The 230,911-nt window shown below is 31.6% G+C and overlaps 6 protein-coding genes and 2 long non-coding RNA genes across 18 annotated transcripts; 7 read left to right on the top strand and 1 right to left on the bottom strand.

The window, feature by feature from the left end:
- The first annotated feature begins 10,371 nt into the window (after nucleotides 1–10,371).
- On the top strand, nucleotides 10,372–11,548 carry LOC111045267 (longitudinals lacking protein-like). Its single transcript, XM_039428677.1, has 2 exons — nucleotides 10,372–10,944; nucleotides 11,010–11,548. Exon 1 carries the CDS (start codon nucleotides 10,460–10,462, stop codon nucleotides 10,868–10,870), a length of 411 nt encoding a protein of 136 aa, XP_039284611.1. The 5' UTR covers nucleotides 10,372–10,459; the 3' UTR covers nucleotides 10,871–10,944; nucleotides 11,010–11,548.
- Nucleotides 11,549–17,379: 5,831 nt separating this feature from the next.
- On the top strand, nucleotides 17,380–24,638 carry LOC111045292 (zinc finger X-chromosomal protein). 2 transcript variants are annotated; one of them, XM_039428685.1, is made up of 2 exons: nucleotides 17,380–17,915; nucleotides 24,399–24,638. In XM_039428685.1, the coding sequence occupies exons 1-2, from the start codon at nucleotides 17,870–17,872 to the stop codon at nucleotides 24,578–24,580; spliced, it is 228 nt and encodes a 75-aa protein (XP_039284619.1). In that variant the 5' UTR covers nucleotides 17,380–17,869; the 3' UTR covers nucleotides 24,581–24,638. The 2 variants fall into 2 exon arrangements, with proteins under 2 accessions (XP_039284619.1, XP_039284618.1); XM_039428684.1 differs by lacking the exon at nucleotides 17,380–17,915 and adding an exon at nucleotides 21,987–22,202.
- Nucleotides 24,639–25,945: 1,307 nt separating this feature from the next.
- Nucleotides 25,946–31,292, top strand: LOC120351635. Its single transcript, XM_039429527.1, has 3 exons — nucleotides 25,946–26,081; nucleotides 28,999–29,185; nucleotides 31,202–31,292. The coding sequence occupies exons 1-3, from the start codon at nucleotides 25,946–25,948 to the stop codon at nucleotides 31,290–31,292; spliced, it is 414 nt and encodes a 137-aa protein (XP_039285461.1).
- Nucleotides 31,293–32,874: 1,582 nt separating this feature from the next.
- On the top strand, nucleotides 32,875–33,473 carry LOC111045266 (longitudinals lacking protein-like). The gene is made up of 2 exons (XM_022330636.2): nucleotides 32,875–32,917; nucleotides 33,169–33,473. The coding sequence occupies exons 1-2, from the start codon at nucleotides 32,875–32,877 to the stop codon at nucleotides 33,471–33,473; spliced, it is 348 nt and encodes a 115-aa protein (XP_022186328.2).
- A 9,802-nt stretch (nucleotides 33,474–43,275) lies between these two features.
- On the top strand, nucleotides 43,276–53,093 carry LOC111062154 (zinc finger protein 211-like). Its single transcript, XM_039429526.1, has 4 exons — nucleotides 43,276–43,606; nucleotides 46,500–46,827; nucleotides 49,736–49,746; nucleotides 52,828–53,093. Exons 1-4 carry the CDS (start codon nucleotides 43,276–43,278, stop codon nucleotides 53,091–53,093), a joined length of 936 nt encoding a protein of 311 aa, XP_039285460.1.
- A 5,093-nt stretch (nucleotides 53,094–58,186) lies between these two features.
- LOC120351415 lies at nucleotides 58,187–68,578 on the bottom strand. 2 transcript variants are annotated; one of them, XR_005571382.1, is made up of 4 exons: nucleotides 68,509–68,578; nucleotides 67,577–67,736; nucleotides 66,399–66,498; nucleotides 58,194–58,446 (listed from the first exon to the last, which is right to left on the bottom strand). It is a non-coding gene; the product is annotated as an uncharacterized LOC120351415 (long non-coding RNA). The 2 variants fall into 2 exon arrangements; XR_005571381.1 differs by lacking the exon at nucleotides 68,509–68,578 and having other exon boundaries at nucleotides 58,187–58,446; nucleotides 67,577–67,832.
- Nucleotides 68,579–81,070: 12,492 nt separating this feature from the next.
- On the top strand, nucleotides 81,071–89,804 carry LOC111055589. The gene is made up of 3 exons (XR_005571380.1): nucleotides 81,071–81,446; nucleotides 85,389–85,593; nucleotides 89,460–89,804. It is a non-coding gene; the product is annotated as an uncharacterized LOC111055589 (long non-coding RNA).
- A 5,447-nt stretch (nucleotides 89,805–95,251) lies between these two features.
- On the top strand, nucleotides 95,252–228,245 carry LOC111055587 (longitudinals lacking protein, isoforms A/B/D/L). 9 transcript variants are annotated; one of them, XM_039428669.1, is made up of 5 exons: nucleotides 95,252–95,617; nucleotides 102,320–103,091; nucleotides 106,541–106,615; nucleotides 112,300–112,377; nucleotides 146,773–147,608. In XM_039428669.1, the coding sequence occupies exons 1-5, from the start codon at nucleotides 95,444–95,446 to the stop codon at nucleotides 147,009–147,011; spliced, it is 1,338 nt and encodes a 445-aa protein (XP_039284603.1). In that variant the 5' UTR covers nucleotides 95,252–95,443; the 3' UTR covers nucleotides 147,012–147,608. The 9 variants fall into 9 exon arrangements, with proteins under 9 accessions (XP_039284603.1, XP_039284601.1, XP_039284599.1 ...); XM_039428667.1 differs by lacking the exon at nucleotides 146,773–147,608 and adding an exon at nucleotides 131,094–137,809 and having other exon boundaries at nucleotides 95,274–95,617; XM_039428665.1 differs by lacking the exon at nucleotides 146,773–147,608 and adding an exon at nucleotides 206,574–211,834 and having other exon boundaries at nucleotides 95,278–95,617.
- Nucleotides 228,246–230,911: the final 2,666 nt, after the last annotated feature.

Genomic DNA, 230,911 nt, shown 5'->3' with positions numbered 1-230,911 from the left:
AAATCTTAAAAAAAACCCATCAACAGACTGGAGCTAGAAAACCAAGGAGTCTACAGTATCCCCTGCCTGAACTGTGACAAGCAATATGTAGGCCAAACAAATAGGAGAATCTCTGCTAGAATAGATGAACATAAATTAAGCATAAAAAATCAACAATCAACCTCAGCCCTATATAACCATGTGAAAAATACTGGTCATACAATAAATTTTGTGAATTCCAAACAAATAGCCAGCATTCGAGATTTTCAAGTCAGGATTGTGAGAGAGGCGTTGGAAATCGAAAAGCAAGGCTCTCTAAATAAAAGAGACGACAGCCTCAACGTGTCTCCCTTATGGAAGTTAATTTTGAATACCAAACGCCCAGTACCTGGTACAATGAAACCCGCTACAGCACCATTGTCACCAAAACAAGACAACTTTCCTGGAATTTCACTCACCCAACAGCGCCAGCACAAGCAAGTGGAGGGAGGGGGTAGGAGATATGCTCTTCGACCCAGAAAGAATACCTAGGACTCAGTGTGGATCTCGACGCCACCCTCAGAAGATGTCGTCTGCGATGGCGACGAAACGTCAGACTCAAGTAAGTCAAAACAAACGGATGTACCCGGTTAATTCTTTTACATATATATATATATATATATAATTAGGCATATGGATTGTCACAAAAATAACTAATATTGAACAATTGCCTGTAATCCAATAATATTATTATTTTATGTGTCTCCTCATGTCATTTTGTAATCGCTCTTGATGGAGATAGGCCTAAAAACCTACACAGCACACGTAAAACGTGGCCACTTGAAAATTATTTAAGAACTTTTCGAGCATGCTTACAGTTTTCAATTTACCCAAAAGCTGTACATTTTCGTATTGTAATTTTGTTTAACTTATACAAATTTCATTTGTATAATACAAAGTATTATTGACCAATATCTATGTTTTGAACTTATATTCGTTGTCAATACATGTAATTGTTAATGACAATAAAACATACTTCATTTAATATCAAACTGATGTAATTCGATTTTCCTGTTTCATTAGATAGTTCATTGTATTCCTTTGCTACAGTGCTCTATTCTCCTTCTCCCTCTTCTGTTATTAATATTCATCTAGTGCATCCATTTTCTATATTTTCTACTGTTTTTTATCCTCCTCCGCTTCCTCCTCTATGCTTCAGCACCTCTCTCCGTGGTGAGCCTTGTTTGAACGGTCATTTTGTATGAATTTGAAATACAGAGTCTTTAAATATCCGACTAATCCATATTTATATAATATACTTTCACTTCAATGGTCATGAATATGAAGTAAAAAGGTTGCCATCAAAGGTTGGCGAATTTTTTTTAAATAGAAATAATATCCTTCATTGGAATCTATGCAATTCTCAACTCTCCTATTATGACATTTTGCAGCATAATCCATCAACTTCCTACTGAACTTGTTATTTATGAGCTGGGATAGTTCTGGGTGGTGTGCTCAGGAAAGCTCTTGTTTAGCCTATAGGTGAGCCTTATCCCATAAAGTTGCAGGTTGTCAAATATCAAATTTGAGGGCGGGAACTGATTTATCCCTGTTTCAGGAAATGATGCCCTCTGGAAACAATAAAGCATTCACAGCATTCATAGCAACTCTTGTAGTGTTGCGATGTTGTTTACGGATCAGCAAGCAACACTCTGCTCGGTTCTGAACTCTGGAATAAGTTCTATTCCAGCCCAAAAACAACTAGATCAAAATTAACTTTATGTGTCAATATGCTTAATGTGATGGGAAACTTGAGAATTTCATGTCCTCTTATGGAGGACATTATTTAGCAGATATTATAATGAAAAAAATTCACCTATTATGCAGTAGATGAAAAAATAATTTTCTTAATTAAATAAATATTGAAATCATTCCGTTCCACTGAATACCCTTTGTAATATTGAGTTTTGTAATATTGCTTTTGAAGATCTTATTTTTAATTTTGATTTGATGCAACATGTTGTGTTTATGAGCAAATAATTTGTTCGATTTATTGGAATAATTAATTACATTGCAATATCATGTTCCTCTTATAAATTATCTATCTGTATTCCATTCATTCTACATAATTCTCATTCAGTTACATTCTATTTTCTGAAGATGTAAAAATTTCTCAAGATCATACGAAACACGGAAATTTTCCATGTCAAAGATGTAGGAAGATGTATCGATACAGGGCTGGCTTGTATAATCATGCTAAAAATGAGTGCGGCAAAGCACCCTCATTGCAGTGTCCTTATTGTCCTCACAGATCGAAGCAGAGAAGCAATTTGAAGTCTCATATTGCTATAAAACACTGCAATATCACGCTCAAGTATGATTGAATGAACAGCATTAGTTGAGATTATACTGTTCTGTTTACTGACAAATTAATCCATTAAACCACGCATACTCTGTATATAGACAATTATTTATTGAACCCTACTTTCATCATTTGGTTGTAATGGTAATAGGCAATTATTATTATTATTAATGGTAGTAGGTAAATTCTCATATACAGAACAATCAGTCTCAACAATAAAATTGATTATTTATTTTATTTAGCGTATGGCAAAAAAATAATAAAATTGATAATTCTTGCTTATTTCAATAGATCTTTATTACTAAATTTCTATCAAAATAATTTTTGGGGTAATTATATTTACGAATGTAAAAAATAGTATACCGTACTCATAGTTTGATACATTTATTATGTGATATTTCTATATTATCATTCGACTATTGATTACGGCTGTTGTGTATTGGTGTACTTATAGGCTTTGTTATTATTGTGGTCTAGGCCTATATTATTATAATATGTTGCAGCTAAAGATGTTCCACATCTCAGAAATGTCGGTGAGCAGCTGATACACCAAAACTGTCTTGCAAATGAATCAAAATTGAATCCTTTCTCTGAAGAAGATGACAACAAAGCATTTAAAGATGGTAGGAGATCATCACTGCCGTCAATTGAACAGCGGATCACGGGTGCTGTGCACATCCCAGTAGTGTACCAAGGTTCACAGCAGATGTGCAGAAACCCAAAATGCGGTTTGAAAAGCACCATTTTTTGCAAATCATGTGGAATTTTCCTCTGTTTGAAGAAAAACAACAACTGTTTTTTAAAATTTCACCGGAAGTGAATTATTCAATTTTCATGAAGATAAATCACAACTTGGGTTTTGTAGTTGTTGTTGATACTAACAAATAAAGAATCATGTGCAAAAGATCATGGTTTCACATTCAATTTTTTCTAAAATTTAATTTCTGTCCACCACATTAAGACCAAATTAATGTATTTTTCAAGCTCTTATGAAAATCTATTAATACCATTGAGATAATTTTTCAAAACAATATTTTCTCACATTTATTTGAGTTGCTGAGAAGTGACGAAGTCGGCCAAAAATAGTAAAATTCGGAAAAAAGAATGTTCAGGTCGCGGCTGACAGGATGAAGAAACTAAAAATAGCAAATTTGGTTTTTAAAATACATTTAGATGACAAGACTCACTAATCAGCTTTATGTATGTCTTGAAAATAGCACAATAATTGACTGAGCAAAGTGAGGTCTAAGATTCAAGTCGACGGTTTTGCATTTCAGCTGTCGTGTGGACTATTCATTGCATGCAATGACGCATGCAATTAATAACTGAAAGTAAACATAGTATTTTCTCTCGACGTTTCTCTGCTTTCAACTCGTGCTGACCTGTTGCCTCTATATCTTGAATATTATAGCTTTTGATGTATTTTGATTTTTGATACACAAACCCAAACAGTCACTAGCCGTTTTCACACCGATATCTCGCCGACATGACATACAGATAGGATTTACTCTGATGGAGAGTATGGACAGAGGAGGCTGTGGTAATAACTGCGAGAGGTCCACTGTTCACAGAACTACTAGTAGGACTCAGTAGAATATTGCGTGATTTTTGTCAGTCAGTAGAATTTGAACTTCTGTCTCTTTTTGAATATTTGAACCACAAGAAGAGTTTACACACTTCCAATTTGTATTCCTAGAGCTGGATGCTGTGGGATTATCAAATAACAGTTGTATATTGTGGAATAACTCCTCCAATCCATAATCCACTATAGAGATTTTCAATGTTTTATTAGTTTTTTTTTTACTGTCAAGTTGTCTTGTTGAAGTTTATGTATCTTCAAAACATGTTATAGCCTACCTAAAACAAAATTTCTCTTCTTCAGGATTGCTGGAAGAACCTATGTTTCACGATGGTAGATCCGACAAGCCATCAGAGAACTTCAAGTGTCAAAATTGTGGCAAAAAGTATCGATACAGGAGTGGCTTGTATGCTCATGTGAAAAATGAGTGCGGCAAGGAGCCTTCATTTCAGTGTCCACTCTGTCCTCATAGAACCAAAGTCAAGAGCAACTTGAAAGCTCACATTGCTACCAGACACCTCGATCTGTGGAAATCATAGTTGCGAAAGAAACCATAAAATTTTGTGCCATTATAGTTTAATGTTGGAAACAACATTTGTTCAAGATAAATTTATTTCAAACTTTTAGTTACTGAAAGCCATACTAAATTTGATACCGAACACTTTTCACTATGTTCCAGTGAGAAATAGAGAAACAGTGATGAAAATGTATCGATGTTTCATTTTTCTGTAGCAGCCTCTTTCTAAATCTTTTCAAAATGTTTCATGAGTCGTGTTAAATTTAATAATAAGAAAAAATATTTTTTCTCAGTCTCTTTGAATACCGTACAAAAATTACCGTACTGAGCAGTTGCAGTCATCATAAACTTCGAAAAACAAAAGCTGTTTATTTGTAACAAGAATTTAGTGAGTTATAGAGCTACAGCAGTTCTGTCTATTCGCTGTGAGCACCCTCGCTACATTTTATTGCAACTTCTAATTTGATCTCTCCAAGAGCCATATTCACTTGGCTAACGAGGAAAATTGCTCTTGAAGAGTTAAAGATAGTGAGTGCTACAAGAATATAAAGGATACCAGATAATTTTTTCATTGTATTCAAATTATTAGTAGCCCTATAAAGAAGAGTAAATATTGAAACCAATAAAAACAATATAAAAACTTCTAGAACCCTTTTATTAAAAGCTTTAAAATATTTTAACGACTTGTTTCGACCGTAGGTCATTTTCACCTATGATCGAAATGAATAGAAAATGACCTATGATCGAAACCAGTCGTTGAAATATTTTAAAGTTTTTAATAAAAGGTTACTAAAAGTTTTTATAGATTGTTTTAATTTGAATCAAGTAGCCCATATAAGCGAAGTGATTTTATTGAAACCAATATATGTCGGCCTATATGTAAAATATGTAGTCTTATGTAGAGGCCTGTAGCTATATTGAAAATGTAGCTAGCGAGCATTTTTAGGCTAGCCAGCATTTTTGCTAACAGTTGGGGACATTTCATGACTATATTGATTGTACTTTGATGTTTTGAAGTTGGTTGTAGGTTGTGTTTTCAAAACTTGTTATACCTTACCTAAAACAAAATTCTTCTCTATTCTTCAGGTTTTCTGGATGAAATGCCGATGTTTTTTGATAATGGATCTGACAAGCCATCAAAGAATTTCCAGTGTCAAAATTGTGGCAAAAAGTATCGTTACAAGTATGGCTTGAATTCTCATGTGAAACATGAGTGCGGCAAGGAGCCTTCACATCATTGTCCATACTGTCCTCATAGAACCAAAGTAAAGAGCAACTTGAAGGTTCACATTACTACTAAACACACCCAACTGTTCAAACTATAATAGCCTAGATGAATAAGAAAGCGAAAAACTTTTTCAATGTTTCAATGTTGCAGACAACAACGTTACAGGATCAATTTTTTCAACTTTTATTTCTTTGAAATTGTTTATGAGTCGTGCTTGATTTATTTCTCATTATTCTCTTTGATCAACTCAGTAAATCGAATGTAATTTGTACTCATCAGCCCCTGGCAGAATCATCCAAATATAAGACCAGCCATCTCGCTTCGGTGGTCTGCATTTCTCATTAAGCTTTCTTCCGTCCGTCAAAAATTAATCATTATTTGAATACGGTAAAACTACTATTTCATAGAGATTGACAAAGGTGTACGAAGAGAATTCAGTTCTTCTATTTTTCAATTATAAGTTGTTTTGACTTATTCGAGTGGTTTTATTCATCTGCCACATTACCTATCATTTATGATACCCATGGTACTACCATGGAGGAACTGTACTAGAGTAGTTTTATTATTTTTTGGTTTTACTAATAAGAAAGTATAATTGCCGTATTTTCTATATCTTGTAACAATCCAGTCGCCTTTAAAACTACTCTGTTGACTGTTAAACTTGCACGCTCACGACGGGTTTCATTGATGAAATTTACTCAGTTGCATTTAAAATTAAAATGTTCACGTATTTACTCATAATATAAACATATTTTGCAGAACGAATAAGTCATGATCATGAGTAATTATTTGTATACATATCTCTATTTGTTTAGGATTCCTGGAAGAACTAATGTTTTCGAATGGCAGATCCGACAAGACACCAGAGAACTTCCAGTGTCAAAATTGTGGTAAAAAGTATCGCCACAAGAGTACCTTGAATACTCACTTGAAACATGAGTGCGGCAAGGAACCCTCTTTTCAGTGTCCCCACTGTCCTCATAGAACCAAAGTGAAGAGCAACTTGAAGGCTCATATCGCTACCAGACACTTCGATCTCTTCAAGTGATAATAAATTGATGATGTCAATTGGAAACCATCATTTTTGTTCTAAGAGTTTGATGTTGCAGGCAACGTTACAAGATTTTTTTTTAACTTTCAGTTATTGCTTGAAGGCATACTACGTATTGCTACCAAACTCTTCATTATGTATACCAGTGAGAATAAAGAACATATGAAAATGTTGCAGGCAACGTTACAAGATTTTTTTTAAACTTTCAGTTATTGCTTGAAGGCATACTACGTATTGCTACCAAACTCTTTATTATGTATACCAGTGAGAATAAAGAACATATGAAAATGTTGCAGGCAACATTACAAGATTTTTTTTTAACTTTCAGTTATTGCTTGAAGGCATACTACGTATTGCTACCAAACTCTTTATTATGTATACCAGTGAGAATAAAGAACATATGAAAATGTTGCAGGCAACGTTACAAGATTTTTTTTAACTTTCAGTTATTGCTTGAAGGCATACTACGTATTGCTACCAAACTCTTCATTATGTTTACCAGTGAGAATAAAGGACATTATGAAAATGTTGCAGGCAACGTTACAAGATTTTTTTTAACTTTCAATTATTGCTTGAAGGCATACTACGTATTGCTACCAAACTATTCATTATGTATACCAGTGAGAATAAAGGACATATGAAAATGTATGGATGTTTTATTTCTGTTAAGCAGCCTGTTTTTTCACAACTTCGAAATATTTCAAAAGCTGTGTTCAGTTTAATAACAAAAAACAAAACATTTCTAACGGTTTCTTTAAATATAGGAATCAAGTCAGGAAATCAAATGTAATTTGCCGCATTAAACATTTATTTATTGAGGAGTTGAACTATGTAAGAGCAACAGGGAGACCCCAATATTGCCCTAAAAACACAAAACACTAATATAACTTAAAAATTAGGCTTAAACCTGAAGAAAATATCCATAATAAATACATGTTTTGATTATGTTAAATAACATAGGAAAGACGAAGCTGTGTCTATTTTTAACAGCAGTGAGCAATCAATGCAAAGAGTAATAAAACTGCTGCTGTCTATTGTTTGTTAGCACGTAGGAGGGATTCTAATAACACCGGTAGCGCCCATTTGGCATAGTTTTTGTTCGACAAATGAGGAAATTCAATTTTGAAAGTAACCCAGACCTTTGTAGTGTATAAATCAATAATTGCATTATGTAGTTTAATTGTATTTATGTAGTGTATAAACAATATTGATGCATTGGTGGATTCCAACTACAGGACTCCTAAACACTTGAAAGTCAGGACTGGCAAAATGGAAGTGACTGCGAATCTTTCTGTCAACTGCATGCAAGCTTTTGATTGGTTGAGATTTTCCAGGAAAGCTTGCACATGCTCAGGAGTACGGTAGGCCTACTGATTTCTTCCGAAGCAAACTAGAACAAGACTTTCCTATGTTCAAACCATATAGAAAAAATACTAACAATGGATTACTAGAGTATAATATCTGATTTCTAGTTCAAACCTAAATGTTAGTACATTATAAGGCTGTTCGGTACACTTTTTTATTATTTAAATTGGATAATCTTTTTCAATATAATTGTTAAGATCATTATAAGAGTGACAAAAAGTGGCAACTGAAATTTTCAAGTGGTCTAATAAGCGAGTTATGGGTTGTTGAAGTGCTAAACTCAGTTTTCTTTCCAGATCATAAACGGTTTCGACTATATTATTACTGTAGAACTTCTCTTAAAAATTCAAAAAATGTATCTTTCCAAACTAAAACATTCTATTCCCCATATCGTTCATCAATAAAAATGTAACATTTTTTTGCAAATTCGATAACTTGTTTATTCTGGCATTAATCGCGAAAAAACGCATATTAGAACAAAGCCAATGATATACTGATTGTTTTAAAAAAACTTCAATGGAAAATTTGAAACCGTTTTTGATCTGGAAAGAAAACGGAGCTCAGCACTTCAACAACCCATAACTCGCTTTTTAGACCACTTGAAAATGTCAGTTGCCACTTTTTCTCACTCTTATAATGATCTTAACAATTATATTGAAAAAGTTTATCCAATTTAAATAAAAATAAAAATGTGTACCGAACAGCCTCAATAGTGCATCAGTGCATTAATAAAATATTATAAAAACAGTAGGCTACTGTATTGGAACAGGTTTTTTCATTTCAATAATTCTGTGTGTGAACTCTGTGTTTTTGTATTTTTCAATAGAGAAATGTGTACTGATAATGAAGGTATTCTAAAATTTACTAAAACACGTATTCTAAAATAGTGTGGATTTGTAGTGTTTTACAGTAAAGGCATGTCGACGGATAATGGATTGGAGAGTTATGAGTGTCCCCAGTGTGCAAAGAAATATCGTCAGAGGAGAAACATGATGACTCATCTGAAGAACGAGTGCGGAAAATCTCCATCCTTTCAGTGTCCCCACTGTCCTCACAGAACTAAACAAAAGGGAAACCTCAACACTCACATTGCTTTGAAACACACCAATATGTCTTCCTATATTCAATTATAAGTTATATTAACCGAACAACTATAGATATAGTATACTATTGATTACACATATGATTGGAATTTTTGTATTCTTAAAGCTTTTTGTATTAAAACTGCTTAATATGCGTGGAAAGTCCAAAAAGTTGAAGCTCATTGATCATATTTGTATTTATTTGGATCTCTCAGTTATGACTTCTGCATTACCTCTGTAGGCTTTTAAATAAATAGAAATTGTCAAAAACAAATTGTCTTTTTTTATTATTATTTGTTATGAATAATTTACCACAATATCAACTTCTCTACTACACAAAGAGAATCTGTAGACTTTTCTATCATGCTTTATTCTATCCGCATCATTTATTCGTTTGCTCCTAGAAAAAAACGTATTTGCTTAGTTCAAAATTTTAATTTTTCTTATAAATGTGTTTATTGTATTCCTTAATTTTTGGTGATTGCTGATTGGGAAACAAATTAATTGATTCGCCATATAATAGGCTTCTGCTTTGTGAATAAGTAAACACATTCCTGTGAAGAATAGACCTACTTATTCTCCAAATACATATTATTCTCAATCTATAGGAACTCAAGAAGATATCCTATCAATCCAATTATATTTATTTTTTCATCTCATTCATCATATATATACAACATAATATGGGTCACTTATTGTATTTGTGTCTAGTATCCAGATCCTCATCCTTAAATTCCCATCTTTCCTCATTAATTGATTTTTTAATATTACTTTTCCACAGTTTGCTCGCATGCCTATTTGTTCTATTCTGCTATTAATAAATTTCAGTTTCGAATTCGTACGTGACAATAATATTAAAATCACAATTTGTTTCAAAATCGCACTTCACAATCAATTTTAGATCCAAATTCTTACTTTACAATAAGTACTTTTTCAATTTGAAAACATCTCCAAAACAATTATTAAATTCCATAACAGAAGTTCAATAAAAACATAATAGTATTCCCATAGGATTAACATAGCCTAGTTTTATCACAAAAATGTTTCAGTGTGTTGAGAAGAAAATAGATTTTCCACATTCGATTCCAGTTTTACTCATGCATCCTTCACTTACTCACTTATCAATTACTCTTTCCTCCCAATCCTTTTCAATTTCATTTATCATTTTTGAAATTGTCAATATAATCCTTGAACTTCACAATAGAAATTCATTGAATGAATAGTATTTTTATAGAATCAGTATAATCCATCGAAGCACTGAAATACTTTGATGAGTATAACGGAAAAAATAATCTCACAACAGATACTGTTGTTGGTATGGTGAGATGTAATGATATTCATTCAACACAACATATTATTCAACATTCCAGTTTATCATTAATCTCACAACGTTTTCCAGATCCGTTCCAGGGGCTACCAGGGCACAATCCGACGTTTCTCAGAAACGTTGCCGTGGTTTCCCAGCAGCCACCATCAACCGACCAAATCGACGGAAACCAGTTGGGCGAGTACCCCTGCCACAAGTGCGGCAAAGTCTACCTGCACAAGGCCAGTCGCCGCGTCCACACGCTCTACGAGTGCGGAAAAGATCCAAATTTCAAGTGTCCGTTTTGTGCGCACAGGTGTAAACAGGTGGGAAATATGCGCAGGCATGTGGCACTCAAACACACCGACATTGTCAAGAGTGAGAAGCTAGACATCAGCAAGATGATGTTCTCCAATTCCTAGAATGCTGGAGATGGATGAAATATCAAATATAAATATGAATGAAAACGACTTGACATCAAAACCACTGATTTATTTCTCAACTAAATTGAGGTACCAGTTTCTGTTGCTACACCATTATCAATCTATAGTGAACGCTAGGATATAGTTACAAGTTGTTATCATTCAATATCTACCACACATCACAGTAAGTTGTACATACGATTTCATATTTATAGCTGCTATGACGTAGAGCAGACAATTTTCAACTTTGCTGACATGATATTTGATAATATAACACTTAAGGAAAATCATGATGCTCCATAGATTATAGAAAGTTGGTCTTCGCTAACTCATAGAGAGCTAGTGATGATGTGATATCATAAACTATATTATAATATAATATAATATAAGCACTGAAATATTTGGATGAGTAGAACGAAAAAAATAATCTCACAACAGATACTGTTGTTGTTGAACATTATATTATGTTCATTTTTATGTAATATGAGTCGGAATATTTCATTCTCAAGTTTCCACTTCTATAAAACTATTACCGTACATTATTTGTTACTAAACAATTCAAATTACACAGTATTTCACAGAAACGCAGTATTTTTAAACGTTTTTGTTCTGTTTAAGCATTTTTTATGTTTTTCTCGACTATTATACAACCTTTCTGAAGCAATTAAACACATTTTTGGAATGCTTGTCGTTTGATTTTATTCCTTACTATATTTTTATTGATTAGTTTATTCTTATTGACCATTAGTTTATTGTTGTTGATATTTATTTCACTGATATACGCAGAAATACAGGCTATCTACTTGTGTCTTGGAGAAATAAATAATATATCGTCTCTGTATAGAATTGAATTGTGTTAATTTTTCACCTAGTACTTCAAAGTTTTACATATTTTAATTTCCATGACTAATTGTCTTTTTTAAAGTTGTTACCGTATTACTACTTTTGTTGATAACACTGCTGTGTGTTTCATCACCATCTATTTAATGGTTTCAGTTGACTTTGAAGTGACTCAACTTCCCCCTACAAATAAGTTTTATTCTCCAAGATTTTTGATGATATAAGTGTTTTATCAGTAAGTTATCGATTTCTATGATTCCAGTTGTTTCCAAAGTCATTCAACTTCTACAAATAATTTTTATTTATTTTTTTCGATAACACTGCTTCTGTATTTTGTATCATCACTATTGATTTCCATGATTTCAGTTGACTTCCAAGTGATTAATGACGAAGTTAGATACCCATGCAGCCAGTGCGGTAGAACGTATCGGTTCAAAAGAGACATGAGACACCATTTGAAGAACGAGTGCGGAGTAGAGCCGAGATTTGCGTGTCCATACTGTTCCTATAGATGCAAGCGCAGGAGATCTCTCAAAGTTCATATTGCTAACAGACATTATAACAGTCTCGCGCTTGATATTATAACTGAATAGATGCAATTAAATGATCCGCTTTGTACAGTGAATTTCACTTTAATGTGGCAGCATTCCTTTTAAATAACACCAGCGCTTTCCATTCAACCAGTACTAGCTATAATAGCAAAGACAAATAAATAATACCGTATCTCTTCTCTATGGTAACAGTATTATTTGAATCGGAAGCACTACGGGTGAAAGCCAGCAGTTTGAAGTGAATCTTACTGAAAGGTCCGAATTCACCAAAAACGAAAACTAGGTTTGAGCGGCAGTTGATTTTGAACTCAACCAAAGTTTTCGTTTTGGTGAATTCGGTTCTAAGTCGTTTATTTCATCAGAGCACATCCATTTTTGTAAAGCTGCGTTCACACCAAAGTTATTAACAAAATGTTATTAACTTAATCCTTGTAGATTCTATTAGATTGAACGGAACTTGACAAACACATAAATGTTCATCATGTGTATGATAAGTTATGATTAATCTTATGATTAGACCAAAGTTATTAACAAAATGTTAATAATTTAATCCTTATAGATTCTATTAGATTGAACGGAACTTGACAAACCCATACGTTTATCATGTGTATGATAAGTTATGTTCAATTTTATGTTTAGACCAAAGCTATTAACAAAATGTTAATAACTTGATCCTTAAAGATTCTATTAGATTGAACATAACTTATCATACGTACACATGATGAACATATGTGTTTGTCAAGTTCCGTCCAATCTAATAGAATCTATAAGGATTAAATTATTAAAACTTTGTTAATAACTTTGGTGTAAACCCAGCTTAAGAGTATAACCATGTGGTATTCCGACAGTTAAATAATAACGAATTGTACTTCATAAGGAAGAAATAAAATAAATGTTTTTACATAATCGTTTTTGTTACATAAATAGATGAATAAAGTAAACTATCTATTGTTCTATGAAAAATACTTTGACCAATTGATTTATAACCTTGGAATCTTGTTTTCATTTGAGATTTGATATTGAATTATAAAGCTCAATCAATTTATTATTTTTACTGTGAGTAAATTATTGCAAGGGTTCTAAATTACTACAATAACTCAAATAACTGTAGCTTAATTATTTACAGGGAAAGCGATAAACTATTCTCTTTCCTGATTCCTATACTATTTAATGGCTCCTTTTTGTGAAGAAAATATTGAAATTAAAATGATTTAGAGAAAGTATCAATGATTTTTCTCCGGTAATGGTTACATTTATTGTTTGTTTTTACAGTATCAGAATGAATCATTCTTTTATTATCATGAATGTTTTTCAGTTTCTGGTAGTCTTCTATCCCTGAGGGAATTGGTTTTAAAGTACCTAATTAATTAATAAAAGCCACCCTCAAGCCCATGGAAGCACCTCTCCCCCTAAATTAAGAAAAAAGTCAGCTTCTTACTCCCCCCATACAAAAAAAAATTTTTTTTGAAAACACCGCTGACCTTTTTTGCGAATCCTTTTTTGAGCCTACCCCCAAGAATTTCAAGAACGCAGTCTGCTTCAGAGCTCCTTGTACCACTACCTCCGTAAACAAAGCCGTAGTGGATTTGGTGACGTCAGCACAGGTAGGGCTCCTACACCAATAAAAATCAGTTGGTTTCAGCTGATCTATATCAGCTATTGTTTTTAATGGTGTAGGAGCCCTTACCTGTGCTGACGTCACCAGAAGTGCTATTTTTCTCCGCAGTTTTCTGGCTTGGTCACGAGGTCGTCTCTCCAAGCCAGTGGGAATGACTTGTCCTTAATAATTAATGTAGAACCTTGTTACAGTTTTAGCCCGACAAGTGGCGGGCTCAATTCATTTTAGCATTGATTCTTTGCTTTTGGAACAAAGGCAGTGTTCCTCTCTTATTTGATAAACTAATTTGTAGCTGGGTCAGTGTATCACTCTCTAAATGCTTTCGAATTTCACCAGCGAGCTTCTTCCAATAATCAACTAAGCTACCAGACACCGATATAACAAAATGTACTGTATGTTATTGTACCACTAATTTGAATTTCCTGTCTCATTGAAATATAAATTATGTTGAATAGCTTTAAAAGTCCATTACTTTACTGGTTTGTTTTATTTGAATGCCTTCTCCCCCAAGAAATTAATTTCTATTTGAGGTTGGAATTAAATTCAACTGATAGATTAGGTTTTGTAATTTTGAACAAAAGTTTTGGGAAATATTTTATATTAATAATGATTTATCATCACTACATGGGTTTCAAAAACCCAAGCCAAGTCTTACCAACAGATAAATTTGATTAGGTGTTGAATATTTAAATTATATTAATAAGAGATTATTTCAAGGTAGGCTCATTTCCAATCTCCAATATTGGAATATAATGCTCATATTTGGGCTATAAGCCTGGTGCACTCTCACGTTAATTGTGTTATTTGTCACTGTACTAATGAATTAATAATAATTTGACCCTTTATATTTCATTTCAGGTTCGATCCACAGCAGTTTGCAACATTCACTGAATGACCTCTCACATGAATATTCTCCAAATTCAGTCTCCAACAATCTGCTATCAAGTGTGCTTCACAAAAATCACGTTTGTCCCAACTGTAACAAATTCTATAAGCACAAAACCAGTTTGCACACTCACCTGAAACATGAATGTGGAAAGGAAGCGAATTTAGTCTGCGAATATTGTAGCTACAAAACAAAGCACGTTGGAAATCTGAAGCGGCATATTTTACTCAAACACAGTCAAATGAGTTTCGTATAGACCAGTGCTTGAAAAAACACCATCAAATCTTTTAGTAGACCAAGAAATTTATTTCTAGTTCCAATTGAATTTTTAGTTCCTTTTATCATTACTGAGCTCATATAAACATCACTACTCTATCTTATTGTTTTTGTAATTTGAAGCAGTTCAATAAAAACATGTTCACTTTTCTGACCATGATTTATGTTTGTGTTAAATCACCTTACATTGTTCCATTACAATTTTGAGGAAAATAGAAAAAAGGGGTTTCTAAACTTTTGAAGAAACATTATGATTCAAAATATGGGGTTCATTAAAAATATCTTCTAAATTTTAGCACAGACTAGGCAAATGCATCTTTATTCATAATTTACAAATATTTAAGTGAAGTAGCATATACTTATATTTATTTTTTGTATTTTGTTTTTGGCAAAATAAATTTTCATTTCATTTATTTAATAACTCCAATAAGGGATGATTAATGTACTTATTACTAATGTATTTAGTAATCTTATTAATAATGTATTTTATTACTGTGTAACATTTTTAATGAATAATAAGTGACAAATGAAAATGACTAGTGATACCGTAATCCTTTACCAAGTGACTACTTACGAAATATGTGAATTTCTGGAAAACGGCGGTGTCCAAGAGGGGGACTTGGGGTTTGGATGCACTTGAAGAAATCGGGACTCAAATCATTTTGAGGGGTCCAAAAAAGGCCAGACATGTTTTAAATGACTACTGACGATTTTTTTATCGTTAGAGAGGGAGAAGCCAGGAGCCGAATTTTTCCTGGCATTTTTTTCGTAAGAGGCGGGAGAAGCAGAATTTTTCCGAAAGTCAATTTTTTTCAGATAGAATTTTTATGGGCGGGGCGAGGTGTGTTAATGTGCTTGAAGATGGGTAGGCACCCCTGTGTAGAAGTGTTGTATAGTTATCTTCTAATTTATAAGAATATTTATTCGATTTGAATAGGTATTAGAAGTTTACACTGCCATTTTATCTTTTCAGTATTTCTTGTTCGTTTTTCTGGGAATGAAATCCTATCCTCAAATTGATCTTAGAGTACCAAGACCATTTATAATCTATTTAAGATTGATAGTTTTCTCAACGCTCATTCGTATTTAATTATTAAACGACTCTTCTAGTTTGATAACTTTCTGTTGTGATGTGATTCAATTATAATCCGTGGAAATTGAGAATAGAGTTTTCAAGAGAAAATTTGGAGGAAACCCGTTGTTTACTTATTCAGTAAAAACGTTCTTATGCAAATCCGCCTCTCACATCGTTCTGCATTGAGTGATTTTTCAAATTTATTTTCTCTAAATGGAGACAGCTTCCATAAAAATAATAAATAACAATTTTCATTTTTCACCAAAAAGGAATGAAGAACTTGAAACTCAGACTGCACTTAGACTTCTGAATTTCTCTCTTCCAATTTAAAAACCAAATTGGGCAATGAAAAAGGTTATTCTATTATAAATGATGCCCACATGAACTTTTAGCTTGAGCTTTGGTAATGGAAAGTGCGTGGGTGATTTGATGAGATGAATCCGGCGTGTTTCAAACCCATGACCTTGTAGGGCTAGCAGACTGAAGGGTGCAATGCCTTAGTCATCTCAGCTAACCGGGTCGGTTTTATTATGGTATATGTCCCAAATTTCTATAATTCACAAATTTCTATTGTGCAATACTTTACCAATCATTCGAGTCATCTCTCCTATGGTTTTCTACAATGAAATTCGTGATATTTCTAGGCAACATTTCAGTGTTTTGTTATGGTTAGATATCACTACATCCCACCAACAACAGTAGTAGCCTATATGAAGTTTTCTACTAATTGGATTTTGCTATGTAAGTTATTATCGATCATCAATTCCTTTTCTCTTTCTCTATTTAAACAATTTTTGTCTGTCAAGTTTTTTTGCATGTGGCGGGAAATGAGACATGACAATTTGTTAAAAAAAGGTATATTTTTTACCAAGTTTAGAATTTTAGAATACCGCCAATTGAGGCGGTATACGGAAAAAGGGCATATAAAGAGCAAAATTATTGTGTTTTGAGAAAATCGCATTTAAGTTTTTATTTTGGATAGATCAATGTATTTTATAATTGAATTGAACATTCTGTTAGTACCAAATCGAAATTCAATATATTGATCTCATGTTGATTAAGAGTGATACATGATTATATTTTTAATTTTTTCCAAATTTATTCTGTACAAATTTGGATTTGATAAACTAGAAAGCACATGTTATTCAATGCTAAATGAATGAATGATTTTATTCTCTTAAATTAAAAAAATATATACATATAAAAAAGTTTTCCATCATTCTATTGAAATAGGGGTAGGGCATCATTGTGGTTGAATGTCAGGAACAGGACCATTCAAGTACTTGAATGGTTTGAAATTCACAATATTGAAGTTTTCAGAGCACAGCAAATAACCATTTTGTTTTATCTTTATAATAAAATAGTTCATGATAGTGAACTTATTTGACTTTGAAGAAGGTTTGGACATAAGCATAGGAAGCAATAGTCTCACTGACCACCAAATCCCTCCTTGACACAGCTGTTTATATACAGTTGTACCAACATCAGTTTCCAAGACTTTTGTTTGAGATCTTCAGGTAATATGCAGAACAAGATGGCCGATCTAATAAAGCAATCTCCGGAAAAAGGGCATATAGTTCTATGTGCCCTTTTTCCGTATACCGCCTCTATTGATATTTTTATTTATTTAGTTCCGTGAATCACATTTATTTCAAAATTGATTTTTTCTCCTATTTCAGCAATAATCAACAATAATTTCGAGTGTTCCAAATGTGGGAAATGTTATAAATACAGAAGGAGCCTGAAAGCACACATGGATGTGGAATGTGGGAAGGAAGCTCAGCTGCAATGTCCTTACTGTGAGCATCGCACCAAAGTTAGAAGCAACTTGAGAGCGCATATAGCTACTAAGCATTGCCGTATCACTTTAGATTGAATGATATTTGCTAAGAAATCCACCCAATTTTATTGAGAGATTAGAGATGGACTTGATAAAGATGTGGGGTTTTCAGCTGATGCATTTAGCATACAAAAATATCAACCTTTTATCTCGTGTAAATGGTTTGTAAACATTAAGAATTAAAATTTGATTTGTTATAATCTAGTTTAAAAAATGAATGAGCAATAATATAAGAGAAAATGAATAATTGAAGCAAATCTGCTTAAATTGCCAGTCTATGGTCCGGTTGCACAAACATCTGTTATGTTTTAATCATGATTAAATACCATGAGAACAAAAATCAGAGAATGGTTTTTCGAAAAAATCTGGTGTGGCGCACTCACACAACTTTCCTATGTATCAATGTATAAATAAATAAATAAATTATGAAAATTTTCATTTTAATCAATCAGTCGACGAGATCAATTGATAAGGATCCGGACAATGATTATCTCAGTTATATCTGTCAACTAGCCGTCAGGCTCGCTTCGCTCGCCCCCCGACTGGATCGTCCAGGAATGAGATCAGCAGGCTCGCTTCGCTCGCCTGCATTTTTCATTTGAGCATTTTTATCATATGTTAGGACGATCCAGTCGGGGGTCCAGACTAAACGTCTGGCTAAACGGATATGGCGAGCGAAGCGAGCCTGACGGCTAGTAATAAAATATTCCCAGGAATAGCTCTGATTGAAGTAGCAGTGCCCAATCAATTTTTCCGCGATAAATGCATTTCAATCTTCAACTTGGTGCCAACCCAACAAAGTCAACTCAACTTAATCAATACCTACTATTACTTAGTAATACAGTAGTAGGTACTGACTTAATGCTAACCTGACAAAATTATTATTTAGTTACCAGTTAACAACTTTTTCGAAGAGGTACTCTCTCTAGATTATAGTTCTATATTAACATATGGTATGGACATTTTTCAATGATAATTAAGAGAATAAGAAGATAAGAAGAATATACATGCTAAAAGACGAACTTATATATATATATATATATATATATATATATATATATATATATATATATATATATATCTCTCAGTGAATGATATAGAATCAACCAGGGCACCTGGAATACATTCTAGGTACATTGGAATCAAAAGTTGCCTCTTTCATTAAGTTTGCATTTGGATAATCACATTTTCTCAAATTTCGAGATTATTTTTAATATTAGGTGAAAATGTTACTGGACATAATTTGTATAGATTTCCATGCTTTTCCACTTAAAATTTTTCGTTTGAATTTTATCTGAAGCCTGATACTTTGAAATTTTAAATCAAACTCTGCATAGATGGGGAGCTCCTGAAATTTTCACAGATATGGGACTTGCAGTTGATAGAGCATATCAATGACTATTTTAAGTATAGATTTAATCAAAATTGTAGGAGCCGTTTTCGAGAAAATCGCGAAAAACCCTGTTTTTGGCAAAATAAATTTTCATTTCATTTTATTATTTAATAACTCAATAATAAGGGATGATTAATGTACTTATTAATAATGTATTTTATTGCTGTGTAACATTTTTAATGAATAATAAGTGACAAATGAAAATGACTAGTGATACCGTAATCCTATACCAAGTGACTACTTACGAAATATGTGAATTTCTGGAAAACGGCGGTGTCCAAGAGGGGGACTTGGGGTTTGGATGCACTTGAAAAAATCGGCACTCAAATCATTTTGAGGGTCCAAAAAAGGCCAGACATGTTTTAAATGACTACTGACGATATTTTTATCGTAAGAGAGGGAGAAGCCAGGAGCCGAATTTTTCCTGGCATTTTTTTCGTAAGGGGCGGGAAAAGCCGAATTTTTCCTCAAGTCAATTTTTTTTCAGATAGAATTTTTAGGGGCGGGGTGGGGTGCGTTAATGTGCTTGGAGATGGGCAGGCACCCCTGTGTAGAAGTGTTGTAAAGTCATCTTCTAATTTATAAGATATTCATTCGATTTGAATAGGTATTAGAAGTTTACACTGACATTTTATCTTTTCAGTGTTTCTTGTTCGTTTTTCTGGGAATGAAATACTATCCTCAAATTGATCTTAGAGTACCAAGACCATTATAATCTATTTGAGATTGTTAGTTTTTTCAACTCTCATTCGTATTCAATTATTAAACTCTCCTAGTTTAAAACTTTCTGTTGTGATGTGATTCAATTATAATCCGTGGAAATTGAGAATAGAGTTTTCAAGAGAAAATTTGGAGGAAACTCGTTGTTTACTTATTCAGTAAAAACGTTCTTATGCAAATCCGCCTCTCACATCGTTCTGCATTGAGTGATTTTTCAAATTTATTTTCTCTAAATGGAGACAGCTTCCATAAAAATAATAAATAACAATTTTCATTTTTCACCAAAAAGGAATGAAGAACTTGAAACTCAGACTTAGACTTCTGAATTTCTCTCTTCCAATTTAAAAAACAAATTGGGCAATGACAAGGTTATTCTATTATGAATGATGCCCACATGAGCTTTTAGCTTGTGCCTTGGTAATGGAAAGTGCTTGGGTGATTTGATGAGATGAATCCGGCGTGTTTCAAACCCGTGACTTTGTAGGGCTAGCAGACTGAAGGGTGCAATGCCTTAGTCATCTCAGCTAACCGGGTCGGTTTTATTATGGTATATTGTCACGTTTTTTGGAAAAAATGTCACGTTTTTTGGAAAAAATGTCACGTTTTTGGAAAAAATGTCACGTTTTTTGGAAAAAATGTCACGTTTTTTGGAAAAAATGTATGATGTCCCAAATTTCTATAATTCACAAATTTCTATTGTGCAATACTTCACCAATCATTCGAGTCATCTCTCTACATGGTTTTCTACAATGAAATTCGTGATATTTCTAGACAACATTCCAGTGCTTTGTTATGGTTAGATATCACTACATCCCACCAACAACAGTAGTACCGTATCTGAAGTTTTCTACTAATTGGATTTTGCTATGAAGTTATTATCGATCATCAATCCTTTTCTCTTTCTCTATTTAAACAATTTTGTCTGTCAAGTTTTTTGCATGTGGCGGGAAATGAGACATGACAATTTGTTAAAAAAGGTAAATTTTTTACCAAGTTTAGAATTTTAGAATACCGGCAATTGAGGCGGTATACGGAAAAGGGCATATAAAGAGCAACATTATTGTGTTTTGAGAAAATCGCATTTAAGTTTTTATTTTGGATAGATCAATGTATTTTATAATTGAATTGAACATTCTGTTAGTACCAAATCGAAATTCAATATATTGATCTCATGTTGATTAAGAGTGATACATGATTATATTTTAATTTTTTTCCAAATTTATTCTGTACAAATTTGGATTTGATAAACTAGAAAGCACATGTTATTCCAATGCTAAATGAATGAATGATTTTATTTTCTTAAATTAAAAAAATATATACATATAAAAAGTTTTCCATCATTCTATTGAATAGGGGTTGATGTGGTTGAATCATCATCAACCATCACTTGTGGTGAATGTCAGGAACAGGACCATTCAAGTACTTGAATGGTTGAAATTCACAATATTGAAGTTTTCAGAGCACAGCAAATAACCATTTTGTTTTATTTTTATAATAAAATAGTTCATGATAGTGAACTTATTTGACTTTGAAGAAGGTTGGACATAAACATAGGAAGCAATAGTCTCACTGACCATCAAATCCCTCTTGACACAGCTGTTCATAAACAGTTGTACCAACATCATTTTCCAAGACTTTTGTTTGAGATCTTCAGGTAATATGCAGAACAAGATGGCCGATCTAATAAAGCAATCTCCGGAAAAAGGGCATAGTTCTATGTGCCCTTTTCCGTATACCGCCTCTATTGATATTTTTATTTATTTAGTTCCGTGAATCACATTTATTTCAAAATTGATTTTTTCTCCTATTTCAGCAATAATCAACAATAATTTCGAGTGTTCCAAATGTGGAAAGTGTTATAAATACAGAAGGAGCCTGAAAGCACACATGGATGTGGAATGTGGGAAGGAGCTCAGCTGCAATGTCCTTACTGTGAGCATCGCACCAAAGTCAGAAGCAACTTGAGAGCGCATATAGCTACTAAGCATTGCCGTATCACTTTAGATTGAATGATATTTGCTAAGAAATCCACCAATTTTATTGAGAGATTAGAGATGGACTTGATAAAGATGTGGGGTTTTCAGTTGATGCATTTTGCATTCAAAAATATCAACCTTTTATCTCGTGTAAATGGTTTGTAAACTTTAAGAATGAAAATTTGATTTGTTGTAATCTAGTTTAAAAATGAATGAGCAATAATATTGGAGAAATGAATAATTGAAGCAAATCTGCTTAAATTGCCAGTCTATGGTCCGGTTGCACAAACATCTGTTATGTTTTAATTATGATTAATACCACGAGAACAAAAATCAGAGAATGGTTTTTCGAAAAAATCTGGTGTGGCGCCCTTACACAACTTTCCTATGTATCAATGTATAAATAAATTATGAAAATTTCCATTATAATCAATCAGCTGACGAGATCAATTGATAAGGATCCGGTCAATGATTATCTCAGTTATATCTGTCAATAAAAGAATCTCAGTGAATGATATAGAATCAACCAGGGCACCTGGAATACATTCTAGGTACATTGGAATCAACAGTTGCCTCTTTCATCAAGTTTGCATTTGAATAATCACATTTTCTCAAATTTCGAGCTTATTTTCAATATTAGGTGAAAATGTTACTGGACATAATTTGTATAGATTTCCATGCTTTTCCACTTAATATTTTTCTTTTGAATTGTATCTGAAGCCTGATAATTTGAAATTTAAAATCAAACTCTGCATAGATGGGGAGCTCCTGAAATTTTCACAGATATGGGACTTGCAGTTGATAGAGCTTATCAATGACTATTTTAGGTATAGATTTAATCAAAATCGTAGGAGCCGTTTTCGTCAAAAACCCTGGTTTTGACAACGTTTTCGCCATTCTAACCGTCATCTTGAATTGCATTTGATCAAAATTGTTCGTGTTGGATCCTTATATTATAAGGACCTTACGTTCCAAATGTCAAGTCATTCCGTTAATTGGTAGATGAGATATCGTGTACACAGCCATACATATACACAAACCAAACACACACCACACACCACACACACCACACACACACACATACAGACCAATAACCAAAAAACACTTTTTTGCACTCAGGGGACCTTGAAACGTATAAATCTAGAAATTGGAAAGCAATACTTTTCTTATACCTATCTATGGCAAGGAAAGTAAAAAGGCTTCTATGATTGGTTTTGGAATTTAATCACAATGAAAATTTAAAAGGTTTTTGTGCTACCGGCACTAAGATTCTGAACTCTAATGTTTTTCTACAGCCTAATATCTGACTTGTAAATTAGAGTTGTTCAAGTTTCATTTTTTTCAAAATTCATAATCAATAATCATTGCCACAAGAGCAATTTAATAAGCACACATGACCTGGCATTGTGAGTTTCTTTGAATAAAAGTTACGAACAAAAATAAAAATCTTATTATTTGTAAGTTATTCTATTCTATGGTTCTATAATATATGTATGGTTAGTTGGCCAGTGTCATGAAAAAATGTATTTCATATTTAATTTTATTTGAATTTTTCATATTTTAGTTTGATTCACTTTTTCATGTAGGATAATGTTTTCAATGAATATGTATGATGATCTGGATTGCAATTCTAGAACGTGAAGAGATGTTATACGATGCTGTTCAATGTGTTACACTGTTTCTTTGTAATCTCTAAAGAAGGTAATTCATTATGTTATTTGGTCAAGATTAAAAAGAATTTAAAATCTGTCTGCATGGAATACTGAAAATAATCGAGGTTTTCTCACTAAATTATGTTATTTGTTCTTCTCATTTAATAATAAAATTTGGGGGTTCACCGTTCCTTTCATTGAATATTGAATAAATATATTGAACACATTGTTTTATTTGTGTTGGTTTTTCATTTTATAGAATTTATATTTTCAATGTCTATACAGATGATATTCTTACTGCACTGTTACTCATGTAATAATATTAATTTGTCTACTTCAAGCATGGACCACTTATTAGCAATAACTTGAAAATCTTGAAATAAATTGTTGTAAAAGAAAAACAGTGAGGCTCTTTCCTAGAAAATGAGTAATTATTGAAATGTATTTTATTCTTCTTAGATAGGACCAGTATTGTATGTTCTTCATTCAATGTAATTGAGATGTTTACTTGCTGCGAAGAGGATTAAGCATCATTAGCAACAATATTTCCACTGTAGGCCTATCTGCTGTTCTTTGTTCAGTCCTTTCATGAAGAAATTCATATTCTGTTTTTCTGGATAGAACCTACATTAGATATTAACTGCTTTTTATGTAGATGTTTTCCATGTAATAGAATTTACATTTTGCAATTATTTTCACAGTTGAATGTTTCAAATGCAAGCAATGTGGGAAGAGTTACCGACACAGGAGTAGTCTGAACAAACATGTGAAGAATGAGTGTGGCAAGGACCCTCAAATGCAGTGTCCATACTGCTCTCACCGCACCAAGCACAAAGGAAATCTTAAATCACACATTGTAGCCAAACATCTCACCAATTTCTAGTAGAGCTGCAGTTTTTCAGTTTGTATCTTGCCGAATAAAACATCTCCTAACTGTTGGATTATTGGTTATTCACTTAATTCTCATAAACTTATCAGTTGCATCGCAAAAATTAAGGAAATCTGAAGGCACTCATTGAAGCCGAAGTGAAACTGCAGGATTGAAGTTTGTATCTTTGTAAATGAAAATAAACCATTCTCAACCGCTGGATTATTGGTTATTTATCGACTTTATATTATAACAATAGAGTTACCACATGCTCACATCGCACGAAACATACAGGGATTTCATCAGCAAACTTCTTTCTAAAAAATGCAGCTTTGTAGTAAATATGGAGGTCTGAAGTTTTTGTATAGGCCTATTAAAAAAGAAACACATTTAACTGCTGAATTACTGTTTATGTGGTTATCTACTAAGACAATTGAATTTATTTATCAATGAAGCAATATTTATTCACTTTGTTAGTTAGTAAAGCTGAGTGCTTGACTTTGCAAGTTTTTTTTCAGGTGTCACATACAGCCTATTGATTTTATTTAATCGACTGTATTTCTACGTGTGTATATCCTGTTAGATATTATTGAAACGATATTTGTCCAGCTATATACCTTTAATAATCATCCTTCTCAGGCAAATAACATCAATTGAAAAAATGATAACGTTGTCGATTAAATGTCGATTAAAAAATGGTGGATCATATTTAGAACTTCAAAAATACATCTTGTGAAACTTTCCTTGATCAATTGCGATGTAGGCCTATATAGGTAAACACACGATTTTTTCACTTTTATACCGACATTCAGTTAATTAATATGTATCAATTTATATGTAAGAAGTTTATTTGTTCACTCACAGACTTGTTTCTACAGTATTATAGAGTGTCTTCTTATCCTTCATACATACAATAATTACATCATGAAAATGATAGGGAGAGGGAAAATAAGGTAGCCTTGTGGTATTCCTCTCCAAAATTTCTATAAGCAGGTTACACATGCGGTAGTCCAAAATAGGTCAAGTCTTATTAAATCTAATTTCACAAAGTAGATTTTCCACATTAAAAAATAATTCACATTGAAGAAATATTCCTCATTATTATCACTCACCATAGCTATTACTGTGATACTCACCCTACTCAAAAAATAATAGTTTTTCAATTTGATAAATTAATATTACGTAATAATGAGGTACCTCATTTTTTTCCAATAACGGTACAGTACTTGATAATAACTCAACAGAAAATTGTTTATAATAAATCAACAACAATATTTCAAAAGAAGTATTATTCTATGATATTTTCTTTATAAATTTCAATTATATTTTTCTTTATTTTACTCTAAAATACTACTGTACCCACTTCTTATTCTAGATTCAATGGACAATTTCGAGTGCACCAACTGTGGGAAACGTTACAAATACAAAAGGAACTTGCAAACTCACATGAAGCTGGAGTGCGGGAAGGAGCCCCACCTGAAGTGTCCCTACTGCGAGCATCGCACCAAGATCAGGAGCAACTTGAAAGCGCACATCGCTGCTAAGCATTTCGACATTATCTTGATGTAAATTTGTTATGTTTGTGCATGAACTCACTCAATCGTACTGAGATTTATCAGTATTACAGAACAAAACAAAGTCCATCGTCCAATGTTTGAGGAAGAATTTACTAATATTAGGAGTATTTATTATATTAAGAGTTATCAATATGCCAGGACAGAGCTCATGGGTCCAATTATATTTGCTCAGCAATTCACTCAATAATAACTTATTAGGATTCATACTATGATATTAATCTTCTTATTTTAATTATATACGATGATAATAATATTATATATTACAAGACAGAGCCTTTGAGTAAGGTTCCCAGAAGGTGCTTTTCCAAACAATAATACCAAACGCAATAAATAATTCAATTTAAAATATGAGTCTCTTGATTACTGAACTATGCAATATTTTTTTCTTTTTCGGGGTCAGTGGCTTAGAGAAATGGTGGGGTTGGAGGTTTCCAGGTTAAACCTCTCCCATGAGCCAAAAAAAAGAGGCCCAATTATTCATGCCTATTTAAAATGACATCAAATTAATTTGTTTTAACTACAATATATTGTTTGCTAATCGTTGAAAACTATTAACAGTAGTAAAACTATTCAAATTCATTGAGAGGATTTGCAATAATTGACAATAGGTACAGGTCTACTTAGACAATTATTGCAATTTCTCTGAAAGAGTTTGAATGGTTTTATCAATTTTTATTGCTGTACAGCATAATGACTAATTGACCATTCCAGCCATAATATTGAAAGAAATCAGCTCGTCGAGTACAATATTTAATTTGCGACACCTGTTGCATGATTACGTCTATCGTGATCAGCTACTACCTCCGGAGTGCATTCGTGTGTCGTCAGCACAGGTAGGGCTCCTATACCAATAAAAGCACTAGCTGATATAGATCAGCTGATATAAACTAATTTTTATTGGTGTAGAAGCCCTACCTGTGCTGACGTCACACGAATGCACTATGGCTTTGTTTACGGAGGTAGTGGATCAGCACTCTGCTGAAACACAATCAAAACAAATCAAGTAATTTAATAGGTCAGTCAAGCAATCAGCACGATAAATCAATGTATGCATGTATCAAACAAATGATTCCATTGTTCTTTCCTCTGTGTCTGTAGGCTCCTATCCCAAAACCTCTATGAATGTGATGTTTGTGGATATTTTTTTCATTCTCTAAATTCTTTATCATTATTGATAGGCTATATTGCTCAGTAGTGCCTTATCAAGATGTTGATAAATTTAATCAAATTTAAATAAGTTAGTAGCTTGTAGATTTTGAAATGTGTGATATCATGAAAAATCTATTACAGAACATACATAAACTTATTTTTGCTTGCTTTTCTCAAAAATCACATTCTCTACCATTGGATCGTACAGGTAGGCTAAGTTCGCAGGAAGCCAACCAGTTCTAAAATGAACTCAATCTCAAGCCTGAAATATCCATATTTTCTCATAAATTTTATTCTTGGAATAATAAATAGGGTAAGTTGATAGGAATGGGACAACGCGAATAATTCTTGAAGTTATAGTAATTAGAATTCCCCATTTGATGGTTTGGCAGCCCTGACTGGCTTCTCTCGTGTCTGCATATGAAGACCGATTGGATTGGAAAGATTTCAACTAACATATTATTCTCATTCCCAATATTTCCACTGAAGAAGTGAATATTTACTATAGGCTAATTTAATGCTGAAAATTTTCCCTCTTTGTTTTTTATTTCAACTAATACAACTAATATTTCTTGAAAGAGTATGAAATCTGTCAAATTTTCTGTTATTGATTGCTAATAATACATAATGTGAAAAATAGAAATGGCAGATTATGAAAACTGGTTATGCAGGAGGATTGAAACGTACAGCAGCACGAGAAATGAGACAGTCCCATTTTTCTTCAAGTATATGTTATTGTCCCATTCCTCATTCCTGCAAAATTGAGCTTCTCTTCCCATATAATATTTCCATGCAACCTTCTGTAATAGTTATTTGTGCAACTAGTGCGCAAAGTGACAGTTTGCTGCACCGAAAGAAACGTTTACGCACGAGCCTTAGGCGAGTGCGGAATAATGGTTTCTTGAGTGCAGCAGAGGAACTTTGCGCACGTAATTCACATAAAATTTTTCCTACAGTTACCATTGAATATGTAAAGTGGGTAATTATGGGTAAAATTCCCTGAAATCCATTAAATGTTTTCTGTGTAATTTTATTATTAATAAAAACCTTAATTTATTTCAAATTGAATAATAATAATCAAATTATAATGATTAGTAATTCAATTGAAAATTTATCTGACTGCTTGAAGGGGGTTTATCTTATGTAAGCATTGAAATGACTATAATCAAGGCACATAATAAACAGGCAACGCTGTTCTCCACTACCATTATAACGTGGACCTCACTATACCACAGTCAGTGTTACCAACTTAATTTTGATTTTCCTGCACTGGTGCTCCATATAACCTACTAACTATTTTGCGTTGTCATGCTGCAAATCTTGAGTATGCAAAGTAATACTTTGCGCACTAGAGCGGAAAAGTGATTCTTTGCGGCCTGCAATCAGTGCAGAAATGGTCACTTTTCAAGGTATCTGTAGGAAAAGAAAAAATCTATAGTAAAGCATCTAAATCTATGGTTAAGATAACCTGAATGGGAATTGTAGCCTTTTAAAATGGTATTAATACGAAGACAGATGAGAATCTATCCATATTAGATTTATATAGGCTTCTTACATGTCAGTAGACATTTGAGGTTCTCTTTTATTCACTAATTTATTTTCGAATGTTATCATATCTTATTTATTCTAACCGAACCGTAGCCCTATTTAAAATCTTGATTGGTGTTTGCTAGAATTTAATCTGAATGAGATGTTGTATTTGTTCAGGATTGAAAAGCAAGAGAGTGAAGAGAAGAATGCCACTTGCCTACGAGCGGAAGACCAAGGATGAAGTTGAGTCAGCTGTTGCTGAGGTACGGAAAGGTGGATCAATTCGTAAGGTGGCAAAAAAATATTCAATGTCAAAATCATCTCTATCACGGCATGTAATAATTGCCAAAAGGAGTGGAACCAGGTGAGCCATGTCAACACAACCCCAAGATGATGAATTTAATTGTTCTACTCGTTTTTATTGACCCGACCCAATATAGCAGTGTATCAAGTTGAAAAAGTTTGCTACAAAATTAGGTATCAAATAATGTTGAAGAAATTTAAATTTTATTTTGTTGCAGACAGTGGAGAGGATGGTATACGGTAAGTCTTTACGAGATGTGGAATAATCTACCATTATAGGAAAACACCCTATTCAAATACCTTAGTTTACAAATTGTTAGAGAATAACTCTAGTTAAAATCAAACATCCAATATTTTAGAATACCTATGAAGTAAATCGTTCATAGTTTCAACTGTTGAATAATCCAAATTTTAAATACAGTTGTCAGATTTTTACAGTAATATTATTGTGATGTTATTCTATCGTAATCCTTCTTCATCATAAACTCCATGTTCTGCAGCTTTCGGATCAAAAGGTATCTTTGGATAAAAAAGGTGCTTTTGGATCAAATCTTTTATAGCATATAAAAGGCTATACTAGTCATATATTGAGACACGATTTGACGCGAGTCTGCTAGAGGTGTGAAATATAATATAAGAGATGATCATTAAAATGTTCACATTGAGACGAGGCTGACAGGTGTGTCCTGACATGAAGTTAATAATAGTACATAATTACAGCTCATTGTTGTGAAATAGTTTCTGCTTCAGTGAAGTATACGTTAAAAGTCAGTGGAAAAGATAGGATAACAGCTTTGCCAATTCTTTGTCTTGCCACTGCCTTCTATAGAAGATATTAGCTGATACCCTCATAGATGAAGACATACCCTGTTATTTCTTGTTTAAAACTACAGTATCTAAAATATTTTATTCGCCGAGAAAAATTTTTTCTCAATGATTTAATAATAAATTTTCATAATGGAGATTCAAAATTTTGTCAATCAATTATACTTATACGTCTTTGTTGAAAAACAATCTTGCAACGTTGCGGAGCTAGAAAAGGATAGTGTTATCTTTTATGTAGGATGATAGACAGGGATAGCAATACCATTGTTAATCAAATGCTGCATTATATCACGGACCTCACGCATGTGTGTCTTTCAACATAATAATATGATCACGATTATTAGAAAACTATGGTTAACTAAACTAGTAGTTCTGTGAACAGTAGACCTCACGCAGTATTCTCATCCACAAGTACCTGATTGAAACTATAGACCTTATGGAAATACAGCAATAGACTGGCTTCTCCACACATCTGTGTAATCACTTGTCAGCTGATTTATGATGAATAATTTATTCTATAGTCTGATTTTTACTCCTATATTGGCGTATGAAGGAGGCTCCTTTCTCCTTTTATTTTATTCTTGAAATGCAAAATTTCCAAAAACCTTGTATATACGTCGACGCGCAATAATTATAAAAGGAACATACCTGTCAAATTTCATGAAAATCTATTACCGCGTTTCGCCGTAAATGCGCAACATATAAACATTCAAACATTAAGAGAAATTCCAAATCGTCGACTTGAATCTTAGACCTCACTTCGCTCGGTCAATAATAGTTCAAAATAATCACTAGTTAACTTCAAGGAATTTTCAGTCCAAAAATATTGAGTTTAAAAGTATTAGTCATCAGTATTGATAACTGTGTGTGTATTCCAGACTCAAATATCATGCTTGTTTTAAAAATACCTTGCACATCTTTAGTCAGTTGTCCCTGCTTTACGGGACTTCTATATTCCATGCAACAACCCTGGTTTTTAATATTCAGCTCCACTGTTCTACTGCGATTGAACTCCTTGGTTTTTATTAAGCTTGGACTTTGCATTTTCTTTGCATTTTCTTCTTTCATTTTGATTTTCATCCTTGATTTTATTGACGTCATCAACTGATTTTATTTACTTGTTGATTTTATCAAGATCGAACTCTTTGATCGAACACTTGAACTTCTCGAGACCTTTACATACAACTCTACTGCTACATTCTTATTATTATTAAACTGTTATATTTTATATTGTACTTATCAATTGTTGCAGACGTTCACAGCTTGCTGATGCACCTAAGACATGGGTGTGGCACAGACCCACAACTGCAAGTTCCCCACTGCCATCATCGGACCAGGAATAAGGGCTGTCTCAAAAGACACATCGTTTAATAAAACACTCTCACTTTACTGCAATCTTAAACACAAATAATATTGTTTAAAATTATCGCTGCCTAAAAGACTCTCTAAAATAATATTTTGAACATCAGGTATTACATAATATATTTTACTGGTCAGATATATATTTTTGTTCCATCACAATGGATTAAATGTTATTTATTTTTGTGCTCGTGCCTATAACATTGAGATAATATCAATTATTTTCTGAATTTCTCCATACAGAACTTGTATGCTAGGACAGTTATTTAGGTGTGGAAATAAATAAATCAAATTGTTCATTATTTTTCTCCATTCTTATTACCTACTTCTCATCTGAAATTTTACTATACTCCTGAACTACGGTACCTCTAAAATATTCTATTTCAATAGGCCTACTGTTTAGCACTAATTTTTAAGCATCATCCTGCCTTCTTGCTTTTTTCTCTGTTCTCATACACTCTATATGACATTTTAAATAACTAAAAATTACACAAACTCTGATGTGTTTATTCATTAATGATAATGGATAGTTATCGATGTAGTTTTGAGTGTCGAGAGCGGTGCTTGTTCATAATTGATCCACAAAATACAAAAAATTCTATGTAGGTAAAATCAGATACACATCGGACACATTCAAAAATGTCTATTGTAATGATTTTTCACTGATTTGGACATGATTCGTGATCAGTACGGTAATATTTAGAGAACTGACTACAGGTTTGTATGAATACTGTGAAAATATCTATTCACAAACTACAAACAAATCTGCGTGTGAGTGATATCAAAGACATTGTGCACATTCTAAAAGGTCCATATTTTATATTCAAAATCATATTCATATACTGCATAAATGAAATAAATAAATATTTTATTGATCATAAATATTACAATAATACATGGACCATTGTCAGGCAACATAAAACAATGGAAGGTTCACAACAAAACTTAAAGCTATTAGTAAAAAATATACTAAATGTTAGGATGTAGGCTACAGCGTTGTAACACCTAACTCCAGTCAACCTCAAAATATTCGCCTATAGTGTACAAACACTTAGCAAGTAATAATTCTTTCAAAACCCGCTTAAATTTATTGAGTGGCAGCTGCTTTAGATGAGCGGGAGTATGACTATATAACTTGACTGAAATATAAAATACATTTTTTGTGATTTTGTGTGTGAGTATTGCTGAACTCCCAGTTTATGACTGTTTTTTGTATTAAGATGGTGAAAGGTACTTTTTCTTGTATCAAAGTGGTGAAAGGTACTGTTTCTGTTATATCTACTGTATTTAAATTACTATGCACATAACATAATACATATAGGACATATAATGATGGTACACAGTTAATATCCGAAGGTTGACAAAAATCGGCTTACAGTGTGTTTTAGATGGCATATTGGAAATTATTCTTAATTTCTTACTGCCTTTTTTTGGAGGATAAATATTGATTTGGCTTTCACACTGTTCCCACAAAGAGGAAAGAGTTATACCATACAATAAAAGACTTTGGATGTGTGCAAAATAAACATTCAGTAGGAATGATGAATTAACAGTTTTCTTCGTAACATGTACCGGTGCATGCCCTTGGCCAACCTGCCAGATAATCTAGGTGAGCATTCCATGACAAAAATTGGTCTGTATCAATAATATAATATCTGGAGCATAATTTCAAGTAACACAATACATTTTCACAGGTATAGAGATTGTTCTGCCGCAAAAGGCGGTAACACAGTGTTGATAATAATAAAAACGTAAACTGTATAAACATATCTTGAAAACTTTTCCAGGTAATAATGGTCCCAATTTTTCATGACTTGAATTCCAAATATTTTCCCAAAATAACACAATCAATTTTCACAGGTAATGATGGTTCTGTGTTATGGCCACAACATAGTTTGCTGACATCTTTCACATCAGAACTAGCCATCAGCAATGCCAATCAGCATCATCATCATCAGCAGCAATCAGCGGCTGACAAGAAGCACGCATGCCGCAACTGCGGCAAGGTCTATGCGCTTGCGTCGTCGCTCTACACGCATGAGAAGTACCAGTGCGGCAAGGAGCCGCAGTTCAAGTGTCCCTACTGTCCGCACAAAACCAAGCTCAAGGGCAATCTCAAGGCGCACATTGGCTTCAAGCACTCCAACATGCCTAAGGATTTCTGAGCTCTAAACGATCATCGATATTTTATTTACGAAAGAAATAATGTTTTTTTAATAATATTATGTTCTACCATAGAGAGAAGGTTTCATAAGAAGATATCCCATGGTATAGGGCGTTTATTTTCCAATTTTTAATATTAACTCAAGCCGATAGTCCTAGTAGCTTTGTGACGCTGGTAGTCTTTCATGCTGTGTCGTTCTTACACTCTCACCCGGCTAAAACAGTAATAATTTCATTATCAGTAGCATAGCCAGGGTTTTGAAATGGGGGGAGGGGAGTATCCAAAAATTTGGGCCCCCTATAAAACTTCACCAGTCGAATTGGATGAGTGGGGGCGCGGTTTGTCTTGGATTTTTTTTTGGGTCATTTTTGGTGCTCTTGGAGAGGGGGGGGGTTATAACATGAAAACCCCTCCCCTTAGATACGCCACTGGTAATAATAAGCAGTGGGAGACAGTAATCGGCTTGAGTTAAAAAAACTGCTCGAAATTTGGAGCATAAACAACCTATACCATGGAATATCTTCTTATGCTATCATGTCTCTATGATTCTATTTATAGAATTTCAAGTTTTATTTTTTTGAACACTGATATCACAGATTTTTAAGCTGAGTGTGATGCCCACAAAAGCTCTAAGCTTGTGCGTGGGTGGTGGAATGATGATGAGAGAACGGATCCACGGTAAAATCCACAAACTGATAGGAAATCATTTTGGAGCTCATATATCTGAGCTTTATGAGCATAATTGATTCAACAATTATAACAAAATAACATTGAAGTTAGACAGCTAAGTTGATGCAATAAGATAGACATTACACTAGATTTGTGAAATGTCGTGATGGTATTTCATCTATTACAAAATGAGCAAGCTATTGGTAGTTAAGCTACTGCATACAGTAGAATACCGTAGTACAAAATTGAATTTTTACATATAAAAATACGATAAGATCGACTTATCAATATTTATTTCTACAGATCTTTATTGTTGCTTCCCTGAACAATGAGAAACTTCCTATTATGTTTTAATGAATTAATTTGTATTATCTTATAAGTGGAGGAATACTCAAGTATCAAGCTTTAGGCTAATTGTAAATTGATAAATAGATATTCGTATTTATAGTTCTACAAACGTAATTTTATTGATCTTCCTATTTTATTTATTCTTGGATCAGTATTATTTTTTTGAATTTATAATTTATTTTCAATATTGTTGCCGAAAATGGTCATGCATATAGGTGCTCTTATGAAAGTTCTTTCTATCAAATGTTGAATATGATGTGACTATTCAACAGTTTTAATATGTAGATGTTAAAAGAGAGCTCATAGCAAGTAACCTGTTCTTCATTTGTTAACATATTTGTAAGTATTTTCTATTGTGAAATTATGAATTGTTTATGATTTATGAATGGTGATTTAGAAAGCTTTGTGAAAGCATTGTTTGAATGTGGGCATTAATCTATCGATACGATAACATAATATCATAATTACTTAATAATCTTTAAGTTAAGTAAGCTAAATACACTAAGGTGATTTAAGATATACTAGGGTAATTTTAATTTCAAGTACCTATTCCAAAGTAATTATTGTAAATTTCAAGTGTGATTTTTACTGTTGCAATAACGAACGTACTGAACCGAAGCTATCATGTTCAACTATTATTGTTGATCAAATGCTGTTTTTACATTTAAGATGTATTTTCTTTTATTTGCCAAATTTTTATTTTCCACCCTACAGTATTATATTTCACTCAGTTGTCAATCCCTAATTATTATCCAATCACATTTCAATATAATTATTTGCCAGATTAAGTAGATCATAATATATTAAGTAAATCCATATACTGTGCAATAAATCTAGCCTACTACTTGATCGAAGATATTTTCGGAAAACAACGAATATTTCTATGCCTTCCATATAGTGCATTCAATAATTTTTCAAGTGTTTATAACTTGAGATTAAATCATATTGTTACAGAATTTAAACTTATATTGTTGGTTGAGATAATAGTCTAATGTTTCACTGATCACAATTTATTGAATCTTTTATACCGTACCTATGTTAGTAATTTATTTTATATGTTTATTGGGTAGGTAGATAAATTTATTTTAGTTTACTTATTTTTGAAGGTATTATTTTTAAATTTTGTTTCATTGATATTCTTATAGCATGTGGAGTATTTATTCAAGTGTCAATTTGTATGTGTATTGTGATATAGATAGAATAATGAGTTGATTATGAATGATGAAATCCTACATTGACATAGCCTGATTGACAGATTTACACATCACACATGGGCTATTACACACCAAAAGAAATCTTTGTCAATCAAAATACTTGTAATGGAAAATTTTATGTTAAGATATAGTAACACATTTATTATAATCATTGGAATAAATTGTGGAGTATCAACTATTATACCTTTTGTTTATTCATTTTCGCCTTAAAGAGAATGATCATGCAGAAATGGTTCTTAAAACCAACTACATTATTTCCAATAGTGGTTGTGATAGCTTCAAGTTTGTTATTCAATTCAAGACTTGAAGTTTTTACAACCAATTATTTCCAAAAACTATGATTGAAACAATTTAGATTAATTCATTGAAAATTAAAAATGTTATTATATTATTGCTGATGTTGCTATTGTAAATTTCAGAAAAATTGGGATCTGTCATGCTTTTTCTTTAAAAACTCTAGGAAAATGAAATCAAGTAAATAGATTACAAATAAATATTTTATTTTTAATATTGTAATGATTGGCTGTGCTTTTAATGTGAAAGTGACTTTGTTTTATTTTTCTAGATTTGAAAGTCTCAAGTAAGTCTCAAATTACACTTTTTGAAAATTTCATTTATTATTCATAGGTCTAAATTGTTTATTTTTCGTAAATTTGAACTATCTTAATTGAAAAAAGAATATATGGCCTGTATTAATATGAATATATTCTTTTATATAATAATTATATAAAAAGAATATAATGGTACAGAATCTACATTTATCGACTTCAAACTTTATAATTTATTAATATTATTCGCGTCTAGCTTCCATAGTGGAAGTCGCTAAGTACGTCTATGAACCAAATTTATAGGTACCGTACTCTCTGTTTTTTCTCCTCGCAGTATGCCTTCATTCTCTTTGAGAATGTCTTCTTTGTAACTTTCAGTCCATCTAGTCCCCCCCGCTCCTTCTACAAGCTTCCACTGGCCGCCTGAACTCACAATTTTTAACGCATATTTCAGCTATATTTATCCCTGTCAGTTATACTTTCTTCAGGAATTAAAAATTGTTAATACTTAATCATTTATTATGAAGCTAACCATTCTTATTATTTGGACAATATTTCTCATTAAATTGAATTTTGGGATAGATACAGTTTTGGATTGTCTATTTTCCTCTCCCGTAAATGGCATAATTTGTACAATAAATGAGTTTAAGAATGCTGATTAAAAAATCCACTTTTATAATATTTTCCATTAACTCAATGCCAATCCAATTTTATCTCTATCAACCTACTTCTTATTCATTCTTCTCTTTTCTTCCAAAATCTCTTGACTAAACTTCATTTTTTTAACAGAGCACAAACTAGTTTCTGTTTTTTACACACATTAACATTAGAATGAAATTATTAAATATAATATGAATCACATATTATATTGTAATAATGATCAAAATATGATAATAAATAGATGAATAATAAAAATAATTAATCTATTATAGTAGCTTACAATTGTTGAAACGACAAGAAACTGTTTCTAGGCGTTACCCCATTATCAGTCTAGTCAACTTTATTTCTTGTGACTGACACTGTTCTCATTTTGCAGGTTACTTTTTCGGCATGTCGTTTGGCCTGAACTACCACCAACCCGCAAAGAGTCGCCTGCTGATGCACCCCCGCCGCGGTCGCTACTTCGATCCGCACCTGCGCGAACGACGCCATATTTGCTCTTCTTGCGGCAAGAACTACGCGCAATACTCGTCGCTCTACACGCATCGCAAGTACGAGTGCGGCAAAACCGCCAACTTCCAGTGTCCTTACTGTCCCTACAAGTCGAAGCTCAAGGGAAACCTCAAGGTGCACATTCGCAACCAACATGCCAAGTATTTGAATTCGGCGCCAATGACTGGTGGCAGCCAATCAGAGCCCAGCGATTCGGGCGCGCCTGAGAGTTCGTCGACCCCCACCGAGATCGATGTTCACAGCTTTCTGGCGCTCAACCATGAGCTGTCCATGTCTGTTGTACAACCCACCACTGATCCTTTGCAATAAATATTGTATTTTAAATTGTTTATTTTTTCATAGAGGAATCTATAATGTATTTTTTGTGTAAAAGAAAAAGTTTAGTTCCAATATAGGCTACTCATTATAATGTAATAGGGCTACTTCAATGTGTGAAGAGCTCGTTATTATAACAATTAACGAATTTTTGATAATTTATGATCTATTATTATTCCAGTATGGTTATACTATACTTTTTAATTTCAAGTACGGTAGAATCGTTTTTTGAACTCTTGGGCGCTGAACTGTTGTCTAGTTCCTCCCAGTGACTAAAGTGGAACATTTTTATCAGCTGGTTTGTCACCAGAGTGAAGGTGAGGTGGACAATTTCTGAGAAAGTAGGAAAGGACCTGGGTTCCGTGTTGCACACATTAGGATCTTGATGAGAAACTTTTCCTTGAGGGAAACAATTAATTATTATCGCCCGAGAAAAACGGAAGAGGATCAAAAAGTAATTGATTTCCTTGATATGCAAACAATATATACTTCTTCAATTAACTAGCAATCATTATGAAAATCATTGCAAGCTACCTAAACACTATAATATTTAATATAAGTAAATAATTATTGTTGAAAGTGTACTAATAATGCTGGAAATCCAATATTGAAATCACATCACATTACAGAGTTTCAATATTCGACAACAGACTTTACACTTTCTGATAGATTAGTTGTATTGGCAGTGCTGTTTTTGTAGCAAAATGAATCGAGATAGGCAACGCTCATTAGTGGTGGTGGGGGGTCTTGATTCAAGGGGATTTCCAGAAGAGGGCCCAAGAAAACTTAATCTCAAAATGTGTTTTTATTGCTATTTGGGAGCAAGCGGAAAATTCAAAGAATCAAAAATACAAAAGAAAAGGATCAAAACCTTTTTTGAATTTTTGTACCAAGAGGTGCCAGTATGGCGTATCAGCGCGTACCGTCACAATAACAGTACTATTGGTACCGGTACCTTAATTCCTGACATCAGACTCTCCTGTAGGGACGGGTGGTAGACTCATTGATTTATGAAAGGATGTGGCTCATTAGAATCGATGTATGTATCAAGGAGGCTGATGTTGAAAAGATTTTAAAATAATGAAGCTTCCATCAACGATTTTCAGTTTTGTTTGATTTCTAGTTTGTATCTGCTTTGAGAGTAGCAGTCTATGGAAGTGAGAGTCACTAGGATAACATAATGAGCAATTAATCACACTAGCGTCAATTGTATTGTATTGATAAATTTATAGTAAATGATTAATGTATGATAAAATATCGGCCTATAGTGTATGGAAATTATTAGTTTTAAATATGTATTTTACGCATTCAGTTACTATATATGTTTGTGATATTTATTTGCACTATATAGATATTAATTAACCTATTTTCCACCTATGAGATTATTTAACCATTACTAAGTTTTCAAGCTTGGTATTCGTGAGAAAAGCTGAGCTATAAGTACTTAAGAAATATTTATTGTTATTATTTGTGGTATTTTTTTGCATTTAAGGCTTTTCATTTGCATCCCATCATAATTATTGTTAAAAGATAATAGGGATTGACTCTCTAACATTTTCACTCCCATATTTGTTGAAAAATGTTATGGACGCTACAAGCTCTTGAACTAATACTGTAATTTAATAACTGTATTTTCTAATATATATTTCAGTATATATAACCTATCTAAAAAATGATATGTTATCACTGTGTATTATTTTCAACATCAAATTGTGTATTTGATTCTCATTTTTTCTTCCCGATTTGTCTCTTGTGATCCTTCTAATTCTTTAATATATTGCGAATATGTACCTATTTTCTTTTGGCATATTTATCTCGCCTCCTTCTATCTCAAATGTTCAATATTATTGTTTTTCAATAAGGAGCGTAATAACCATGATCGAAATTGATCATTGTTATTAATTAATCAAAGATTTAGAATGTCCACTGTTTAGAATCAATCAAATTCAGTTTCAAAATGTACAAAACATTATTTGTGTTTCTTCGTAAGATTGATAATGTGTGCCTTGATAAATATTGATAAGATAACAGAATAGTAGACTATTTTCCAATGATTTTGAAAAGTTGAACTTTTCCAATAACTTACACATTAATATAGTACTAAGCTAGTTGTGAGATATTTTTAACATTTTCTTCTAAATTATTGTGTTTTTGCTTTATTAATTCTATGCGTTTTAGTCTTGAAACTCAATTGATATTTTAGTAGCGCTATAAATCATTATTTAAAACCAAATGTACTACTTTTTCAGTATTTAAGAGAATTCACCGGTTGTGTTATATCATTATAATATCATAATGATATAATATGATATTCGTATGGATTTTATTGGTGGGGAGTCCCTGACTCAAGTAGGCTTATACAATATGATCTGATTCTTCTAATAATTTTGTACTGATATTGTACTAGAATTCCATAGAATGCCATTCGAATGAATACCATGTAACTGCTGGAATAGGGTCGAATGCAATCTTATTATTTAGTTGTAATAAATTCTAATTATAAATTGTTCACTCAAATTTAATTTTTGTAGTTAGTGTGAAGTATCATACATGAATAACAGAATGAGAAATTAATTTATGAAGAATATTTTCTTGATGTAAATTTCACATTCTATGACTTATTATGCTATTAGGAGGAATAAATTCTTAGATAGGCGATTGATGAGGGCACCTATTGTACATTATTTTAGAACTGCAAATGTAGGCTAGAAACCAAATTTTATCAATCAATAAATTGTTATAGACTATTTATATTTTACTGATTAAATAGGAAATAATTTAATTTGTCGTAATTATTCATCACATTACCTATTGTTTATCAGCAATAAGTTTATTTATCTCAAAATCAACAACTGACTTTTGTGGTTGGTTCTGGAGGCATGGCATCCTTGATAGGAATTACTTTTTACTGGAATCAAATTTATTCATCATGAAACTGATAACAATAGAGCAATATGGGCATCGTCAAAAATTCTATTCTCAACTTCCTATTCTCCAAAATGAATACAGCATAAAACGAAAATATGAATGGGATAGAATATGGCTCTTCCTATTAAAATCTATGAAAAAAATAAAACGGTAAACATTGTTGCATGACCCTTATAAGATACAAAGTTCATTTCACTCGTTCACTGGTATACATTTTTATTACAGGGTATTCAAATTCACTGCATAAAATTGAGTACTACTCTACGACTCTCCACTCTATCATGATGTATCAAGATTAAATATTTGAATACATGATTCATCTCACGAAATTTTCGCAAATATTGTATAACACATGCATCAATGTATGTTGTACTTTCTGCGTAGTCATCAGCTTATTGATGGTGCCTTAACAGTTTCAGGCAAAATGATCTTCAATAACACTCTAAGTTGAAAAATGTATACATCTGAGTTATTGACATACGAGATACGAGTATATTATGTGTTTAATGTGAAAAGCAAAAGTTTTTCAAACAAGGAGAAAACGCTTTGTGACTGTTGTGTCCCATTGGAACCAGTGTAAAGGACGCTCCATTCACAAGCTGAATCTGAGTGCCTGCCTGTAAGAAAATTTCCTCGTGTAAATTGTAAGATTTCCACAGATTTCTCCATCCACACGTTGATATTTTCCTTCTGGTTGATCTTGGAATTTGCCGATTCGTTTGAAGCCGCATTTAATTAATTATTCAATTCGTTCGTAGGAGGTCTCTCCAGCTGTAAAAGACATCAATATTACTGTAAATAGAAGAAACGGGAATTCTGTTTTGATTTGTCATCTGATCTTCTATCATGGATAGAGCTTAGACTGTGCCACTGCATCTTCTTTTTTTACTTTCCTTGCCCTATTACCATAGGTAAGGAAAGTATTGCTTTCCGAAAAAAAATAAGGTACCCCAATTTGTAAATTTCTATACGTTTCAAGGTCCCCTGAGTCCAAAAAAGTGGTTTTTGGGTATTGGTACGTCTGTGTAAACGATATCTCATCTCCCAATTAATGGAATGACTAGAAATTTGGAACTTAAGGTCCTTACACTATAAGGATCCGACACGAACAATTTCGATCAAATGCGATTCAAGATGGCGGCTAAAATGGCGAAAATGTTGTCAAAAACTGGGTTTTCCGCGATTTTCTCAAAAACGGCTCCAACGATTTTGATCAAATTCATACCGTACCTAAAGAAGTCATTGATAAGCTCTATCAACTGCCACAAGTCCTATATCTGCAAAAATTCCTGGAGCTCCGCCCCATCAATGCAGATAGATTCCCGATTATCAGGCTTCAGATACAATTGAAACAAAAAAAAATCAAGTGGAGTAGATTGAGCATGAAAATCTCTACAATTAATGTTCAGTAACATTTCACCTAAAATTGAAAATAAGCTTTAAATTCGAGAAAATGTGATTATTCAATTGCAAATTATTGTTGATTCTATTAAATCATTCACTATGAAGAGATAGCAGACCTCATGTGTGTCTCCAGCGTTATTGCCCTGTCACCTGCTGGCTCAAATCTTTGAATAGTAGACTTGAGATGCGCGGGAACACTAGCGTCAGGTGATCAATTTTCATAACGGCAAGGAAAGTTGTGTGAGTGCGCCACACCAGATTTTTTCAAGTTAATATTGGTTGCTGGCCTTCTCAATGAGACATTTATAGGATTATCAGTGAAAATAGTTCATGAATTTCTCCTTAAATTGAACAGTAATAGTTATGATTGAATATTGGTTTAAGTCTAATTCATCCTTATAAGAATCATATTCACTAATTTATTTCATGTATACTATTTCAGAAATGATTTACTTTTGATTCAAAGATACTTACATGAAAATCTTTGTAAAATCTAATGAGAGGCGGGAAAAAATCTCAAGGTAGAAAAACTCCACAATTACTCTGGTTGCACCAACCAAGATAAACTTCAATTACTTCCAGTGTAGTAGGCTACCAAGTGAGGAAGATATTGTGGTATACATCCATATTCGCTTGCTCATTAAAAAAAAATGAGTTCAGATGTTACACAATTATAATAAATCTCTTGTGAACTTCCAACTATAGCGTTTTTTGAACGATTTGTATAAGAAATCAACATTTGTACACTACATAAAAAACATCCCCATCTTTAATACTCTCTTTAGTAAAGGGATTAATTATGGTGTAATCGTAAAAACTAGTTTCTCAACATTTCAATAAACACTAAATTAGTCCTTGTGACAATTTCAAGATTTCTTTTTTCATCAAATATATTTACCCGTATGAAAATTAACTTTAATAATAATTATTATTGAAAAAAATCTTTATTAGGCGGAGTTAGGCCTTCTAAGTCCTCTCTACCACTCTACCTCATTGATCTCAATTGGGGTAAGCTATTGTGAGATTCACTTTGAACTGTCAAATAGATGAAGAATGGAAAATAAAATGCAACATATATTTTAATAGACAAGGAAGCAATAAAGTTATTTTAAAAAAATGCCGACAGTTTAAAGTGAATGTCATTATAGCATAATGATTTTTCTGACCTTGGATCTGCATTTATACAGGCTGGATGGAAAACAAAATGTCCATCCCACTTCTTGATCGCAACCTATGGCCGTCCGGTACGGGAATGATGACTCAGCATCCTTGGGATATGCTGCCTCCTGCCATTGGTGGAGCCGATACACGTCTGATTGCATCGCTCCAATCACAGAACCGCTTCGTTTGTAGCCGCTGCCACAAGAGCTACGCCCAGTACCCGTCGCTCTATAACCATAGAAAGTTCGAGTGCGGGAAGCCGCCTTCACTGCAGTGTCCCTACTGCGAGCATCGCACCAAGCTGAAGGGCAACCTCAAGGTGCACATCATGAATAAACATTCCGATGCCACCGGGCAAGGCAGTGTGGCAGCAAGTAGCCAACATCTGACAACAGTCCAAAATGATTCAGCACATACTAGACAAGAAAATTCAAAACATGATGATATTCATGGAGTGTCAACACTTAATTTTCGAAATGTGTCAAGTTGTAATAATAGCCACGAAGTTTTGGCACATAGCACTGGAGAATCCTCACTGCTGATGAATGACAAGACTCCAATTCCTAGAATTACTGAAAAGTGAAAGGGATTCATGAGAATAGGACTGCCTTTCTTTGGTGGATGGAGAATCGTTATCTATACAATGCCACCATAGAAAAAAGATAGCTTAAAGAAGATGCCCATGGTATAGGTAGTTTATGTTTCAAGCGGATTTCTTGTCAACTCAAGCCGATTACTGTCGACTATTGTCAATTATTACTGTTTTATTGGTGTGAGAGTGTAAGAACGGCACAGTATGAGAGAATATCAGCGTCACCCAAAAACAACTGCTAGGACTATCTGCTTGAGTTAACATTGAAATTTTGAACATAAAAGCCCTATACCATGGGATATCTTCTCATGCTATATTTTTCCTCTATGATGATACGCATTTTGGGATGAGAAATGATTGAATTTACTGTTATAAGTTTGGAATTTTAATTTATTAAACCTCCATTAATCAAGAAAAGCATTATTCATCCCAGAAATGTAATTATAAGCAGTTTAGGTGTATTTCTTTTGATGGTTTGAGACCTGTTATTTGATAAATCCTAGTATTATCATGAAAATTAGACTGAATGTAAACTAAAATTTCATGCTCAAATTTATTTTAAATTATTTTATTTATTTTTAATTTTTTTATAAATTTTCTAGGTATTGTGTTTTGCAGTAGCCTAGTCCTCGTTGGGTTTAGACTTTAGATTATCGTTGTTTTATAATATTTTTCCTGGTTTGACTGAGTCATTGTCAATATTGTAGAACCGTTCCATAATTAAATAAAAACACAAATATGTTGTCAAACATATGTGTAGAACATAATTATCAAACAACAGTGTAGAATTTGACAACATATTAGTGTTTTTATTTAATTTTTCCTGGTGAATAAATTTATTATTTCTGTTGTTTTATTTTTAATTTGGATAATCTAATGAATTTTCCAATCAAAATATTTTTTTCGTCATTTACAGAAATTTCTTGATAACGGTACATAAAATTGAGTTTATTCTGCATGTATCATTTATGACCTGTTCCTTTCAACTAATAAGTGGTATTGTTTATAAGTGGATCTTATTAAATAATTAACATAAGTTTATTGCAAAACAAAACCAATATTATCCTACATGATAGAGTATCTTAGAACGAGACTGAAAAATGATTTTGTGCATGCTGTGATGATTGGATTCGTTGAAAATCCATCTTAATACTCTCCTATACCTACTGTTCATCACACATGACGTATTTTCAATTAAATTACTATTCCGAAATATTATTTTTATTTCGGCAAAATTTGATTGGATTAATGGCTCGATATTGCCTATGATAGTAGCCTATACTGATGAATTGTGGCAGCTTTTTTAGAGAACAAAACAGTATTATACATGTACTAGGGTATTTATAATTTATTGTAATAAATATGGCATTTTTCCTTATGAATATGAATTTTTATTTTCAAATCCAATGTTTCAAACTTGCATTGTTTAAAACTATAGAATATAAATATTATTGATACTATTGAATGATCAATGAACAGGATCCTATGTAAAAACTTTTTCTACATTCATATTATATGAACAAGATACTGCACACATTAAGAATAATATTATTGTAGGGTACAATATATTTATAGCCTGAAGCCTGATAGAATTTTTGTTGTATTACACAGTAGGTATACTTTATTATTTACTAAATTAAGTTTCCAAGTGTATCTATTTCCCATACCTTTATAAGACGATTCCATTCTTTATTTATAAGATTTAGACCTACCGCAATTCATAGTTTTCAAGAAAAATTGGTTTCCGATATAACGTAATAGTATATCAATTAAATACAGAAAATAACCTACCTCCATGTTGGACCATCTATGGAAATTTGGAAAAAAATAAAGCGGGTTTATTTTTCACCAAAAGTAATTTTACTCTTGTTCAGGCAATACATTATTCAGTAACCTTTTCAATGATTTATCCAAGCTGGCATTTATTATTATAATTAAATAGCATAATAACTCAATATCAGTTTCAAATAATTAACAAATCTTTGTTTAACACACTGTGAATTATTATCCGATCACGTTCTCATAGATTGTAGTTGAAGATTTTATATATTTTTTCAAGTTGCAGTTCAAGAGGACCGGACTTTTGGGATGAGGCAGCAGATTTATGCTCATTTATGGGCATCGTCATTCTGAACAAAACAAGTTCAAGAGTTTAAAAAAATACGCACAGTTGAGATTAATGAGTTCATAATAGTCACAGTTCAAAATGTTCAGTTTAGAAATTTCCAGCTCCTGATTTCATGTTGAAAATTTGCAGTTCAACAGGTTGCAGATTGAGGGCCGTATTTATAAACGATTTTTGAAAAAAAATCTGAGCCAAGTATCATTGGTTGTCCAGCAACCAAAGATTAGAATATTGTTCTGATTAGTTCCTGTTATTTCTTGGTTCTAGTCACTAATTCTACTTGAATTAGATTCGTACTTGAAAAATCGTTTATAAATAGGCCTACGGCTTTACACCCTATGCTTCTAGAAGTGGATATTCGAAATTTTTGTGAAATTTTAGAGTTCAATCAATCTTTTGTTTGAGTTCAATAGTGGATATTCGAAATTTTTGTGAAATTTTAGAGTTCAATCAATCTTTTGTTTGAGTTCAATGAAATACTGTTCAAGATTTCAGAAACACAAGTGATGGAATTTATGAACTTCCACTAACAATGTGCACTTTGTTGCAGTGAAACAAGAGTTACGCGCCAGACCGATTGAAGAGCTGATGTGCTCCTCGCTGAATGAGATTTTCAGCCGAAGAGGCGCCAAGTCACAGATGATGAGGAGCTGGACTGAGCCAGGCTACAAGTGCGATGTCTGTGGCAAAGTGTACGGATTGGTCAGTTCTCTGCTCAACCACAAACGGTTCGAATGCGGCAAAGGACCCAACTTCAAGTGCCCGTTCTGCAACCACATGTCCAAGCAGAAGGGAAACATGAAGACGCATATTGCACACAAACACACAACCGAGTATCTCGAATTCCTCAGCTCACAGACACAGCTGCCTCTCTTCCAGTAACTCTACGATTTCTTAATCTCAACAATTCTAGGGTTATCAATTTTTTGCATATTTTCATGAGAAATTGAAATTAAAGTGAAAGTGAATTGAAAAATAGTGTTCAAGTGTTCAACACAACAATCTGATATTATTAATATATATTCAATTTTTTTATACAATCACAAATAGTGTTCAATAGTGATCAAGAATAATTCCATAGTACCGTTTTTTAAACTTTTTTATAAAAGACGGCAAAACAAAAGGGTACCATGGAATTAACTCTTATCAATTGGCAAATCAAGTAGCCCTGATGAAATACTTTATTAGAAATTAAGAATAGACACAAATTTGAATGTTTACTTGGAATATGAATAGATCAACAACAGATTAAGTATTAAAAATAAGAAAGGTCTTTTATTTATCCTCTGGTGGAATATAACACAACAAACAAGTCATATTCCCTTCTTGAGTACCCATAAACCCACTTGTCTACAGTAGACTAGTTTTCCATGATATTAAGGTATTCTTGAATCATAATAGAAGATCTGCTGTTTTTCTGATGATGGAATATTAAATTACCAAGTTCTTGGAACTGTACTGTATTATGTTCAAATATTGAGTATCACTCCCCTGTCATCATGCAGCAATAATTCAATTCAATGTACAATTATTATTTTACATCTTGACCACAAGACATTCTTTGAAACTTGAAAATATTTTGGAATGTTACAAAACCAAGTGGTAATATTTGAATCTTGAATGTAACTCACCTAGTAATTCCACAATATTCTAATGTACTTTCAGAATCTTAAGAAGAATATGTTGTATTTCTGCTGGTGTCTATAATTATAACTCAACGAAGTATAATAAGTGAATTTAACCTTAGAATAAAAATAAAGTAATAAAATATCATTATAGAATTTTTTCCAAGGTTTTCTGTTTGCACTTTTTCATTTTATCTAAATTCGGGAGAGAAATAGCACAAATCTAAACTTTTTTTCTCTCTTCTTTCCCAATTATTTCAATGATAGGTGTTTAGTAAAAATAAATAATAAAAAAAACTGTAGCAAAAATACCATAATACTCTTATCCTAAGGATAAAATAATGAATGATGTTTTCCTACACCATCATCCCAAATAATGAAAGCTTTGTTGAAAATATTTTCTTTTTTAATCCTGTAATTTGATTCAAATAATTAGTAAGTCGTGCAATATTCATTTAATAGTTTCATGACTGGAAAATAATTTTCGGGTTATGGAAAGGGGTCAGGGGGCGCTTCCTGATCACTGGGTATTGTTCAATGGAGGCTCAAAAAGGTTCATCCTCCAACTCTCGACTACCATACTCCATTGTCCTCTGATTCCGTTCAATTTCTCTCATTAGTGGCCACTTTCGCGTTTCTGGAAGACACTTATAGCTGGTAGCGAGCACCAACTTACTTTGCACCTTACATCTGTTTCTTGTATTTTCTACAATTGAATCTAAATCAGTGATCAAGTACTTACAATTGTATTATTCCCAATAGTTTGATGGAACTCAACTCGCTCACAATACAAGCTGTATATGGTACAGAATAAGTTGAGTTACAAACAATTCGATAATTATTGAACGTACGATTTTTTGGCGTCCTTTGCAATATTCTATTAGATTGAACATAATGTATATGTGATGAGTTTAGTCTCTAATCATCATGTACACTAAAAATATGGTCTCAGTTTTACTAACTGTACTTATCATTGATAGTACAGTAATGAGCTTGTAGACTATAGTGTGTGTGTATGTCCAATCACTGTCGGCTATCGCTGGTTTAAAGCTGAAAGTGCCTTTAATTAACCAGACTAGTTCACCAATATTTTCTTCGGAGTGGGAAACTTGTGATTCCTTAGAAATAGAACACGAAAATGTCGAAATTTAATAACATTAGGCGTCTGCTGAAGGGTCATTAGAACTTCTATCTGTCCATCCATTGTTTTCGCCGGCCCCGACTCGTTTCCAAAACCCCAATTTTCAATACTTTAATAAAAATTCGCATCAACTAGCCAAGTCACAATGAAGACCATGATGCAATAAAATTTGTCAAATATTGCACATACTCTGTAATATATACATACTCTGTAATAGATACATACTCTGCAATAGACACATTATACTTTCTGCAATAGACCCCAATTTCCAATACATTTTTTCAGCCAAGTAACAATGAAGACCATAATGCGATAAAATTTTTCAAATATTCTACATACAATAGACACATACTCTGCGAATTCTTCAATATAATCACAGTCAATATCAAACAACAGATACTCTATTATAAGATAGAACAGATTTGCAGTTTCATTTTCAGATACAGTAATTGTAATGTTACCTTTCCAAATGGATAGGGTAGGCCTGCTATTACAAAGAGTGTTTGCTGACAGCCAGCAGTTAACTGTGATCACTCAAACCATAAGTTTGCATACCTACTTATACAAGTTATTCTGTATACTTATATTATATTGTCTACCATACATAGATTTCATTCAATGAGTGTAAAATATGTTATGTTACTTTACTATAAATAATGATAATTTATAAAAATAAATTACAAGTAGTATTATAAATTCTCCTGTACGCATTGCAATATTGCAATATGTAATATCGTACAACGCGTAACATGCAATTTAATTGCATAATTTATTTCATAGCCAAACTATGTAATTTATCAACTTTGAGAGTATTTAAATTATCTATTGATACATATGTAAAAGCTCGGTTGCATCATAATTATGCAACAATATGATGATGATACTTTTATTATATTATATGCAATATTATATGATTGCATATCATATGATACAATTTTTGTATCATAATATAATTTATATTATTGTTTTATATCAATGTTATTTAAATATGTTAAGCCTATTTTTTATTTGCATGATTAGATGCAATCAAGGTATATAGACCTCGCAATGGATTGTTTCAGTATTACCATAGCCACCTCTAATAAAGGTGTATTAGAGGTGGCTATGGTATTACCATAGAGAAACAATAGCATAGCTTAACATACATCTTACACGTTATTTTCATCTATGGTATTACTTATACACTATGGAATCCTAATTTTTCAGGAATTCTATTTTTGTTCCGTATTTTTTATGGGTTTATTTACTTTGATTGCACTGCCCTGCTGCTTCTAGTCAATGGCAAATTGCAGTTGAATATTGGTACATATTGATTTTTTAGTTCTGAATAGGCTATCAGTTGATCGAAGGATTTTGTTTTACTTCATGATTTTTTTTCCTTATTAGGTATTGCTCTCATAACCTAGATTTTTTTCTATACTGTTCTAGATTGTTATATAATATATGTACATTAGTCCGGTACAACCCCTTCTTTACAAATTTCTCACATTTCTACAATTACAAGACATGTAATAAAAAGCAGTACCGATATAACAATATATCTATATACAATAATATCAATAAATGTTATTGGTATTTAATGAAATGGGCTTATTTTATCTTAATATTGTAATATTATGATACAAAAGATTGTCGACTAGGTTTGAGAACTTGGTAATATTGATGTGAAAATGTAAACTGTATTGAATTTCACTTCATTTTACCTACTGTACTGTTTATTGATCCTTGTTTCTTGTTGCAAAATATTAGATTATGAGTAAATTAATTTGGCTTTTGATGGTGGGAAGATCCTTGCGGGAAGGTTCTACCACCCATAGGTTACTATTTAGTTTTTATCAAAAGTATTTTTATGACTATCTGAACAACCTTTGAAAAATACTTATATTGTGCAATGTATGTTTAGTCAAATATATGTTATGTAGCATTGTTGTGTTAATCTTTTCTATGAAAATAGTATATCATCACTCTTTATGCAAAACAAAAATCAATTTCATGAATTGACAATTTGATTAAAAAAATCAATATTTAGGATTTAGAAAGCTGAAAATGTGATAATAATATTCTTGCTTTTATTTTTTTATAAATAGATTATCACACTGGTTTTTTACTGTGTGTTGCATATCTATACTTTTTCACTATTGAAATTTATTAAACTTGGATTTCAAAAACACTTATAAAGTAACACTTTAGTGACGATCATTTCTACTTACTTCTGATAGTAAGTGCATTTTCACTTTATAAGTGTTTTTAAAATTCATGTTTTTCTTTGTTTAAATATATTTATTTTCTGTAGTATTATTATACCTTGGTCATTTTGTATTAGTATAAGCTTACCTTATAATGTACTATTTATTATGACGTGTTTGATTGTTTGTAATTTTGTATCAATTGATTAGTTGACTAATAATATATTATTATTTATAGACTCACATAATTCCTAAACTATTTTTTCCTTTATTTGTTTATTGTTAACACAGTTGAAGTTTTGTTCTCTTATATACTCCCAATATATTTTTTTCAAGTAGTTATTTTTCCAATAGTAATGAGTGTCAATTATCAAACAAATTACAGTCCGGTATTCATATTGAATTCAGGTGCAGTACTTATTATTGAGATACATTTTCTTGTACTAAAATATTTTTTAAAACATTGCCAACATAAAATTGATAAAATCACAAACATTGTAATCTTATTCGAGAATTGCTACTGTAATTTCAATAAATTGATGCTTTATAAATCAATGGTTTTTTATTCATGTGGTCATATAGTAGCCTTCTATTGTAATCGGTTTTGATTACAATTTTGTGGTAGAATTGTTTGGTGGATATCCACAATTTTTGTGGATTGAATTGTTTGGTTCTATTGTTAAACATTCATCATGAGGAAATTGATGTCTCTGTTAGTCCTCTAACAATATCCAAAATTCACAAGATAAAATTATTTTTAAATCATCTTCTATTTCATTTTCCGAAAGTAAAGTAGAATAAACAAACCGTTTCATTTGCTGATGATTAAATCTTGTAAATGACTAGATGAGAACGTCTAGACTTATTCATCTTACCAAATGCTGAGTTCGACTTGATTAAAATTGAAAAATAATGTCGTTCTTTAATAATTAGTATTTTTTGGATCAGTTATCAGCTGTTCACTTTGCGAATTTTCCTCTCAATTTATCTCTATTCTTAATTTTATTATTTTTCACAACTCTGTCAGAACAGGTCCTCAGTTTAATAAGTAGGCCTTTACCGTAATCCAACATTCCATCTTAATTGAAACTAATTATTTATACTATGATTTCTCAAAACCCATATTTTTAGTTTCTACCAATTTGTTTTTTGTTGAATTCCGTTTTAGTATGAATTTCAAATTCATTTGCATTGCTCTTTGTGGCCATATTTTTGGTACAGTATTCAATTGTTTCAACATATTACCTAATTTCCAATAAAACAAAATAAATCTTATAGCACCCTTTATTTTTTTAAAACAACTTTAAAATAGTTGAACAACTATAGTTTCGGTTTACACCATGTATAAAGATGGTGTAAACCGAAACTAGTTGTTCAACTATTTTAAAGTTGTTTTAAAAAATAAAGGGTGCTATAAGATTTATTTTGTTTTATTAATTTAAAAGTAGCCCATGTCAATGAGTGTTTTAACTAATTTCCATCTACTGCTGAAGTTTTAGTTGAAATATTATTCCTCCTCATTGAAATATTTACATTCATGAATGGAGTCTTTCTTATACTGAATTCTAGCATGGATAATAGATAGCAATCTTGTGCTATCTTTTCTCTATTATTCTAGTCCTGATTTTTTTTTTCGTTACAAACGGCATTTCTGTTACAAACCTCTTCTAATTCAGGGTATAATATATTTGTTATTTATTTTAATATGTTTCCCTGAACAATCATTTCTTCATATTATTTTCATTTTTGTTTGAGTGTATTTCAATTTGTATCCACGCATCTCCACAACCCTTATTTTTTCAATTTGTTTTCATCAATGTATATATGTGTATTTCAGTTGTGTTCATCTTACACCTCTCATTCCAATTTGTTTCCATTTACCTGTATGTTTGTTCTAATCATTGTGCTCTGTTTCTTTTGTTTCAGGCTTCAACAACTCGTTAAAATGTATGATCGACGTCTTCGAGACCGGAAAAGGAAAGCTGTTCATCTGCTCGTGCAGCAAGGTGTACAAGACCGAGCAGTTTCTGAAGCACCACAAGATGTTCGAGTGCGGCAAGGGACGGCTCTACAAGTGTCCGCACTGCGCCAGCAAGTTCACCAGGAAGTACACTCTCAAAACTCACGTCATTATGAAACATAAGGCTAGAAGTACGGACTTTGATCTAGATGCAGACGCGTGCGCTCTCTAGCTCATGCTATCAACAATATTATAATCAATAGATTATGAATGAACATGAATAATATAAATTACATGAACTATTAGTATCATTAAATCAACTTATGAAAAGCAATATGCGCGTGTTAGTGGCGCATAAGTCTGTAGACAGCTTCACTGGTACTTATGTCTAAATATATCTGTTACTGTTATTTGTCCAATATTGCATTTGTGTGGATGTTACTCTTCTGTTACTATTCTGTTACTATTCTGTTACTTGAATAAGATGCCTCCAGGAAAAATTCCTTTAGATAGGCTAAACATTATACACATACTGGGAAAGAGATATAGGAAGGCCGAGGAAAAGATGGGTACTGGAACAGGCTATTTACTAGACCTCCTTATCCTTGAAGTGAAGAAAAAGAAGACTATTCTGCATTCATGGGTGGGAGTGAGAGAATCGGTTGGGAAGTCCATGAGTAGATTTTAGTACATCCTGTCAATTTTGAAACGTTTATGGATAATACTTTATATAGAAGTATAGAGCCTACTGGATTTGGAACATCCATATGGATCGTGCAAGTTGATAATTGAATATAAGACATATCAAAGCCTGATTTAGAAAATTATTTTCCAGTTTTACTCCGTATACCGTAGGAAGCTTAATAATAGCGTTAAGAATATATTACGTTCGATCTATTCGTATTGACAAAACTATTTATGTTTTTTTATCTTCATCGTTTTTAATTCCATCTCTTCATAACCGGTTTATTTCACAAAATATAGGCTATTGCTGGTCGTGAAGGTACAGAATATTAGGCCTACATTAGCAAATGATGTAGCAAATGAAACAGCCTCACCTACTGTTTGTAAGAAATGTCAACCCAAGTTAATTTGTAAGAAGTGTCAGAGGGTCCACCCATCTATTCCACACCATTGATAACAGTAACAGTTATATTATTGGACAGATAACAGTACCAGTTACAAGTTGATTACAGGTGACAATTATTCTTCGTAGGAAAGTTTTGAATTCACGATTGAATTCTGGTTTATAGGAAAGTCGCTTGATGGGTTTATAGGAAAGGCCACCTTAGGAACCGCCACCGGGAATGGAATCTACTTTCTGATAAATAACAGAAACATGATTTACGATACAGTAGGCTACTCATCATTTCATGGGAATCAAATGAGACAAGTAGTTTTCATGTACGATACCAGCTCAATTGATAGTTTGAGTTGACTGGCGCATGAAATCTAGGCCTATTCAAAATTATATTGAAGACCTTGTACAACCTGGGAGCAGACAGAGTGCTCTATCTCATATGGATTTTTAGGTACACCTGATAACAGGCTTGGAGAAAGCGTAATTTAGAAATTGGTCTTTTATGTATGAAAATAGGGGTTGAAGTACACTCAACAATAAATTCTACGTGGTTCCCTAATGGTTCTGTACTTATCTTATATATCCGAACAATGTATAAAAAAATTAGAACTAAAATTTATATATTGCAAGCACCAATGTATATTGTGACTGGACTATAAGACGTGGACATTGAAAGTTGTGTAGACCCTGTTATATAGCCTACTTATGTAATCAGATTGCCAAGTGATATGTCATAAATAATTTTTTCAACAATGCGAATGTGGAAAAATCAAGTAGCTTGAAATTTTTATAAGTAATTTTTTACCAAAACAAATAAAAACTTGCTCAATGATCTTGAACTCTTCATTGGATTTTCTTTGTAATAACCTATAGTGGGTAATGTAAGAGATTAATTTGTCGTATTTTTTCATCAATGTAGAAATCATGTTCAAGTATTTTATTAAAAAGTTACCCTTATATTTCAAGTAGGTACCATCTGCATATCTTTTTGTGAAAAGTCCTTGTTTGTTTGTATTGTTTTTAGTGAACCGTATTGAGCATTTTTTATACAAATAAGATTAAGGTACCTATTTGAGAGATCAAGTCTTCCTAAAGCTCATCGGTAATAATTATCCACAGTGGATTAAAGGCTGTCAAATAATGAACGGTATTCATTATTTGTTTACCATAGGAAAATATTTCTATTTATTAACTACCATAAACGTTAAGAAAATTATAAAAATTATACTTCACCAACAGTGAATTAATATAATTAAAATAGGTGTTGTTATTACAATCATTGAATCATCGTCTAATGATATACCGTACAGTTTATAGAGAATAAATTGTTACTTTTCAGAGAATGATTATAGTCTTATTGTCAGCGTGTACCAGGAGAAGAGTCATTTTTCTCCGTTGTTGACAATCGTTTTCAAGTAGCAGCCTGATCTATCTATACAATATTTAGGTTCCCTGTTGTTGTTATTATAATACAGGCTACATTCTAGATAAGGAAAGATGAAAGAGATTGGAGGAATTGTTAAATCAAATATTTATTCTGGAACTTTGAAATTTTCATGCTGAAACGAAGAAACCATGCTGAAACGAATGGAATAAATTATTTATTAATAATAATTAGATTATTATTTAAAAGTACGGAAGTTTGCCTTTCAATCTGTTTATGCTGAATTGATTATATTTAGGCACTTTATGCCACCGTAAAATTCTTATTCTGATTTTTTTTTAAATATCTATAAGAATAGACAAACTGAACTTCAATGTAAATTAAACTCTAGTGATAAATCTCATACAGAGACATTACCGTTAGTGTTACCTTATTTTACTTCTTTTAATGTTAAAGTTTGAAATGATTACTACTATATAAGATTTGAATTGTTATGAATATTGATGTGTTTCAATAGAGAGGGTTTGCTCTCAGATGTAATAATTTATCATCAAGTTTATTATCAAGTTAGTTTAAATCATTTCAAAATACCAGTTATATGTTGCATATTAGTTGGTTAGTCGGAAAGAATATTAATATTATGCTATTTGATTATGGGGATTTAGAGGTTTAGGTATTCTTATATTTTAGTTATAATCCAGCTAAGTGTATCATAATAATTATAAATGTTATTTTAAATTCGTAAAAATCCATGTTATAGTCCTCCGCTTTTTCTACAGCGCTCTTCCGTTATTTTTTCAATTGCTCATCTTCAACATAATTTACAAAGGGATATTAATCAACCAAACAATTATCATTATTTATAAAATTCATAAGATCTCATAAATCACGTTTTAGAGCTGTAATTTAGGCAGGATAGGCCTAATAACATTGTTTGTTACATTGAACAATATCGAAATTAATGTAGATGTAATGTTCAACTGAAATTGAATGTAAGTAGACTTTATAGACTGATGGCGTACTGAATGTATTTTGAATTTGATCCTCCGAATAATTATGTTGATAAAATAGGCCTTTTTTGTGGTTATGCTATAAGATGAGTTAATTGATCCCTATCACTCGCTGTTCCCATATTTTTGCCATAAAATAGTTTAATCGAATTCCTTATTTTTTGAAAAGAGTTCCTCATTGATGGATTTGCCAGTAGAAAAATATGTACATTGATTTATTTTTCAATTATGTCTAATGAATTGGGACGTCCAAAGATGAAGCTAAGTACCGTAGTTGTTAGGATTTTAGGTTTAAGTGGATAAAAATGTGGTATATTTTTCAAGTCGTGTGTATTTTAAGCAAATTTATACTCAATTTGAACAAATTATTATAGGTGCTAGGAAATAGTCATTCAAGAACTGTTACTCATTTGTATAAACATAAGTTATCCTTAGAATCCACAAAAATAACCATCTCGAAACTTGGTGTAGATTTTATGGAATTCAAGATGAGCCTATATTTTCTCCTAGGCCTACGGTAGTGCATGCATTTCTAGATTTTAGATGCATGTAACCCAAGTAGCAAAACAATATTGTCTTAATATTGGAAGGAATGTTTTCCCAATATTGTTAAATATATTTTAAATGTTGGTCAATGTTGTCAAAATACTCTGACAATATCTTTATGAAACATTTTATATTTTTTTGAAAATATTATAGCAATGTTGGTACATATTGCTAAGATATTTTGACAAAATATTGGAAAATATTGTCACAATATTGAGACAACATTTTTTATAAATATTGTCCCAATATTGTGACAAAAATTATCACAACATTGTTCAATGTGTTATTAATGTTGGTCAATGTTGTCAGAATACTCTGACAATATCTTTATGAAACCTTTAATATTTTTTTGAAAATATTATAGCAATGTTGGTAAATATTGCTAAGATATTTTGAAAAAATATTGGAAAATATTGTCACAATATTGAGACAACATTTTTTAAAAAATATTATATCAATATTGTGACAAAAATTATCACAACATTGTTCAATGTGTTGGAAATGTTGGTCAATGTTGTCAGAATACTCTGACAATATCTTTATGAAACCTTTAATATTTTTTGAAAATATTATAGCAATGTTGGTAAATATTGCTAAGATATTTTGAAAAAATATTGGAAAATATTGTCACAATATTGAGACAACATTTTTTAAAAAATATTGTCTCAATATTGTGACAATAATTATCACAACATTGTTCAATGTGTTGTAAATGTTGGTCAATGTTGTCAGAATACTCTGACAATATCTTTATGAAACCTTCAATATTTTTCCTACGATATTTGTAAATATTGGTTGATGTTGGGAAGATATTTTCCTGAAATATTGAAATATATTAACACAATATTGATATTGAACCGAATATTTTACAAAAAATTGTGGAAAAATTATCTCATAATATTGTGAGAAAATTATTCCACAGTATTGTGAGAACATTATTCTACAATTTTGTATAAAAATTTTTGACACTATTTTACAATATTGTGAGAACATAAGGGTACAGTTATACTATGTGCAAGCTTGCTCAAATAAGCACTTTCAAGCTGGTACCTAGTGCCAACTTACAGGTGAAAAACATTTTTTTTCAAATGAGTGAAACACGTTATGATGTGCTCGGAGAGAATGGAACTAGCTCTGCATTATTCATGGATCAGTTCTATTCTCTCTGTGCATGTCATGAGGTGTTTCTATGCATGTTACTAGATTCTGTTTTTAACTGTAAGTTTTCACTACCAGCTTGAAAGCCCTTATATGAGCAAACTTGCTCATAGTGTAACTGTACCCTCATTACACAATTTAAAAAAATTATAAATACATTTCTGCAATTTTGTAAATTTCAATTGATATTTTCAACAATATTGAGGTTTCAGGGATTGATTATTCAATTAAAAACCGTAATTATAATCAATAACTAATTTATTGTTTATGATATCAGTAAATTGAACATGTAGACACGTTTTATGATCTTTTCTGTCACTACTATTATATTATTATCTATTCGAGAGGTTCATCTTCACAATCGGTGTCGATTATTGTTATTGTAGCTGGTGTTGATGGCTGATTCCTGGGAAAAATGAAAATAATAAAAAAATCTGAAAGAAACTAATTCAAAGCAGAAAATAGTTGATCAATTTGTTTTATTAATACTTAATAGTTATAATTGGATATGAAATCATAAACTTGTATTTTTATTGATAGAAGTTGTAGAGAATCAGATTCTGAAGAAAACGTTGAATGGCGGTGATTGTGTTAAAGTGACTCAAATTTCAGAAATCCCGATCGGAAGAAGACAAAATAGTCAAACCATAGCACATCTGAATCAGTGTTTAGTCTCTCTATTTTGATCATTTGATCACAATTTCTGAGTCTTGGGTAAGTTTTACACAATCATGCCAATCAACATTCCCTCCAGAATGAAGTTATAGCTAGAGTACCCAATAAAAAAATTGTTGGTTGATGGAAGACAAGGTTATTAAAAACAAGGTTATTCCGATTTGAGGAAACTAAAAGTGATGGGGAAAACGAAAAATAGTACAGATCAGAGATCCCGACTACATTTGAGATCACGACTGGCGCATTGAAAATATTAATCATATTGAGCTTTCATGGCTCATAACATCCACAAGGTTGCTTTAATAAAAAAATTATTGATCAATTGAGTTTTACATTTTTACCAATGTTTCACTAATAATATCATGTTTCTGTAATGTTGAAATCAGATCTATTTATTAGATTTAGTCCAAGTAGAAACCAAGTGAAGTGTTCTATTTTGAGAAGTGTAACAAGATTACAACATAATGATATTATTGTCTTGCTGAAAAAACAAGTGCATGCGCACGGTACTAGAATTTCTGATCTGTAGCACTTCAAAAGGCCGGGACACATATAAACGCACCGAGCCCGTGCCGAGGTACGGCCGAGCTACGCCCGCGACACGGTGATGGTGATAGGAGAACACACATATCCGTGCTACAGCCGAGCGGCAGCAGTGTCTCAGTTCTGTAGTGCTACTGTGCTCTGATTTCTGAATGTGTTAAACTATTGTTAATAATATAACACTATTAAAGCTTGTTACATCCGATTTAAATTTATATTTTTCAATTTTAAACTAATTACCTGTAGACACAGAAGATGAGAATCATAGTGCTGGTATATATTTCGGTGCATAACAATACCACAATCAGTCATGTGTTGGAAATATAAATATAAGCAATAAAATTGTTATCTTCTGCCGTATGTAAATCTAAACGTAATTGGTTTTGAATTTAAAATTTAAGACACAGTCATGGGTTCATCTTTTATACTTTTTGCTGTTTATTTTATTATTTTTAATATTATGTCTATTATACCTTTGGCTCAAGTTATTTGGTTCTACTTCTACTTTAACTTATTTTTCCGTTCAACCATATTTCTCATCACTTCGATCGTACCAAACTGGAAAATTACGTATCTCTTCAATAAGTTTTTCACTCTCTATGTTAAACGAGCCCGCACCGTCACCGTTAAAAAGTAAACTGAACTAGTCGGTGACAGCGCGGGCACGGCTCGGGCAACAAACACGGTGACGGTACTTACGAAGTGCGGTAGTGTGTGTCCCTACACGTTTGAAAGCTTTTGTTTTCTCTCGCCGTAGTACGTCCGACACTCGGCCGTGCCGCGGCGCGAGCTTGGTGTAGTTTGCCGTGCTACCAATTTTTCCTTAAACGGTTGGAATAGCATATAACACCTATCACACTAAGGAAAGTTGTCGGCTCCAATAAAATAGATACTTGATAAACTGTGAATGGATCTATTGCCTATGAATGAGAAATCCAGTTTTCAGAGCAAATTAACTTATAATCTTCAGATGAAAATTTTGGCAAAAACACAGAAATATAAAACGAACAATAACTTACAAGCCTAATGATTTCAGAGTTATTACGAACTAAAAAAATACTTATCTAGTTTACAGTTGAAACACAGTGGCTATTGGCTTTACTACACTAATAGCGAATTATGCACAAAAATTTATATAAAACTCAATCTAAAACATTAATAAATTCATTTAAACAGACAATAACTCAGAGCACAAAATTATACAAGCAACAGCCAGCCATGTTTTTCAGAAGAAGGTCCAACAGGAAAAAAAACACAAGTTGCCAGTCACGAAGGACAACGCCCTGTTCAATATCGATCTTTACAGACACGTCAACACAAAATTATAACTTATAAGTTTAGAATTCACATTCTACATCTGTTCTCAATAAAACTTTATTTTGAAAATGTTATTTTAAATTTTTTATACATATTCTATTCAAATAAACGATTTATTTAGTAATTTGTTAACCCTACCTCGGTGACATTATGGAACAATGCAACAAACATTTACGATAATAAATTCTCCGTCAAAAAATTTGTCCGTCTATTGATAACTCTGACATTTACTATAAAGTTCCATAGATCTCGAATTGAAGATTCGATTTAAATGTGAGAAGAAAAATGTAATATTACAAATACCCCCCTCTTGACATAAAAAAAATTTTACTGTTTGAAAAATTTAAAGAAAAAATTTACATTGACCCTAATGAAAATTGTTGAAATTTAAATTCGAGAACAGTAACAATTTTTTCAAGAAAAAAAAACAATACATGTCATCCAAAAATATTGAAAATTATTATAAAAATTCATCAATAGCGTTTGTTATATGTTTCCAAACAATATCTCGAAATATAGAATATCAATATTACTTTTGATTTAGCTTTATAATTTAAAGAAAAATATCTCAACAGAAAGTTTAATATGTAAAGAATAGTTTTTGAAATTGCACATAAATTTAATAGATAGAAAAATTCAATTTTTATTGCATAAAAAAAATTTAGTATGTTGAATAAAAAAATTTATTATCATTATTTATTTATTTATTTATTTTTTTTTTTTTTTTTTTTTTTTTAAATGAATTGATGAATTGTTACATTTAATTTTCACATAAAATTTCAATAAATCAAAAAATGTTCATTTCTTTCACTATTGACGCTGTTGATTTTATTGATGCACATTTTGGAAAACAGTCCGTTAAGGCACTCAGTATGATTTTCAGTTAAGTGTGACTCCAATGTGATGACGTTAGTGTTGGGCTGATCTGGATGCAGGTAGTGTTGGGCTGATACTTGTAGTCGACTGCTGCATACCAAACTCGATACAGGTGACATCTCAATTAGCATTGCTTCATGTTTGTAGTAGACGGCTGCATTCCAAACTTGATACCGGTGACATCTCAGTTAGCATTGCTTCATGTTTGTAGTAGACGGCTGCATTCCAAATTCAATACAGAGTCACATAAATTTTGTATCATATTTGTAATTTATACAATGTACATTTCAGGCTTGAAATGACAATGTAATTCATTTTTTTTGGAAAAGAGATAGACGCTGCATACAGGATTAATTTAGGTGAGGATTAATTTAGGTAAGGTTTGGTTTTTTGATATTTTCAGTTTTCAAGGTTTAGAGTTCTGCATACAGGAATAATTTAGGAGAGGATTTTTTGAATCAATTCTTTCATGATACTGTGACTGTTCTTCTGAATTCCAAGTTGTGAATGTGAACATGGATGGCAATTACCTCCAGGTAATGCAGTAGTGTTGAAGTTTGAGATACAGAGTCAGCAATAAGCATTGGCATTGCTATTGGTGTATGCTTTGGTGTAGGCATCGGCATTGATTTTTGTTGTTGGCATCAGCATTGGCGCAGATTTTGGCTTTGATTTTTGTTGTTGGCATCAGCATTGGCGCAGATTTTGGCATCAGCATTGGCGCAGATATTGGCTTCGGCGCAGGCATCGGCGTTGACATCAGCACAGGCATCGGCATTGATTTTGGTGTTGGCATCAGCATTGGCGCAGGCATTGGCATTGATTTTTTTTTGTTGGCATTGGCGCAGATTTTGGCATTGGCGTAGCTATTGGCATTGGCGCAGGCATTGGCATTGATTTTTGTTGTAGGCATCAGCATTGGCGCAGATTTTTGGCATAGTTATTGGTGTTGACATTAGCGTAGTTATTGGTGTAGGCCGCAGCGTAGATTTAGGCGTAGATATTGGCGTAGTTATGTCACACTAGTTTGAAAATCACCCAAATGTTCTTAACACTCTTCATGGCGTTCACTTGTTACTGATTTCGAGATTCACATGATAACTATTTCAATGTTAATGTCTGTGCTGTACCTGTTATCTTAAAATGCTTATAAACTAAGAAGAAAAACTTGATTAGGCTATCAATACAATCTAATACACATAAAAATTATTTTAAGTATCTATGAAATTGAAATTTGTTAACATCTTATTATACAGTCAGCAATACATAAATTGTGAAATATGGACATATCAATGATAAATTAAAAAAAAAATCATTCATTTTCATCTATTCACTGTTCAAATATCAAAATTTTAATCCATTCTTCAAAATAGAAATATAATTTCATAACACCCTGTATCATTATCAAAATTGTAAAAAAAAACAAACATCATAACAACACAACAAAAATTTAATTTCAATACATATTTCAATAATTTCAGACATTTGGTTTTCTATTCAATCATTTTATAATATATTTGCATTTCATTATTATTTAATATAACATTTCATTTATAGCATGTTCATTTCACATTTATGATTTATCATTCAGGGTTTCAAAATTATTTAGTTTTAATTTTGTTCAAAAATTGTATAAAAAGCAAATTATTTAATATTATTAATCATCGTTTGTTGGATACTATAGTTTATTTCGATTCTTCAATGTTCTAAACACAAACTACATTTCATGACAAAACTTTACTATCAATCATTAAACAAGAAACCATTCAAAACATCAATAATATTCTGCTTCAAAGGCAAACAATATTCATAAGTAATCATCATTTTGCATCTATGGCAATCAACATTATTAATCATTAATTTTTGCATCTATGGCAATCAACATAAGTAATCAACACAAAAAATATTATCTCATTACTGCCTCTCTAAGTCATAACCTCTGTTATTCCTTCTTTAGGCAATAATGGGTTTCCATCTCAAAAAACAATCACATACCAGCAAAATTCTAATCAACAAACCCCACTAAAAATTCTACATACACTCCAGCATCCATTTCAAACGATAATCAATCATATCAAAATTTATAGAACAAACAAATTTAAAAATTAAAAAAAAATATCAATTACAAAACACTTTAGAAAAATTTTAGCCTTTAACTCATTTCAATTGATAATATAACACAACGTTTTAAATTAAACCAATTATTTTTTAAAATAATTTAAAATTTAAAGACTGTATAATAAGTATAAACATTTCAAGATTATGATACAAAGATGATCAAGATGAAAATATGGGTAAATAAATTCCCTAAAAAATACAAACAAGAGAGAAAGAAAACTGGGTAAATAAATTCCCTAAAACAATACACACAAAATTGATACACTTCACATAAGTGATACATGATGAAAAAATATGTCACAAGCACACAATTCTTTACACCACAATGGATAGATTTTGGAAAAGTTAAGTTTTATCAACAATTTAAAGATTAGGAAAATAAGCTACTATTTCAACTTCTAAAATTATTTCAGAAAAAATACAAATTTAAATGACTATGGACAAGATTGGTTAAGATATGTATCATAGAAGAAATTTACTGAATATTACACAAAGACAGGAAAGAATTGAAATTTGAAAAGATCAAGGGCCAAGAAAATAGGCTACAGGAAAGAAAAAAGACACAATTATGGACTCTTACCATACACTGTGTAGCGATTATGCTATTCTGAATCCCGGCATAACACAGGATTCCTAATCATTGTGTGTTGGGGAATACCCTTTCATCATGTGATTCATTGTCATCATCTTGTAAGTAAGCAACTTGAAACAACCTTTGAATACTAATACATCAATGGAAACTTTGCGTTTTGTTTTCTTCAATAGCATGATTTTATTCATGGGTTCATTTGTTTCAACAAAGCCGTTTTGCCTACAAAAGTTAGTCATGTTCACTTGAGAATGCATTGCATACACCTTTTCAATTCTCAGTTGAAAGTTGAACTCATCAACTTGACTCAAAGCAACATTCATTTTGTTCACATTGTTCCTAACCTCCACAGAAACCTGTCTCATGTAATCATTCATTTTATTTATAGTTTTCCTAACCTTCAATGTAGTAATCTGATCCATAGAAACATTCGATTTGTTTACTGTTTTCTTAACCTTCAATGTAGCAATAGTACTTTCTTGATAGTTGACTTTCAATGAAGACAACTCCCTACCTACTTCTTTACTCAATTCTACACTTTCACTATGGTTGACCCTTTCAACAACAGTAACTAGGCCTACATTGTCAGAAACTTGAATGAGTTGATCTTGTATCTTAACACTACTATTATCATGCTTATCTTTCAATGTTTCATGTGCATTTTTCAATAGAAGGTTTATACTAACCTGCTCTAGTCTAATGCTAGTACATTCTTGCTTCATCTCATCAAACCTAGCATCAAAATTAGCATTTAGCTCATCAAATCTAGCATTTTGTTTTTTAAACATTTGGTCTAACCTAGCATCTTGCTTATCAAACAGTTGTGTTAAGGCAGCTATTAACTCATCATCAATTTTAATATTTTTCATATTGTATGCCATTTTGCTAGTCTGCACAGATAATATATTCATTAGGACTTGATCTCTCTTGAACCGATTTCCCACTCAGCAACAAACCATTCATAACCTATCAAGATATCTATCCTACTAATAATGTTTTATAACCAGGGATATATTTTGTAGTTTGAGTCCCACACCAGGGCGTACCATTTGCCGTGCTACCAATTTTTCCTTAAACGGTTGGAATAGCATATAACACCTATCACACTAAGGAAAGTTGTCGGCTCCAATAAAATAGATACTTGATAAACTGTGAATGGATCTATTGCCTATGAATGAGAAATCCAGTTTTCAGAGCAAATTAACTTATAATCTTCAGATGAAAATTTTGGCAAAAACACAGAAATATAAAACGAACAATAACTTACAAGCCTAATGATTTCAGAGTTATTACGAACTAAAAAATACTTATCTAGTTTACAGTTGAAACACAGTGGCTATTGGCTTTACTACACTAATAGCGAATTATGCACAAAAATTTATATAAAACTCAATCTAAAACATTAATAAATTCATTTAAACAGACAATAACTCAGAGCACAAAATTATACAAGCAACAGCCAGCCATGTTTTCAGAAGAAGGTCCAACAGGAAAAAAAACACAAGTTGCCAGTCACGAAGGACAACGCCCTGTTCAATATCGATCTTTACAGACACGTCAACACAAAATTATAACTTATAAGTTTAGAATTCACATTCTACATCTGTTCTCAATAAAACTTTATTTTGAAAATGTTATTTTAAATTTTTTATACATATTCTATTCAAATAAACGATTTATTTAGTAATTTGTTAACCCTACCTCGGTGACATTATGGAACAATGCAACAAACATTTACGATAATAAATTCTCCGTCAAAAAATTTGTCCGTCTATTGATAACTCTGACATTTACTATAAAGTTCCATAGATCTCGAATTGAAGATTCGATTTAAATGTGAGAAGAAAAATGTAATATTACAAATTATGTGTGTCCCGGCCAAAAGTTTACTCTACCTACGCGATTTTCATTTCGTCCCAATATCAGGCAGTTATGGAACAACCTTCTTTTTAATAACATTGGGTGAAAGATGCTTATTCAGGAAACATCTCAATACAGAGTGAGTAAAAAGTTTGAAAACGGCTTGATACTTTTCATAGAGGTGATTTGATGGTCGGACGTAGGGGATCGTGCTAATATAAAAGTTCCTATACTCAATCATGACATTAAAAATTTGGTCTGCTATCTTGGCTCAGTGATATTGAATCCAAGCTCTTTTTTTCGAATGGGAAGATGGTCGTGTTATACATGATTCCAATGCTGTTTTTCAAGAAAAATTGAATTGTAAGATTAATGCTTACATTTTGTCCAACTTGGATTGGGCTTGTGCAAGCCACGAAGCCGCTTTCAACTAGACCTGCTTCAATTCTGCCTTCGGCCAGCACCGGTTTGTAGCAGCTTCTGTAACAATAAAATTTATGAGAACACTAATCATATCACACATTACTCATTACAATGCGAAAGAAAAGTATAAAGGACAAACAATGTATGAACAAAACTACTTTTTCTAGGTGGGATCGGCTGGAAAGATAAGATGAGGAGCAAGAATATTTTATAAATCATGGTTTATCATGTAATAGGCAGATTGTAGTAAAACATGAACAGGAAAGTGTTTAGAAAAACCGATAAGAAGTCTGGGTGAAATAATTTGAGAGGAAAAAGTGAATCTTCTGAGCATGTTATAAGGAAATTGTAATATTAATGAATTTCCAAAAAATATCAATTATTCAGCAATGGAATCATGCTTTTTATTATGTAGAATTAACGGTGCCCTACAATTAGTAGGCCTATCACCTTGATATTCTAGAAACTCGAAATAGAATGAAATATATTTGGATAAAAGTCATTTATCTCTAGTTTTCCATATAGTATTTCTTTATTGGAAATTGAAAGCTGGTCTTGTTATGCATGATAGGCCTATCACTTAACTTGCTACCGCAAAGCAAGTAGGCCCCGCCCTCGGAGGTTGAAATGAAGGTAACGATTCTATTCTATTCCAATACGGAATTTCAATATGAAGTGAATGGTGAGAACCTTGAATCAATAGGACAAACTGTTTCAAAGCTATGTGGAGTGTTAATCACAGACTTGTAGCTTACTACAAATCAATTGCTATTTCCAATACTAATTAATGATCAGTATTATAATGACCACCTCCCAAATTGAAAAAAATCAACTTAGAGATCCAATATTGCAGATCCAGGATGGAATGACTTCTTTTTTTATTAAATAGAATAGAATCACTTCTTCATTTTAATGACATGGCGAAGTTTGGACAGTAATGTCCACTCAACCACGGTGTTTGTGGATGTCATGTTTAATGGCGAAATAAAGTTTTTGAGTCATACAGTGAAGTAGAATTTTCTATTCAAGTGGGATTTTGTCTGACTGATATTGATATTGCAAAATTAGAGTTGTTTAAAAAATATAAAGCAAGCTACACAGTGAACTTCAAAAGAGAAATTAGCTGAAATCTTACCAATCATAACTTCAGTTATCAGAAGGTCCTTGAAAGGTTTTTCTCTCTCTTATGGTCGTCCTTGCTTTGGATGGTAAGGAAGGGTCACCAGCTTCCCCATGATACTTGTGATTGTGCGCCCTTCCGAAGCTTTATCGGCGCATGACGCGACATACGTCTCCTTTGAACAATGAAAAAAATACTTTAGTTGAAGAATAAAATTAAAGTATTCTCAAAGGGATCAAGTATGTCTAATGAATTCATAATGTAACCTTTGATTTTTTGCAATTTCCAAAAAAAACTCGATTAAATAACAGATTATGTACGGTATGTGAATCATTTTTGTTCTAAGTGCTAAGTTCGGTTCCATTTAGTGGATAAATTCCACAGGTACGGCAAAAAAAATTATTGAACTAGGTGTTTGGATTCAGGATTGAATTCGGAAAAAATAATTTTAAAGTTAGTGATTTGAAAAGATTTTGAAACGCTGAACATTTGAAAAAAAATTATAGGCTCTGATACTCTTATACCGATGGAAATAAGAGACTAAATAATTTAGTGTCTAATTATTTATTTTTAGCTTGAACCTCCTTATTATCCCCCAGTCATACAATAGCCCACAAATTTGGGTTGGGTTATAAATTATAATTGTATGATTGTATAATTGTATGCTATTGTATGACTGGGGGAAAATAAGGAGGTTCAAGCTGTAGCTCATATATTACAGCCTACTATAACTATAATGTGTATTCAGGATAGGTAGAATTCAACTGGTCAACCAAAATAAATCAATCAACCCACCCTTATAGAGAAAAGATAAAACACAAGCTACATCTATAATATAATAATGTATATTATTTTCTCCAAGCTACCCTATAGTAGGCCTAATTATACTTTTATCAGTCTAACTGATTCAAACTTCCATAAATTTAGTAATATTATTGTGTACTTACATTGATGATAGAAGATCACGTGACTTCAAAACAAATAAATGCCTGGATAAAACACTGGAAACAGGAAATGTAGGTACTCTGTATTCAATACGTGATGAACTGAAACTAACCCTTGCGACTGCATTAGACAAGAAGATCAAGTCCAATAACTATATAGCGAAAAGGCAAACAAAACTCAAAAAGGCGCGAAAATACTTCGACAAGGAAGGAGTGAGTTTCGAGAGAGAGAGCACGGCCGTGGACAATGGTGAAAGTTAGGCCTACATACTATTACAAAAGTAGGAGCTTGTAGGAGGGGGAGAGACTCAAACAATATACCGTACGGTACTAAAAAGTATAGCAATAGAAGACAACCAAGAAGATGGCGGAACTGCCGAAAGATCTCGTTGTCCAGTGAGTGATTTATTCATTTATTGTAAAAATATCTGACTGCTAGTCGTTTTTTCTAAAAGCAAAAAGAGATTTAATAATAAGCAGTTCGTGATGGAAAACAACATTGAAGAATTCAATAAAGACATTTGCAGTTGAAAAGAGAACATACAGCGTAGGGATTACGGATTAGATTAGATTAGATTAGAGTTCTTTATTCATGCAGGCCTATGTTATGTTACAATATAATACACTGCTGGCTTATACACTAATTTAGATTGAATGGCAATATTTCTTATTATTGAACGAATTTTACAAGATATGAAGAATTAATTAATGAGAATAAAGATTGAATGCAATTTTTGAATAACGATAATTGGCCGAACGCAGTGAGTTCTATGATAACTCGGATTTTCTTTCGTCTGTCTGTATGTAATGCATTTACGGCCAAACAAACTCGTTGATAGAATTCTGAGATTTGGCAAGAATGTCCCTTTCTTACTGCGCGTGCAGTACACCAACTTACACCTTTGTCTCGATATGGTGTAACTAAAAACTATTTGCACTCAACTTCAAGCCACAAAATAAAATTATAATTAAGAAAGAAATGTTATTGTTGTGATCATGCTCTGATCTGATCGAATAATAAACACCGATTCTGGTAGAAGTAAGTATTCCTGAGAAATAAGCGATTCTACTACTGAAAAACTTTCTGTACCGGAATTCTAATATCAAACCTCCATACCTACAATCTGATAATTTCATATTATAATAAGAAAACTATTTTCTTGAGCTTCGTGAAGCCAGTGATAGTTAAGCCAGTTACACACATCGATTTTTGGACGATCGATTTTTTGCCGTCCTTATGAAATTTACCAGATTAAACGAGACTTGAAACTCTTGAATACATTATCTGTTTGCCAAGTTATGCAACTGTCGGAAAAGTAATAAAATAATATCCTCCCCATTAATACGCGACCGGAATAAGATTGATACGATATCAGAGAAAGTGCAAAATGCTAAAACTAAAGAAGACTTGTAAAATGCTGTGAGACCTCAAAATTAATCTATATGGTTCAAATTAGAAAAGAGATAAAAAAACTAAATTGCCATTCATCCCCATTTAAAAGGATTCTCAACTCCGGCTACGAAATGATCTTGGCAATATAATTTCGCTTGTATTTATGCAAAAAACTAAGCACCTGAATGAAGTGAGTGAGGCGTGAGCTATTTTCTCTTTCTCCTTCATGTTGTGTATGAAAAATCATGTTGTATTGTCTCTTGTGTGATAATTATATTTTACAAGCTCATTCCAAGCCTTGAAGAACCACAGATTAATCTAGAATCACTATGATTCTCAAAAATGTAGTAATTCCAATGATTGAATTGACTCCTGTACAGGGGAGTATCGTTGGCATAACATTTGCTGTTCTCACAACTTTCCTTGAATTGGTTCCTGAGTTTCTTTTATAGAATTCAATTTGATATCTCTAATCTATTCCAATACTCAACCATGAAAACCAATTTTCGAATCATAGTCTCAATCAGAACCTTTGGATATCGATCTTCTAGTAGTTAACAGAACCAAAATGCAAAGAGTATAAAAAAACCCACCAGTCACTGGTGGTAGGGCTGTGGTTGGGTGCAAAGTAAATTCTGTTATTATTGTAAATGGAAATAAATGCGAAATATCTCCACTTTCGAGGTGAATTTCATTTCAAAGACTGGAGAGATATCGTCTATTTTTCTTTCAAATAGTCTCCAATTTATCATAAGAGACAATACAGTAAGTTAATATTCTTTGACATTCAATATTTCGATTTCCGTTAATTGAATCAAGCGACTACAATGTAATTGAAGGTATTTAAGTGCTCTCTGATTAATATATAGATCTACTGGGTAGATTAATTGACTCAGTATGTAATTAATAACTTGATTGTCGAATTCTGGAAATTACTACTTATCACAATTTCCGAAAAACTACTTTATGGGTTGTGATGAAACTTCTTATTTCTTATACATAGAAACATTAAAAATAAAAAACAACAGCTTTCTAAGATCCTAGATGTTTACCAATAATGCAGCTATCTTGTGGATATAATAACTTTAACTTCAAGAAACTTTCAGGACTGTTTTCAGAGACAAATATTGTTGAAGCGTTTGAGTTATATAAACTGTGATGAGCTTCTAGCAAATAATGTGATACAAATAAGATACTTTTTTCTCCTCTCAATACTCTCAATATTATTATGATAGTTTTTGTGATTTGTTGATACACAAAATTAACGATGCATTTACTCCGCATATGCTGGAAGTTTAGGTGTGATTGATTAATACAGTAGGCTACCGTATCAATAATGAAATCAAATATTGGGCTTATCGAGAAGTAATGACAATCGTTCAAGTATTTAGTCTGAATCGTATCTGAAAATGACTCTTCAACATCAGTAGCAAGTTCTATTTGCACAAAAGAGGAAAATCTATACAGGTTTATTTCAACAAGAAATTCAATATTGTGTCATCCAATAAAGTATGTAATGAAAACATTTGGGGTATCTTGGGTATGCTCTGTAGATGTGAGATTCTCTAAAATTATAATTAGTAGATAACCCGTGTTCCGCAATGGCGGTCTAATTAAAAACTTGACCCACTGAAATATTCAAGAATTCAAAATAGGCCTAAAACCATCCTCGGTCAATTAAGAATCAATATGCAAAATATTTCAAGTCAATCAGCTCAGTAGTTCTGGTGTGATGATACGTCATTCGTGAATTTCCTGTCACCTACGTCTGTCTATTAGCCAATATTATATCCTTAATTAGGCTATATTATAGATAACTCTAAAACATCAACACAGACAAATTATTATCGTGATTCACATGATACGGAAGATAATTGAATGAAGATCTAGAACTTACATGTAGGCCTACATTATTTTGCTGTAAACTTACTATATTCTTGATACATACTATACATTAGGATAGGAAGATAGTTATGAGAGTTTCAGCAGCAAATCTTCCAAAAACTAGTGTGACAACCTCTTTCATCTACAAAAAGTGTTACAAAACTGTAGTGTGTTCTGTAAAATGTTATTGCCTTTATATTATATTTGCGACACGTTTCCTACAATCAAACTTCTATATTATGCATTTATAATATTTCAAACGTTAATTCATTCTTCAGAAGTTCATATTTCTTAACATTTATTATGTTTCTATAAGAGAAACTATGGAATATTATAGAAACTTATAGAAGATTAGAAAAATCTATGCAATACAGGTATGACTCATCCAATTCAGGTATTAACGGTTGATATAAGTGAACAGTTCACTCACAACTCAGATTACGTAGTGACAGTGGACTCTATACTAAATAGGCTATGTATCGTTCATGTACTAGGCTATAGCCTACTTCAAATTATGGAACAGTACTGCGATGTACTAGAAACTCGAAACGGAGAAGCAGTATTAGGCTACAGTTTAGAATTTAGTTTTTCAGTAGGCTACCTGCCAGCAAAGACAAGAAGATTCTCAGCCAAAAATCCAGTTAGTGGTGTGTCACACTCTTTTGAATTCTGGTCTATTGATGCGAATTGGAATCATTGTCTACTTTTCAACTTTTTCCCATCCAGAAAGGTTTAGAAGGTCCCTGCTTTGTAAATACTGCAGCTATAGTTGAATAGCTTTAGTTATACATACTAGGGATAGTGGGCAGTTGGATGAGTACTTATATATACAGGACAAAACATCTTCTCTCGCTTTCTCTATCACTTCTCTCTCTCTCTCCTCCCCTCTTGCTTATCCACCCCCTCTCTCTCCCGCTTACTCACTCACTCAATCTCTCACTCACTCACTCTCTCTCTCACACACTCTCACTCTCTCTCTTTTAATTAATTTTATATACTTTGTAAAATTTGTTCAATAATTAGCATTACCGTAAATTTATGTATAAGCCAGTAAATATTGTAACATACATAAATAAATAACTCTAATCTAATCCAATCTCTCTCATTCACTCTCTCTCTCTCTCTTACTCTCTCTGACAACTCTTTGCTGAAACACGGCCGATTTATGTAGTTACATCACAATATTATATTATCGTTATTTAAATTGCATTAAATCTTCATTCTCATTCATTTATTTTTCATACCTTGTCAAATTTGTTGAATAATTGGCAATACTGTCATTTTGATGTAAATAAGTGTATAAGCCAGTGTATATTGTAACATACCTAAGTAAAGAACTAGATTTATTCTAATATAATCAATCTCTCTTTGTCAGTTTGTCAGCCTTGATCAACAAGGAGAATTCAAACCAAAGTCTAGACTTGTTTGACCCTTGCAATAAAAGCTAAATACCCAACAAGCCATATTCGAGCTCGACTCCAACAAGTATGTCATCCTTGAACAAGAAGGGTTTGCTGATTTCGATTCAAGTAGAAAAATTCAATGGGATTTTGATTAGACTTGAGCGATATTTACATTATCATTCAATATTGTGACAAAGTTATATTGATATTATGTAAATATCGCTAAACAATATTTACTTGGTAAATTATCCAATATTGTATTGATATTATCTGAAAATGTTGAACAATATCTACATGGTATATCATTCAATACTGTGACAATGTTGTCTAGATATTATTAAATATTGCTTAGCAATATTTAGGTAATTTTAAATTTAATATTGTAAAATAATGTTGTATTGATATTATCTCAATATTGCCAAACATTATTTACATGATATATTATTCAATATTGCGACAATGTTGTATAGATATTATTTAATATTGCTGAACAATGTTTACATAATATATGATTTGATATTGCAAGAATATTATCCAATATTGTGCCAATGTTGTATTGATATCATCTGAAAATGTTGAACAATATCTACATGGTATATCATTCAATACTGTGACAATGTTGTCTAGATATTATTAAATATTGCTTAGCAATATTTAGGTAATTTGAAATTTAATATTGTAATAATGTTGTATTGATATTATCTCAATATTGCCAAACATTATTTACATGATATATTATTCAATATTGCGACAATGTTGTATAGATATTATTTAATATTGCTGAACAATGTTTACATAATATATGATTTGATATTGCAAGAATATTATCCAATATTGTGCCAATGTTGTATTGATATCATCTGAAAATGTTGAACAATATCTACATGGTATATCATTCAATACTGTGACAATGTTGTATAGATATTATTAAATATTGCTTAGCAATATTTAGGTAATTTGAAATTTAATATTGTAATAATGTTGTATTGATATTATCTCAATATTGCCAAACATTATTTACATGATATATTATTCAATATTGCGACAATGTTGTATAGATATTATTTAATATTGCTGAACAATGTTTACATAATATATGATTTGATATTGCAAAAATATTATGACAATACTGCTACAATATTATAATGACAATATTTTTAACAATGTTGCTGAATGTTGTGGCAATAATGAGACAATATTTTTTTGCTACTTGGGAAGTGTTTATTTACAAGTGAAATGCTCATGAATTATCCATTAAAGCAAGTCCTAGTACATATTTTTTCAACATTCAACTGCGACAATTTTTTTTGTAAATCAATTTAGGCTATATCAGTTTTTAATATTAAACACATTTTCAACAATAAATTCTTGTCAATTACCGATGTGCCAAAATAGTTACTGTGCCAAAATCAAGGTTACTAAAACCAGTGACCCCCTGGGTTTGAGAACTCGCTCATGAGCTGTTGTATTGTAATCTTTGATACCCGCAACTTTTAATTATACTGAGTTGGTGAAAATTATGGAAACAGCCAAATATATCTTTTACAAGAATAATTTGACAGTAGGTTTCATTGGGGATCCTATTTGGAATGGAAAATTACTCTGTCGTTTCAACATCTTTGTCCCTCATATGAATCCAAATTCATTTTTTTAAATTAGAGGGTGATCATGTGATACATGATTTCGATACAGAGTTCCAAGAGAAAATGAATGACGAAAACCGGACATTGATATCTCAACCCGTATCAGTTTGTTGATGTAAAAGTTGTAAATTATGTTGTATATTAACCAGCTAAAATCATGTGTCAGCGCATGGAGGATTGTCTGTGTGATAGCTCCCACCAGCACTCAGCTGATGTTATCAATGAATGAATGGAAAAACTGTAGTAATTGCATGCAATGAATTCTTCAGCTGACTAATAAATGATAAATCACAACAATTTTTTTCTTATGCACTTTCAATGTTTTTTTTATATTCTGAAAAAGGACGAAGAGTCAGTTAATTTTGTTGTCCAATGAACTTGATCAACTGTCCAATTGTCTTATGAACTGATTGATCGAATCTTACAAAAGTTATTGTCGAACATACACACAGATGTACAATGACTTCGGCCTTGATTTAAAAGTAAGAACTCGCTAACGCTCGTAGCTCGTTTAAATATATAACAATTTGTTACTTTGTTGATTAGATTAATAAATAATACTTAAGCACGGTACATATTTCAATAATTTAACAGATGCCTTAGATTTGAATAATAGTAGAGTGCCTTCCACTCTTGATAATAATTAAAAGTGCCTAAATTGATGCAATGTATCCTCAGTGTAATCGAAAACCCAGAACTTGGGCATTCAATTGAGTTTTATCAAAATCAAATCGAAATAGCAATAAGTATAGTTATTGATTGTTTTATTTTTTGATTGGGCTATTTAAATGACCAAATAATTTTTAAATATTTTACCAAATAACTATGTATTTTAATAAAGGTTCATACCAATTGTTTATTCTTGTGTATTTTTCTTCTATTGTGGGTTGATACGTTTATTATATCTGTTGAGTGTTTGAATGAGTGTCTTTCATTTTGTATTATAATCCCAAAATTTCATTAATTAGGCTATTTAATAAATTAATCCCAATATTTTTTCTATTTCATCAATCTCATAAATTTAATGTGTGTGGTTGCTGTTCCATTGAACTTATGAGTCTTCTTGAAATAGGAAAATTGTCAATAATTCACTCCTGTAAGCCAACAGAACATCATCAGACTTAAGAGTCACATATTATTAACTATCACACCAAATCCTATGAAACAAACGCCACAGTTTTCTGCTATTAAATCAATGAAAACATTAACACATTATTTCATGAAATCTTGTGAAATTCATTTACCCAAATGTAATTATGGGATAATTATAATTATCAATAAGCTAATAGGCTAAATAACATTTTTATATTCATGTTTTCATGAGTCTAAAAGACTTATACAGAGATGAAAAGGTTGAAGATTAGAATTACTGTAATCGATTGATCAGTACACAATTCAATAGATCTAGTAGAATGCTGTCGTACAGAAATCAAGGTATAAAATCAATTCTTACTTGTTTTCCAAAAATGAATAGATTTTTAAATTTCACTAGTGAGGTTGTATCACAAAATAAGCATAGTTTATGCTTTCTCTTTGGTGGTATGCTGATGAATAGATGTTCAGGAAATTTTTATATTAATAAATTTTACAATTCGACACCGTTCGCAGAGATGTAGAAGAACTTTATGAACAGAACTTAAATTAACATATCATTGACGATGATACCAAGTACATCCAAGCTAGAAGGACCATGTAATTTATTATTGAGAACGTTTCTAGCCAAGCACGTTCCACTTTGTAAACATAATTTTGTAGATGATTCAGTCTTAAGAAACAGCTCTGTCGCCCTGAGGCCTCTACGATTTCAAGCTTTTCCACGTGACTGGACCATCGCAGCTTCCTGTTACTGGTTTGTTAAAATCTGCTTAGCTAAAATATTTGAAATAAAACTATCCAATTATGAAAGACTGATATTGAAGTTTACTTTCCCTACTGTTACATAATTTTATTTCTTCATTAATAATACTGTAAGTAGACTGATTCACAAATTATTTGTAACACTTAATTATCATCAATGACCAATAACATTAACCGTACAGGAAAGGATGAGGATTCTTTTGTTTCAAAAGAATTCAAGCAATTATTACAAGTGCAGGTATGTGGAAACATTGCATTATACAAACAATTGAAATTCTTCTTTGAATTTTGTCTTATTCCAATCAAAGAGAGAAACCCTATGATATGAGATTCTCTTCAAACTGTCAGCATTGTTTGAATGTACCGAATTTATATAATCTATTAGGAATGCTGACAGATTTAAATGAATCTCTGGCTATTCATTGGCTATGTGTATCCTGTTGCTGTTTTATTACTTCTCCAGTAACAAATTCATACTTACTTATAAATCCATTCATTTCATCAATCACCAATCATACCATAAAACTGATAGCCCAATATTATTATTTGACTCAATTCATATAATTCATTTATTCATTCTATACAGTATATTTTTTATTCTATTTATTTATTCATTTATTGTATAAAATACTATAATCATAATACAATAAATTATGACATTGGAGGAAAAACTAGGCTGAGCCTGTACTATTTCTTTCCAAAAATTTTGATAAAATGTTAATGTTGTCCAAAAGATAAGGTTATGTAATTACACACTGCTTCGTCACTTGATTTTCGGTCCAAGAATGATGATTTAAAATTTTGAATTTTGAAGGTTGATTTTATACTCTAAATAAATTACAGATTGTATCACAATAAATTAAAAACTTTAGAAATATTGCACTTATTTAAAAAATTATTTAAAATATTGATACTGTGATCTTGAAATGCATTCAATATTACCCTTAAATATGATTAGGCTTAACTTATAGGCCTATTTGTCATTTACTCCATTCGATATCTTGATAATTGACAAATAAATTTTATTGTTGTTCATAGTTACTAATGTACAGTAATTTATTCCACAGGTGATGTTGAGGATTCAAGTCAATATGGAGGCAGTGGCAGTTACACGTGCGAATGTGGAAAAAGTTATCGACATTCGGCTTCGCTGAGTAATCACAAGAAATATAATTGCGGTAATAAAACGCGTTCCTTTCTCTGCCAAGTCTGTCAGAGAACATTCAGAACTCCTTACAGTCTGAAGATACATTTCAGTCTAAAACATACTGATTTCAGTCTATAGTTGCTCGATTTAGATAAAACAAATCAAATTTATCAAGTCTGTCAGAGAAACTTCAGATCTCCGTAGTCTCGAACATACATTTCCATTATAATACTCGTATATCGTTCTGGATTGAGAAAATAATGATATCGCTCGAAAATTAATTTCTATGATTATTTTTTTGACAAGCAAGATTACTGTGTGAGGATGGGGTTTTCTCCAGATTTCTCTCAAACATTTCATTGACAATTTTCAACTAAAAACTATTTTTGTTCCCATAATAAACCTATAAATATGTATCATCACGTTTTTATTTCGACTATGGGTTACCCAGAAAGTCGGTAATAAACTATTATATTTTTATCTTCTTTATTGAGTGAGTATACATACGAAGAACAGTGTTATTATCTTTGAAATTGTTTTTGGAATAAATCTTTTCAGTTTATGGAAATCATTCCTTTAAGATGTTATGTAATAGAATACACATCAGATCAGATAATAGTAGTGGCTCAGGTCTAGTGTAAGTTTTCAGGTTGCACCTGATCAATTTCAGGGCTTCTGACATGACGTCATAACGACTGTTTTTATGCAGCTTTAATAATTTTTACTACAATCTAGTTTATCGTTATTATAAAAATAAATAACAATAATTTATGTAATATAGTTATATTGCTTCACTATATTTATATTTATAGTGTATCAATCGATGAAGCGTCAACCATGAAGAATATTGTGACTGCTGAATGAATAGCAAGGAAATACATTAATGAAGTATGTAGAATATACATTTTGTTGCTACAATAATGATAAAAACACTTCACTCAATGGGCTACTTCTTAACAAATTAATAAAACAATATAAAAATCTTGAAGTACTCTTCATTTTCAACTTGAAATATATATTCAACTTGAAAATGACCTAAGTTAGGGTCGAAACTAGTTGTTGAACTACCGGTATTTTAAAGTTTTTAAAAAATAAAGGGTACTACTTCAAGATTTTATTTATATTGTTTTCATTAATTTACAATAATGATGTATATGTTTCTTTCTTTTATAACATTTTTCTTGATATAAACTAATTTGAACACTTGAGTTTTGACTTTTTTCAATTTATTTGAATCGCGCATCTATCACTCATTGTTTATCTTGTATGGAAATCTGTGTGCTTGAGAATGCTACTGTATGCTATTTTATTGCATCAAGTAAAACAGTCCTTACAATTTTTCACTTGGAATTGCCATAATCACAAAATTTCGATGAATTCAACTGCTCTGGATGAAAAACCGAACGAGCTGTGTGTTATACAATGTTGCATAATAAATTTGAGTGAGAATAACGTCTTAACTCGTATCATTTGCTAAACAATATTATTATAAAGTTATTGTACTTGCATTATATTCGGTAATATTCGTTTCTTGTTGTTCTGAAATAGAGGTACCTTAGCCTATTATGAATTTTATTTTTCTGGCGCCTTACTTTCAAATTATTTTAAGATTGAGACAAGCCTAGTTTGTAAAGATGATAAATGAGGAATTGTTTGACATTTTGTCTACATATCAAAAGGAATTCCTTCTAGAATGAGTTTCATTTAATTATTTCAAAAATATATTTCCACTATTCAATTCTTCCATGATAAAATGTATACTTGTTTAATCAAGAATTTACATCTTGCTAATATGCGAATTTGTAATAATAACATCTTTCGCATTACGCAAACCGTAACACTGGTTAATTTATAATTAATTCTGTACATAAATAGAGTTTATTTCATGTGTAGTGCGTAGCGGTCCTACTACTCTGAAGTCTTTTAATATATTTCATTTTTTTAGAGAAGTGCACTCCAATAGGGCTTATGCCAAGGTGTGCCATCTTTGTTTGGCTTATATGTTTTTGTCTTCTAAAGCAAAACAAATAATTTTAAAATATGTTGTACAGTATTTCGAAGTAGATTTTCATTAGTATTTTTTTTTGTATTTTCAGCTAGTTACAATGTTTTGTAATAATGTATTATGTTGTGCGAAATAAATTAATTTTTGAAAAGAAAATTGAATTGAATTGTTTATCTTGAGTGAAATATTCATTTGTTCATGACAGTGCAAGTCTACAAAATGTTGTAGAAAAATGCATAATTTTTGCATGACTCTCATATATATTGAACTATGATTTATCTAATTATCTATTCATTTCATATTATAACAAATAAATAATTAACCCAATTTCCATTAAAAGAAGTGAATTACTTGCAACATGCCCTAAAATTGGTTCCTTATTTTTCTTATAAATTCTTTTGTTTCAGATTTTAAAAGAGTGATTCAATCAACTGACTCAGGATGTGAAGAACAATTTGAGTGCACTTGCGGAAAGATATACAGAAGAGTGTCTTCATTGAAAAATCATAAAAAGTTTGAATGTGGAAAGGACCCTCAGTATCACTGCTCTCATTGTCCGCGGTCTTTTAAAACGCCTTACAAACTGAAAGTTCATGAATTAAGTATGCATGTTCATAAGAACTTTATGCAATGAGAGCTTAGTTGTATTTAAACTCTCAAATACTTAAACTACGACATAGCAGTTTATTTCTATGTTTAAAAGCTATTTCGCTTCTACTCACATTTTTTGTGGAACGCTTTTTGACGCTGAGTGTTGAAAAAAGGCCCAGCAAAGGGGACCAGAAGACTATTCATCCACAGCACATATTTATGGCGCATGTGCTCTGTATTGAATGGTAGTTCCATAACCGATTTCTCAATTTATAATATTTATTCAATCTCCAATTTCTTTAATTAAACATTTATTTAATCTAATAATATAAGTTACAGCTACAATAGTAACTAGCTATAGTGAGGTCCACATTATAATGACTGCATTTGATCAACTTTGGTTTTGCTATCCTTGTCTATCATTCGACTAAGCCAGTGGTACTATCCTTTTCTAGGTCCACAACGATGCCAATTATGTTTTTGACAGTGTAGAAATATAATTAATTATTGCAGAGAATCGGCATTGCTATTCTTCTATCTTTATCCACTGCCATTATAACGTGGACCTCACTATACTTTTTACTAGCTACAATACCGTAATAATTATTAGCCTATTATTATTATTACATTAGTGTAATAATTTAATTTGAATGCAGAAATGCAGAATCCTCAGGTGTTGTAGTCTCGCTGTATCTATGAGACCGCTCGCATTTCATGTGCCGACACTGACGCCAGCGCGGTAATGGATTGAACTACCATTCATTGCAGAGCGCATGCGCCATAAATTGTGCTGTGGACCTGTGGCACAGTGCCTGTGGATGAGTAATTGAGTATTGATCCATGCAGTGTGGTATTCTATTCGAAATAGGATCTTTAATAAAACCTACTGTCAATAGTGATCCTTGCGAAAGAAATATTAAGCTTTTTTCATAATTTTCACCAATCCTTTGATAGATAAATATATTGTTCTAGTTTCAATATATACCGGTAGTATCGATATCAATCCTTCAGAGAGTAGGTTAGAACATTTCTTATCGATATTATTCTCCAGTGTAATATTGTGTTGTATTTTCTTTCCAGTATGTGTATTTCACTTGGGTCTATTTAATTTGAGTTAAGTTATGATCAGCATTCATAAATAGTCCAGTCAATGAAGGGTTATGGATTAAGGGTTATAGAGGGAAAAATCTGTAAGACAATTTTTGACCGCAGTTCAGTTCTGTTCAAAGGTACGGTAGTAAAAGGAGGCAAACATCAAAAGTCCCCACTCCTCCCCACTGTTCTAAGAGAGTGGGGAGTCATTTTTTCCAAACTTTTCCCTCTACATCCTTTTTAACAACCAATATAGGCGTAGGCTATATGCGCGGTGAGTTCAAGGAAATAGAGATTCTTGCAATTTTTATTTGTTCAGTGCATTATGTATTGGTTTGATTTTTATTATAGTAATTTGTGAATGAGTAGGGATAAATTGGATTAATTTTCCGGTTTAATTAGCCATGCGAATAGTCTACTTATGTATTTAAAGTATATATCTTTTGTAATTCCTTAATTTTTTTATTACTATTGATTGTCATAGTTTTTATATCATGTAGGCCTACATTCAATTTACTTATTTTCTTTCAGTATAAAGCCACATTCAACCTTGAATCCACAGATTTATCTAATAAAGTTATAAATTAGGTACCGTGTAATCATAATACCTAATTATTAGAGCTGGCTGTGATATTATAGGTTGTAAAAAATTCGGTAAGTTGAGACTTGGTCCCTCAATCCGAAGAAATTAAAGAGTTGTCAAATCGTGTAAAATTGCAACTTTTTCAAATTTCCAATTAACCAACGTCAGAATTGGATGTAGATCATCCCTGATATCCCAGTAGTGCTAAGAGTTTTAGTGCTGGTTACATAAAAGCCGGTTGAATTTTAATCGTGGTTAATTCCACGAGATCCAATCAGAGAAGCCGTCTTATCAAAAAGGCCTTTTCTGATTGGTTCTCGTGAAATTAATCACGGTTAAAATTTAATCGGCTTTTGTACAACCGGGCCTTAGTGTTGAATGATTCAAATGTAATTTAACTTTTTAATGAATATTGGAAACAACGCAAAAATTTGTTTTTCTTTTGAATATCACTTCTTTCAGAATCATGGGGCGTCGTAATGCGTGAGAATTTTATATAAAAATAATGGGGAGAATTTCTCCTTTCTAGTGGTGTTTCCGATTTCATAAAAAAAGTTAAACTTCCTCTGAGTCCTTCAACCCTGAAACTTTTTTAGCGCTATTGGGATATCGGAGATGATATTCCACATCCAATTCTGGCGTTAAATTGGAAATTTGAGAAATTTGCAATTTTACACGATTTGGCAACTCTGTAATTTCTTTGGATGAAGAGCCAATAAGTCTCAACTTATTTTATACAGACTATAGACCCACAGATTAGAAGCTTTGATGAGTAAACTATATTGAAATAATTTTGTCTTTAATCACATTTACAAATACAGACATCACACTTGTAGATATATTTCATTACCTACATTTTTCCATTTAATAATTATTGTTGAGTATTACATTCTTATTGTACTTTTATTACCATCTTATCAAAACCTCATATTGGTAGGCCTATATGTATTCACATAGTATCATAGAATAAAACAATCTTTTATGTATAAGTTTCCTCTGATAATAGTATGATCTAGATATAATTATTATATAGTTTTGATAATACCTATAGTATTCCAGATTTAGGATACATTTAATCTCTTCTATTGTATGAAAAATGTTATTTATAATTTTTGTATCACCCTTTTCCATCTCATTTTACGTTTCTCTCAATTATAACTAATAAAATTCAATTAATTGTTTTTATTCTTCTTAAATTGAAAACTATTTCACTCGATCTGTTTTCTAATCTTGAGCCAGGACCACCTAAATACATATTTAGGAAGTCCCGCTTGAGCATTCGGCTTTAGGGGAACTAGAAGGTGAATTATGGGAGTTTAAAATATCGAAGAATATCTCTATTTGAATCTTTTGAGTAAAACGTTTAATATTTTCTATAGCGTAACAGTAATTATAAATTACATCAATTTACAAATTAAGAGTATCAAGGTACACTTTGTACATTGAAAATAAGGAACGCCTTCAGAATTTCAGAATTTTCAAAATATATAAATATGTCTATTGTTATTTTAAGAATTTGATTCAACATTAGATGATCATTTGCAGGTAAAATAATGTATTTTCCTGAAACATTCTTAAAAAACTGTGAATCAGTATGATTATTTATAATTGTTTTTATTGGATCATAGAAAATGACAATGTAGATTCAACAAGATTTGACCTACCTATGGAAACTATTTTTGAAAACTGACAATTGATAGGTACATTATTATGTTGTCCGGGATTGGGTTCAATAGGCTGAGTCAAATGATTTGATCATGTTCTCCGAGAACAGAAGGTATTTTATGTATTTTCCAAATTCTACGTGCAAATACATAAGAATTATAAGTATCAGCAAATAACATTTCATGAATTTTTCCAATGAAAATCAGATTACCAGGAATAAAGTACTTATCATACAGATATCTGTATTATTATCATCTATACAGAATAGAACACTTTTGGATATGCAAGTTGATTGTAACATATATTATAATAATGTCTTTAATCACATTTACAAATACAGACTTCACACTTGTAGATATATTTTATTACCTACATTTTTTTATTTAATAATTATTGTTGAGTATTACATTCTTATTGTACTTTTATTACCATCTTATCAAAACCTCATATTGGTAGGCCTATATGTATTCACATAGTATCATAGAATAAAACAATCTTTTATGTATAAGTTTCCTCTGATAATAGTATGATCTAGATATAATTATTATATAGTTTTGATAATACCTATAGTATTCCAGATTTAGGATACATTTAATCTCTTCTATTGTATGAAAAATGTTATTTATAATTTTTGTATCACCCTTTTCCATCTCATTTTACGTTTCTCTCAATTATAACTAATAAAATTCAATTAATTGTTTTTATTCTTCTTAAATTGAAAACTATTTCACTCGATCTGTTTTCTAATCTTGAGCCAGGACCACCTAAATACATATTTAGGAAGTCCCGCTTGAGCATTCGGCTTTAGGGGAACTAGAAGGTGAATTATGGGAGTTTAAAATATCGAAGAATATCTCTATTTGAATCTTTTGAGTAAAATGTTTAATATTTTCTCTAGCGTAACAGTACCGTAATTATGAATTTCGTCAATTTACAAATGAAGAGTATCAAGGTACACTTTGTACATTGAAAATAAGGAACGCCTTCAGAATTTCAGAATTTTCAAAATATATAAATATGTCTATTGTTATTGTTATTTTAAGAACTTGATTTAACATTAGATGATCATTCGCAGGTAAAATAATGTATTTTCCTGAAACATTCTTAAAAAACTGTGAATCAGTATGATTATTTATAATTGTTTTTATTGGATCATAGAAAATGACAATGTAGATTCAACAAGATTTGACCTACCTATGGAAACTATTTTTGAAAACTGACAATTGATAGGTACATTATTATTTTGTCCGGGATTGGGTTCAATAGGCTGAGTCAAATGATTTGATCATGTTCTCCGAGAACAGAAGGTATTTTATGTATTTTCCAAATTCTACGTGCAAATACATAAGAATTATAAGTATCAGCAAATAACATTTCATGAATTTTTCCAATGAAAATCAGATTACCAGGAATAAAGTACTTATCATACAGATATCTGTATTATTATCATCTATACAGAATAGAACACTTTTGGATATGCAAGTTGATTGTAACATATATTATAATAATGTCTTCCATCATTTTTACAAGTCCATACATTACATTGTAGATTTTTCGACTACTTAATTATTGTAGTTTTGTAAATTTGTAGCTACTAATATGTTAATTTTCTTGTTCCAGTCACACAGCACAGCAGGACTAGTGAAGGATGGGGTACTTTTCTTGCCATATGTGTGGTCGGTGTTATACTCATCAAGAAACTTGGCGAAAACATCAGCGGTATGAGTGCAATCTTCCTCCAAGATTCGAGTGTGATTTTTGCGACTACAAAACTGCGCAGAAGTCAAATCTCAAGCGGCATATGAACTCCCATCATGCAGACAAGGTTTTTAATATAGATTTAAGTTATAAATTTATGTAAAATCGAACACTTACCACATCTTTCCAATATCTACTATCATTTACAATGCAAACTTTTGGAATAATTGTACCCTACCCTTGACCTATAGTAATAGGGCAAGGAAAGTAAAAATTAAGTATAATAAATTTGAACAGGTGTTTATACAACCTGTTATACTGTACAGCCTGTAGAATTTATGATCAAAATTACCTTCAGTTATAAATTATTGATAGATGTATAATACCGGTACAAATTTACTATTATTATAAAGCTGCGTTCACACCAAAGTTATTAACAAAATGTTAATAACTTAATCCTTATATATTATAGATTACACATAACTTATCATACACATGATGAACATAGCCTATGTGTTTGTCAAGTTCCGTTCAATCTAATAGAATCTATATGGATTAAGTTATTAACATTTTGTTAATAACTTGGTGTAAACCCAGCTCAAAACTGCCAAAAAAGTTCGTGTATTTTTACTTTTTATAAAATGTTCTAATAAATTTGATTTATTTATAAATCCATTCAAAAATTGTTCTCAAATATACACTCAATATATTACAATTGAATAGTATGCTAATCTAATAATACTATATTTATTTTAAATCTCCTATATATAAAAACTAGTAGGTTACCCGTGCTTCGCAAGGGTCTATTTTAAAACTGCAAAATGAAAACTTGACCTAATAAAAAATTCGAAATTTGAAAATAGGCCTATATCCATCCTCGGTTAATGAAGAATTTTTATGCAAAATTTCAAATCAATCAGTCCAGTAGTTCAGACGTGATGATGTGTCAAACATAATTTTCCTACATCACGTACGTGTATGAGCCAGCTCTTTCCATTATTATAGTAAAGATGATGGATAGATGGATGATTTATCAGTATCTTTGAATGAGAATAACTTTTGAACGGTTTGAGAAATCGGTGCGGTTTTGATGCGACAGAAAATCAGTTATTTTTATTCGAATAGGATCCCCAATCATACCTATCATCTAGTGTCCCTTTTAAAAGAAATGTTCAGCTGCTTCTATACAACAAATGGAAGCATGACAAATTGAAAACTTTGGGAATATGTTGTGTGAATATTGGGGATGGTTTCTCACCAGAAATTTTAATAGGGGGGCTAATAATAATTATTTATTAATCCATTTTACAGACCTATGTTTTCGTAATTTTCGGTCGAGCGGCTACCGAATAACGGAAAGATTATCATGATTTAAAAGATCATGTTGTAATAATATGATTTAGTATCTAAAGTTATCAGCTGTAATAGACGGGTCACCATGTGATAAATTGTGTACTGGTATTTAAACGGTAGTTGGGAGTTTGAGTGCAGTTGGTTGGTACCAGCTGTAGATAATGGTTCCTTAGAAGAACTATACCGTACAAATAATTTATTATCAGTCCCCTATCATTGAGAAACTGGAAAATGTTGGAAAAAATTATCTACCTCATGAAAGAGAGTTGTTCATATTGCATCATTAATTACTGAAGAATGACAGAATAATCTACTTTTTTAATTTAGCTTAGCATAGCATTCATCCTAAAATGGAAGATGGAAAGAATATGGAATTTTGTGTGATTCATCGTACATCCCATATTTCATGGACCATCTATTGACAATCAACAACTATGAACACATTGAATTCATCTTTGAAACACTGATTTAACCTATCTATTTTTTTAATTCTACACTTTACTAATAAATATTACTACCAATTGATTGAGAAGAATATGTTTTTGGAATAATAAATGCTGCATGACTAAGCACATAGGAAGTGCTTATTGAGATGTAAATGAAAAAAATATTGATTGTCAGATAAATTTCATGATTCACCAAATAAAGTCAAGGGTGACATGAGATACATTGACTTTTTGGCGGTACAAAGTTCGCCGGGCAAGCTAGTTCTTCTCATAAATCTGGTTGATAGAAATTTATTGATAGTAGTCTTCAAAACAGGAACAGTCTTCTCTTGTTTGTTTACAATTCGAAAATCGCTCCAGCATTGATTTCTAAGATATATTTATGCATTAGTTATTCAACCAAGCAGCCTAATAATACATATAAATTGGGAAGTTCAGATGAATTAATACGAAATGTAATGTGTACGGTGTGTTGACGGATTTTGAGAGTGTTTGGGATGTCTCTTTTATAGGTTTAATTACTTGTAGTATCCTAATACCATTAATTATCATTTTACGTCTGTAAGTAATATTATCTTGTAATTAATAATTATGATTGCTCTTTCTTTTGATTTTTTTTTTCGAATTCAAATTCAATTTTTTTTCAAATTCAAATTTTATTCAATCCAATTCACAATATTTACAAATTATGAGAAAAAATAATACAGCTTAACAATATTAGAGTAATAAGTTAATAATTTATAAAGTACATAAAAGTCTAATTTATTAAACAATAACATCAGACAAGAATTCGACCATGCTAAACCAGGACTAATTTGTGAATTTGGATAGAAAAATACTGCTTGCTGAGAGTACAAAACTCTACGTCTGCGAGCAAGAATGAATATCTAATAATTTATGAATTTATAGAGAAGTAGAAAAATAGAAAAAGAAGAAAGAAAGAAAAATTAGCAACCTATCACTCACACATTCACACTAACCATGCTCACTCTCCAATTCCAGCTCATTTAGCCAATGCATAGCCACCATTATCAGAGTATTTTAACTAAGAAACCACATTGAATAAGGTCTCTAGATAGTCAGGCATAAGACCTCTAAGCCATCCAAGAACTTTTGTTTTAAAAACAAGTCGATTTTGTGTTCTCTTAATTTCAAGAGGAATATTGTTGAAAAACTTAGGGCAGAGAAATACAAACGATTTCTGGAAACAAGTGGTATACGATTTAGGAAGTCTTAGTAAATCAGATGTCACTCTCCTAGTTTGATAACTAGGAACATCCCTGAACAACGCATGACTACAGTTTCCAGACATAACATAAAACATATACAATACCTTGAAAACATAGATATATCTGAGAGGCAAGCATCTGAGACTCTGAAAGATAGGAAAAGAATGTTCATATCTACCCTCCTTCTTGATGGCACGAACTATGGATTTTTGTATAGTTATTAAGGGCTTCAAGTGACTAATGTAAGTGGAGCCCCAACAATTTATACCGTAGCTGATTTTTGAATCGACAAGTGCAAAATATAGCTGCCTCAGGACACTCATAGGGAGAAATTTATTCAAAAAGTAGAACTTCCTCAGTATTAACAGCAGATGGCTTTTTATATTAGTAATATGATGAGACCAAGTGAGCTTTTCATCAACAATCACACCCAAATATTTCAATGAGTCAGTTTGACCAACCACCTCACATTTGGTAATATGTTTTGGTTTAGTGCTTATATTGGTTGAAATCGTTTTGTCTTTTCAATTGTTTTGTATCATTGTCATATCAATCATTGTATATTTAAGTATATGTAATGTAGAGAACTCGTTCCTCGCACACAGGCTTTGCCCATGTGAGGAACCTTCTTCAAGTTTTGTATATGTATATTGTATATTGTTTGTACTTTCTAGGAAGAATTTCAATTTCAATCTCAAGTTACGTGTAGGGAAATTAAACTTGTCCTTCAACGAGAATCTTATATCAAATGTAAAAACAAAAATGTATGTTTGCAATTAGCAAATCTCATTGCCATTACTTGTGTAGCCTATCTCTTGTACAGGTATAACTGACCACCTAAACATCTGAATAGACACATATTTTTCACTTTATCTTGACCAGAATGATCTAAACTGATTGAAATCCTATTGTACTGTAATTTAACCAATTTATATGTTATTGAAATCCTCGTTTGGCGTTTGCAGATCGCTCCCTCGAAGAAGCTAAGTCGGGTTCAAAAAAATACACGTGCAGCACGTGTGAGCGCTCCTACAACTACATAAAAAATCTTCAAAGGCATCAGCAAAACGAATGCGGCGCCACTCCAAAGTTCCCTTGCAATATCTGTCTCTACAAAGCTACCCAGAAGGCAAATCTGAAACGGCACATGATCTTCAAACATCCTGAAAAATGTCTACCACCCTTTCAAATTACTTTTTGAAAATTACTTTGTGTCAATGAATGTTACCGTATTGAATTTCACATGTTTGTTTTTTGTGTATTCTTGATGTGAAGTGTGAAATAAATTTGATTTTTTTCAATCTTCTCAATTCAATTAGTTTTCCTTGTCAATACCTTCAGAAGGCTCAATATGTTTAATTTTATATTTTTAACGTTTTACGTCTTAATAACTAGTTTTATCATTGACTCATGTAACAAACAACGAGGGATCATACTTGAGTTTTTTTACTAAAAAGTGGATTCATCCTTTGTTCTTCACAACGAATTCAATGGTTATTTTTCCTCTGTATTATTATATTGTCATTGATTTTATTCTATCATAGATTTTAATCCTTCACTAGTTACCACTAGAACGTATTTCTGAGAACATTGAGAAGTATGTTTCTCTTTATTGTGATTGATTTTATGTTTTTATTATCACAAACATTTTATTCCTTCTAACACAAACAGAAAGTATTCATGTGAACATTGAAATGTCCTCTTATATTTTCCATTTTTATTAATTTTAATTTTTGTTTATTTTGTCACAGATTCTATTCCTCCAAAAACATCCAGAAAGTTCTCCTGTGAACGTTGCGAGCGACCTTACACCGACTATGATAGTCTTAAAAAACACCAACAGCGCAAGTGTTGTGCTGAAGCTCAGTACTTCTGCGATTATTGTGATTTCAAGTCGAAGAGAAAGTCAAATTTGAAGAAACACGTCAATAATTGTCACTACTTACCGTAAAATACAATCCGTCAAACATTTTTCGGGTGCCAAATTTTAATTCTGACAAACTGTAAAAAACGTTGAGTTTTATAATAAACTCATAGTTCAACTTCAGTATTCTGCTATTAAGATCCAGAAAAATATAATCTGGAAAATATTTGGGGTATCAAAAAACGAATGAATTATTTTCATCAATTGTATTATTAAACATACTGTATTTTCAAGAGTTTTAATGTTCAATACCTTTAAACCCTATCAACTATTCATAGTAAACCCTCACTAATTTAAATCCTACTAAAACATCGTATTAAGAAAATTTTAGTTAGAAAATTGGTTTTTCTCTCACTTATATCGGGAAGCACTGAATACAATCATTGAGAGTTTTGAAACAACCAATCTGAAACCACCAAGGTTCACTATTTTATATTTATAAAGTGTTATATTCACACTATTTTGTTTACAAAAGTGAATTGAAGTGTTGAGCCTTGCTTTCCTATGACATTCTGCTCTGCTCCGGACCTCGAGAAATATAATACGGTAATTTTGGTTTTTATGAGAGTAAACATATTTGAGAACTTCCATATTACAGGTACTGGATTTAATAATATAAATATCTTGATACAGTAACTGTATTACTATGACAAGGATCAAGTCAGGTCCACTTCCAGACACGACAAAGTCAATCCAGAATTCTGGTCATGACGAAGGAGATAAATAAGACGTATATGAAGTATGTATATGAACCAGTGATATTGTTTTTATTCTGCAGAGCAGAAGTTCATTGAGAAGTTTAGCTTTAGAAAGACATAGGCTACACCTTTTTGGTTGTACATTCAATTATTACAAAAAAATGTTAGAAAGAAATATTAGTTGTAACAACCTACATTCCAACTTTCCGAGATTTATTGTTCAATTTTGCCCACTTCCGACTATACTCTACAATAAATATTATAAAGGAAAGAATTGGCTTATACATTTGAGATAGGAAATACACGAATGACGCATCATAACTAGGTACTGAACTGATTAACTTGAAATTTTGCATTTACTGTAGATTCTTAATTTACCGAGAATTATTATTTGTAGTTCTTCAAGATTTCAGTATGCCAAGTTTATAATTCGTCAGGATTCCAGTTCGTCTAGTTTTGAGTTTGTCAAATTTGAGTTTTTCAAGTTTTCAGTCCGTCAAGTTTCCAGTTTGTGATACTTTGCTTGAGTGGTAATGCATAAAATATTGTTTTCAATCCACTGCAAAGCAAGGGCTACCCGCTAGTATTACTATAAAACTATTGAATTCTCAAAAACTTGTTTCTAGTGAGAACAGCTTAACATTTCACATTTTCGTGAACTACCGTATCAAGCATTTTTCATTGGAATTCAAACTCCAAAGGCGTTCATTTTTCAAATGTACAAGATTCATTAAATAATTTTCTATGTACAGTAGCCTAACCCAATCTATCAATTCACACGTTTTGAAATTCGAATTATTTATTTGCATTTTCATTCGTTCACAATATTAATTACAACATGTAAAGAATTTCTGCATATTCAATTATATAAATCACAAATACATTAAATACATAATAAGACATTAAATAATTTTAGTAACTATTGAAGGCTACAAGTTTTTGAATCCAATCAATTTGGATCTAACTTATTAGTACCTAAGTCTAGATAGGTAGGTTGATGTTTTATTGCATAACGACAATAATATTTATTTGTAGGCTATTTCTCTGTTATCCCTTTGAATAGCATAATGTAGAGGCCTACTGGTATTCATTGCATACAATATTATTCCTCTTTCTCCAGTTTTTGAAAGTTTGAAATGTATAATATTATGGTTACCAACAATCATTGGTTACCAATTTCTAAAAGAGGTATAAAATTTGTTTAATGAATATCAGAAAAATGTATTAATTAGAAGTACAATTTTTTTTAAGTACAAAGTTTTATGGCTTCATGAAGGCTTTTAATGATAAAAATATGTTGTCACTCAAAGAAGACATTTCACTGCAACAAATTAAGGGACACTGTATATCGATGTTTAAAATCAAATCCTTGATATTCATTGTTTATTACTTTGTTTCATTAACATTAAAGACAATGAATATTATTTTTCAGATATAAACTGCAACTACTCAGTAAGGTTTCTGTGCGAAAAGTGTAATCGTTCTTATATGAACCCGGAGAGTTTGACTAGACACATGAAAATGTGCGGGAAAGATCCTCAATTTCCGTGCAACCTTTGCAGCTACAGCGCTACCTACAAAACAAATCTAATGAGGCATATCAGACGGAAACATCTTGAACCTGAAGATGATGAACAAGCCATTACATACCCTACATTCTTATAAATCCAACATTTTTTTAATTAATTACTATTTCTTACCTTGAATGACAATAAAATTCTATTACAGTAATAAAACTATTTGAATTCGAATAAAACAGCTCTTTTGTATATTTTGGAATTTTGTTCTCCATTAACTGTTGTGTAAACCACTTAACATTTTCTCTGAATGGAACCAACCCACAGTGCACTTTCTGCTTAATGAAGTTTCTCATTTTTTTATTTAAGACAGAAAGGAACCAAACCACAAAAAAGTGGAATATTATAAAAAACTAAGTTTCAGAAAAATATAACCTAACCAAAAATTAAATGAAAATCATGTTGAGTCAGTAAAAAAAATCACACATTTTTCATTTCTATCATACTTACGGTTCAGCATCAGTTGAACTTTAGTGGCTGTTTACTCAAAACTGCCTATGTGTTGGTTGGTTTCTTTCTGCTTAATGTCGTCCAAGTGATGAAACAGTACATTGAAAGCATTCAAACTGCATTATATACGTATTTTGTGTCTTATTTGATGCTGTGTCTTTCAAATATGACTTCCACATTAAAATGTAAGTACTGGTAAATTTTATGTGCCGTATCTCTAGTAAATGAAATAAATAAACTCAAAATATTATTTCAATCATAATTTAAGTTTTAAGTGGAATAGCTTTTATCACTTTCTTTGTAGAATGCTGAATCAAAGCAATGATACGGTATTAAATTGGAAATGCTGATCAACTAAAATGGAAAGCCCACTGAAATTGTATTTATATTTTTCATTTCAAATTATGTTTTGTTGCAATTATCTTGTAATCTTCGTAATTAATATAACAAAGACAAACAAAAAATGAAAACAATATGATATGAGGCCCATGCTGAACTGATCGCTCATTTAATATGTATGGTATCGTAAGTTATCATTTGTAGGTACTCATTTCTACATTTTCATTCGCATGGAATCATTCTTGAATTTTTTACTAGGTTGAATAAAACAAAATTTGATTTATTCTATAATTTTGTTCAATGATTGATTCTATTATTTGAAATTGCTCTCTTTAGTGGAATAATTATGAAGAAATTTAATTTTTCACATCCATTATAATCTTTATCAAACTATTTCTGGACACAGTATTTTTAATGTGATAATATAGGTATAGTCCTATTATCTATGCTGTTTAACTCTTGTAAAGTTTTTTCATTTTTCAAATTGAAAAAATATATATGTAAAGAAAATCCTTCATTATTTCAAAGAATTTTCTCATTTTTATTTTGAAGGAATAATTTGGAAAAAACATTTATACAATTATCAGGTTGATTAGGGCTACATCAGTAGGTACTGTAGATATGCTTTACATAAATTCAAAAAGCTTTTTACCAAATACTTGAGTATGTTTTAGTCTCTTTATTCAATATGAATAATTACCATACCGTAATATAAATGTTACAACAACACAAAAATACTTGTTTAAAGTATAAGCCTATAAGTAGGTAGGCTAATTATGATATATTTTTGCTATGTTCATAAGCTATAATAATATTCTATAAAATTTAATTTTTATTTATTAAATCCTGTAGTATTAGAATTATTTACATTATGACCCGGCTGCACAAAAGTATGTTAAATTTCTACCGTGATCGATTAATTTTTCGAAAACTAATCATATAAGGCTTTTTTGAAAAATGATTGGTTCTCTTAGAACGAAATTGCGATTAAAATTTAACCAGCTTTTGTGCATACAGCACTAGGTATCTTATTATAAAAGATTAGTATTAATTGAAGTTGATACAAAACCTGTATGTCCAAGTTATTAGGTACCTACCGTATTAACACTACTATCAATGTTGAATAAAAGCGAGAATTCCCTTCTTTCCTAAACAGTAAATATGGTAGGTACTGGAATATTGTAATAATAATTGTACACGTGGAACATTCCTGCAATTCCCATTATCTACCTTATTGTACCATTTTGATTAAATATTTTGCTAATAATTATTTAATTCTTGCAAAGGTGAATTTTTCAATCCTTTTTTCTGTATTAAAAGAGGTGATGAGTACGAGTAATTTCATAATGACTCTGCAATTTTAACTTAGTACATAAATAGTATAAGATTAAACGCTCAAAAGTAGGATAAATTATCAATGGAGCAGCTATTAATAAGTTTTTGTTTTGCTTAGCTGACTAGTTAGCACAGAAAGCAGGGTCAGTAGTTGCTGATTGTTTGTGCTACATACTCTATCACTTTTCGTAGTTCATTTATGTTTCTTGACGAAGTAAATGCGACGAATCCGTAGTGTCAAAGTTCAAAGCTTAATTTGTATGTGAAAAATGAAGTGACAGAAAAATCATTCAATACAGTTAGTAGTAAGTTAATATCAAGATTGAGATAAGTATAAATTCAAATTGAGCACACTCGACTCCTATTGGTAGCTTTACGCGCTGTTTTGGATTATTAGTTTACATTTGTGCAGCTAGGTAGCGCGAGTGTCCTCATTTGTTATTTTTGTCCCTAGGAGGAGAGGAGGATGCTTCCTGTTCCTTTGAACATCGTTGAGGTTGGTGCTCCGTGCTTGTTCGGGCGTCCATGTTCTTCGTGATAGGTTGTGTTGTGTTGAAATAATTTATTAATTTTATTGTTTATTTCGTCGTCTAATGTAGCTTACAATACTTTCAAAAGGCTGCAGCATGGCAACTGATCAGCATTTCTGTTTGAGGTGGAACAACCATCAAAGTACATTGATATCTGTGTTTGACACACTTCTCGAAAGTGGAACTTTAGTGGATTGTACATTAGCTGCTGATGGACAACAGTTGAAAGCTCACAAAGTTGTTCTTTCGGCTTGCAGTCCATATTTAGAGGTAAGTCATTCATTTATTACAAATATGAGAAATAAATTGATACGCATTGTGTTCATTTAGTTCGTTTGGAAACTCGTGGTTTGAGTTCACATTTAGCATTGTAGGGGTTAGCTATGTAGGTCTTGAGCCGAGCTTATAATTGAACGTCGTAAGCAAAGCATCGTTGTTTTCCATAGGTTCGTTCTTAATTTAGAATTTTCACGTCTTGCCCCCAGACATTTTGTTGACTCGCCGCTAAGTGTCTCGTTTGAGCCGAATAGTCTCTTGGATTATTCATGGCGAATCGCTTAATAACGGAACAATCTGTGATTTTCATGACCTTATTTTAGAACATCGGCTTAGAACCGATCAACCTAACTGATCATTTCTGTGGCGAATGAACGTTTTACTTCAGGAATGTGTGTCCTAATTTTTCTGAGGAACAAATATTGTACCTAATTTCGTCATTCATGTTGTACAGTATGATTTATTTTTGTAGATTTACTATTTTTAACTTTTATTTTTCCTAAAAAACTTATGTTATGAATCATTTTAAAAAACAAAAAATTAAAGGATTATTGCAGTATTATTTGATAACCCCTTACCTATTACATATTTACATTGCTATAAATAAAAAAATATAACTTGAACCTTTATTTTACTATCTAAATTTTTTCCAGACCCTATTAATAAATAATTAATCAATTTATAATTGACTGAACGTAATGAGGTCTAGGCTATGTTTTCACTCGGATTTTCTTTCGTCTGTATCTATGTAACGCATTTACGGCCAGACGCGTTGAGAGGATTCTATGAAATTTGGCAGGAATATTCATTTTTTAACTGCGCGCCGACGTATACACAAGGTGTTTTTGAAATTTTGCATTTTAAGGATAATATGAAAGGAAAATGAATTTTCTTCCATACTCCAATATCACTATAAATCACTCTGTAGATAGGATTAATAGTCCAGGCAACGAATGTTCAAAAAAAGGAATAGAGGGAAAAGTCAACATAATTTTTGGCCCCGCAGCTCTTTTAATGATAGTAGGGAACGTTTGTAACACACTATTTGACTTCGCAGCTTTGTTTGGACTAGTTAGAAAGTAAACATATCAAAATTCCTCATCCCTAACCTTTGTGCTTAACGGATGAGGCTGGTTTAAAAGTTGCGTTATTTCATTTCTGGCTTACACGCGTGTATTTTGGAAACAACGCATTTCAGCGACATGACTAACTGAACAAAAATTAAGCTTGATAAATATCCTACAAGTTTTGTTCGGTAGAGTTTTGCAATATCTCCTTTAGTATTCGAGATATTCAAAAGTGTAAAATCTTTTAAAATACAGTTTTTATTCCAACTTTTAGGGCTTATTATACTGAACAAAAATGCATTGAAAAATAAGTACTGAACGTTGGGTTGAATTCTCTCTCCATTTTGTTGTATTTTTTACCATTTTATGCTTTCCATCAATTGTTATAGTAGCCTTACTGTTTGAATGAAATTCTCAATACAGCAACAATAGATCATTTGACAATTTAATTTGGACACAATATCTGGAACACAATTTTTTTACTTTGCAGCTTCATTAAGACTAGTATTAGGAGCTGAACATCTTGAAAATTCTCATCCCTAACCCCTGTGCTGAAGGTAGGGTACAGTAAAGTTGACACTTGTTGCTGTAGTCTATTGAGAATTTCACACTCAACACTAAAACTGCTATAACAATTGATGAAAAGCTTAAAATGGTGAAAAAAATCTAAAAAAAACACACATGTTGTTTGAGATCTACGCAAATACCAAAATGTCACATTCAAACCACCCCCACCCCTTAGCACAGGAGGTAGTGGTGAGGACTTTTGATATGTTCACCCCCTTACTATCTTTAAAAGAGCTGCAGGGTCAAAAATTGTGTTCAAAACTTTTCCCTCTATAATCTTTCGTGGACTGGATTATAATCAGACTATAAAATTATTCATAATCAATCAGCTGACAAGTGGATTATTCATTGCATGCATTACTCAGATGTCTGGAGAAGCGTGTCCATTTCTATAAGGTCTATGTGAAACATGATATGACAGAAAATCACTTCGCTTAGGCTATATGATGGGCTACTTGATTCAAATAAAAACTTTTAGTACCCTTTTATTAAAAACTTGAAAATATTTTAAAGTTTTTAATAAAAGGGTACTAAAAGTGTTTATTTATTGTTTTTATAATATGACAACATTTTTGAGAAATACTGGTACCGCTTGTACTAGAACAGGTGACACCAGATAGTTGTAGGTGAGAGAACTGCGTGAGGTCTACTGTTCACAGAACTACTAGTTATTCTTCTCACCTTACACCCCTTATGTATAAAAATCAGATTGGTTAAGCTTTATCATTATACAGTACTTTACTGAATGTTATCAACTTATATTGTATAGCTGGGTTTACACCAAAGTTATTAATAAAATGTTAATAACTTAATAGACTCAACCTTATAGATTCTATTAGATTGAACGGAACTTGACAAACACATATGTTCATCATGTGTATGATAAGTTATATTCAATCTAATAGAATCTATAAGGATTAAGCTATTAACATTTTGTTAATAACTTTGGTGTAAACGCAGCTTTTGGCTCCGTACCTTATGATTGCAAATGCAGTAAACGCTCGAAATGATTTTGCAACTATATAACGTACATAGCCTACATCAAATTATGACAATTTTCGTAAAGACATCCCATGCTTTCTTTTGGAATGGAATCATAAATTGGACTCAAGACAAGAAGGAAGATTTTATATTTGGACGAGTAGAAAGTGATCTGGCTACCCTTCTTATCCAATTTTTTTTACTAATTCTAATTTTCAACATAAATGTTACCTATGTTTGTAAATTCTCAATCACATTCCACAAAACTAAAAATACAAATCAATAGCCTACATGAGGACACTAAATTTCTGATATAAGTTGATCTATAGCTACTTCTATAGACTTCGTCTCCTAAGCTACATTACAAAATTAACAAATTTATGTGTTTAATCTCATCTTCATTGTAAGAGTCAAGTCGACCTATTGAACAATAAAGCAAGTAGTCAGTTTACATGTTGAGTGAATACTGGCGTGAAATGATTCTTGTTGTTTTATACATGTTATTCAAACACCAGATTATTACTATGCTTTTATATTTTAATACAATTTCAAACTTTTTATTTTATAGTAAAATAATTTTGACAGGAACTAAAATTAAATACGCTTACATGAGCTGTATAAATGTTATGGATTATATAATATTGTTCTGGTGGAGGTATGATGGTTGTAAATATGTAGGGAATAAGAGGATTTTATGAAGTCAATACCAATTATTGAAATTAGGTACCAGCTTCGGTTTCTACGCCATTCATATTTATTGTCGATTGCGGATAATAAAAACAAAAACCAGTCTCTTGCTGTCCCAATACACGATTGAGAGCATTTGCTTTGTAGGTAATGGTAAAACTACCAGCTAATACTGACACAAGCCTTAGGAGAGTATCCACTTTGATGTTAAGATAGATTCAATCTCTTGACAAGTGATATTGAACAGGAGTTTAAAGTATAAGCTTCCCAACTAAGAGGTTTAAGTAGGAGGGGGTCTCTTGATACTGAAGATTAGTCATTCTCTATGAGTGTATTGCAAACTGTGAAGAAATTTTTCCCGAATCGTTTTATTCATTGTCAATTAATAAATAAATTCTTCCCTAGTAGAATATTGGTTGATTTCGCCACGTGATATATTCGTTGAACAAAAGGAGAGCAAATTTTCAAATACTTTGTGTGAATTGGGATTTTGAAAAATATCCTCTCCTCATGGACTTGAAACTTCTTACTTTGTAATAGTCTATATGTTCTCTTGCACACAATTGCCAATTATAGATAGCCTTTGTGCAGATTTTTTCATTTAGTTGACTTATTTGGGGCTACACTTCCGATGTCTTCACCACGGTCCTAGGATCGGAGGATTTGTAAAAAGTGATTCGGTTTAAATAAAAAGTAATACTCTTCAATGTTTACCTGACTGCTATGTCGTAATTAATTGTTCAAAAAGTAATAACTTCATCAAATTAATAATTCAAGTAAGTAACTGTCAAGTAGTATTTATAATCGAATTGTGGAAAATTATTTATTTATTTTATTTATTTATTACATTGTGTACAAATACTCAACATGAGGAAAGGTAGAATAGTCTCATGCCCAAAACAGTCCCATTTCCAATTTATACTGTCCAAATCAAAATGTTGGTTATGTCACTTTCACTTTTCAAAATACAATTTACGCTCTCCAATACTCAGATAAAAGAGCAAATTTTGAATAAAATAGATACTATTAGAGTCTAGAATCATAGATTATAAGCAATAATCAGCGCTATAATAGCTTTTGAAGGATTCACAATCCAACACTGTACATAATTCAGTGTAATACAATCTAAACCTAATCTTAACAGCTGGAAGCTTTTCTGCAACAAAGGATTCATCTCAAGTGTTTTCCACCAATTAAATGCAAACTTAAATGTATTCTAATATGCGGACAATCCTTACTAAAGATTCTCGAGAATGTAATTCAAGAATTGATTATCTGTAATAATTATGGTAAATTTTTAGAAAGCAATTATAAATTCATTCATGGAATAAGTAATCCAATAAAGGCATTACGTTTTTCAATCATTATCAAGTAGTGTATGAAATTTTTCAGCTGACTACAACTACTTTAATTTAACGAGACATTGAATTTGTGATTTTTTAAAGCTAGCAACGCACTAGGTCAATCGCCCTCCACTTCACCTTTTAAAGAACTTACCGTTCATATAAAAAACCTCAGATGACTAACAAAGGGATTTTTCCTTTGTTGAATATAGGAGCTCTCTGTTGTCTACGAATGCCACTGTATGGCGGAAGAGAAAGAGTATTCTCTTGAGTTATTATTATCCTCGAAGTTGTCAAATTCACTCGCCTTTCAACATTACGAGAAACTAGTTTTGTTTATTAATCCATGCTACTACAGAACCTATTGTCAGGTCACTGTGAGAAACGCGACATGCGTTTGTAAGGGCAGCAAGGAAAACCCATTGAATGCATGTCGCTTCTTTCAATGGCTTGCCTCTTTTATGGTTTCGTGTTATTTTAAGGTATTTGTACCGCCATATTCAAGTTTTTTATTTGATTCGGATAGCTAACACACTATTACTACCACCTCAATACTCTGGATTTGAAATTTCTCACATTTTTATAGACAATTTCTAATATAGCTTATTGTGAGAGGACTCAGTTCTGAGGAAAAGGTTTTAGGCTATAAAATTTGAGTAATGAATAGGTTAAAAATTTTCTTCTAGTTGACTGTAGGATGCCCGTACAATATTATATTTCACTTGAATAGAATATGCAAGCCAGTCTATGATTGTTTAGTGCACATCCTGATGCCGGTTTACAAGACTTGCAATCACAGTCGGTCCAATTGAACGACTAAAAATTACGTCTGACGGATCAATGATTGTATCTGGCTTCATTTTAAGGTGGTTCAATTAAATGGGATTCTCTTGCAACTGAGCCTTGATCTTCCATGACGCTAGTCCTTGATTGAAACCCCAAATTTCAGAATGAACTGAGGTCATCGAATTTGGGTTATAGTCTGAATAAGAAAATTTGAGACTTCAGAGAGTATCAGCTTTGCGAGTTATAATAACATGAATAAAATAAGTTGAGTCCTCAACCCCTAGCTAAGAAAGTATCAATACTGCGAGATTGTGTGAAATTGTGGCTTTTTGAAACTTAGATTATAAAATAAGAGCCGATTTTAAATAGGTTTCAATGTGGCAACACTGCTGGACGTTGTCATATTCAATTTACATTCTGTGGATGAATTTTGGAGTGTACTAATTTGAATTGAAAAATATTTTTCTATTGAAATACCATAAAGAATCTTCTTTGATTTTTCATGCAGGACTTCAATTCAAGTTGAGGAAGATGCTCACATTGTATGAGACACTCTTAAAAACCCCACTACAATAGAAATTTAAGAGATTCGTCACAATTCCACACAATTTGGCTTCGATGGTATATGCCGTTGAAGTCGCAAGTATAAAGTAATTAGGGGTATTTAGGGTATATTTAGGTATTGACGTATTTAGGGTATCGTCATACTTAGCTACGCTTCGCTGAAATACGTCCGTCCTATCTACCAATGTTGAATCAAAACTACGAATCTGTTCCGTTCACAGTCGTAGCTTGGATATTGGACGAGCATTGGAACATTAGAACATTGGATGTAGCTAAGTATGAAGAGATCCTGAATAATTACTTACTTCATAATATTGTGACTTCAGCCAACTAAACACCAGCGATGCCAAACTGTGTAGAATTGTGACGAATCTCTTATATTTCGTCAAGTACTTATATTTCGAATGTGAACTGAACAGATTCGTAGCTTGGATACATTGGGAGATAGGACGGACGTATTTTAACGTAGTGTGGCTAAGTGAGAAGAGATCCTAAGACTGTGTAGGTTATACCAACAAATATTATTAGTGTAACTTGAATCGTTAGTTCGATTCAATTGATGTCTCAATCATCAATTGATTCTGAATATATTCAATTATATCAATATAATTGCAAGTAATTCAATCAATCAAATCATTTTTATTCATAAAATGTACAAGTGTATTGAATAATTATTGTCAATTCGATTGGTTTGTTCACAGGCACTCCTGAGTCAACACTATGACAAGCATCCAATAATAATTTTGCGCGATGTGAAGTTCCCCGAACTGAAGGCAATGCTCGACTACATGTATAGGGGGGAGGTGAACATCACCCAGGAGCAGCTGGGCACTTTCTTGAAGGCTGCCGAGTCATTACAAATCAAGGGGTTGACGGACAGCGGAGGGGGAGGGGGTGCAGACTCGAAACGCCACGACATTCGGAAGCAGCTGACTATGCCGCCGGCGGCAGTCACGCCGCAGACGCGTCCGCGGGTGTCCGGGGGGAACAACGGGAAGAGTGTGGGAACCGCGGGAAATATTCCGGGCCATATGATGGACACGGCACCGAGTAGTCCGTTAAAGGCGAGGGAGGGTAGCGTGTCGCCGGTGGTGAAGAAACGTCGCAAACCCGATCATCCCCAACACAACGATGACGCGCGTCTAGTCCAAACCGCCACCACCGACAATGGCGGCGGCTCCCCTGACCCCCCCACCGACGAACCACCCCCAACCATTCTCAACAACTCGACCCCCAACAACAACAACTCGTGGCCGCCGAACAACAAGGCATCAGCTGTTGTGGACAACAGTAAGGAGAAGACAGCTGCCGCAGCGTTGGCGGCTGTCAAGTGTGAGAGCCTGCTGCAGCCGAAAGCTGAGTACATTGACGACGACATGAATGACAACGAGAACAGTGCGGACGAGGATGACGATGAAGAGGCCAAGATGGACGGCTCCAAGCCGGGGCCTTCGCACGGCGCCAACACTCACGGTCAGATTTCTATTCAAATTATTGTAAAATCTTTTAGTGAAGGTCTCTTTAAAATTACAGAATCCCGTACAAGACAATTCTTGAGAGTTTCTATGATAGGAAAATAGAAACTTATTACTGTGGGATTCACTTCAAAATGTCAGCACTATTTAAGCAGTTAATTTCTGAGATAGGAAAATGCTATATCAAGATTTATTTTAAAATCACATCATCCCTTAAACACGCTGCACACAAGAATATTAGCGTTAAGCCATTAAACTCTTTTTTAATTTTTTGCCGTGATTTCAACTCATGTATATTATTCACGTAAATGACAAAATAATAAATAATACTGCCGTATGTTTACTGAAAATAAGGAGATAGCATTTTACATCACAAAATTTTCCCTAGTTCAAAGCACGGGTTGCTTGCTAGTTTTCTATAAAGAGGGAATTAGTATGATTTTTTTTTAGGGTACGTGAACAAAAATTTATTTGGTCAACAAAACATTACACACTCAAAACATTACACATTACACACCTCTCACCCCATCTCTTTTCTTGTCTAACCACGTTGCATACAGCGGCCACCAGCTATTACGGAAACGCGGATTTGGAAACTCAAGTGTACATGACATGGACAAGTAATCTCTTCCACTCAAATTTAACAGCAAACCCGGTTTAAATATTCATCTTGTCAAATTGTTCATGTTCCGAGTTCTAGTCAATAAGTACTGACTTCATCAGTACTAAATGATAATTTTCATAATTTTGTCAGTAAAATGATCTTTTCCATATTTTTGATAGACTTAGTCTTGGACTTATGAGTTGATTTAAATGCGTAACGTAGTAATCTTCTTATACTGGAAGAAAAATATATTCAGGAAATGCCCGTATTTATTATGAAACTAAGCAAAACTAGTTGACTGAATCATCTCATCATACAATTTTCAGTACATTTCTGTTTAGTTATGTTTTCAGTGATTCATTGGGAATTCAACTCAACATGATAAATTCACGTGCGAGTAATTTGTGCATTTACGTTTGTCAAATTGTGGTTGAGATATAAGCTCAACTAAGTAACCAAAAATGTAATAAGTGTAACAATCTTGAGAAAAGAATATTAACTTTAAACTGTCAAAATTCCGGAAGCATAACAATATGCTTCCCATTCAAAGAATGTTGACAGTAGATAGGTTGATTATCATACATTGAATGTAGAATTGAGCTTATCTCAACTTGTGTAGTTATGTGGAGAAATGAGCCAGTCTGCAGCTACTTGATAACACTCATTTAATTATGCGAGCTATTTATATAAATTGCGGAAGTTTCAACTTGAAATTTAAGCTTCCTTGGCTTAATTCAAAATCAATTTTATTCATCGAAGCGAAAAACTGCTAACCGTCGAAAGATAACAAATATGTTTTTTCTTGAATAATAATGTTTAATAAATTCGAATTTATCATTTCCCGCTAATCATTAATAAATAAATAAATAGATTTTATTGTCGTAGACCAATATAGGTAATTGACAAAGTCATAGTAATACAATATTACAAAATAATAGAGTCAAAGCAATAGTTTAAAGTCACAAAGTAGAATAAATTACATCAAGTAGAATCGAAGAACTCTGTCAAACAATAGAAAGGTCTTAAAACCAGCCATTGTAATATAAATCAAATATCTTTCATTATTAATAAATTTTCATGATTTTTAGTACGGTACCTTTATTAAATACGGTAATTATCAAATCTATCTAATCAATATATCAATATATGCCTTCAATGATAGGTATTACGAATCTAACATTATTAGCATCTTTTTTGGTGCTGTTTCAAATTAAATCTTGTATCACTTGATATCTCTCAACTCAAATTTGACATTTATAACGTCAAATCTGGATGAAAGCAATTCATGTATTTTTTTTAACTTTGACAGTACCTTCAACCCCTGAGAAATATTCTGTAGAATAGTGATTTCATCATAAAATCATGTTTCTAAACGGCAAGACTTTTTATTTCATAACATCGACTATAATAGTCTTGGAAGTCGCTTAAAGGCAACTTAGGTGTACGCATGTTGTCCGTTTCAAATCAATCTGGCATACTTTCATAGGCTATAAATAGATCAATTCTTAGCTGTTTACTTGAAGCTTAAAAGCATAACTTTCTCTTTGCCGATTTCATCTACATTCTTGCATTTACTATGTATCTTCAAGGTTGTAATGCTTATAATTGTGATTCTTGATCACATTGATCCATTACTACCAAATGCAGTAAAATTATTTCACTTGACGAAACTAGACATCGGTAGTAACAAGTGAAGAAATCATAAAGAAAAATCTAAATTTATATTATTTGATAACTCTTGGTGGAAATATCAAGTTGCTTATAAAATTCTAAATTTTGAAGAGTGTATTATTGTTTTGATTCCTTGTATCTGGAAATCGATAATGCCAAAATCACACAAGAAAAATATGAATTTGATTTATTCTATGAGGAAATTGAGTTTAACATGTTGATTTCGATAAGTACATTACACTAGAATTCTAGAATAGGTACGAAAAATTAATAATCTCAGTAATGATTAATAGTAACAAAAGTATTTGATTATTCTCTGTGAAAGAATAGTCGTAGTATTATTTTTTTAAATGTTATTTGTAGAGTATAACCTCTTTAAGTAGGCTAACCCTTAGACCAGTTATAGAATAGACACGCTGGGAAGTCTAGCTTCTGAAGCCAACATCTACTGCCAAATCCACCCATCTTGACGTCACAACAGTGACGTCACGCATCGTATGGAAAACTTTCAGATTGTGTCTATTTTAGATTCATAGTGTTTTTAGGTTATTTCTAGCTACGGGCAAAAACGATATCGGTTAAGTTATAATGTGTTATGTGATATCGGCTTCAAAGTTATAATGTGTTTTGAAAATAATAAGGTACGGTAGCCTACAAAACTAATTTATTGTCATGCTGCAATGATTTCACTTACATCATAACCAAGGATAATATTACAGTTACAACTTACAATATTTATGTGTATAAATTTCAACTTACGCATGAAAAGATATTCCACTTTTTTCCTAAAAATTTCAGTGCAATTATATGCTGCGCAGGAGATTACCATTTTCATAAATAATAATTACATAAATAAATAACAATCTGCTATGAAAAACAAGCTATGTTTAACAACAATGTAAGTTGAACACCACAAACACTTACACAACAACCTCAAAAAAGTTTTCCATAATTTCTATACGATGCGTGACGTCACTGTTGTGACGTCAAGATGGGTGGATTTGGCAGTAGATGTTGGCTTCATCGACTTTCAGTATGAATATACAATGGGCCGTGTCTATTCTATAACTGGTCTAAGGGCTAACCAATTATAAATTGATGTCTTTTTAAAATTTTGATTGAATTGATAAATTGATGTCTTTTTAAAATTTTGATTAAATTGTTGATTTTAGGATACCAATCATGGATGGAAGACGACAGCTCTAACGAGGAATCCGGGGCCAGCAACAACCAGCAGAACTCTCAGGGTTGGTATTTTTTTCTATAAATTTAAGAAAACCAATCAATTTATAAATAATATAGATCAACTTCTGAGTTGATTATTCGTGGAGTAGCAGATTGTATTGCAGATTCGTTATTTACTCTTTCCATATAAGGGTGTAGAAGATATATTATCACTTAGGGTTTCTTCTAATTTTCTTTTCAGATAATTTTTCATACAATTCTATAACTGAGGAATGAATTAATAAAATTCTATAACTGATACGAATAAGCTAGTTTAAATGTTCATTAATGTTAATATGTGTTGAATTCTTCCAAACTGACAAGTTGTATAGTGAACTAGATAAAATCTAACTACCTGGAGATTGTCAATGTTGAAAGAGATGTTACTTTATTGTCTATGGAAATGATAAGACATCATACAGGCTGTAGTTGCCAGATATCTTCATCCTCTGCCATCTATAGTAGATAGCTGTGATTCAAATTATCCCCATATAGGCCTATATAATATAATAATTTTTGTTATTTCTTGGCAATCATTTTCAGTTTCAGTTATACTAAAAAAAAATCTTTTTATGATTCAATAATACATTTTTCATGAGATGAATCATTTGGTAGTTCATTATAATTATTCCCACATAGAATACAAACCACAGGAGAAAACGCTAGAAAAGGATAGAGTTATCAGTTTTGTCAAATAACAAACAATGATAGCAAACGAATGTTAATCAGGTGCCGACTCTATAACGTGAATCACACTTTACAGTACTTACGTCTTGTTCTAAAACCCAATAAATCTCCGTTACAAGTGTTTTAGGTAGGCATTTTAACAAAACTCCATGAACTGACCTGAACTTGTCAGTTTAGTGAAGTTGCCGAAAGGCGTAAGTTCATTCAAATTGATTACAAGTAGGCCTACTCATTCCGACGATAAAGATGCTCTTCCCCGTAAGTTTGGGGTCTCACTATGATTTGCTATATTATTTTCAAATGAATATAAAATACAAGAAAATTATGCAAGGAATAAAGTCATTGACAGTTAATTTAATTTGGGAAACTATTTTTGTGGATCTTAATTTTTGCTTAATTTCGGGATGATGCTATAAAACCATGTGAATAAATGGTAATCTTTCAGAAGAAGAATACATTTTTAATAAAAATTTTATTGCAATAAAAATTGCTTTGAATAAACGAAACTTGATACTTATTCAAATCTAGCCAAAAATGATGGAGAATCAAGTGCGCGCACGGAAATTGTTTAATTTAAGACCATTCATTTGCAAATAATTTTCATACCTCATCACTTCAATTGTATTCGAAAAACAAAAATATTAGGCTTGATTTTTGTTGATATCGAATTTCATCAATTTAGTAGCGACAAGCGTGTTCTACCTAGAACATTGATTTCTATTATTTGAAACAGGAAGTCTCAACGGCAGTAAGTTGAATGGACCGTGGGAAATTCAAGTGATGAAATGAAAATGTCTAATTAGTAAAAAGTACACTGCTCTCAATTTGAGAGAGCAAAGTTGATGCATTCTTCAAGAGTCGACTGAATTCGACTTTTTTAATCGTCCTAATTAGCATTTTTGTGAGCATCGATTTTCTATTTCAAGTTGCAAGCTTGCAAATTGCATAAAGCGCCAGTCTGTCTCTCAAGTTACGATGGAGCAGATTTTTTAGGAGACAGTGAAATCAAATTTTTAGTTTCATGATACAGTTATCTGAATGGTACAAATTTTTTTATCAAATTACTATTCAATTGAGTGAGTAGTAACAGATAATTATTTATTGTTGATATGGAGCTATTTTCATGAGCGTCTGCTTATAGTAAATGATTCATTAAGTTGAAATAATATTATCAGTTGAGTTTGTTCTTAATCAATCCCGGATATTATTGGTGTGCATTGTAAAAATTTACAAATTTTAAATATTTATTTTTCATAAACAACAATTAAAATAATCTGTTGTTTAGTCTAAATTTATAATATTATTCTGGAGGATTTACGCTTCATATTTTCGTAATTCGTATATTTGCGATTACGGTACACAATATAATTTTCCTTGTAAATGTTTAACCTCTAGATAAAAATCGCTGAAAATATGCGATTCAATTTCCATATATTAATAGAATAGTCTTAATAAATGAGTAACTTCTAATTTAATGGCGAAGTTTGGACATTAATGTCCACTCTACCACTTGACCCTCAAGAAAATGAGACAGGAGAAGACTAGAATAATCTTCTAGATGAAGTTCGCTTTATTACTTTCCTTGCCCTATTACCATAGGTAAGGAAAGTATTGCTTTCCGAAAAAAATTAGGGTACCCCAATTTCTATACGTTTCAAGGTCCCCTTAGTCCAAAAAAGTGGTTTTTGGGTATTGGTCTGTATGTGTGTGAGTGTGTGTGTGTGTTTATGAGTGTTTATATTTGCGTCTTTGTACACGATATCTCATCTCCCAATTAACTTACTTGAAATTTGGAATATGAGGTCCCTTCACTATAAGGATCCTACAAGAACAATTTCGATCAAATTCAATTCAAGATGGCGGCTAAAATGGCGAAAATGTTGTCAAAAACTGGGTTTTTCGCGATTTTCCCGAAAACGGCTCCAACGATTTTGATCAAATTCATACTAAAAAAGTCATTGATAAGCTCTATCAACTGCCACTAGTCCCATATCTGTGAAAATTTCAGGAGCACCGCCCCATCTATGCAAAGTTTGAATTTAGATTCCCAATTATCAGGCTTCAGATACAATTTAAACAAAAAATTTCAAGTGGAAAAGATTGAGCATAAAAATTCTCTCAATTTGAGTAAAATTTTCACCTAAAATTGAAAATAAGCTCGAAATTCGAGAAAATGTGATTATTCAATTGCAAACTGTTGGCAACTGTTGATTCTATTAAATGATTCACTATGAAGAGATAGCAGACTTCGTGTGTCTGCAGCGTTATTGTCCTGTTACCAGCTGGCTCAGATCTTAGGCTAGCTTCACACGTATTCGGTTTAATTTGGTTCGGTTCGGTTCTGTTCGTTGCCTAAAACGAATGAGGCTTTCATAAATATCAGGTTTTAATTCGTACAGTTCTAATTAGGAATTTTCTCCTAAAACACAGCTGTGTTTGGATTTTCACAATTCATGCTGGTAAAAAAATATAAAAGCTGGTGCTCAAATAGTGAGATGTGCTTTCTTAAACAACAAAATATTCAATTTAATTAAACTATTTGAATAGTTTATTTTTCATCATATTAATTTTGGACGTTCAGAGTGATTATTTTTTTGAATTGAACTCGTTTCAATTATGACACATGGTACAAAACGTTCATCTCTTCTCTCCATTAATAAAAACATGTAATTTTCATGGAAAAATAAAAATTCTCCCTGAGTTTTAATTTATCTTCATATTTTTTTAGCAAACTATTCATTGAGAAAAAATGCTCCAGAGAACTAACAGAAATGTATTGACCATATATGATTCTGACATGGTAGATTTTCAAACTGATAATCATGATAAGGTTAAAATAAAAACAAAAAATCTGGTGTGGCGCACTCACACATTTTTCCTTGCCGTTATGAAAATTGATCAACTGACGCTAGTGTTCCCGCGCATCTAAATTAGTCTACTTTTCGAAGATCTAAGCCAGCTGGTGACAGGACAAAAACGCTGCACACACATGAAGTCTGCTATCTGATCATAGTGAATGATTTAATAGAATCAACACTTGCCAACAGTTTGCGAATTGAATAATCTTATTTTCTCGAACTTCGAGCTTATTTTCAATTTTAAGTGAAAATGTTACTGTACATTAATTGTAGAGATTTTCATGCCCAATCTTTTCCACTTGGATTTTTTTTGCTTAAATTGTATCTGAAGCCTGATAATTGGGAATCTAAAATCAAACTTTGCTTAGATGGGGCGGAGCTCCTGAAATTTCTACAGATATGGGACTAGTGGCAGTTGATAGAGCTTATCAATTACTTTTCTAGGTATAAATTTGATCAAAATCGTTGGAGCCGTTTTCGAGAAAATTGCGAAAAACCCTGTTTTTTACGACATTTTTGCCATTTTAGCCGCCATCTTGAATTGCATTTGAACGAAATTGTTCGTGTCGGATCCTTATAGTGTAAGGACCTTACGTTCCAAATTTCAAGTCATTCCGTTAACTGGGAGATGAGATATCGTGTACACAGACGCACATACACTAAAGGTGCGTACAGACTTTCGCTCTGCTCCGCAACCGAACGTCACTCCAGCAGAGCGATTGATGATCGACCGGCGAGCAAGAGTGGTTCGACCGGGGAACGCGAGAAGATCTAACATCTTCCGTAACGTTCATGATGGGTGCGTGGGCGGTGCGACTGTGGTTCGATGGTGGTACGAGGGCGGTACGAGGGAGGAGCGTGCTCGGTGCGGGTTGGAAGCGCGAATATGTGTACGCAGCTATATATATATATACACACACACACACACACACACACACACACACACACACACACACACACACACACACACACACACACACACACACACACACACACACACACACACACATACAGACCAATACCCAAAAACCACTTTTTTGGACTCAGGGGACCTTGAAACGTATAGAAATATAGAAATTGGGGTACCTTAATTTTTTTCGTAAAGCAATACTTTCCTTACCTATGGTATAGGGCAAGGAAAGTAAAAAGCGAGCGTGTGTAAAAGACTTTGTTTTTATTTCCGGTTTCCTAGCAACGAATTCAAATATGATGAAACCTATTCGTGTCGAGGGGGCGTTCGGTGCTAGGCGGTTGCTATTCGGAACCGAATTCAAACATAATCACCGTTTCACACTTATCGGAATTTGCTAAAAGCGAAACGAACCATACCGAACCGAATGTGTGAAAGTAGCCCTTCGCTAGAAACGAATTTGAACCTGATGGAATTTATTAGAGTCAAATGGGCGTTCGGTTCTATGCGGTTTCTATTCGGTACCGAATTCAAACCGAACTACCGTTTCACACTTATCGGAATTTGCCGAAAACGAAACGAAACGAATGTGTGTGAAACTAGCCTTAGAATAGTAGACTTGAGATGCGCGTGAACACCAGCGTCAGTTGATAAATTTTTATAACGGCAAGGAGAGTTGTGTGAGTGCGCCACACCATTTTGTTCTGTTTTGATTGAGAAGATAGAGCATAACATACCATTCAGATTGATAATCCGTGATATAATTTCCAAATTGCATTATCTGATCCACCACGATGTTTTATTTAAAAAAATTGAGGGTAATCATTGACTGATTACAGAACAGGAAAACTGGACTAGTTGAAGAATTTTTAAGAAAAAAAATTATTTATTGTATTGAAGGTTGCCCGTGAAATTATGATTCCCTTAAGTTTCAATTTGACTATTCCCACCCAGACCGGCCCAGTAAGTAAGAATAATCAGAACGTATGGAAATTTTATTTTCACTGTCACTGTTCTCTGGGAATCCATCTTCAGTATTGTTGATGAATAACAGGAAAGTATATGATCTATTAGGAGGATTCAAGGAATTTGGAAAAAGTTCAAACTATTACAACGTTGATGTATGAATATTTCAAATGTATTGACGAATTATTGTCAATCTATTATTCTGAAATACCTTTCGTAGGTACTGTAATACGTGTGTTTATTTTCTTTCAAATAATTAATTATCCATTTATTGTTTATATTTTAGGATATGGACCGTGGCACGCCTCAACGGACGGCTCGGCCGACGAAACAATGATGACTGCGCCTCCTCAAGACTCTCAAGGTAGGATTCATCTCCGACTTACTTCCAACCGCTATTTCGGCAATCAAGTCATTTTGAGGCAAAGCTACTACCGTACCATTTCAAACATCAAAATCTAAATTCACGTATTTTCATCTCGAAACAGATAATTCTGAGGCAAAACTAGAATTTGAAATGTTTGAAATTACATTTCTCTAATTTCATCTCGAATGTATTTTAATTTAGAGTCAAACTACAATATTTGAAATGTTCAAAATGACATTCACTTTTATCTTGGTCATATTTCTAAACTATTTATCCCCATACCCATCCATGATCCAAACCTATTGTGAATAAACCTACTGTTATAATATAACAATCTTATAAGATGGTGTGAAAACATTTCAATAGTTGGTTAACAAGCGGTAATAGCTATGTAGTGATGTGAAAGTCGGCGATTTGAAAAGGGGTTTCAAAGTACATTGATTTGAATCGTGAATGCGGTCTTCGAGTAAAACTTCCGATCGGGGATGCATTTTCGTTCTGACTTCTTTTTGGGACTCAGTAAAAAAATCGTAGGTTTGATATGCTTCATTTTTTCAGAATGTTTTGCTTTCTCCATTTACTTTGTGATGTTGGATATAAAGCGTTCCTATAATTTCCGTGTTTACAACAGGCTACATTTTCGAATCTCATGCGGTTTTTTCATTACATTGAAGATGTTCAAAAATCTTCAACATGTCACTATGAATTATTTAAAAGAAAGTCACTATGTGATGTGGTGGGCTAAAAGGTGTAGAACAACTGATTTCAAATTCAATTATTCCAAATCAACTCAATTTCAATCTCAACCCAAAATTCTAGAACAGAATTTTCTTTGCTGAAGTGATGCCCACATGAGCTCCAGGCTTGTGCGTGAGTAATGAGGCAAGTGATGATGAGAGATGAGTGAACCTTCAGTAGCATGAGATTCAGGTTACCTGAATTTTGATCATCCTGATCCCCTAATTTCTACGTGAAGATTTCATAGTTTGAAGAAAATCCATAACATTGTCAAAGTCAACTTATGAAGAATATTATTCTCCATAATTTTCTTTTCCATCATAAGTATTTAGTCGCAAAAATTTTATTTTTATAATCAAGCGATTATATTCTCACTTTTAGGACTTTTTCAAGGACATGTGTAATGAGTTCATCCTTGTCATATTTCATCGCCTACGTTGTTATTATCTTGGAGCGTTCATTACTAATTCAATTTCTATCAACTAATTAACACTGAAAGCAGCCAAAAACCTTATTCTAACGAAATTAAGTATTTAAATATGCTGTCCTTGCTTTCAACCCTGAGCCGTATTAGACATTTGGAAGTTTTTCCTGCAACTTGAGTTGATTTAATGTGATATTTGATTCATCGATTCATTAAAACTTGCTGTTGTTGATAAATTATCTAAACTTCTTTATTCAGATCATCATTATTAATGAATCCAACTCGAAACCCCCTTTTGAAAATGAACAGTTTTCTGCAACATTCATTGAATATTGCATTATATTTATTATCAAATCACTTTTATTATGTGATTTACTAGAGTATTCGATTGCTAAGTTATCTGCGGTTCTCTAATTTGTTACAAGACTAAATAAAAAATTCTAAGACGTAATTCTTATAATTATGAAGCAGAGTTTCTTATCAATTTTCACCTTGATCTGCTGGTAAGCATTAGAAACGACGATGATCATGAGTGAACTTTGTAACTTGTAGCTCTTCCCTAAAAAAATCCCCAATGATCTCACTTAGTTTGAAACCTTGATATCTTTGATATTCCGTCATTTGTTATGTTCGTCATCATAGACTGCAAACTAGGTCATGCTTCTTACTAAAAAAATGTCAAAAATAAGCTTTAGACTTTCAATGTAACTGTATGCGACTGTAGAACTTTTCAACTTGTCATAAAGCATAAAATGTTTTTATGGCTAATCGTAATGTGTTTTATCAGTTGTACCCTTTGTTTATGCACTCGATTTGCAGGTCATGTCCTCGTTTATTTCGTTTATTATTTGTTAATCCCAGACATGGCCTTCCTATTTCTTGTTATTCTCGCCTAGCGGTGATAAGTCCGTTCAATGATAGTTTCATCTCAAAGTTCTCGATTTTTGTTCACTTCCTGTAGTGAAATTCACTCCAATCTGTCAGCATAGGCTGAATGACAAGTATTGATATAAAATGCAAACAGTGAGTTCAAAGTGAATCTCACTACATCAAGCAAGGCTGATCAGTTGCTCTATAGTGGCATTTTTTTGTAATATCAGCTCCAGTCTGTGATATTTTTAAAGCTTGATGAGATTATTCTTGCTTTTTGGATTACTTTTTTCTAAAATAACTTTGAATCACTAATATTTGTGGAGGAAAATCAAATAGTACTTATCAAGAAGCTAGTCTGATTAGGACTTTATGTAACTAATTCTTTCCATGTGAATACCGGTCAGAGTAACGAAGTGACCCAATATCATTAATAAATAGGTGGATCTTTAGATTGCTGATTTGTATTCAAAAGTTATCAATTTCTCAAATATTAGCATATTGATTTAGTCATATTAAATAATGCTAATATTGATATTGAATAATATCGACTAATAAGAAGATATTAAACTCACATCCCTGTATAAGCCTCAATACAAGTTGAAATAATTCAGTCAATTTTAGATTTATGGTTTAATCACCGAATTAAGATCCTTAGTTTCAAAAATTATCAATTTCTCAAATATTAGCATAGGCCTATTGATTTAGATATAATTATTAAATAATGCTAATATTGATATTGAATAATATAATAAGAAGATAATAACTCACATGATCCGAGCTTAAGTCTTAATACAAGTTGAAATACTTCAGACAATTTTAGATTTATGGTTTAATCACCGAATCAAGATCCTTAGTTTCAAAAATTATCAATTTCTCAAATATTAGCATAAGCTATATTGAATAATGCTAATATTGAGTAATATATCAAGAAGTTATTAAACTGACATGATCCCTGTATCAGCCTCAATACAAGTTGAAATACCCCAGTCTAATGGTTTTACCACCGAAATTAGTTTCCCGATTGTCAATATGTAATTGTTTTTGAAAACTTGAATTTTTACTTTCCTTGCCCTATTACCATATGTAAGGAAAGTATTGCTTTCCGAAAAAAATTAAGGTACCCCAATTTCTAAATTTCTATACGTTTCAAGGTCCCCTGAGTCCAAAAAAGTGGTTTTTGGGTATTGGTCTGTATGTGTGTGTTTGTGTGTATGTGTATGTGTATGTGTGTCTGTGTACACGATATCTCATCTCCCAATTAACGGAATGACTTGAAATCTGGAACTTAAGGTCCTTCCCCTATAAGGATCTGACACGAACAATTTCGATCAAATGCAATTCAAGATGGCGGCTAAAATGGCGAAAATGAGTTAAAAAACAGGGTTTTTCGCGATTTTCTCAAAAACGGCTCCAACAATTTTGATCAAATTTATACCTTAAATAGTCATTGATAATCTCTATCAACTGCCACAAGTCCCATATCTGTAAAAATTTCAGGAGCTCCGCGCCCCATCTATGCAAAGTTCGATTTTAGATTCCCAATTATCAGGCTTCAGATGCAATTTAATAAAAAAAAAAATTCAAGTGGAAAAGATTGAACATAAAAATCTCTACAATCAATGTTTAGTAACATTTTCACCTAAAATTGAAAATAAGCTCGAAATTCGAGAAATTGTGATTATTCAATTGCAAACTGTTGGCAACTGTTGATTCTATTAAATCATTCACTATGAAGAGATGGCATACCTCGTATGTCTTCAGCGTTATTGTCCTGTCACCAGCTGGCTCAGATCTATGAATAGTAGACTTGAGATGCGCGTGAACACTAGCGTCAGGTGATCAATTTCATGAAGGCAAGGAAAGTTGTGTGAGTGCGCCACACCAGATTTTTTTATTTGTTATCCAACCATTATGATTTTTCTAGAACAGAAGTTGCAAATTAAGGCATTCTAAAGCGTTTATTACAAACGTTTGATTAGCATTTCATATGAAGTTTATTCACTCTTTTCATAGGTTTAAAAAACATGGGTAAAGTTTGAACAACTGTTTAAAATTGCGAACTTCTAATTTTAGGAGTGACTTTTCCTATATATCTGTTCAAATATATCGTTGATATAAATGAATGTGAGCTAGCTACGTTGAATAAACTTGTAATACATAATATGCATAAGTCCCGCTTCATAACTTCTAACTTTACTCATAATTAAGCTTGGTTAATAGTTGGAAATCGCGCATTCTATATGATTCTCCCATGTAGAAAAAATGGAAAACCTTGATAGATTCCTGTATATCTTGTTCATAACATTAATAATAAAATTGATTTTGAACTAAAACCTTAGTTGACTCTTAAAATGCGTGTGTATTTGGCATAGGTGTGTCTCTGGCACATTTCAAACATCTTTGACATTCCTTTATATATTTGATTAAACCTATTCTACTTTTCAAAATTGATTCACCTGAATCGATAACATATAAGCTCGTTAAATTGAATAACCTTGCCACCACATAGAACATGACAATTGCAGTCGGTTTAAATTTGAGCATTAATGAAGCATCGGATGATTTGAATACATAATATGCGGACTCGCGCGTGCCACAGTGCGTCAGGCATGGGAATCAAACTCCAAACAATGTACCTGTAAATAAGCCTTGTGTTGAAATAGAATTTTAATATTCATGATAGGAAAAGGTGTCCCAAATCTATAATGAAGTCCGTTATGAAATTCTTGTGTTCTAGTAATTTTCTTGTTGAATGATCAATAAAGACGAAACACTTTTAAAATAATAATTCAATTTATTTGAAAAAATTGTTATGTTTTTTGAAAATTCAATTGAAAAAATAAATTCATTACGACACTTCCCTATTAAATTCTGATTGAGCTCGTCACAGATTTAGATCGTATATTAAATATTAGATTCCAAAAGCATTCAGTGATAAATCTATAGACCTGTACTACAGAACAGTTCACATTTAATAGCATTTTATCTAGCTGGCAATTAACTTATGAAACAGGCGTTTTCATTACTGTATTTATTTTTCAATGTGGTGTTCATTTGAGAAAATAAAACTGCTTTATGACTTAGAGATGATGTTGCATAATCGGTTCTGCCATCTTTAGGACCAATCAATATTTATTAGGGTGATTTAATAGATAACTAACTATTCGTGTAAGCTGTAAGCCAAGCAATAAGGCCTCAAGATGAGCTCAATGTGACATGCTGCATAATTTTTATTATAATAATTTCCAAAAATTATTAAATGTTTATTTCTGGTTAGTTTACATAAGACAAATAGCAATAATTAACTCAGTTGAAAATTGACAGGTTTTTCAATGTCAACGGTTGATATTTTTCATGATCACAGTCAACTAAATAATTGTCTTGAAAACTGACAAACCGTATTTTTATCTACAATTATAATTCATTCAGGTGTGAACGGTTGATTGCAAAATGTTTATGAAGCGTCATCGGTAATTTCAGTTATCAATTAATGCATAACCCTAAATGAGAGACCAATGGATTTCAATTTTTGTCTTGTGAAAGACTTCCTCACTATGATTTATGTTTTTCCAATTAGGCTCTTCTTGTGATAGTGTAAAAAAGTGATAGTAAATATTGAGTGATGTATGTTTCTACTGGGATAGTGAATATTATTGTGATTGGCATGTATAAAGTTTCCTTACTTTCCTTACCACCCCCCCCCCTAATCACAATTATCTTCGTCCTTCTCTCATAAATTTTTCGTATCTAGATAACATTATTTTCAGATTTAAAATCCAAAATTGTAGTATTCCTCAATTTCTTCTAATAAATTTTCTCACTATAAAATATTTATATTTTCTTCCTATAAAACCTCAAAATGACTTGTTTGCTTGTCTTTTTGTGTCTAAACCAGGAGACAACGTATTCGAATGTATAAACTTTACCTCAACAAAATGCCGAATATGTAGAAAATGATTGAACAATTTGAATCTATATATCTTATACATTTTTAATTTTATTGTGAAATTGATTTCAACTGAATTTTCAAATACCAAATTGTCTACATTTTATTGAGGTAATTTGATCTTTGAAATTGTTTATGATAAACATATTTTTCTATATACGTTTCTATTCTCAATTGATTTCATATTCGTACTACTATGAAATAATATGTTTAATAGTAATATTGAATGCATCATTATTGCAAAGTTTTTTCGTCAATAGATTTATTGTTCAGACAGATCATTTTCTTTTTCATCTTGTTGAATTTGAAGATAGTTTATCAGTTCTTCGACAAAGTATCAGCAGGGAAATCTTCATATTTGTTTGTTTCTAATAATTCAGTATGTTAGATATCCTTAAAGTTTTTTTTACATCAAACATAAATATTTCGAATTAATTATTTGCAATACTAAAACTTTAACTTAATGAGTTTCATTCACTGAATAGTAAATAATTCGATATTCTAATATTCAAGCACTTTTACAACAACTGGTATGATCTTACTTTTTCCAAAAATATCAACTCTGAAATTCCTTATAATTCCAGCTATGACACGTGAGCCTTGAATCTAGTATAATATAAGTTACTTTAGGTATAAGTTACATATAAATTGTAAGCCTGCTGATCCTATTTTCTGGATGATCCAGTCGGGGTTTCCAAGCAGAGAGTATAGAATGTAATCACATTACAATTGTCATTTACAATCACATTACACTATTTACTCACTGGGTCCGAGGGGCGGAGCCCCCTGGCTAGACGGATAAGGCGAGGGAAGCGTGCCTGCCGGCTAGTATAAATTAATATACAATAAGTAATGAATTACTTTTCGGTAGGTACTATAAGTTCATTTGGGTAATAAGTTACAGAAATGTGAATTATATTCTCCAAGATCAAATCAGTCTTATAGATGGATACTGTTATCTAAACTATTTAATATAATATTTTCTCTTATCACTATAACTCAATTGAAGAATTACTTTTATTCAGTTCAATTATTATTGCGGTAATTATTTTACTGAATAATTAGTTATTTTTATCGCTTTGTGATGAAAATTTCGCATGATTGTTGTGGAGCAGTTGGAAAATTTCACCCGGATTGAATAATGAATATTTCTAGGAATATATACCAGGAATATAGATAGAATAGTCAATGTGTGTGATATATATAGTGAATATAGCCTACAGCCTTCACCATAGAATAGCCAAAATGATTATTTCTGCAAGTAATTATTAGTAATTCAGTCTCCGAGGATTTCCTCCTAGGAATTATTTAAAACTTTCAACTTGTAATAGTTGTGGCCTAGATATGTGAAGTTACTATTGACTGAGCATATAAGCCAATAGATAAGACCTTTGGCAGCGTGAACTTTGTTTCTGTTGTCTTAAGACTTATCAAGCAAACCTAGTGTTGCTCATTAGAGAAGCAGTTAATCGAGTAGATGTGCAAGTAATTATATTCCCATTAACAATTTTGATACATCTCGATCGGTGGCTGGTGGCAACAATAAGTGAGGATGAAGATTTTGAATTTAATCTTGATTTATGATTTGATAGAATCAGTTGTATTTATTACAATTGTTATACTTTCACCATGGATAAACATATAGTTAAATAGCTGATAAAAGAATGCTCTACCAGCTGAGCTTCTTCTTTAATGGAAACAGTAAGTTTTCTGTAGAACGGACTTATCATCATTTCAAGTTTTGAGCTTGATGATGACCATTGATTTGTCTTCTCAGTGCTGCACTGAGGAATTGATTAATTAAAAGTTGAAAATTTTTTTATACAATTTTGTGAGGAAGATATACGTTTTGGTGGCCAAGAAGATAAACCAAAAATCATTGCTATTGACTGAACATATTGGAAATAGATTCCACGCCATTTGTAAACCAACATTAATGTAATTATTGAGAATGTACTTTGAAAACTTCTTAATGGTGACATTTTTCAAAGAATTTTCAACTTGATACTATCAATTTACCAAAATTGAACAAATTTCCATGGAAAACTATTTTTATCATTTTTACTTTTTTAGATGAAAGCTAATAAATTTGAAATCATTGGGGTAGACATTACAGAGTTGGTAGTAAATGAATTCATGACATTTTGAGGATTTATCCACGATATGGTTTATTGATTGACATAGGCAACTTAATTCATCAGAATACCAATTCTAGGAAAATTATCCAATTTTGAGTTATTTGAAACTGGAATAAATTTCTCTTATATCTATATTCTGAGAGATAAAGTGTATTTCATTCGATAAACAATACATTGAAGAACGTATCCTCAAATTTTCATGGATGTATTTGCTACCAATTCTGAACCAGCCCATTTCAAAGATTCAAAATTCAAACACTCATATCTCAAGAAGTAACAATGATACAAAAGATGTTTCCTTGGTAATTTGTTCCATTTTAGTAACTTGATAGAACTCAAATAGAAATACTTTGAAAAATTTCCCAGTAAAAAGTTACTCAGCTAGATGACCAAAGGCGCACTAACATTCATCATTAATTCATTATTCTTATTATTTGAAGATTGGTTATGAACTAGTTAAGTAGTGTTATGAACTAGTTAAGTAGTAGTGCAAGTGATGTATTAGAATAATTGAAGAAATGAAACCAATTATTAAGCTAATTAGGTGATATATTTCAACACAACCATCTCTTGAAGGGTGCTCTGGTCTCAGGAAAATGATAACGTTGCAGTATTACGTTCAGTCAACTGGTTAGCAGGAGTAAAAAACAGCGAAATACAAGCTACATTGAGATCAATTTTTAGACATACTTGTAGCCAGCTGTCATCAGAACGTATACCTAGTATTACAGCGTTGCCATGCCGTTGTTATTGGGATGGCATTCTACTAGAAATAATAAGTACTAAATTTTGAATTGGCTGATCGTGCCTTTTACGTGCCTCATACGTGTTAATTGAGTATGTGGCTTGATAGATGGCACTAGGAAGGCTTCAAACGCCAAAGTAAATTCGAAGGGCTGGTTCAAGACGCTCGGTTTGAGGAAAACCCCAACTTGCCAGTAGAAGAATGTTCTTCACTCACACGTTCCGATTTTCTTAGAGGCCGGGTGCTTTGAGGCAGACCTTCGAATTTATCTTTGCGTTTGGAGCCGTATTCAAATAAACTATATGTTTAGTTATGGAAATTGATGATAAATCGCATTTATCCAAATGCTAATCGACGAATAATGATTATTAAACTTCTGTTATTATTAACTTTGGATTTTCGTTAAATAATTATCATAATATGTTTGATATGAACTATCAAATTATTTACGAATTTGATGATTAATACATATTTCTACTGATCCACACACTGGTCAAAGTCCAGGTTAAGGCCTAGTATAAAAACACATGCGAAATGTTTACTATATTTTGCTGTTATAATTTTAGCTTGAAATGCCTTTGCCTTTTGGCAAAATGCACTTGCAATCTCGAGACATCGCCGACATACGGCCGATTGTCGGACGAAAACAGGGGAATCAAACGAGTGATTCGGTGGTGTGTGTCTTTACACGTTCCAATGCCTTATGATTTATGAAGATTTTGTTTTCTTCACCACAGTCGATTGCCTGGGATTTCCCATGGTGTCCTGTGGACTTGTTTATGAATAACTGATACACTATTTATAAGTAGTAGTAGGTAGGTAGTAAGGAGGCTTTATTGAGTCAAAATAGTAGTTTTTATTTCCAACGAAATACAGCAGAATAATACTATTCCAATAAATTGATAATAGTAGATCAATATTCTACCCATTTATGCGATGGAATCAGATTAAGTGGAGTTGTTTCAGATATTTCTAAATTTTGTGTTAATTATTAGCTAGCAGGTAAACCTTGGTAAAATCTACCAGTTGTTGAAAAAGTGCAGTCAATATTCTTCAAATAAAAAATCCAAATCATCTTTGATATTTTATAAATTAGAAAGTATCAATTTGTCAAAAATAGTACTGAATAGTACTGCGGAAACTGCAGTAAGCTAGAAACTATTAAAATAAACTTTTAGGGCTCAGCTAGAGAAAATTTGCAAATTTATTTTACAGGTCTTCAATAGAATTAAGTATAAGGTAAGGGTTTCTTTGAACTATTATGCTTGCACATGACACTGTTTGTCATATATTTGTACATTTGTATGATAGAATAGGTTTGTGTATAAATTTGACTATATTGTGTCTATTGAATTTATGTACATTTAATGTTGTCTCCTGGTGGCTCTGTTTAATTGTTCACTATTTCATCATCTGCCTAGATTGTTGATGGCCCAGTGAATCACAAGTTTCTACTTCATTATTCTAATCATTTTTGATCGTTTGTTGAATTATTCAAAATAAAAGTATATGCATCTATTAAAATAATGTTAGGCTATTCAAAATTTGAGGATCCAGCAATGTTATAGTCTCAACAAAGACAATTTTAAAATTTAATTCGACTGTTTAATTGTAAAATTGGCTGTTCAATTCAAACACAATCTAAACTTTATGTCATTATACATGTTTTTCATGTAAAAATAATAAATTAATGATAAAATTTTCTCAGATCATCTTTTTCCATAAATGTTTTGTAGAAATTTGTCATTAGACAATCAACTTCATCTAGGTCATCACCTAACATATCTGTGTAATATTTTGTCTGTTTGTGTGTTTTGTATTAATGGCTTGGTTTGTTGGAATAATCGGGTTCTGTTCTCACTTCTATCTAGCTGTCCTTGTCTATCCAACTCTCTGAGTTCTGTTAATTAATGCATGCGCTTTGTGTTGAGTATATAGCACTTGTTATTTTTCGTATAAATATTTATAAAACTGTACATGTAAAGTTTCTACCATGCATTTTTATCTTACTATTGAGGGATGATGACCCATAGCTCGCCTATCTAACATGTTATGTCTGATAATTATTATCGAAATCTTATGTCTCATGTAGCCTAATTCAGATTCTGTGTACTTCGTTGATGTTACTTAAACTATACCACGATTAACCTAAGTTTTAGAAACCACCTATAGCCTAAACGTCAAATTATTTTTATCCCTCACTACAGACATGTAGAAGAATTAAATCCCGCTTCTAAACATTGTTAGGGAATAATATAGTATATTTCTTCAAGTAGTTAGTATGAATATCAACATTCCTACTGTACCTGTGTGTTAGGTAGGCATCGAACAATGGTTGACAAGTTCTGGTGAAAAATATGACTACGGCAAGAGTATATTATCCTATATACCGTTCCAAACATAGTTTTAAGATTATATTTAAGGCTATCTGTTGAATTTGTACTGATGTATGAACTGATTAAATAACTTGGTTTCTCGACAACCTCTTTTATTCATCATAATAATCAATCTTCATTGAAATTAATTAATCTAGGTTTAGTTTATAAGACTGTATTAGACATAATATTATATTCTGTATCTGATGTAACAAAGTTTGTTGTTCAATGTACTAAGTGTATTATTTTGAATATGTTTTATTGATTGTAAAGTGTATCACAATCTCTCGTTTTTGATTTCGCGACTTGATTTTGTAATCATTGTACATATTTCAAGGAGTACCGTATTCGGTCTCGTTGTTCGAATCTCGTAAATCATATTAAAACCTCACTGCTGCTTCAGAGTAATTCGATCCAGTTAGATAAGAAATATAAAACTATTTTATACGTAGCCTATAAATATTGAACTCTGAGTAGATATTCAGAGCAAATTATTGATATTCAGAGTAAATCATTAGAACAGCGCGAAGTTCTCACTCGTGAATGAATATAATTATTGATGTTATTACTAGTCTATTATTTTTATACAATTATGTTATATTATTATTTTTCAATTTCAAGATCTTATTGACCGGGAATTTTTATCTAATAATGTTTTACGGTATTTTTAACAAAACGAATTCAAAGCTATTGAACATCTTTGATCAACTTCACTAACATTATTTTTGAAGAACCTTCAATTTGGTTCTTGGCGTTTCTCATGCACCTAACTATCTTGTTAACCTCATGAGCTTTAGAGGTAAGGGTATCACAATATATGTATAAATAAATAATCACAAAATTTTAAGATTATAAATTTCATTCATTTCTTTGATTTAATTAAATTCATATTATCTTTAATATAAAATTGGTTTTCTTAGACTTGGCCCATGTTTTCATTGTAAAACTGGGACTGTCATATTGTTGTTAAATGTATGAATGGTTGTTTTCTTGAATGAGATTTAAAATTCTATTAATGAACATAACATTATTTTCATTCATATTGTTGTATCTTTTTCAATGTTCATTGTTGTATTCTGTTTTGTTACTAATATTCTATTTCAGTCTGAGTTTGAGAATTAAAGGAATATGATGTGTTCATTTGGATCTGGAAAGACATAGTTGAGCTCCCGAAGGTATTGCTTGGTAAATATGGTATGAAAAATTCGTATTTTGTTGTTTTATCTCATTTAATCGATTTGTAAGCTTCTTTTTCTTCTAGTTATTTTGCCATTTCCATGCAAGATGATAGTTGATTGCAAGACCTATTGTTGACATGCAAGAAGATTATTCCTATCCTATATTCAAACTATTCATGGCTATGAAAGTGTTAATTTTGTGTGTAAGTATTTGTTACCTGTTTGAATCCAGCTTCTGAGTGGACATGATTGGATATTTTTGTACCTGACAAATATCAACCAACATTTTGAAGACTTTTTTCGATCAGGACAATAAGGAATGCAGTGTTTTATTGATACATTTTCTTGATCCTATTTTTGATTGTGTAATTTGTGAATTTATTATAACTATTAGTATCATCAAGTGTTTTATGTTGTTCTCCCCTTGATGAATCATTCAGACTGATATTTTTATGCATGCGATTTCTTCGATTAAGGATTAATGTATTCCAAAGTAGATTATCATTATGTAGTGATAACATTATTGTGTGTTAGAGTTAGAATATGGAAAATTGAGTGTTTAATTGATTCAAAGTAAGAAGGCCAAGAAGCTTATTAGAAGCACTTAGAAGTAAGTACTTTGTCATCGGTTTCAATGGAATTTTCTAAAGAAACTCATTATTTTGAATCTGAATCAATTTTATTTTCTAAAAATTGTACTCATATGTACTAATTTATGCCAACTATCGCTCAATATTGAATATTTCCTAGAGCTTATTTTCAGTTGCTCATGTCTCAATCCCTTATACCAATTAAACTTGATCAGTAGACTAAATTGAAACATGTGAAGCCAGTCTGCTCCATTAAGTTTGTAAGGGAATAATATGTATTTGATAAATGTAACGTCGATAAAACTTTATTGATTGTTAGATTTGCCATTGTGGACCTTTTTTATATTGAGGCGTTATTGTAATTCAAGTTGAAACTAATTTGAATTTAAAGCTGGCATATTAAGCTTCTTGGACTGGGTGGAGGAGGGATACTTTGATTCTTTTTTGTTTTTATGTATGTCTTACTCAAAATCTATGTGACATTTCATGTCAGTTTTAATATACTTTATTTTATTGATAGTCCCAAAGAATTTATATTTCTGGTGATTTTTCTCTACAAGAACTACATGCAGGTGAATTGAAATTATGGGACTTATTCATTGAAGTTCCAATGTACAATATAATTTAATATAGAAGTTAATATCCTCAGTATTTAATAAGTTCGAGGTTTCAGTTGTATTGGTATTATTGATTCATTCAATGTGTGAAATGTTGACGTTTAACTTTTTCAACAGTGTTCAACTGGGGCTTCTTCTATGTATAAATTCAAAAATAAAGTCGTTTAATTTTTTCGTAGCGCTACTTGAAAATTTAAATACGAAGAGTAGGTAACTAGCACTCTATTATTATTCTATTTTAGACACGACTAGTTTCAGGTGTTCATCCCATTATCATGTGTCATTAAGAATGAAGATTAAATTAATGTGTTAATTAATATTTTAACATCCCTCTCCTGATTTCAGACTCCTGTTATGAGATTTAGGCAAAACGTGGTATTTCATGAAAAATTATTTTTTCCCATATCATCCATGTTCTATGATGAAGCATTTATTTTTTCAAGATAGAAGCTTAAAAAAATGAAGCTTCTATCTTGAAGTTACGGTACTCATGTGATGAACTTTGTAGACTTATTCACCTTCATATTTTTATATTAGTCAATTTTTCTAGGTACACCATTTGGCTACAGTTTAGAGGTCTTCTCTGCCTGAAGAATATGGTCTAATTATTTGGTTAGTTGTTCTTTACAGCTATAATTGATCTGTATCATCCATTATAGAACGACTGCACTTCCTGACACATCCCGATCGTCCTTTTCCTTTCATCTCACTTTTGTCCTCTATTTTTTTCAATTTTACTTCTATCGAAGCTACTGTTCATTTTGTGAAGAAGAGGTATGTAAAAACATTCTTAGGTGAAGATTTGCGGTATGTGAACTCAAACCACAACTATTTATTAAAACCTTCTATATTAATATAAGATGTAAAACTTTAATAAAAGTGCACATTCGTTCAAAGTGAAGTATAAGGGTAGAACTACCTTTCGAATTTTGAATGAAAACCATACCTCATTCATTATTCATCGATTGAAACTCAACTTAAATCGCTACGATTACAGAATTTCAGTTGAAACTTTTTGTTCAAAATCCTCTCTCCTCTTGCCTAGTCACGGTTTTGGAAATTACATTCTTGAGATTTGTCAATTATGAATCTCCAATGTCCATTCAAAAATAAACTTATGAACTTAGCAGATTTTCTGCCTAATTAGCATAGCAAATTTCCAGGGTAATCGGATCCCAATCCGTGGACTGAAATCAGATCTAGAACTTCCTTTCAATTTTTTTCTCCATTCAAGGCATGAGGCAGCATCAATATATAAGTACACCAACTTATAATTACATATAGCTCACCCAGGTAGTCATTTCCTCTCAGTAATGTATATAAATATAATTCTTCCGGTTACAGAATTTCTTGTATGGAGTATATATTATTTAGTTTATTTACTTCGCATCATTGGACTTATTTTTGCACATCCTATCTTTCATTGTACATTTGATTCTGTGCACACATTTGTTCTGTCTCTCCTATAGAATGCTTTGGCCGTTGTGAAATCGTCTATATTACTTTTTTGGCTTTTGATTCATCGAGATAAATATGTTCATGGAAATGCTTAGAAGCTTGAGAAATCCATATTATTACCGATTCGTGTAGGCTATCTATCCCATGCTATTGGACTGAACTGACCTGTTAGATTCAGTTTTTGAAACGAAAACTGTTTCTCAGAATTCTCAGCCTAATTTTGACAAAGAGCCGTCTCAATTTCCATACTATTTGCTGGAGTTTTCTGGAACCCAAAATTTAGTTCTTACATCAGCAGTTCAATATTCAGCGTCCTTTCACACGAATATTAGAACATCAGTACGAATTCAAAACATTTCTCAACTCAAACAGTACACTTAATCGAAATATATTCAATGAAAACGTGAATGCATTTTCTAGTTCAATTTATAATTCTTGTATTTGTCCTTTTTAGTTCCTCACTAAAAATGTTTTGGTGGATAATGCTAGAATCATTAATATTTGCAGTCAACTTCATATTTCAACTTGTTAATGTGGTATTACTAACATTGGAATTTAAGTTAACTGTGCATTTTATAAAAATGCTGACTGACAATGGAAAGTATTGTGAAGTAATATGGTAAAATGACCATTAGATTTATCTCAGATGTTGAATTCAATTGAAAACAATATTATAAATTTCCATTATAAGACAAAATGAAAATTTGATTTTAAACATATTAAGCTCAATTCATGTTCATTTTTCATGTAATCCTATAAAATTATTCACTTATTAGAAGAATACTTCGAGTCCCTCCACAACCTTCTTATCTCAAGACTACTCCAATAGCTTTTGTAGTGTAGCATTCTCATTGTTGTTTTCATTCAATCATGCTACCCTACTGTTAAGGACTGGATTGATCATAGTAATTCAAGATAAACCATAACTTCTGAACCTGTTTCAGTGATAGTATGTCCCGTATCTCTGAAAAGTCTTCCTTTTTATCTGTTTTCTCGATTATTGAAAAATCTTCCTTTTTATCTGTTTTCTCGATTATTGAAAAATCTTCCCAAATAAGTGAGTTCAATAATCGAGATTTAGACAGCTAACTCAACTGCTTTGTCCTTTGAGCAGCAAAAAATATACTTGGTAGCACAGCTTAGTAAAAAAACCGTGCTGGTCTTCTCTTGTTTACTCCAGTTTTCCTAGAGTCACATTTTCAGTACACCCAGTCTGTTTGATGCCAGTTGATCGTCTTGCCTGTCTCACGTCTGCTGCTCTCTCTCTCTTTCTCCCTCTCTCGCGTGTGAATAGACCTAAAACCAAAATCAGAAAGCATTTCGGAAGATAGAGTGTGCAGTTGCATGAGCATGGGGGATTTTATCGGGCGAGTCCCCACCACACTTCGTGTTTCAGTCTGTCAAGATCAAAAAATGGTCCAGGCTTTTTTCCACGGGATGTTGCTTGCTCGTTTGTAATGTTTGGTCTCACCGGGGGAATATTGTTGCAAGATTTCATTCAATAAACGGTCATCACATCACTTTCTCCTTTCATTTACATCCTCGTTCTCTGTCTCACTACTCACACTCTCACACACATACACACTCAAGAATGCAACCTAGAGCAGCTATGTGGGGATTTTGAGTATGCGTTTATTCGGGATGATTATGCGGTAAAATCGAGTGACACGTTCATTTTCTCATTTGGAAGTGCTTTAGAAATATTCAAGTATTCTAGGAAAATCATGAAAACAGTTAAGAATCTAGGTTAGTCTATATTAATCATTATCTGATTTAATATAGGATATCAGTTTCGGCGTTCTCTATTTTTATTGAAAAGCTCTCACTTGTAATATTGTTTGTCGATGTATTTCTGTGCAATAGGCTTTTGAAATCTGAAATGAAATGCATCTAGAATATAGTAATTAAATAATCCCATGTTGAATTTCATGTAAATTCCACCACATTGAGATATGAAATTAAGAAGCACACAATGAATAATTTATAGGATTCAAACGATATGAAGATAATGGCACAGATTAATTAAATATTAATTTCAATTTATAATAATTGATAAGCAATTACTAATCCAGTTGTCCATGTTTGTACTGTCGATTGAAGCTGATGCTTATTTGTTCGTTGCTCTATCTTCAAATAAATTATTATTAGATATTCTGATGTATTATACCCAATTATTAACTCATGAAATCTAATTATTCAATGATGTCTTTGAAAAAATAATTCTATATCGCAAAAATATTGAGGCTCAATTCGTCAGTCTCATAAGACTTTACAAAAACATGAATTAAATCAACCTTACATTAAATTTACAATTAAATTTGATTTTGTCTTCCAAATGAGGAAATACCGAAAATAAAGTATGTTTGTAATTTTAACTATGTAGTTGGTATATGTTTATTAATTCAATTCAATTTATATCATTTTTTTAATTCGAAAATGAGTTATACTCAAGAAGATAGTCCTCGTATATTGGGATTCAATCTACGAAAAAATATGATTCAGAAGTGGATTTTGACTTTTGAATTTATAAATTATACATTTATAAACTGTGAATTTATAAACCACAATAAATCAAAACCCAAGTTCAGGTAAGGCATTCATGGTATTGATAGTCACAACATTTTTTGGGTGATCTATGTACTAAATGTGTCTGTTTATCAAGTTGGAAAAATTGTTCATCAAATAATCCATAATTTAACAAGATCAGAGGAACAAAAACCAACATGGATGGAAGTAGAAAAATTAGTTCTAATCTACTGGTGCAAATAGAAACGCAGAATTACAAGCAGCACTTCACATAACATACAAACATTAACTTCTAAACAAAATTACACTATTATTGAGAGTAGAATTTCATCTTGTAAGCTCTATTGAGTATTAAAAATACAGATGAAATTTAGATTAATCTATAATAACTCAGTTTTATTGAAATTCATAATTGTACAACAATCATTCTACTTATTTTAACGGAAGTAGTTCCTCTATATTAGAACCAACTAGTACTGTAGCTATGAGAATTTCAATTTATTCTCTGCAATATAGAAATTCACTACTACAAAGAAAGCAATGTATTGGAATTTCGTCAAGTTCCCACACAGCTTAATCAACCACACACTATCTTTCAAATGGCTCCCCAATAATTTAAATCGTCAATCAACAATCTTATTTTCATGAGTCTATTGAAGCAAATATTCTCAAAGTGGACCCCTGCATTCCAATGAGTTTCTTCTTAGCTGGACAAAAACTAATACCTTTGGTTTTCATTTAAGAGTTGACACATTATTATGCAGTTTGCCAACGGTATTCTCCTAGTAGAGCAGAAATCCATGGGAAGCCAGTTAATTGACAGACGCAAATAATGTGTGAACATTTCCATAAGAATCAATGGTATTCAGTTTTTGCTTAGTAGAGTATCATTGGAAAGCAAGGTTTTAGCTATTGTACATGACTTGTCAAACGTTCCGTCGTTACGTCACCAACCCTGCGTCTCTATTTGCTGTATAGTCGGCACACCACGAGAGAGTCCCTGGCTACCTTTGGATAGTTGGACATTTAGGGATTTTCTGGCGGTGTGCCAACTCTAGAATGAAAGCACGCCACACATTGCAGTTGTATTGTTATGGTGTTTCAGGTTTCCTAGCCGCTCAGGTGCTACGCCGTCCGCTGGTGCCCTCGCTCAAGTCGATGAACGAGTACATGGCAGCTCTGAACACGACGATCACCATTCCACCAGTGATGCCGGTGACAACGTCGCCTAGCATTGCATGCCCCACGTGCAACAAGCTCTACAGCAGCCAGCATACGCTCAGGAGGCACGTGCGTCTTGAATGCAACAAGGAGCCGCAGTTTCAGTGTCCCTACTGTCCCAGGAAAACGAAGCAGCGCTACAATCTTATGCTGCATATTGCTAGAGCTCACAAAACCAACGTGGTTATGCCGCAGTCTGCTAAGAAGTGACCTGGGAAGAGGAACTACTTTTTCCTCGCACTGGGACCAGGAACTTGCCCTTCTGCGTCTAAACTATTCCTCGCATCAGACTACGAATGAAGGAAAGAAGAGTTGTTTGATTTGAAATGAAACGTCTAAGAAATAGAATGTGTTGTAGGCTATGTCGTCCGAGATGAGGGTTAATGCTAAAAGTCATTGCACCAAAGACGTACAAAATGTTGTGAAAATCCAAATTATTTTCATCTGAAATTCTTTTATTCTGCATCTTTTTGATATGAAGATGAAACGTCGTTCATCGCTTATTGAGTTCCTCGCATAAGACGTGAAAATTTGTCAAATTATGTTGTATGAAGTGGAATTCTCTCCATTGCCAGAATAAAGTCTCATTCAATATCAATAGAATTCCTTGCACCAAACACGTTGAGAAAATCCCTAAATGAAAGGATTTTGATATGAAAATGAAATATAGACTTCCTCGCACCAAAGACGAACAAATTCAACAAATCATGATGATAATTTGTATTGTACGAAGTGAATCCAGTCCCTTACCAAAAATGAAACTTTGTCTCTAAAACTCCTCGCACCAAAGACATACAAAGTTGTTGTGTGTATTTTATCTTCGATGTCATGTACATGTATTTTATCGTCGATGAATCTACCGCGACACAACTACCTCTCGCAACGAACAAAATGAAAGAAGAACAAAGAAACAAATTGGAAAAATGAAGGTTGTACTTTATTAATAAATTGTGAGTTGTCTAAAGTCTATATTTCTCGCACCAAAGACGTACAAATAATTATAACAAGTAATGATCTGACGCATCGAAATTAAATGATTTGTAGTGAAGCCTTCTTGTTCTATACGATTACTGGTTGTATTAAGTGTAAATTATCACTTATGTCTTCGAAATTGAATATAAATAATATTTGTTGGGTCGATCTTGATTTTCAATTGAATTTCTCGAACCAAATCACGTACAAATGTATCAAATCGTATATGAAATGAAAAGTTCGTCTTTGCCTTCAACGTTGGTGAATGTTGAATTTTATTGGTAAATCGTAACTTTGTGTTCAACGTATCCTCGCAGTGCTCTACGTTATACTGTAGTTTGTAAACTGAAACCAAAGCCAACTGTCCCTATCTTGCTCAATAATTTGGAAGCATCCAAAACCTATTCCCTCGCACCACATGACATTCACAATGTAGTTGAAAACGTTTTCCTAAACTATCCTCGCTTTTAACTACATTCGCAATGTAGTTGAAAAGGTTTTTTATCAATCTTTCCTCTCACTTCTTCACGTGAGATTTCAACGTGTCCGTATAAATTATTAGCGCCCAGCTAATCAACTGTTTGGACCTTATTGTTAACTGTTACTTTTTGAATAAATTTTAATGAAAGTTGATTATTGTTAGAATAATTGTGACAAAACTTCTAAACACATGACAAAGTGTATTCCTTCTCAGATGGAATTCATGGATAGAAACTCTGTTATACATTGCATGAATGATTATTTATCTCGTCTATTATTATAGATTATTTTACTCGTAAATAATTTACAAAAATTATTCACATTCTTGCCAGTTTATATTAGATAATACGGTTTTGACAGATCGATTTCAAAGTTGAGGCTGGAAATTTCATCTCGTATTCACGTCTTATCAGATCCCTTCTGTTATATTCTATTATTTTATCATTAGATATCACTATTATCTCAGAAAAGAACTGTTAACACTGTTTTCAGCCATGATTCTTTGTCCTCAGATTCTATAATGTATATTTCTGCGCGATCTACATAAATATGAATAAATAATAATTAATTATGAATAATACACATAATAATAATAATAATAAATTATTCATAAATAATCGTAAATGACAGAATTTTAATAAATTTAGTTTTGAATTTCAATTGATTAATTCCATTCTGTCGTCCAACAATATTTAATTTGACCAACTAACAAGGTGTTCAATTGAAAATGTTATATTTCAAGTACAATATTTAGATAGAGTCAGAAGTATTTCGCTTCATCGAGGTTGCATTTACTTTACCTCTCAGTTGAATCCAAACCATGCTCACGTAGAAATTGAAAAATAATTCAATAGTAATAATTCAGTAATGAATAGTAATATTAATCAGTGCCTTTAGGAGAGTTGATCATTTTCTATAGATGAATTCGGCTGTTGAATGGTTTTGTGAAACGAAATTAACTAAAGTACAAATTATGTTGAAAATAGCAGTGCACCGTTAGTACTGACTAGATTGCAACGTAGTGCGTTTCCTAGCTTAGTATTTTTGAAATAATGCCATCTACCCCCTAGTTTGAGGATAATATTATTCAGGCATTTACATTCCGATAAATTGTATTGTATTTTATAATAGTTCAACTAACATTTTTAGAATATTGCTACTAACATTTTTTATTACAAAGATTCAGGGATTTCATACTAGTTTACCATAATACTCAAGGTAATTAGAATACAATAATTATTGTATTGTGAGTTTAAAATGTATTGTGAATACAAGATGTATTCTAACTACCTTGATACTTACTCATAATTCTACAGTGTTGATCATTCATCGAGTCATCTGTGATATATTAATCAGAAATTTTCTAAAAATTAGCGATTATTCTCTTTTGATGAGAATTAAAGTTCCAATGATTGTTATTGTAAATACAGTAGGTGTGTTTCAATAAGAGAAGGCTGCTTTGTGCTCTCGATGAATTTAAATATAATTGAAAATAGTTCCAAGTTTCAAGTAGTTCCTAAACAAACCTCATTTTAGATGACATTTTTGGATTTTGTAATATTTTTATAAATGTAGTATTCAAAGATTATAAAATCTGAAGATTCTCGGATCAGAATTGACTCTGTTTTCAAGTCTCGAATTGGTTGACTTTTTCGCAAGCTGATTGCGTCTACTATCAATTCTATGAGATTCGTGGACTGTAAGTTCAATTGATTTAGAATAATATGTGATAAATGAATCCATTCCATTTGAATATAATTGTATTTTTGTCATTCATATTATATTTTTGGAAATAGAAAAATAAAATTTAACAATCAGAGTTCTTGAATTATATAATTAGCAACAGAGCTTCTTAATATTATGCAATTTATAAAAATTGTTAGCTGCCCATGCATAGAAATAAAAACTGAAAATTTCATAGAAATGCATAGAAATAAAAAATGAAAATTCAAGTATCCTTTTTTAAAATTGTTTACATCATGTTTCGGCCATGATGTCATCATAATGTTGTAAGTCAACAATTTTAAAAAAAGGGTACTTTGATTTTTATTTTTTATTTCTATTCAAGAGTAGTACTAACGAAAAAATACAATAGATGCGTAGTTATTGATTGTATTCATCATTGAAATGTTTTTCACAAACATTCATTTATTCATAATTTGCTCAAAATTTCACAACCCATGACAAATTTATAATAAAAAATTATCACATCCAATTTATTTTATACCTTACTTTGATAAAATCGTTGGAAGATATCTTGTTATATTTTAAGTGTACCAAATATGTACTTCGATTCTCATAGTTGCTGATATTGTTATTCTTAAATCCTATTTTGAATGCGATGTTCTTTAGACATTCAAATACTCACCATTCAATAGTACAAATCATGTTGTTTGTAATTTACTTAAGTTTTTATTTACTTCATAGTACAGTAGTTGTATTTTTCATTTTGCCAAAGGTTACAAGCCAAAACTGTCCTTAATGTACAGAGATCGTGCATTAAACTCTGATGTAAATATTTCATTCATGAAAAGTGACAATTCACAAGGATGTTTTTTATGAATACAATTTGTATCTTGCCTTATGGTTGTAGAGATTATTTATATTTTATTCCTCTACTAATGTTAAGTTTGACTATTTGTGTTCAATATTTATAAATTATGTTTTTACTATTAGAAAGGTTGTAAATAGTTTTATCTATGTGATTTAGGTCTCCTATGATTGAAGAAAACTTGACGAAACTGATGATTCATAGATTATTGGTTATAAACTCATATAGGCCAAGAAATATATTCTCTTTTAATAATATTTTGTGTCTTCCAGGTTTAAGAAGTTATTATCATCCACCCTTATAATACTGGACTGAAAATTAGCTTCTGTTTTTTATACAGGCCAAGTTGAAATTATAGTTTTGGAAATTACCTCCCTTTGTCATTTATCATTGTATTCATTTCCTTCTACGAATCATTTGAGTCAAGTTTTTTCCAAATTAGTTCATTGTATTAGTTGATAGAATTAGTATTATTTGTAGGTAATTAGATTATGGTATTTAGTTTTTGAGACGGTGCTGTCTATTATTCTATATTAGAAATTTAAATATCTGTAAAATTATCACAAATTCGTTGTTGATAAGAACAAATTATTTTCATCGAAACATTGATGAATGGTAACTTGGTGTGAATTTTCAACTTCTCATCTTGGAAACTTGCTCATTTACGATGAATTTTATCCTTATTTTGTGTTCTACAATTTAATTTACAAAAAATTTTCTTGCCGTTCTGTAGTTCCATACCAAATTCTACGGTACCTGATTGTATTTTGTTGTAGTTTCTCGTCACAATAACTGGCAGTTCCTATATAATAAATAAGACGTTCCTTCTGATAATCGGAAGATAATGAATCCAGTACAATAATTCTTTGCTCAATAATAGAACCACATTTGTTTGTGGTGATTGTTCTATTAAACCACATTTTCTAGTAACACTTTTGAGATTTATCTCTATGTTGATGATTTTTATTTAGGCCTATAGTTTTATATTTAAAATATAATTGATGGGAAATTCAAGTTTTGATACAATACTCTTGTTTTTTATATTTATTTGAAAATAATTTACGTTTGACGAAATTGTTTCGAAAAAGATATTTTATTTTTAGGAAGATGTAGTGATTAGTTGGTTATTGTTGGGTTTTTGGTTAGTTATTTATTAAATTTTGATAAGATTTTCGAAGAAATTTCTGTAGAAGAACTATCCTATTTCATTCAAATTTATATCTATCACATTGAAGAATTTTAAGCTAGCAAGCTTTTTTTGGTCATTGATTCTGTGCTAAAAGTGAATGTATGAAGTAGCTTAGATTTAATTGAAATTGTTGGATTAATTAATTCTTCTATAGAATATAAAATTTTAAGTGAAGGAATTGCAACAAAGAAAAGAATAATTGTGGGTAGCTCATTGATATAGCCTAATCCTTTACAACAAATTTTATATATTTATAGTTTTTTTTATCAATTGTCGTTATCATTAATTCATCACACTATAGAATTATTCTCCTTTCTTCTGAAAAATCTACAATATTCTCAAAAAATCTAATTTTGCATGCAAGCAAACGATGGAAACTTATTAAATTTCTTAGTTTTCAACTGCAAAGCTGTGAACGAGTTCCAAAGTCTTGGAATATTTCATAGTGCCACATCTTACAAATAAAATCAACGAACATGCTCATGATAGAGATCAATGTGATTGAACAATATAATATCTTACAACAATCAAACTACGTTTTGCAACAATTAGTTCTTATTGTTTAAAAATTAGACTATGCAAATTGTCCATTGCCAAAATTGGAAGAACACCTACTAGTGTGTTCTCAGCCTCTGTAACACTTACCTATTACGGGGAAATTTTCCATAAATTCAAAAAGAAAGTACACAATTATCTAGCAGACGAAGCTTTCTACACAGCAATGAAATAATTTTTATAAAAAAGCATTTTAATTTACAATGTAAATTGTTTGTAATCTGCTCACAGGCGGCAGTGTTTAGCCTGGTATAAAATTCCTAGAAACTTTCCAATTATCTATTGCTTAAATATTATTATCTTTATCCCCCAATTTTACACAATGTTTTCGAATAACTTAATTAAATTTCCGTTTTAATGTAATTATAATAGTGTATTTTACAACAAAATTAAATACATAGAACATTACAAAATTTAATACATTTCATTTAGATTGGCAATATGCATAGACGACGGACTCTCTTATCAGTGATTTGAAAAATTGATTCATTTTTATATCTTTACAACATTTAGAGAAAATTATCCTACCATCGGTCCGATTAAACTATTTAATTCATAGACGAACACCACAGTTCGTTCAAACATCCGGTTTTCCTCTGTTGAAATTCAATTTCAATATTATCATGAATTCACATGTAAGAAACTATTGTTTAGTGGCGAACAAAAATGGCACATAAATGTGATATGATGTTTGTAATTTTAAAGACAATTTATCTAGAACTTTTGGAACAATTTTTAATGACTTTGAAGAAAGAAATGATAATAATGTTCTATGTATTTTTCAGTACATGTCTTTATATTTCATACTTTTAATATTTTCTAGTATGTTGTTATAATAAATCTGAAAAATGTTCAAGCCCTTCTTTTCATTCTAACCACAGTATTACCATTTCATCATAAGTATGACATTTTATTATCAGTAGTTAGCATTACCAGTATCACTAATCAATAATAACAAGAAGTTATTGATTGGTTAAACAATATAGTTGGAATAGAATGGAATGACTTCCTTTACTTTTTTGACTAGGAGGGCGAAACTAGGGCGCAGCCCGCTCTCTTATCCTAGGCTTATCCTCTTGAATTTATTACATTTTTCTAGTACCGGTACATTTAAAACATGTTTACAGGAAGATACAGATTGAACTGGTTACACTCTTGTAACTAATTGCTCAGATAGCTGCTGTAAGCTTTCAGCACTTGTAAAAACTAAACTATTAGCTTGTACCATAGAGAAAATATAACATAAAAAGATATCCATGGTATAGGACGTTTATGTTCCAATTTTCAATGTTAACTGGAGATGGTAGTCCTATAGTGAGGTCCACGTTATAATGGCAGTGTACGATTGACAATGCTGTTGCTGTCCTTTTCTATCATACAACAAAACAGATAGCACTATCTCTCTCTCTCGCTTTGCAATGTTGTCAGTTTGCCAGAATATTTTATTTTTACTTTTGACAGTGACTGTACAAAAGTAAACAAACAATTCTCAGGCGCCATTTTTTTTTTCTTCATTCTATCAAAATATTTGAGTACACAAGTCATATAATTGATTTAAAATGTATTTATGAAACAATGAAATAATTTTTAGATATTACCGTATGAGAAACACAAATTAAAATTCCTGAAATGACATTTTAAAAGTTCATAACTAACCATCCTAGACTTCATCCATGCTTCAGTTAGCCTACACGTATAGGTTAGACCTACTCGTACCGGTATAAATAATATTGAAAGGTACTTTCAGAATCATTTCCATTGAAATTATTTTAAATAGGATTTCTATTTTTCTATTATTTTTAAAAGGAATTGGGATAGAATACCTACCAAATAACTTAATTTCTGTTGTTTTCAAATTCAGATTGTTGTATCACAGCTTTTTTAATTAGCCGCCATTTCAGGTTTGTATAAAAATAAAAATCTGATCTCTGCTATGAAAGCAAATTTTCGAATCAAATTATGAAAAAATATATTTCCTTGATTAATTTGACATTAAATTAAATCTAGGAAATGATAATAATTATAAACTGATAATAATAATTATTATTATTAGATCAAATTCAATGGGATGAATTGACTAACAGCTGTGTACACTCAGTGGCAAAATGGAGAGACTTGGCAACGTTTGTCTCCTATCTTTCTTCACTGCCATTATAACGTGGACCTCACTATAGTAATTCTTTCTCGTAAAGCTAGTGATGTTGGTAGTCTCACATTCTGTGCCGTTCTCACACTCTCACCCGGCCAATACAGTAATAATAGACTGTGGTCGACAATAATTGGCTTGGGTTAGCAAAAAATCTGCTTGAAATTTGGAACATAAAATCCTATACCTTCTTATGCTGTCTTTTCTGCCTGGTTGTACTATGAATATGGCTAACATAAACTACTAACGTGTACTGTATACTACCATGGAGAAAAGAAGATATCCCATAGTATAGGGCGTTTAGGTTCCAATTTTTAACTCAAGCCGATAGTCCTAATAGTTATTTCTCGTAAAGCTATGTGATGCTGGTAGTCTCTCATACTGTACCGTTCTTACACTCCTTTATCCCAACAAAACAGTAATAATAGTCAGTAGTCGACAGTTATCGGCTTGATTTAGCAAAAAATCGGCTTGAAATTAGAACATGAAAAACCTATGCCATTGGATATCTTACCAAGTGTACTATATAACCAAAGGAAGGAGATATCTCTCAACTGAAATAATTGTAGAAAAGAATACTGCAGTTTGAAAAACAAACATGTATGTTTTGTCCAACCGTACAAGTTTGAGAAACCCTTCAAATAAGTGACTGTAGTAGTTTTTTGAGATTTTAACAAAATTGGCATCAAATTCTAATTTATTTAAGGTGGAAATGGATGAACGTTTTCAAAAAATTTCGAGTAACCTATTCTTAAATTGATATATATTAAATATGATCAAGATTTAGGGCCGTATTTATAAATTACTTTTAACGAATCGAGCCAAGTTACTGTTATTGTTGGTTGCTAGACAATCAAACTGACTTTGGCTAAGTTTGTTTATAAATGCAGTCCTTAATCGTAGATTGGTAGAAATATTGTTAGATAAGTTATTGCAATTGTTTATTAAAACTTTCCCTCATGTTGAACAATTATGAGAATCATAAAAAATATTCTATTATTATTGATGAATTAGAATTTCCTGAATTCATCGTAATTCAACATTTCTATGGAATCCAAAAAAATGAGATTTAAGTTCTCTTCTGCCAATTTCTGCAAAAACTATCAAGAATCACAAAGTCTGAAAACGTTTTATCCAATGGTTTAATTCTAGAAATCAGAAGTTTATATTATTTGTTGGCCATATTATCGCTAAATCGGCAAGATGAAGTATTTTAAAGTAGACAGAAGAAATCACATGTGTTTGTATAGACGACAGTGATACAAAACTCCTTGGAAGAGTGTCGCGTCTTAATAACGAGTCTACTCTTCAATAGTAACCTTTTCAGAATCCGTTTATTACAAGCTTATTTTCATTATCAAATCATGCACTGGAAAAAGTTATTAAGATTCAAAGAAATAAAGTTTGACTCCAGCACTACATAATGTACACCTTGATATTTTTATTACGCCAAGAACATTAAACCTGTAGATGGAATCACAAAGTAAAATAGGTCTTCCTTCTCTGTGATGGAATCCAATAGATTGAGATCTTGGTCTTCCTTTACCAATTTATAGATTCAACATTCAATGTTCCATTAATTTAATAAGTTTCCTAGTAACCTGGCATAATATTGATAGGTATTTTCATTACTTGACAAACCCATAATTGTAGCACAGATAGGCCAAGTAGTCTTATAATATAGTCAGTTCATCTACGATTCTAGTAGAAGGCATTTGAATTTCTAACTCAATATCTTGTCTGACTTTTAGGGATGAAATTATAGCACAAGGAAAATTTTCAATGTGTTATTAGACAAGGGAAGTTAAGAGTGATCAAAAAAATGTAGAAACTATGGAAAACCTACTGTTTGTTAAGACATTAGAAACTCGAATATGGCAAAACGGTAAAGCACTTGTGTTCTTACTGCCTTCATGTTTCGAACAATAATACGAAGAGGAAGCGTGATAAAAAAATTAGTCTATGATGGTGAAATCTTCATATTCCATAATTTATTTGTTAATTTATATTTGCATTATTGCCAGCCTTACATGCTTGTTCAAACGAATACAATTTGAACATCCTTGAAATTATTATTAAACTACAATTCGCATATTTTGGCGAACAGATACAATTTTAATCCAATTTGTGTAATTCATTTCTACAATTTACTGTTATTGAATTGTAGTTTCACAGTATTTGATAGTCTACGTGTACTTCATCAATATATCGACCAATCTCCTAATGGATGATTAGTTGATGTGTGCTTTCATTGTTTCAACTGCAGAAGAGAATATTCTTCAATGAAACGTTCTGTAAGTGATGGACTTGAAAGATATTGATGACAATAATGGCTTCTAAAAAAATTGAAAAAAAAACAATTCGTAAAAAAGGTGAGTCGAAATTTTTCTTATTCTTTATAATATTTATTAATCTCAGTTAACAAAGCTATACAAATTTAAAGTTCAATGTATCAAATTTACATGATATACGATTCGTAATTTTTTCAATTGCGCTCTATAATATTTCAATATACTGCTTATTAATTATCAATTGTCCATAATCGCAAACTAATGTAGCCTAATATTTCATAATTTCGTCAATATTTTTCAGTTTTAATTCCTATTAAATGACTTTTGAAAAGGATAGACAATCAACAAATAAATGAAATATACTTTTAGAGAGACCGTACAACAAATTTGTTACTCAGCAGTGTAACACCTGTTGGAAACATGAACGCTGGGTTTCTTCAACTCCAATCAAATCTACCCTTGATCATCAATCCCATGCATCATGCTAAACTTATTATAATCATCTAAACTGAACTACATTGTGTCTTTGTGCAACACAAAATAAGAATGCTCAATCAGTTTCAACCCAACAATGGCAGTAGCTTTAAAACTAGTAACCCAGGTCCACACTTGGGAAATGCTTGACAAACATTTTTGATAAGGTAATCATTGGAAAAATGATTTATATTATAAAAGGTTTGGACCAACCATTGAGTATAGAATGTGAAATTACATTATATTCTTTATTCACTGGGACTGTTTCCCAGTAATTTTACATTCTATACTCACTGGGACCAACAAAGTTTGCTCTCATAGCGACATAAATAAAACTTGCTCAAACTGTTTCAAAAAATATGCTTGTCAAACATTTTCTGAGTGCGGATAAGTTTCTTTAGCTAAAACTAAATGATTTGTCTCAATGAAATTCACTTCAGTATTGAATATCATCACTTCAAACTATTAGCATTTCGTATGATTTATTTATATTTTTACTGAATAATATTGTGTTCATGGAAAATTAAATTCAATTTGAATTGAAATCAATACTTTTATCAATCCCAAACATCTATGTCATATTTCATAATGAATACGATTGATGATACATACATTCAATCTCTATTCTCCATCACATTTATGATAAATCAAAGAAAAGTTAAGTCTAGTCAATCAATATGTTTTAAACTATGAAATAAATGAGCACCTTCCATTCAACTAATGCTGACAGTTTAAATTGAATCTGACGAAGAGCATTCCTCAATGCGGGAGTGCCTCAGATTTGCGAGATTTCAAATTGTCTACTGTATGAAATCATCTAGGAAATATCTAGTGTATTGTCTAGTGTACATACCTGAAAGGTTCTGTTCAATAAAGTTTCAAAGTTGAAAGGAAAGGTTAGGGAGGTCAGGTTTTGGCTTTTAGATGGTAATATGTTAATATCATTTTAAATGTTATGATAATTGTAGATGAAAAAACACAAATAACAACACGGTGAAATACTAGCACTTTTGAGATTTCGCTCATATGAATGACACCCCTCAATGTTTTCCATTCAACCAATGCTAAAGTGAATTTCACTGTAGATCATTCCCCCAATATAGTACATCATTATCAGGAATCCATTGTTGATAATGCTTAATAAGAACAATATGAAAATGTGTAGTACCTTTTATTATTTAAAATATTACGACTAGTTTCGACCATAACTTAGGCCATTTTTGATAATGCTTCTATATAATATCAATATTTCAATGTTGTTTCCCTTTTACTAACAGATTTTCGTATTTCAGCTTCCATCACTTACAATGACAACTCTGAGGCTGGTAGTGGTAGTGTCAAAAACAAGCACGTTTGTGGCGATTGTGGGCGGGGCTACGGTTGGCCTGAGAGCTTGGCCAGACACAAGCGACTCGAATGTGGCAAGGAGCCCACCTTTCAGTGTCCCTACTGTCCGCACCGGTCTAAGCGAAAAGAGAACCTCAAGTACCACATAATCAGAAGGCATGTCGATACCGAATCTGAGTCTGCTTATCTCGATGGGTGATCATTTCCTACCAAACAATGACGTCTTCAAAGATTGTTGATACTTGGATTTATTTTTAATGTTATGGTTTGTAGTCATTAACGGCTCCAAAAATTGTGAATACTTGGATTTATTTTTAAGTTTACGGTTTGTATTGATTGTGGGTTAAGTGTAAGAGAGAGCCGACTGCGCCCTAACTTCGCCCTCCTAGGTCAAAATAAAGGCAGTCATTCTATTCAATTCAAACATTAATGACTCCAAAGATTGTCAATACTTGAATTTATTTTTGATGTTACGGTTTGTACGGTTATCATTGCAAACGGCTCCAAATATTGTGAATACTTGGATTTATTTTAATTTCACGTTATGTATTCATTACAAAAATTTATGGCTGGTTCCAAAGATTGTCAGTACTTCTACTTGGATTAATTTTTGATGTTACTTTTTGTACGGTATTAATTGCAAGCATTAACCGTTCCAAACGTTCTGAATACTTGGATATAATGTATTTAATGTTGCGGTTTGTCATAATCATTAATTATTTTGATTCTACTTTTATTTTGTGCTTTAAAACTTCACGGTTGTGAATAAGTGGATGATGTTTGTGATGATATTCAATATGATATTACAGTTTTCAATTTTTGGCCCAACATAGACACCTACAAGGATTGTGAATAGTTTAATGTCTAATCTATTTTTGTATTTTACAGTTTGTGATATTCAATATTAGTTCAAAATTTTCAACTTATTAGCTAATAACACCAAAGTTTGAGGATTAGTTTGTGTTTTTTATATTTGTATTTGTTTGTTAATCCTTTACTAATGTTCAGGATTGTAATGTTCAATCTTATTCACAATATTTTTATTGACCTTCAGCACGAACAAATATTGTGAATATTTAGATCGAATTGTTGAATTAGGTGATATTCAATGTAGTATGACTAGAGTGTTTGACGTTGAGCAAATATTCAGCATATACGTATGAATTTACAGCTCAAATCTTTATCATATTAAAGCTGCAAATGACAAAAATCCACAGCCAATACCTGTGAGTATTTGTATTTGTAACTTATGTGGATCTTCGACTACTGTTTATGTTCGTAATGTAAATATGCAGTATATCCACTGTATAATGATAATCTACACGCATCTGCTTTACTATAAAAATTTCAACAAGATCTCAATTTTTTCCGCAGAACTTATGTATTGTTCATTTAATGAAACCCAAACATGAATAAAATTTTTTAATCTAGTCATTGTTAATGTTTTTAATCAGATCGAAAATAATATTAGCTTTAGACTTGAATGTAAAGTTACCAAACTAATCCAATGTTTGAACTAATTGAAATAAATATTTTATTTTGTGTATGTCAGATTATATAGATTGTATTGCAATTCTTGAGTTTATTACAATATCTACCTGTGATTTACCAATGACCTTTTCTCAATAATTATGGAGCACCCTTTGGAAGAGTAATTTTTATTTTTTACTGATAGAACACATCAAAATCTCTCCGTTTTGGGTAGAACCATATCTGAGTAATTATTGTCAATCAAAGTTACAATTCTATGTCCAATCACTATTGTTTCTAAACAATACATCACTGGGTTCAAAAATTAACTAATCAACAATTAATCTGTACTTAAAATGTTATTGCTCAACTACTGATATTGATTTCAAACTGACAGTATTGATTGAATGGGAATCATTGATGTTATTCATAAGGTATGCTGACAGAGATTGCATTAAATCTCTCTAGAATGCAGTGTCTACTTGATTTTAAAATCCTCTCCTCATTTTCCATTTTTGATGAAATCCTTGAAAAATAGGGGAAAAGTTGCATATTAAAAAAACATGATAGACTTAGTTGAAAAATTTTGAGAAATTCATCTGGCAGTACGGTACTGAATTCGTATTTCCAAAGCGGCTGTATGAGAATAGAGAGTGATACTCTTTCCTATACTAAAGTATTTCTATTTATTTAATTCATATCCTTGAAATTAAATTCTCAGATTAATTAATTTTTCCTTGATTACAGAGAGCAATTCCAAAAATGTGTTGGTTAAATATTTAAGGTTCGATTGCAACCAATGTGGTCGCCATTACAATAGACGAGATAATTTGCTGAGACATCAGAAGTCTGAGTGTGGAAAGGAACCGAAGTTTGCTTGCCGATATTGTGCCTACAGGACAAAGCAAAAGTCGAATTTGAAAAGTCATGTACTGATTCGACATGGACCCAAAATTAATTTGTTTGAATAAGGCATTAAAATTCATACGTTTTTCTAGAGATTTGTTTCTTTTTTCAGTGATTATATAATCAGACGAATAATGCAATGAACGATTATAACGCAAATTGACGGTATATTTTCTCTTATGTCATAATGTTCTATGTTGAACATTTTTGGAATGATGAAGATTCTGATCAACGACTGGAAAATTTTCAATATGTATGAGTACAATAATATTCTTTTTATACCTTTATTTCATAATTTATTCAATTTACAATTTATTATTAAATTTTATTTATAACGAGTACTAGCTTCTGTAGCAATTTTTTCATTTCCATTCAATAAATTGATATTCTTGAAGAGATACTGTGAACATGAAAATATAAGCAATAAAACTGTTTATACTCAGAGATGTACTCTTTCACTGATCGTAATGAATTTAATTAAAGTTTAATGTGTTCAAAAGAAATTAGGAATTGTTTGTTGAAAAGCAGTCACTCTTCTATAATCAGATTCTTAATTCAAAGTATAATAATAATGTCACGTTAATGTTTTATGTAAAGGCTTCCCAAAGTAATAAAGCTCAGCAATTTTGGTTCAATGTCTTTTTACTAATACCAAATTTTCAATTTCATTATTTTATTATATCAAGGTATATTTTTGATTGAATTATTACCATTTTAGTGATGTTTTTTTGACACGACAAAATTCGACTGTGATGCCATTTTCAAGTGTCAAAATAAAATGATCTCAATTTATATAGTAGTAAGAGCTTTCTCACAGCCACATTATTCAAGAATCTTCAAAATCTAGTTCCTCTATAAAATGGAAATTCTTCTAACTCTCAACTAATTCTTCTAAATCTCAACTATTTCACTTTCCGATTTGATCCAAGGAAATTTTAAATGGTAAAATTGAAGCCAGTCAACCAGATTTCCACTATTTTTTTTATATTCTGTGTCTTCTTCATGCTTTAGCATGAATTCATTTGGAAAGCATGACTTATTTATTTTTTTTTAAATACAAATCATGGCAATGATTAAGTTGAAGAATAATTCCATGTTTAAACTCATCCCAAAAGTCTTCCTCGAATTTCGACAACTAACATCTCATATCAAATTAATCTAACGATTTTCTCTAAATTGCAGGAAATAATGCTAAAAATACTCCTTCAAACAACAATTTTCCATGCGACCGTTGTGGCAGAGTTTATACCTGGAAGACGACATTGCGAAGACATATGAAACTGGAATGCGGGAAAGCACCTCGCTTCGATTGTCCCTACTGCAATTTCTGCTCCAAACAGAAACACAATTTGAAATCGCATATACTTCTGCGTCACAAAGAACTTTTACAAATTACGAATAATTTTGGAATAAATAGTTGAAATTTTTCGTGAAAAGTTCTTCATCGTATGTAATTACTAGTATCGCAATGAATTTTTCATTGATTGATGAATTAGTAAGGTATTGGTTAACTAAGTAATTTTTTTGTAAACATGATGATTCCTTCTAAAATATTTTAGATTATTTTGGACTTCTCGATGTCTGAACATCCATAATCTAAAAACGACCCATTTGAACAGAGCTGAAACCATGTGAAGCCCTCCCATGAATAACATTTTTAATCCCTCTATAATATTTTAGTTATTTTGGACTTCTTGATCTCTGAATATCCAAAAATCAGAAATGACTTATTTTAACAGAGCTGTAATCTTGTGAAGCACAAGCATTTCTGCTTGGACTTTCTCTCCAATGCATTTCTACTCTACTCTTCTGGGAAAAAAGAGAAAAGTCTTCAAGTCTGTAATGTGTGAATACTCACATAAGAATCAATAGATTTATCTTTCTGTCCAGCATATATGAAATTCATTGCGTAAGCAGGCCTTACGCTACGGGAGAAGCCTGTTATTCTGTTTAGAAAAGGATGTTATGCAAATGCAGATTTTCTGCTTTCATTTTATTCTGCAATCAAAGTGTATGTAGGATAATTCGAATCTGAAAAAATTGATTTTTGCAAAATCTTGAAATCTATCAGGTCCTCACATCCTTACCCTTTGAATAGATAAATTAAATTAGTGACTTAACACTCATCTATGGTACTCCAGTTTATTATTATAAAAACATTATTTACTGAAAATTACACGATATTATTATATTTATTTAAAATTATAGGGAAATTTTATCACTCAAGACTACATAGACTACTCCTCTTCACCCTACTCTTCCTCCTCCTCCTCCTCAACTACTCCACCACCTCCTCTTCCTCCTCCACCTTCTTCTTCTCCTCCACCTTCTTCTTCTCCTCCACCTTCTTCTTCTCCTCCTCCTCCTCACCCTACTCTTCCTCCTCCAACTATTCCTCCTCCTCCTCCATCTGCTCCTCAACCTACTCCTCCTCCTCCTCCTCAACTACTCCACCACCTCCTCTTCCTCCTCCACCTTCTTCTTCTCCTCCACCTTCTTCTTCTCCTCCACCTTCTTCTTCTCCTCCACCTTCTTCTTCTCCTCCTCCTCCTTCTGCTCCTCAACCTACTCCTACTCCTCCTCCTCATCCCACTTCTCCTCCTCAATAATAATAAGAATACTGCTTATCAAGTAAAGAGTGAATAACTATATCTATTACATTACTATAAAGTAAATAAGATAATTATTATCCATTAAAAAATCTTCCTTGATTTTGAGTATTTTTGAGAATTGACCTCGCACATTTTTAATTTGAGGGTGCTGAATCCGAATCTGAAATCGCGAATTCTCTATCTTCATTTTGAAGCGATTTAGGTTTTGATGGATAGATGAGACATAATCGTTTCCTAGAAAAATTGACGCAAACCTGGCTGAGATTGATCGAAGAAAGCACAAACCTTCAAACCTCAGAAATTTACAACGATCTCCCGTCTACACGACGCAAACTTAGCGCAAACCTGGCAGGTTTGCGCTAATATCGTTATCGTGTAGACCGGGCAAAAGAATAAGACGTCGATTTTGTCAATGCCTCTATATAGAGAATGAGAAATACCATATCATCTCCTCCCATACAATCAAATTATTCTTACAGCCCAACGAGTTTTTGTACAGTTTCACAGGTGTCTTAACTAATTATTTGTGTATTCTTACAGTGGCAGTAGCCTCATGGCTGAGCAAATACATAGCAAAGCCTGGCGCCTATGTTTGCGATGCTTGTGGTCGACATTACCGATGGTCTTCGGGTCTATCAAGGCACAAACACCTGTGCAGTGTCAAACGAGTTGATAATGCTGTCTAAGAACATGTTTTTTCATATTCCATAATAATTTACAGCTCAATTGATTTGTCGACTTGGACATTGTCAAAATTGTTGACACTGTCTAAAGAATAATTATATTAAAGGATTTTCTATATTAATTTTGGGCTAAATTGATTTCTCAACATCCCAACATTGAAAAATTTCTTAAGCGATCTGTTTTTTCTGCAGGGATGTAAATAGAAAATATCGAAGAATTTAAAAAAGGAAAGATCCTATGAAGGCGCAGGGATGGAATGGGTTATTTTTTTATCATTTCAAAAAACAAGCATAATCTACTTCGGAATTTTGTGAAGGAAACAGTTTTTTATGCAGAATTGGTTGTTGGAGGGATGAGAATTAGAAAGGGAACAATTTAAAAAAAAGAAAAGAAAGGGTAAATATCATACAACATTAATAATAATAGTACTAGCTCATTCAAATACAAAATTAATAGGTATCCCCACGAATTTAAATCAACGATACCTACTAATAAATTCATCACTGAATAGCTGATCGACAATGATCAGATGATCGATAGAAATGATAGATAATCAACAATGGAGGTATTCAACAAATGCCATTTTTTGTGAATTGATTCCTGATAAGAAATGGTAAATTATCAGTAGGCTAACATTGAATACGAGCTCATTTATTTTCTTTCTCAAATTTGACTCTTACAAATTGAATAACAATCAATGTATTTTTGTTGATGAGTTGTTAAGCTCATTTGAAAGAAAGGGTAAAAAATAATTATCCCAACAGCTGGTATGGGATTGTATTCTATAAACTGTGTTCGTACAATTTGCTTTCATAATATAGAGCCAGGTTGCACAAAAGGCTGTTGAATTCTAACCAGGATTAAATGTCTCGAGAACCAATCAGAGAAGCCTTCTTTGATTGGTTCTTGTGGCATTCAATCAAGATTGAAATTCAACGGGTTTTTGTGCAACCAACCTTCTACAGATTCCTTCAGTTTCTAGAACTTCAACTAGCAACTTCCAACTTGATTTTTTTATTCTGTGGGAAATAATTATCTTGTTGGTATATATTTTATTTTTCCTCCACCCACTATCTCAAGTACTTACTTTACTCCCTCTCTCCCTGGAACATAATTCTAAAGTGTCACTTTTTTGCTCTCGGTACTAAAAAACGGAAAAATTCCCTAGGGAGGAAAAGTAACTCTATTGGAAGCATCTCTATTTTAAAAACTTACATTGGAAATAGGTTAGAAGGTCTAAGCTCAGATGAGGAAGCATGATAGAGTAGTCATTGAGCCAACTAAATCAAATACCTCAACCAAAAATTTTGATTAACATATGAAATATTATATTTGTATGCTAAAATTACCTATTACATACTTCCATAGTTATTAGTATACTATAAAAATTTAGAAATATTTTTTAAATATTCCATGTTATTCAAAATACCAGCCAACAAATATTTCCCATCAACTATTCAAATTTGGAACGCGAACATTATTGTAGTTGGCCATTGTTGTTACAACTTTTGCCGGCAGATAGCGTATAGCGCTGTCGGCGGTGAATTGTGATTACTTCCAGCTGTTTACTTTTTAGGTTATGTTGTAACACATTGTTACTGGTCACGTAAGTTTTTAAAATTAATTTATTTGCAGTTTTTATAAAAATGTAGGTGGAGGAAAAATGTTGTGTATATCACGAGTGAAAAATGCTTTTTCTCCTTCAGGGAGAAAAAGTGGCATTTTTCACTCTATATATACAAATAACTATTGTACACCTAGTTAATGAAGTACTCAACTTTTTTCATCTGTAACTTTAGATGCAGAACAGTTGGAAACGAGAGCTAATAAGTACTTGCCAGGTGGACCAAAGAAAAGACTCGGCAGGCTTGCTAAAATTGCTGCTTCAAACGTTGCAGCCGCTCCTGTCAACACTAGGACTAGATGCGCGATATGTCCTCGAAAATATGATAGGAAGGTGAAGACCGCCTGCTTCACTTGCAGGAAGCAAATGTGTATGATGCATATGAAAGTCATTTGCGATTTTTGCTTGCACGATGAATCGGATGGGGAAGAAAAGTATGTGGGACACATTTGTTGAAATACAATTTTATTTCAGAATATATTAATCTTTATTGTTTGTTATTTTACATTCATCATTAACCTTTATATGATATGTAATATATATAGCCTAATAGAAAATATGAAATATATATAATATATTGAATACTATTTTTCCAATACTTGACGATATATTGTTTATACAATTTATTTTGTATAAGAAAAAATGAAATTTTCTAATACTCTTTATAAGGCGAAGTTAAGTCTTCTCTACCACTCAAACTTTACGAAATGTAATAAAGTGTATTGAGATGTAATATCAATTTCAATTTATCATTTTTGTATAAATAAAATACATGTTTAATTTAAGATTGAATCACTAATCTCCTAAAAACCCTAAAATAATTATGAATTTATAAAACGAAACACATAATTTAATGGAAGCCTGTGAGACCCCATGTAGTAAAATCTGCTTCTGTTTTCCACTTTACCAGTTGAAAGCTATCAGGTGAGTAGATTTCCATTAATTGAAGCGTTCTTGCACTACATAAATAATGTGGTTCAACTTCCATTCCATGAATAAAGATAGTGTTTTGTTTTTTGTATTCACATTTTTTTTTCAGTATATCGTAATTTGTAAAATGCCCTATTCTGATTCTAAATAATCCCAAATATAAATGTTATTGTTCTATCTTTCATATCAATCTTTTCAATATCACTAAACAAACATTTCAACACATTCCTAGAGCTGATTTGTTGGCAATTTTTTATGTTCAACTACCAATCAGCATCTATGCTCAGTGCCTATCATAGGGCTGTTATAGTCCTCTAGAAAATCCAATTTTATTTTTTTCAGTCTCAAAGAGCATCCTAGTTTGTATTATGGTGTTATAAAGTGTCGTAACAGTCCAACTATTGTTTCTTGCAGCCTTATAGACTCCCTACAACCATATTCTTCTAACTTCACAGAGTCCCCCAAACTTTTTGTCACAGATTTTCCAACTAATTATAGGTTTACAGACCATTGCACACAGAAACAGACATACCTATGTAGACAGCAAAAGGAAAAATCCATTCTTAGGTTATTGAATGTTGCAATAGACACAGAAGTCCGTCTGTCAGCCAGTTAGACTCGCATCGATTTTTGGACGTACGATTTTTCGCTGGCCTTATAAATCCTATTAGATTGAACAGATGATGTTTGTCAAGTCCCGTTTAATCTGGTAGAATTCATAAAGAAGACAAAAAATCGAACGTCCAAAAATCGATGTGTAGCTAGCTTTAGTCTGCTTACATCTTTATATACACTTCTGATTCTTTCTCCGTCTGTCTGTGTAGATCTCCCTGTTGCTGTGTGGAGTGGCTGTAGCCTAGTGGCTAAGTACTGTGATCACATCTCAGAGCTTCAAAGATTGTCCAGCAATGTTCCTTGAAAGTTCACAGGGTCGAACAGTAGTCCGCCTGAGTAGTCACTCTGTTTGACTAATTGATCGTGTATTCTTACAGAGGCAGTAGTCAAGTGGCTGAGCAAGTACAGTGCTCAGTCTGGCCACAGCTCAGAGCCAGGCAAGTATGTTTGCGAGGCGTGTGGTCGCCACTACCGCTGGCCCTCGGGACTTTCCCGCCACAAGCACCTCGAGTGCGGCAAGGAGCCTCGCTTCCGGTGTCCCCACTGCGACTACAAGTCCAAGCAGAAGGAGACGCTCGTCTACCACATTCGTGTCAAGCACAGTCATGTTCTGGCCAAAGTCGTCTAGTAGATGGAATAAATGTAGAAAATGGTGAAGATTTGGGTTGCAGGGTGTCAACTGATAAAATAGATTTGGAAAGTGGTGAAGATTTGAGATATTCACAACAATATATGAAACATTTGGAAAGTTGTATTGAGATGCTCACAGATACTTCCAAGGACGATATTTGAGGAATATCTGGGCAAAAAGTTGAAGAATCAAGAGACTCACAAACGAGCAATAAAAAAATCTTGGAAAGTTATGAAACAAATAAAAAAACACTCATCAAGTTGTTAATTTCACTTTATTAACACATTAGCAGGACTGCAGATGTTCAGTACAGCTTAAGATATGTTGGTTCCCATGCGAAAACGCAGTTCTGCAAGTTGGTCAATAAAAAAGAATTGAAGACTTCAAATTATGGAGAGGTTCTACGATATCAATATGTATTCAATAATTCTGATCTGAAAAACGTTGATGGCAGTGAGGTTTCACAAACTATTTATTAAAGAAGGTGGAAAAGTCTGTGAAGTATCAATCAGAATTGGCATTCAAAAAATGAAGATTTAAATGTTTGTAAACAATAGTTGTTGTAAAAGAATCATGTTTGAAGTCAACATTGCTATTGGTAGCTAAGTAGGGTATCGAGTGAGAGATGGACTTGAAGTTCAGGAAGAATATTTTTTGCTCAGGAAAAGAGAAGAATTTAGAGGCTCACGAACTATGATTTGAAAAAATATTGAAATTTTTTAAGAGTAAAAAGGTTGAAATTTTGTGATTAAAAGGTTTACAAAAGATTGATTGAAAATAGTTTGAAAAAGTTGAAAGGTGCTTAGAATCAACCATTGATGATGGCCTATTAACTAAATTTTTTTGAAGTTTTAGTTAACCAAAATATGAACTCTATGATATTTTGCCATTGCAAAATCATATTTATAAAACAGGCACCAGGCTGGTTTTATATGAGAATCTTCAATTGTATAATGAAATTGTTGCCAATGTAAATTCTTCCTGCTTCTCCTAAATCCTATTATTTATCCTTCTCTTTTACTCTTATTCTCCATAAACATCTATGAAATATAGACTGGTTATTACCAAAAGGTAATTTTAAGTTGGAGGTAACTAAGTTTTCTCTATACTAGTCTAGTCCTACTAGTCTTTTTTATTATTTAGGCTACTATTCAATTTTTTTTCTCTTCCATGAATTATATTATTAATTTTTGTGATAATTATTTTACAATACTTTTTCACTTTGAATTGCAAACTAGATACTCATTTATTTATTTTGCTGCTAGTAATAAAATTGTGATTTTATATTTTTCAAATGTGATTGTTTTCCCACAAGATGAATTCATCCATTGTTCATTTGGAATAGAATTATTTATTATATTAATTTTTGTACTTATTTTAAAATACTTTTTCACTTTGAATTGTAAACTAGATACTAATGTATTTTGCTGCTAGTAATAAAACTGTGATTTTATATTTTTCAAATGTGATTGTTTTCCCACAAGATGAATTCATCTATTGTTCATTTGGAATAGAATTATTTGGAATTGAATTATTTTGTAATTAATTTATGTATTTCGTAAACAGAGAATAAACTATGTTATTCTCTATTCTCTGGTCGTACCGTGCATATTTACCTACAATTATTAGGTCAAAAATGTGTTTGAGGAATCTCGATATTGTTTTTCATTCTAATGTACTCTTATGTTCATTTTTATTAAATAATCAATACAAGTATTTTGTAGAATTATGTGTAAACTGTGAAACTGTGTATTTTTCGAATAAAATATATTATTTTTCAAAAACATGCATACTTTTACTCAACCACTCTCAAATACCTTTTGAAAAAATAATTATTCTGTGAATATTTCACTGTGATATTTTGAATTTAATCAGAAACATTTTCAGATTCAAGATTTTTTCAGTGATACCAAGAGAAATGATCAAATGTGATTTTTTGTCAAAGTGCAAAAAATATCTCTGATTTTCAAGGTAAGAAAAATTGTTCTTAATATTTTGAGTGTGTATTCCGTCCTGTAGCCAATTTATTATTATTTTTAAAATCATTTTACACTAAAACGGTAAGTAGCTCTTTCTAACGTAGTGGTAATGTTTTGTATTTACTAACTTTTTATTTTCCCAATCTATATTAATTCCATCGATTCAAATACTTCCTTTCAACAATGAACTTATTTTGTTGAGTTCAGTCCTATTAGAATAATATTATTTATTATTCATCTGCTGTTATTTTGAAGAGAAACAACTACTCATGTTCACACTGTTCACAATGCATGAAAGTAATACCACAAATTCAAACTAATTTTATTTACACAGAATTCATATTTTTCATCATTGGGTTTGGTATTGCATGCATTCATTTCAATTCTTTTTTAGAATAAGATGATTATTTTCATTTGTTGAAAGTAAAATCCCCAAAAACCATTCATACATGTTCAAGCACAAGTAACGTTTATTTTTCAACAGTCAAATCTAAAATTTAAATAATCCTATTACCCATGCAAAAGCCTAGGGCTTATGTGAGTACAGTATCATCCTCAACAAGAAAATACACTTTTGAGTGTAGTTTCTTACCAGATTCATTCATCTAGACAATTTAGCTCATTTTTAATAGTTCTGTTCTCTACTTGAAAACGAATTAAATTCTTCACTCGTTCCTAACTCTGGGGAACAGTCAAAGTTAGAAGTAAACCAATAGGTGGAGATGAAATAGAGCCACGAATAGTGCCTCAATAAGTGCGGTTTATGGCATTTTTTTCATAAATAAAGCCGTGTGATTGGTAGTTGACTGTCCTATCAAGGTGAAAGGCTGCCATTGGTCAAGACAAGACACGCCTACATTAGGGAGAACATTCCAATTTCAGCTTAGAAAATTGGACTCCGCCCTCGCTCGTTGTCTCTTCCAATGGCAGTATTTCATATTGATAGGTCAATCAACTATTATATATGGCAGTTCATTCACAGTATACATACTGTATATTATTTTACCAGAGAACAATGCAGTATTAATTCATTGCAAAATTGCAATCTGAGAGGCTTTCCAATAAATGACCCATGATCAGATTTTACACACAATAAACTTCGGTTGACGTTTGAGGTTCTTTGGATCTTTGAATCCGTCCCTTCAAAAACATGAACATGAACATGATCAGGTTTGTCTCACATATTCCAATAACTCAATGTAAGTACATATTTTTCATTTTTATTTCCAAGCATGTAGCTGTGTTTTGCTTTGCAAATCGCTAACACCAGTTCTCTTCCACAGATGAAACAGTCATGATGGTAACACAGGAAATAAACCAGACGTTGTCAAAAACCGCTGAATCTATAGAAGAGTCTACTGCTGCTGCTGCTGCTGCTACAATTGCTGCCAGCGACGCTGGCGCTAAACGAACACCTGGCGGCAAGAAAGCGAACAAACGGTCGCACGGCAACTTTCCGTGTGAGAAGTGCGGTCGCATGTATCTGCGCAAAGACTCGCTGCAGCGGCACGTGTTGTGGGAGTGCGGCAAGGAACCGCAGTTCCAGTGTCCGTTTTGTCCGCAGAAGTGCAAACGCAAGACGCACCATATCCGGCATATACAACGGCAGCACTTCGATATGATGATGCTGCTCAAGTCCAATGAGAATAGTTCCGACTCGTGTCCGGCTAATAGTTCCGAGGTGGAGTGAGGTAGGAGGCAGAGAGTATAGTATTCTATCCTCACTGGTCGGAGGTGGCTGAGTCACGAATTGCAGCGACATGTACGGGAAAGGGTACTGTGCTTGCGCTCTGTTTCTCTGGCTAGCTCTATCTTGCGCTAGCTAGCAAGACAGCCAACCTTTTTCTCGCGGTTGAAGAGGTTGTCATTCGTGAGTGCGATGTCTCAATTTTGCGAGTATTTCGAATTTTCTTTGTGTTTATTATCTGAAGAAAATCAACAAATTTCAAATAATATTAACATATTGCCATTTAAAATCCAAAACCCAACCTCCCAAACCTTTCCTAACCCAATTAAACAGAACCATCTAGTTTATGCTCATACACTAGACAATGTGGAATCTCGCAGTATTGAGGCACTCCCGTTGAAGGCGCGTTTTATCGTAGCAATTGACGATTGAGGAGTTTGATAATTTTTTGTCGAAAGGTTATAATTTCTGAGTTGACTATCTCATTAAGGTTCGTAACACACTGGGATTAAAATAACTTACTCGACTGTTTGAAGAAATAATATACTGCTTGCTCAGTATAACTATTACGGTTATTGCTAGAGAATAATTCATCCTGAAATTCTTATTTCATATTTTTGAACTAAGATGCCAATATTATTGGTTTACATAACAACCATCTCTCAGTCCTTAGTCCATAAAACTACTATTCTTGTCCTCTCAGTATTCTCCTTAATATGTTTTCGAATAATATTTTATTCTTGTAATCTCTTCCAGCATTCACAATACTGACAGCGGGTGGTTCCTTCCATGTCGGTCAAATTTAATATCTAAACATTTGCCTAATAGTTGACCAGAGATCGAGCTGTGATTAGCGTTTGTGTAACAAGCCGTTAATTGTTATTACTCAATGGAAAGCAATAGATTATTGTGAATAAGTAACAGTTTGATAAAACTTATAAATATTTGATGACTTCGATCTAATATCTTAATCAAGAAAATATGCCTTAATGCCAAGATTGTATACTGATCTATTTTTCTCCAAACTATATTTCTTAGTATTTTGAAGTTAATTGAAATTGTGATAATGTCTTCCTTGTGATCCTAACGTGCCTGTATGATAGATAATAAATAATACTTCTTAACTTGAAAATATTTTATATTGCTTGATATTGTTGTATCAACTTTGTAATAGACCTAAAACTTTATAAAACTGTTGAAAACATCATTTATAAGAATTTTTCTACTGACGTGTAAATATTTCTACATTATTGATTAATTCTTATCAACTTAACAATTTGCAATTTTGTTATGCCTTATAGTTCTTAGAGTATCCAACATATTTGCCTTATTCATAAGTGGTTATCAGTATTTGTTATTCGAATAGTGTTTATATTTATTTTTTATTATTCAATTCGTTTTCTATTATATTGATCTGCAATTATATTATTGTAGCATGAATTAAAACTTGACTACAATATTATGAATTTATTGTTACTATTTCACAGGGTATAAGCACTTGTTTTACCTTTTTTATAAATAGCAAGGTATGATATAGAAAATATAGAATAATTTATCATTTGTAAAATATATCTGATCTTAATAATCTACCCTATTTGGAAGTTTACATAATACTTTGTTCATAACATTTTTGCTTGGTGTTTTGAAATTTTTTTCATCAATAATATTTATGTCTCCTATTATACATATTTATTATTCTTATAAATCCAATTCAACTTGTCTTTTCAGATAATTTAATTTTGTCTCATAAATATAGGATATTTTATAAGTTTCATTCTCCATCCTTAATGAAAAATAATACTTCATTTGTGGCTGAAAACGGTACTTCCATTATAGCTGTGTATAGATTTATAATGTAATTAATAAATTTAGATGAGTTGTTTATTTGTTATAGATTTAAAACTTATCAATCGTGATAATCTACTTTGACCATGTATTGGAATGTAGTGCATAATATCAAAGGTGTATTTTTCGAATGTTATTCATTTTGAAAGATATTTTTATTATTCACATCAAGCTATGTTACTTCTAATAATCTATTTTATAATTTTTTCATTCCTGTTAAAAATAAAAGTCTATTATTGGCTATTACGGTTGTATTTTAGTACAAATTTACCTAGTATCCTTTCTTATCCAAATTATCCTTTCAGGCAAATAGTCAGGCAACTATAATAGATTATTCACATTAGATGTTAGTTCTGCTCTTAAAATTTTGTTTTTATAAATTTGATCCTGTTTATTGAAGGTTTTTCAAAGTTATTTAGTTTTAAACAATATTGAGTAGATTATTGTCGTGTGTTATTTGAATGAGTTATCCATTGCATGTATTTTCACAATATAATGTTTCAAGTGTTGTTTGAAACAGTAGGTTTAATAGCTTTCAACTTGCAGCGTGGTAGTCAGTGCTTATAATTTAATTTTATCTACCATTTTCGTGTAGAGTAGAGGCGTTTGGCCAATATTAAGTATTGAGTTTAAAACGTATTTATTTCATCCTTGAAAAAATGTAATGATAGAAGTAACTTACCAAGCATCAATTCAATTCCTAGAAATTAAGATCAGAAACAACGTGTTTCACAGGAATGACTTGAAACGACTCCAATATTTGGATTATTCTGTCCTGAAGTTTCACCAAGCTAGATCATTCTTATGGAAAATTGCATGAAAATCATGAGATCAAATTCAACTGTTGTAAAATGATGTCTTCTGGAGGAACCAATGAACTAATCATTTTACGCTGGTTAAAATTGGGTTCTCGTGGAACTGGATTAGCAGAATAAACACAGCATAATACTGTGGAAACATTTATGTTAGTCCAGTCAATATAGGCATAAAAAAAGGGGGTATGCTTGCAATTTATATTGTAGTTCTGATTTTTTAATATATTATTTGGGTACATAAGAGAAGTCCAGAACCAATTTCTTCATGCAAAATTTCCTTGTGCTAGATATAGTGTGGCCCAAAAACCTCGTATTTTCGGATCGTTTTCCAGTTTTCAGCTATTTATGCCAAATCTCGTAATCGGACAGAAAAATTTGCTCTCACCTTTTTTTTAGATTATAAAATTCTGAATAAAATGAGATCCTTCGGAACTCTCTATCTCCAATGAGTACTGAGTTATGATTTTCAAAAATGAGTGAAATTTGAAGAAAAATAAATTTTGATGAATTTTAGTTTTTGATCAACAATATCTTCTGATTGTTACCATTTAGATTCCATTTAATTCCAAATAACTCTGGGCGTATTTTTGTGATCTACAATCTAAGATCAGGAAGAGCGCTCTATCTCATATAGATTTCCAGGTACACCTGACAACAATGCTCCTTGTATTGTGAAAAACACCTAATTTTCAGCTTCAACCATCATCACCTACTACATTGTCCTCACATTGTTATTTCGCACAATGACATAAGTTCATGAGATTATGTTCTATGAGAATCACCCGTTAGATGCACTTCATTTCAGTATTTCCTTGTGGAGAGGCGCGCTTAAGGACACCTCAAGGATCAAAATTTCAAACACTTATAACTTTTGACACAATGCTCAGATTACATCGTACTACACTTCATTCTTCTCGGCTCGTCAAGGCAGTCCAAAATCATGCATCATAAGTCAAATTCGGTCGGAAAATGGAAAATTTATTGTTGAGTGTACTTAAGCCCATATTCCAATACACAAAAAATGGCCAGGATGGTTCTGGACTTCTCTTATGTACCCAAATAATATATTAAAAAATCAGATCCACAATATAAATTGCATGCACCAATGTATATAGTGACTGGACTATGTGTATTTTCTATGGCATGCAAACGTCACCTGCTTTATGCACTGTATTAAATATTTTCCTATGTTACCCGTCAATTTTATTATAGAAAATGCTTTTTTAACGAAATTGTTTTTTCCATACTCTTGTCAATCTCATTCAATACAGTAGCTGTATTCAACGCCTACCTTTTGAATATTTCAAAATATTTAAAGCTATAGCTCTAAATGAAATTTACCGATCCCATTTCTTCATAACCTCAATTGTATTAATTTGATCTTCTACTGTGTGATCCTAGAAGCAAATAACTTCCATAAAAACTGCTTATCTAATTTGTTGTGTGAATCTACTAGTCTTCATTGTTAACAATCACTGTATTACTTCGAATTTAAGATCAACAAGATTTGAGCCTTGCTTGACTCCAAAATCAAGGTGTATCAGTACACCTTCAAGTTTAATCTTCATTAAAATTTCTGTTTTAGTTTTTTCTTTATAACCAGGGTGCATCTTAAATTCCAAGTAATATTCGAATAGATAAGTGTGTATGGATAATTTCACTCATTTTTGAGAGCCATTATTCTCATTTTTAATTTACCACTTCATGATAATTACAACAAGTGATGAACCATAAAGTTAAAAATATTTTGTACAGATCTTGTAGCTATTGTGATGAGAAGCATTGTTGCGAGTATCATCGTTCGATATTAGGCTGCACTAAATGAAAATTACATTACTTGAATTTGATTATATGGACAAAAAAACTATGAGAAAATATGTGTAATTTATGAGAATAGATGAGCTAGAAAATATGGTAAAGGAAATATGAAAGGAATGAGTTTCCTCGTAAACCCTGAAAAGAGAAACAGAAAAGAGGTTGTTTTAATTAAGGATTCTCTGAGGGAGATTGGAATAAGTAATAAGCACTAAGCATGGAGTATATGTGTTGAGATTGGAAGGACTTTAAAAGAGATTCGGTGAAAGTTAGTAAACCCCCTTTACTCCATGTGAGGTTATGTAGAAGAAGTGTGGAGGGAAAAACAAAGAAAATTGAGTTGGTATGTCTCCGACGTAGTTATTTCTCTCAGGCCACGCTCTTGCCGGGTCGTTCGCCAAATGGCCGACAAGTGTGGTTGGCGTTCATCTTGCCATCCACACTACAATAAGATATCTACAGTGTAATTGACACCCATCTACACAGCAATAAGACTAGAAGACGAGCGCCCCACTAAGATCAGTGGTATAGTGACGTCCACATTATAATGGCAGTGTAGGAAGATGGGAGAAAAGCGTTGCCAAATCTCAACCTTGCCACCCAAACAGCTGATACTGGTATATCTGATGAATTCAACTGTTCATTATTGTTGAAAATGGTTAATCATATTTCATTTGTCAAGAAAATATATTTTTCAAAGATAAATGATAAATTTTCATGATTCAGATAAAATATTTTGTCAATTAGTGGAATGTCTACATTGTTGATAAACGATGTGGCAACATTGCAATGCGTGAAAGAGATAGCGCCATCTGCTTTGTTGAACGATAGACAAGGATAGCAACACCATTACAAATCACACACTGCCATTATAACGTGGACCTCACTATAGAGGGGTAGATCATTCAACTTCGCTCGTCTCGACAAAAATCGGTGCGAAAGCAAGCACAAAGTAGGAGGAATTCTTCTCTGTGAAGCAAGCCAAGCCGAGTGAAGGCAAGTGGTGGCATAGTAGCCATCTACACTCACTCGCTCGTCTTCAGTTGTAGGCACTCGGCAAGAGTGTGTCGCCGGCATCATATTTTTCGCTGGTACATTCCAGTCTTTCGAAAACGAGAACTTCAAAACCGTAACATTAAATTAATTTTGAAATTTAGAAACTTCCGTCATATGTGGATCTATGAAGCTCCTCTACACATTTATTACCATGTATTGGTTGTGTCCTATAGATTTTATTCGTATTCAACTGATAAAAAATAGGTGTGATTTGAAGCTTAAATAATTTTGACAAGACTTCTTGATAAGAAGATATAGTCTTGACGAAGACTAGCTTTACATTGCTGATTCCAATAAACTCATTAAATTTCAATAGTTTTGAACTTGTTAGGTACTCACATTAAAAAAAATTATTAGCATATTGAATATTGAACATACATGAGGGTTAGCTACACTGAAATTGCTCGAATATATTTGAGCAATATTCTATTAATTCTGATGGGGAAAATGTTCTGTGTATTCTGAAGTGTTTATAAAAGAAGAAAGTTAATCCTCCTCCCGTTAGGCACCTGATACATGGTTTAGTCCCCAGTCAATCATCAAAATTGCATGAAAATAGTAAGATTCCTCTCTAATACAAATCTCTCTCGCTAAATAGTTGGTAAGGTCCATACAACTCAAATCTTCTCTATTCTTTCCAATTTAATTAATTGTCTGTCATGACTGATGATGCATGTACCATTCGTTTTTAAAACTAATTAACTGTAAGATTTACAAAGAAATATAGCATTCATATTGTCAAAAAAATAAACATTTCATGATAATCGTTCAAGGACAACACTGTACAAATGTATTTGTAACTAAGAGGAAATGTCAAATTATGTACAAAATTGAATACAAATAACTAAATAAAATGATATAATCCTTTTTTAATTGAAATTATTTTAAAACTCTGTTTTGTCGTTGTTTTTCATAATTGCTGTTCCTAATGCATAATTTTAATAATGACTATCAATTATTTTTCTAGCATTATTTTAATGTTATTCTCAAATCATCAATTTGACCTCACCATATTAAAAATCATAATATTAAATACTCAGAAATGAAAAAGTTGCTTTTGTCTAGAATTAATCCAATATTTTTCAGCTCGCTCATACAACAATCATTGCAGCAACTTTTTTCAACAATCTTCTCAGAGTTAATCATTGAAATTTAATTGTCATTGATCACAATAGACTAGGCATCTACAGAGGTGTATTACATAAATGTTTCAAAAGTTATCATACTACATATCATTCCAATTTCTCCTCTATCACATTCGGGTCATGTAAGGAGTAACCTATTATTATAAAGAAGAAAAGTAAATTTCTATTCAAATCAAGATAATAAATTGATAAAAAAGCTTGTTCACGCTTCCATAGTTATTGTAGTACTTTTGATAGGCATTTAGATTTACTTTTTAATTTCTATACTTTTTATATTATTATCTTGAAAAGTAGAAAATACGCCATTGAATAGCTATAGATATTATTATGGTGGAACGTATCATGTCAGTTGGCAGCATGTGCTGAATCTGGATTCGAGAGCTGCCAATTTGTTTGAATCGTAGCAATTACAATGTATCATAATTATCGTTATCCCTCACTTCTGCACTAATAATAGTTTATTTTATTTTGTCAGATACACTTCAAAACGTCAGCATTCCTCATAAATATTAGCACCAACGGTCACAGCTCCCCATTGCAAACCAATGTAGACAGTTTAAACTATACAATACAGTGAAGTACAGCCAGGCAAAGGTGTTTGGAATCCTACCTACTACCATTGAATTTTCACTGCTCCTGTATTTTCCATTAATATTCAACATTACTTTGTAAAGTATATCTAGGCGACGGTGTTGCTACTCTTTCTATCTATCTTTCTCTGAATGGCATAACTAATCCTATTTCTCTGATTGAAGAAGTTTCTCCATTTCTTGCTTGGCCTTTCATTACATAAATTTCAACATATCTCTCTCTTTGTGAATGCTGTTCTCTGCTATGATCCTCCTGCACCCTGCTTGACTCAGCTGAATCCACGATCTACAATATCCAAGGGTAATTACTTTTCAACTAATATTAGTAGCTTAGTTAATCAGTAAAAATACTTATAGATTATACTTGGTGGATCAACTGAGAGAAATTACAAAAGTTGGTGGTTTGTAGCGGGTTTGAACGGACATCTCCTTCCAGTATTGTATTGTTGGACATTTTTCTATTTTCACAAATAAAATGTTATCTATTGGTGCATGATACATACGTTTATGAGCCAAACTCATTAACATAAAACATTTCTCTTTGAATTATTGTCAATATTGCTTGGTATTATTTACTTACTATTATTTACTTTCACTCACTCTATTATAATAATCCTTTCACATTGGATTAAATAAAATTAAAATTGTCATAAATGAGATGGAAGCGACCCATATTAATCAACTCAGTCCAAAAAGTCAATATTAATGTAGATAATCATGTACCATTGCTTTTACTTATAGAAAAATTCTAGCAGAGGAAATATTGGTTTTATAATATTCATTAGACAAGGCAAACGAATACAATAATTGTTATAGATAACCATATAATCATGCAAGGGAATAAGTTATTTATTTATGCTCGGTATTAATACAATAGTAAACAAAAAGAGGCTAAAACTACTCTTCCTCATAATTTAGATATTGCAAATATACTATTGATTTGAATACATAATAACTACTAATGTGGATTATGTAAATGTGTTTTCAACTATTGGTTTAATTTCTCTCGGTTGATTCATGCAATTGCATAAACGAATTTATAATTTAGGATAAGAATGGAGAGCATTTATTGAGAATTGCATACAGTTGATGGTTTTGGCTTAGTGAGATATGGTGTATTTGGTTTAAGGCTGTATTCCTTTTTTATCTGTTGAATTTATTTTACAGGCTCTTACAAAAACATTTATGTATTTTTTTATTTTGCTATTGCTACTCATTCAATCAATGTTGTTTGAAATTTTTCCAATGTTGATCCAGGTTAGGAAATATAGGTTCCTCACAATAATTACAAATAAAGGTAGCTCAAGCATTTCACTCCAATTTTTTGATCAATTTTCTTCTTATCACATCAGAATCGGTAGACCAAGTTTTAGTCCGTAGGCTTCATATTCCTTCTACGACATCATCCCTATTTCCTATTTCTATTTTTACTTTTCTCTCTCATATAATCTGCCTAGAGTCTACTCTAATATCACTCATCATCTCTCAAAGTAGAGCGGTTCTGACTTTGGTCTTGTCTTTTCGAACTCAAATAATGCTTTTGAATGTGAATGGCCATCTATCTAATCACGAGTTGAAAATACAGTATAAGGCTTCATGAAAAACTTTAATACACTGAAGAGATTCAGATTTAAAACTCTTTCGATTGGGCAAGGTTTTTTGAAAACAGTAAGAATTGAAACATTGTGGAATAAAAACAAACTCAAAATATTTTTCCTTTACTGTCTTCTTGTGGTTATCAAACATAATATCAACTATTATTGAATTATCGTAGAAATATTTTTGCTGTAGTAGATACTACTAACTTTCATTCATCTATTAATTAATTAAATGTTCGTGCTGATTAGTTTAATCAAATATTCAGTTGTATTTTGTTATTCCTAACACTTTTTGAATTTTGAAAATAAGGGATATTATTGTTGATCAATACTGTATTTTTATTTTAAACTTTTTTTCCAAGTAACTCGCATGCCATTCAAACTTCAATACTACAGGAATTCGATTAAATTCATCTCTCTTATTTCGCTTTTCCTTGCAGCTTATGTTTTCTCTGCATGGCTGAGGATCTAAAATCTAATTTGCATTTGACTAATATCTAATAAATTTTTATAGTTTTATTATTTTCATTTCAGTTGAGAGGTCAGCCATTTTTATGTTTTCCAGTGATATAAAACCACTTATTTTATTATCATGTCGAATTCATCGGTTTTCTAATTATTTAATTATTTTTAACATTATTTTATGAGTTCATGCTTCATGCTTTTCTCCAGTTAGCTCGTGGTGCTTAATGTCTTAAGAAAATGCTAGGAATTCCCTGCAAATAGCAAATTGAATATTGTAAGACTATCCTGTCATTTTGTATCGAGCTATATCAGTACAGTTGATCAGCAACTACAATATCAATTCTAAATCAGAACGTCGGATGAATAGTCTCTGAAATCTATTCTCATTTAGTCGTACCAAATGCTTAACATTATTTACAATCACTTACAATTTTAAATTTTCTTATCACTCTTAAAATTATCATCACTCTCCAATCACCTTCTTATAGTTCATTAAAAAGTTTCATTTTTTGTAAAATATTACTCCCTGGATAAAATTATATTGTAATAGAATGTAATGACATGTAATAATGTACCAGTATTAAATTCCAATGGAAATTATATATGGTTTTAAAAATGCCTCACTTATTTTGAATCAAGCTTTTTTATAGTTGAAAAAGCTTTATCAATTCGTCTGTATTCCATTTTTACCAATTCTAATGAAATTTCATTCTCATTTCCATACAAGTCCAATGTTTTTGTTATGAATTCCATATTCCTCCACCATCTCTCTCATTAAGAGAAAATTAATTTTTTTCTATAGCTTCATACTTTATGAAACATTGTGATATTTCTCTGTTTTTATATCCCGTAGTAAACCAATAAACATCTTCACAAGCACAGTCAAAATTGATTCTATCACACCTAAATGTGTCTTGTATTTAAAGAATCAACTTTCTGATGAACATAAGTTGAAATGTAAAATATTTTGTTCTTGCTATTTTCATTTTTAAACTTAATCGAAAGTAAACTGATGATAGGAGATCGAATACCATAATGAAATTTGAAAAATTGCTGTCTGAAAACACAGATTCAGATGAAATCATCTTCAGTCAATAAAACTATAAACTTTATGTCAATAAAATCATAATTTTATTACCAGGCGACAATCATTCACTCACTCACTTAGCGATTTGGACCAAATGAGCCAAATATAAATTTACAAATAATTAATTCATCTCATCTTTGCAAGATGTGTTGATTCTCAAAAACAAATAAACATTCTCATCAACATGTTATCTCACACCAGATGACACTTTTTCAGTTGATACTTTAGTGTTTCGTTCAAGTAGGGAAAGACCATAATATTAGGTCCATTTTACTAGGGTTAGGTATTCATCTAACTACCAGCCAGGCACCAATTATGATTTCCTCCAGTTGCAGTGTTATCAATCGTTTCAGTTATTGATTCAATGATACACAGAACACAAAAATGAATGGGGAAGGACCAACAGGCACAGCCCGAAACTGTTTCTTCCCCGAATTTCGATTCATACACTAGTCCAAAAAGTAGATTATGGATTTGCATTCAATTTTCAGTAAAAACACTTAGAACTAGAAATTTTGGATTTATATTGTTTAAAAACTAAATTGAGCAACGAAATTACACTCACTAATTACTTAGAACTGTAAAATAATGAGTTACTTTAAAAATGTTGATCCTAAAAATGAGAAACGAATTAAGTTTCAATCATCTTGGGAGTTTTGCTGTGTGTAAACTTATCCCACTACAAACCAGGCAACTGTCATGATTTCTCTCAGTTCTTATCTCAGTGTTTGAATTATTGAGTAAGGTTAGGTTAGGTTAGTAAGGCTTAATGAGCAGGCAATTTGTTTGAGTTGTGTGATTGTTTAGGTGTTGTGTTGTGTATATCTGACCAGCAAGCATGTGGTGTGTTTGCAGGTGGCGGCGGCGGCTCAGTGCGCAAATACCTGAATCAGATGCAAGTGGCAGCAAGGTCAGCAGCCGCCAACTGGGACAGCTGGTCAGCTGCGCATCCCTCCGTCTCCAACCTCCTGCAACGCGCCCTCTCCTCCTACTCCCCACCATCGGGCACGGGAGCCGAGTCAGCAACTTCCCCAACCGCCTTCAAGGGTGTCGAGTGCCCCAAGTGTGGGCGCCACTACAAGCTCAAGAGCTCACTGCGCAATCACCAGAAGTGGGAGTGCGGCAAGGAGCCGCAGTTCCAGTGTCCCTACTGCAACTACCGGGCCAAGCAGAAGATGCACGTCGCCAGACATATTGAGCGCATGCACCGTGAGAAGCTGGATATGTTGGACATCACTGACAGGACAGGCTTGAATGCGATCAAGGATGAGAAGCCGTTTACCACCACATGATTGGGTTCACGTTCACTCACTCTAAACTGTCAGCATTGGTTATTTTATATCAAAATGAATTCGAATGTCGATTCCATACCTTACAAATACTAACATCAATGCTGCCCATCCAACCGATGCTGTCCGTTGGAAGTGAATGTTTCGGAAGCTGATGTCTTCGGACATTATCAGCTAGCTGACCTTATGGTCTGGTTTTATGGCTGCCATGATAAATACGACGCCATCTTGGTGTAGATCTACCACACGATTACATATCTAAGTACATGCCATCTTGGTTTAAAATGAAAATCGTCATTATATGGAAATTGAGTCTAGTAGTATTTCTGTTCACATTTAAGTTTAAAAACTCAACACATAATTTAGACTCGAAATGCCATCTCGGCTTTTAAATGAGGATTCAATCTTCAACATCATAATGAATCTCAATTTTTCTAAATTACCACCATGGCTGTGATCACATCATTGGCTCCAATCACATGATAATGACAATATATGCTATGCTGGTATATTTGAATTAAAATATATAATCTTGGTTTGTTCCCCAATTTTAATAAATCTATCTGAAATTCGATGATTCTATAGTACCATTTCCACTCATATTTCAGTTCGACATCTCAAAGATTCCTGAACTTTACATTTCATAGTTGAAAATTATCCTTCCCACTTCAAAAATGAAAACTTGACATTCTCGTTCAGAAGCTCTAAATCCACCATTCATTCAAATTAACGCTATAAATTTTGAAAATTCGGTTGTAAAATGATAAATCAATGAAGCAGTTTGGAATTCCTTAAATTGGGTAGTTGTATGAAATCTGATTGGGTCTCACGCAATTGAAAAATTCTGAAGTGTCATGGAAGGTTATTACTGGGAATCAATTTTTCCATAGGGGAGCCAAAATCAAGTTGTTATTGAAGAAATTTTTCAAGTCGCATCATTCCCACTCATAAAATCAGTTACATCACATCCAGAATTTATTATTTTTACTAATCTTATGCTACATAATGATTTAGACTTTTATAACTAACCATTCCATAGCTAGAAATTGAAGTTTTCAAAAAGTTTGAAAATCATACACTTTTTCATCAATAAACAATCAGAATAAAAATCATTTTAATCAAAAATCTGAAGCAAAAAAAATTAAAGCTGGTGTCACCAAATCCAAATATATTAGAACTTAGCTTGGGACCAGTTTACTCCTGTGTTTTACCTAGGCCTAACTGTTTCAATCTGACCTCAATTCAATCTTATTCAGTTGTATTTTGTCACAGTTTGGTCTATTTCAAAAGCAGACACATCCTGTCATTGTCAGTTTGATAATTAATGTGAAGTATCTAAAGATATTCAAGAGGTAATAATTGTATTCGAAACTATGGTACGATTGTCAATGAACAACTTTTTTGGCAATGAATTCATCCAATACTTGAGTGAGCCAAGCTCAAACTTGTTAGTTTCTTTCATTATTTCCCATTTTTACGCGTTGAAAATTTAAAATAGTAGCAATCCATAAATGTGAATTTCATTAGAGTTTACATTTATAATATAACTCTCTGCTTGAAAATTTATTTCAGTATACTACTACTAGACATCAATATTGTACAAAACTCATCTTGTGAACCTGACATGAAATGTAATCATTAAATTTGAACGAAGTTACGAAATTTTTTGAAAGGACAATCAAATCAAAAAATGTGTGGCATATTATTTTTTAATTTATTTTTCGAGCAACTATTTATTATAGTATAGTATCAGCCTGTATTTAGTATATAGTTAAGATTTTATATATTGATACAGACCGCTCATAGGAATTAAGTGCCTTTCGAATCTACTGATTTCTGCGCTTTCAAAAAAAATATATATTCATATTTAGCTGTAATTGATGACGAGTATTATGCTCATGTTTTTGTGACAAGACTCATTCTTAATTTCACTAAGAATATTGTCGTTATCTGGAGTGAATAATTGTGGGTTTCTTATTATTGACATTAAATGTGTACATCATTAGCCTATTGTTCAACAATAGAATGAATTGTCTCATACGAATTATTATTTAGTTATAAGCATAAGTTGTTTCTGACTTGAAATATCATCACATAGAAAAAACGCCGGTCTTTCAGCTAATGAGGCAGCACTTTTTCTTATTTCATGTTACACTATTATAGTTTTATCTTTACCCACCGATAACATCACTGTTATGTTATATATTTTTCCTGAATCCTTATTTGGAGTGAACTGCAACTTTGCTATAAGCAATTTAAGTCAAGTGCCTTTATTGATATTATATCAACTGATACATAAATGTAATGAATTGAACTAATTATATTAATCGTAACTTGTAATGTAAATTTAACTGCCTTCATTATTACCTCAAGCTGTTTGTACAGCGCAGTTCTAGATTTATGTAGATTTTTACAAGTTACTCATATTTAGAATCTCCTACAAAAATAAATACTGTATCGCAAAATTAGTTGAATATATTTTTCGTAATTATATCATTGTTGATTCTATTTCTCTATAATCTTTCAGTATTCGTCTAGAATGTGATGTATTAAAGGTGCCTTTCGAATTTATCTTTGATAAAATGGTATTCTACTTTGATATACTGTATGTTATCTATATAAGAGTTTGATTGTTGATCTTATTGAGGTAGTAGATAATTTCCCTCAAGTGCCTTTTAGAAAAATCATTTTGTGATTTTCAATGATTTTGTAGGCTTGCTCTGAACGCTTAAACCTTTTTCCTATTTAAAATATCGTTTCAACTTTTCTTCGCCACTGCTTTTTTCATGCCAAAGAAAAATTCAAATTTGAGTTTCTTCTATCAGGGTGAATGTATTTGTATTTTTATTAGTTTGTATTGTTATATTTCTGCTTTGTGATCCTGCTTAAGTGTTTTTGCAGTTCAATATTTCTCTTACCTTCAATTTAAAAAGTGTATAAGGTAGTCTTTAATTTTCCCTTCTCTAGCTGCATTAGCTCAGTTGAGACGATTCAAATTAATTTATTGGAATTTATTTCTGTACTAGATTAGATTTTTATGTGAGAAGTTAGTATTCAAATTTTATATATTCTCTGCCAAGTAAATCAAGCCCATTAAAATTCAAAATTGTTCTGTGATTTCATGATTCTTTCATTTTTTATTTCAATTGCTAAACAAGAATTATTGTATACATCCCAAATCGTTTGAAACAATTAGGTACTGTATTTAAAATTCCTCTGGTCGTAGAATCTTTGATTCCAAGATAACTAGCCCAATTTCATAACTATTAACCATTTTCTTTACTCTTTTTCAGTATACTATCAACCTTCCATATATTATTTATTCATATAAGATTTCTGAAATAAATCAGTTTTTGAGTCATTGGTTTCCCCATTACTGAATATTTTGAATCTGATATTCCAACACATTTCTAACTTTTCTTCAACTTTATAACCACTCCACAACGTAAGAATTTAATTTTAACCTCTAAACATTCTTAATTTTTTGAGACGAATATATCATTTCTTTCATTGGTTTTTCCAGCGACGCATAAAATTTCCCCCATTTCGATTCAGTCTCTTCCAAAGTCATTCTGTCCCACTATAGCGGCGTACATTATTTGAATGTAAAAGCTCTTAGAAGATTCTGATTTTCATAATAAGTTCATAAACTGAGTTTCATGCAATATTCCTTGTTCAGTAAATCATTTTTTTAAATTCAATTATTGAAGAATATCAAAAACTGTTGAGATTTTCTCATTGTGAGTGTAATGTTTGTTTGATAACCGTCGCTTGCTTAGAATCTGTTTAGATAATAATGGTTTATCCTATCACCTTTAATAGCAAATATCCCCAAAATAATAGAATATTATACTAAACTTTCGAGATCATACATTTCTGCACTATTTTCGTAATTTTATTTAATCAAGAATAATCAAAGCTTTTTTATTAATTTGGATAGTCTCAACAACTGAAAATACAATTTATTATCTCTCATATCATTTGAAATTAGCTTGTTTGTGTTTAATTCATTGTGTGAAGGACCTATCTTTTATATAACCGTATACATACATTAGATTAGTGTTCAACAAACTAAATTTAAGCACTGCCATATTCAAATCAGGTTATTCTTCTGTTAACATCACATTAAGATTTAGTGATCTAACAAAAGTAGTAAGTAGATTTCAAGTGGAAATTCCCAAATAATACTTTTGAAATTTCCTCTTTAATAAATGATACTTTCAAATATTTGTGAACTTTATTAAAGTTCCCAAATTTATTCTATTACATCCACATAATATTTTCTATCATAATGTATGAGTGAGGTTTTATAAGTTGAATAGGGTGTTTTATAATAATGTGTGTTTATAGGTATAGAATATATTGCTATACATTAGCTAATGTGATTTGTCTAACATCACTGTGTATTTTTTAGATTACAGAACGTATTACTAAGTTTACATCTTGTTATTGTTTAGTATTAGTCTTATTGATTGTAATCGGAGTGAAATTTGCCAATTTAGAAACCACAAACTGTATTTTTGTTGAAAGAACAATTCAAATTGGGCTGTTCTAAAGTTTTTTCCATTTTGGATTCATTTTCTGATTAATTATCTTCTGGTTTAGTTTGATGTATTTCAAATAGATTCGAAAATATTCTTTTATCAGTAATGTTAATAAAGTAGTGATTTATTTTCATTGCCCCTAGGAATATTGTTCTCATATTTGATTTTATCGTATGTACAATAATTCTCAACATATAACACTTCTTTTTAGCATTCATTGTGCCAAATAATATGTATGAATATAATCAAAATCAGCATTGAAAAATATGCTAGTGAAATACTGTGCCTATTCTTGATAAATTATTTTTTATTATATAATACAAGGATATAAATCTAAGTAGTCATTCACCTTGCTGCCTTGAAACAATAATATTATCCTGTACCATAAGAATTCAAAAGTCGTGTTCATTTTATACGAACTAAAGGTAATAGAAAATCTGTAATATCCACTTTTATTCTATTCAGTGAACCCGGTGATAACCATTTGAGTACTATGGAATACTCTCGTACATGACAGTAATATTATGAACTACATGATATCAGTACTAAACATTGGTTCAACCAATTTTGTAAATATAGTAGGCTACCTAGTTTGTGAAATATCTAATCAAAATTCGAATACATTATCATAATAAATCTCACTTTTCCCTAGTTCTTGTTTTAGTGTAATCACTTATTAAAAAATTTCCAAGTGGTTGAATTCGTAAAATATGTGATGCTTCATCACATTATTGAATTGATCAATATTCTTTCAGGGATTTGTCATTAAAAAGTTGCCATATTAATTTATTACTTCATTAATTTCTTGTATTATTTTTCATTTATTTGAAATGTTCTTATTTCTAGTTAGAAGATTCATCCATACTTGTCATTTTTGTTGAATATTTAGGTTTTAGTTTTTGAATATTTTGCATCATTTGATATTTTGCTTTTTTCAATACTATTTGTTAAGGATTATGATATTATATATTATAGTGCTCATTATTATCAAGCTTAGTATTAAGTTAGATTGTAATCATTTTTCTACAATATGATATTATTTACTTTTAAGATTGTTAATTTAGTTTGGCTGCTTTGTTAGATCTGTTTATATTTGTAGAGATCTGATGTTTGCTTTCAATAAGAGACATGCTATACAAATAATTATTCCTTTCAACCATTAAAAAAATAATTCCGTTCAAACCTTAAAAAATGAAACCCTTTGTCAGGTTTTTGGATCGTTCCCATAACATGAAATTGCCGTCGACAATTATTGTCTAGTGTTCCAATGTATTTCATTATTATTCCATTTTTAAAGTTAATGTCTGTCTATCTGTGATAGACATCTATCAATTTCAATTTCATCTTCAATCCATTTTCACAGGTTCTGAAAGTAGTCTGGAAATGGTTTTCTGAATAATCACTGGACTGAAATTATAATTGGAATCTCTTGTTGGAATTCATTCTAGTAGAAAGTTTAATCAGTTTTGGACCTTTATAATTGGTATAAAAAGTTGAAAATCACAAAGCTTCCGTAAAACATTCAAAATTTCAAAAATGAACAACATAGCATTCATATTATTGATTATTGAAGCATTTATTGAACTCTTAAAAATAAAATGTTGTACCTCCCATGAAAGTCTTCCACCCCATTATTTGGTATTCAATGATTTTGATTACGGGGTTTTCATCATGACAAAATATAGTTTTTCTAGTGTGTTTGTACATTGTGTATCATAGGCTTCCTAGTTTGATTTAAGTTAGTTTTAGCAATTACTATTATTTTTCTACCCGTTACTGCCGTAATTTATTTATTTACTATTAAAAAACTCCAAAATCTTTGAATCTTTTTAGTTTGTGATCGTGTTAAATCTCCACAGCCTATTGATTTCAAGTATAGCTACAGATAAATATGCCTTAAAAGAGAATTAAATATATGAAAAATCAATGACTGCTTCTCTATTCTATAGACAGTTTATGGTTTAGCTTGTGTTGCTTCCGGATGACTGAATTGTTAATAATTCTACCTCATTTTCAATTACAAACCTAGAATAACTTACAAGTATTCAACTGATTTACAGATAAAATATATTAATGAACTTTGAAACTCTTGAGGATATATTTTGAATTTTTCATGTTATGTTCAACAATTATCCTGGTTTAATTTATTCCTTAATTCAAAAAATTTCTCCCTTGGAATTTATATTATTACATAGAGCTATTAAGTTTTCCAAGATACAATCGAAAAGCTCGAGTTTTATTTTTATATAGAAAAATAACTTTATGTTCAAAAAATTTATTAAAACTATGATAAAACAAATAAATGAAGACTGTTGAACGAAAATAATATTATTTTTGTTATATTATAAAACTGACTGCTAAAATGTTGTTTATTTATTAATTTATTTGATTTATACATCTTATTTATTTCAATTAAGAAATATTTCTCAGGTGATTATACACTTTCGTTAGTTTTCTTTGGATTATGTTTGTTCCTGAAATTTCTCTGTAGAATATAATCCAATATTCAATATATTTGTTTTTAACCTTTAAGACCCCATTCTTATCCTATTATTTATATTATCTCAGGTTAATTTATTTTATTTAATTTTGACGAGAAAATCACTGATTCAGACTGAATACAATATAGTGTTTTACAGCAATCAACTGTCATAAGAATCATTTATCATAACTATAGATCAGAATAATTTCTACTATACAGATCATTCTTCCATTCTGTAGCAGTTGAATTGCATTATCAAAATATAAATTGAATCATCATGAGACATTGATAAATTATTACGTTTTCTATGAATATAAATTTATTATAGATGAAAAATCAAAATATTTTCTACATGATCACGATGTGCCAAGTTTTATTAGTGGAAAATTGAATCTTTACCTGCTATGAATATTTTTTTCGTTCTGCTTCAAAATAATCCCTGGTTGACTGTATATAATGTAATGTCTCTCTTTACATAATTAGCAGCATACGTTTGAAAAGTATTTCAAACTGTTACGTTGATTTTCATGCTTTGGATTGAATTAATTTTTCTGAGTGTAAACTGAAATATTGTAATGTTTTCAACATAATTCTCAAGTTTTGCTATCAAGATATAAGATGGAATAATTCCGTTGTTTCGTAATACTTTTCCCAACCTTTTTCAACTAATTTTTCCTTATGAGCATTATTACTTTTGAGCTGTACTTTTGAGCTCTATAATCAATCTTTTACATCATCTAAGTTTTCATTCATATGTTGATTTTTCAATCTGTTATTTCATGTCTTCGGAGTTTTTGAATTATTCTAAAATCTGTGATTGTGACTTCTTCCTTTAGATATTAACTGGAAACATATTTTCTTACCTCTGTCATTTTTCAATTATTGCATTTCATTCTGTTTTGTTTGTTTTCTTTTGTGAAACATTATCATATTATATTCTAACTATACACCTATTTTCATTGTGAAAATCTATTTATACCTTGATTCATAATACTGTTGTATTTTGTAAATAAAAGATAAAATGTTAACTATCGTTTTATTCTATACAATCCTACAATCCTGAAACTAAATTAGGAAATTGAAGAAGTTTTGGGCAATAGCCTGATTTTTCTTTTCCGATCTTTGTATAGTTTGTGCTAACCTAATAATGAATAAATAAATTAATAAAACCTCTTATTTGAAACATTTAAAATAAGCTACATACAAAATAATCAACTACTTATAAAATAAATGATCGATGGATTTACTTGCTAGTGAAGTAACTCGAGAAACATGATGCTTGAAATTGGTGACCATTTCAGAGATGGCTAATCATATCATATCATCTAACGCATTCCTTATTTTAGAGATATCTCTTCTTAGGAATAGTTGTCACTAAAACCTTCTAACTTTTTCAGCTTTGACAGTTCCAAAATGTAGGAATTTTTATGTAACTTTGAAAAGGTTTTGGAAGCTGACTGACAATCTGTTAAAAAATAATACTGATACTAAGTTACAAAACGTCAAAATAAGGGTTTGAAAAAAATGTAGATGTGGCCTGTGCTTGTCCTTAAGAAATCGAATAACTGAATTGACTTCTAGCATTTGAAATATTTCATGTAAATAACTGTACCAATTTAAAAAATGCAACGTCATTGGCTTTGTCCTCAACAAATAATAATAATATTGAGTGACCTGGCTGGCTTAGAGTTTTCATGTCGCAACTGATCAATTTCAGGGCCTCTGACATTATTTATGCCTTTCCATGATATATGCCTTTCAGTCTGTCCTCACTAATAATTATGCCGGTTTCTATGACCATTCAAATGTAGCCTACTGGTAGTTCCATAGAAGAGAGTCAGTTCAATGAAATAGTTTTCCAGCGATGGAAATCAATAGAAATAATGCAAATGCTGCGCCTAAAATAAATTCGATAACATCGTCTACTGTTAGACAAATAAATATGCCAAGCTTGATGAAAAAAATCTACGAACAATATATATGGTGACTGATAGTGGTCTGCACTAACCGCAATCAACTATTTTGAATCTACTTGACCTAGCGTTAATCCTAGTTTAAAAAATAATAAACTCTTCAAACAAATGAAGGAGGAGCAACAATCTTCATGAAAATACTTAATCATATTCCCCATAATATGGATACACGCCGAGAAGGAAGATCAATAGGAAAACCTCATCAATGAAAACATATTAGTCAGCCGGGCATATACAAAATATCCAAATACAAATAAATCGTTTCAAACTGGCTGAAGACTATGAATGTAGATCAATGTAAGCGGCTGCTACAATCTGCTTACCAACACTAATATCATGAAAGATTCAAAAATACATTAGTATTCAAGTTTGATGATTGGATGAATATCAATATTTTTCTGAAACACATTCACTGTTGATAAAAAGGATAAGAGAAGCGCAGGTAAATGAATAATTTTGAAGTAATGAGGCATTTTCACGAAAAAAACATAAAAGTACTTGAATACTAATGGAAAGGCTTCATTATGGATTCAATTGAAGAAGTTTTGGGCAATAGCCTGTTTTTTCTTTTCCGACTACTACTGTATTGTTTACTCTATTCAATAAATGAATATGCCATTTATGTTCCTACAGTCGAAATGTCCAAAAGTTACTCTTTAATTTTAAAGATGTGCTCACATTCAGCGTTCACAGCCTGTTACTGGTGATGCAAAAAACCAGGAAATTTTGAAATGTCATGTCTACCAATAAGTTTATGAAACGTGAATTACTAATGAAATGACATGAGTTCATCTAGCCATTCATGATCTTCCAATCAGAATATCCAATATCACCTCTTTTCTTTCAATGAAATAATACTGAAAGTAAAGATCGGATCTGGTTGTCGGAAAGATGTGCGCTTGCGCCTGTGCGTGTTGTGGAAACTCTGGAATGTCGCCGGTGTAGCAAATCTTGTGGAACAGCAATGATTTCGTGTTAAATGCTTTCCTATAGTTCATGTATTGTTTTAGGACTCTACTGTTCACCTGATATCTCCATTGAGACACTTTCATGACGTTAAATGTGGTAATATTGTCAAAATATTCTCTATACGATAGTTTTATTACATTTTTTATAAATTTGTCTCACCGTTATTGCACGTTCCAAACCAGTCCAATGGCCCTTGATTACTAAATGGCAACGTATTCACACTAATTGTGCAAAATTTCCAACACCTACCTACTCTACAAAGCTGCAAACTCGAAGACTCTCGTCCTCATGCGACACTCTGTACCTCGCTGTTTATCCATGCTCCATTGTGATCTGAATGAAGACATATTCTAAACAGAGATTAAATATTACTCTAAAGTACTATTTTCTCTTTGCTTCTAGAATCTATCTTCTAAAAGTATCGACTGATGTATTCATACAACTAACTATTTAAAAAAGTTTCCTCATATTCACACAATTATTTTCTGCAAATTTAGTGAGAAGTTATAAGAGCATTGGTAAGTTAACATAATTGAATCCAATCTAACTATGTCATGATGACTTTGATAGTACTGAAGTTTGGTATCTCCCTGTGTCTTGAATCCATCTACATTTTTCATGTATTATTCAAGATATATGTTACTTTTTAATTTGAACAAATTATATGAACGAGATTACAGATTGAGTTCAATTGATAATTCTAAATATGTTAAATGAATTTTTCAGATTGTAACTTTGTATACAGTCATTCGAAACTGATTGCAATTAAAATGGTTATTTTAATTTATACTTTCAAAGGTTAACAATCAAATCTGCCTATTATTCATTCACAATTGAGAATAATTAGGTGATTTTAAACAATAAGCCTATCTGATATTTCCAGATGCAAACTTTTATCACAAAATGATTAGTCATTTCAATTGATTCTTTCAAGATTTGATATTCCCTGTATCCATGAATTAATTCAATTTATTTCTAATCTAGATTTTAACTAATTATTTGGATTTTCAGATTGTGACAACAAGCTTTAATTTCAATTGATGGGATTCTTCTCAAGTTCAAAATCTTCCTCTGTCTCGTACCTATTCTATTGATGCACCAGTTCTATTTTAACGAATAATTTGGATTTTCAGATTGGAAACTTTTTGCTAGCACTCTTTCGCCGGCCGATTTTTTGAGAGGTCCGCATTTGATTGACTGCTCCGGAGAAAGCGAAGTGTTCACTTGTAGCAAATGCTCGCGAATTTACCGAAGCAAGTTCACACTATGGAGACATCTGCGATATATTTGCGGCAAACAGCCCAGATTCTCCTGCAAATTGTGTCCGAGAAAAGAGTATTATAAAACTAATATTGTAATGCATGTCAAAAGCAAGCACTGGCATAAATTGAAGAAAGTGAATGGAGTCCTATGTGGTATTGAGAATTGCTATTTAGCTGGTTGAGTTACCAAAATGAACCAAATTACCAAATTGTTTATCCATCTTTTCTTCCACTGACTGAAAAAATTATAAAAAGAAAGTTTGAAATTGTAGAAAATACAATCTATCTCACAGAAATTCTCAATTTCAACAGATGACCATACATACCATGGTATAAATACAACTGTATTAGGTACAAATGATTATTATTTTCATGTGAATATGAAATATTCCAGAGAAAAACTGTGAAACGATTTGTATAAAACTGAGAATTAAACCAAAATATGTTATCCTCCTATCCTTAGATTTTATAAAAAGAAAATTGTTTAATATTTTTGATTTATTTTTTGTACAGTAACTATATTTTTACTGAATTAGTTGTGAATTTTAACTTTCCTGAAATCGAATGATTCATAGTTTGTACATTTTTTTCTAGATTTGTATCAAATGGTGTAATTTTAACCTAATATGACTCCTTATCAAAAGTGTGTCATTAAACGTACAGGTGGATTTAATAACACATGAAGAATTGAGAATAAATGTATTGATTTTATAGTTTTCTAGTCATTTTTGTAATATGGATTTATTTTTAGGTATCTATTGGATGGATATTAAGTATATACTGGAGTTCTTGAATTAAGTGACATTTTTTTCATTTTTTAAATCTTGTCCGTTAATAATATCAAAAATGAAATTAATGTTTAATTGTGTGTTCCAATTTATTGATGTATCTATTTTTATGGAAACTATTCTAGTTATAATAACTCAAACCAAAAAATATTGTTGTTTACCATTAAACTGATTGCATATTTTAAATCTGATAATTTCTTCTGTTTGCATTATTTTATGGTGATTACCTTTCCCACCATATTTGTCTCTATTGACTCTCACAGTTTTCAAAGCTAGTTCAGACTTTATATTAGGAATGATTTATATTCTCCACTTACTTTCAATTCAAAAACATTTATTTTTCTAACTATTTTATGAGTTACTAAAGTATTTAACATTTTTATGATCATTTCATTGCAATACCAGATAATATGAAAAATATAAAGACAATCCGTAGGTCAAATAGTTAGCCTACTCATTAAAGTAGGTTCTTACTTTATGAGATGGGTGAATCATTATGACTGTAAAAGTCAAGACATTAACGGAAGGTATATTCACGTTACTGTAAAATCACTGTAATACCACATAGAAATAGGTTACTAGCAATAAGCAAATCAATGCTTAATTTTATGATGTTCAAATTTATCAAGAAAAAATTTAGATGTCTTGTTAAACGTAAACAGCTTACCTATTTTAACGAGCAGGCACTCTAAGCAAGTACAATTTTATTGAATATTTCCAATAATGCTATTACTAGCTTTTTTCCTTACATTTGAATAAGGATGACAGAATGCATTTACGCACAGATGTAATCTTAGAAAGCTCAGCTATTAGAAGCAACTAGCTTTGTCCATTTTTTTACATCCAAATGTGTTTCTTCTAAATTCAAATATGTGAAATAGACTACAGAAGAGAATCTAATTCAAATTTTGACACAATATAATTTATAGTTTATTCAAATCTTGTATAGTTTCATATTCTTGAAAAGACTACAAAGATATCTTACTTACATTAAATTTTTATAAAATCTAACAAAATGTTGCCTCTTAATGACATTAAGAGGCAACATTTTGTTAGATTTTATAAAATTTAATGTAAGTAAGATATCTTTGTAGTCTTTTCAAGAATATGAAACTATACAAGATTTGAATAAACTATAAATTATATTGTGTCAAAATTTGAATTAGATTCTCTTCTGTAGTCTATTTCACATATTTGAATTTAGAAGAAACACATTTGGATGTAAAAAAATGGACAAAGCTAGTTGCTTCTAATAGCTGAGCTTTCTAAGATTACATCTGTGCGTAAATGCATTCTGTCATCCTTATTCAAATGTAAGGAAAAAAGCTAGTAATAGCATTATTGGAAATATTCAATAAAATTGTACTTGCTTAGAGTGCCTGCTCGTTAAAATAGGTAAGCTGTTTACGTTTAACAAGACATCTAAATTTTTTCTTGATAAATTTTTTCTTATTATTATAATTATTACCAACAGCTTATTCCAATCTAAAATTCAAAATTTAAAAACAAGGTTGCAAGCTTTGAACTTTGGAAACAAGGTTTGAAGATTTTACTTTCAAATCTAACAAAAGATTCAAACATATTTTGATGTTCACATCTAACCAAAAGATTCCATATCTATCTCGAAAAGATTTGAACATCTACATCTTATTATCGCCAGGTCATTCGAAAACAAGGTATGGCCAGATTACACCGTAGCTTCGATGTAAAATCTAACAAAATGTTTTTACTTCAGGTCTGGAAAGATTAAAACTGCTGACCTCATCACTGGTCACTGTGCCGTTGCTAGGATCTGTGCCGTTGGCGGCTAGGATGAAGGTGCGTCGGCCGACCGCCTCGGGAGGCAGCAGTAGCGGGGGCGGTGGGGGTGGCACCAAATTCCTGTGCCATCTCTGCTCGCGGACTTACTGCAGCAAGTTCACCGTGTGGCGTCACATGAAGTACGAATGTGGCAAGCAGCCGCGCTTTCTTTGCCTCTTTTGTCCCAAGCGCTCCTACTACAAGACTGAGATGTGCAAGCACATGAAGAAAAAGCATGACTTCGATATGCTGCTGCCAAGCAATAGAGGGGTTGTCTTCAAGAGTGACTTCAACCTCACTCTGTGAAATCAAAAAAATGATTAATCTATTTTTTATTATTTTATGTGTACAGGGCTACACATCATAGTTTCTACCTTATTTTGATGCCATTATCAAGTGTCCAAACCAATCATTGTTATTATTAGGAAGTCTAATTATTATAATTATTGTTTACAGTTTCATTATTGTTGTAATGGTATAACATAATAACAGGGGCTTCAACTCCTAGTTTCAATATTAGTTTGAAACCATAAAAAGAGTGGTTTCAATATTCCTCTGTAGTTAGATTAATAATAGATTTCTTATTTGTTATGCATTGTTTTTGTGGTTAACATGATACTTTGTACTTCGTTGATTGCTTGATTTAAGAAATGCAGAAATTGTTACTATCCCTCCAATTTATTATTCACATAAGGTACAATCCTATAAAGCACGTCTTTAAGAGTGACTTCAATCTAACTCTGTAGAATCGAAAAAGTCATGGAATTATTGTTGTTGTTTGTGATGCTTTTTTATTGTAATAATTGTATAACATGTCAACAGGGGCTCCGTCTGCAAGAGTTGGTTTCAATCTCACTCTGTAAAATCAAATAAAAAGACTAATTACTATTAGTTATTCATTATTTTTGTTATCATAGAAAATGATATTATGATAACCGTTGGTTGTGGAAATCAATTCATAGATAATATTGGTATTGTTGTAATCATGTTTTATTATTTTAATTTTAGAGTGCCGTCTTCAAGACGGTAGCTTTAATATTAGTATTTAAAATAAAATTGTTGTAAAATACTTACTTTGAAATAGCACAATAATATATGAATGAATAGCGCATACTTGTATTCCAATAAACAATAATTATTTTTGGAATAATGTCATAGCATAAGAAGATATCCCATGGTGTAGGGCGTTTATATTTCAAATTTCTATGTTAACTCAAGCCGATAATCGTAGTAATTGTTCGTGAAGCTATGTGATGGCTGGTACTTTCTCATACTGTGCCGTTCTTACACTCTCACACGGCCGAAATAGTAATAATACTACTAAAAACACAGTAGTCGACAGTAATCGTCTTAAATTAACAAAAAATCAGCTTCTTGTTTGGATCATGAACAACCATGGATTATCTTCTCATCCTATACATGAGCAGTATAGAATGTCTTTCAGTTTTATTTTTAAATAGAATATAATCCGCTGAATTGTTACAATTGAATACGGTAATGCTTATCCCTAAATAGTAGTTTTATAATATAATTTATTCAATTTATTTCAACTTCCATTTAATAAATTTTGATATTAATATTCATACCTCAAATAAGAATGTTCAAATATATCAGGCAACATTTTTATTAATTATCTGGAGTTTCAAAGTTACCATCAAAGTCGTAAATGATTCATTAATAATAATACTCACTATGTTTTTCTAGTCTTGTAAATAATATAGTTTGTTAATTATCTAGTTCAGTTTAGTTTAGCAGGATTTATGGTGGTTATAATATTATTATGATTTTGTTTTGTTTTTATACTGCATTCTCGAGAAACCTCTTCTGTGTTTGTACTGCGTAGTAACACTTTATTATTACATGCCATTAATTGAGCTGATTTTAGTTGTTTTTTAGGATTTTAACGGTTGTTGAAATCAATTCTATCTAATCATATATGTGTATTTTCAAGCTGGGCCTTACTAGTATGATAATATGTGTTATATTATATTTATATTTCCTGTTGGTATTAAAAAAGTATCAAACCATAATGAGTATTTTATTTTTTCAATAATATTCTGTCAATATTAACTGGCTGAACTATACTGCTATACTATTCTAATGAAGCCAACTGTAAACAATAGACCAAATTCTGGAGCTAGTATAGTAAGTTTTACTAGAAACTGTCAGAAAATTTTATAGATAAAATCAACTTTTCTCATTTTAACAAATACTGACAGTTTAAAGTGAAACTCACCAAATAGAACAAAAATATTACCAGAACACAAAATTGCAATAATTATTATTGTTACGGGCTCATGACACAAGTATAAATAAACAGTTGTATCTCCAATAATTATGCAGTCACATTGAAATGTGTATGTGATTCAATCATTTTTCAGCTTGAATAATTTTGTGAAGCGCTTGCGAACTTTTTCTCTAGTGGAAAATGCCGGAGAAAATATAATTATTCGCTGTATCAAGTTAATAATTATGGAGGATTCAATTTCTAATAGTGTCCATAATGCTTTAATCGACTTATTTAATTTGATGAATTAATAAAAGCAATTCGATTTTTCTATTCTGTAAATAATTATCAAAAATATATAGTTATTCGCTGTATTGAATCAGATAAGTTATTTATTACATTAGAGGTAAGGTTTTATAACTCCACTTGAAACATTCAAATAAGTTATCTTATGAGTTGATGATGATTTGACTCCTAATTTAAAGAAAAACATTTCAAAAACAGAAAACACTTTTTCTGTTATTTCTGTTACACCAATTTTTATTAATCTTAATAAACACAGGCCTATAGTGAGGTCCACGTTATAATGGCAGTGGATAAAAATAAAAGAATAGCAATGCCGATTCTCTGCATTAATTAATTATATTTTTACACTGTCAAAAACATAATTGGCATCGTTGTGGACCTGGAAAAGGATAGTACCACCGGCTTTGTCAAATGATAGACAAGGATAGCAAAACCAAAGTTGATCAAATACTATCATTATAACGTGGACCTTACTAAAGTACAAAAATAGGGGATTTCAACTTCTCAGAATCCATTTCCATTTTCTTTAAATAAAAATCGTTAATTGTTTCCCATAACATCGTACACATTTCCAACAAATATGTGGTGAACCCAATTTCACTAAACATCAAATGAAAGCTAAAACTGAAACTCCAATCTGAGATAAGCTATTGAAATACCCATCACAGGTGGTTCTAATATGTTAGTGATTTCAACTTCACAGCAGGTTGTTGTATTTCTCTCCCCAAGCCCTGCTTGCACTTCAATCTAAAAAAAACAAAACAATAATTCTAATCGTATTCAGGGAGTCCTGTAACAATGGAGAGGAAACCTTAATATAGGCGTATTAATAATATTATTCAGACTTATGAAATTATCACATAGTTCGCTATACTACTCACAACCAGAGTGAGGTTGCATATTTAAAGTAGGATTCTTATAATTCTGACTATTTTAACATTAATTCATTATGTGAGATTCATTTGCTCTTATTTCCATATGTCCTCATAGAATGTATTTTTCCTACAGTTACCTTGGAAAGTGTCCATTGCTGCACTGATTACAGAATGCAAAGAATCACTTTTCCGCTCTAGTGCGGGAAAATTTTTTCCGCACTCCAGATTTGCAACATGACAACGCAAAATAGTTAGTAGGTTATATGGAGCACCAGTGCAGCAAAATCAAAATAAGTTGGTAACTGTGACTGTGGTGCACGTTATAAGAATATTGAGGTGGTGGACAACAGTGGATGACAGCGACATGAGTGACAGCCGCCCCGCCATCCAAACACAACTACATTACCTCTATTTTATTTATTAATAATGAAATTACACAGATATACATTTGATGGATTTCAGCGAATTTTACCCATAATTACCCACTTTTCATATTCAATGGTAACTGTAGGAAAAATTAAATGTGAAATACGTGCGCAAAGTTCCTCTGCTGCACTCAAGAAACCATTCCGTTTCTTTCGGTGCAGCAAACTGTCACTTTGCGCACTAGTTGCACAAATAACTATTTTGGATCTCTAGTAGAAGCTAGTTGAAAATTCAACTTGCAAATCATCTTTTCAATAAAGATGTGCCAAAAATCAAGGAACTACTTCCTCATTTCTATCATCTATTTGTTCGGTTTGGTCTCTGATTCTCTACTGAATCCGTGTATATCTGTTGCAGGCTTGAGTAGGATTGAAAAAATGTCGCCATTATCATTGTACGCTGTGAATGAAGTTTGTGGCAAATATGTGTGTCGTTGTGGAAAAACTTATCTGCGCAAAGGAACTTTAGCAAGACACCAAAAGTTCGAGTGCGAGAAAGAAAGAATGTTCGCATGTCGAGTGTGTGATTACAAGGCCAGCCAAAAAGTTCATCTGCAGAGGCATTTTTTCAGTAAACATGTCAATTCGTAGTGGTTTTAGGTTTTTAGAAGAATAATTGCTAGTACCTATACCTCCTTATTCCATCTGCTAGTATAAAACCCCAAGGCAAAATCTCCACACTCCATCCCATTCCCTAGTCCCTTACTTTCTCCAGTATTTTAGCATTCAAGGTTTTATCATAGAGAAACAATAGCATAAGTAGATATCCCATGGTATAGGGCGTTTATGTCGCAACTTTTACTGTTATCTAATGAATAATGAATTTATTACCAAATACAAGAAATATTTTTACAAACAAAATAATCATTGAATTACAATAGTTTTTGGCGTGACTGGAAAAAGAAGCCTTGAGCTCCAGCCACGAGTTCTAAAAATGAGAAATACATTTTTTAATCTTATTACAGCAGTACAAATTATACAATTCTGTTGGTAATCAGAATCTATGGATGTTGAATTTCATCAATAGTCAAGTACTTGATAAACAAAAAACAGATACAAAGAAAAATAATATAAAAATTCTCAAGTTTTAATAATTTTTACACAATTGGTATTGCCAAAAATTGTTGATTTAGCCAACTCAATTCTCAATTTTAAAATAATAGTTCTGTTTTACCCACGATCTTATTCATCTCAATTTGGTTTTTGCTATTTTATCCTTAATAAAGTCTTCTGGAATTTTATTTATTAGTTTATTACTCTGATATTCAAATTGGTGTTTACTAGATGTTAATGAAGTATCTGAAGCTGATAGTTCTTTCCCGTGAAGTTTGATGAGGCTGGTAATCTCTTAAATTGTGCCGTTCATACACTCTTACCCGGCCAAAACAGTAAAAATCGACAGTAATAGGCTTGAGATAACAGTAAAAGTTGCGACTTAAACGCCCTATACCATGGGATATCTACTAATGCTATTGTTTCTCCAAGTTAACTTACGCCAAGGCCGTACCCAGGGGGTGGGGCACAGGGGTTGGAACCCCCCTCCCCCGAAATTTCCCCAAAAATAAAAATTTTCATGTACATAGGAATTAAATTTCTCAAGTAGGCTATTATTTAATTATTTTCATAGGTAAATAAAGAAGAGTTCAAAATTAAACACAATTTCTAGTAAAAAGTACGTTACGCACACAATTTTGTGGTGCATTAAACGATGCTAAGTCTGTAATGTCTATCTTTTTATTTTCCTATTCACCACAGATATAACGGGGAAAATTATACTAAAGTTATCTTTCATATACGTAGTTTATTTAAGGCTTTTTTTGTAAATTGGATAATATTTTTCAATATAATTAATTGTTAAGATCATTATGAGAGTAAGAAAAAGTGGCAACTGAAATTTTTTAAGTGATCTAATAAGCGAGTTATGGGTTGTTGAAGTGCTAAACTAAGTTTTCTTTCCAGATCATAAACGGTTTCAAATTTTCCATTGGAGTTTTTTTTAACACATTCAGTATATCATTGGCTCTGTAATAGTATGCGTTTTTCGCGATTTATGCCAAAATAAACAAGTTATCGAATTCACAAAAAATGTTATTTTTATTTATGAACGATATGGGGAATAAAATGTTTTAGTTTGGAAAGATACATTTTTTTTTTAAATTTTTAAGAGAAGTTCTTTCTGTTAATATAGTCGAAACCGTTTATGATCTGGAAAGAAAACTGAGTTTAGCACTTCAACAATCCATAACTCGCTTATTAGATCACTTAAAAAAATTCAGTTGCCACTTTTTCTCACTCTTATAACGATCTTAACAATTATATTCAGAAAGATTATCCAATTTAAATAAAAAAAAGTGTACCGAACAGCCATGAGCACCTTTTTTAGCCAGCCAGAGAGAACAACAAACGGCTTTGTAAGGAAATGGTCCAAGTGGCAAGCCCATCAAAGCTTCGTTTTGTCAATAAAAACATAATGGTCTGGAAAAAGGTTATTTGACAATTTTTAAAAGGTTTTATTGAGCCCTCCGGACCCCGCCTAGTATCACAAACTCCCCCCCCCCCAAATTTTTTTTCTGGGTACGGCCTTGACTTACACTATTGTTTCTCTATGGTTTTATCCACTTGTTAACCTTGAGCATTTTCTAGTTTCTATCAACTTATGAAACATAAGCATTTTCCCCTCCAATTGTTGTAATTCATGTTTATTTTTTCTTTACTAAACTGAACAATACTTTCTTCAGATTTATTCTCATTTATAGGCCTACTATATTTATATGCCTTCTATTTACTCTACCAAACTATGAAATGAATTTACTTCAGAAAAATAAATAAATATAAACAATAAAACAATAAATTGAACTCAACCTTATTCCTGGTTTCTTATCTTAGCCTAATTATCGAATTCATATTTTTGTACTTTGTATATTAAAAAAATTGTTTTGCTTTACTGGAATTTGGTTTCATTCAACATTTCTCATTACAGTGTCACATTTTTTTCCACAATGGGTGCTTGGGAAATACAAATCACTAATTCTATTAATTTTTTGCGTATGATGCCCAAATGAGTTTTATGCTTATGCGTACGTGGGTGATGGGATGAAATGATGAGTTGATTAAACGTCCATGCTTAACGGCGGGATTCGAGCCCACGACTGCAGACTGAAAGGTGCAAAGCCTTCGTAGTCTCGGCTATCCTGACCGGCATCAATTTCTTAATTATTTAAAATATCATTGAGAGTTAAAGTTATAAGTATAAAACTTCAGAACTTTCTTGGCAGTTTACTTTCATTCCAGAGAAAATTTCAGAGAATTTGCAAGCATTTTGAATCACAAATATGTATCACTTTTAGGTGTTTTATTGTATTGAGTCATCAAATTTTTCAACATTTTTTTCTGTTCCAAAACGTGAGCTTGAATCTTAGGCTATACCATCAAACATTGTAGAAATTGAGATTTTTTGTTATAATCCTATGTATCAAAAACCAATTAATTTTTGGCTAGTTTCCAGCATTTTCCCGAAATAGTGTTCAATTCCCCACATTGCAACACAGTACCTGCTCTTTCACGAATTACTATCAATATGTATTTGAACTCAGGTAGATTATGTCTATTTTTTGTGTTCTACTCGAATACATTGAGATTGATAAAATCGTGGGTAAAACAAATCTATTATTTTAAAATTGAGAACTGAGTTGGCTGAATCACCAATTTTGGCAATATTAATTATTTATTACCGTGAAGGTTATTAAAACTCGACAATAATTATTATATTATTTTTCTGTGCATTTATATTGTGTTTATCAAGTACTTGGATTATTGATAAAATTCAATATCCATAGATTACCATCCATTAACAGAATTGTTTCATTTGTTACTGCTGTTATTAGTTTAAAAAAAGTATTTCTTACGGTATGTTTAGAACTCGTGGCTGGAGCTCAAGGCTTCTTTTTCCAGTCACGCCAAAAACTATTGTATTTTAATAATTATTTTTATTTGTAAAAATATTTCTTGTATTTGGCAATAAATTCATTATTTATTCATTCATTTATGCATTCATATATTAAATTCTAGTAGTCGGTAGTAAATTCTAGTAGGTACTGTAAGGAAATTGTATCAAATTCTGTTAGTGTATCAGACTACATCCCTTGAAATTCACTTCTAAAGTGTACTACTATACGAATTCCAGTAGCTTGCAAAACCGCACACTCATTGAAGTTTTAATTAAACTTGTAATAATACTCAAATCAACATTGTAATTCAAATTCTAGGATATCACCGTAGGCCTACCGCACCGCAAGAAACCCCCAGCCAATTCGCCTGTCACGGATGTGGCAAAATTTATGCCCTGAAAAAGTCAATGGTGAGGCATTTGAAGTTTGAGTGCGGCAAGGAGCCTACCTTCAACTGTACATTCTGTCCATACAGGGCGCACCAAAAAGTAGCTCTGCAGGGTCATCTCATCAGAAAGCACCCTGCTTATATGTTTGAAAATTCTTTATCTTAATCTTATCTTGATGTTTGATTCTCAATAATCTGTAATAAATTATTGTATTCTTTCTAGTAATTAAATGTGAAACTTTTTACTTTTATGTTAATTTATCTATGTTGATCCGTCATCCTCTTAACCTCTTTAGTTATTGGAATGCTGGTGGTGGCTAAGGCCACCTTTCAACCCTTGCCAGACTCCTATAGGGAATTAGAAAAGTAGTTGGGTTGCTTCCCACCAAACACATAGATTTCAGATCCAGCCAAAATCTTATTTTATCCAGCATCATCCAGAACATCCAGTGTATAGGCTAAGTCTATAAAATGTCATTTATTCTCTATGAAGCATTTTAAAAATCATCAAGCAGTGATTGTAGGCTATAAGTGAATTAGGGGGACGTACTTTTCTGAATTTGTTAGTTATTCGAAAACTACTTGACTACCACATTGTTGTTTCATATTATAGTTGAAAATATACATCAGACTATCTGTTATAATATATATTCATGTATGTTCAAACTAGATATGTTGAATGTACGAGCTAGAGTGCTAGTTTATAGCTTCTCAGATGGTCAAGTCACAAGAAAAGGATTGACTAATGAAGAGGACGTATGGTTGAGTGTTACAAACCAATTGTAAACAAAGTGACTCGTGTCTGAACCATTCATACCATGAAGTAAAAATGGGGATCCTTTATTTCATTGATGCATGTCATAGGCTATTTCTAAATTAATGAACTAATTAGGATAGTGGAAATTATCTGACGACTGAAGATTCAGTACAAGACCCTTCAATCAAGGATGCTGTTCAAGATTTCATTGAAGTCGATTCAGAAATAGCAAGCCCAAATGAGAATGAATTGGAGAAAAACTCCAGTCACCTTAGTAGGTTCCCAGTTTTTAAAAAGATAATTTCAAGTCAAACCGCACACTACATGTATTGACAATCGTCATACAATATACATAATAATAACATATAATATAATTAAATTATACTCTATAGCGTACAACATTCAACTTTTGATTTCCGTTTGATAATAATTATAAGTAAATTATAATCATACAAACAATAATCACAATTAGCATAATTAACAAAAATTTAATCAGGCTGTGATGACTATATAGGCATCCCGTTAGCAACCATTCCTTCACCCTAGTCCCTAGTCTCAAGTGACTGAGAATCTCTTACATTTTTGGAAAGGCGTTGAAGATTTATTATTCAATTTTTTGAGATTTTTCCTTGTGTATTTGATTGAATTATTGAACTTTCCAGACAGCACTTGGAAGGAGATAATTTTGGAGATAGATGCAAGTAGTCTTGGTCATCAGTGCACAACTTGCAAGAAAACCTACTCGACAAAGTCAAACCTGAGAAAACACGTGATCTACGAATGCCGAAAGCAGCGCAATTTCAGTTGCGAATTCTGCTCGTACCGTGCTTATCGAAAGTATCACATAAAAAGACATGTTATTCTCAAGCATACATGGCAGTGTGTACCGTGATGATAATCATATAAGCCAAAAGTAGACCTACTTTTGTAGGTACACACATTATGTAAAAGAAATTAATTTGAATCGATGTTGTATTCCATTACAAAACGTGTTAAAAATTTAAAAGTGAATATTGTAGGCTACTATATACTGTAAAATACGAGTCGTTGGCTATCCGCAATATAAAAAGTTTCAATGAAGAGATCATATTTACCACCAATACCATACAGTATTATCTGTAATATTACTTCTATTATTTGTCTCAGCTAATACTTACCCATTTTTAAACAAAACTTTATGTATATAAATCTATAGTGTGATTATAGCCGATTATTGTTTAAGTAATTATAATTTATAAACAGACATTTTTCTCAAGTGTTAAGTGCTACGCAAATTGACTTATACTGTGTATAAGTCATACACACGGCCCTCCTCACACACAGACTCGTTCTAGGTGAGGAGTATTATTCTTTCAAATTATTGTAAAGTTAGCATTTCAAATGTTTGTAACATTTTGATTTTTGTGAATAAAAACGTTTTTCATTCATTCATTCATTCATTATTCTATAGGTTCCATTTATTTGTGAAGTTCTGTTATTTGATTTTTTATTACAAGTTTTCACTAGAATGTTCCATTTCTCCAAGCCAACTAAATCGCTTTAGAAATCAAATTGTGAGATCGTGGCTAATTTGTAAGGAAGTGTCATTGAAAATTTAAAGATAAGTATATATTTTTAATTTTTTTGTATAGTATTTTAAATATTAGGCCTAAGGCTCAGTTCTCTACGATCATCATCCCTTTTTCCAATGTTTCTAATTTGGTAGTTATTCACCAAGATCTACAACATTTTTTCTTCTAATTCATCCCAATTCAGAACATCAGATCAAATTCAACTTTTCTTTCACATCTAACATCTTCAAAAAAGAAAGTAAAAGGTTGATCATTGTTTTGTATATCTGAAATATGTAATACCTAGCTTTTCAATCTTTCTGAAAGAGGGGAAAACAGGATTTTTGTGATAATTGAATAAAACTGCTTGAAATTATAAGCTTTTTGTAGTCGATGTGTTGTGTCTGGAATATTTTAGAAGCACTTCTCCTCTCCCATCCTTATGTAACCTATAACATAGATACTTATTGCAAAGATTGTTTACATAGCCAAGCATGCATTAATATGAGAGTCACTGTGATAGCTATCATATTAGGTCAATTTATTATCATTGACCCAATTATTTAGGTCAGTAACAAACCTTTTGTATTATTTAAAAAAAGGTTTTCTGTAATAACAACCTTTTATAAACATTTTTTATTATTTGGGTCAATTTACATGCGGCTTGGGCCAAACTAAGGCTCTAGTGGTCCTATAGTGGTGCAGACCTGCACCACTCTGTGTCAGTTATTTTTAGAACTATACTTACTAGATTGAATTATTGACTCAATCACTCAACAAAACTAGTCAATATTGCAGCATACCGTTTATCAAACAAGACAACATCATTCCATAATTTTATGGTTGTAAATTTCTAATGTATTGATCATTTCTAAAGGTTCTTCCATGGATTTTATCACATTTTTCTATTAATATCGTATAACATTTTCATTGCTGTTAAATTTTCTTACATCGATCCTAGTTTTCGAGATATATTGATTCTTCTGTATTTTTAAAAAAGGTCATTAACTAGAAAGCTATCAGTCAAATAATTTAATTTTTAAGATATGGTTGGAAACAGACAGAAACTTTAAATAAGATCAAACTGTTGGAAATTTAGCATTAAACTCGACGAATGTACTTTTTCAACTTTGAGCGTTCATAAAAAGTTCAAAAGCGTAAAATTAATTAATTCTATTAATCTTATTAGAAATTTCTTTTTCTTTCCAACCATATCTTCAGAAGAATTTCACTAATAGTTTTCTAGTTATTGATTTTTTTAAAAATATATAGATCTCAAAAACTAAGAAAATTTTACTGAACATTTTTTGTTGCAAATTCCATGTAGAATCTATATAGTTTTCGATTGTTACATTTTTCGTAGGACACCCAATATATTGACATTACTCAATATAATACTCATTATTAAAAACCATCTATTCTCTCACATTTTGCTATTAATATCGTACAACATTTTCATTGCTCTTAATTGCCAAATCAGTTATCTGATAACTTTGAACTTTTTGATTGCTTTTAAAAAGAATTCTCATATAGATATTCAAAAGCAAAAATACATAACCCAACCACAGGAAAAACAGGACTACCTTAGCCAGGTAATAAGGTAATAAGCTACTTGAAAAGTTTCAAGCTACTCAACAATTTCCAAGTTATCTGATAGCTGATATCGTACAACCTTTATTAAGGTTCTTGTGGAAGTCGCATTGTTTCACGAGTGATTTTTCAAATCCATGTACTCCTCTATTATTAACAATATTGGAATGTTTATTTTATTAATATAACAGAAATTCCTATAATTATAATTCCTCCCAAATTATTGATAATTATTATTATTATTATTATTAGTGTTTACAATCCCTAACATTTTTCTCGTAGGCTATAACAACTACAACCACAACCATCATTATCAATGTTTTTGTTTAAATATTGTAGAAAATTTTTTCCAAGTTGATTATTATTAATTGTTAATATTATTCCTATCATATTCATAGTAGAACTACTAACCTCTAATTATTCCATTTCACAGACACTTCTAAAAACAGCAAAATATTGATGCTAGGACCGAATCTGTACCAGTGCAAGGATTGCGAGCGAAAATATTCGGCCAAAAGAAATTTGGAACGTCATCTGATGTACGAATGCGGCAAGCAACGTGGCTTCTATTGTGATTATTGTCCATACAGTGCTTACAGGAAGTATCACTTGCAAAGGCATGTTATTGTGAAGCATACATATCCTGCAAGTCAGTTGAATATTATATAATAGCCTACTGGTACAAGAATACAAAAACGCTGAATAAGATAGATAGAAGATATAAGATAGAATAAGAAGATAGATTTTTTATAAAAGTTGAATAAAACTATTTGTAAGGTGTATAGTCGAAGTATTTGTGTCTCAATTATTTTTGAACCACTTCTCCCTTTTTCATCGAATAATGAAAGTACCGTACGGTAATTTAGTAATTGCAGCAAAATTTTGAAATACTGGGTTGTGGTTTAGAGTCGAATTTAGGCTTTGCTCATTTACAATATTGGTAGATAAAATTTGATTAGTACAAATTAAGGTGATGCGGACTGGCAGTGGCCGTAGCGAAGGGGGGGTTGTAACCTGGAACTCCATGAGCCTAAAAATCCAAGATAACACCCTCATCTCTCATCAAATTCCTCTAGGTGAAGCGTATAGGGGCCCAACATTTATGGTCAAACCCCCCCCCCCCCCACTCATTTAAAAATCCTGGCTACGCTAGTGCGGACTGTTCATTCATACTTTTACTTTTGCTTACTTTTTGTCTTACTCGTCTAAATGTGGCCTACAACTGATTCTTGCTGGCATGTCCTTCTCCCATCCTTACATCTTATCATGAGACGTTTTGCAAAGACTGAGAGTGGAGACCTCTGCAAGCCTCATGAGATTCACTGACTCACTGCCAACGTTTCATTAAATCAGTTTACATGCAGGTTCTATTCCTATTTATTTACTTTTTATCTAGTTAACTGGGTCAAATATGGAAAATTAACTCAAAATGCATGTGTTGCTCTGTCAGTGCCTCTACTAACTGGAGCATTGAATAAACAAAGTGCGGTACGGTTAGTCAACAACTTGAGGCTCTGGTGAAGGTCGTGTTGTTCTATGAATGATTTCTCAAAGCTGAATCCCTCTTTACAAACGATGTTCATAGATTTAGAAAAATTCGAACCGTATTACTTTTTCCAACTTGGTTATTTCCAAGTTGTGTTTTAGTTTTGATTTTTCCAACTTCTAGCCTAATATAATTATTCGATTTACAGTTACTTCGGAAAACATCAAATTCCTTGGAAATGAGAAAACAGGAAAGAGAAAGAAAAAGTTGGAGCAGAATCGTGTTCAATGCTTAACTTGCTTTAAAACTTACTCATGCAAGAAAAGCTTGAAACGTCATGAGAATGAATGTGGCAAGCAGCGTGGCTTCTCCTGTGAACTTTGTTCATACCGAGCTCACCGAAAGGATCATATAAAGAGGCATATCTTTTCAAAGCATGTCAACATAGATCTTGATAATCTTCTCTTATAGTGTGGAAACAGTGCAGTTTCAAAAATGTCATTGAAATTATTAAGATTATGTACCGGTACCTATGTCACTTCATTTATCTATCATTGAAATGATTATTATGTACTAGTACCCACATTACATCAATTTTTTATTTTATTATAATTTTTATCCAATAAAAACTCATTTTTATCATGACATTACATTTTTTAAGTATTCATTATTTTTATATTATCTTCTAATTTTTGCCAAATAAATATCATTCAATCTATGACATATCGTTTTAAATACGTTAGCTATTCATCATTTTTATATTGTCTCTCTGAATTGTAAATCAATTTATTTCTCTTCAAATTTACTTCTCTGTAAATTGGAATATTTTCCAACCTACCTATATATTATTTAACCATATTAGATCTGTTTATCTTTGTCTTCCAATTTCTATCAAACGAAACGGCACTCAATTTATAAGATTATATATTTCAATTATTCATTAGTTCTATATCATATTCCAATTAAAATGAATCTATTTCTCTTCAAAATTTTCTTCTTTGGAAATTTCAATTTTTTCAATAATTTTTCCAGCGTCAAGTTTGTTTTTCTTAATTCTCTATCTTGAAATAAAACCTAATTCACTGTAACTATTAATAGCCTATTTACGCACATATTGTTTTGCCTGAGAAAGATCTTAATTTCAATTACAATATTTCTATTAGAATAAATAATAATAATGTCGTCTTCTATGATAGAGATTTTGAATAGTATTCAATTTCAGAAGATTCATTCATTTTCAGTATATTTGAACTAAAATTTGTACAATCTTATAAGTGAATAAAATGTTAGCTTTAAAATGGTACTGGCACGTTTTGTGAAGTCCAGACGCGTTACACGACACTGGACTCCCATCTTGAGTGTTCTACGATACTCCGTCTTCAATACAGTATACTACCTGAAACATTCCCTCATTGTAATTTTATTATAATTTACTGTATGTACTATGATTTGATTAAATTACTTGTTCTGAAATCGCCATCTTTTTATGTCCAGATTCCTGATATTAACTATCAGACAATGAAAGAAAGACAATGTGAAAAACATAATTTAATAAGTATGTAAATTATTATATTGTATTCATTGTATTATCATTCATCCCATCATCATCAACTAGGCTTGAAATACTTCCAGAAAGTCGCCTTTGTAAAATGATAAATAAATAGAATATAATGTTACAACATTTTTGTAGTACGATATATATGAAATCAATTGCGCAGTCATACTGTAACTGATCTTGACTTCGTCCAACTTATTCGAAAACTACAGTCAGTTGCTATATTATTATTCGAAGAATATTAAACTTTAGTTAGTATTTTATCAGTTTTCCATGCTGGTAATAGTATATTGAGATTCACTCCAAACTGACAGCATTGGTTGAATGGGAAGCTTACTTTTATTTGAACGGAATACTAGCAGTAAACTCAAGGAAACTAACGGAAGCTAAACGGAAACTCACTACAGCAGTATTAATCGTCATCTTCAATTTGGAATGTTCCTATTTTGATCAACTAGCCTAATTAGATTATCAAATTTCCAGTCACTTATAGAAATAGCAGTATTGTGGATGAGGAAGAAGATGAGGCTTATTTCAGGGCACAGAGTATGTCAGTGAAAATACATGGCAACAAGCAATTTGAAACAGTATCAGTTTTGGGCTTTAAGCCTGTTGTTCCTCTCCCAATCATTCATAGTTGAGAATGATTGTATCTATTAATGTATAAATAAATAAATAAAATAAATTATTGTGGCATGGAACCTGGTTTCTACTAGAATAATAATAATATCGAGTGGCCTGGCTGGTTCAGGTCTGGTGTCAGAGTTTTCAGGTCGCAACTGATCAATTTCAGGGCCTCTGAAATGACCTAACGACTGCTTTTTAGGCAGCCGGGACCGACGGCTTAACGTGTCTATCCGAAACACGGGAATGGCCCGAGATAAATATCTTCTATTTTTGGTTTCTACTGTAGGCTATTTCCATTCCTTTGTTACAAAATATAAACATCTTACGGTGCCTTTGAAAATGAAGAGAAGGTATCTATCACTTGAGAAGACTTTCTATTTCGAAGCACGGAATTTTGAGTTTTGACACTGCATAGGACTTGAATCACTGTAAAAAAAATTGTTGAATCTTGAAAGAACGTTCTATATTGCTGTAGAATGGAAATTCAAAATTAAAAACCTCACAGGACTCGAATCACTGTATATTTGTATGGAACTAGTACTTTTTTTATTGAATATAACTGTTATTAGTACTAGGACTAACGATCTGTTTTTTTTTTTCATCCTAAATTGATACTTCTAGTTATTTTACAAGAATAATCTTGTAATAGCTTCTCCTTGTTTAAAATTAGCTCATTCATAATCACTGCATTGAACTTATTTTTTTCTTTTCCAAAGTGGAATCCTTTTCCACTTTCACTAAGCACTCCTGGAGGTTTACACCAGATCTTTTGGTTTCGTAAACTATAAAATAACATGAAAATACTTGTTTTGAAGTATGAAAATATGAATCACAAAATTTCATTGAACTTTAATCGCTTGAAAATGTGTTTTTTTTAATTTATTTACTCATGTGATGAAAATGTTATCCAATTGATAATATTATATTCTTATACTAAATCATTTGTATTATACTTTTCCAATATTATCATTGGTTTTGTTTTTCTAATTATTGTCTCCTCTTAATATAATCATTATTGATTAAAACATTGATGTACTGTTACGACATCACTACACCTTTACATACATAAAACGCCAAACTACATAAAGCCCTCTGATACAGTTTTCCATCAATTGCTTTGTTTTAAATTATTTAATCTACTCTGTAATGACTACTGTTCATCCCTATCTGCAGCTTTGAATTACTATTCAGCAAAAATTTGTTCTGTTTCGATCAATATCTTGTTTTACTGTACTAATTCTATAAAATACTTGATTATAGAAAGCCATGTTTTTTCTGTAATCACTCTTCAATTTGGCTATATTCTGAAGTGTTTAAAAACTATTTATTATGGTATCTCTCACGCAATGTTGAATTTATGAAACGTTAGGTTTAAGAACACCTTCTTTGTATGAGTTACTGACTGTTCAATAATTGTATTGTAGTGATATCCACTCAAAATTATGAACATTGAGTTTAATTGGGAGCATTAATGTTGATTGGCTTTAAGAAATTATGGCAGTCTAATCTCACTACCTAGATGAGTATTTCATTCTGGAACAATAAATTATTGTTGTATCGTTCTGTTCTATCATCTCTGAAAAGAGTTTTGAATCCACATTACACTCATCTCTATCTCCTCTATACTGACCGTTCAACTCTGTTCTCTCATTTCTAGGTGTGTTTACGTCCGATGTGGATTTTTTGAATTTTGACAAATATCTAGAAAAAATGGTGGACAGAAGTGCTAGAAACTTTGAGTGTCTGGTTTGCGGCAAACGGTACATGAAACAGAGTCTGCTTAAGCGGCATGAAAAGTTTGAGTGCGGGAAAGCGCCCATGTTCCAATGCGATTTCTGTCCGTACAGAGCTTTTCACCGATTTCACCTCAAGTCACACATCGCCTTCAAGCATTCATCTCAAATAGCAGCGCCATGAATTAGGCTACTACAAATTCACCTCGTAATTCGGATTAGGCGCCTATTTTTTCATATACTTACATCAATTTATATAGTATTGATTCCAATCAAGTACCCACTTTTAACGTTACAGTACAATCGGTAGAAATCTTTGCATTACGGGGATAAGAGTGCAGTAGCCTACATGCAGTTAAAAGCTATTTTATGTTTGAATTTTTGAACATGTTTTTATTGTATTAAATTAATAGGCCATTTATAAAATTACCATTGGAAAAATTTCCTGCCTTGGAAAAATTTTAATCTAGAATATTTTAAAGGTGTTGTATTATATTGTTTGTTGTTAACTATACTATAAATAAATACTTTACATTCCAGTATTGAAAAACATTTTTTATTGGTTTTAAACAATCCTTATTCATTAAATGCGTACTTTTGCAAAACTAATGACAGTGAGGCCATAATATTGGATCAATTTACATGAAGTTTGTTTCTATTTGCTGGTTAAATTTATTCTCATTTTGTTAAGGTAATATTTTTTATTTTTGAATAATGGAAAAAAATAAATTGGTGTTATCCAATCATGAACTCACGTACCAGATAGTGATTATTGAATAATGTGGTGAGAATTATATAGCGGCATGCTCTAATACAATTCAATAATCACTTTGAAATACTTGAAATACTTCTATAGCAGTCTGATTTTTATGATTAAAAGCTATTAGCTTCTACTCACGTGTGGACTCCCACTACTTTGTGAAGCGCTTTCGGACGCTAGGCCCTTTTTCAACACTGTTGAAGCTAACACAGTGAGTAGAAGATAATGGATTTTAATCATAAATATCAGACTACTATGACGTAATTTGAGTATTTTAAAGTGATCTTTAACAAGCAGTTTGTAATGGAAGGAGAAATTGAGTATAATACAATAAATTAATTTAGTTAATTGATTACAATACAATACATTTTATTGAATCTGGATTATTGAATTTAGTTTCATAAAAATTTAGAAGTCTTCAAATAGAGGATAACTGACTAAATGATATCCCACACCACTGTTTTACGTTTACTGTCGCACAAGTACTGTTTCATTACCACTCAAGTGGTTATATTCGATAAATATTTTTCTTTGTTCAATTAATAGGGTACCTACATTTATATCATTTAGAAAAATCATTAAGATCCATTGAAAAGTTTAGACATTAATTTCCATTAATTTTTCTCCATATTTTTGTAAAAAATTTCCAAAAACTATCTAGGATGAACCCTAATTTGAATTATTATTGAGGTAGCTCACCATAAATTTTCAATTAATTGCCTTATTGATGATGCAATTATATTGTCATTTTATTTTGTAGTCATATCCATCTTGGGAGTAAGTCTCTGCTAGGGAAACCTGGACCTTTTGCATGACTTTCTGTCTCTGTTTCAGAAATGATCAATAGAAGTTTGCAATTTTTTCGTGAAAATGGCGACTCGTACCAATGCGACCCTGAGCGCCCGTACAATTGTCCCAGATGTAAAAGAAACTACAAGTGGCGCAGTTCTCTCATTAACCACCTGCGCCACGAGTGCGGAAAGGAAGCTCATCTCCAGTGTCCTGACTGTCCTTACAGAACTAAAATTCGCTCCAACCTTATCAAGCATGTGCGCAATTCTCACAGTGAAAATACAAGTTTTCAATGAAAATAAAAAAAATCAAATCCTTGGATATTCAAATCTACAACCTCGGTGATTGATGTATGAAGGCTTTATGCGCCAATGTTTAGTGTATAAAGGTTTCAAAACTAATTAGTTGCATAAAAGCCAACCAGTTTTTTTCAAAAAAGTGAGGGATTGAATATTTAGTTAGAAACAAAACGTTTCAAAAGACTTCCTGATTTTTCCCGCTTTTGCATAATTATCCATCATTAAAATCTCCACTATATAGGTACTCAAATAGAGAAGCGATTTGTAAATTCAATGTCTAATACAATATGTATATTCAATTATGTATAGTGTGACACATAGATATTGCAAAATATTAATTACAAGTGTCGCATAGTAAGTCATCCTGATTTCTATTTTTATATTTTTGAAACTGTTGTATTTCTGTGTTTTTTAATGTTCCATAACCTATCCTTCACAAGGGAATTGAATGCCCTCAAACTTTGAAGCTTTTTCTAGCCTAAAACGTAATATTTTCAATAAAAAAAGCTATGTTAAGAAACTAGAGTAGCTTCAATCCGAAATACACTTACAGAAAATTATATTCTATTTGTAAAAAAACTGCATGAAATTCATTATAGAATAATTTGTCACTGATTAAATTATTTTAAATGAAATATAATTTAATTATTGCTTTGAATGAGTATACTTTGTGGAACTGGATGTAGAGTATTCTTAACAAAGAATATTTTGTAATCATGACACATTTTTTATTGCCACAAATAAAACATTTTTCAATGAAATAATTTGTTATTTGCAATTTCCTTTCACTCAACATCTCAAATTCCACCTCCTGATTTTCTCTTCATAATATCTGTTTGCTACTATTGTTTCTTTTAACTATTCCTAAGTGTCCCACTTGACTTGTTTACTGATATTACATGGAAAACTACGCTTTCCTCAGCTATTCCAATATAGAGACCTACAAGTTCCATAAATTATCATGATTAACCTCGTACAAGCCTAGAGCTCATGTAGGCATCATCTTCAGAAAAAAAAATCGAGAGGCAGGAAACTGTTTGATTCTCTAATGAAGAAATAAATGAATAAACTACACTAACTTTGTTTTAGTCTAGTCACTGTGTTACTACGTATAGACTACAACAAAGCTATTAAATAGTATTTCGTCATGGAAAACATCAATTACAGCTTCGAGGTGAGAACATTTCTCAAATGTATGTGATATCATCAATGAGTAACAGAAGCTTCGCTATCATGTTTACAATACAATATTATAAACAGGATTTACGTTTATTGTTTCATTAATTACGTTTTAATTTCATTTTATTTCGTTTTTATTCTACATAGTTATTTAATGTTCTTTCCCCTGCTTAAGTGATTCACAACTGAACTTGCATAATTTGTTCTATCTTTCTTTATCATTAGCCTTCTCTACCGTAACAAAACTCGGTCATGATTCGATTAATCGTTACTATTCTTATAATTTGGATTTTATTTCCTTTCATTTAAATGGTTTTCGTTTTCATTTAAATGAAACAATTCTCGGGCATTATTCATCGTTACAATTCTATCAATTTTTCTTTTATTTTCTTTCATTAAAATAGTAGCTATTTAATGTTTTCCATGCAGGTAACTTGCATCTGAACTGTATCAGGATGCATGCACAGTCCAAGTACGTAGTGAAGGCGGGCAAGCCGTTTGTGCCGAATGAAGTTAGGCAAAGTAAGGGAGGTCATTACCCTCTGGAGGAGATGTGCCTACTGATGCACAAACTCACAGGAGCACCGCTCCAAATGGATGTGCTCCACTTGTCAGGCCCACTCTGTCTCTCCGAAACTAGGAACTGTTTCAACAAATTCCACCGCAATAATATCTCGTTCATTAATGAGTAGCATCTGGTATAATCAAAATAAAATTACCTTATTTTTCATCAATAACCACATTATGTAAATGTTATTCTGTAATGATGGAAGCAATATTGTGTTTATAGTGTAAGATTCTCCTTAAACTTGCTGAATTGGTTGAAAGAAAATCATATTTGTTTGATAATTACTATTAAACGAAAATTCCAATTGAATGCTGTAAATCACCCCGAAGACTTCTAATAATTATTCATTAAATAGCATTTGAACAAATGCAATTACTAATTTATTTATTCACAGACATGATATAATACAGGTAGAACAACAGGCATTTGCCTAAAACTGTTTTTTTACTTCATTTAAAATAAACATTATTGATGTTGCTTAAGATAAATGTTGACAGTCTGAAGTGAATAATGGCAATGATGGAGTTGATAATGAAAGAATGAAACACACACACACACACACACACACACACACACACACACACAAATTCACTTTGGGCTGTAAGCATCAGTTGAATGGAATGGGAAGCATCGATCGATATTATTTATTTATAAGGCAAGCTAAAGTGGAGATGACAGTTGATGTGAATCTTACTATATAGGGGCTTCAAGGTCGAGTGAACTGTTTACTTTCATTGTTTTTTTTTTAATACTTTTGTTAATTTTGATCGTTGATGCCTACATGAAAATGGAGAGAGAAAACATTGTACTGTTGGGTAAACAATAGATACGGCATTCAAATATAAACATTTTTTATTCAAAGATAGTAGAAAGATAAACATTGATTCTTGGGCTGTGGCACTCCAATAGGTGCTTTGCTTTTGATACTTGAAGTTATTCTGTAAACTTTTTAAATTAAGCATGCTTTTGCAAAAAAGTGTTGAAAACATTGTACTTTCGATTATTGTTCAATTCTCTGATGGATATTTCCATAATAATTTAATGAAAAAAATTCACATGTATAATTTTTTTATTGATGTACTACACTTATTGTGTTATACTCTAAAAGTGTGTCAAATATATTTTTATTATATTAAAATATTGTATTTTCAAAATAATTTTCATTATTACTGTAGCATTATGCTGTTTATTTGTATAGAATTTTAGATCACCAGAATATCTAAATACATAAAGGCTGATGCATTAGGCCTTATTATTGAACAGGAATTTGCTCAATACTACTTCGAAATCCAATTTAAGTGAAAGAGTCTAGATATTATGATGAGTTGATGATACGATTCCCTCAAATTTAAATACAAAACTACTAAGAACAGAAATTTTGAATTGCTCTGATGTATTATAACTTTCAGACTCAAAGACAGTAAACTTCTCATCACGTTGGTTGATTGTATGGTTATTGGAATATTAGTATTTAAAATTCATTGATGAGCTATTGACTTATGAATACAGATATTGATGAGACTTAAGAAGGTAAAATTACATAATTATGTCAGTACTATTCATCAGACCACCTTGAAACTCAATATTTAATCTTATATTATTGTTTAATTATAGTTATAAAAATTCCATTTCACCGCACATTTATTAGGTGTGAACAGTTCAATTAGAATACAATCCAATTATCTTGGGTATGGTAATAATTAATCGTATTCAGTGACAATCCTTCATGCTTTTTCATTTGATATATTAAACTCTTCCTTTGTATTTTCTTGAATTTTTTTTATCTGTTCTTCATTGATTTTTTGTAGTTTGTAGGCTACGATTTATCTGCATGAACACTTTTTATATTTTGGTTGATTATTTTTTCCAATGAGCCAGCCTAAAAAGAAATGAAATAAATATGTTCTTATTCATAATTCTAATGCGTTTCTACTGAACATTTATTAGCAAATTTTCATTAAATTGTGAGATCATTGTTCATTTAATTACTAGTTCTCCATAAGTATTTTAAGAAGTAGTCCAAATTATCTTTAAAAATTAACATCTTGTCAATTTTCCAACTAAACTTACTGTCTACCTGATATCTTATTAAAGAATTTCCATAGATTGATTGAAAGCTATGAACTAAGAATGAAGAGTTGATGGTCTTCGAAAACCCACTAAAAATTACATTATTGATTCAATATTAGGATTTTTATGTTTTCGCAAATGAGTTTATTTTTCCTTATAGCGCCTTAATTGATCTCAGCTTTTCATGTTTTTTCGCTGTCATATTTAATGTTTTTTTTATACTTGAATTTGAAAATTTATATTATTCTGTAATCCATTTTCAATCACAATTTTTTGTTCCAACTTATTCTTCAGCCATGATTTCTATCTGCGATGATTTTCAAGCATGCCTCGATTTTTTCAACAAACTACATTATCTAATGTACAAGTATTTTTTAATATTTTTAATTAGCATGTTAGTGTAGATGTTCGTGAATAATCAAGACCAGTTGACTGTATTACATTGTTTTTTATATTTATTTATTCGAGATATTTACTATTGCATTTTTTGAGCTCAATTGAATTGTATTATTGTGGGAAACACCCATATTACAGGCTGGAATCTGAAAAAGTTGGAAAACTTTCGTAGTTACTCCAACAATTTTCTTCTCTAGAGTTCACAAAAACATTACCATTACCTACTTGGACTTTTTTAAAATTATGTTCTCTACACATCATAATCAGGAAATTTTGAATTGTTTTTCGTGTATTTTAATAAATTATAAGCATAATTGAGTATAATATTACATAGCATTTTCCATTAATACCGCTTGTTGGACAAATGGGTAATTGAAATTAGCATACCTCAAAGACACTTCAATAATGAATTGCCTCATTTTATAAAGTTTTAAATACACAACAGTATACTTTCATCAGATAGGATAGATTGACTTCTATTTCATGTTACCTTCTTACTTTACAAAAGTGGGCCTGATTTTGGTATTATAACCCCTCATCCCCTTAATTCACCAGATAGATATTTTATATTAGATCTAAATAATAATTCTAAACACTACAGTAAAAGTTGGAATATGTTCCTTGATTATGAATACCTAATAAAATAGTTTGAAGCTTGAAGAAAAAACAAATTCATTTCTATGAAAATTGCTAAGCATTACCCAAATACTAAATTTATAATAGAATAATCAAGATAAACCCATCTGATAAAGGAAATAATACCTTCAGTTTAAGTCAGGTATTCAGAAAAAAATGATCAATCAAATTAATTTATTGATTATATCAATTTCTTATAATAAAATAAATACTTGATCTAATAGACAAAACACGGTTAATACCATCCTTCGGTCAGGATGAAATATTTAGAAAAAAATTATTATTAAAATAATCAATAATGAATAGATTTTATCAATTCCTCAACTCAAAATAAATTTTAAAATTCTAAAAAATATTGTAGTTCGACTGTAATGTATTGTTAGTTTTATCCAATTATCCTAGGAAGTCCAGCCGGGCGCGGGGTTGCAACAACAATGTAAGTTCACCTACTATCTACTCACGCACTTTTGTTAGATGTAAGACTGTCTCCCGACTAGTTCCTGTCGCTAAGATAGTTTTCTGTTGGTTGCAGGCTGTAAGGACCCGCTGGCGCCAGGCGACAAGAATGCGTCGCTGAACGATCCGTTAGCGGTTGATCCGTTATCGGTGGACGAGAAAGACAACGGGGTGGTGACGACGGAAAAAGACCCCCTCGCGCTGCCCGGTCGCTACGCGTGTCTCCTGTGCAACAAGTCGTACCTGTGGAAGCAGTCGCTGACGCGTCACATCCGCGAGGATCGCTGCGATCGCGGCCCCCAGCATCTGTGTCCCAACTGCGGCATGAATTTCAAGCACACCTCGCGTCTGGTGCGGCATATGCCCTTCTGTCAGCAGGCCAAGTTCCAGTACATCGTACACATCACCGGTCAACCGACTTCCTCGTCTTCAACTTCATAAGCACTCAGTGTCCATCCGATTCACTTCAAACTGTCAGCATAAGAATAATAATGTGACCTGGCTGGTTCAGGTCAACGTTCATTAAATGGCAAACACTAGAGTTAAATATTTTTTAATATCCCATATAGAATAGTACAAAATTTGACATACGGTACAGTACTGGCAAATAGATGTTGACATTATTTTGTAATGTGTTTGTAGCAAACTAACAAACAAGAATGCTGGCAGATTGTAATGAATCTCACTTCATAATAAAGAATCTATATGTTTTTTTATGAGTATCCTTTTGAGAAAAAGATTGAAATTGTAGCGACTTAAGGGCAGTTGACTTCTCTCTTGTGTCTGAACCACCTATGCATCATAGAGGATACACATTGTGTATGATTGTACCTTGACTGCATCTATATTGATCTTTGTATGATTACACCTTTCTCTACGTTGTACTTGAGAATGATAACACATTTCCTCATGATTACATCTATAGTTACCTTCAATTGCTGAAATAAGTATTGATTCATCAACAATTAACATTATATAATATATCAATATGTAGTCCATCCCAAGCACTACTTGTGTCTGTTGGAGCAAGGATTGATTTTATCCAACTCAAGCACACCAAATTTTGTGTTGAAACAAGTATTTATTTAAAATATTTTATAGTAGCTTCTATCTTCGAATGAGACTCGATGTTGTCACAAGTTGAAAACGTGAAAACTCAGTACCTGATTCACTATGAGATTTTTTCCTAATCCCAATTCTGCGAAATGGAATTTAGCCGAATTTTTAATATATTAAAAAACTTCTCGAAGTTTGGATACAAATTTTAGATAATTAGAAAAATCAAAATTGCATGATTGGTCTGGATTGGTATAGTATCTAATTGAATATATTGTTATTCTCATTTGATAATAGCAAATTTATATCAAATGCTGCTTTGTTATTGCTTTTTAAAATTGGATACGAATCAAACGATATTGAAATTTGTTGTCAAAAACAAAAAAGAATGAATTTCTATTGAACGAAATTTACAAATTAAAGAATATAAAAAGCTGCTGAAACTAAAAGCCCAATCTCAAATTTCAAAACTGATCATGGTCATCAATTATACTAAGTTGATTATATCACAGACTTTTTCATGATATATCATGAAAAAACTTAGTAGGCTGTATGAAGATAATATTCTTACACAAAACTGAAAATAGTTTTTGGCAGCAGTTAACTACGGTAATTCATAAAATCATTTTGACAACGTCGAGTCTTATCTCATTACGTAGGATGCTACCATTGATAAATGCCAATATTTATTCATTCATGAATGAAGACAATAGACTACTTCAAATTTATGTCTTTCACAAAAAGAAAGCAGATTAAACGAAAAGGAAAAATTACAAAGAATTGATCAAAGGGTTAATATATTCTAAGCACCCCGTGAGAGCAAATTTTGTAATCATCTTCATTGTAGTAATTGAGTTACTCTAAAGTAATCGCTTCTGTATTGAGTGCGATTTCATTATACTGCAATTATAAGTGCAAGAAACACTGCCTAATTAATGTACGGCTGAAAGCTTCAATATAAACACCATGCCAAATACTGATCATATAATCTTCTAGTCAAGAAAACTAATCCAAGGAAACCTTAATGATCATTATGATGAATCTATTTCAGAATAAATGGATAATGATATAATCAGAAATATATGATTATAACACTCTCATTATTCAATAAGCTTCAGATTGATAAGCTTTGAGTAAATAGCCTAGCTATAAGGAGGCCAATAATTTCCAACTATGCTATTAAACCCATAATTTTTAAAAAATCGAGTACAGTATTTCATATAAGTTACTAGAATTAAAAGATCTTCTTCAATCGAATAGGATCTCAGAAATTAAATTTTCAGTATTGAAATCAATTTCTAGTCAATAAATCCTAAACCACATTTCAAATGCAATATTAAATTATGTTCTAGTGTTTAGAGAAAATTCAATACATACATCATCTATTTTGTAGATACCTATTAGTAGTTTTTAAAGTAATAAATTTGTGTTTGATACACAATTGACCCTTTATTTTCAAATAATTTGAGTATTTTTCAAATTACATGATAATTTCAATGATGAACTTCAATATTATGATATGTTTTCAAAACAAACAATCAGACCAAACAGTTATTGCAGAAGATTTAATCAAGTTAAAACATGAAACATCTATAAGGACCAAGCCACACGAGGCGTATTTTTCGGTCAGTACGACTGGATTGGCTGGACAGGAAGCTCACTCGTTACGCCAACCCAATCAGTCAATCGGAGAGCTTCCTGTCCTATCGTGCTGACTGGAAAACGCCTCGTGTGGCTTGGCCCTAATAATCTAAAAATACTAAATTATTAGATAATATTTGAAAGCTGCATTACCTCAACTTGAATATTGTCTTCGACCATAAACCATCTTCAATATTCCTAGAATCAATGATTATTTATTCTCCATATTTTTTGTGAAATAAATTGAATGTGCAATTTACTTCATTGAGCATGCTTCTACTACTTTACTAAGTTATGTTCTTTAATAATAAGTAATCAATATGAGTTACCAAAATACCAAGAAAAAGAAAACATGTCTCATAAAATGATTCAATTTTTTAACATCTAAATCCGTAAAACCGTTCAGATTAGTTTCTTCAACACCAAAAATATAATCGTAAAGATACAATGAATATTTTTATAGAAGTAATATTATTGAATTGTATAATACTCGAAATTTTATTTAGAGAAATTAATTCACAGAAAGGATGTCATTATTCAATACTCATTATTTTTCATAAGATTGTAAACAAATTACAAGTACATAAGATTGCATCATTTTTAGCTGCATGCAGTTATTGGAATGATTATCACCCTGCGTGCGACTCTCTTTCATCGCTCAATCTCTTTGAGTGATTCAAATTTGTTTGTTACCTGTTCAATTACTGCTGAATAATTCGAAATTTTTGTGAAAGCAAGAAAACATTAATATAATCTATTCTATAATATACATTCTATTCAGAATAATCTGTATGCAATAATTCTTTTCCTCTTGGAATGAATATAAATTTCAGATTCGAAATGAAACAGTACAACCTACAATATTCAAGTTGTACGGCAATTTTATATTCAAGTATAGTAAAGTTCATAGTCCATGATACAATTTCACTCTTTGATCTCATTTGCATTATTGTTGTTATTCATGAATATCGCCATGTTATTATTTAGTTAAAGTTTTTTTGCAAATTAATTTTTGCTGTTCTTTTATAATTTGTATGTGCCATTTTTATATGACATAGAAGGAATACCGTATAGATGTTGAAATCTATCAAAATATGTTTAATGAATAAACACAAAGTAAGAGTCAGACCATATTAGGCTATTTTTCAGGCGCCAACTCAATCAGCCAATCGGAGAGCTTCCTGCCCTACCGACTCTAAAAACGCCGTCTGAAAACGCATGAAAAACCGCTTAATATGGTCTTTGCCCTAAGGGTTGTCAACCACTATTGTCTCAATACAACCATAATGTTCAAATCTTACTCATAGTACCTACCTTAAAAAAGAGCTGTTAAGTTCTTGAAATCATAATATTTTATGGATAACATTTATTTCACTACCGTACATGAGAAAATGTTAAGTAGGATCAATTGAAATCTCTTTTCTTTCTAGGTAAAGATAGAATATTTTTTCAGCATTTTCAATAGGCCTGCAATATCACTCCTTTAACTAAATTATGATTCAAATATTATAGTTGATAACTTTGGTTTTTAACATCTAAAATGGGACCATATATCATACAACATAAACAGAACATGTTCTATTAAGAACTACGAATATGGTTGAAGTTTTTCTATGACAATATTGATAAAAAGAAAAAAACTTTGTGTTTTGAAATAATCGAATTGGATTGAAATAATTATATTTTTGATTTAAAATTCTTGATTCTCTTGAAAGCTTTATATAGCAAAGAGCCATTGACATCTTATGATTTAGTCTATAGTTAATTTTTATGTTATCCAACCAGGATTCCAAAAAAATATCATTATTTGCTTATCATATTCTATGCATACCTGTATTTAGACTATTAATTTATAACATGTTTCACAACTTGTGCCATCTTAATATTAACATTTTCACCCGTTGAATTTGCTTTTATACGATTAGTTAAAAAGAAGCCCAAATAAGACAAGTTAAGATAGACTTTGTAGGAAATAAAAATGGAAAATAATGGATCTATTAAAAATTCTCATGGAACGTGATTTGAAATATTTGGGTAGTAATGTAAATGAAAATGATGGATTTATTTTAAAAATTCCATGGAACTGAAGAGTTTGTGCCTAGAATTTAAGATTTAGCAACCAAAGACAAATTTAAACACCTTGATCTAGTCATAAAACCATACATGAAACCATTGTTATTATGACTATTATTATATTGATCACCTGCTAGCTTCATATTATAATAGAATAGGCTTTATGATCATGTAATGTACATAAATATTAAAGGATAAGATAAGATCACAAAAAGTTTATTTATAAAGTTGAGTTATAGTAGGTTCTACACAAGAGAATTTCATATTACTTATACTTTTTGAGTATAATTCATGATAGTATTGTACTCCAATATTCTTTGGTATTGGTATATAGTATTTTTATTCATTTGCTAGTCTAATAAGTCGTTTGTTGTTTTGCTTTATGTAACATGTGTGTTCTTTTTGTCTAGTCATGTATTTGTGTTTCAATTTGTATGACACTAATAACTACAATTCATTGATTAATTTTTGCAATTTTGGAATGGTTGTATATTTATTGAGTTGAAATGAGTGTTTGCAATGACTGTTTAAATCGAGTTAATAAAATAGTATTTATTTGAATGTATACTTGAAGCTTTTATTTCTAGTCACCTACTGATACATTTGAAACGAATGTAATTCACACTGAAATAAATAGGCCTAACTGTATAAACATTTTCAATAATTTATCAATACGATTTGAAATAGAAGTGTTTTGAAGCAATCTTCAATTCAACTGTGGAACATCTCATGCCCACAAAAATACTGTCAATTTTGGTATTATATGTGTAAATAGGAAAAACTCATCCCGATATTGAGAAACGAGTCGAACTATATAAAAATGAGCCAAAAATACTCCTGAATAGCGTAACAGTCTTTGGCTATTCAATTTATAATAGGCCTACAGGTAGAAATCATATACAATGATCCCTAATAATATACGGAGAATGATAACTTTTCAAACTATCCTATAAGAGAATGAAATCAATGTTAATTGGTAGAAAATAAAAGTTAAACTTGGTGTAATGGAAAGAAACAGTAAATTTTTAATTTTCGAATAAATTATGTCTGAGTGAAAATGAAGCTGTTCTGGAGATTCATGAACGTTTTTAGTAGGCTACAATCCATCCATAGATGTTAGAATGTAAGAATCATTTTTGATTTTAATGTCGACTTTCATGATAAATCAATATAGCAACTTTTCCATGTGCAACATGTCAACCAAGGTGGCTGGTGTTTTTAATTAATGGCTATATTGTTTTTTTATTATCACAGAAAACGCTTCTGAACACTAATACTTCCCGGAATTTAGAGTTTGACAATACTTTCCTAGACAATAGAGGTCTACTTTCCAGCAACCTTCATAAAACTAAGCTAGTTATGAAAATATTTTACTTATGAATGAAGGAAGGAGGTATCACCGATAATATCTCCTGGCACTTGTATATAATGAATAGTGTACCATTTTTTCATTTGCTTGCTGCTCTGATTAAAATTACTGAGTTTGGGTTATTATTTATAAAGTGTATAGCCTGTGATTTTCCAAGAGGTTGAAGGTTTTTAAGCTTGTAGGCACAGCTGAAAATTATGTGCACATATCAGCCAAGTGTCCATTTTATTACATGCTGTGCATTGATTGTAAATCGTTGCCTGCGCTCTCAGTCCCATGTATATTACCCCTATCAAAAGCATTATACTTCTAGAGCATTCCACTCCAAGTTGTAATAGCCAAAATCACAGATAGGCTATTGTATTTTTCTTGAGTCACAGGTCTGTACTACATAATATGAACAACAATGTTGAAGGAACAATCAGTGTTGGCTCAAATTGATCTGACCTGATCATATGAATTTTTTTAATTAATTTTCTGTCGAAAAATAAGATACCTCGATCCATCATTCCTATGTCATTCATTGCTAAGAGCTCTAACTGTAAATAAGTGGAAATGAGGAAATCAGTGGATGAATCTGGTGATAATGGTAAAAACTGCTCCTATAGAAAGAGTATCATGGAAATTGGCAACTACATAATAAGTATAATGTAAAATTCTATCAAGAGCTATGTTTTGAGGTCGCCTGAGAACAAAGGAAAGTATCGATTCCCAATAAATAACAAGACTCCATAATTCGTACACTTTTGAGTTTCTCTGAACTCTATAAGGAAATTATTAATCTCCAATTCTAGTTACACTTGTCAAGTTATTTGTTTCATCTTAATTGCACCTGCTTGTAAATAGTTTGCTATTGGAATCGTTGTTTTTTCAGATAGACTATTGACAATATCACCGATACCTCATTTTCATTGCTTCAATTTGATTTGTAGTTGTACTACCTATAGCCTACGGTACTAATTTTTGATCACCACTTTTTTTTCAAAGAACTCTGACTGGATGATGTATAGCATTATGTGTTATTGGTGTTTCATTTTACCACATCAACAGACAACAGTCAGTTGGCACTCGAATTTCATTGTACTAATTTTTGTTGATAGTTGCTTGATGTTTGAGAACGATACTGACTAGCAGTTGGCGTTCAAATTCTACTGTTTCATACTAATGTTTGTTGGTAATGTTTGCGAACGATGCTGACTGTCTGTTGGCGTTCAAATTCTACACCCCCGTGTTAATTTTTGTTGGTAATTTTTTGTTTTCAGACGACGCCGACAGTCGCCTAGCGTCCGGCGGCCACATGCTTTTGACGCCCGACATCTACGCCAAGCTGATGGGGACGGGAACGAGCGTCAGCGGCGGCGGGACTCTGCTCCGGAGTTCCGCCGCGTCAGCTGTTTTCACGTCGACGGCAGCCAATCAGCTGGGCTTCACTTGCCCGCGGTGTGGCAACGCGTATGCGCGTCCACACAGCCTCAGCCGGCACATCCGGTTTGAGTGTGGTGTCGACCCAAAATTCGAGTGCCCCATCTGCCACAAAAAGTCCAAGCACAAGCACAACCTCATGCTGCACATGCGCACGCACCTCAACCGATAAGATAAGATATCATTCTATTATTATTATCATAATTTAGTGTCGAATTGGGTGGGGAGCTCTCTAGGTTACAGTTCTGCCAATTGCTCTAAGAATGTTTTCCAAAAGGAACGTGGGACGGGTTAGATCCTAAAAAGGATATGTTTGATAGGATCTATTATGTAATAATAATGTAGTCTGGAATTTACACTATGAACAGATATATTGTGGAATTTATTAATAAGATAAAAATAAGTTGAAAAATGAGAGATATTTTCAGCTCCACATAATTTATTTATCCATAAGATAAAAATAGGTTGAAAAATAAGAGATATTGTCAGCTCCACATAATTTATTTGATCACTTTCAAATACTCAAATTACGACATAGCAGTCTGATTTTTATGATTGAAAGCTATTAGCTTCTACTCACGTTTATGGAGCGCTTTCGGATTCAGGTCCCTTTTCCAACACTGGTTGACAGTCAACAACGGAAGTATCAACCAATGTTGAAAAAGGGCCCAGCGTTCGAAAGCGTTCCACAAACGTGAGATCACTTTGGACTAAACGTCCAAATTGGCAGAACTGTGAAGCATGAGTAGCTAAATAATAAATATAATTATAGAATTACAAAACGAAAAGCAGTATGAATTAGCAGCTAATAGCTTTTAATCATGAAAATCAGACTGCTATGCCGTAATGTGTTAAGTGTTTGAAAGTGATCATTAACAAGCAGTTTGTAATGGAAAGGAACATTGAAGAGAATTTATTTGAGACAAATCAAGTTTCAATGCACTTATGGCGTCATCATCATCATCATCATCATCATCATCAGTGGTCGGTCTTCTTTGGTTAGACTGCCAAAAAAGACCATTGCTGATGCCTTAAGTGCATTGAAACTTTAGTTTAAAAAAATGGGATAGGAATAGATCCCATATGATGAGTTTAATAGGTTATATTTAAATAATGTTGTCTGGAATTTACAACAGAAACAGAAATGTTGTGGAACTTCTCCAAATTAGGTTGATGAATGATCAAGATATGTCTATTCCACATGAACAATGTGACAATTCCACAGTATTGACAATATTACATTTTTCATTCATCTCCTTCGTCTGGAATTGGTTGGCAGTTCTCTAAGTTTGCGTTTTCGCCACTTGCAAGTGTAAGTCTTTAACAATACTTCTACTTGAAAATTCCAGTAAATATGTATTTTCACATATATAATGTGAATTTATCTTCAATTGTTATTGTTACTTCATTTTTTGAAGACAATAATTTAGGCTATAGGCTATTATGTTATTTTCCTTCGGATTCATATTTCTCAAAATGAAGTATAAATTTGGCTACAGTTTTTTGCAATAATCAAAGTTGAACTCCAATCAGTTTTTTCCACTATATAGGTAGTAATGTTTTATTCACAAACAAATTACGTGCACTATTTATTAATTTAATCACAATAGTTATTCCTGAATAACCAGTGACATTTTAGACTTGCTTTTATCTTGTACGTTCCTATCCCAATAAAAACGTCCAAATTGGCAGAACTGTGAAGCATGAGTAGCTAAATAATAAATATAATTATAGAATTACAAAACGAAAAACAGTATGAATTAATTTAAGATGAATAACTAATAACCTGTTGAACTGGATTATTTTGAGCTGTTGGTCATTTTTGAAATGGAATTTTTAATAGAATCTAGAATTGTTACTGTAGGGGTTGATAATTCATTCTTAGTAGGATATTTTGATTGAACCAATGTAATTCGAATTTGACCTTATTAATTTCACATTCATTTTCGGATTCAATCAATTTTTTATTTCAAAGTCCCTCATCAGTAGTATGATATGTTCACATTATAATGTTTATATCACAAAATGCCTTTATACGTCCATAAATATATCTGAATATCAGAACAATGTCCATGGAATGCAGGATATTTTAAACTAAAAATCCACCTTTTCAGATGAGGGCTATCAGCAATGTGATCGTTAATTGGAGATAAATTCTCAGGAAGGAATAGTACAATGTAGAATTTCTAATATCCCACAGTAATTCATGTTCTAAATTCAAATAATCTTTTTCATTATTCATTTTTTGAAAATAGAGCATAGCTCTCATTTTAAGAACAACTGTTTCTTCAAATACATTTTTCTCATCGAGCCAAACAATAGTTACCACCACTGTAGCGAATACAGTATTTAGTTCAATTGAATACCGTAGGCTACATAATGTTATGATTGATGAATTTTAATTAAGCTTCAATACTGAAGTTACCAATACACTAATTACCAGCATTTCATTTTTGGAGGTGTAGTAAAAAACTCCATCCAATTTTAAAAGTCAATCTTCTATTAGAATGCTGGAGTAATACTCCTCGACTTGATTCCACCCCCATTCATCGACTAGTCTGAAAATTATATTATTATTAAATTGACAATAAATAGTCTCAACAGAGAAGACTTTATTCCATTAGGCCATAGGCCTAATGTTCCATTTTCCTCAATATTCTTCAGGATCATGTCTCGAGGTCGATACTTCAAATTGTCAAGTTAAAGCTTTCCCATTTATTCCTGCATTTTATCAGACTTCAATTATGTAGAATTCCGTCGTTAGTCAACAGAAGGTTAGAGCCGGACCAATAGATAGCATATCAACCGTGATTGTGATGACAGTCATGGAAGAGATCCAAGAAATTTGAACTGAAATAGGTAATGAAATAATGCAATAAAGTAATTAATATACTGATTTGGTATTCATTGATTCACATAAATTAAAAATGGTAATTTGAAAAAGTTGAGTAGGCTTTCGTAGGAGTAATTTGTAGGATCAATAAATAAGTCCGTTGTAGGATCCGGGGATTTTTTCTTTTAAATTCATTTTCTAAAAATGTATGCATCAAGTTGTCGAAGAAAAATACTTGGTAGGTACTCTCTCTGTATCCAATATCTCATCATAATCTTCGAATATCACGTCCAAAAAAAACAATAAAATTATCAATATTTCCTCCAAATGTAGTGAAATCTAACTTTTTAAAAGCTTAAAAATTATCAGTTTACTCTTTTGAACATATTTTAATTAAACTCAGAACGGTTTCGTCCCGTTATAATGCAGTTAGGCTACCAGACTGGTGATATAGATCAAAGGGTATTACATTGAAGAAAATACACTCATTAGGTACCCTTCTGAATACCAATTCTCAACAGGAAAATTATTTTTCAATTGGTATTTCTACTTTATTATACATTAGCATTGTGAAAACTCAATTGCAGAAGGTACTTGAACAAGAGTATAAGTTTAGTGAACTTCAAATTCACCAAAAAATAATTCAGTAATGATTTTAGTTATCCATTGATAATGTATTAAAAGAGATATAAAGTTATTAATTTGTAAAGATCATTATTGCCCATAAATAAATGTTTTTAGTAAACGAATGTTTAAACAAATTGAAAATACTGCAGCAAGAATAGTGAAAACATTATATTTTTAATGTATGATGTTTCTTATTCAAATATAACGATATATTCAATGCCCACGGTACACAAGCCCGTTGATATACCGGTAACCTACTGCATAAAATTAAGTATAACATCACCTCATAAATCATAAATGAGGAAGCTATAATTAACCGTAAACCTTTTTCATGAATAATAAATACGGGTTAACTGTTATTCAAATACCTCATAGCTGCGAAATATTTTATTGTTAACATATTGACGTTTTATATCTTACACAATAATTATTGTAGCAATTGGGTTGAATTATCTTGTTGGAAGAAAGGACGTGGAAGTATAAGCGTTGACTTTTACAGAAATGAAGACAATATTGATTACAAAAAACATTAATTTCATCTTAAAAACGAATTATTATTAATATTTTCCCAATCAGTAGAATGTTATGATACGGTATCATAATAATAGAATGACGTTTTTTATTAGTTGCCATTGCAAAGCTTGGACAATATATTTAGACATTTAGAATGTTTACTCCACCATTCAACCAGCAATATTATTGTTTGAAAATGTTATAAAAGTGTAATAAACAGAGACTTTTATACTATATGGTGGAGCAAAATTATCAATCAAGATTCTATTTAATGAAGTTTACATTTTGCATATTGCTGGAATCTTGCGGAATGTCCAAAATTACATGAAAAATCAGCGGGATGAGTAGCATTTTTACAATCTCAAGCTCTAAATTTAGGATCAATTTTGCATTATTTTTTTGTAAACCCCGGAGAGTGCAGTAAGCTTTTAAATTAAAATATTCTCTTTTTCCACAAACATTTCTTGACGAACAAACAAAACCGATCAAATTTTTCAACAATTTACAATTTTAAAAATTGTTTTGTGTGTATTTTTGCTCTCTTCTCTGTTGATTCAGAGTTGAGACTGTAGAATATTACTATATTTTGTATTGTAAATATATTTATCAACGCACTGTTGTGTGAAGTAATTCATGCGATTATTATACTGAGAGTAAAATTAGCTGTGATTCTAGGATTAGGATAGTTGAATTACCGTAATTTCTAGTCTAGTTGAATTTGTAATGATTGCAATCTAGTCTAGGTAAAATATACAATATACATGCAGTATATTAATCGCAAGAGGGGAATATCAGAGAACGTTATTAATAAACATTCTCTCATGAAACCCCATGTCTCGTACTACTATATGTTTTTTACATTATTTCTTATTGCATGTGCTTTTTTGAAGAGTTCGGTTTACAGAGTTTGTGTTTTTTGTCTTTTACAGAAATATGTGTTGTTTATTGTAGTCAATTTTATTATAACTGAAAGTTGTTACCTTATAAATTTTGTTGACATATTACACATAGGTGTAATATCCTAGCTCTTCTATTTTATTTAAATATCAATTTAGAACAAACGAAAAAAAATTTGCTTCTTGTTTTTTTCTCAAATTATTTGATTAAATTTATGGATTGTTTCAAATTTAACTAAAAAATTGACAATTTATATGAACAAATAAAATAAATTATGAATTTATGATAATAGTTTATTGGTTATTGATGTATTGTTTTAGGTTGCTGGCTTCATGAATTAATATTATTTCTAATTCATTTTCAAAACTTATTTAGATTGATGTTATCTCTATTGAAATCACGACATGATATTAGAACTGATATTTGTCCAATTGACATAATAATTATAGTTATATAGGTTGACATTAAGCGTAAAAAGTATTGTTGTTGCAAGGATGAATTATTATAAAGAAGATGATATTTTTTACGATATTCTGTGTATTATCAAACTTTTAAGTGGTTTCTCACAAAGCCATAATCAATATTTTTGGGTTGCTTTGAACGGTTCTAATTAAATGAGTAGCGACTGACACCTCACCCTCAAGATTTCATAAATATGCTTACCATTAGTAGAGAATGTGAAATCAAAATATGAAAAACAATTTAATTGCTATAATATGTTAGGATGTGATAACGAAATAACAAGAATTATGTGTTGTATGCCAGTCTGTACTAACGTGAACAAAAGCTTAGAGTAAATATTAAATAAATATCTCTCTTTCATTCATTGATAGATGCTGTTCTATATCAAGTTAATTTAGCAAAAAGTCGAATTTTGTGAATTGGAATTCATAAACATGCCAAAAAAAGAATTGTTTATAAGTTTGATTTTTTTCAGAACCGCTTCGAAAGTACGAATTGTAGATCATAGGTATACAAATTAAATTATATGCTCTACTCCAATTATCGGAAATTGATGGGTATTTAAAATTCATTCTTTTTTGTAGAATAACCTTCACAATGTTAACACAATATTATTTTCTTAATCCACATATACTGCCTCAATAGTAGACTGATTTAATCATCAAAACAGATTATGCTAGTATTTTACCTCAAGGAATCATTCACCATATTATTCCACTCCATAATCAAATGAAAACATCAGGGAATATTTGTTATTAATAATAATACTATATAGAGACACTATGACAATGTATGTAAAGCTTAGGTTTGATTCACAACATAGTTAATCAATAACAGCCCAAGGCCGTCAATACCAAGTAATATTCTACCTCAAAATATTTTTGTATAACAGAGAAGTTGTCATCCATTTAGTGATGAACAATAATAATTATCATTGTTATTGAACATTTATTTTACAGACATTTTGAAAGGTATACCCATCGAACAGTACAATGATGATACATAGTTAGCATAATGTGTTACCCTATTATGGTTTAAACCAGACTGTAGTAAAACTTTGTATTCAAGGAATTGTAATTTATTGTAGTGTAAACTATAACCCCAATCAAATACCATTCAACGCAAACAGAATGTACTATTCATTGATTCATAAAGAACTCAGAATAGGTACCGTACTACTAGAAACCATAATATTTCACATTAATTACCTTATGTAATTTTTCTCAAACTTTGGTTTTGTCTCAACTGTTAATTGAAATGTAGGCTATAACCTTATTTTAAATTATATTTCAGAATATTTCTACTCCATTTTGCCATTTCTGTTCCTACAGTAATTATTATGATTAATTTCCTATTTTATTTCACACAAGTTACCACAGACAGCTAATCACTAGACGCTATTGAGATTTATTATATGACCATATAATATTATAAACAGTCATTGTGAACTATATTTGTTTTGTTTTATGTATATATTCTATCGGTTTCATGCTTACCATATTCTATTTGTTATTGATATAGCCAATCGAACATTTTTATTAAGTATTTGATAATATTATTGTCATTTGTTTCCCTTGTATTATAAAAAGGAATGTTATTTCTTGAGTGTTTAAGGTGTAAGGCATTTTAATTAATATTACCTTATTTGGCTCTGTGTTATCGATTTTATTAGTGGAATTTCTTATTATTTGTCTATATAGTTGGTTTGTTGGAGTATGTTGTTCTATTTATATTGAATATTGTAATCTATTTATTGTTTTGGGTTGTACTGTTTAGTCTTCAAGTATTTCAAACTATTAGAGTTAATTCTTAAAGTTAGACCTGTCCATTAGTAAGTTGAGCTTACAATTATTGATCACTTTATTTTCTCATTGTAAAATAACATAGGATCTTGTGTCAGTTATTAAACTTGACTTCTTCATGAAGCTCAATATCGAAGGTCCGATTTCAACCGATTTACCTCATAACTTTATTATTTGTTAGAGAAAGAGCATGGAATCACAAAACATAAGAATAATATGATACTATGTTATTTATCGAATTTATCTCATCATTGCATGAAAATGAATAATTACACAGATGTGAACTTCCTCATCGAGAGCTGTATCAAAATTGATGAATATAAGCAAAGATAAAAAAAATATTCATATATTTTGTTCAAATATCGAATCTATGGTATCTAGTTGATGTGTGAATATTACAATAACTGAAAAGGACGATGATAATATTTATTTTATTATACGTACAATGATAATTGCGATTTAAGAACACCAATGTTTCCAACCCCAAGATAATAAATATATTAGTGATAGAGATGTGTTTTAAATCATTACCACAAATTATATTTATAATCGTCTTGAATTATTCAATTTTAATTTTTTCTAAATCCTGTACCGTAGTTGTTTTTTGATCAATTAATCAATGCCATATTATATGTTATTTCTTTGCACATTTAGGTAATAAAAAATAGGAAATAAAAATAATTGGTGAAGGACTGTATGATATACAGTATTTTAAGAAATTCAATAAATTGATCTATCTAGTGGTCTTCATCACTTTTGATACATTGAAGGAAGTTTATAGCCTTAAAGTTTTAATTGAGCCAGGAGTTGAATAAAGATGATGTTGTAAGACTAGTAAGTCTCAGATTCTCTCTCTCTAGTTAGCAAAGCTCAGCTTTTAGCTTGAGATGAACAACTTTGTTATTCTACTATTTTTGTTCAGACTTTATTGGTCTGAAAGACTGAGATGAATATAGCAGATTATTATAAATTGAATGTTATATTGTGAATATTTCCCGTAAGTCTGTGCACAATGTTCGAGTTAGAATATTTTGTATTGATGATTTTGTTTTATGTTAAATGTTATCCCAGTTTGGGAGAATCTGCAATCATATACAACGTTCAGTGAGTATACGATAAGACAGCACAGAATCATATCATAAGTAAACAAATTAGAGAATTATTGTGTAAAATGTTTGCATATCTGTACTGTTTAGCTGTCACTGTCATTTAGAATGGCAGATAAATGTTAAATTAATGGCCGGTGGTGTTGAAAAATAGAAATAAATTTGATTATAAAATATAACTCTGGCTTTATTATTTTGTAGTTACCGTACCATTATTGTAGCTGTTAGTAATCTATGTATGATAGATGTATGTTTTATCTTTTCTCTCAAATGCCTTCGTATTACTTAAAATTTACAATTAAAATGATACATATCAAGTAAAATGTATTTCACCAAAGTAGATTGGAGAAGAGTAGTGAACTCATTTAAAATACCAGATAATTTGAAAAATCTTGAACCATTTTAAATGAAATACAAGTACATAATATCCAATGAGAACTTGCAGATTCTTGTGGTAGAGTGATGTGATTAATTATTGCAAGTGCATTATGATCAATAATAATAATTATTATTGCCTACCAAGGTCAAGTATTGCTGATTTTTCAGGCTGTTTTTCGGTACCAGCAGTACAGTACATTATTTTCAGTACTGATACTGGTGATTTTTGTTTATAAGTTTTTTTAGAAAAATGAAAAAGTGCATTATTTCATTTTATGATGATGCAAATGAAAATAAGGCTTGGAAACATATTTGAATTTTTGTGTAGCACAGGAATGAATTGGACCTAACATATTCTGTATATGTGAGCTGTCCAACTCATGCATATGTGAATTTTATTTTTGTCACATCCACATTCATTAGATTTGTTCACAGATTCCTATTCAACGACTCTTACTATTCATGTGTTCAAAAATAATATTGTACTCCATTTGATCAATTTATTTATTTATAATTTCTACAAAGTAGCACTGACTGGGAGAGAAAAACTAAGGATACTCCTTGTAATATTTCTCTCCCAAATAGCAGAAAACCTGGTCGTGGAAATTTCCAGTGTGCATCGGTTGATTACGAGTATATGAACTGAGGAAAAGTGGAAGCCTGTAAGTGGGGAGAATCGTGAAAAATTCACCCACGTGTATATTTGAATATTCTTTTAACAAGAGTTAACTGTTGAAAAATGAACTCTTGGGAACACCGTAAATGAAATATTATTTTCCATTCTCTCGAATGGAAATTATTGATTTTATACAGGTGCTGATTTATGTAATGAGCAATTGATTAAAATTCGACTTCTGATGCAAATTTTTAAAAATGTTCAAATGGTGAACATTTTTGCTTAGCAATATTCGCAACGATCGCTCAATCAGATACTCATTATCTTGATCAATTTCTGCTTCTACTGAGATCTCTGTAAAGTGAAACTCCTCAGCAGTTTACTCCAGCAGTACCTAAGTTTGTCAAGTTTTCTCGAGCATAATAATTAGTGTAATACTTAGCAGTTAAGTATAATTAAATACGCATCTCTGAATGGGCCGGGTGATTCCTTCTTACCAGGCAAAACGATCTTCACGCAAATTGTGAGTTGATAATTTTTCACTTTCTTGTTCTAATTTCCTATTAGGGTTGATTGAATAAAAACTAGTAGAATAGAATAGGAAAAACGTTTATTGAATAAATAAGCTACCTTAAGCGAACCTCAAAGAGGCTGCTTGACAAGGTAGGCTACCATACACAAAACATGTAAATTCAAATATAAATATACATATATCAGTGAACTTTATTTTTAGTTAACAGTTAAATTTACTTATCAGTTTATTACACTGTTAAAATTACTTACAGAATTTACTTAACAGTTGAAATTATCATGATATTAATTAATTATTGTTGGCTCAACTTCAACTCTCAAAAATCTCAAAAGTGTTATAATATATAGTCAACCTGAACTTACATACAAAAAATAGAACAGAATGAATTACAACAATACAATACATTAATAATGAATTACATTATGACTAGCAAATACTCATTAAATTATGAGCCTACAGGCGAATCTATATCGAAGAGTGCTCAAGTAGGCTTAGAGTACTATGAAAGATGATATAGGCCTATTACATTGAGAAAGCAGATCTATATATTGGAAAAACTATAAAAATATTGATAACGACTGCTATTAATCTTCTAATTCATTGATCAACCTTGTAAGAATGTAAATAGAAAACAGGAGTTGGCCCTTTACTATACGAGAGGCTGTTGGTAAGGACCCAATTAATAAACCGCAGCTGAAATCAAATGAGAACAACGGCTCTTAAAACACCCTTTACGCAGGGACAATAAAAATGTCCACTAAGTAGCCTACAGGAGTGGCAGTGCGCCATTACACAGGAACATTAGCCGCATCTGAACATCTTCTAACAGGGAAAATAAATAATGGAATTTTATTACCGCCACTAATAATAGCCAATTCTAGTAGCCGCTACTATTGTCTTCGTATGTAGAGGCTAAGGGCATTTTCACGATGTACGCCTGAATTGTATATTACCAACCATCTAAAACTACTTGATGTAAAAAATACATCTGTATTTTTTGGTTCAAAACTTAGTGGAGGGGTGAAGCTATAGTTTTTTATTTATTTGATAATTGGACGGTCTTTCCCAGACTTGAGGCTATTGAAACAAAATAATTTGACAATAAGTGTAAGGATACAAAATAATCTTATAAATGAAGAGAAAAAATTATAATGCTATTGGTAAATGAGATAGTAGTTCTAAGCTTGAGAAGACAACAAAGAATAGTAGTGACAATAAGAAGAATTATATCAATATAATTAAATAATTGAATAAATATAAGTGGGCCTATAGCTGAGAGCTTTTATAATTCATGTAATATCCAAATGTAGAAAAACACAGTGAAGCGGAGTCATTTATTGATTCAAGATACACAATTATTTATTGAAATAAATGGGGAAGAACCAACAGGCACAGTCCAAAACTGTTCCCCCCGAATTTTAATTCATATACTAGTCCAGAAAGGTTATTTTTTCTTTATTAAATTTGTGTCCAAATGATACATGCATTTTTTGAACAATCTCAGCATTCTCTTATACCCTCTCTACTCTCGCCGCTCCATTTTCTGTTTACTTTTTGTAAATAAGGATAATAACGCAGTTTGTAATTTTCTAGAGTTTATGTTTGAAAGAGACATTTTTTGTTAGGAAAAATTAACAAAATGTTGCAACAGTTTCAGGTTGCAGCATGCATGTAATGGGAGCGGCTGCGGTAGCGGTGCGAGACGGAGACGTTTTCCACTGTCCGGACTGCGACAAGCGGTATTGGAACCGCATCTCGCTGACGCGGCACCGGCGGTACGAGTGCGGCGTCGTGCCGCGGTTCATGTGCCGCTTGTGCCGCAGGCGGTTCAAGTATAATTTCCTGCTCAACACCCATATGGCGGCTATACACAAGATAGCGCAGCCGGCTACAGAGAACTGAACCAAAATATATAAATAATAAACACAAATTTGTGCAAAATCGAACTTCATTCAAATTAATTTTGCGTTCATCTCATAGTTTTATATTGGTATTGCAAAATTGCAGACATTTTTCAATTTTCATCGGCATTCTGGAAATGCTTTTCTCTACCAAACTATGGTCAGCTTGATTCGAATTGGCTTAGCCTACTTTCTCCTGTACCGTCATGTGCTAGAGTTGAGGTAGCCTACTTGAAATGATCAAGAACAAAGAAAAAACAAGTTTTCATTCCAATCCAATCCAGCCCAGGCTACTATTATGACCATTTTGAAATCAATATTTGTGTGTTTATTTACTAAGACTTTTGTTCCATTTTTGATTGAGTTTGTGATTTTTACTGCAATTTTCCATCAATTTATAATTGAATGTGTCATCTACTACCATTTTTCATTCCATTTCTAATTGAACATGTCATTTTCATAATTCTAAGTACAACACGCGTCATTTTTATCATTTTCGATTCAAGGTGATTTTACTATAATTTGTAATCTATATTTTTTGAAAACAAATGTGCCATATTTTATTTTGTAACAATGAATCTACTGCGTAAGCTATGTGCAGGATATTTTTGTGTGTAATAAGCGATTAAGGATTGAAATTGTTTGAATGATATTCTTGCTGGTCACATCTACTAATTGTATTCTCAAATGTTCTGAATTATTTTTCTATCGTCTTGCTCAACAAACTCTTGAGTATTCAATAAATTGTTGTCTATGCTGAATAATTTGAAGGATATCATCTTATTAAGTTCATCTATTAAAGAGTTGTAGTTTTGTATTTTTTACTGAACTTCCCGTTCGAAATTCATTGTGATATACATACGTAAGAAGAAATAATATAAATTGGAAATCAGAGACTTCAGAAAAAATTATGTTATCAAATATCAAGTTGAAATTTATAATAGAAAAATATAAACTCATGATTTTTGTTGTGATTTACGGTGTTGGAATCACCTAATCATAGGCTTAGATTAAAGTAATATTCTGTTTGAGTTTGTTTGTTTGGAACCTCGACAAGTTAATCAAAGTTCAAAGCTTATTCATTGTGTAGAATTAATAATTTATTTATGTGGTTGATGGAACCAAGGAGTGAAGGCTACTTTTTTCTCAAGTCAGCTCGAATGAATATAATATTTCAAATTCAAAATTTATTTTATTAAAATGTAAGAGTTATTTTATCTTGAACTGTTTTTTCTTGACTGTATGTGAAATTCAGGCTCTCTATTCGATATTGGAATGAATAATAAACTTCTTCCACTGTTTACAGTATTTTACTTGTGAAATGATTGTTTATTTTTATAAGACAATAAATGTATCGAAATTATAAAATAAAATACTATATCCCGTTAAACTCTCAATTTTTTCTGTTGCTTTCAGAGCTTTGATGCTTATTGTTAATTGATAGCTATATCCATCAGAACTATAATTCTGGTAACTTTCCAATGAAAAATTCAAGAGAGTTAATAATTTGAACATCGTACTACAAAATTAATGGAATTGGTAATTTCTTCAATGATCTACCATCATACTTGAATCAAATCCGATTTAGTACTAGTAGTCAAAGTGTATTTATATGCAATAAAATGTAGCTATCGTGAGAAATTTTGGCATCTCAAAGTGCATTTGTGATTTGATACGTTTTTGAGTTAAATTTGTTCTATACTTCTAAACCCAAGTAAAATTTATGAGATTGTTGCTCATTAAAATTATGCATGTTTAAAATACTTTCTTGTATTACTGGAGTGTTTATTATGGTGGACATCTATTTTAGAAGAGCTATAACAGGAAAAATCCACTCTTTTAAACCAAGAAACTAGAATTTAGTGTTTTTGTTTTCACACTACACAGAGATAATAATCCATGTATTATGTGATGATTAACTACCATCTAGAAACATACTCCATTATTGCAATAACTCTCAACTTATTCATTCAATGATAAACAAAACACAATTCATCAAAATGATTGGGGAAGGACCAACAAGGACATCCCAAAATCCTTTTATTTCGTATACTTCATCATCATAATAATCCTGAAGCACTTAGAAAGATACGTAAAAAGGCTTTCTTATAGTTTTACCAATTGTGTGGATAATACTGTGTATTAATTTTTTCAACGTTGGTGCATTGTCTCCCAAATAAATATTACAGAACTAGTAAATAATTACCATGAACCAAATCCTCATTTCATTTTTTCTATTCATCATTAATGAAGACAATTTAACAATATTCACTTTGGATTTCAGGCGATTTCGAAACTTATTTGGAGTTCGGTGTGAGAGGACCTCCATTTTCCTGCTACCAGTGTGGACGCATGTATTCACACAAGTGCAATTTAAAACGTCACCTGCGTCTAGAATGTGGCGTCGATCCTAAGTTCAAGTGCTCTTACTGCAAGAAACTTTTCAAACACAGGCATCATCTCAATGACCATTACAAGACACAACATGTCGATGTTATTAAATGAACAATTAATATTCCATTACTGGTGTAAAGTTTTTCAGTATCTCCCTCTCATTGTTTAATAGGTTTTTCATACCTAAAATTCCTGAATCCTCTTGAATGTTCATGAATAAAAAATGAAAGTAGTAATATTTAAGCATGAAGTTGTGTTCTCTCTTCTAGTGTGATTTACATTAAACTGTCATCATTGATTGAATGTGAATCATTATGCTATTCATAGGAGGCATGTTGACAGTTCAAAATATAGGAGTATAATGTATTGAGTCTTGCTCCCATAATTTAAATAAATATAATGTGATTCATAAAGTTTACAATTCGATGAAAAAAGTCTCACATATTGAAGTGACATTCTGAAATAAAAATATGAATGGTTTCTTCAGGACGTAAGTTAATCTACGAAAAAGAAGACATATGAAACGAGTTTGACAATAATAATTATTATTATGCATGCAAAGTTCCATGATGATAGTTTTTTTTTCAATTTTCATAACGGCAAGGAAAGTTGTGTGAGTGCGCCACACCAGATTTTTTAGATTGGCTGGTGAGTATTACAAACTGTCAAAATTTCATTTTTTAAAGCAACTTCAATGCTGACAGTCCGAAGTGAATCCCACTCTAGCAGTGTTATTATATTTTGGCCCTAGAACAGACACAGTTGAAGATAAAAACAAATCAAAAGAAGAAATCTATGACAAGAAGCAAGTAAGTAGTGGTCTTTGAGATGATCACTCTGAAGTTTTTCGAAGGTGAGTAATATACCTAAATTTTAATTCTCGATTGAGACAATAGAGATATATAGGTTCAAATTAGCCTACATAACAGTAGGTATTTGAATTTACCTGGTGAGACGATTTTTTTTAATACCTAGACTATATCATTATCAAATCAAAACAGTTTTCTTACCAACATTATAATAAAAACTATTATGATGCAAGCATTGTATTCACATTATTAGTAACTTAGCATTAGTTTATTTATAAATCTTGCAGAAATAATGTGCTCTAATTTATTTAGGCCATCGTATTCTGCAAGCAGATTTTCAACATTATTTGAAAGTTACTCACTAGTGATATTAAAATAAAGTTTTTTTTTTAGAAAATAACTCAATTTCATCAGAATATGAGAGTCACCCATGCACTTCGGTGATGATTTTCAATTGTTTTATTCAAAATAGAAAGTCATTATTATTTTCTTGAATCGAGGACGCGATTCTTCATTCAAATCTTCCGCGCCATTATTTGCTTTTGAGAAGTCGTACCAATAGCACGGCTGGTACGGTACACTGAATTGAATTTTTTTTTGGAAAATAAGGTAATTGGATAATGTAATCAATATTTTTAATTATAATTCCAATCATAATAATATTTCAACTATTATCTTTGTGAAATTTTTAAAAACTAATTTGTAGAAGACCAATGCAGAAGGCTAAATGCTATTGGTACAAATTATAATGAAATTGTGTGAAGAGAGAGGGTTATTATAAATTAGAGACTTGACTTGAGTAGGCTACACTGATGTGTATTGTTGCATGAAATGCAGTGCCATAACAGAGCTGGATTTCTGCGTAATAGTGACAGTAAACAGTATTTTTTTAGATATAATTCCCATAAGTTCAATGGTATCATTCAAACTCATTCGGCCGAGCTGCGTTGAATAACATAGTTCACTTAAGAAATTGTGTGAATTATATTTTCACTATATTTCATAACCCAGCTTCAGGCTGGAGAGCAGTGGACGGTTCTGTATTTGGTGTTTTTATGTTTTTCAGTTTACTTCCATTTTTTTATTACTTTCAAAGTTTCAGTTTTGTTATCTACACTTGTTGTGACAAAAATATTAGGCCCACCTACTCAACAATCATGCTTTCTAAATTGATGGATTGCACCGTCAAAAATACTCAGTTCAAATAATTTGTATTAATAACCTTGGAAAGTTCGCGTATTTTTATACGCTACAAACTCCTAGAAACCTTTAGGAATAATCCAAGGACTATTATCATCTAGCCTACATATAAAATGAGTAGTCGTTGAAGTTTTTATAACAAAACTACTCAATTTTTTAAATATGAGAAGAGTTTGTACGTCCACTTATAAGAAGAATTCTCTCACTTCAAACTAGGTACTTGAAAGTACAATTTACATTATTGTTATCATGTATTATACTATGTACGTGGAATTACCAATATTGCCTTTTGATATTGTCTTCTCTGTTCTTTTTATATTATAACTGTTCCAAGATGAATTGAATAAATAAGTTTTAGTTGATTAATCTAAAATTCAATTTTGAATAATCTACATAAGTACTGTATAAAGACGATAACTACGGTACTGTGCTTGCTCTTTCCAATAATATGTTATTAACTGACTGTTAATCAAACTTGAATATTCAACTGAGAAATAACGTCTTTTATAAATAATCATGCATTAGCATTAAAACAATACGATTGAGAAACAAAAAATAACAACTTTTCATTATTGTGTAAATTGTTGTCAACAGACTAATGACCTCCTACTTAATTTTCTTAATTTTTATGTATATAGATTTGTCCTTATTTTTTAACAAGTCTGTAATGATTGTTTGTTAACTGTGCTATAATATTTAATTTCCAGAACTAATATAGTCCACTAAGTTGTCGACTCCTTCAATTTTGCCGGTAAATTCCAGTAATTCTCTGCAGTCTCACAT

Source organism: Nilaparvata lugens, chromosome 5 (genome assembly GCF_014356525.2).
Source record: "Nilaparvata lugens isolate BPH chromosome 5, ASM1435652v1, whole genome shotgun sequence".
Lineage (NCBI taxonomy): Eukaryota > Metazoa > Arthropoda > Insecta > Hemiptera > Delphacidae > Nilaparvata > Nilaparvata lugens.
This window is presented reverse-complemented; position numbering and strand designations above follow the sequence as displayed.

Coding starts and splice junctions, on each gene's coding strand:
- LOC111045267 (XM_039428677.1), top strand. CDS start 10,460: ATGGTGAGATGTAATGATATTCATTCAACACAACATATTATTCAACAT.
- LOC111045292 (XM_039428684.1), top strand. CDS start 22,079: ATGATATTTGCTAAGAAATCCACCAATTTTATTGAGAGATTAGAGATG. Junction 22,203..24,398: donor CCTTTTATCTCGTGTAAATG/GTTTGTAAACTT, acceptor TTATTTTCACAG/TTGAATGTTTCAAATGCAAG.
- LOC120351635 (XM_039429527.1), top strand. CDS start 25,946: ATGGACAATTTCGAGTGCACCAACTGTGGGAAACGTTACAAATACAAA. Junction 26,082..28,998: donor GCATCGCACCAAGATCAGGA/GCAACTTGAAAG, acceptor GTATTTGTTCAG/GATTGAAAAGCAAGAGAGTG. Junction 29,186..31,201: donor GCCAAAAGGAGTGGAACCAG/GTGAGCCATGTC, acceptor CAATTGTTGCAG/ACGTTCACAGCTTGCTGATG.
- LOC111045266 (XM_022330636.2), top strand. CDS start 32,875: ATGTACCGGTGCATGCCCTTGGCCAACCTGCCAGATAATCTAG. Junction 32,918..33,168: donor CAACCTGCCAGATAATCTAG/GTGAGCATTCCA, acceptor CAATTTTCACAG/GTAATGATGGTTCTGTGTTA.
- LOC111062154 (XM_039429526.1), top strand. CDS start 43,276: ATGTCCATCCCACTTCTTGATCGCAACCTATGGCCGTCCGGTACGGGA. Junction 43,607..46,499: donor GCAAGGCAGTGTGGCAGCAA/GTAGCCAACATC, acceptor ACTTTGTTGCAG/TGAAACAAGAGTTACGCGCC.
- LOC111055587 (XM_039428662.1), top strand. CDS start 95,444: ATGGCAACTGATCAGCATTTCTGTTTGAGGTGGAACAACCATCAAAGT. Junction 95,618..102,319: donor CTTGCAGTCCATATTTAGAG/GTAAGTCATTCA, acceptor GTTTGTTCACAG/GCACTCCTGAGTCAACACTA. Junction 103,092..106,540: donor GCACGGCGCCAACACTCACG/GTCAGATTTCTA, acceptor TGTTGATTTTAG/GATACCAATCATGGATGGAA.